Here is a 288358-nt window from a genome sequence, read left to right as displayed (position 1 = left end):
ACATTCCACTTTTCTGTAAATATGCATAAACTTAAAAAGAAAGCCTCACGGGGTCATCTTGCACACACTTTCATGCCGTGCTCTTCGTAGCTAACAGTGAAGATGTACCTCGTTCTGCACAGAGGCCTTGCTGTGGAGCTCCCCTGCCTTGTACCCAGCAGGGTTTGACATTTCATTAGCCATGCAACACGGATACGTACTGGGGGCACACTGTGTTTCGTGAACTGCAGTGATGTATGCATCTTATAGATGCAAAGTGTTTTGGGGTATATTATCCTAAGGGAAGGTAAAGATGATATTAAGAACCGCTGTTTCACGGGGCCCTTACCTGTGACCCTCTTCGCTGAAGAGGAAACCCCACACAGCACTTCAAAGAAGCTGTCTTGGAAGTCAGTCTAAAGGGCATCTTGTCTTCTTAATTCTCCAAGCGGATGCCCCATTTCAGTTGCTTTGTGACTTCTTCTTCTTTGTGTTTTTAAATATTGTGCTGCTTTAACAGTGGAGCTGAATTTTCTGGAAAATCCTTGTTGGCTGGGGCCACTACCTCCTTTCTTATCGTCACATCTATGTGTTTGTTGACTTTTTAAAATTTTGAGTGGTCCAGGGTATGACCTAGGGAATAAACTAGCTGTGAAATACTCAGGGTTGGGAATCCTAGCACTTGTCTCAGGACTCTGAAAAGGAACAGCTTCCTCATTCCTTGTCTTGATAAAGTGGAATTGGCAAACTAGAATTCAGTTTGTACTCAGTGGACAACGCTGTTGAAGAGTTTGGGGACCTTGTCATGTTAAAGAGCATTGGGTCACATGGAAAAAATGTACGTGTCTCCCAGGTGCATTTCTTGGTTGATGTCTTGTTCGTGAGATTTTGTATATTTAGGAGAACCTCAAGCAGTCATTAATATCTCCTGGAACACTGTAGAGAACCAAGTGACCAACTCATTTACAACTGAAGCCTTGGAAGCAACTCTGTTAAAACCTTGGAAGCCCTCTCCGTCCTAAGTGAAAACAGGAGAGTTCGTCGCCCTGCGGAAAACCCAGCTAGACTATTGGGTATGAGCTAAAGAGACTGCGCCATGGTGAGAATACATGTAAAATCCTACCGTGGAATGAGCAGCCCTTACAGTGTCATTACCGCCAAGGGCAGGTGGGTGTTGGTGCTTGAAAACGATGGTCTTTGGGTGAGGGCATAACTGCAGCAAGCCCCAGGGTGGAGCGACTCTGGGTGTCTTGGGTGCTCGCGCCTCTTGGCTTTGCGGATGCTCCACCAGGAAGGCCACTGTGTGTGTGCGTGTCAGTTACTTTTCTAGTAACAATTCAGACCGGTGTAAACTTCCTTTCATTGCTGCCCAGTCACATGCCCCCACTCCCCCACCGGTGAAAGTTTTTCTGAAAGCTCTCGGATTGGTTAAGGTCTTTGTTTGTATTGCATATCTCCCCAAGTCTTCCGTGGCCATCTGCATCTGTCTGAATGGTGCAAGAAGGCTGCCAGACCTTACGCACCGATTTGCATGTTATGTTTTACCTGCCCCGTTTTTGAGACAGATCCTCAATGTCGGTGGATCTCCTTGAGATCCTTATAGCCTATTACATTAATGAAGTAACGGTGAGTTTTTCTTGTATTGATTTTCACAGCTTTAAGGAACATGCCTGAGAAATGTAGCTGAAGTAGAGGGGATGTGAGAGAAGGGCCAGGCCAGCAGGCCAACCCTCCTCCCGTGGAAATTCCCATGTTGTTTCAAACTCTGAGATAGATGGGACTTAACAGGCAGTGGGGTCTGCGTCCCCCTCTTCAGCACCCCCTGTGCCCCACTTTCTGCTGAATGAACTGCTGGCAGGTGGGGCCTCAGAGACCCCCAGCTGAAAGCTTGAATTTCGCGTACTGGCTCTGTGTGTTGCTGAGGTCTGTAGGAAGCAATGCATCACAAACTAAGGTGGTCAATGCTATGCTGCCGTTGGTATACATTGTGAATTTTTATGTAAATTGCTCTGCAAAGCAAATTGATATGTTTGATAAATTTATGTTTTTAGATAAATAAAAACTTTTAAAAATTTGTTATGGAATGTGTGTGTGTTATTAAACACGCATCCTGATAGCTGTTAAAGCACTTTCTCCTGTGGTTACACTCCTTCGGAGAGGCAGCTGTATGTGTCCCTGAAATCAGACCTCCACGTGTTCACCTTGTAAAAGAGACAAACGCTGCCCCAGTGCCGGGCGGCTCCTCCCGCACAGAGCGTCTGTGAAGAGTAATTGTCCTGCTTTCCCGTTGGCCTCTGCCTCCTCTTCCTTTACCTGTACTTTAAAAGATTTAGGGCTTTCAAGGAAGTTGTTTTTAATGTTTTCTTTTGTTTATATTCGAAGCTCCTCTGATTTTGGTCATTGCTAAAAAGAAGGGATATAGGTTAACATTCGAAATGTGAAAAGCGAATGGAAAACTGTGGTAAAGAGAACAGGATTTAGATGGAACCCCTGGGTTTCTGTACGTCTGCTGTTGGCCTCAGCTCCAAACTCTTCTTCTCTCTGAGCAGCCAGGCAAGGGAGTCTCCTTTCTCAGCTTCATTGCTTCTACTGATTACATGGCTCAGCTCCTGTGCACCTGCTCTCTTCCAGTCCAGCAGATTACATGGCTCAGCTCCTGTGCACCTGCTCTCTTCCAGTCCAGCAGAAAAACCCAAAGAGCTGCTGGTGCTAAAATCCTTGCAGCTGAAGGTTACATGGAGCTGTCACAAAAGTTTGTAGTTTGGATCTAGAACCCCCCTAGAATAGGAGATTAGCATAATTTTGATTTTGCTAAATGGTAACTAAAGGAGAGGAAATATAATTTCTAAACCCTCGTACGTTCCGTTGAGACACCTTCCTGAAAACAGAAGTCAGATTAACAGAAAAATCAGCAGGTGGTGTATGCTGTCCTTATCATGTGGAAGAGATCGCAGTTCAAAAGTATCTCTCTCAAGGCAGCGGCGTAAGGGTCTTGCTTAAATGGTGTTTTAACAAAGATCAATAAGTCTTCGCATAGTGACAGCACAAGGGAGACAGCAGCACCAGAGTTTTAAAAGGGACAAAATGAGAGAAGGTAGAAAATCTGTTTCCAGATTCCACTGCTGCCTTCTCTGGCAAGTGCTGTTCCCAGGAAGGAAGGATTTACGTCCCGACCTCAGGAAAACAGGCTTCAGCAGAGCGCTTCCCTGCAAGTTCAGTGTTCCTAACTTAACAATTCTCTGTATTTTGGGGAGAAATATTTTGGTTTCCTTCAGTCCCCCCTTGAAACTTTACTTTCAGAAATTTCACGTGTTAAAAGCTAAGTTGGTAGTTTTGGAGAGACTTGGGTTAGAAGTTTTAAGATAAGAGATTTGGCAAAGCAGGAGAAGAACACAGTTTGGAACAAGTAGAAAGCAACGCGTTTGGGTGCATTGATCCATCTCTTATTGTATCAGTCTTTCAGTCCTGAAAATAGGTCAGTTCCGTTAAATCATTGCATCCCATTTCAGAGGTGGTGTAAGCGGGTTTCCATCAGAGTTAGGTCTCCATATGGTGTAGGCAAACAGGTACTTTATCGGAGACATTTCTTTGGAAACAAAAAGAAAACAAAGGTCTATGTTTCAAGCAGTCTATAAGCTAGTTTCTGGAGAGCAACCAGCTGAGATTTCTAGATTTGGGTTCAAACAATTTAAGTTGGAGTGGACAGGTGGTGGCAATCTGACAGATTGTTCTGGATTATAGTTTGCATCAGACGTTCCAGTGAAGTTTTTGTGCATAAATAAATTGTGATGATTTCTCCAAAGTTTATGTCAAGTTATCCAGCTTTAGTTTGCAGGGCTTCGGGAAAGGCACGGTTTTAATTTTTAGTAATTTTAAGTCAGAAAAGTGGGAGAAAGTTGGGAATGTTAGTCTGAAGAACCGTAGCAGGTATTAGAGGAAACTAAAAATTCGGGATTCAGTCCAGATAATTTTTAAAAACTCTGAAACAATGGACAGGGCTAGAATCTAATAACAGCTATAATATAGCTATTCTGAAACATAATTTTTCTCTTTACAATCACCTCCCTGTTTACCAAAGATAATCAAAGTAAGTCCAATTTACTTAAAAAATAAGTTTAGTGTCATTATATTTAACCTGATCATTTACCTAAGTACAGCAAGAACAGTGCTTTAACATATAAGCTCTTTTAAAGTTGGATTTGCTGGAACTTTTTGTAAAGAATTTTATTAGATTAGAACACTAAAACCCTCTCCAGGCCAGGAAACTGCCACAGACTTACCAACATATTTTATCTGAGATACCTGGCTAAAATCTTTTTCTTGAGGTCCCCAAAATGTTTTTGAGGTTCCTGGGCCTGTCAGAGAATGACATTATTTATTTACTGCAAGGCTGGAAATGCTGGAAGGGCACCACATAGTTCAAGAACAAAGTGCCAGGCCAGTTCTTTCAAGGTTTTTATTGGCTGCTTAAAGTTAATGCTCATTCCTTAAAGCAGTCTGGTCATATCTGAAAAACTGACATCCCAGTCCGAGCCTTGGTGATATAACCTGTGTTTCCAATCATTCCAATCCGAAGAGAGCAGATTCCTAGTGAACTTATGCAAATAACTATCTTGCCATAAAAATACAATTTCTCACATATAGTTTCTAAATCCTGGAGGGCTTGGGTAAAGAAAAAGATAAATGTTTCAATATTTGTGCACAAAGATATACTTTACAAAATTACTGTAAAGCCATAGACTAAGAGGGAAAAAAAACGTTTTCTCAACTATGGAAAGAAAACATAAAAAGAATCAGCAATGTTTTAAACAAAAAATGTCGCAAAACATCATGTTAGTCCTTCTTTGGTTTAGTTTCGTGTAATTCTTGTTTTGCTTGATTTGGGGTTAGTAATTTTATGAGTCCAGTTTTTTTTTTTCATTAGCATTCTGGGAATTTTTAGGGACTCCAGTAATATGGTGTCAAAGTTGTCAGGAACCTGTATTCAAGAGTACTTCTTGCAGTCCTTTCTATGAACCTTCTTGAAGACATAACACTTTAGGATCTGCAAACAGCTTTTAGAAAAAATTATCATAATAAAGCAATTAGTAGCAGATAACAAGACAAAATGGACATAGTTAAAGGCACAACTGACATGGAAATTTGGTTACTTTCTGTGGCCTACAACAATTTAACATAATACCCGTAATTATAACTGACAACATATACCAAAACAGATTTTTAGGAATCTCATACAATTTTGGCACACATATTAATAACATATCCATAGGGTATGGTCTGGATCTGAGTCCTCACCCAAATCTCATGTTGAAATGTAAACCCCAAGGCCAGAGGTGAGGCCTGGTAGGAGGTGACTGGCTCATGGGGTGGTCCCTCGTGAATGGTTTAGCACCATCCTCTCAGTACTGCTCTCATGTTGGTGAGTGAGTGTGCTCAAGATCTGGTTGTTTAAAAGTGTGAGGCACCTCCCCCACTTCCTCCTGCTCCTGCCCTATGAGATACGCCTGGTTCCCCTTCACCATCCACCATGAATGTGTTTACTGAGGCCTTCCCAGAAGCCAGGCAGATGCTGCTGTGCTTCCTGTACGGCTGGCAGAACTGTGAGCTAATTAAACCTCTTTTCTTTATAAATTACCCAGTCTCAACTATTTCTTTATGAAGTGCAAGAATGGAGTAACACAGAAAATTGGTACCAGTGGTGGGATATTGTGATAACAATAGCTGAACATGTGGAAGTGGCTTTGGAACTGGATAACAGATTGGAAGAGTGTGGAGGGCTCAGAAGAAGACAGGAAGATAAGGGAAAATTTGGAACTCCCGAAGGACTTGCTGAATGATTGTGACCAAAGTGCTGATAGCGATATAGACAATGAAGGCCAGGCTGAGGAGGTCTCAGACGGAAATGAGGAACTGGAGTAACGGTCACTTTTGTTACTCATGAGCAAAGAGCCTCTACTCTGAAGATCTGTGGAACTTTGAACTTGAGAGCAATGATTTAAGGTATTTGGCAGAAGAAATTTCTAAGCAGCAGTGTTTAAGAGGTGACCTGGCTGCTTCTAACAGCTTAGGCTTATATGTGTGAACAAAGAAATAACCTGAAACTGAAACTTATATTTAAAATGGAAGCAGAGCATAAAAGTTTGAAAAATTTGCAGCCCAGTCATGTGGTATCTTTAAGAAAGGAAAATTTTGTTAGCACCTCTATCTGGGGTCTCAGGTTCTCATCTGACAAAGTACGCAAAGGCCTTACAACCCCATGTGTCCATAGATAGACGAATAAAGAAGACAATCTGTAAGAGAGGAAATCAAAAGCTGTTCATGCTGGTAGAAAGGATTACCAATGGGTACCACAAAAAGTCAAGACTCATATAAATAATTAAAACAAGCCATTTAAACTAATATGTATAAATGTTTCTCTCCCAAGCTAAGGTATTCACTAAGGAAATCAATTTGGTAGTGGGTCTAAAGAACTTTAACTCTGTGTCAAATCCAATCTCTGCTCGAATGCTGCTTAATTAATTTCCTGAATAACATTTCAAAAACGTAGTAAGATTAACATCTTCCATGGGCTGAGAAAGGCTTAGAGAATCAAGCTGAAGAGTGTTTTGTCAATCTTGCAATGACTTACGGGCAATTGAAACATGAACTTCTCTAAAAGAAATTTATTTTAAATATAGTCAGTCTAATTTATTTCAAAGTGATTTAAAGTGAACTTCTCTAAAAGAAATTTATTTTAAATATAACCAGTCTAATTTATTTCAAAGTGATTTAAACCAATAAGCAAAAATAAAAACACCAGAGTCACTATATCTAAGAGCTAATTTATACAAATAATTTTCTCCTATTAATTTGAATTTGGAAATGAAGGAAAAAAGAAAAAAACTCTTACCCTCGCCTCTCAACTGAGCACTACAAATAGAGATGTGAAGAGCTGACATTGGTAAGAAACCTTACCCTTTCCTGCTGGTTTCTGTCAGATCTCTCAGATCTCCATCCACTGGCCCTAGTGCGAGCAAAGTGTCCCTTTGTGGTTGTCAAATTGAAGGAAAGAAAATATGATTTATTTTCTCAATGCTCATATTTTCTTACCTGAGACACTTTCCTGGAAAAAAAGTCATATTAACAAGAGAAAAGCCAGAAGAGGTTTATTGATGAATATTGTACCCATCACATAGGAGAAGGCCTCAGTTCAAATGTATTTCTCTCTCAGGGCAGAGTAGATGAGGAATCTTTCTTAAGTAGCATTTTAACAAAAAACAGTAAATCTTAGCACAGAGACAAAGCAAAGGAGGGAGCAGTTCCAGTCTTTTGAAGACTGAGAAAATGTGGAAAGATAGTAAAACTTGTTCCCAGATTCTTCTGGGGCTTGCTGATGCCTTCTCTGGGCCGATTTCTAGTAAGGAAGGATTTATGTCCTGACATCAGGCAAACAGAGGTAGAGGCAGAGTGTTTCCTTGCACTTTCAGTATGTTTAACTTAATAATCCTCAATATTTTTGGAAGAAGTATTTTGGTTTCCTTCATAATGAAATAGAAATAATGGACAAATAAACTTATCATTCTTCTCGGGGCTCCATTTGCTCAACAAATATAGGTGGACTCAAGTCAGTATACATACATAAGCAAGTTTTTCTTTAAATAATATACCAACTGGTATATCTAAAAGGGTATTCCAAAGGGTTTTGAGCCCTTGAGATTACTCTGAAGTAATTTTATGTATCTTTCAGGTACCAGTGTTTATTCTCATAGTTAAACTGTTCTGTAACTGCAGCACAAGTTTGACTGTATTAGATTTGATTTCCTAAAAACAATTATCACCTGACAATTAAACATGCTTGTTCCAGTGTGCCACCAGTGCTCTCCTAGGTGAGAAAGACATGTTGGGTCCTATCTCATCTCTCTGCAAAGGAGCTCTGGGCAGGCTATACCTAAATTAACCCAGGCAGACATATATTCTCTGTATTAGTGTAGCATTATGAATTATATGGTGTTTGAAGGCAACCCGGTCTTTTCAGTGACCTCTCCTCCTGCCAGGCTGGTAGCGTGTTGGCAAAACATCTGTCCTTAGGAGGTCTTCAAAGACTCCTTCCTTCTCTGCCCTCTGCCTCTGCCTCTGCCTCTGCTCCCCTGGCCAGTCTGCTCCCACAGGTCTTGGCTGTGGCACACTCCCCTTCTGCAGGCATTGCTTCACTTCTTCCACCCTCTGTTTGGGACTTCGAAGTGTGATACTTGTATTGAGAAACAATTTCCCCCACTATGTCATTCCCCTTTCCTTACTTTCCAAGCAGCTGGGCCACCGGCGCTCAGGACTCAAACTGACTGGGATGTGAGGAAGCTAAGCCCCTTTCCCCTCCTGGCCTGCTACTTGAGACTAAAGCAAAATGCTGAGGGTTGAGGAAGGGAGAGCGAGTGCTCGCTGAGGAAGGAAGAAATGCGTGTTTAGACTTCAGCCACTCCCTGATAAAGGGGGACGATCTTCTGCCTCCTGGGAAGAGCCTTGAGGAGACAGCAAACTTGAGAAAAGTTTGTGAGAAGGAGCAGTGAGAACCGCAGGTTACGTAGGGGCCAGGTGGGCAGGACTGAAGGATAACTCCATGGTAACCTGTGTGGATCGGTGATTATGGGCCCAGAGAGTGGGCGTGCCTGGGTGTGTCTGAGCAGAAACTGCATTGAGGACAAGACCCCTGCCCACCACCACTGGCTCTGGTTCTGTGGGAGCGATGCCAAACTGAGCCCCAGCTCAAGGGAAGGAGAGGGATCCAAAGTGAACTGAACTTGAATTTGCATTGCCCTAGTGGAATATGAGCTTAAAATGAACAATTATATTGTTAAAGAAAACATGAATTATATTTCTTAAAAACTTTGGCTATGGACTTAGATTTCTACCCACCACGTCCATAGCATAACACTGCCCATTCTTTATTGTAATTGTTTATTAATTTGTCTTCAGTACTATAAACCCCTTGAGGAAGGGAACTGTGCTTTCCAGTGAACACCCAGTACTGGTGCAGCGCCTGGCTCATAGTCAGCACCGTAGAATCCTCAGGAAATGGCACAGCTGGTGAACTTTGATGTCTACCATGTCCAGCGGTGTCCAATAGGATGCTGGCTAAGTGATGACCCTCCTGTGGCATGAAATGCTGTAGAACCACTTACAAATTGTGCAGTATACAAGTATTTCATGGCATGGGGAAATGGTTGTTACTCTGTAAAGTAAAAAGAAACAGGTTTCAAAACAATGTGATATCTTTTTTAAATTTTATGGAGCTCATACATAGAATTTTTTAAAAAAGAACATTCAGCAGTGTAAATTATACCCCTGAGATGTGGAGTTATGGAGATCTTTAATTTTCTTGGGTACATTTTTGTATTTTTCAAAATTTTTCCTGAGACCACATATGTTGTTACTAGAAAGGGAGAAAAGCACAAATGTAATCTTTCTAGTTGATATGTCCTTTACATTTTTTGGTGGGCTTCCAGTTTCTCAAGCTGCCTTGTGGGGTCCCCAGAGCTCTGGGGGTGGGGCAGGAGGTGCAGGGACCAGGGGCTCAGGGGCTCAGGGTCCGTCTCCCAGCACTGTCTCCATTAATTTCTCTTCCTGCCATTTCCCCTTGATACGCTTTCCCCCACCTCACCTTTCCCAAGAGGCTTCTTTGTCCTCTGAGCTATGACACTGTGGATGACTTTGTCCTCTGAACGCTCTCAGCTTTCGGGCTGCAGCTGCCTCCATGCAGGGACCCCCGGCCTGTGAACCTGCCTCTGCCACCCCCACCCTCCCATGCGGAAACTCCCTGGGCCACCCGTTCTCATCCCCAACCCATGGGGGACCTCTCGTCCCCACCCCCAGGTGGGACTTCCCTCCCCTATCAGCACCCCCATGTGGGATTTCCCTCCCACACCAACACCCCCATGCAAGACCTCCCTCCCCCACCAACATCCCCATGTGGGGACCCCCCTCCCGACCACAGTCCTCATGCGGGGCCTCCCTCCCCACCAGCACCCCCATGCGGGGCCTCCCTCCCCACCAGCACCCCCATGGGGGAGCTCCCTCCCCACCAGCACCCCCATGCGGGGCCTCCCTCCCCACCAGCACCCCCATGCGGGGCCTCCCTCCCCACCAGCACCCCCATGCGGGGCCTCCCTCCCCACCAGCACCCCCATGGGGGAGCTCCATCCCCCACTAGCACCCCAATACGGGATCTCCCTTCCCTCCCCAACTAGCATCCCCAACTCAGGACCTCCCTTCCCCACTCCCACCCCCATGTGGGGACCTCTCTCCATCACTGGCACCCCCATTGTGGGATCTCCTTCCCTCACCTCCAAGCCCTATGTGAGACCCTCCCTCTCGCTCTCACCCCCATTCTGGGACCCTCCTGAGTCCCTGCCCTTCCTCAGTCATCACGGTCTCTGTACAGGAAGGGCTGACTCTGCCTTTGGCCCTGCTGTTTCCCCTCACGCTAATGTCAGCATTTGGGGTTCCCTGGAGACAGGAAGGATAAGAACATTGACTCTTCTTTTTTATTTGTGGAAAATAAGCATAACATAAAATTTACCATCTTAAACATGTTTAGGTGTACATATTAAGTAATTCACATTGTTGTGCAGCCATATCCAGCTTCTATCCCCCGGACTTTTTCATCTTCCCAAGTTGATACCCTGTCTCCATCCCACACTATCTCCCCATTCCCTGGCCCCTTTACCCCCAGCCCCCACCATTCTACTTTCTAGCTCTATGAAACTGACTACTCTGGACACCTTGTATGAGTGGAATCCTACAGTATTTGTCCTTCTGTGTCTGGCTTATTTCACTTAGCATGATGTCCTCCAGGTTCATTCATGTTGCAGCATGTGTCAGAATTTCCTTTCTTTCTAAGGCTAAATAATTGCATGGGTGGACCATATTTTGTTCATCCATGTATCTGTCCTGAACACATGAGTTGCTTCTGTGTTTTAGCTATTGTGAATAACGCTGTTGCGGACATGGGTGGGCAAATGGGTCTTCAAGACCCTGCTTTCAGTTCTTTCATGTACATACCCAGAAGTGGAATTGCTGGATCAGATTAAAAGTCTGTAGTTAATATTTTAAAGGTACCACTATACTGTTTACCACAGCGTCTGCATTATTTTACATTCCCACCAGCAATGCACAAGGATTCCAGTTTCCCCACATCCTCAGCAACACTTGCTATTTTCTGAAGAACATTGATTTTTTAAAAACAATCCATTCAACAAACATCTTCTGAAGACTCCCCATGTTCCTGACCCTCCCCGTTTTCCAGGGATAGCCAGCTTGAATTGCACAGCTTCTGGGTGGGTGCAGGAGGACAGCAAACACTGAGACAGACGCTATGGGCAGGACATTTCCAAGAAGGAAATATTTTCATTCTCCATTTTTAAGGTGAGAAACTGAGGCCCAGGAGTGTAAAGCCATTACCCTAGTATACAACTACTAAAAGGGAAAGCCAGGATTCAAATCCAGGTCTTTCTGGTTTCATAGCCTTATCTCTTAATTCTGATGCCAGCCTGCCTTCCCTTCCAGCATTGACAGACAGAGTCAGACGGGTGACACGGTGTACCTGCATCCACACCACTGGTGAGCAGCCCTCCAGCATCACACCCAGACTTTCTAAGATGCTTGGCCTCTTTGAAAAGAGTCAAACAAAGAGCCATCCCACAGACGGGAGTCAATTTCTTTAGGTGGGGAAAGAGAATGGGAGCAGACAGAACAAGCCTGTTCCACAAAGAAAGGAGAAGAACCAAGGGTTTGGGATTAGGCATAAAGGTCTAATTAACATTTATGAGGTGCTAAGTGCACTGCCAGGTGTCAGCTCCTGTAATCCCGGAAGTAATCCCGGGAGACAGGCATTTCATTTCTCACCTTGCAGATGGGGCACAGACGACAGGGAGGTATCTCGTGAGGGTCCCATGGTGAGCGAGTGTTGGTGAAAGGATATAATCCTGGCAGGTCCTAGCCAGGTGCTTCATCTTCATCCTACAAAACTTTCTGTGCTTTAGTTTCTTCTATGAAACGGGACACCTATTTCACAGCGTAGTTGTCAGGATTGGTGATAAAGTACTAAGAGTTAACTGGGGCACAGTTAATCCTATGTAAATGTCGACGAATCGTCTTAGTCTGTTGCCTGTTGCTGTAATGGAATACCATAGACTGGGTCATTTATAAAGACAAGAATTTATTCTTATGATTCTGGAGGCTGGGAAGTCCAAGAGCATGGCACTGGTACCTGGTAAGGACCTCCTTGCTGTACCGTAACATCACATGGCTGAGGGTGTCGCATGGCCAGAGGGCATGAGCATGCCAGCTCAGGTTTCTCTTCCTCTCCTTATGAAGCCGGCAGTCCCATCACGGGAGCCCCGCCCTGATGACCTTATCTGATCCTCATTACCTCCCAAAGGCCCTACCTCCAAATATCATCAGCAAATCAATGTGGGGATTAAGTTTCCAACACATGAAATGTGGGGGACACAATTAAAGCACAGCAGCTATGACTACGACTAACGTGGTATTCATTAGAAGCTCCTCTGAGAGTAGGGCAGTATCTTCTTACCTCAGTGTTTCCTAAATTTTAGTCCTATTTACACTGCCTTCAAACTTTCATTGATTATTTATTTAAATATTGTTTAATTTAAAAACATGATGACTATTATGCATTTAGTATCTGTTATCTATTTAAAACACTACTTCTTAAAATACTTTAAACAGTATTGTTATTTTCTTAAGACTGTTGGTTTTAAATTTTTTTTCTTTAGACAAAATCTTACTCTGTCACCCAGGCTGGAGTGCCATGGCACCATCCTGGGTCACTGCAACCTCTGCCACCTGGGTTCAAGCAATTCTCCTGCCTCAACCTCCTGAGTAGCTGGGACTATAGGCATGTGCCACCACGCCTGGCTAATATTTGTATTTTTAGTAGAAATGGTGCTTCACTATGTTGGCCAGGCTGGTCTCGAACTCCTGACCTCAGGTGATCTGCCTGTCTCAGCCTCCCAAAGTGCTAGGATTACAGGCATGAGCCATTGTGCCTGGCCTAAAGTTAATTATCTACTTTAGTATCATGTTAAGCAATAAAATGTGTAAGAGCCACAAGTTTGATGGGCCAGTGATAAATCTGTTTTCCAATATCTTTTTAAAATAGTTAATACGAATTAAAATGCCTTTAGATGCATCTGAAGTCCTCTGGATTCTACCTGTGGCAGGTGTAGTACTCCTTAGAGAGACACCAAATTTCTGTCTCCCATGGTGCCTAGCATCTGCTTTTTGGGCCTCATGCTTATCAAATGAATAAAAAATTTAATCAATTAAGAAGAATTAATTACTTGATTGATTATTGACTTCAGGGGAGATCTTCTTCATTTTTACCCTGTAACTTTAATCAGTAGGTCAAGTCATAGACTAGAAGGAGGAGTTCCCTGTTTCTCTGGCCAACCATTTTCTGTGATCAGTCATAAATCCCCAGCAAGCAAATCTCTCCTTGAAGCCTGGTGACTGGATGCTTTCCCACCTCACAGCTTTGTGGGGAAATTCTGCCTTCCTTCTGGATAAGGAACATAAAGTCCCTGTCCATGGCCAGTCTCATAGATGGATTTACATTTTTTCCATGTTGCTGAAACACGACTCTTCTCTGTAAATGATTACATGTTGGAGTCTTTTCCTGGCAAAAAAAAAAAAAAAAAAAAGCCGAGAAATGCAAACAACCGGAGCTGAGACACTCACTTCAGCGGCGCCCGAACATTTCAGTCATCCCCGTGGCTGTGTTTGCTTGGGTGACCTTGCACCAGGCCTTACTCACCATCGTGTGATTTTGTGACCACATCACTTTTGCTCAGTGTTTTAAAGGTTCATGAAAGAACCAAGTGGCCTGCTTTCCCTCAGGTTCCCGAGCAATGGCAAAGCAGAATTCAGGGTTTTGGTTTTCGTTTTTGTTTTGTTTTGTTTTTTTACATTTAGGACCCAGGTCACGATACAAAACATTAAACTTTAAAAAATGTTTAGGCTGAAATTTTTAAAAATAGATTTTAACCGTCTAAAGGAGAGAATAAGCAGAATGAGTGACGGAGTGACGTCCCCTCTCAGCGTGAGCTGCCTGGCCACATGCAGCCACCCTGGGCCTGGCCGGCTGGTCACTTTGCTCTTAGTATCCTCTGTGCTGGGAGGCTGTCCCTCCCCTTCTACCCGGTTCCTTCCACCTGGAATCAGGCCCTAGTTCTGTCTCCCCTCACCGGTGACCACAGCCAGGAGAAGAGGGAGGAAGGTGAGCGGAGGGGCTGCGGACGGCTCCCACAGGCTTGTGGCCCGGCTGGACGGGGTCCCTGCTCTCCCACTGCTCTGCTCAGGATACTCTGGGTGAGGAGCAGGCAGCCCTTGGCAGCCCGTGTGCCTCTTACTCTTGATTCCAGACTTTCTTCGGCCTCCAAAGAGAGACCGTGTGTGGCACAAGATGCCACGTCCTCCGGCGATGAAGGACGGAGGCCTCAGAAAGTCGCTTTGCAGCGCAGAAGACAAAGTCAGCTGTGGAACAAGGTGGAGAATGGAAGCACCTTAGTCCCACCAGAGAGTCTGCCTGAGGCCTGGATAGGTCCCCAACATCCAGGACGGCTGCTTTTGTCCTGGAGGCTTCGAAGGAGGAACCCCAGAAAGATGGGGGTGGCCCGGGGAAAGAGGGGGGATGTGGGTGGAGGGGCCTCGGGGCAAGGCCTGGGGTGGGGCGGGGGCTGCAGAGGCTCCAGGGCTGTGCGATGCGCGGCCGCGGCCCGTGCTGGGAGGGACGAGCTCCAGGAGCCCGTGGGGGCCCGTGACGAGGGCAGGAGGTGCCCGGCCCTCCGTCCGGAGAGAGGGAGGAGAACCCTTCGCAACGGGAAGCCGACACCAGCAGCAGAAGCACAACTCTCTGTCGGGGGAAAAACTCACCTCCGCTCCTCTGGCGCTGGGCCTCGGGCTCTCCGGCGGGCAGGGTCCCTCCCAGGTGGCGGCGGGCGCTGCTGAGCCCTGGACCAGGAGTCCCGCCCTCCCCGCTGAGCCCCGGCCCGGGGTGTCCGCCCTCCCCGCTGACGGAGGTCCCCTGGGCCTTCCCTTCTGCGCCGCCCTCCCCACCCTCCCCGCGCTGGGCCTGGGCTGGGGGTCGGGGCCTCCTCCGGGGGCATCGGGGGCATCGCAGGAGCCGGTCTCCCTCTGCGCGCAGCGGCTCTGGGGCCTGCCCCGCGTTTCCAGCCAGCACCACGGGAACCCGGCGCCCAGAGCGGAGCCCGGCCGGGGAGTGGGATGCAGAGGCCGCCTCGGGGAGGGACTGGAGCGGGGATGGGGGGTCATGGGGGTCCGGCCCAGGATCACGGGCAGAGGGTCTGGGCAGAGCCCCACTGAGGCTGGTCTTGAAGCCAACGAGCGAAACTCTCAAAGCCAGAGAGCTCCCGGGTGTGCCTCTGCGGGTCAGCCCCGGGGCTCCCGGGGTCACACGCGCTCCCTGCGGGCAGGAGAAAAGGAGGCCGCACAGCGCGGCTTCCTGCCGGCAAAGACCGGGGAGCAGCCCTGGGCTCTGCACCGGTTTGCGGCTGCAAAGGCACAGGGGGAAGGATCTGGCCGAATGCAAGCGCCCTTCGCTGGTGTCTCTGCCGCGGCAGGCCGGGGGTGGGGGGCCAGGCCCCAGGGGCCAGAGCCAAGTGTCAGCTTCTCTGCTGTTTTCAACAGAGCCGCCATAAAAAATACATTGCATAAACTTCTAATGAATTATGTTAGAAACAAAGGTAATAAATACTCCAACTACTGATTACTTCGCAATTTCTCAACTGCATTTACTAGCGTCTCTGCTTCAGCGGTGGTTTGTGTGCCACCTGCCCTGGGGTGAAGGGTGGGCCGAAGTGCAGACTTTTCCAGTCCTGTATTCAGGGGCGTCAGGCTGGAAGCTTGAAGCTGGCGGGAGTATTTACACCACAGGGATGGGCAGACACCGCACATCAGGGCTTGCCCCACCCCCTCCTCATGCGGCTTGCAAGCCGTGCATCTGCACATTCTGAGTGGGTTTGGTTTGCTCTTCTGCTCCCCATTCCTTCCACGTCTGGTCTTAGCAGCTTGGGGCCATCAGGGTGAGAAGGAAGGACAGCAGAGATGGAGAGGGACTGGGCCTCTCCCTCTCTGGTAATATTATAATACAGCTTTTTCTTGTACAGCTCCGGCTGGCAGAGGTGTCCAAGGGCTGGCTCTCGTGAATGAGTCCTGGGTGAGGCAGAGGAAAAGTTCCCCAGGAGCCTGGTTCCTAGGGATGGAAGGAGAGCTCTTGGAGTCCCATCCCTGCAGGCCCTGCCCAGAGCACTTGTCCTGGGGCTGGGCCAACTCAGGCCCAGAGACTTCTGTTGGGTCCGCTCTTGCCTCCCCGCACCGCGGCTGCCCCACATCTGTCTGTGTCTCCCTTTCCCTCTCTCTCCAGGCATCTTTCCCCACTTCTCAGACACTGGGGCCAGGGAGATGAGTGTGCGTAACTCCTGCGTGCAGCTGTCTGCAGGCTTTCTGTGTGCATCTTGGAGAACCCCTCCTTTGGCTCTGGCAGGGAACGAGAAGCCAACCACACTGGCCTTGGGAAGCGGGAAAACCCACTGGGTTCTCTCCAGCCACCTACACTCCTTGCTATGGAGGTGTCCGAGCCTCCCTGCCTCCCCCTCCCCCAACCAGGCATCTGCCTGGCCAAACCAAGAGACGCAGTGCTGACCCTTGATCTGAGGAGTCTCACACCATCATCTTCAGATTTCTTTCAGATCAGGCTTCTCCTTGCCTCTTTGCCTTGGTCACACGTGGCAGGTGATTCCTGAGCATCAGCCAAGGCTCTGCCATCTCAGGGCATCACATTTGCAGAAAGAGCTGCTGAGGGTCTGAGTGCAGGCGTGTTTGCTTCCGTGAGGACCGCCTCTGCCTCCGGGACGGTGCGGTGGAGAGAGCTACATTTGTCCCGGGTGGAGAGGGCTGCATTTGTCCCGGGTGGAGAGAGCTGCGTTTGTCCCAGTTGGAGAGGGGCGGCAGGACAGGGCCTGGGCTAGTGTGTGCACGGTTTCCTCCGCAGAACCAGGATGCCCTGCTACAGGCTTAGCCAAGGAAAAAACAGGAAGCCCTTCCCACACTGCCCAGCACACAGAAGGTGCTCAATAAACGGCAGCCATATTCAGCGTGGGAGAAGGGGCACCGAGGCACAGGGACGTGGCCACACATGTGCAGCCGCTCTCAGTGGGGAAGACGCCCAGCGGGCTCATATGCGCGTCTCTGTACCCATCTTGGGGCAAGAGCTGTTTCTTAGGGACCTCTTTGCTGCGTAGCCAGGGTCAACGCCCACTGCCCTCATGCCCGTGACTCACGAGCCCCTGGAAGCTGTAGGAGGTGAGAGCACCTTTCTGCAGGCTCTGCAGCCCTGCCAGGAGAGGGCTCAAGGCTACCTCAGTTGTCCGGACACGCCACCTGTGGAACCTCTGATGGGTCCAAGCAGCAGCACAGTCCCAAGCCCTCTACCTGCCGAGACACCTGCTGCACCTGTTAGGAGGTGGCTCAAGGGGAGGCAGCAGTCTCACTCCTCTGCTCACGGCAGCCCTTCGAGCGTGCCTCCCTGCTCTCCTGCTCCTGCTGACCCTTCTCTTCTTGAAACCCAACATTTTCACCTCCTCAGGGGCAGGGAGACATGAATAAATAAAAATAAAATCCGAAAAAGTGAAAGGTAGCCCAAGTGGTAGGTTCCGTCCCCATCTCCCTTGGCCCGCTGCCAGTATCCCACAGTTCCACTGGACGGTCTCTACGAGGTCTGGGTGTCTCATCTCTTCAGTATCCCTCCCACGCATTTCGCCCGGGGTGGAGAAGGATTTCTTTAACACCAGAGATGTCATGTGGAAATGAGACACCAGTTGAGTGGTGTAACAGTTGAGTGGTGTAACCGTGGGAGTGATGACGGTCTCTGGCCCCGTCCTGCATCCCAAGATGAGCAGACTCCGTTGAGTGAGTCGTGCCACTGCAGGAGAGAAGCAAGCCCGGCCTTCACTCCACGTCCTGCTCCTAAAACGCTGAACATCAAACACAATTCTCCAGGTGTTAACTAAGCAGAGCACACAGGGGGGCTACCACCTTGCTCTTTTTAGATACTGGCTTCCACCAAGGCAGCTGAAATAATGTACAGAGTGCTGTATAAACAGAAGGCGCCTGCTCTGGAAGCTGTGTGGCTGGAACCCGAGCGGAAATGTTGCAATGGGTACAATTTGTTATCCGGCCTGTTTATGCCAATGATGTTATTCTCTTCGTTTAGTCATCTTACATTCAACTGTTAAGTCATTATTAGTAATTCTAATTTCTTGTTTAATTTCCATGCAAAGTAGGACTTCCCTGTAAAAGGCACAGATAGAGGCAGTGTTCTATATTTGGTGAGAGAGATATTATCTACAAATTACAGGGAAATGATTACATCAAGGTCCTCCATTGATGAAATAAACCACAAGAAAGAAATGAAGAGTAGGAGAGGAACGCTGTGCTAACAATGGCTAAGAACCAAAGCCAGTTGACTCTCCTACATCTGATGATTCCTTTACCTCCACAAGTCCCCCCAATGGATGAGAATCACGGCCTTTGTGCCCTTCAGGGTTAAGGGAACAGCATTAGCGTCGTGACAATTTCCTCTAGACCCGGAGAAAACCATTATCTTCTCTACTGGACAGTGATGTGTCTAAACCACAAACCACGAGGGTAATTGGCTGTGTTCTCAGGAGGGACAAGAAGCAGAGCATGATGTTTTTTTGGGTGCCTAAAACCAGACATCCAGAGAGAGCTTCCTGCCTCATACCCAGTCCAGCCTTTCACGTTCTTAAAGAAGGAAACTCAGGTAGCGTGCAGGAAAGGGACCGGCCCAGGGCTGGATGGCTGATGAAGCAGAGACTGCCCAGGTCCTCAGCGTCCCTGACGTGTTCTTCCCTTTCAGAAGGGGAAACTCTCTCTAAGTTTCTCCTAGCAGTTAGTGTCTCATAGAAACTTGTACAGCCTGCAGATGAGAACCCTTCTGTGAATTTCTTAGTAGCCACATTCAAAAAGAATACAGGCCAGGTGCGGTGGCTCAAGCCTGTAATCCCAGCACTTTGGGAGGCCGAGACGGGCAGATCACGAGGTCAGGAGATCGAGACCATCCTGGCTAACATGGTGAAACCCCGTCTCTACTAAAAAATACAAAAAAAAAAAAAAAAAAAAAAAAAAACTAGCCGGGCGAGGTGGCGGCGCCTGTAGTCCCAGCTACTCGGGAGGCTGAGGCAGGAGAATGGCCTAAACCCGGGAGGCGGAGCTTGCAGTGAGCTGAGATCCGGCCACTGCGCTCCAGCCTGGGCGACAGAGCGAGACTCCGTCTCAAAAAAAAAAAAAAAAATTAAATTTAAAAAAAATTTAAAAAATTCAAAAAGAGTACAAAGTAACAGGTGGAATCAATTTTAGTAATCTATTATATTATAGTAATCTAATATTATTGCTAATTTTAGTAATCTATTTATATAATCTAATATTATCCTTTCAACGTGTATGTACTCAATCAAAGCAATGATTAATGAGATAGTATTCTTTTTGGCACTAACCCCGGTGTGCATTTCATACTTCCTGTATGTCTCGGTGCAGGCCAGCCCCCCTCAAGTTCTCAGTAGTCACATGTGGCCAGTGGCTGTGGTGTTCAACTGTGAAGATGAGGGACATACCTCTGGTCAGGAGGCACAGCCTGGGCTCTGATGCTGGTTCCTCTGCTTCTTACGGATGTGACTTCAGACATCATCCTATCTTGCTGGAACCCAGGCTTCCTCAAGCCAAAAGTGAGGGTACAAATACCTATTCCACTAACCCGTGAGGCCTACATAATCCTGTAGAGTCCATGACCCCCAGGAGGCATCTTGCTTGGTGCCTGGCACACAGGGGTACGCTGAACCCATTGATTGGGTGACATTCTTTCTGGGGGTTCTAGGAAATACATCCTTTCTCAGATTTTTGTCGGGGTGATTCAGGACCACCTTCTGGTGGAGATCATCGGTTATGAGTAACTCAATTTGATGTGTTAAAAAACATGGATTGAAAACCTCCTGGGTAGCAGACATTGGGCCTGGATATAGGAGCTTGATGTTTAAAAGGACATGGTTCCTGGTGGTGAGAGAGGCAGCATTTGGGAACTCCCTGTACTTTCTCTATAATTTTTCTGTGCACCTAAAAGTACTCTGAAAAATAAAGCCTATATATATTCTGAAAAGACGTGGTCCGTCACTAGCCTGACTGGACCTTTGTACAAATTAGACAGAGGCACCTCTTTGTGAAACCAATTTTATTGCCGACAGTCAGAAAGTTGTGCTAATAAATGTATACATATCACATCTATGTGTATATTTATTAATACACATACAGAGACTGCAGTGTGAATGGTGTGTTGGAATTGTGCAGCGTAAAACCCGCATAACAGTGCATAGCAGCCCTCTTTACCATCAGTCCACTGGAGGAAGCAGACACACAAACTAACTGTAGACTAACAGGCAGGATGAAACAGGTCCCATAACAGTGGGAAAAATGAGGAGGCAGAGGATAAAGAAGGACATCAGCCGGGAAGAAAAGTATGTGGAAGAGGTGAGCACAGAAAGTGGGGACTGAGGCGAATGGGGTGAAAGGCAGTGGTGGGTGTCACACTCCCGCTCTGCCATGTTTTGTTATTACTGCCTCCTGTGCACTGAGCATCCGTCGATGTACTCCTGGGCGTGTCTCTAAGGGCTGGGGATGCCCCTGGAGCCACGTGGTCTTGTGAAAGTAAGACTTTGAGTTAAGGTTTCTAGTTCTTCTGGGGCAACATTAGACCAAGAAATGGGTGTCTGTTCCGGCAGAGGCATCACCACCATCTGAAACAGCTTTAAAACATTGTCTGCTCCCACAGAGAGAGAATGTCGTTGACCCGCCAGCACCGGGCCTCCAGCAGGTTTGTTTCCCAGGGGTGGCGGACCCTTAGTTCCTTCCTGCCACCTCTTTTCCTAGATACTCATGGAAACACGTGCTCTGAGGATGGCTGTTTCCCAGCGGTGGCGGACCCTTAGTTCCTTCCGGCCACCTCTTTTCCTAGATACTCATGGAAACACGTGCTCTGAGGATGGCTGTTTCCCAGCGGTGGCGGACCCTTAGTTCCTTCCGGCCACCTCTTTTCCTAGATACTCATGGAAACATGTGCTCTGAGGATGGCTGACACCTGCTTGGTAACCACTGGTTCCAATGCCGTGGCGTTGGTCTTCTTACCCCCTCACTAGACAAATAAGTGAAACTAGCCTCAGACCCATGCAGAGGTGCCACCTCTGTTCATTTCCCCGGGAGTCATCCTTAATAGTTACAAAAACACATGACCCGGGCAGTCAGGCAGAAGCCAACACGAGACAGGCATGTCCTTCCCGCAGGGTGGTGGGTGGGGGAAGGGAGAGTTCCAAATAAGCACCTGCCTTTAACTTCCTGAAGTCAGGGTCAAATCCAGCAGCCACCTCAAACCACACCTTCACGGGAACAGTCATAGCTTTGCAAAGAACTGAGAAGAGACAGTTGTGTGTGACCACATCCAACCAGAGGCTACACTCACATCCCAGCCAACCCTGTAGAGAGACCACAGGAGAAAAGTCAGGGTGTGGCCACACAGCAGAACCGATGCAGCCTTGGCCAGCTCATGGAGCATATCAGGAGATGTGGATTTGAAGAGCCTGGTCTTTTTTTAGTGTATATATAATTTCAGCTTTTTCTTTAGAGTCAGTTGGTGCATGTGCAGGTTTGTGATCTGGGTACATTGCCTGATGCTGAGGTTTGGGATACGTTGGATCCCATCACCCAGGTACTGAACATTGCACCCAACAAGTAGTTTTCAACCCTTACCCCACTCTCTCCCCCACCTGGCAGAGCCCAGTGGCTATTATTGCCAAAACAGTCAGATGTTGAAGGTGGGTAGCAATCTCCATTTCCATTGTGCTTTTCCGGAAATATTCTATTTTCATACTGCCTCGCAAGCCGTATTGTTTGTGGTGACTGACATAAGTAATAAATAAACAAAAGCATCCACGGGAATGCTGCACACCAACAGCCAAAGACTCAGTCCTCCGCGTCAGCGGTGAGTGGGCAGAGGAGAACCTGTTACATCTGCATGTTTGGATATTTCATGAGCAAATAAACCTCCACCCAGGAAGATATGTGGATGGCAGATGGGCGTATAGAAGTCTGTTAAATGCCATTCATCATTTCAGAAATTCAAGTTCGGTTACAATGGGCTCCATACTCCTATTAGAATGGCCGAAACGGGAATGAAAAAATCTGGCAATGCCCAGAGGACAGGGAACAACCAAAACTCTCATATGTGTTGCTGGTGAAAGTGAAAAATGGTAAACCAGTTTGGGAAACAGTTTGGTGGTTTCTTTTTTGTTGTTGTTGTTTTTTTTTCTTTGAGACGGAATCTCGCTCTGTCACCCAGTCTGGAGTGCAGTGGCCGGATCTCAGCTCACTGCAAGCTCCGCCTCCCGGGTTTAGGCCATTCTCCTGCCTCAGCCTCCCAAGCAGCTGGGACTACAGGCGCCGCCACCTCGCCCGGCTAGTTTTTTTGGTATTTTTTTAGTAGAGATGGGGTTTCACCGTGTTCGCCAAGATGGTCTCAATCTCCTGACCTCGTGATCCGCCCATCTCAGCCTCCCAAAGTGCTGGGATTACAGGCTTGGGCTACTGCGCCCGGCCTGGTGGTTTCTTATACAGTTAAACATATGCTGACCATCTGACCAAAAGATCCTGCTGCTAGTCAGTTAACCAAGAAAGATGAAAACTTACCTTCACATAAGCACGAATTAATTTTCAGTGCATTTAAGTGGAAGAAGCCAGACTCTAGAAACTTCCTACTGTAGGTTTCACTTACACGACCTTCTGGAAAAGGCAAAACATGGTAAGAACAGAGGAGAGAGATCAGGGAGCGCCAGGGGCTGCGGGTGGGAGAAGTCTGCCCCAGGCAGCAGAGGAGGGTCCTAACTGTTCAGCACCGCTCACGATAGTGGGTAGTGCTTACCCAATGTGATGCACGCACACCAGAAAGAGTGAATCTGGCCAGGTGCGGTGGCTCACACCTGTCATCCCAGCACTTTTGGAGGCCAAGGCAAGCAGATCACCTGAGGTCAGGAGTTTGAGACCAGCCTGGCCAATATGGTGAGACCCTGTTTCTACTATAAAAAAAAAAAAAAAAAAAAAAAAATGCAAAACTTAGCCAGGCATGGTGGTGCAAGCCTATAGTCCCAGTTACTCAGAAGGCTGAGGCATGAGAGTTGCTTGAACCCAGGAGGTGGAGGCTGCAGTGAGCTGAGCTCATGTCACTGCACTCCAGCCTGGGTAACAGAGCAAGAGCTTGTTTGAAAAAAAAAAAAAAAAGTAAATGTTACTGCACCTAACTTTCCTTTTTAAAACAGAAGAACAAAAACCCTACATCAAAAGTAGGCATTTTAGTAGCTTCGGATCTGAGAAAAAGTGTTTTGCCACTGAGGAATGCCATAGCATTTTGTTTTTCAAATATATAATGTTCCTAGAAGAGCCAAAATTAAACTTAAAAAAGAAAAACAAAAGAAAGAAAGAAGCTGACGTCACTGACAACTTTTATAGTCTCCTCATTTCATTCAGGTCAGGAAAGGATCAGCAAAGAGAAGTAAACATCCAGCAGGCCGCGGCCGGGACCCTGAGCACCGCAGGCCAGGCTGGAAGGTGCCTCCAGACCCCGCACGCCTTTGCTTACAGGTGCGGAGGCTGAGGGCGTGTGTGAGCAGCACAGAGTCGGGCCTGGACTTCAGCTGCTGCTGTGCTCTGCCGGGACAAAGGCAGGCACTGGTCCCCGGGGCCAGCCAGACCCTGGTGCACTTCTGACTTTGCCAGCATCTCCGCTACCTTCTCTTTCATTTTCCTGTAATCCTGTTTCCTTTCACAGCATGTTCCCTATGTGAAGGGCAGCAAGTACCTGCAGACCTAGAACGAGGGCCCAGGGCCACGGAGACCAGCCACGGGATGGGCCAGGAGGGAGGGAGGAGGAGACGGTCAGTGCGTCTCTGTATCTGTCACCAAACTCTTCATGGTTCTGTTTCTTCCCTTGGCGTTTCTGTCTTGCTGGGCAAGTTTCAAAATGCCAGGACTCAACCTATTTTCAGCTGTGGCCAGGCACCCCCAGCACAGGACACAGGAAAGGCAAAGTCCTGTAGTCAATTTCCCGGGGCCCTCCTGACCCCACAGTCTTCCTGAGAGGCTGTGGAACCACGGAGCCCATGGTGCGAGGACACACCGAGTCCCTGGAGGCCTCCTCCCTCCACCCCAGACCCAGAGCGGCATCTTACTCGTTCTGTATCCCCAGGCACCAACAAATAGCTCGGGATGTCATGGACGATTCAGCAAGATGTGCTTAAAAATTAAATGCACGGTAACGGGGCCAGGACGGCCACCCCTGGCTCCACTGCTCAGGAAGGGAGCCAGAATTCTGTCAGAGACACAAGATGGCATTTTGTGGGGAGGTTAACTCGTCTTAGATGGACTATTTTCATCGAGCTTTTGGATGACTTACACTTGGAATAAACATTTTACCATTCCAAGGAGAATAACCTTAACTGCAGAGCTGGAAAGTAGCACAGGGAAAGATCTCGGTCCCCTGCGGCCCAGCAGGAACATGCCAGGCGTGTGTGTCCATGCTCCATCCACTCTTTACAAAGTGGCCTCGCGGTGCCCGAGACCCCGTGGGCAAGCTGCGCAGTGGAGACAAACACAAGAAGAGGCAGCAGCCCACGAACGGCAGCAGGAGGCCACCGCGAGGGACGGAGCGCTGTGACTCATCTCGCCGCCGACGCCCGGTTTTCATCTCTGAAACTGGGCTTGATCGACTGTCGGCTTTCACGGGGAAAACGCCCAGGTCAAACGCGGTTCTTCAGTTATTAGAAACGCTGCGTGGTTTCCCCCAATTCCTTGGCCTCAGCCACTGGCATGAACTGAAACACGAGGCAATCTGCCCACAAGCTGGTCTCATTTGTTTTTGATTAGGACGCGTTGGAATGGGAAAGAAATGTTTTTATCAGTTGAGGTATTAATGGACCGATGGAGGCCTGCAAAGTTGCAGAGGCACGATTTCTGGTCCGGGGGCTCCTCTGGGGGGTTGGAGGGGCAGCCCATCAGCGGCCACCACGCCACCCTCGCCACATGGCATCCTCCTGAGTTCTGTCCTGTCCAGCGCGGTTCCCTCCCAGGACAGGCCAAGCCTCATCTCATTCTGAGCTGGGAAGCCTCCATAAAGAGTCCACATCCTTTGGCCTCCGTGCCCGGCTCCAGGCCCAGGAGATGCCTGCCGTACCAGCCGTGCTGCCCTCTGGGCACGCATTGTGTGGTGGTCACAGGTCTAAGCTTCTGTTTCTGGGATTCACAGGCAGTCGCATCCATTTGCCGCCACATACAAGTGCTGAACCACACACCACCTGCCGACTGGACCCTGAGTAATATCTGGCTATTTCCCTAAGTCAATTTCACTGGAAACAACTGTGAATGTTCAAAGAGAATGTGTTTCATTCCGCTCTGGAATGAGTCCTGGAGACAGCACCAGGGGTCTCAGCTGGGTGCAGGGAATAGAAAGATGAAGGACGTACAGACACCAGCTTTTTTATATACACAATAATATAAAAATGCACCATTTTAACCATTTTTATGTGCATAGCTCGGTGGCATCAAGCACGTTCCCAGGGTTGTGCAACCATCACCATCATCCTTCTCTAGGACGTTTTTATCTTCCCAAACTGAAACTCTGTCTCCATCAAACACCAGTTCCCCTCCCTCCTCCACCCGCCCCTGGCAGCCAGCACTCTGCTCTACGAATCCGACGGCTGTGGGAGCTTCACGGAAGAGGAACCACACAGTGTTTTTCCTTTTACGACCTGTTTATTCCATTCAGCAAATATCCTCCAGGTCCATGCGTGTTGTAGGATGTCTTAGAATCCCCTTTGTTTTGCCGTCTGAGTAACTTTCCGTCGTATCGTGTCATTCCACATTCTGCGGCTCCATTCTTCTGTTGAGGGACACTCGCTGCTTTCTTTTGACTCTTGTGAATAATGCTGCAATGAACATGGGTGTGCACATATCTCAAGGCCCTGCTTTCACTTCTGTTAGAATTCTACCCAGAAGTGGCGTTGATGGACCGGGTCGTGATTCTGTTTCACTTTTGAGGACTTACCATACTATTTTCCGCAGTAGCTGCCCCATTTTACATTCCCACCACTGATTTGACTGTGTTTAAATGGAGACAGGCGTGAAGACTTGATGTTAACTGAACAGATCCCATGCCCAGCAGAAGTGAGTGCAGCAGTAGCAGAGCCAGGACGGGAACCGGACTTCCGGCCTCACCGCGGCAGGCCTCCCCAGAGAGGCATCCTCAGCCGAATGCCGAAGGAGGCTGTGTCCACAGGGTGTGGTGGTGAAAAGAGGTGCTTGGCGGAAGCACCCAGCAGTGTGCACGGGGAGGGGCCCTGCACTTGTGTCCCAGGAGCCCCCAAATCCTTGATGGTAAAGGCAGAGAAAGCACCATTCTATGAAAGCTGCCACAATTTGAACCTGTTAAGAGTGGGAGAAGTCAGTCTTCTTTTAGGACAGAGTGGATTCTTCTTTCTTTTTGGCAAACAGGGTAGATCTAGGAAAACTGGCTGAAGGGACACTGAATTGTAGAAAAGCAAAACAAAGGAGCTCAGCCTCCATGACTTCTGGCCGCCACGAGGGCGGTAATCACTGGAACACATCCATAGTTGTCGTTTACTGGCTGGCATTGACTTACTGATTCATTAAAAGAGCTCTATGCGGGAAGTACTGCGGTCATCCCATTTTACAGATGTGGGACAGAGAGGTCAAGTAAGTTACCCAAGGTCACCCGGCTTATGAGGGGGATGAGTTCTGCCCCAGGTAGCCTGACTGTGCTTAATCTCATCTCTGCAGGCTGAAGAGTGGTGAAGAAGCAGACACCTGCCCTCGTCATGCTTGCTCTGTGGCTGGGGATACAAATAAGAATAAACAAATGAGCTTAAACATACAGCACGTAGCACGGGGGGTGGCAGACTTTTTCTGTGAAGGGGTCAGCATGCTCCAATGAGACTTTCTTTATAGACTCCGAGATTTCCCTGGCGAGACGGCTGTCGGATGGGGTCGCTGGGCTGGCTCTGGGCCTCACGCCGTCCCTTCTTGACTTCGTGCTCGTCTCTCTCTGACATCACTTCAGGAGTCTGCAGACGATGGACTGTGGGTCAAACCCAGCTCACTGCACAGAATTTTTTTTCAGCCGTGAACAACATGTGAAAATTATTCTTACCAGGTATTTGATCTCATCATACATTTTTCATTGTCAGCAGCAGACCAAGAATTGCTCTAATGCCTTATAGGAACTTGTCTGTTCCAAGTGTACATGAAATGACTTTTAAATCACGCACCGACAGAAAGAATAGCACAATGGCCACGTATACTCATCACCAGCCCCAGCCTTGTCTCATCCGTGACCTGCCCTTTGCCCCTCCCTAGAATTCTTTTGGAATAAATCCCAGACATTGTGCCAAGAAACAAATGAATCTTAAAAGACATATGTCTCAGAAAATTTTTATATGCCTCAGAATATTTAACATAAATATATCATACACATCAACTCAGGATTGTATTAAATAGCTATCATTTTGCTTTATTTAGATTCGTCTGAATTTACCAGAAAGAAATCTAAGTATTTCCTGATATAAATGTACCAAATATATTCTACTAGTCTACTTGCATTGAAACTCAGAATTTTCCGTGGATGTTCATTGTCCAAAAATATGGCCAAACAGAAGAGCATCACGCAATACTAGAAAACATCGGAAATTTAGATTTCCCAGGAGAGCCCTACTGATCTGCTGATAGGGGTGTAACAAAATCACTCTCTGCCAGTGTTGCTGTGAAAACTGGAGGAAGCCTAAGCAAAGGTTTTGCAGCAGCTCTTGTGGAAAGAGAGTTCCAATGGGATAGAGTCAGTGCAGCCACATGATCCAAGTCTTCCACAGTAATTAACACTCTAATCTACCACCTGTGGCTTGGACGGTAAGAGAAGTACCTGGCATTCATCCAGCACCTTCTCACAAGCCCTACGTTCGCTTGCGTCGTCTCGCTGTACACCTCTATTTCTATCACCCGTGGTTCACAGGACCAGTCTTGTACCAACATTGCGATGGTCCTGTCTGCAAAGGCACGTTTGGGATTGAACTTCCCTGCGAGCATCCTGTTCCCTTTGCTGAGGTCCTTTCATATCACACTTGCCTGCTGGACTACCTTTATTCAAACCTCTGGCCAGTCTGAAAGTGCTCTTTGTCTTCTCGGGTTGAGGCTGGGACTGGGCATGTCAGCAAGGTCTTGGAGGGTAACAGTCCAGCCCATGACGCCACTCCTAGGCTGGGAGTTAACAGGACTGGCCCTCGTTTGGGGAGCAGGCATCCCATCCCTTCCTCCCCACTCCCCTCCCCTGCCCTCCTCGCCCTTCCCCTTTCCTTCTGATCCTATCCTATCCCTTCCGTCCATCCCGTCCCTTTCATCACATCCCATCCCATCCCAGCTCATCCCACCCTTCCCTTCCCATTCCACCTGTCCCATCCCTTACCTTCCCATCCCTTCCATTCCCATCCTATCCCATGCCATCCCCTCCCCTCATGTCTCTTCCCACCATTTTCTTCCATCTTCTCCCGTTCAGTCTACCCCATCATTCCCATCCCATTCTACCCCATTCCATTTCATTCCTTACCATCCCTTCCACCTCATCCCATCCCATCCCATCCTTTCCATCTCTTCCATTTCCTTCCCTTCCATCCTCTCCCACCCATCCATCCCATCCAACCTATCCATCCCATCCCATCCCTTCTTACCCTGTCTCATCACTTCCCGTCCTATATCATCCCTTTCCATCCCATCCTATCTCTTCCCTTACTGTCTATTCTCTTCCCATCCCTTACCTTCCAATCCCATCTCATCCCATCTCTTCCCTTTCAATCCCACCCTACTCCATCCCATCCCATCTCATCTCTTCCCATCCATCCCACCTCCTCCCATCCCTTCCCATCCATCCCACCTCCTCCCATCCCTTCCCACCCCTCCCACCTCCTCCCATCCCTTCCCATCCCTCCCACCTCCACCCATCCCTTCCCATCTACCCCACCTCCTCCCATCCCTTCCCATCCACCCCACCTCCTCCCATCCCTTCCCATCCCTCCCACCTCCTCCCATCCCTTCCCATCCATCCCACCTCCTCCCATCCCTTCCCATCCATCCCACCTCCACCCATCCCTTCGCATCCATCCCACCTCCACCCATCCCTTCCCATCCATCGCACCTCCTCCCATCCCTTCCCATCCCTCATACCTCCACCCATCCCTTCCCATCCATCCCACCTCCTCCAATCCCTTCCCATCCCTTCCACCTCCTCCCATCTCTTCCCATCCCTCCCACCTCCTCCCATCCCTTCCCATCCCTTCCACCTCCTCCCATCCCTTCCCATCCATCCCACCTCCTCCCATCCCTTCCCATCCCTTCCACCTCCTCCCATCCCTTCCCATCCATCCCACCTCCACCCATCCCTTCCCATCCATCCGACCTCCTCCCATCCCTTCCCATCCCTCCCACTTCCTCCCATCCCTTCCCATCCATCCCACCTCCTCCCATCCCTTCCCACCATCCCACCTCCTCCCATCCCTTCCCATCCATCCCACCTCCTCCCATCCCTTCCCATCCATCCCACCTCCTCCCATCCCTTCCCATCCCTCCTACCTCCACCCATCCCTTCCCATCCATCCCACCTCCTCCCATCCCTTCCCATCCATCCCACCTCCTCCCATCCCTTCCCATCCATCCCACCTCCTCCCATCCCTTCCCATCCATCCCACCTCCTCCCATCCCTTCCCATCCATCCCACCTCCTCCCATCCCTTCCCATCCATCCCACCTCCTCCCATCCCTTCCCATCCCTCTTACCTCCACCCATCCCTTCCCATCCATCCTACCTCCTCCCATCCCTTCCCATCCCTTCCACCTCCTCCCATCCCTTACCATCCCTCCCACTTCCTCCCATCCCTTCCCATGCATCCCACCTCCTCCCAACCCTTCCCATCCATCCCACCTCCTCCCATCCCTTCCCATCCATCCCACCTACACCCATCCCTTCCCATCCACCCCACCTCCACCCATCCCTTCCCATCCCTCCCACCTCCACCCATCCCTTCCAATCCCTCCCACCTCCTCCCATCCCTTCCCATCCCTCCCACTTCCTCCCATCCCTTCCCATCCACCCCACCTCCTCCCATCCCTTCCCATCCGTCCCACCTCCACCCATCCCTTCCCATCCGTCCCACCTCCACCCATCCCTTCCCATCCGTCCCACCTCCTCCCATCCCTTCCCATCCGTCCCACCTCCTCCCATCCCTTCCCATCCATCCCACCTCCACCCATCCCTTCCCATCCACCCCACCTCCACCCTACCCTTCCCATCCCTCCCACCTCCACCCATCCCTTCCCATCCCTCCCACCTCCTCCCATCCCTTCCCATCCCTTCCACCTCCTCCCATCCCTTCCCATCCATCCCACCGCCTCCCATCCCTTCCCATCTACCCCACCTCCACCCATCCCTTCCCATCCCTCCTACCTCCAACCATCCCTTCCCATCCATCCCACCTCCACCCATCCCTTCCCATCCCTCCCACCTCCACCCATCCCTTCCCATCCCTTCCACCTCCTCCCATCCTTTCCCATCCATCCCACCTCCTCCCATCCCTTCCCATCCCTCCCACCTCCTCCCATCCCTTCCCATCCCTCCCACCTCCTCCCATCCCTTCCCATCCCTCCCACTTCCTCCCATCCCTTCCCATCCCTCCCACCTCCACCCATCCCTTCCACCTCCTCCCATCCCTTCCCATCCATCCCACCTCCTCCCATCCCTTCCCATCCATCCCACCTCCTCCCATCCCTGCCCATCCATCCCACCTCCACCTATCCCTTCCCATCCCTTCCACCTCCTCCCATCCCTTCCCATCCATCCCACCTCCTCCCATCCCTTCCCATCCATCCCACCTCCACCCATCCCTTCCCATCCATCCCGCCTCCTCCCATCCCTTCCCATCCATCCCACCTCTACCCATCCCTTCCCATCCCTCCCACCTCCTCCCATCACTTCCCATCCCTCCCACCTCCTCCCATCCCTTCCCATCCCTCCCACCTCCACCCATCCCTTCCCATCCATCCCACCTCCTCCCATCCCTTCCCATTCCTCCTACCTCCACCCATCCCTTCCCATCCATCCCACGTCCTCTCATCCCTTCCCATCCCTTCCACCTCCTCCCATCCATTCCCATCCCTCCCACTTCCTCCCATCCCTTCCCATCCATCCCACCTCCTCCCATCCCTTCCCATCCCTCCCACTTCCTCCCATCCCTTCCCATCCATCCCACCTCCTCCCATCCCTTCCCATCCCTCCTACCTCCACCCATCCCTTCCCATCCATCCCACCTCCTCCCATCCCTTCCCATCCCTCCCACCTCCTCCCATCCCTTCCCATCCCTCCCACCTCCACCCATCCCTTCCCATCCATCCCACCTCCTCCCATCCCTTCCCATCCATCCCACCTCCACCCATCCCTTCCCATCCCTCCCACCTCCTCCCATCCCTTCCCATCCCTCCCACCTCCTCCCATCCCTTCCCATTCCTCCCACCTCCACCCATCCCTTCCCATCCATCCCACCTCCTCCCATCCCTTCCCATCCCTTCCACCTCCTCCCATCCCTTCCCATCCACAGCTGCCTCGAGGAGTGAACTCGTTATTTACGGCACCGAGGCACTGTCTTTACTCTTCGGCACCCCCCTCCCATCACTGAAGACAAAATCGATTTCCCTTTGTAGAAAGCATGAGGTTTCACAAACTTTCTGGTGAGTTGTACTCCCCTGGCTTCTTTGAGGAAAGCTCAGCCACATTACGGACTTCAACAGCTGAAACGTGAGAGGAAGTGACCCCATCACCTCCAGGCAGACACTTACGAACTGGCACAGGGTACGCCGAGGGGTGATGGAGGCGCTGTCAGAGAAGCTCGAGGGCATTCCTGCTTCTCCCCTGCAGCCCACCCACTCCCCTGTCTTTGCCACACTCTACGGGACACTCGTGTGGAACCTGAGGGCAGCTCCGGCTGCCAACACACCTCCCGTCTGAACCCCACTCAGGGCCCACCCTCAGGTGGGTTTCAAAGGGGAGCAGGCGGAGTGGAAGTGGAAGGCGGCTGCGGCAGGCACCTCCCCTTGTGCTCTGGGAGTCGGGGCGGTCCACAGCCCTCCATTGCCACACAAGAGCCACAGGGGCCTTTCGCAGGTGAAGGTGAAGGGTGGCCCACCTTCCCGGCTCACCCGGGACCCACGAAGCGGTCTCGACACTTATTCCTTTTGTCCCCTCCCAAATCCCTCCTGCGCCTCCAGTCTCAAGGAGAGTGGCCTCTTCATTTCTCTCCACCGTGCTTCTGGTGGCAGACTGGCCTCTGGGAAAGGGCTGCCTCCTTTGTCACCTCCTGTTTGGGGTGCAGGTGGGATGCAGGTTCAGAATCCATGGAGAAGACATGGCCTGTGCACTCGGCAGCCCTCCCGGGAGGGGCCAGGCCCAGGGACGTGTGTTAGGCTCAGAAAAGCAGATATTTCTGGTACATCCCACCCTCTGCATTGTCAGTGTCCAAGCTCAGGGACCCACTCGTGTGTCCTGCCTGTGTTCCCCCAGCCCCAGGTTAACCTCCACATGGAGGAGGCCTGGAGGGAGCCCTGGCCACAGCCCTCAGGCTGGGGTGCATTCGAGTGGAGGACATAGGCCTGGCTTCCTGGTATTCCGTGGTGGGGACCTCTATGATGTTGATACACTTCAGTGTCCCAGCACCTCAGCAGCCCTGCCCCTCTGCAGGCCCCTCTGCCCTCCCCCACTGACTCCACCACCCAGACACTCACTCACGATGGGGACAGCCACAGAAGCTCCCCCAGCCAATGCACTAAAAAGTTTGGGAACCTGTTTGTATATTCATTTCTTAAAATTCTCGGGGCAAACATGGGTCACAAGTTAACTGCACATTTTGTGAAATGTCCCCCTCTTCTGTCCTTCGTCTCCTCCATGTCCACTTCCATGGCCTCCTAATCGCAAGGAGAGCCATTTGTCTTCACATTTCCTGGCCAGACTCTTCCTCTCCAGTTACGGTGGGGAAAATGCCGTGGCACCGTCCCTTCTCCACAGCGATGGCTGCCTAAGGACCGCGGGACTAACCCTCGGCTCCAGAGGGAGGGGCTGCTTCTCCTCGGAATGGCTGTTGAATGAAGGAAGGAGTGAAAATCTAGAAAATAATCTTTTATTGCACACTTACTAACACAACAGATACTTTTACTTTCCGCGATTCCTTTCCAATTGTGTTCATGTTTTTGACATGGCTACAGTCATCGTATAAATGCAGGTGTATTGTCTACTTACAGTGGAACAAACAGGGTATTCATAGCATGTTTCAGCAGGACTAAGAGCCACATTTGTTTGTTTGTTTTGAGACGGAGTCTTGCCCTGTCACCAGGCTGGAGTGCAGTGGCGCCCTCTCAGCTCACTGCAACCTCCACACCCCGGGTTCAAGGGATTCCCCTGTCTCAGCCTCCCAAGTAGCTGGGACTACAGGTGTGCGCCACCATGCCTGGCTAATTTTTTCGTATTTTGGTAGAGCGGAGGTTTCACGTTGTTGGTGAGGCTGGTCTTGAACTCCTGACCTCAGGTGATCCACCCTCCTCGGCCTCCCAAAGTTCTGGGATTACAGGTGTGAGCCACCATGCCTGGCCAAGAGCCACACTTTACAACTAGTTTCTGCACTGTTGAAATTTAGGTTGGCCCCCTTAGATGTGTGCATGCATATCAATAATTATTTCCAAGGAATACGTTTTCAATAAGTGGAGTGAGTGGGTCCAGGGTGACCCTTTGAATAATTTTGTCTACATACTGTGGGTTTGCCTCCTTGAGGGCAGAGCGACCCTCACTGCAACCAGCACCTTTTCAGATACAGGTGCCATCTCTGCAGGCCTCAGGTGTTCCCTTATAAACATTCTCCCTCCATCGAAATGGTGTTGAATGGCTCTCATTAGTGTCTTAATGTATTTTTATTTTTGGACTGGTTTTCACGTCTGCCCTCCCTGTTCTAAGAATGATAATAATGCAGTAATCACTACTACCATTGCTACCAGTTGAAGATGCCCTGGCTGATTTGGAACTATCTAAATATCTCCCTTGAGCCTCAAAACAACTGTGTGGGGGTCCATGGGGAAGATATTCATTGACTAACTACAGGTGGGCAGCTGTGGCCCAAACAGGAAACCAAGACACGCACCCAGCTCCTCTGGTGTGGTCCTGTGTCCACTGGTCTTGTAAAAAATTGTCGAGGTAATGACATCTGTGGCAAAATGTCAAAGAACACAGCGAGGCTTAGAATGGGAAGAAAAAGCCCCAGATACTCCTTCCCTGGAGCAGCACCCGGCTCCCTCCCCCGGTGCCTCTGCAGGTGCCTCCACCCAGGACCGTGGACCCAGGACCGTGGACCCAGGACTGCCTCCATCCGGATTCCACCCAAGACGGCGCGCCCTGTGCCCCGGGCTGCTGATTGTCTCCCTCCCACGCCCCGATGGTGACAGTGCTGTCCCCAGCTGTCCAGCTGGCTGTCCCTCCATGGCATCCCCCTTCCTTTCCCACAGGCCCCTCACCTTTCCGCTCAGCGCCAGGGTCACCTTCTGGGGTGAAACTCCAATACGCCTACGGGCGTCTGTGATCAAATTGCAGCTGATGATGTGGGCTTTGCTTGGCGACCATAACCGAGTCCTCTGCGCTTTGTCTGCTCTCTGAGCTGGGAGCCAACGGGGAGGCCACGTCCCTGAAGCACCAGGAAACTCTTCCCCGCAGGGCCAAGGGGCGCCGGGCGGCCTTCCCTTCCTTGTACAGCTTTTTGTTTTTCTTAGAGTTTCTAACCCACTAACTGGGGGCCCAAAGTAAGGCAGAGAAGTGGGGAAAAGGAACCAAGGGAAGGAATAAGAGCTGCAAAATGCTGTTCAAAAGCCAGCATGGTGAAACCCCGTCTCTACTAAAAATACAAAAATTAGCTGGACGTGGGGACGGCGCCTGCAGTCCCAGCAACTCAGGAGGCTGAGGCAGGAGAATGGCTCGAACCTGGGAGGCGGAGGTTGCAGTGAGCAGAGATCTGGCCACAGCACTCCAGCCTGGGCAACAGAGCGAGACTCCGTCTCAGAAAACAACAACAACAACAACAACAACAAGGAACATCTTCCCATTAGCACTGGAGCAGCTTCCTGGGAGCGTAGAACGGGTGGGGGCGGGACTGCGCGGTTCACCTTCTCCTGCACACCCTGTCTCCTGAGTGCCGTGGAGGGTCCTGCACACCCTGGTCTCCTGAGGGCCGTGGTGGGTCCTGCACACCCTGTCTCCTGAGGGCCGTGGTGGGTCCTGCACACCCTGTCTCCTGAGTGCCGTGGAGGGTCCTGCACACCCTGGTCTCCTGAGGGCCGTGGTGGGTCCTGCACACCCTGTCTCCTGAGGGCCGTGGTGGGTCCTGCACACCCTGTCTCCTGAGTGCCGTGCTGGGTCTTTGTGGCTTTGTCCCAGGTTGTGCCACTGATCGGCCGGGTGCCTGGGGCACCTCGGTTTTCATTGTCTATGAAGTGGGGGGCAGCAGCACACGGCTGGCAAAGCTGGGGTGGGCATCGCGTGAATGACACAGGTGGACGCAGACAGCGATGTGGGCCCTGGGTCCCAGCTTACTAAGGGGAGCCCCTCGCCGCAGCCCAGTCCTCAGGCCTTTCGTGCTTTTGTCCGCCGGACAAGCCATCCTCAGGGACCAAGGTGTGGACCCGGGAGCAAGCCTGGCTCCGGGGGGCCCTGTAGGGAGGGGCAGCAGGCGCAGGGCCTCGGGGAGCTCCAGAGAACGCGCGCGGCGGGCTTGAGGTAAATGCGTGGTGAATGAATTTGATGACATGAACTGAATGGATGTTGAGTGAGTTTGAAATCAAAGCCCAAACCACAACACTGGGGAGGAAGCGAGAGGATGCTGCTAGGGAGGGCAGGGCGTGGTGTGGAGGGAGAGCGGCTGGGCCAGGCGACGGGGACTCACAAACACGGGCTCTCAGAGCTGCTCTTGCTTTTCAGATGGCAACCGTGGTGGCATTTGCTTTTTTCTTCCTCCAGCCTTTAGGGGTTTGAAGCGATAGTTTAGGGGATTCATCAGGATGGCCGTAAACAGGCAGAGGGAGGGGGGCACACCTCCAATGACACGCTCTCTGCCACTTCTGGTTTCCCGGGTTTTTAGCGTTGCTTCATGCAGTGGAGTCTCTGGAACCAAGACAGGTAACAGGATCGAAGACTCTGTTTAGGGCCCTGGTTTGGGCCTTTCCAGAAACCATCATAGGAACTGTTCCAGAAACGGTTGTCAGAGAAATGCAGGCACAGTGGCACTCAGGCCCCTGGAAAAATGGTTTGATTGCAACAGAAATATCTTTCTCAAAATGAAGAGCAGCCCCGTTATAGTCAGAGGTTCGGGTAGGAAAGAGCAGGGGCGGTGGTCAGTCAGGGGCACAGAAGATGGACCCGCACCGGAGCAGCCAGGGGATCCGGGAGGTGGGCGGCGGGGCTGGGGGCGGTCACTCTGTCTCCGGCCAGTGACGGCTGTTTCCGTGGCGCGCTGCAGCCCATGACTCCAGGCCACCAGCGTCACAGGAAGTTGGGGTCAGAGTGGGTCTTTGAGAGTCAGCTGAAAGCTAGATGTGGTCTCATTATGTCCACTCCTCTAGGAGAGGACACCGGGATTTCCAAATGAAACAATGCTTGTCCTATGTGCTGGTGATGTGAACATACTGGGGTCACTGTGGGCTTTCAGGAAGGGCCTAGGAGGGGCCGGAGGCTGCGGTGGACAGCAGGGACGGGGTGGTCAGGCAGGAGGACTGAGGGACAAAGCTAGGAGAGGGAACTGGGCAGCCAGCCTGGTGGGGACCTCAGGGCTGCCACCCTGCCCAGCCCGGCACAGCCATCTCTGCTCTGGGCTCGGCTGCTTCTCCTGAGCCCAGCTGTGACCGAGCAGGAAGCCCCTGGGCTTGTCTGCCAGGGGTCCTGGCTCAGTGCGAGTCACGCTTCTCATGGAAATATCAGGTGCCTGTCCCTCACACTTCAGTCCCAGAGTCTAATTCTCGTTGCTTCCTCAGGCCCTGGGCCTAGCCTTCCAATTCCAGGACCTGCCCACCTACCTGCATGCCCACCTGGTGGGCCCGTCCCTCCCCCAGCCCAACCTGGCTCCCTGGAAGGATGAGAAGCGGTGGGGGAGACGAGGCACAAGCTGGGGCAGCCCCTGGAGGGGAAGTTGAGGCAGGGATCATCTATTCACACGCAAAAGGGAGGGCTCCACGGGGTGCTGGGGGCCGGCATGGAGAAGTTGTAGCTGCAGTGCTGGGCAGCCCAGGAGCAGCAGAACGCAGCAGTGCAAGGCGGCTGCTCAGAGCGGCCACAACCAGAAGGCACAGGTCTGCCCCTCCCCCGGCACCTGCGCCCCTGCCTCTGCCTCCCTGTCCAGCCCCTGCTCATGCTTCGCGGTCGCTGATGGGATCCAAACAGCCACACAGAGGATTCTCTCGCGTGGAGGGTGCTGGGGGGCGGCACTGGGAATGTGGACTGGAGGTGAGCGTACCCCACTCACCTCGTTTAACCTATTTAGTGTCTTATGCAATTTAAGAAAAACCAAAAACCAAACAACAACAGCAAAAAACCCCCACAGCAACCCACAGTCTTTGAAAGGGTTGGGCTCCACCAGGAGACTCGGGCGTCTTAGTGGAAAGAATGATCTGGGCCGTGGCTGGGATGGCACAGGCGGCTGGGGGGCGGCGCCCGGGCCGGGCCTGACTCAGTGGAAGGAAGTGGAAGGAAGTGGTGTGTTTCCATCGCAGAGCTCAAAAACAAGGTGGTTTGAGGAACGCTTGCGTGTCACCGGCATTTCCCTGTTGTGTTTATGAAGTGAGGTGGGAATCAAGCTCCGGGGTTCCTCTAACTGTGTCTTTTACAAGAAGCCCCCACGGAACACGGGCAGGGGCTGAGGAGGCCGGGAGGGGCTGGGGAAACCCAGGCGTCGGCGCGCTGGGCTGGGAGGACGCGCCTGGACACCTCGCCCGGCTCTCCAGCACCCCATCTTAAGGATGGAAGTCTGGGGCCACCCTCGGCCCGCCTGCCTCTTCCCAGGGCATGTCCTGAGCTTCCTGAGCTGCTTCCTTCCCTAGACGCTGGGTGGGTGCAAACAGCAGGCGCTCATGGGTGGCTCCCATGAGCGTGTCCAGGCCCGCGAGAGGCTGGGGGCTGGGAGACGGACAGGTGCGCCTCGGGCCCCCAGCCTGCTGACCCGCCGCGCGCAGCACTGCCCCTCCCCAGCCGAGGCCATGGGCACCGCAGGGGTGGGGCTCTTCCTGGGGTGGCAATTCTGTTTTCTGAGGTCACTCAGAGTTTCCAGGGCGAGGCGAGCACCGTGCTGGGGAGTGCTCCGCCCTGCAGTGCAGGAGAGCAGGGGTCTGCATGTGGATTCCACACAAGGAGAAAGCCGGGCAGCCTCCTGGAAGGAAGTGCCGCGAGGGATCCACATGCAAACAGCTCGGGCCACAGGGCTGGTCGCTCTCTTCTCCACAGGAGTCTCCCCGTGCAGGCCGCCCCACAGAGGAAGCATCCCTTGAAGTCATGTTTCTGAGGGAGGGAAGGAGAATGAGCCGGAGGAAGGGCTGCACGGAGCGCCGCAGTGGAGAGGAAGCGGTGAGACCAACGTTCCACTCACCTGTCTGGGCTGCCATCGGACAGCAAAACAATGGGAGAAAAAATCCCCACATTTTCACAGGGAGGTTTACTGGAAAATCTTCTAATAAACAGGCTCGTAAGCACAAGCACAGCAATCTCGAAACCACCTTCTCATCATTCAAATGTTGCTTTCAGAATTGCCTCCTTCCTCCAGGCCACTGCCATGGAGGCCTGGCACTAAGTCCCCCGGGAGGTCCTGTGGCTCCACTGGAGGCTGTGACGTTATAATCTGTTATGGGCTGCCTGTGTCCCCCTCCACATTCGTATGTTGAAGTCCTAACCCCCATGCTATGATTTGAAGATTCGTCCCCACAAAACTCATTTTGAAAAGTCGTCCTCAGTGTGGAAGTCTTGAGAGGCGGGGCCTTTAATAGATGGTTCGTGCATTAATGGGCTAATGGATTAATGGTTTATCATGCTATTGGGACCGGTGGCTTCACAGGAAGAGGAAGAGAGACGCGAGCCGGCACGCTCAGCATCGTCACCACGTGATGCCCTGCGCTGCCGGGACCCTGCAGAATCCCCGCCAGCAAGAAGGCCCTCAGCAGATGCAGCCCCGTGATCTTGGACTTCCCAGCCTCCATAACTTCAAGACACAAATTCCTTCTCTTTAGAGATTGCCCAGTTTCAGATATTCTGTTCTAAGTGACAGAGAGTGGATGAAGACGCCCCTTGTACCTCCATGAGGCTGCATTTAGAGACAGGGCCTTTAGAGAGAGAACTGGGTTAAAACGAGGACTTTAGGGTGAGCCCTGAATGAACATGAGTGGTGCTAAGAGGCGAGGACACAGACACACACAGAGGGAAGCCCCTGTGAGGCCACAGGGAGAGGACGCCATCTGCAAGCCAAGGAGAGGCCTCCAGAGAAGCCAGCCCTGCCACACGTGGCTTGAAGCCATCTGTCTGCCCTCCAGTGAAGGGTGGACTGTGAGAGAACAAATGCGTGTTGCTGAAGCCATGAGTCCATGCCCAGCGCCTGGTGCTTGTTAAGGCAGCCAGAGCAGACTGATCCTGCATCCTTCTAGAGTGGTTTCGTATCGAAGCTTGGAAGTCACTGAGCCCCCTGATTTTATAACTGAGGAGATGGAGGCGCCGCGTGTTGAGTCCCACAGCTCACCAGCTCAGCCAGTGTTCCCTGAGCCTGGCACAGGTGGGCGCTGGGCACCACGATGGGTGGGGGCCGGCCTGTCCTCTCGGGCTGTTTGGCTCAGGAGTCACACGGGCCCTAAGCATGGGGATGCGGTTCCAGGCGCCAGCAGGTGCCACAGAGGAAGCCAGTGGTGTGTGGGGGGTTCTCACCGAGCCCCAGAGGCAGGGAGGTGGCGGCCGGGACCCCAGGGAGGGAGGTGGGGCCGAGCGGAAGGGAGCACGAGGAATTTCCACGGAAAGGACCACTGGCTCACCTGGAGGAAAAGGCAGGACCTGGAGCCCCAGGAGGCCGCTGCTGGCTCAGATGAGAACGGAGGGTGGCGGCCAGAACATTCTGGATGGATTTTAAGGTACAGTTAATGAAGCTTGTCAGTAGACTCGGTGTGGGGGTGAGAGGGAAAGACAAGACCCCAAGAATCCAGGAAAGCTGAGGCTGGAGACGGGGAGCCTGGGCGTGGCCCTGGACGTGGCCAGTGCGGACACGGCCCCAACCCCCCGGCCTGCCTGAGACCCTGTAAGCAAGAACTGCTGTGATCCCAGGATGGGTCCTGGGACACCCAAGGGATGGGTTAGGAGGTGAAAGGAACCCAGTCCGGGAAACCAGGAGCGGCCGCGTTCTGAGGGGCGAGGGCTCAGCTGCTTACTTGCTGCTGAGGTCTGGAGTGACACGGGGACGGAGGAGAGGGCGCGGGACACGTTCTGAGTGCCGTTCCTGGGAAGACAGAGGAGGTGTGCACGGGGCTCTTCTACAGTGACGGGGCTGCTCTCTGAGCCAAGCCCCATTTCTTCACTGCTCAGCGGACCCAGCTTCTGTTTGCCGCCTCCGGACGGCCGCGCAGTTCCAGGGGCCGCAGGAAGCCAGCACTGCCAGGCCTAACCCGGTCAGGTCGAGCTCAGCCCTTTCGCCAGGACGCAGCTGTGGGCACAGGCAGTTGCCGCTGGGCTCCGGGAGGGACCCCTCACACGTATAAAGGGAGAAAAGAGAAGGAGCGTTCCCTTCTTCGTCCTGCCCCTGATTTCCCTCTGCTTGGGGTAGCCGTCTTGGGATTCTAGGGGATCATTTTAAGAAGAAAAGCCTACAAGCTGAGCACGGCAGTGTCCTGGGCCCCCGATGTCACTGGGTCACTTGTAATCAACCTCCAGCCGTCAGCCTGGGGCCGAAGTAATGAGAAACGCCACTGCTGTCCCGACACATCACGTCGGCGTTTTGATTTGCTCTTGGCACACGGGCATAGACGTTCTAAGTTCAGCCTAGAAAAGCCTCTGTGTGTTCCGGAGTCAGTTCCAGGTAGCAGCAGGGTAAGCAGGCGTGAGGGCGTGCGGATGAGGCCAGGAGCCACGATGCCACTCAGGGATGGCCAACTGCGGGCACACGGCAGCCCTGACTGGGACCGGAGGGTGTCCTTGGTGAGGAGGGGTGCTTGGCAGCTTGCAGGTCCTTTTGGGAGGACCTGGGGCAAAGTCCTTAGCTCCTCCGTGGCTGTCTCTGCAAATGTAAAATGGAGATAACCGCGCCCACCTCATAGATTAGATGAATTTCCACGTGTGAGGCAAGTACATGGCGCTGGGTGTCAGATGTGCTACATTATAACCGGTGTGTGGCCATTTTTTTTTTCTTGAAAGAAATTAAAGATAAAAATAGCTAAAATGTACTGAACACATATGAATGGTCGGACATTACACGATATGCTGGATAAATGTTGCTTAACTAATTCACCCAGCTTGGCCTTCACTTTCTGGGGCTCCCTACCAGTCTCGAACTATCCCAAACGCCTTTGTCCTGAGCCAGTTTCCGCAGAGACTCGAAGCATCTCTCAGACAGCAAAAGTCATCGTCACGTAGCTCAGCCTCAAGGAATGCCCAGATGTGCCAGCCCGCATCCCAGAAGATGGCTGCTGCAGCCAGGGCTAAACACCTAGTGGGCCTCCCACCCTGGCGTAGGAAGGGCAAGGGCAAAGGACTCTGAGAACACAGGGGCTACAGTGCTAGGAGGCACAACCTTTAGTGGGAGGGACGGCAATGCTATCAATGGCACCAACCAGGGAGCCTGCTGCAGCATGGCGGGCCCTCCTTCCTCGGGTGCACCCGTGTGTGTCCTCCTCGTCCGTCCGTGTGGTCGACCCGTGTGTGTCCCCCTCGTCCGTCCGTGTGGTCGACCCGTGTGTGTCCCCCTCGTCCGTCCGTGTGGTCGACCCGTGTGTGTCCCCCTCGTCCGTCCGTGTGGTCGACCCGTGTGTGTCCCCCTCGTCCGTCCGTGTGGTCGACCCGTGTGTGTCCCCCTCGTCCGTCCGTGTGGTCGACCCGTGTGTGTCCCCCTCGTCCGTCCGTGTGGTCGACCCGTGTGTGTCCCCCTCGTCTGTCCGTGTGGTCGACCCGTGTGTGTGTCCCCTCGTCTGTCCGTGTGGTCGACCCGTGTGTGTGTCCCCCTCGTCTGTCCGTGTGGTCGACCCGTGTGTGTCCCCCTCGTCTGTCCGTGTGGTCGACCCGTGTGTGTCCCCCTCGTCTGTCCGTGTGGTCGACCCGTGTGTGTCCCCCTCGTCTGTCCGTGTGGTCGACCCGTGTGTGTCCCCCTCGTCTGTCCGTGTGGTCGACCCGTGTGTGTCCCCCTCGTCTGTCCGTGTGGTCGACCCGTGTGTGTGTCCTCCTCGTCTGTCCGTGTGGTTGACCTGGGGAGAGAACCCTGAGCTGCTCTCCTCAGCACAACTCTGGCGGGGATCCCTGGCCCGGGAGAGACACACAAGCTCACTCAAGGAGACGGAGCAGGAAGCCATAGCCTGCTACGGTGAAAGGCCACGTAGGGTCCTGGCCAGGTCCCAGGGACCTGGGAATATTGGCAGAGCAAGGGTGCCTTTCCCTAAGCCGTGCTCCTGGAGAACTAGCGTCCTCGTCTCCCGGGTCCCTCGTCAGTTACAACTGACATGTGTACAATCTGGATTTCCAACAACAACTCCCAGCACTTCTGTGGTCGTCACTGCTCTGCTGAGAAACGCCGAGGGCTCCCTGGGGCTCTCGCTGAACTACATGCGGCCTTTGATGGGATTTTGAAACTGGCGACACGGCGGACTCTGGCAAGGATCAGACGCACAGCGAGCTGCCCTTTGCACACAGAGCCCTGAGCCACGGTCCCCGCGTGAGCCTGACTAGTTCCTGGCACAGACTCACCCTGTGACGCTCCAGGGGCCAGCGGGGCAGGCCGCTGACGAGTGCCCATTCCTGCCTCTCAAGCTCTTAAGGCCACAATCCCGTCACCGTCACTCGTTCTCGTTCCAACACGGGGAGGACGGAACGGCTCTGCCAGCCGTCAGGTGAGGGAGTCCGCCCAGGGCTGCCCGTCCTTTAGCAAAGGCCGCAGGTGGGTGGGTGAGCAGCGGCGATGGCTCGGGCGCGAGGCCGCGGCCCCACTTCGCCGTGCTTTTGTCCGTCGATCGAGAGGATCACACAGCTTTTCTTTTAAAAAAAACCTTTTCAGAAGATGGATTTTACATTCGTTAATTTTCAAACGTTGAACCAACCTTTCCCTTCTGGGGCAAACCACGCCTGGTCATGCCGTTTACCCTCTTTGCCTGTCGCCGGATTGTGCCGACATTGCATCAGGCCTTCACCGTCTGCATTCCTCAGTGTCACTGGTCAGGAGTTTGCTTTTCTCGTAATGTCTGTGTCTGGTTTTGGCATTAGGGTAACGCAGGAATTGGAAAAAGAATTGGGAAGTGTTTGCTCCCATATGCTAAAAAAGTCCTATATTGTAAAATAATTAATGGTTCTTTAAATATTTAGTAGAATTCACCAGTGAAGACATCTAGGCCTGGAGCTTTTGTTTTGAGAGGATTTTAAACTGTCAAGTCAGTTTCTTTAACAGAAAAATATTTGGGTTATCTGAATCTTCCTGAGTGAGCTTTGGTAGTTTGTATTTTCGAGTCTGTCCGTGTCATCCATGATATCAAATTTCCTGGCATGGTGTCGTTCATAACATGCTTTTACTGTCTGTAGGCTTTCAGCCCAGACACCAGCAACTTGCGTCTTTTTTTCTACGTCACTCTAAGGATTTATCAATTTTATTGATTTTTTTCAAAGAATTTGATTTTGGTTTTATAGTTTCTTTTCCTTTGGCTTTTCTCGTTTTCAATTTGATTCCTTTCTGCTCTCTGTTATTTCCTTCCTTGCACTTGCTCTGGATTTAATTTGTTCTCCTTGCCCTCTTTTCTTAAGGTGGAAGTTTCGTGCGTTCATTGGAGACCTTTCTTGTTTTCTAGTGAAAGCATTTAATGACGTTCATTTTCCTTTCAGCACTGCCTTAGATGGGCCCCATAATTTTTGATATATTGTATTATTTCATTCATTTCGAAATATTTTCCAAGTTACCTTGTGATTTCTTCTGTGACCCATGGGATATCTGGAAGTGTGTTGTTTAATTTCCAAATGCTTGGGAATTTTCCAGATATCTTTCTGTTTGTTATTTCTACTTTAATTCTGTTGTGGCCAGAGAGCATACTTTATGTGAGTTCAGTTCTTTTAAATTTGGTAAGGTTTGTTTAATAGACGAGCAAATGTTTTCTGATCTATCTTGGTGAATGTTCCATGTGCATTTGAAAATCATGTGGATTATGCCATGTGGCAGAGCATGTAAATGTCAATTAAGTGAAGTTGGTTGGTAGCATCACTCAGCTTTTCTATACAGTAAGTCCTCAATGTCCTTGACAGGTTCTCGGAAACTGACTGTAAATGAAACAACATATAATGAAACCAGTTGGATCACAGGCTAATTGATATAAACAAGGGTTGAGTTCCTATGGCATATTCCTGGTCACAAAAACACCACCAAATTTCTAAATAAAGACCCTGCACTCTTCTAATACTAAACGTTGAAGTAAATGGGAGCCACATATACATTAAGAAAGACTAGGCCGGGCGCAGTGGCTCACTCCTGTAATCCCAGCACTTTGGGAGGCCGAGGCAGGCAGATCACAAGGTCAGGAGATCGAGACCATCCTGGCCAACACGGTGAAACCCCATCTCTACCAAAAATACAAAAAACTAGCCGGGCGAGGTGGCGGGTGCCTGTAGTCCCAGCTACTCAGGAGGCTGAGGCAGGAGAATGGCTTGAACCCGGGAGGCAGAGCTTGCAGTGAGCCAAGATCGCGCCACTGCGCTCCAGCCTGGGCGACAGAGCGAGACTCAGTCTCAAAAAAGAAAGAAAGAAAGAAAGATTAACACAAACAAGTAAGATGACTATTAACCCGATTTCTGGTGAGTCAGTGAGCGACGGCAGCTGCGGTGGTGAGAGGTGCAGGGAGGAAGGCTTAGTCCTCGCGGCTGGTGACAGGCGAAGGTGAAGCGTCAGACAGCCACCCCTCACCTGCCCAGCCTCAAACCTCTTTATCACTTGTAGTTTTGTTTCAAATGTCACACTTTTTCTGCTTTTTAGTGGCCACAGACCTCAGGGGAGCACGGCGCACCCTTAGCACTCACTGCAACAGGGTACGTCAAGGAATACATGCCTGAAAGCAAGAAGTATGGGAAGCACCCCCATCGCCACGAGTTCAAAAACAAACAAGATCGAATATACGGTGGGCTTGCTGAGCGCTCCCTTCCCGCTTTTGTTGTCACGCATTTGTATGCTTGTCATACACTTTACAAATTTTTATTTTACAAGAATTTGCATTCATTCTTTTTTTTTGAGACGGAGTCTCACTCTGTCACCCAGCCTGGAGTGCAGTGGCATGATCTCCGCTCACTGCAACCTCCGCCTCCCTGGTTCAAGCGATTCTCCTGCCTCAGCCTCCCGAGTAGCTGGGACTACAGGCACGGGCTACCACGCCCAGCTAATTTTTTATATTTTTAGTAGAGACGGGGCTTCACTGTGTTAGCCAGGGTGGTCTCGATCTCCTGACCTCATGATCTACCCCCCTCAGCCTCCCAAAGTGCTGGGATTACAGGTGTGAGCCACCGCGCCCCTCCTCATTCGTTCTTTTCTAATGCATTCATTCCAGTTAAGGGTTGTGGGTGGCCCAGCAGCTCGGGGCACTAGGCAGGAGCCAACCCTGGTGAGGATGCCATCCCACCACAGGCACATTCACACTCACGCCCACACCCACAATCACCCAGACAGGGACCGTGGCATAGGGGATAGGCACAGACACGCCAGTTCACATAATGTGCACATCTTTGGGATGTGGGAGGAAACCAAAGCATCTGGAGAAAACCGATGCAGACATGAGGAGAACATGCAACCTCCACACAGTGACCGTGGACAGGAATTGCTTTTTTTTAATTGATGGATTTTTCTCAGGAACAGGGTGCAAGCTGTTGGTGGATCTACCATTCTGGGGTCTGAAGGACAGTGGCCCTCTTTTCAAAGCTCCACTAAGACTCCCCCATTGGGGACGCTGTATGGGGGCTCCAACCCCACATTTCCCTTCTGCACCGCCCTCGTAGAGGTTCTCTGTGAAGGCTTTGCCCCTGCAGCAGGCTTCTCTCTGGACATCCAGGCTTTTCCAAACATCGTCTGACATCTAGGTGGAGGCTCCTAAGCCTCAACTCTTGCACTCTGTGCACCTGCAGGCTTAATACCACGTGGAAGCCATCAAAGTTTACCGCTTTGATGTACCCTCTGAAGAAGTGGCCCAAGCTATACCAGGGCCCCTTTGAGCCATAGCTGGAACGGGAGTGGCAGGGATGCAGGGAGCAGGATCTGGAGGTTGCAGGGAAGTGAGGTCTTGAGCCTGGCCCATGAAACCTTTCAGTTCTCCTGGGCCTCAGGGCCTATGATGCTTGAAGGTCTCTGAAATGCCTTCCAGGACTTTTCCCCATTGTCTTAGCTATCAGCACTTGCCTTTCTTTTAATTATGCAAATTTCTCCAGCAGGTGGCTGCTCAGCACCCCACTGGAATTCCTCCCCTGAAAATTGGCATTTGCTTTTCTATCACACAGCCAGGCTGCAGATTTTCCAAACTTTTATGCTGTTTCCCGTTCAGATGTAAGTGCCAACTTATTTCTTTGCTTCTGCATCTGAGTGTAAGTTGTTAGAAGCACCCAGGTCACTTCTTGACACTTTGCTGCTTAGAAATTTCTTCTGCCAGGTACCCTAGCTCATCACTCTGAAGTGACTGGCTAATTTATGAAGACAAGAGATCTGATTGGCTCACGGTTCTGCAGGCTGACGGGAAGCATGATGCCGACATCTGCTCAGCGTCTGGGGATGCCTCGGGAAGGTTGCAATCATGCCAGAAGGTGAAGAGGGAGTGGCCGTGTCCCATGCCAAAAGCAGGAGCTGGAGAAAGAGTGAGAAGATGCCACACATTTTTAAACAACTACATGTCACAGAACTCACTCCCTGTCACAGATACAGCATCAAGTGGATGGTACTGCACCGTCATGAGAGATCTGCCCCCACGATCCAGTCATCTCCCACCAATACTGGGGATTTCAACTGCACCACCTGCAATACTGGGGATTTCAACTCAACATGAGATCTGGCAGGGAACACGTCCAGACTATAGCACTACGCCACTTCCACAGGGGTGAGAACACTCACATGGGGGATCTTTTCCATCCTTGGTGCCATTATTGTCATCACTTACTTCTACGTAAAAGTTATGTAGAGAACATTATTCCTATTTTTGCTTAGATAGTCTTTTTTTTTTTTTTTTAAGTTCTGGGATACATGTGCAGAATGTGCCGGCTTTTCCTTAGGTATACATGTGCCATGGTGGTTTGCTGCACCCGTCAACCCGTTATCTGGGTTTTAAGCCCCACATTCATTAGGTATCTGTCCTAACACTCTCCCTGCCCTCACCCCTCACCCCGCCCCCACCAACAGGCCCCAGTGTGCGATGTTCCCCTCCCTGTGTCCATGTGTTCTCATTGTTCGGCTCCCACTTATGAGTGAGAACATGCGGTGTTTGGTTTTCTGTTCCTGTGTTTGCTGAGAATGATGGCTTCCAGCTTCATCCACTTCCCTGCAAAGGAGGTGATCTCATTCTTTCTTATGGCTGCATATTCCATGGTGCATATGTGCCACATTTTCTTTATCGTGTCTATCTGATGGGTTTTTGGGTTGGTTCCAAGTCTTTGCTATTGTGAACAGTGCTGCAGTAAACACATGTGTGCATGTATCTTCATAGTAGAATGATGTACACTCCTTTGGTTATATAACCAGTAATGGGATTGCTGGGTCAAACGGTATTTCTGGTTCTAGATCCTTGAGGAATTACCACACTGTCTTCCACCATGGTTGAACTAATTTACACTCCCACCAATGGTGTAAAAGCATTTGTATTTCTCCACAGCCTCGCCATCATCTATTGTTTCCTGATTTTTTAATAATCACCATTCTGACTGGCATGAAATGGTATCTCATTGTGGTTTTGATTTGCATTTCTCTAATGATCTGTGATAATGAGCTTTTCTTCATATGTTTTTGGCTGCATAAATGTCATCTTTTGAGAAGTGTCTGTTCATGTCCTTTGCCCAATTTTGATGGTTTTTTTTTTTTCTTAAAAATTTAAGTTCCTTGTAGATTCTGGATATTAGACCTTTGACAGACGGGTAGATGGCAATAATTTTCTGCCATTCTGTAGGTTGCCTCTTCACTCCGATGATAGTTTATTCTGCTGTGGAGAAGCTCTTTAATTTAATTAGATCCCATTTGTCAGTTTTGGTATTTGTTGCAATTGCTTTTGGCGTTTTAGTCATGAAGTCTTTCCCATGCCTATGTCCTGAATGCAACTAAAAATAAGAAAAATTCCTTTGATTATATATTTTCATTTTTACAATTTACAGTGTTCTTTGGTGTGTGTGTAGATACTGTTAAAATAACTTCCATGTAGTATTACATTCTAATGTAGGTCTGCTGTAATTCTCTCGGCCTCTGTTTGCTGAAAATAAATGGTCACGGGTTGAATGTATCTAAAGAAATCTGTATTTTATCTCATCTTTGAAAGATACATTTATTTGGTGTAGAATTCTAGGTAAGCAGTTTTTCTCTCAGTATACTATTCCATTTTATCCACAGGAGATGCATTCTAAGACCCCGAGTAGATTCCTGCAAATGTGACTATAGCTGAATCCTATATAAACTAGTTTTGTATATACACGTGTGTGTGTGTGTGTGTATATGTATATATAAAGTGGGATTGTTGCTGGGTCAAATGGTGTGTGTGTGTATATATATCTCATATATACGTATCTACATATATATGTGTGTACACATATATACGTGTATACCCACACATATATACGTATATGTACATATATACATATGTATATATGTATATATACATATGTACATATACGTATATATGTAAACCAAAAAGTGAGCAAGGCAGATCTCAATCAGTTTAGTGGTTTATTTTGCAAAGGTTGAGGCTGCACCTAGTGGGGAAAATATAAGTTACAGTAGGGTCTGTGGCCTGTGCTTTCTCCAAAGAGAGTTTTGAGGACTTCAGTATTTAAGGGCAAAAAGCAAATAGAAGAAAGGGGAAAAAGGGCCATGAAGCAAGTGGTTCCATTCTTGTGAGGCTTTGTTTAGGACTGAGTGAGTCTACGTTTTACACATGAAAAGGAGGGGGTAGAGGAAATAATTAGGTACTTGCCTTGCACGCAGTAAATCTACATTTTTCATAAGACAAAGTAAGCATGTGAAATTACAGCAGTATTTCTGGGAACAAAAGGAAGGCAGTTTTTGCATGACTCAGTCCTCAAGCTTAGCTTTTCCCTTTGGTGTAGTGGCTGAGATTTTATTTTCCCTTCACACATGCACACCTATGATAAAGTTTAATTTTTAACCTTGGCAGAGTGAGAGAGTAACAGCAATACCTCATAATAAAATAGAACAATTACATGATTGAGGCCTTTCTCTTTTACCCTCTCTTCTCAAAATATCTTTTTGTACTATACTCACCCTTCTCGTGATGAACAAAGGCTGGAGTGGGACAGCAAGAGATTTCATCACACTAGTCAGAATGGCATGCAATTTAAATCTTATAGGTTGGTTCTGGAATATTCCATGTAATATTTTCAGACTCTGATTGACTGCCAGACAGGGAAACCCCTACTGAACAAGTTTCACTCTATTGTCTTTGGCATAATTTTAGATAAGAAATAATCTGCAACTCTGTATATAATGTTTCTTTTTCTACAGCTGCCTTTTAAGATTTTTTTGTATATTTTTGCAAAATACTAGTTGGACTGTGTGTCGTGTGTGTGTGTGTGTTTGTCGTGTGTGTGTATAAATGAATTTATATTGCCTATGGTTCTTAGAGTCTCTCAGATCTGTGGTTTGTTGTATTTCATTAATTTTGGAAAATTTTCAGCTACTATCTCTTCAAATACCTTCACTTCGTTTTGTCTCTCTTCTTTTGGAGGTCCAAATAAGGATATGTTCGACCGTTTGATATTGTTCCACATTTCTAGGATGCTGTGTTCATTTCCTGCCATCCCGCCAACCCCTGGTCTTCTCTTTGATTTCCTTTGGATAGTTTCTACTGGCTTCTTTACTACATTATATCCATTCTGCTAAAAGCTCATTGAAGGAATTCTTTGTATTTGCGACTGTTTTTATTTCTAACATTTCCTTTCAACTCTTTTTCATTGTCTCCAACTTTCTGCTAAAATTTTCTACCTGTCCATACATGTTGTTCACTTTTTCCACTAGATTCTTTCATAGATTAGCCATAGTTATTTCAAAGTCCTATCTGACACTTCTAACATTTGGTCATCTGTGTGTGTGGTCTGTTGATTGCTTGATTTCTTGAAAAAAAATTTTTTTTTCTTAAATCTTCATTGTGTCTCGATTTTTGATTGAATGGCACAGATATGATGTGTAGAAAAGAATTTACTGAGGTAAATAGCATACACATTTGGAAATATGCAGGCTCTTCATTAGGATGGAGGGTAGAGTCAACTGAGTCAGCAGTGGAGCTGGGTTTGTTTTTTGCTTTCGTTACCGTCAGTGGCCGTAAGACCCTCTAGAAGTGGGCTTCTGTCGATTTTGCTTGGTGGGAGCCCGGGTGGTGGAGAGTCCCACGCTCACCTTTCGGCAGTCTCTGGAGCCTCCCTCCCCCGCGCAGAGGGGCCTATATTTATGCTTGTTCCGCTCTCCCGAGTAGACTGATGTTGTTACTCAATGTTAGGCTCACATCAAGCCTCGTATTAGTGATGCTGGGGACTCTTCAGTTCTCCAGGTCCAGCCTCGTCTCAGGCGGGATCGACGCACCTGGGTCCTGAGAGTGGGGCCATTTCGTGTACTTTGCTCTCTCACTACTGCCTCTGCTGATGTTCCAGGACCCATCTGTATTAAGGATTTAGTTAGGCCTTAGGATCACAGACTCTCAGAGCTGTTTTTAATAGTAGTTTCAGCTTTATTGAGGTATAATTGACATTTAAAAATTGTATATATTCAATGTGTCCAATGTGATGTTTTGATATACGTATATTGTGAAATGATTTCCACAATCAAGTTGGTTAACACATCCATTAGCTCACATCGTTACTCTTGTGGTGAGAATACTTAAGATCTACTCTCATAAAGAACTTCGAGTGTACAATTCGCTATTGTTAACTACAGTCACCATGCTGTACATTGGGTTTCGAGTATACAATTCACTATTGTTAACTACGGTCACCATGCTGTACATTCTTAGGTCTCCAGAATTTCTCATAACTGCAATTTGTATCCTTTGACCAATATCTACCCCTTTCCTCCACCCAACCTCAACTCATGATAATCACCCTTCTCCTCTGTTTCTGAGTTTGACTTTAAGATTCCACATATCAGTGAACATGTGGAATTTATCTTTCTCTTCCTGAGCCTGGCTTGTTTCACTTGGCATGACATCCTCAAGGTTAATCCATGTTGTTGCAAATGGTAGAATTTCCTTCTTTCTATGGCTGAATAGTATTCCATTGTGTAGATATACCACAGTCTCGTTCCTCATTCACCCATTGATGCACATTTGTGCTGTTTCCACATCCTGGCTGTTGTGGATAGTGCTGTAGTCAATATGAGAGTGCAGGCACCACTTAGAGATAGTAATCTATCTCCTTGGATAGATACCCAGTAGTGGGATTGTCAGATCAGATGGTGGTTCTATTTTTAATTTTTTTAGGAACCTCTATACTGTTCTCCATAATGGCTAAAGCAAATTTCATTCCCACAAACAGCGTACAAAGGTTCCTGAAGAACAACTCCAAGGTCCAACCATTTACCCAAATTCTCTATTTGTCTGGCCTGTGTATTCATATCTCCCAGAGATAATGGGATTCTCCAACATTCAGGGCAGCCTATTTTATCTCTGGGCAGCTCTGATTGCCAGGAGATCTTTCTCATGTTAAGTTTCAATTGGTCCTTTCATAATTTTCACTCATTAAACCTATCTCTTTAGGCTAAATGTAAGCTTATAACATGTTCTAATGACAGCTCTTAGAATATTAGAAGACAAATATTACTCACCCATATATTAATTTAAAAAACTATTGAGTGTCAGTGTGCCAGATACTAGAATAGAAACCAGGGAATCAGAGATGGAAAAGGCATAGTCTTGCTTTCCTGGATCTCAAAGTCTAGTTGTAAAAGCCCATAACTGCAATGCAATGTGGTAAGAGTAATGGCATACATTTTCAAAGAGCATTTTGGGGACACAAAGAAAAGCATCTATTTGTGGAGACAAAAAAAAGTTAGCAATGGCTGTCTAAGAGAGCTGAAACTTACGGAGAGGTCAAATTAGTCACATATACGAGAGAGGAAGGACATTCCAGGCAATCAACATTATTAGCAAAGGGTTGGAGGTGTGCATCATGGAAATCACAAAAATCCAGGTGTGGGTTCTGGTACGTAAAGGAAGCAGTGGTGAAAACTAAAGCAGGCAAGGTAGCCGAGAAGCACATCCTGCAGGGCTCTGTCTGCTGTATCCTGGGTGCAGTCAGAGCATTGGAAAGTCTTGGTGAAGAGTAGCACAGGGTGTGGGACCCAGTATCCGGATGTAGAAATACAAATCGCACTGTGCCATGGAGGTTGCATCTGGGTCGGAAAAGGGTGGTGGGAAGCAGGGAGGCTGGTAGGTTTTTCTGGTGGGAGATGGCCAGGACTTGCATTAGCCAGGGCAGTGATGATGAAGTAGCCGCCCATTGGGCAGACTGCTCCAGGGTGAAGTTGGTGATGGGTGGTGGTTGGCCAGGTGGAAGGTGTGAGGGAGAAGAACGCAGGGGAACGGCCCGGTTTGTGGATTATGTGCTGGGTGGACAGCAGTGTACCCCCGACACAGACAATGCAGGGGACCCCTGACTGAGGGGCAGGTGGTGAAATCTGCTTTGAGCCCAACAACTTTGAGATCCAGAAATGACACCGGTGGTGCTTAGCAGGCAGCTGGGCAGCTGAATTTGAAGTCTGAGAGAAGAAGGGGTCAAGGCATCTTAGTGGCCGCTCCACCGTGCAGGCACAGCGAGTGGGGGGCGTAAGCAGACGAGTGATTTCTGGGGGAAAGCCTGGCGATTGTTGGAATTTATGGGCTGTGTGGAGGAAGAGAAGCCTAAGAAGGAGACGGAAAGAGGAGGAAGCGCTCAAAGGGAAACAGGAAGGTGTGGTTTCACTGAAGCCACGGGGCAAGAGGAATCTCAGGAAGCAGGAAAGCCATGGGCTTCACGCGGAAGATGTCAATAGCCTTGCTTGCCAGACCTCTTACTAAAATGCTGACCCAGAGATAAAGTCTCATCGCACCAGCAGCAAAGGCCTGCAGGGAACGTAATGCCCGAGGCAAGGAGAATGTGGTGATGGCCCGAGGCGGGAGGACGCGGTGATGGCCCAGAGGCGGGAGGACGCGGTGATGGCCCAGAGGTGGGAGGACGTGGGAGAGACGCCCACTCAGGCTTCCACTTTGCTTTCCAGGCAGAGAAGTGCTGCCACCGTCTCTGGCACACGTTTCCAGTCCTAGTGCCCAGGCAGGCAGACAGATTTCCCTCCTTCATGGGGGAGTCTGATGCCTGCAGCCGCATCTCAGCTCTTCCTCCTTCCTTTTCTGCATTTAGGAAAAGGGTCCACTCCTAGGAAACAGCCATGCAGAAAGGGGATGTGTGGGGGCTTTCACTTCTAGCAATTTTTTCCAAGAAAACAATGAGAGTGAATAGATATGAAGTACTAAGGAGTCCATTCATCACAAGGCCGTTCTCCAACAAGGAAAATGGGCAACAATCGACATTCCCAAAGGTAGGCAAAGGCCACGCCCTGCAACCCAGTGCAGCCATTGAACCAAAGGTAGGCAAAGGCCACGCCCTGCAACCCAGTGCAGCCACTACAATGAACGTCTTCATACTGTTAATAAGACAAGATGGTCATATTTTAAAGGTGGTTGCTACATGTTATGTATTATTAATTCCTCAACATAATCCATTTAATATACAAGCACAGAAGAGTCTGGAAGGCTATACAGTAAAATGTTAATAGTGGTTGTCTCTAGGTAGTAGGACTATAAGAATTTTTTCTTTTTTTTTGGCTTATCTTTATTTTAGCATTTTCTTCAACATTTACCAAAACTACTTGGGTTATGAAAAATGATTCAAAGGACCGATCAAAATGTCCAAAAGCCTCATTAGATAAGATCTGAAAAGGTGGGTATGATCCGGCAGCTGGAAGCCACTGGTCATCTTAGTGAGGAGACTCATTAGTGAGCAGGGGGTGGAATTCGGGGGATTTTGAAACCAGTGGTAGGTGGTGACTGCGTGTGGGAGGTGTCTAATCCTTTTTATTTTTATTTACTTTATGTTTTAGTTTATTATTATTTTTTGAGACAGAGTTTCTCTCTTGTTGCCCAGTCTAGAGTGCAGTGACACGACCTCGGCTCACTGCAACCTCCGCCTCCCGGGTTCAAGTGATCCTCCTGCCTCAGCCTCTGGAGTAGCTGGGACTACAGGCACCCACCACCTCGCCCAGCTAATTTTTGTATTTTTAGTAGAGACAGGATTTCATCATGTTGGCCAGGCTACTCATGAACGCCTGACCTCAGGAAATCCACCTGCCTCAGCCTCCCAAAGTGCTGGGATTACAGGCATGAGCCACCACACCCGGCCTCTAATCCTTTTAAAAACAAACTTAACTGAGGAGAGAATGGGCTAAACTCATCAGCGGCTGGGGTGGTCAAGCTGCCCCTAATGCTTGTGCACCCCTAAAGCTGGGTTCGGAGGTTGGGCAGTGTCTGAGAATAAAGAAGATGAAGATTGAGCCGTGGCCTGAAGACAGAGGTGACGGCTGCCGTGGACACAGTGGGGGCAGTGCAGGGACAGGGCTGGCCTGGACTTAAACACCCAGCTGAAAGCTGATGGGATCCGGGAATCCCAGGCAACATCCCAGCAGGAATCCATCCGATGGTACCTGCAAACTCGGAGAATTCAGCAGTGGTTTAAAAAGGTGGCTGTTCACAGAGGTGAGAGAAGGTCCTGTGGAAACACAAGACGCAGCACGGGGGGCTGCAGGCTGCAGAGCCCCTCCCACCTGAGGGCCTGGAGGAGGAAAACCAAGAGCAGACTCCCATCCAGTGCAGAGGTACTGAAAGGACAGGTGGCCTTCCAACCAGGGGCACGGCTGCTCCCGCCACCTGCCCCCTCCTCTTTCTCCTTTCTCCTGGCAGATTCCTGTCGTTCACAGGCATCCAGGAGCCAGAGTGCTGGGTGCTGGGTGCTGGTTCCTAGCACCCATTGTTGGCTGGTTTGCCAAGGCAGAGCTCCGAGCTCCCGGAGCCCGGTTTAGGATTGGGGACTGAAAACCGGGGTTGGTGATCTGGTATTGATGAGACCCAGGAATTTGGATCTTATATTGCTTGGTGGGACTTCAAAGGCATTCGAATGGCAAGGACTGGGGTAGAAAATGTGACGGTAACCTGTGGAAATCTAAGTCTCGTATCCTCTCAAGGAAGGAAGTGAGGCAAGCTTGGCGGTTTATGGAGAAGAGAGGAGGGCTTCTGTGTTATTACAAACTGCAGGAGTTGGCTGGGCTCACGTCTATCACGTGCGTGGTGGGCACATGGCCAGACTCCATGTGCCCTGGACTTCCGTGTGGTCTTCCGTGTGGGGGCATGGGGCTGAGCCCGGCTGAAGGAATGTGAGCGGGAAGACCATGTCCTGACCTGGCCCTCCCCAGGGAAGTCCTCCCGTGCAAGCCTCAGGTTTCCCATTTCCAGCTGAGGACTGGGTGGAGAGTGTGCCACAGGCCAGCCCGGGGTGGGGCCCTGGGAGGAAGGAGCTGCTACTGAAAGGAGAGCCTCCCAAGAGCGACTTGACCAGGAACACCACACCACGCTGGACTTCTGTGGGAGCAGGTTATAAGCTTGTATTGTGTCAAAGTCACCACAGTTTTCATGCTGATAGAACAGCTGGACTTTCCTTCAGAATGGCATTCTTCCTGGGTCAGGTGAAGGGGACAGTGAGGAAAGGGCCGGATCCGAGAAGCCCTGTTGGAAGGCATGGGCAGGATAGGAGGCTGGCCAGGGAGGAGGCGCGGGATGGAGGCAAAATAATCCAAGGTTTCAGGGTGAGTGGGGGATATTTGAAGGAGAATGGTATTCATGGCAACAGGAAAATGAGGAGTGAAATGAATCTGGGGCTGAAGAGCTTGACTTTGTCATTTGAGGCCACCGCGTTCTGGCTGGCCACGGAGGTAGCAGGCGGCATTTGCAGATGGGACCGGGGAGGTTAATTTGGTCTAACCTGTGTTCACTGCTTCCTGAGGACAACGAGTTCAGCGAGGCACAAACGGTTCTCTGAGCCACAGCGACATGCCTGTGGTCAGGAGATGGTGGGAAGGAATCAGAACGACACTCGGGCCTGCGCCAGCAGTCAGGGAGCCGCTGGACACGGTGTGGCCACATGCTGGCTGCGGACCGCCCTCCGTTTCTGACTACCAGGGCACTTCACATACGGGAGGCAGGCAGTACTAGTTGTTGGAAAAAATGGATGAAGAAGGGAATAGCAAAGAATCTGTTTCCTCAGAGGTTTTTTGAGGTATTCCCTCTGGTAAAATTCGGACTCAGGGCACGAGGGCCGTCTGTACGTGGGAAACACACATCACCTGTCCTCAAGCCCGGAGATCCTGGTCCCACTGGAGACTGTCACACCAGGGACAGCGAAGAAGGATGAGGGCTCTGCGTGGGTTTAGTCGCACAACTGACACTGGCGAATGGGAACGGGGCACGCTCTTTTTGGCGAGGTTCTTAGAGCTCACTGGAGACCGGACCAGCCAATGTGCAGCTCTGACGGCCGCTCCAACCACCTCCCTGCTCTCATGCCTGCTCCACACCTCTGTGGCAAGGGCAAGCGCTGTGTGGGTGTTATCGGAACTTCTGACGGGTCTAGAAAATGGCCCTCAGGTTCCTCCCCAACTATTTATTTTGAAATAATTTCAGATTTAGAGAAGAGTTGCAAAGTCAGTACAGAGAGAGTCCATATACCCCTTCACCTAGTTTCCCCAATGTTAACATTTTATAGAATGTTAACGATGACATCAACACTACTAAAATACAGACTCTTATCCAGATCCGAATGAAATTAAAATGGAAGCGATTCTTACGCTATTGGGAGGGAGCCAGGCATTATCACAGCGGCCGGCAAGTGTGTCAGGCACCGAGCCTTCCTTGGGAACCACGGCGGCTTTCAGCTCCTGAAACTCCAGCTGCAGCTAAGCAGGGCGGAGGGAGAAGCGGAGGGGCTTGGTCCACCGCACGCCATGGAGCCTGTAGCCATTCAGGAAGGATAGTGCAGGCACAGGGAGTGCCCAGCAGACACCTCTGTCCCCACCCCTCGCCCGGGTCCCCGCCCCGAGGGTGAAAGTGCCAGCACACAGTTCTATTGTGGCTTCTTGTGGGAAGAGACCAGCTGCCTGATACAGAGACAGATAATGGTTGTGGGACACTTTACAGTTTACAAACTTTTTCACAAAATGACTAATGGGTGTCCGAATCCGAGCCTGGTAACCGCAGGTTGGTGACAGAGCTGGGAGGAGCCTTGGGATGCCTGGGTTCTGCTCCAACCACAGAGGGGAGGACAGCAGCTTCTGTTTGTCCTACCCGGCCGGTGGATGTTCCAACTCCAATCTCCAAGGCACCCTGCTCGTTGGTAAAACTCACTTCTGAATAAACAGAAATGTGATGGTCTGCTCTTCACTGTGCCTTTCCATTAGAGTATTAGGTAGCTGTAGTCCCAGCAATTTGGGAGGCCGATGGGGGTGGATCACCTGAGGTCAGGAGTTCGAGACCAGCCTGGCCAACACGGTGAAACCCCGTCTATTAAAAATACAAAAATTAGGCAGGCATGGTAGCGCACGCCTGTAATCCCAGCTAATAGGGAGGCTGAGGCAGGAGAATCACTTGAACCCAGGAGGCAGAGTTTGCAGTGAGCGGAGATCGCACCACTGCATTCCAGCCTGGGTGACAGCGAGACTCCATCTCAAGAAAAAAAAAAAAAGAGTATCAGGTAGGAGGCAAGGAAATTGGAGGCTTTACATCCAGCTGAGCTGGAGCAGACCAGTCCAAAGAGAAGGAGAAATTCTGTTTTGAGCCAAGAAGGAGGGCTTAGGTCTGGTTTTAGAATGTGGAATTTTTAGTTTCTTACATTGACCTAAGGCCACGTGCTTGGAGACATTGACTTGGAGTGTTTCATAAATTCTGCAATGCTTAGGAAGTTCCGAATGCCTAATGACTTTTCAGTCACTTGTTTTTTGTGTGTTCTTTAAATGAGTATCTTCATGTTTTAAAACATCCAAAATTACTTGAGTTTCATTTGCAAGGTGAGTTATCAAAGATATTGTCTATTTTTATAAATAAACACATTTTTTTTTGGAATGAAAGCATTTATAGGATTTTCTTACAAATGAAAGGGTGTTGAGGGTTCCTGAAATGAAGTGTAACAGGGTCTCATTAGGGCCTGGCCTTGGTGAAGTCTGCAGGGAGTCTCTCTCTCTCTCTCTCTCTCCCCCCCCGCCTCCTCTCTCTTTCCCTCCTCTCTCTCTCTTTCCCTCTCTATCCCTCCTCCTCTCTCTGTCTCTCTCTCTCTCTGTCTCTCTCTCCCTGTCTCTGTCTCTGTCTCTCTCTCTGTCTCTCTCTCTCTCTGTGTCTCTTTGTCTCTGTCTCTCTGTCTCTCTCTGTCTCTGTCTCTCTCTGTCTCTGTCTCTGTCTCTTTGTCTCTGTCTCCCTCCTCTCTCCTCTCTGTCTCTCTCTCTCTGTCTCTCTCCCTGTCTCTCTCTCTCCCTGTCTCTGTCTCTTTGTCTCTGTCTCCCTCCTCTCTCTCTCTGCCTCCTCTCTCTGTCTCTCTCTCTGTCTCTCTCCCTGTCTCTGTCTCTCTCTCTCTCTCCCTGTCTCTGTCTCTCTCTGTCTCCCTCCTCTCTCTCTCTCCCTCCTCTCTCTGTCTCTCTCCTTCTTCTCTCTCCCTGTCTCTGTCTGTCTGTCTCTCTCTCTCCCTGTCTCTGTCTCTCTCTGTCTCCCTCCTCTCTCTCTCTCCCTCCTCTCTCTGTCTCTCTCCTTCTTCTCTCTCCCTCCTCTCTCTCTCTCTCTGTTGTGCGAAGGTCACAACATGGCCTCTGTAGAGGCTTCTCTCACAGGATCTGCCAGTGGGACATGGAAAATTTGGGGCCTGGGAGAGCAGTTTCATGGTGGCTCCCCTTATCAATAAGGGGATGTGCTTCCCAGGGGATGCCTGAAACCATGGAGAGTCCTAAATCCAGTCGCTGTCAATCAGGACACGTGTCTGTTCATGTTTCCACCCACACATGTAATGCCATCTCCTTCTTAACTGAGCACTTACCAGGCACTGTGGCCATAACTTTTGCAGTTTGAGATGAGATAGCAACACGAGCACAAATTTTCTTTTCCTTCATCACAGTTTCATGAATAGATTTGTTTTTACGGTAGATCTTAGCAACTTCAGCTTACACATTTTTTCATTTTTTTTCTTTTGAGACAGGCTCTGGCTCTGTCGTCCAGGCTGGAGTGCACTGGAGCAATAAGGCCCATTGCAGCCTTGACCTGTGGGCCTCAGTCATCCTCCAGCCTCAACCCCTGTACCTGGGACTACAGGCACACCGCCCTGCCTGGCTACTTTTTGTGTTTCTGGTAGACACAGGGTTTTGCTGCGTTGCCCAGACTGGTCTCAAACTCCTGGGCTCAAGTGATCTGCCCACCTCAGCCTCCCAAAGCGCTGGGATGACAGTCGTCAGCCACTGTGCCTGGCAGCTATTGATTATTTTCTTAGTCAAGAACGTTCACCTTTTCACGTGAAGGAAGCACTTGATGGCTTCTCTCTGGCAATTTGAATTGCCAGCATCACCACTCTTGCACCTGGCACCACTATTACGGAAAAGATGGGTTCCCTGAACACAAGCACGGCCACCTGGAGAATCGGCCTGATAAGGGACAGGGCTCCCCAGTGGCTGAGGGGCAGGGAGCGCCTCCCTCGTGGATCCCCTGGGCAAAGCGATGAATCACATCTCAGCACAAGATCTCATACTACTACTCAGAGCTGTACACCATTTAAAACCCAGGAATTACGTATTTCTAGAATTTTCCACTTAATAGATTTGGACCACGGTTGAGCGCGGGTCACTGAAACCGTGGAAAGCAGGGATAAGGGGGGCTGCTGCAGATGCATTTCCTCTGGGTGTCAAGCAGCACCCCTCTCCCCCTGCCCCGCCGGGTGCCAAGGCTGGGCGGTGGCCTCCACATCAATGGGGGAGGGAGCGGCCAAACCACCCCCTGTGCCTGTGGGGCGGCCAGCTCAAGGGCGGTGCACAGCCAGGGCGGCCTTCCACTGCTGGGGGTTTAACTGCACAGAGTCCTGACACAAAGACAGGGCAGGTGATGCTTACTGAACCGTGATTTTTAACAACCGCATTTTAGCCCTGGTGGGAGAGCCCTGGGGGGTGGGAGAGCCCTGGGGGGTGGGAGAGCGGGAGTGGGGAAGGGGGCTTGAGGCTGCAGGTGGGGCTTGCACACTCCCAGAGGCTGCCCCACCCCCAGCAATGGGGATGTCTGGGCTGCCAGTTCCGCAGTTGCTGCTTATAAAAAGGAAACTTTAGTGTATGGTATTTTCCTGAATAGTGAGAAAAAAACCCCTGATAGCTTACACTAGAAAAATCTCTTCCACACCTTAAAGAAATCCCTGAGGGTGGGGTGTGGGGGAGGGACACTCCCCTGCCTGATGCTTCCGTCCGCCTAGCCTGACAGATGCTTTGGTTATGTAGTTTCCAGTCACCGGCTTCGGCATTCTCTGCAACACCTCATTGTCCTGATTGTTCCCAGGCACACCTCTGAGCACCTCGCTCGCTGCCGTGTGCTCAACAAGCCAGGCTTCACCTCTGCCCACCTGCCTCCACGTCCTCCTCTTCAGTGAGCCGCGCTGTCCCTGTCCCGCCAGGGGCCATCTTTCCACCGTCGGGAGCCCGTCCTCGGTCCCATGCAGCAAGGCCCAGGCAGTGGGGTGGGTGGCAGAGAATCGCCCTGCTCTCTGTAGAATCTACACCTGAAGCCTGGTTGGAGACACTTGGTTGCAGCCTTGGTCCAAGACTTGACCATGGAACTTAATAAAACAATTGAAGATCCGTGCACAGGAAGAAATCAAACCGCCAGGTCCTAGTGTCAGGATTCGCTGGTCCTCCACACTCAAAGTCTCCTGCGTCCCAGCTCGAAGCGGGAGTGCTGGGAGGCGACAAGCATGGGCCATGGCGCAGCTTTTCGGGGCCGACGTCGGGCAGGTGCTCAGATCTTCAGGGGGGATTCTCTAAAGCAATGCAACTCCACTTCTCTGGGGTTCACACGCTGGTTCTGAGGGCATTGCTGAAAATTCAGTAAATAGGTAAACTCTGAGACGGAGTGTTCTGATGTCCAGGTGGCAGAGTTCTCATCTACTCTGAGGATGTGTAATTCAGCAGAACTCTCATCTACTGAGGATGTGTAATTCGCCGACATAAACGTAATGCTGCCATCCTGTTGCAGGAGTGCAGCCCAAATGCCACCTTATTTCGAGCCTGTACATCTCCAGGCAGCTTTAAAAACAAGGTCATTTTCTCTCACAGGCCCAATACCATCCCCACACCTACCAAAACTAACTTCTAAATCTCATCCAATACCTGGACCATATTTAGGAGACCTCTGAATATCTTCAAGGTGATGTCTGCACAGTTGGTTTACCAACTATTGCATATTGAAATAAATTACATCGAGGGTAGAATTCATTTGGATGTGTAAATTTTTTTTGTTTTTTTGTTTTTTTTAGATGGAGTCTCACTCTGTTGTCCAGGCTTGAGTGCAGGGCTCGATCTCAGCTCACTGCAACCTCTGCCTCCGAGGCTCAAGCGATTCTCCTGCCTCCTGAGTAGTTGGGATTACAGGTGTGTACCACCACAGCCAGCTAATTTTTGTATTTTTAGTAGAGACAGGTTTCACTATGTTGGTCAGGCTGGTCTCAAACTCCTGACCTCAGATGATCTGCCTGCCTCGGCCTCTCAAAGTGCTGGGATTACAGGCGTGAGCCACCGCGTCTGGCTGGATGTGTAAGTTTTGAAGTGAGTTTAAAACAAGGCTCTCCAGAAAAATCCACTCCCTTTCTTTAGGGCAAGGCCCTGGCGTTTCCCGCCCATGGGTGGGCATTTACTTAGCACTCGAGCAAGAAGCTGGTCCCAGGACCTTTCCTGAGAAAAGTGGCAGGAGCCGCGAGATTTCCTGAGGTCACACACTGTCTTCATCCCCATGAGCAGCAGCGTTGGCACTGGGACTCGGTGTGTCTTGGTTTCCTTGCCTTCCTGCCACGAGCTCGTTTGTGATGATAAGAAACGCACTAAATGTCTCCTAACCTCAGCTTTCTCCTTGGTAAAGTCCAGATGTAAAAATATTAATTCTTCTCACTTCACAGGCACTTAACAATCTTATACACGAAGGTTCTTGGAAAAGCACCGCATTCTACGCCTGTGAAAGGCGATGTCAGGGTGAGCAGGAACGGTTAAATATAGGCACACTTGTGCAGACATGCGGGGCAGGAGTTGAGGGCATCAGTGTGCATGATGATATCTGTTTTGTTACTGGCACAGCTGAATAATTAGCTTGTTACATAACAGCACATAGACATCACACCCCTGGTGTCTCCATGAATGCAGTATTTCTCTCATCAATACTAGGCGGCATATGAAGATACAGGGGCAGCGGGTAGAGAAACTGGTGTGTAGGATTTCCTTCTAAAACCTCTAGGACACGGGTTGGTTAAATGGCTAAGTTTGAAGACAGTTTCTAAATAGCAAACTGTGATGTGTCTCTTTCCTTTTGCTTTTGGCCAGAGCCTCTGTGCTCCCGCCTCCCTCCTGCAGCCCTGTCTTCTATGATCTGCCCTCAGCCCTGGTCCACCTCGTGGTTCTGTCCTAACCTCGTTTCATCCACCCTCTCCTGGCTTCAGTTAATGTCTACAGTCCCACTGTGGTTTCTTGCTGTCCTCACAGCCATGGGAGTCCCTGAGTAGCACACCCGGCACGTGCAATTTCTTCACACCCAAACAAGTCTCAGGGAGTGGGGAAAATAATCAAACTCATTCCATACTTGTCAGTCTAGCTTTCTTTGGTTAAATGCTTCCCACCTCTTTTGTGATAATAGATTTGCCCATGGCAAGCAAGCTGAGGGCCGACAACAGCCTTTTCACTGCTTGGTGCCTGCACTTCGGCTTGGCGTGGAGCGCGTGGGGCACCCCTTGTTCCGCCAGCGAGCCTGCACACCCCCGAGAGCAGAACTACATGCGCTTCAGCTCCCCAGCCTCCAGGCCTGGGACTCGCCCGCGCCCCGGGGCTGCTCTGTTCCCACTGTGGAGTGCCGTAGACCTGAGCATTGCTTCTGCTGTGAGGGCTGCTTTGACAGTGGGCTCCCACTCAGGAGTCTGCTGTGCAGAACAGTGCTACCTCCAGGCACGGTGTGAGGGGGACGGGTGCTGAGCACGACTCCGCGTTCCAATCTGAGCTCTGTCTCTACCTAGTTACGTGACCTTGGGCATTATTTGGCCTGTTTACTGCCGTTTCCACCTGTGTAAAATGGGGATGGTTATGCAGATCTGAAAAGCTGTGGTGAGAGTAGCTGCTAATCCATGTAAACGAGGGACAGTGTCTGACAGTGCGTGCTCAGTGTCCTCACATGCCCACGGGCACCGTGACCCAGCCTGGGAAGCGCAGATGCTGGAGCTGTTAACTGTGGCACGCAAGCCTCGGTGCACCTCGGACCACCCAGAGTCAGGGGTAAGTGCAGACTCCTGGGTCCCCACCCCAGGCTGGCTGTTACTTGACTGTGAGTCCAGCAGGTCACTCCAATGCACTGTAAGGCGGCAGAGCCACTCCTCAGACAAAATTAAGGATTATCCCCTCCACACACACACACACACAACTACAAAGCAAGGCAAAACGCAAGTCGCCAAGGCACTCTTCCGTCACCGTCTTCCTCGGCGAGCCTGTGGAGAAGCTGCGGGGAGGCTGGCTCTGCACAGGTGTGGGCAGGGCATGGGCGCTGGGCTCCCGCGCGGCGGGGACACCATCATTTGTGTGTCGGGGACCAGCAGCAGTTTTATTCTCCAACGGTGGCATTTTCCAAACGTCTGATTAGGAACCTATTTTCAAAACCTACTTGTCATTCAAAATGTCATCGTGGATAATATATAATCCATCAGCCTGTACACACAATGGGATTTCATATTGTGACTTGGTGTGTCAAACCTAGGATAATACATCTGAAAAAACTCTGTATCTTAGTGTGCCCACTCTCAAAATAATTTTGTTCTTTTCTGATGAGGATGTGTGTAAGCGTGTGTGAGTGACTGACAGGACTCAGGGCGCTGGGGGAGGGCTGGCTCCGTGCTGTTTCCTGTGTGGTCAGGATGGCAGTGAGTGAGAACCGGTGATGCCGCCAGAGGCTTTCTCTCTGGATGTTGCACGTCCTGCCCATCCTCCAGCTGAGGTCCCCGTCCCCAGGCTGCTGTGTTCAGGAACTGTTTTATTATAGAAATGCCTTAATTTTCAAAAGCGGGTATAGGCTTACTTCTTTCCCTCCGTCTTCCTAATGTTTCTTCTGTATCTCCTCTTTTTCTCCTTTGATAGGATGTGACTGGGAAAAAGAAACAGAACCACAGGAACATCGGTGATCCACGCTTTCTCTAAAGCGGGCATCAAGGCTTCAAGAGTTAGATGGAAACAATGGGCAGGAGAGGAAAGAGGAAAGAAAAAAAAGGGAGGATATGGTCACCTTCTTGCGAAGCTCTGATTAGGGCTCCATAAATCCATGTGCTGCCCGTGAAAAGAAGGGGGCAGAGGGACAGTCAGCGAGTGTGCTTTTGACATGAGACAGAGTGGAGGGGGCAGTCACGCACGCGTTTGTCTCAGGTGAGGGAGAAATGACGTCCAGTCCGCCTCTGTCCCGTCCCTGTGAAGGTAAGTGGTGAATTCACATTGTCAGGGTGAAATTCAACAGAACATTGTTTTGGGATAAAGACCTTGGGGCCCACAGGGAGGTACCTTGTGAGAAAATTGTGAGGGGGCCTCCTAGGGAGGTATGTGGCCTTCTATCTTTGTAGCTATCTACTTAGGGACAAAACAGGAGGCAGTTAACCCAAGGTTAACTTTTCCCAATGGCTTAATGAGTTTGGGGTCCCAAGATTTTGATTTTCTGTTTGCATGTTCTCAAAGAACCAGCTATTGGCCTTACTGATTTGACCATCTCCATTGCATCTTTGTGTTCTGTTTCATTGGTTTTTATTAGCTCTTTCCCTCTACCTTCTTTGAGCTCATTCTTTTTTTGAGTTTCATGCATAGCTCATGTTCAATCTCTTTTCCTCTTTAACACAGGCACTTAAACTCTACATTTACCTTGATGTGTTTCTTTAGCTGCATCCCACATTTTGATATAAAATTTTTCATTACTGTTCAGATATCAGTTTCTCTAGTGTTTGTAATAGTTTCTTTTTTGACCTGTGTGGTTTTCAGAAGTCTGGTTTAAAACGTCCAGATGTCAGCCAGGCATGGCTCGCACCTGTAATCCAGCCACTTTGGGAGGCTGAGGCAGGAGGATTGCTTGAAGCCAAGAGTTCAAGACCAGTCTGGGCAACATAGTGAGACTCCATTTCTACAACAAATAAAAAATAAAATAATTTCCAAACATATGCAGGGTTTTAAAAGTTATCTTCTTGTTACTAGTGTCTAATATAATTTCACTGTGGTCAGAGAATTCGATACTAATTTTTTATTTCTTGAGACTTGTTTGTGGCTAGAATGTGGTCAATCTTCCAACTAAAGTCAGAAGGTTCTACAAATTTCTGCCAGATTAATTAATCTTGCTAACTGTGCTTTTCAAATTTTCTATACATTTGATAATTATTTTGACTGCTTAACCCATCAATATTGAGAAAAGTGTGTTAAAAATCTAGTATGATTATGGATTGCAAATCCCAATAATTAAAAAATTACATTTATTGAAGTTATTAATATATTATTTACTTTTTTTTCTTTTGGAGATGGAGTTTTGCTCCTTTTGCCAAGCTGGAGTGCATGATCTCAGCTCACTGCAACCTCTGCCTGCTGGGTTCAAGTGATTCTCCTGCCTCAGCCTCCCAAGTAGCTGGGACTACAAGCTCCTGTCACCACACCTGGCTAATTCTTGGGTTTTTAATAGAGACAGGGTTTCAGCATGTTGGCCAGGTTGGTCTCGAACTCCTGATCTCAGGTGATCCTAATGCCTCAGCCTCCCAAAGTGCTGGGATTACAGGCTTGAGCCACCGTGCCCGACCTGAAGTTATTAATATATTATTAATGTACCTAAGTTTAGAATCATTTTATCTTCCTGGCAAATTATTACTTCCATCATTACACAATAGCCTTAATATATTCCTAAATAAAATGTTGCCATAAGTATATTTTGCGTGATATCAACTTAGCACCATTAACTTTCTTTTCATGAATATTTCTCTAGCAAACATTTTTCTTGGTGGTGGGAGTGGGGTAGGGCTGGCATTCTTTTGCTTTCAATTTTTGAGTCCTTTTATTTAGGATCCAGAAATAGCATGTATTTAGAAATACCATATAGATGAATTTTTTTGGGGGTGGGATCTAATCTGAGGATCTATTTTATCTGAAAAGATTAGTTCATTGCTGTTATTGTGCTAATCCATTAGAAAATATTTTTACCCTCTTAGTTTGAATTTTCTATTCACTGTCCTTTTTGTGTGCTTCACCAATCCCCCTTCCATGTTAGTTACTCCTACTGATTTATTTTTTATTTTAATTCCTCACCAATATACACTGCTTTGAAAGTTTTCTAGTCTACATCTATTCTTTTTTAAAAATTAAAACACAGTATTTCATTTTAAAATAATTTGACATAAAAATGTTTCAAAAATAGAATGAAGAATTCCCATATTCCTTCTCCTCTCCCAGCTTCTCCAAATATTAATATCTCAAATAGCCGCAACACAATGATCGAAAGCAGGAAATTAACTTTGATATAATATTATGAGCTGATTTACAGATCTTATCAAAATTTCACCAGTTGGCTCACTGATGTCCTTTTTCTGGTTCGAGATCCAATCCAGGACCACACGTTGCATTTAATTGTCATGTCTCCAATCTGGGGTATTTCCTCAAGTCTCTATCTTCTGTGACCTTGATAATTCTGAAGCATATTGGTCGGGTATTTTGTAGAATGTGCCTCAATCTGTGTAGTGTTTTTTGGGATTAAATTCAAGTTATGAGCATCACTTCTCTGGTATTTTTGCCAAAAAGGTAAGTTAACACTGCTTGTTCTAGAAGAGTGAAATATCAGCAAATTGGAGATGTCTCAGGTCCAATCTGCTTTTTCCTCCAGACACTAGGCTCACCACATCCTGTCCTCCTATTCAAACTTCCTAATTCATGGCAGGAGGAGACTTAGATCCAGGAGGCCTGACAGCTTCAAGAGGTAGTCCTAGACTGTGATGGCCACAGGTCAAGAGCAGACTGCGACAGCTGCCAGGTGCAGCAGAGTGTGCCGCCTCTGCAGACCTGGTCTGGCGAGCATCTCATTATGTCCAGCACTGCCCACAGGGAACAAGGGGCTTCTTTACTCCCTTTGAAGTGTAGGGTTTTAGTGTCGTGCTTCCTCCTGAACCTTAAAACCATTTTCTTAACTGTCACTTTAAGAATCCAAGTAACTTCAAGAAAGAAAGCTGATTTAAAGACAGCTAAGAGGTAAATCAAGGATGGGCCCTAATGGCAGTCTTACTAGAACTTATTTTCATCAGGAAACAATTTGGCTTTGCTGAGTGCCTGATTAAGTCTTAAAAATAATGCAGATGGCCAGGTGTGGTGGCTCATACCTGTAATCCCAGCACTTTGGGAGGCTGAGGTGGGTGGATCATGAGGTCAGGAGTTTGAGACCAGCCTGGATAACATGGTGAAACCCCATCTCTACTAAAAATACAAAAATTAGCTGGGCGTGGTGCCGCATGCCTGTAATCCCAGCTACTTGGGAGGCTGAGGCAGGAGAATTGCTTGAACTCAGGAAGCAAAGGTTGCAGTGAGCTGAGGTTGTGCCACCGCACTCCAGCCTGGGTGACAGAGCAAGACTTTGTCTCAAAAAAAAAAAAAAAAAAAAGACAACTCATGTGGGGAAACAGACCCACAGAACAAGGACAATGATTATCCAAAGGCCTCAGGAGACAGTAAAACAGATAACAAGCTTGGGACCTATAACTTCTGGTTTGCAGAGTCTGAAACTCTTGCTTGATGCAGAACAACCCTGTTTCTGTGAGTTGTATCTGTGCCCATGGGATCCATTCCTCAAGTGTTAAAACAGAATGCAAAGTAATCGATGTTACAGACTGTGAAAATAAGTAGTTGGAGAAGTGATCACAGCCTTTAAGGCTTCATGTACTCATATGCTCAGCATGTTTACTGAGCAATGGCCAGAACACGCTTATTTTTAAAAATTCCATGATTACTCCTCTTCTACTTCTACAAGTACCATTTTAGAGCACTTTGTGTATCATGTAAGTCCAACCACCCTTATTACACACAAGGAAACAGATGCAGCCAAAGGCCACATGACTTTGCCAGCACTGCACAGAGCTGATGACAACTGAAAGGAGAAACCAGCGCAGTGTCTTTTGATCTCATTTTCTCTATTGCTTATGCATTTTTCTATTTCCTTGACTTCTGCCCTTTCCTTTATGATTTCTTTCATTCTGCTAACTTGGGGTGGGGGTTGAATTTGTTCTTCTTTGTTAAGATCTTAAGATAGAACCTTAGATCACTGAATGTAGATCTGTTTTATTTTCTAACATAGCATAAAATATTACAAATCGTTTCCTCTAAGCACCCTATAGCTGCATCCCTCAGATTTTGATATGTTTTATTTAACTTCATTCATATCAAATATTTTCTAATTTCTCTCTTGTTTTCCTCTTTGATTCCTGGGGTATTTGGAAGTGCACTGTTTAACTTCCAAATATTTAGGGCTTTTCTTGATATTTTATTGTTATTGATTTTCAGCTTAATTCCACTGTGGTCAGAGAACTAACTGCATAATTTGAAAATTTTAATTTTCTTTGAGATTTGTTTCATGACACAGCATATCAATCATTATTCAGATCTTCTATGTCTTTGATGATTTTCTTCATCTAGTTCTATCAACTGCTAAGAGGAGCTCAAAACTTGCAATCTGAGAATGATGACACTGCCTAGTTTTCCTTTAATCCTGTCAATTTTGTCTTACGTATTTTAATGATCTGCATGGTTTGTTATTAGATACATACGTGATTGTTATATCTTTCTGAGTGACCATTTTATAGTTATGAAAAGTCCTTATCTGTTATGACATTTTATCTTTAAATCTCCATTACCTTATATTGATATAGAAACTCCAGCCTTCTTTATGCTATTTGCATAGTGTATTTTTTTTTCCATCCAGTTCCTTTCAACCTATCTGTGCCATTTTAAAATATAAAGTTCATCTCTTGTATACAGCATATAGTTGGGCCATGCTTCTTTATTCATCCTGACAACCTCTGCCTTTTAATTGAAATTCTTAATAATGTTTAATGAAATTATTGCTATGGTTGTGTTTGGACATACCATTCTGTTGTTTTCTATCTGTTCTCTGTTCTTCCTTTTATGTCTTTTTAAAATTACACGACTATTTTAAAAACAATTATAATTTTCGGATTGGCTTTTTAGCTCTATGCCTCCACATTATTGTTTCAGTGATTGTCCTGGGGACAACAACATAAATCCTTAACTTTTCAGTCCCTTTACATTTAATATATTACCACTGCATGTAAAATGTAGAAATCATGCAACAATATAGGTCCATTTCCCCCTTTCCCTTATTTTACATCTGTATAGGCTATGAACGCACAGGATGATGCTATACTACTTTAAACAGTCATATGTAAGTACCTCATGCCAACTGATTGAGCGGCTGGAGCTCGCAGTCATATATATTATCAAACCTTCGAGGAAAAAAAGCAAAAAGAAAGAATTCTGTATTTGCCCATCGGTTTACCATCTCTAATGCTCTTCATTGCTTTCTGAGGATCTGCACTTCCATCAGATACCATTTCCTTTTCGTTTGAAGAACTTCGTTTAGCATTTCTTATAGTGCAGGTCTGCTGACAACAAACTCTCTTAGTTTTCTTTTATCTAAAAATGTCTTTATTTACCTGAAAGTATATCTTCACTTAGAAGGGAAGAACTCTGGATTGACAGCTTTTTTCTTCCATCACTTTAAAGATGCCTATTTCACTGTCTCTGGCCTCCATAATTTCTGATTTCAAGCCAGAAGTTGAGTCCAGTGTTGTTCTCCTGTATGTAGTAGGTGGTCTCAACTGCTGCTAACTAGACCTGTTTTTTAGCTTTGGCTTTAACAGTTTGTGGCAGTGTGGCATTTTTTGTCTTTATCTTTTTTGCTGTTTGTTGAGCATCATGAATCTGTAAATTTGCATCTGCCATAAATTTGGGAAATCGCCAGCCATTATTTCTTCAAATATTTCTTCCTGCCTGATTCTCTCTTTGCTTGCCTTCTAGGACCACCATTATCCATGTGTTAAGACCATTTGATTATATCGAACAGGTCTCTGCAAAACTTGCCCAAACATTTCCCTTTCTATTCTTCATACTGAATAATATCCACTGATTTATCTTCAAGTTCCTCAGTTATCATCACTGTGCTATTTAAGCCCAGTCAGTAGTTTTCTTTTATTTCAGAAATTATGTTTTGGTTCTAAATTTTTCATTTAAAAATTGTTTCTATGTCTCTGCTTTCTCCTATTAAATTGTTGCTAACATATTTTATTTTACTTCATTGTGGATAATTAGTTATAAGTGCATTAAAACCTTTGATAATTCGAACGTTTAGATAATCTCAGGGTTGGACTCAGTTGATTTTCTATTCTTTTGAAAATGTGTTCCATCTTCCTTGTTCTTCATACCTCAGGTAATTTTGGATTTTATCCCTGACATTATGAAGAACAAATTGTGGATAAACTGGATCTTGTTTTCTTTTCTTTTTTATTTAGCAAGTAATTATCTGGCTTGGACTTGAACTGCAAACTCTGTTTTCTCCAGTGTTTCTTGAGTGGTAGCTTTAATCTCAGTTAAAATCTTTGTCTTCGGCCTAAGTTGGCTCATGCAAGTGTTCAGGGGCCAGCCAGTGATTTTTTTATTTTTATTTTTTAGTTTACTAAATGCCCTGTTTGTTCTGTGAACAAGGCTCAGAAATGTATAGACAGAATTTGTAGGTTGAGAAATCTGTGTAGTTATGACTTCACAACTATACTTCACAAAAGCAGTAATGACAGCAGCTTCTGAACACATTAACCTACCATTGTTTGGTTTAAAGCGAACACAGTGAGAATAGTTCCTAGCGGTATCTAAGTGATCATCACAGTTTGCTGCTCTAGTCTTTTTTTTTTGCTGCTCTAGTCTTTAAGAACGAGTGGAGTCTTCACTTGAGCCACCACCTCCTTGCTGCTCAGGGCTTCAACAATCACAAGTGCAAACGTGAAGCTGGTCCCAGGCCCCCGGCTCGTAAGAATCAGGTCATCCTTTTCTACATAATTCTCATAGCAGGTGTAATTACCTCCACTCATCATTTTTGTCTTCAGCAAGCAGTAACTTCGAAAGTAAAGTAACTTTATTTTCAAAAGCCTGTGTCATGAGCCTACAGAGCAGTGGGACCTGCACAGAAGGCGGCTATCAGGCCCTTCCGGTTTTCCTGCTCCTTCAGTATCTCCTTCATGGCAGCAGACTCAGATAAATTCTGTGAATCCAGATTACCTCCTGGTAGAACCATCGTGTCATATGGTCCCTCTTTTTTTGCATCTTCAAGACTGGCATCAGGAGAAACGACAACATCATGGCTACACTGTACTGGGTCTTTCCCAGCCAGACCTACAATGGTGACCTCAATCCCAGCTCACCTCATGACATCTACAGGGATGACTGTCTCCTCTGCTCCTTTAGCCAGGATGAGCAGAGCTCTTTTGGAAGCCATTTTTATGTTACATGTTTTAAAGGCCCACATCAGGCTGCGATTTTGGCAGAATTCAAGGATTTTTTTCTGTTTTTTTCTTTTCTAAAATCCTCCTTCTCTCTCCAGTAGCTGCAATTTCCTGGATACAATCTTTTGGTTTCTTGGAGCAGAGGAGCACAGAGGATTCAAAAAAATAATTCAAGAAAACTTCCCAGAATCGACAGATTTTAGACTCATCACCAGGAACAAAAGATCATCACACCCAGAACATTAAGAGCTTTCAGAAAAGTAAGAAAAGATAATTTATAGAGAGAAGCAGGTGAAGAGACACTGGAGGACAACAGCACAAAAGCCTCCGAATTCTGAGGAAAAATGATTTCCAACCTAGAATTCTATACTCAAGAAGCTATCAGTAAAGATTTTCTGCAGATAGTCAAAGTCTCAAAATATTTACCTCCAATATACTATTTTCTCAGGAAGCCACTACAGGGTGAGTTTTATCACGTGAGGGCCCAAACCAAAAAAGAAGACATGGGGTGTAGAAGCAGCTGATCCAATCCAGGCAAAGGGAACTTCCACGTTGGTGATTACAAAAGGAGATGCCAAGTATGATGTCGACCCAGCAGGCATCCAGCCTAGACTAGGACAGGCTAGAAATCTGTAGGGAAGTTGTTCAAGAAGACAAACTTGGTAAAATGTCTACGTTTGAATATATTGCAAGGACATTTGAACTTGGATGGAGGATATTTTGAGATGTGTGAAAATGATTACAATACATAAAAAGATACAAAAAATACAGTAAGAAAAGAATATAGGATATGGCTGGCTGAGAACTGCATGACGTCTACACAGGCCTCATAATGCGAGCACTGGATGCTGGTCTAATCAGAAAGAACACACTGAGAAGACGGGTTAAGGGAGTATGTGTGTGGTAGAGAGGATGAAAGAGAAGAGAGCTGAATTTTCATATTCTATTGTAGGAAGATGATAGAGCTCAAAACCACAGAATTAAGAAGTGGCAATACAAACCTGTAAAGGTGGGGACCACAAGGTAAATACCAAAAGACTCAGAGCGGCTAGGAGAATGGAAAGTGATGGCGGCTAGGAGAACGGAAGTGGATGGTGGCTAGGAGAACGGAAGTGGATGGCGGCTAGGAGAAGGGAAGTGGATGGCGGCTAGGAGAATGGAAAGTGATGGCAGCTAGGAAAACGGAAGTGGATGGCGGCTAGAACAGAAGCGGATGGCGGCTAGAACGGAAGTGGATGGCGGCTAGGAGAACGGAAGTGGATGGCAGCTAGGAGAACGGAAGTGGATGGGGCTAGGAGAATGGAAAGTGATGGCGGCTAGGAGAACGGAAGTGGATGGCAGCTAGGAGAACGGAAGTGGATGGGGCTAGGAGAATGGAAAGTGATGGCGGCTAGGAGAACGGAAGTGGATGGCGGCTAGAACGGAAGTGGATGGCGGCTAGAACGGAAGTGGATGGCGGCTAGGAGAACGGAAGTGGATGGCTTTAGGGAGCAAGCAAAGGAAGGAGACACAGGGGTTGATCATTTTCATAATCAGCTCTGCGGAGCCATTTGACTTTTTATGTATTTGATTAAAAAATAATCTGACACATTTGCTAACGTTATTTCATCAACAGCCCTCAATGGTATTTCCTAAGGGGCTATTTGGCACCAGCTCCTGGGCTAGCACTGCAGTCCCATCCCCAGGCTCCCTGATGGCTGAAGCTGCGGCTCACGGAAGGGCTTGGAGGTCAGTTGAGAGCAGGGCACAGGAAGAATGGCAGAGCAGAAAACAATTCCAAGGTCATCTGACATGTGCATCTACCCAGGCGAGGCCTGGTTTCAGGAGCCTGTATTGTCTAGGTAGAGAAACACAGTAAACAGGAGAAAAGAAAGGGCTGGGTATAAATATTTTATAAGACAGTCCAATAGGCAAAGAAGCAGGGGCAGCAAGAATTGATCAGGCACCCAGGGAAGATAATTTTTTTTTTTTTTTTTTTTTTTTTGAGATGGAGTCCCGCTCTGTAGCCCAGGCTGAAGTGCAGTGGCGTGATCTCGGCTCACTGCAAGCTCCGCCTCCCGGGTTTGCGCCATTCTCCTGCCTCAGCCTCCCGAGTAGCTGGGACCATAGGTGCCACCACCACGCCTGGCTAGTTTTTTGTATTTTTTAGTAGAGACGGGGTTTCACCGTGTTGGCCAGGATGATCTCCATCTCCTGACCTTGTGACCTCGGCCTCCCAAAGTGTTGCGATTACAGGCATGAGCCACCGTGCCCAGCCAGGAATAGAATTTAATAAGAAAGGTAGCAGAGAAGAGATCTTTAAAAAATAGTTTCACTTTTGTCCTTGAGGCCAGGATACTCTGTGATCTTCGAGGAGGAGGTTAGTTCTTGTCAGTTAAGAGAATGGGTTCACAGTATTATGTTTCTCTGATTCCTTCCTTATCATTCTCTACTTGGTCATTTCTGGTTTTCCAAATGCTAAGTTTAGCAACCATTTCTCAGTACTTACCCTTTTGACATCTGCACTATTTGACCTTGCTGAAAATCTCTTTATTCTTATTATAATACTTGCTGTTCCCTTGATTTCTGTGACTTCATGACCCCATTCTTTCCAGGTTTTCCTCTTACTCTGTGATGAGTTCTTCTGGGGCCTTCTTTGACGGTTAGAATTCAGGCAGTGGTCTTGGTTCTCAGGGATTTGTGTCTGGCTAGAGGGTTTGTGGGAAGGTGGTACAAGAATCTTTTTTTAAACATGTGAAGAGATAATAATGATAACAACCATGAAAATATCAACAATGACCACAAGAATAAAACCAATGGGTTCCAGTCATGGTAAAACACTGTTGAAGGCACAAGACAAGCTTAAGTGCCCAGTTTGTCTAGGATTTTATGTGCCTAGACAGGAGAAAGACACTCTGATATCCCATTGCCTTTCATTAGCCAAACTGCAAACAAGTTACCCAAAGACCCAGGTCTTGTCCATAAGATGTTTATTGTTATGTATTTCTAACCTGGGCAGGTACAAAAGGCTTTCCAGTCATAGATGGACTAAATCTCAATCCTCCTGTGGGGAAGCAGAAATGAGATGAGATCAGCACACAAAAAACACAATGGCCCTGTGTACAGTGACATCCGCCTGTGTTTACAGCGAAGCTAAAATAATTACAGCTGCTGCTCTAATTGAGGTGTGATACATTAAATATACCTTTCAGAGCAGTTCACAAATCTATACGAAAATCTTTACAACAGAACAGATACATGTTTAGTGACAAAAATGTATGCAAGTTCAGTGTATGCATAATTATTTTATGATTACATAAAATATATTTGACTTTATTTCAGAAACCTAATCTTGATGTAAAAACTAGTTAAAATTTGTAACTTTTCTGAAAACATATTACACAACACTCTTATGCAACTAATAGCAGAATATCCCATAGCACGTGATCAAAACAGAAAAACACACCACCACCTTGTACCAAATCCAGAATAAAAATATAATCTTTTCTATTTCTTCCCTTTAAAAAAATCTATATGCAAAGATGACAGAGACAGGAGAATGAGTCAGAGTGCTGGGCCTAAGGCAATGATGCTTGTTTTGCAATGCCCAAATCATTTCTAGAACATGCCACTTTCATGGTACATTGATATAGAAAGTCTTAGTAAAACCAATTATTTCTAATAGCTCTTTACCATTTCAAGTGAGGCCAACTTAGCTAACTCACATGAAGCCATGCCGGCCCACAACGAACACGGATGTGCTAAAAACGAAATGCCACCGGAGCATTAAAGTACACTGAACTCCCTCATTTGTTTTCTCAGCTGCCTCATTAACTTGCTCCAGGGCCTGGTTTATCTCTCAGCTTTCATCTAACTTATTTCATATTCATCCATCTCCTCTTACCCACTAAACCAGTGTTCTGTAACTCAAGTAGCTCTTGAAATCCCCCTTTCTTCCAAGAAGTCCCCCCTGACTTGTTGGAATAGTAGTCCTTGAACTCCCTCATTTGGGTATGGGTTTTTTATGCCTTTACCTTCCACTTGGAGCCATAAAAGCACTACCGGTTCCCTTGTTGCTAATGTTTATTAGCCTCTGGAATTGATGAACTTTCTCTGAGCTGTGACCCAGGGGGATGGATGTCAGAAAGCATGTCCCGCCGGAAGGAACTGCTGAGCAGCGGTGAAGTCAAGGACATATGGAGCCAGACAGTGAACATGAGTCCTGCCACTTATCCTCCTTGCAGTCTTAGAGAAGTCACCAACCTCTCTCTGAGCCCCGATTCCTTCCTCTGCTAAACGGACATGGCAGTAACCTAGCCCACGTGTCACAAGGCTGTTGTGAGGATTAAACAAGACACTTCATGGTGTGCCTCACACGTGGTAAGTCCCCACAAACAGAATTAGCAGGACCTGACAAACGGTTTCTGACAACGTGTCTGCCAATACAGGGTTAACCAGAACGTAAGTATTTCGAGTGTTACCAGTAGAAATATAAAAGGTTATACAGCAAATGAAAATGTTGAAGTAAAGACACTTGGAGAAAAACGTCAAGCAAATTACAACTTAGATTAAAGGCAGATTCTTTATTGGCTGAATGTGCTGCACTAGATATTTAAAACAACACAAACATTCATGGTCGCAGTTTTTAAATTTAGCTCATAGTTGAGTTATATACAACAGTTAACAGACTTAGGAAAGACAATATTCTGTGTGTTTCTTAACAGCTTTATCAAGCACATTTGTAAAAGATCGAACTTTTATTTCCAGTTACTATGATTTCCCCATACACCAAATGAACCAACACATTCATTTATTTTAAATAATGGAAACTGTACATGGCTACACTGTGCTCTAAAATTACTTGCATTAATGAGGACATTAATTTTAGCATTTAAAAAAGGAGACTTCAAAATAACCTTAGACAATTTTGAAAACCCAGACAAGCTGACTACAAGTAGCGAATTCCTCAGTTTTCAGATGCAATGGTGTGATGACGTTGGGCGGGCGGCTGACTGTGAGAGGAGTCACGGTGACCTGAACCTGTTCTAGTAAAACCAGTCAGCAGTGAACGTGGGGCAAGTGCACGTGGCTGGTCTACAGCTCCCACTGCCTGGTGACCAAGGAGCATCCTGAAGTTTCCGAGAAGAGACTGTGTGAGAGCAGCATTCTTCCAGCTACTGAGCAAGATCCTTTGCCGGGTAAAAGATGGCAGAGAGAAAGTCACCTGCTGAAGGAGGGGGCAACGGTGGGCAGGGAGTCGGCCGTCCACGGGGAGCCTGGCCTTTCCTTTAGGGGACCCTGAAGTCTGCGGCTGCCCCGCCAGCACCTGTGAGTGTAACCCAGTGACCGGCACTCACACCCCATCACAGACAATACACAGGGCCTCAGGGACTGCAACACGTGGACATGAAGTGACACACATCAAATTAAGAGTGAGTGAGAATGAAAAAAGCTAGTGCTTAGTCCTGTGAAAAATAAAAATCAGATAGCGAAATGCCAAGTTAAATCACAGACACCTGGACCACAAATAATCTACCCCAGTTGTAATATTTATTTTAATGGAGACCACAAATTTTTCCAAAAATCTGCTTGAATTAGAAAACTTAAGGCCATTTATATGAAATAAGGGTTTTAAGCACAGCTGCACAGGTTAGGACAGTAAGAGATCCAAAGATGTCTACATATAACTTTCCAAATCTCCTCTTATCAATCAGTCTCTCCATGTGTCGCGGGAGCTGCCTGCACTTTCGTGAATGGGACACTGAGAAATGCTTCAATATGTACCACGCCATTCCAGAACATTCCCTCCAGAAGCAGCTCTTCCTGCTGCACTCAACCTTCTGCTGAGATGCAAAGTATATTTTAAAACGTATTTTAAAGTCATACAGGATCTGATCTAGTAAGAATGGCAAAACAAATACTTCTTGGGCATTTCAAATGAGGTCATTTTAGTTGAAATGTATACCAACAATTTTCGAAATCAGAGGAAGGAAAAAAGAGAGAGATGGCAAACCCAATGTTTAATACAGCAAATACCTTTAGGGTACTTAGAAAGTGAACAGTCTTATTACTTGTTATTTTCCTGGACTTCCTTTATTTGGCAGGTATTTATGTTTTCATCATGGTTGAAGAAGCTGCTTGGAAACAGGTGAGCTGCAAGTGCATGCTACTCTTGAACTTGTTCAGGAGCTCTTCCAGTAACCTGGAGGAAGGAGACACTTGTTTTACAGCCTGACAGATGGGGTGGCCTAGCAACACAAGAAAACACCAGGGGAGCCAGCTGCCTGGCTCTGCCTATGCTTGCTGTGTTGAGAAGGCAGCTGGAAAGTTCTACCTGTGGATCCTTAACTCAGCAAAAGAAACACATCAATCAAAGAAGTTGGTCAAATAGGATATACTGATATATGTATTTATGTTTGTATAGAAACATCTCCTTCCTATCCCCTCCCAAGATTAATTAGATTCCTCCCTAAAACAGACTGATGCTTGGGCCTATTATTTTTAGAAATTCAACTCTAAAATAATTTACACACCTTCAAATTCACTTTTTGTTACATGGTTCTATGAACATTGGCAAACCCATACCGGAGTGTAGCAGGCCACAGCACGGGGCACCGCTGCACCCTCTCCCCTGCTGCCACTTCAGTCAGCCTCTTCCCTAACCCCATCCCCCAGCAGCCACTGGTGACTTTCCCTTCCTCTCATTTTGCATTTTGTCTTTAACAGCTAGTGGTGAGTGGGGAGCGAAAGCAGTGGGTTAATCACCAGGGCAAGCAGGGTTAGGGCTAATTCCACTAGGCAAATCGCTTTGCTACCTGATATCTCAATCTGTTTCCCCAACTGATCTGATATAGTCATCTAATTTCTTTTTCTTTTTCTTTTTTTTTTGAGATGGAGTTTTGCCCTTGTCACCTAGGCTGGAGTGCAGTGGCACGATCTCGGCTCACTGCAACCTCCACCTCCTGGGTTCAAGCTATTCTCCCACCCCAGTCTCCTGAGTAGCTGAAATTACAGGTGCACGCCACCACGCCTGGCTAATTTTCCTATTTTTAGTAGAGACGGGGTTTTACCATGTTGGCCAGAATGGTCTTGATTTCCTGAAGTTGTGATCCGCCCACCTTGGACTCCCAAAGTGCTGGGATTACAGGCATGAGCCACCAAGCCTGGCCCTAGTCATCTAATTTTAAAGCTAGAAAGGATCTTAGAGTTTTCCTGGTTTGGATGAAGCAACCAAGAAGTGGGTTTAACAGTACTGAGGTCAAGAGACTATTTCACGGTTTAACAATGCTCGGTATTAGAATACTATTCCCACAGCAAACCTAAAATACAGTCCTGACCTGGGGCTACTTCAGGGTGTGTATTGTTCTTGACTCTTGAACACACTACCTTTTGAGCCCTGTTCCACATATGAAACGTAACAGTGATTGTTTTAATCTTTTATCATATTTATTTTAAAGAAATGAACAGGGTTTGGAACCAATTCAAATAGAGGCTGGAAGTTAGTGAGAGAAAGCAGCAGCAGGAAAAAGGAAGAAAGGGCTGACTGTGCAGGCACTGTCCGCACGGCTGCCATGTGCCCACGTGGGACGCGCACAGCAGGGGCGATGCGGGGACTGCAGGGTGGAAGGGCTGGTCTGCTGTCCGCTGTGTGCGTCAGTGCCATGTGACAGCTTCCCCCCATCGCCCAGCCCATGTGCTGTCTCTGCCCTGCACTGAGTCTGCTCTGCGTTCACGGTGCCAGCATTTCACAGTCAGCGCACCACACACGCCTGTCCATGGACCCGGCAGCCACGTGCGGAGGGCGTGGTAAAGGTGTTACTGCAGAGTTTCTGCTGCCTCAGTGCGGGGGAGCCTCGATATTTGTGAAATTTACCTGGCCTAGATTTTTCTCTTAGGTCTGTTTCCTGTTCTATGAGTAGTAAAGTTTGAAGTCAGGTTGAGATCATCAGTGTGGTCTAACGAAATATATACATATATATAAAACTTTATTATGCCATATGTGCACATCTACTCTTTCATAACATTTTATATTTTATAGAACACAAAATGAACACTACTGAATTACTCAAAGATAAAAAAATCACTGACTCCTGCATTTTACTATGCGGTCTTCTTTCTTCCATTACTTCTTAAGGATGTATGCTACTAATACAATTTACTGAATAAGTCATAGTGAGCTTTCTTAAGATATTTTCTGTACCAGTCACTTGAAACGAGAGCCAACTTCCAAATTATCCTCAACCCAGAAGAAAGGTCTTACCTTATTCTGTCCCTCGGAAGACATGCAAGTTACAGTGACGAGATGTACCTACTAACGGCTCTTATTCGGATTCTTATTTGGATTCTGCTCTTCCTAGAATCCAAATCATTATTATTCCTTTTTAAAAGGTACTTTAGGTAACAAAACCTTGCTGAACACATGCAACTGGCTCCTGAGAACAGCACACAGGACTTACTTTTTATCTGCTCCACTGGAGAGCTGGGGCAGGGCTTCCAAGGCCTGCTTAAAACTTGACCTGGAACACAAACAGCCACACTGAAGTTGAAGCCTTGCATAGGAGAACTGCTGACAAATTCTTAAGCATCCCTTAATTATTGAGAAGCCAATAAAAGCCAGTGAAGCAAGGAAATACGAGAAAAAGTAAAAGTGAAAAACAATAGAAAAAGTAAAAGTAAAAGTGAAGGTGTAGCTACCAGGTGGAGGCTTTGTAGCAGCAGGGTCAGAAAAGCTCAAGTAGGAAATGAAACGCAACTTGAAAAGCTAAAGGAAAAACAGATCTTCTTTTAGAGGATGCTGCTGGTGACAGAGGAGAGCTTAATGTGAAAATGTTTAATTTAAAAGGAGTCTTTTCAAAACAAACAACTGCAGATGGAGTAACTGGTAAGAAAGGAAAGAAACTAAGAAATGAAAGATGACACACAGCAGGGTGTTTACAGTATTTGGCACGCACGGGGCCTCATCTACAGCCAATGTCTCGTAATACTTAAATACAGCCTACTTAAAACTTGTTGAAAAATGGAGAGTTATATAGATGCTTTAAAAATTCAACATGATTTCCTTACACGAAGAAGGTAAAAGGAAATAATTTTTAAAAAGACAACTTTGGGATGTTTAGCTTTTACAAGGAGAAAGTATTAGAAAAATTATCAAACCAAATGAAAAGCATCATAGGGGAGACTGTTTGGGAATAACTTGTACCATTCACAAAGGAACAGTTCTTAACTTTTACCTCTTCTTTTATGATTGGTTAAGGTGAAGAAATAAATGTAATTATTCTTGACTTTAGGGAGTCATTACTTCTATATCGTAAAAACAACCTCCTCAATCTACCAGGAAGTGCGTTTTTGAGCAGTATTCCTCAAATCAGGGGCAAGTGTCACAGCAACAGAGAGGAAGACTGAAAAGTTCCAACAGAGTCATAAAACCTGGTGCTGGGCATCTCCAGCTGCTCCCGGGAGGGCGCGGTGGGGGCTGGGACGGGCGGCTGGGTGCACTCAGGTCCCTCCCCACATTCAGCGGGCTCTTTCCTGGTGTGGAAACCACTGCCTCTACCTCCACCATCAGCTTGTTTCTTACGAACCTCTTTTTGATTAATTGAAAGAAAAGTGATGGAATTGTTTTGACAGTATGACAATAATGATAAACACTGTACCACCCGTTATTGGCAGGGTACTGAAAATTAAAAAGTGACTTGGCACATTTTCTCATTTAATCCCCTCAAAAGCTTGCCTAGAATATTTTAATCTTCCTCTACAGATGAGTACCTTATACTCTGTAAAACTAAGTCAGCAGGAAGAAAGAGTAGGCATTTACATGAAGTGCGCACACATCCAACACGGGCTGGGTGCTTTCCATCCTGTTAGCATGTTGTGCAGACAAACGATGGCTGGGAAAAGGTGTGGCTAAACAATGAACATGGAGGCCCGCTAAAAATGGCTTCTGGTGAGCTGTGACGACGGGAATGAAAGGCTAACTTCATGTGTTAGGAAAAAATGGAAAAAGTCTTTTCAGTCGCAAAGCTGACAGTAAGAATGACAGCAAGCCATGTTATCAGATGCTGGAAATGAGTGAGTAAGCATATTACAGTGTCCTCAAACATTCCATTTGCATACTACTTGGCCTCTCGGGGACATCAATGTATCACCCAGTATTTCCTAGGTAATGCTGCCCGTGTAGTAAACAACCTTGCACAGGTAAACAGTAGTTCTGTTTCACTTCACCTACTGAAATTTCAATGGTAGGAAATCCTGACTTTCATTCAAAACAGCTAAAAATTATCATCAAATTTCCACTACAAAATTTTGCAGAGAAACCACAAGGCTTCCTCATACTGATATTTACAGCACTCGAGCTGCCCTTCAGAGTCTGCTATGAATAGACTAAGACTCAGTTCTTATCCTCTTTTGCTTTAGGAAGTATGTCACACTCTGCTGTATTATTTTTAAGACTAAGATTTATTTGTCAGTAGTAAATGAAAAACAAAATATATTAAACCCCTTTCCTTTACACTGTGTTACAAAGAAGTGGCCTTGACATAAACTTGATCACATCACAAATTGATGAGCATGTGCTCTGATCAGTCATCTTTACAGAGAATAGAATTCACCAGTAAGACAATCTGTATTTTTAATAGAGCACTCAGAACTAAAGAACACTGCAACTTACTTGCTTTCGGGTGTCAGGTAAACAGCCACAGTGTCCCTCAAAGCACAGATTTCAAGTCTTGCCTGAAAATGAGAAAAAGACAAAGTGACAACAGGAAAATTTATGTTATCAAATATAAACAAGTACTGAGGTGAGGGGTCTCCGGCCTGCTCGTCGCAGGACAGGGTTTGGCGTAATACCACCGGGGTGACTGCCAGTCACAAGCAGAGTTTCTAAAACAGTCCGAGGAAATCTGCTACCACAAAATATTCGTTGACTGAAAATTAACTTGTAGTCAAGGATGACTGTATGAGGGCAGGGAACTAGATATCTCAGTATGAAAAGCACAAACTGTGTCGTGATTTTCCAGCCATCTGTATTTACCCTCTAACCACCAATTTTTCTTTTAGTCTTGCAAGAGGAACACTGCCCTGAAAGGGCCTGAGCCTCACAGAGGTAAGGATGTGGCTTGGCTTCCTGACACCTGTGCCCTTCCAGGCACACTGCCTTCATCTCAAAAACTAAACTATGCTCTACGGATTCAATGCAATCTCTATTAAAATGACAGCTGCTTTTATTTTTTTCCTTAATGGAAATTGGCAAGCGGATTCTAAAATTCATAAGGAAATGCAAGGCACTCAGAACAGCCAAAGCAATCTTAAAAAAGAGTAACACATTTAGAGGCCTCACACTTTCTGACTTCAAACATACTACAAAGCTAACATATATTTATATATTGTATACCCTTATATTCATGATCAACTGCTATTCAACAGGGGTGCCAAGCACTCAGTGGGGAAAGAACAGCCTCTTCAACAAATGGTGCTAGGGCAACTGGATATCCACATGCTTAGAAGAATGAAGCTGAATCCTTTCCTTAACACAAACATTAACTCAACATGGATCACAGATCTAAATGTAAGAGATAAAATTATGAAACTATCAGAAGAAACCCAGCGTAAATCTTTGTGACCTTAGGCTAGGAAACCCTTCTTAGAAATCATGCCAAAAGTATAAACAACAACAAAAAAACAGATAAAGTGGACTTCATCAAAATTAAAAATCCAGTGCTACAAAGACACCATCCAGAATGTGAAAAGACAACCCCACAAAATGAGGCATCACTTCACACCCACTAGGATGGCTATAATCAATGAGAGAGACAATAACAAATACTGGTGAGGATGTAGAGAAATTGGAACCCTCAAAAATTGCTGGTAGGAATGTGCTGCCACTTTGCAGAACAGTCTGGCAGCTCCTCAGAAGATTAATTATAGAGTAACCATATGACCTAGCAATTCCACTCCTTGGTATGCATCCACGAGACATGAAAACAGATGTCCACACGAGAACTTGTACAGGAGTGTTCACAGAAGCATTCTGCATATTAATCAAAAGTGGGAAAAAAACAAACGCCCATGAACTGATGAATGGATACATAAAATGTGGCATATTTAAAGTGGAATATTACTCATATGTAAAAAGGAGTGAAGCACTGGCACATGTTACAACATGGATGAACCTTGAAACATTATGCTACATGAAAGAAGCCAGTCACAAAGGGTCGTATTTGTATGCTTCCATTTAGATGAAATTTTCAGAGTAGACAAATCACAGAGATAGAAAGCCAACTGTCTGTAGGGACAAGGGGTGTGGGAGGCAAATGATTAGACTTTCTGTTAATGGGTCAGGGGTTTCTTTTGGGATGAAATATTCTGAAATTGATTATGGTGATGACTGGACAGCTCTTCGAATACACTAAAAATCACTGAATTGTATATTCTTTTTCTATTGCAGACAGATCGTATGCTCTATGAAATAGTTCATAAAAATTTCAAGAAAAAAGTTAACAAGATTTCACTTGTATGCGAGCATGAAGAAGTGTGATCTGACAGACAAGTCAGGTTTCCTGGGAGCTCCCGCAGACCCACTGATGATGATAAGTTGATTTTCTGAAGTAGGTGCCCACAGTGAGTGGGACACACAGGAGAACATTTAAAAGAAATATCCCTTATTCTCAAGGAGTGGACGAAACAGAAAACAATGACAAAAGACACAGCCAGCTCTTTACAGTTTATTAGAAATTCTGTAAGCCATCTAGATCAAAGCAGACATGTATGACACAGGATATTCAGTGACCTTTTTCTGTTTGGAAGGCAATTGTTTGGTTTCATTTTTTCAGTCCCTTAGGAGCCTGAAAAACAGTATATAACTAGAAAGTTACAAATGCTAGAAAGTATGAAAATTTCTGTCTCTATTTTGTTTATATTCTAGTATAGGTAAAAACAGACCTACCAGGAAAAAAGGTAGAACTTTCAGCTGACTATTTTAGGAGAAAGATTAAATTACTACAAAACCAATCTTCTGGTAGAAATTTTATTCAATCAAGGTCATAGAGTGTTTTAATTAACCTATAAGTTATGCCAATTATAAAAACTGTGGTTAGCTACATAATACCTACAAAATCGTAATTCAGAAAACATCATGCTAAAAGATCTGCCAAAATCACCAACCATCACTCCCCTCTTCACCGAGCTCTCAGGACAGTTCTGGAGTTTGGTGCTTTAGGTAATTGCCTATCCAAGGTTAACCTGCTATCCCTCTCAGAGTTATGGCCCCAAGGAAGGAAGCTCTCAAAGTCATTCGCAGTGGGAGAGTGAAGTGGGGAGTTTAGACTAACGGCCTTTTTCAAAATACACGTCTGTACAGGCCCAAGGAGGTCTCAAAAACTGGAGGCTGGAACAGTTTGGTGGCCAGCAGTTTCTGGACATGTGTATGTGAAAAAATTTTCCAGCTAATTGTGAGATCACTTCCCAACCTCTCCCTACTGGTTTTGAGAGTGGTTTAGCCATCAGATAAGCGGGTAACAGAGGTAATGTGTAGAGAGGGCAGATGCCTGTTAAAATTCCAAGACTGCAAGGCCCCCGGTAGCCACTGCAGCTGCCTGTTAATTCATTTGTAGTATTACACAATTTACACTACTGATCCCCTGTGGGAACTATTATAATAACCACGACCTTTCAACTTAACCTATAATATCAAAGATCTGATAAATCAATTTTCAGAGAAAACTGGCGGCAAATGGAAATACAGCAGAAGCTTTTGTAACAGATTTTTTCCCCTAACCAAATTAACAAGTGCTCTCTGCTCTTCTTTTTTCCCAAATATGTATTTTATTTTGAACAAATTTCAAATGTATAGAGACTTGGAAAGAACTTTACAGTGAACGCCTGTTTACTCACAGGCTCTCCCAATAACACAGCCTCACATGACCACACAGCCTCCATCCACCACTCAGTCCTACAGCTCTGATCCACCTCAGGGCGCATGCCACTAACTGCAGTGGACTCTTTGCACCAGGTTTTTTTTTTTTTTTTTAATAGTTAGAATGTACAAACTACATAATGGACAAATCTCAAAGTGTGGCATTTGATGAGTTTTGACTGATGTAGACACCTGTGTGATGGAAACCCAGATCACAATAACCAGCACCCTGTGACAATCCCTAAGGCCCCACCCTAGGAACCCCCACCACCCAGAGGAAGCCACTGTTCTGAGTTCTTCATCACAGTTAGTTTTATCTGTTCTAGAACTTCATGTAAATGAAAACTATACAGTATACGCACATGTGTGTGTAAGGATTCCTTCATTCGGTGTAATGCTTCTGGGATTCACTGCATTGTGTCAGTAATTTGTTCTCTTTAATGTAGAATAGTATTTATTGTATGAATATATTACAGTTTATTTACTGTACTGATGGACGTCTGGGTTGTTTTCAGTTTTTGATTATGATAAAATGACTATGAACATTCTTATTTTATTTTTTTGAGAAAGGGTGTCACTCTGTCGCCCAGTCTGGAGTGCAGTAGCACGATCACAGTTCACTACAGCCTCGACTTCCTAGGGTCAAGCAAGCCTCCCACCTTAGCCTCCCAAGCAACTGGGACCACAGGCACACAGCATCACACCTGGATAATTAAAACAATTTTTTTTTTTTTTTTGGAGAGACAAGGTCTTACTACGTTGCCCAGGCTCGTCTCAAATCCATGGTGAACATTCTTATAAACATGTTTTGTGTCTTGAACCCATGGTGAACATTCTTATAAATATGTTTTGTAACCTATTTATACAACACACACGAAACTGAAAATGTGTTTTCTGTTCTCTTGCTTAAATAGCTGGGATCGGAATAGCTGGGTCACAGGGTGTGTATGTGTACGCTTAGCTTGAAAAGAAAGTGCAAGAGCTTTCCCCAAAGTAGCTGCACTAGATCACATTCTCAACGATGTGAGAGCTCCAGAACACCACATTCTCGCCAACACTTGGTATAGTCAGTCTTTCATTTTTATCCTGACGGACGTATCATGGCATTGTATTGTGTTTTCATTTCCCTGCGAACTAACGATGTTGTTCATCCTTCCATGTGGCTGACTGGTCATTCTTATGCTTTTGAAAATCTAATTACATGCATGCTGGATATTTTGAATTGTCCCATGGATCCCTGGAGCTCTGCTTATTTTTTTCCCCAATTATCCTTATTTCTATTGTCCACACTGGATAATTTCTATTGGTTTACAAGTTAACTGACTTTTTAAAAATTCTATTATTCTACTATTATCATCTAGTAGATTTAAAAAAATTTATCTACTGTGTTTTTCCATTCCAGAAATTCCATTTATTTCCTGTTTTAGGGTTTTTCTCTGCCGAGATTTCCCACCTACTGATTCATGAGGCGCAGAGCTTCCTTTACATCATCTGATGCAGCTGTGTGAAAATCCTTGCCTGCTAATTCCAATACCTGGGTCAGCTTAAGGTTGGCTTCAGGTGATCATTTCTTGTATTAGGAATGAGTCATGTTTTCCTGCTTATTTGTGCATTTCAATTAAATTTTAACTCAATTAAATGTGGATCCCGGACACTCAATGTTACGCTGTGGAGACTCTGGATTCTGTAATATATCTCTAAGGACTGCTGATTTTTTATTTGTTTGTTTCAGCAAAAGCAATTAACTTATTTGGACTCCAACTAAGAACTCCTGGCTCTTGGGCAGCAGTCAATTCTTCCTTCAGTTCTTCCGGCCTCAGCTGGGCTGGCTGGAGTGCAGTCTGACCACGCACATGGCGAGACTCCTCTCTGGGACGCCCCTCACCTACCTGTAGTTGTGGCTGCTCCAAAGCCTGTTTTTCAAGCCAGAAAGCACGTTTTGTATTGGAGTTTTAGGCACTCCTGGACCTGCCTTTAGGTTAAAATCCATAAGAAATAAGAAATTCACCCAGGTGCCATTTCCTCTAGAATCTGCCCACCAATGGTCGTTCTTTGGTGTCTTCAGGGATGTTTTCAAAATTAAAAACATTTTTATTTTTTGATATTCAAGTTTACAGTTGTTATCTGTGGAGGGCTGGCTTGATAGGAGCTTCCTTAGCCATGACTGGAAGAAGAACGACACTGCTTTTTGAAACTCACTACCACGCGGCCAGAAGCGCATGCTTCCATCTGCACGCACGCCTCAGCAGCTACCAGCTGGTTACATGCATGCCAAAGTCAACTGGTGTTTATGGCAGTTATCATTATGTAATTTAAACACAAGAGACAGTTATTTGTTGTTTCTATGCAAACTGCACTGAATGCTTTCAAAAGACTTATTAAAAGCAAGTTGTTAAAAATTTCCTGCGGAACTGAATGTCATGAAGATAGTTGGAAAATAAAAATAAAAATCACAAAACTTTTGAAGGATTCTGCATTCAGATACTTTGGCAGAAGTCTTTAAGGTCTTGCTCTGCTGTAAAGAAACAAACTCTGAAACTTGCAGACAATGCTTCATGGATATGGCTTATGCAAGAAAGAATAAGAACTTCTTCAATCACAGATCCATTAGAAGCCTGTCTTATATCATAAGACTGATGACTAAAGACATTGTATATGGTATAAATAACAGCAGAAGTTCAATATGAAACTGAATGATTCTGTTACCTGTAAAGCTCCATTTCTGCTGAAGGAGGAAACACACTGCATCAGTCGGCTAAGCTCTTCAGAAACGGCTTCGACCACCTTGGAGAGCACCCGAGGGACCAGCTCTTTGGAAACAGTGAACACCTGGTTTGAAATAGGAAGACATGGTGCTTTGTGGGGATTTCTTACTTGAATTTGTTAAAAACAAAGTAACTTTCAAAACAAAAGAAAAGGAAGTCAATAGGACTTCTAAGTCATTTTTAAAAGACCAAAATTATAAATGAAAGGAAGATACAGACTTATATTTAAATTCTATTGACTGATTAACAACAAAAATTCTCTTAAAAATACAATATTGGCAAATATAAATTTGAAAGGCATTACTGATGTTGACAAAATAAAAACTGTTTTGAACATTTCTTTTTCCTCTTGCCCCTTTTACCAGAAAGAAATATCTCTAAAGAAGAAATTAGAGAAATAAAAACATACTGGGTCAATATTTTACCACAATTTAAACAAATACTGTGTCAGACTCTCCTTAAACTCTGACAAACACCGTTTCATATGGGGTACCCCGTTCTGTATTGGACAACAGGCACCCCCCAAAATTTTACACATACTGTGCTAAATATGTATTTCCTTTTATTTGACTTACACTATTTTCAAACCTTAAAGTTTGATATTTTCAAACTGAGAGTTATTGTCTTTGGAGATTTACTGAAATCTGACTCTCCTGATTTATAAATGAAAGTAAATCATATTTTCTTTTTAAGCTTTTCCTTTTTTCAGATTGAGCCACCAGCATTAAATACTTGGATTAACCCACACATAACTTGAGTGTCCAAGGAAATTTTTGGCAATTTAAGATTATGTAGCAAATAGTAAATATTATGAATGAAATTCCACTTTCAGTCATTATAATCCCATGGCAGTTGATAATGGACATTAATAAAAGCTGTCTCACTAGGAAATCAACACCATCACAGCAATCTCCACGGATTTCACAGTTCTGCCCACCCACCAGAGAAATGCTTGCAACTACTGCACCTACATTTGCACTTCGGGCTCAAATTTTATAGGATGCTAACATAACAAAAACAGAATTTTTACGTTTTTTATAAGATCACAATTAAAAATATTGCTCATTATAAAAAGATCTATGTGGTAAATTCCTGCCTGAGTTAAATCATATAAAAACTCTATGGTGAGAGATGAATTTGTATGTTTCCCTTTCACTAAGAACTGAAAACTGTAACATTCTACAATTTTCTTTCTGCTCTTGGTGCTTCGAACTTCTAGCCAAATTTAGGAACCAGGTAGTGTTATCTTTGTTTTCTCTGGTCATATTTGGGTTTCACTCTTAATTAACCACGTTTTTTCAGTTTACCTTGATGGCCTCACATACTTTTGGATGCAGCAGGCAGCATACACCTAAAAACACCCTTCTTGGATGCTTGTCACCTCAGAGGCACCCAGGCAACAGTGGAAACGATTGAATGGTAGCCTCTTTGATCTGCCCCACTTTATCTGGTCCCCCATTAGTCTGTGAGCCACAGCCTTTCTGAAAGTGTTGGCAAAGCAGTGAGTAACAAATCCTGAAATTACTGAATGAAAACAGGTAGTCATAGATCATGGTGGTAGCTCTGGTCTCTTCTTTCAATGTTCCTCAGAAGAGTCCTCCTAGCCAGGATGTTCATCGAGGATGCTAACACAAAGCTTAAGATGAAAGCGTGTTGGCCGGGCGCGGTGGCTCAAGCCTGTAATCCCAGCACTTTGGGAGGCCGAGACGGGCGGATCACGAGGTCAGAAGATCGAGACCATCCTGGCTAACACGGTGAAACCCCGTCTCTACTAAAAAATACAAAAAACTAGCCGGGCGAGGTGGCGGGCGCCTGTAGTCCCAGCTACTCGGGAGGCTGAGGCAGGAGAATGGCGTGAACCCGGGAGGCGGAGCTTGCAGTGAGCTGAGATCCGGCCACTGCACTCCAGCCTGGGCGACAGAGCAAGACTCCGTCTCAAAAAAAAAAAAAAAAAAAAAGAAAAAAAAAAAAAAAGAAAGCGTGTCAAGTGAGTGCAAGTTTTCACATGGCCCAGAAGCAGCAGTACTGTCTGCATGACCCTAAGTCAACCATGGACAGGAAACCACGCATCTGTTCCAGTGTCGGCCTGCCCCGAGCCTCTTTCTAAGCAGTGTCTGCCTTTCTGGACTCCCAGCCACTGCTACAGGAATCAGATACCAGTGCTTATTTGTACACTGGCTAAAAAGAAGTTAATGCATTTTCCAAGATAAGGGATTTACTATTCTTTGAAGGATAAACATTCTTGCAATCTATCTTCACCTTTCAAAAATTAATGAATTTAGCTGTAATTATTAAAGAAAACATACTTCAGAAAAAGACTCACAGGTAAACACACACACACACACACACACACACACACACACACACACAGAGACAGACAGAGAGAGAGAGAGAGAGAGAGAGGGAGAGACAGTGCGAGTAAGAGCTGAGCTGCACCTTATTTATACCCAAGATACATTCTGAGGGAAAAAAAAGACCACCATATATTTTATCAAATTTGCATCTTTTTTTAATTTTTGGTTATCCGTATCTCTTAGGAACATCTAATGATACCTTACCTCTGCATGCACGGCAATTATATTCACCAGTGCTTCTTTTAAATAGTTTCTGACACCTGAAATTGAAATAAAGGAGAGAAAGAGGCATTAATAATAACACAAGTTCCCTTCCCTTGCTGGCAGGCTGTACCCCATGCCTTAAGAGTTTTCTGAGGAGAAACAGAAAGTAATGCCACCACTATCTATTTCCTTTTGAGAATCAAATGGTGAAAGGAGTATTTCCATACAGGCCAAAAAAAAAAAAAAAAAAAAAAAAAAGAAAGGAGAAGTTTTCTTGCATTGTTTTTCATTTCTGTCACTGTTGATGCTCTCTATAACCGGCACTCAGTTGGCCTCAAAATGAAAACTTAAGAATGTTCTTCAATTTCTTCACATACAGAATATATATAGATATGTATCTATATATACTGTAAAACATATATATATACACACTGTAAAACATGTATGGTAAAACATATATATGTGTATGTATATACACACACACTATAAAACATACACACACACAGTATAAGCAGTAACAGACAAAATAAGAGGGTGTTTAACAATGCTTATAAAATGCACATTAAATATCAATGATAGCATCTTACTGCCAAAGGTAAAAGTCAAGTTATTGAGCAGAAGGACCATTTTCATCTTAAGGAATCACTTTTAGGAAAAACTTATAAAACCACACTGAATTTGATTCTGTAAAGCAAGTTAAAGGCTGGACAAAATAAAATATCAGATTTTAGGTGCAGGTTGAATGAGCCTCCGTTTGCTCAAAAGCAGGTACACACAAAATTTAAGAATGCGGGGTCTGAAGTCTGACTACTGGGGACCAAACCCCAGTTTCGACACCTGCTAGCTGTGACTTTCGGCAAGAAGGCTGTGAGCCTCGATTTTCTCATCTACCACATGAGAATAATAATCGTCCCACGCTTGGGGGGCTGCAGTGAGGATTAAAGGGGATGCAGACCCTGGGTCCTGGCATTCTCGGGGTTCACTAAGAGATTTCATTATCATCATTTTGCAGGCAAAAACCCCCATAAAAACAAAATACTGTTTTATTGTGTTTCCAAAACAATTTCTTTCCCTTGGAGTGAGAGATTCCAGAATGGCTTCTAGAGCTGCACACACTGAGAACATCTTCTCTGTAGGGCAGGGAACATGCTGCACTGGAAGAGCATGGATGTAACAACAGGAAGGAAAATATTCTCCCAGAAGCTCATCCACGCTACCGGTTAGTTGGGAAAGCTGAGATAGAGATCGAGAACTACAGCCAACCTTCTGAACAGGCATTTGCTTATTCTAAATATAGAATCAGGTTTTGATTCTGTCTCACAGACTATGGTATACAAATAAGCACACTGTTTTTCTTTTGTGAAGCCAATTTTGTGTATGTATATTTATATATATACACACACACACGTATATGAAGGTTCAGGTGTTATTAAGTCTATTTTGCTGAGACAGATGAGTGAAGAGTAATTCAATATAATCCAGAAATTAACGGATTCTTCCTGAGAAAAAGGATAATTGAAAGGTAAGAAGTCTTATCTGGGAGGCAGGAGAGAACAGAAGGAGCCTGATGTACGTGAAAGTGAAATAAATGAACTCGTGCTGGAGACCAGGAAGCTTTCTTCCCGCAGGAGGAGAGCCACACCCCCAGGTGTGCCCAGACTGCTCCCGCTGCTGTCCTGCTGTCGGGGCACCGGGGCCTGGCCTGTGCTGCTCAAACTCTCTGGGCAGCCCCACCCGGAGCTGAGACCAACGTGCTCAGGTCTAGGCTCTCTAAGCCACAGCCATGGAGGACCAGCTCATGTAGACACACAGGTAACATATGTACTTACTGAAAATCGAAGCACAATAGTAGGCTTCTATTTTCCATGCTCTGAGGAACAGAAAAAAACTCACAGCCTCTGCCCTCAGTGAGAACCGGGGTCCTGCCAACACTCCTGCAAGAACAAGCGTCGGGATCTGGGCTCTAAGGTGCTACAGTGCAAGGATGACTGGAAACGCGAGGGCAGTGTTTTAACTTCTGAAATTCCTCAATGTAAAAGAAAAGAGTGGGGCCAGAGTGCTGACTAAAAAGCAGAAAATTATACTTAGAGTGAAGCCAGGCAGTGTCACATGCTCAGTGACAGCCTGCTGTGAACTCAACTCCCACTCGGACCCGACAGCATCAACACTTCCTGGCAAGGACCCACCAGCCTCAGCACTGCTAATAACACACCCCATAAAAGAGGTAAGTGTAAATTACTCATTGCAATGCTGAAGACAAAGCTACGAATGGGAAGAATAAAGGCACAGGACACTTTGAACCAAAAGAACCATATTTTTGTGTACAGAAATTTTGAAAAAAAAAGAGAAAAAAGCAAGTTTCCTATCTTGGGTTGACCACAGGTTTCACATGGATAATATAAGGAGCTCAAAGACTTAACCTTGGACAAGAAAGAACTTTTGTATTTCTAGGAGATTTTATCTTTCTGAATGAAAAAAAAAAAAGGAAATAATTGCCTTCTTTCCCCTCGCACACAAAAACCCAAATGACTGCTTCATATAAATAACTGGTAATGTTGGAAAAAGAGAAGGGAAAAACGTGTGGTCCTGGGCTGGACAGGAAATGGTGCCGCTAGTCAAATCACACATCAGGCCAGTGAGGTTCAACGAGGCAGCGACTGGATGCGTCGGAAAGGGCGGGCGTGAGGCGGAGCTCCATGCGCTGCTATCAGAACCTCCCAAGGCAGTGCCTGTGCTGGTATTATAATTTTTGGTAACAAAAACTTTAATATAAAAATAAATCATTGATTGTCTCTCTCCAAAAAGCTAATCACTGAATTAAATACAGGAGCAAGTACTTTTTTTTATTACCGATTGGGCTAAAATTGTTAATTCTAAGGGAAAGGCTACAAGTTCTCATTCATTCAACTAACATAAATTTATTGAGACCCTACTACATGGAGGATGCCACCAGGCACATGGCAGAGGTGCTCCAAGTAGAACACGTATGTATCTCCAATATATGTAAGACCCCAAAGTGCTTAGTTATTACAAGTTTGACCTGCCAATACATGCAGGATGGTCATATGAAAGAATTTTAAGTTGTAAAAATCATCTTTGCACCATTTACCCTGATATGACTATTACACATTTGCAAGCCTGTATCAAAATCTCTCTTGTAACCCCTAAGTGTATACACCTACTATGAACCCACAAAAACCAAACATAAAAAAATTTATACTCCAATTTAAAATAATTTGTTAAATGTTTGGTTGCTATTTTTATTTTGTGAAGTCCTTAAATGGTTAGAGAATAGTACTGGATAGGAATGGAGAAAGGGCAAGGGGCCTAGAGACCAGACAGTGTCCGTGTCTGGGAAACCGGTGAGATCTCTGTGGTCTTCCTCGTTCAGAATTTCGCTTCCTTTCTCTCTTCACTCCGGCCACAGCTGGGTGTTGGCCTAGGGAGAGACCAGCCAAGCAGCAGGCCTGCACCCTCGCCTTCCTCCCCGGCCTGTCTCATGGGCTCTTGGGTCCAAGTAAGACTTTTACTCCCAGAAAGCACCACTTCCAATTGCTTGTTTTCCGTATGACTGTCGTTTAGCTGCTGCAGACCCTAACTGTACATTAATCTTTTCAGTGGTACAAGGAATGGCTAACAGTGGAGTTTGCATATAGGAACACAACAACAGCAAAAACAAAACAAAACAAAAAAAAATGGACACAACATGAAACATGACTGTGATGTGCTGGAACCAGAAACATCTGTCCTTGACGAGACTCCTCATTTTGCTGGTTTCACAGAGTCCTTGGAAGTTAGAATTTCAGTTCAACTCTTTTGTCACACTTGGCACTGGTGTTGAGGATGTGTCAGTGCCAGCGATGGCTGGGGAAGACTTTGCTTCTGTGGTGACATCTGAGCCATGGCTTGACTGAAGAGGACCAGGGGACACAGACAGAATTAGACTGGGCCTCAGACACTCATGTGACTTACTGAGGAGTCACCTGGGGGCAAGTTTCTGAACTGCTCTGACTTGTAGCTTTTTCCATTTATTAAGTGGAAGAATGTTTTTAAGAGGCTAGGGAGGCATCTCCCAGACAGCAGGTAGTCAACAAATGGGAGGTGTTAGGATGGCCCGGCCCCACCGCACTCTGCACCCCCAGGTGCTGCCCGGACCCACCGCTGTCCTCGCGGGCACTGTGTCCCCGGTCCCTCTGGGGCAGCTCTGCAGCCATCTGTGCGATCACTCAGTTAACATCTGTCTCCCCTATTGGATCGTGCACTCCGATCACTCAGTTAACAACTGTCTCCCCTATTGGACCGTGCACTCCGATCACTCAGTTAACAAGTGTCTCCCCTATTGGACCATGCACTCGATCACTCAGTTAACATCTGTCTCCCCTATTGGACCGTGCACTCGATCACTCAGTTAACATCTGTCTCCCCTATTGGACCGTGCACTCGATCACTCAGTTAACATCTGTCTCCCCTATTGGACCGTGCACTCGATCACTCAGTTAACAACTGTCTCCCCTATTGGACCGTGCACTCGATCACTCAGTTAACATCTGTCTCCCCTATTGGACCGTGCACTCCGATCACTCAGTTAACAAGTGTCTCCCCTATTGGACCGTGCACTCGATCACTCAGTTAACATCTGTCTCCCCTATTGGACCGTGCACTCCGATCACTCAGTTAACAAGTGTCTCCCCTATTGGACCGTGCACTCGATCATTCAGTTAACATCTGTCTCCCCTATTGGACCATGCACTGCACAGCGTGGGGACCATCTGCCATTCTCCTCATCGCAGCCTCAGCTCCCACCACAGAGGTTGGCACATAGATGGCACAAGGTGTTCAAAAGTATCCATGAGTGACAAACAAAGGGAGGCAAAGGCCATGTCTGTCTTGCTCACTACTAAGTTCTGCAGACTTATGCAGCTGATAAGTGAATGAATGAGGGAACAAATACATCAGAGAAAAACCTCAATATATGTAGAATTCTATAGTGCTCAAGTCAGAAGATATGTGAGTCATCTACTAAAAGCAAGTGCCTCAGCATACATGGAAAGAAGGTATTCCTTGGGAAAGCATACAATCTCTCGCTTCTCGTAGGACTTTAGAAAACAAAGACAGTCCTTTTGAGTATCAGGATCCATTTGAAAAATATAATTTGAATAAAGTACAGTAGTATAGAATATTGCTGAGGCTTAATCTCTCTGCTTTCCAAAATATGCTTTATTTTTCCAGCAATATACTGAAATAATGCATTAGGTATTTACTGAATGCTCCTCACGTGCTGGATATTAGGAAGATGCCCAGATATATTAGGACAGAGTGAACACATAAGCGTGCAAGGAAACCTGAGTTTTAGTTTGTGCTCCAACAACAGTGGGCCATAAAATGCCAAATTTATGGTGCACACAATATTACGGAAGGGATCATCAATGTGGACAGTGTGCCAAGAAAAATAAGGCAAACTGATTTGCTCCTTAGAAATAAAGGCTACATTATTATGGTGCAGTAATAAGTATTGTTTTTAAAAAGGTTCCCCTTCAATAAACCCCCACAACTTTCCATGTTATTTAAGTGAGGGAATGAGAAACAGCTTCTAAGCATTTACAACATGTATCTCCTCCACTGTCTGAATATGAAATTAGAATGTGTCATGATATTTGACAAAAAGTGTCCCCACCCACACAGTGTCAACCTAGACTACCACTTAGCAATTAATCTAGTAGCCCAGTGTGGAAATTCCCCATGGAGAAAACAAGGCTCATCTCCACTGAGCAAGAACTTGTAGGCTGTTTCCTGTAAGCCAGCCGGTATAACCCAGCATGTTCTCCAACAGTGAAGATCTTGTTTTCACGCATCAGAACAGTAGAGCAGCCTTCTTTCTTGGTATATTTGTCAGTTTCCTCTTTTAATCATATAGGAAGGTCACTCGATTTTGGAACAGGCAACCTGGCACACTATTAAAAATATTTATTGAGGGTCCATTATCATTACATGGAGGACACTATTCCAGAGGCTGGGGATACAGCAGTGACTACACACACACACACACACACACACACACACACACACACACACACACACAGAGTGCTCCTCCACTCACAGGGCTTGCACTCTAGTAGGGACACACCCAAGTTTAATAAGACAAATGACCATTTTGCACATGGGAGAGAAGAACTTTACACAGTCTTTAAACAGTGCAAGAAAGCAAATGCGTGAAATACAATTGTTCAGGCAAACAATAAGCTTACATGACAAACACAGGGCTTTTGCTTGATGAGAATCCTCAGTGTCGTTCATGAAAAAATGATCCCCTTTGCATGTGGATGCCAGCGTTCCTTTCGTGCTGATCTCCTGGGAATAACGCCCAGCAGTAACTGATGCTACATAATGTTCAGCTGTGTACTGGGATGACCTAGATTTAAATCTTAGCTGGAAACTCAGTTAATCTGAGCTTCTGATTTTCTTTATGGGAAAATGCTTTGCAAAATAAAAAGTGTTCTACAGGCAGACGGGATTCTTCTTCTTCTTAATAATGTGGAGAAACCTCAATCGAGAAGGTCCACATTAAAGAATAAAATACTGAACACCTTGGATTCACCAAGTCTTTACCCGTAATTTTTTATTTGGAAAATTAAGTAGTTAAATGCTCACTGTAAAGAACAGTTTATTATTATTACATAATAATAAAAGCCCAATAAACTCCTCTTTCATCCTTCTTAGGAATAACCACTATTGACAGGTTAGTGAATGTTCTTCCAGATCTTTTCCTATGAATATAATTTTTTTCCTAAAAAACGAGATGTTACACATTCTCTTCTTGAATCTTGCTAAATTTCATTCTGTAATCTGTAACAATTTTTTAACTGACTATACTTTTTAGAGCAGTTTTAGTTTCAGAGCAAAACTGAGCAGATGGAGCAGAGATTTCACATATGCCGCGCCGCCCGCGAGCACAGACACAAGGCCTCCACAACTGTTGACATCCCACCAGAGTGGGGCACTTGTTACAGGTGACAGACCCACACTGACACGTGTCATTATTACCCAAATTCCACAGTTTACATTAGAGTCACTCTTGGTGGTGTACATGCTATTGGTCTAGACAAATATACAATGACAGGTACCAACCATTACGGGAACACACGCAGAGTAGTTTCACTGCCCTAAAATTCCTCTGTGCTCCCTCCTTCCCCAATAACCCCTGACAACTACTGATCTTTTTACTCTCTCCGTAGTTTCTCCTCTTCCAGAATGTCAGATAGTTGGAATCACACAATATGCAGCCTTTTCAGTTTATCTGATTTCACTTAGTAATATGCATTTAAGGTTCCTTCCATGTCTTGCTCATTTCATCTTAGTGCTGAGTAATATTCATTTTCTGGAGGGACCATAACACATTTATTCACCTACTGAAGGATTACTTGGTTGCTTCCAAGTTCTGGCAATTATGAATAAGATTGCTACAAGCATTGGTGTGCAGGTTTTTGTGTGGACGTAACTTTTCCACTCTCTTGGCTAAATGCCAAATAGTGTCGTTCATGGATTATATGGTCAAGAGTATGTTTAGTTTCATAAGAGGCTGCCAAACTGTCTTCCAAAGTGGCTGGGTGATTCCGCAGTCCGACTAGCAGTGATGGTGGCAGTGCCAGTCCCATCTCCAAGTGTTGGAGAGGAAGGAGAGGTCCTGGTGCTCCCCATCCTCACCAGCATTTGGTGTTCTCAGTGGTCTGGATTTTGGCCATTCTAATAGGCGTGCAGTGGTATCTTCCTGTTGTTTTAATTTGCAATTCCCTAATGACACAGAATGTTGAACATCTTTTCATATGCTTATTTTCCATCTGCATGTTTACTTTGGTAAGTTGTCTGTTAAGGTCTTTGACTCAAACAGTATGCACTGAAGAGCAAACAGGTTGTTTGTATCTACCTTATAATTTTTGATGGCTGCTTAGTATTCCTGCATGGATGTATCATAACCTATTTGACCATTCGCCAACTATGGGGCACTTATGTTGCCTTTTAATTTACCACCATAAATGCTGCTGCAATGAACATAGATTCTTGGATTCTAATACAACAGTTTATATAAGATATCTTCCTAGAGGTGGAATTGCTGAGTGCAAAGGTATTCAAGCTATTCGATTTTCATGGATTCTGCCAACTTATCACACAAAAGGCCACACAAAATTATACTCCAATTTATTTCCTCAGGCCTTTTTATTCTCTTAACTTGGATTCTCTAATTACTATAATTAATAGTATTCCTAATATACGCTTCTCCTCAGCTATGACAGTCTATTTTAAAACATTCTTAAACAGCTATTTGACAAAACTTTTCATGAAAATAAAATTTTAATACAAAAATTGAAGGAAACTTACTAAAAGTTATACAAGATTTACTCTGACTGTATAGAGTGTCTGAAAAGTGTTGGAGAGGAAGAACGTGCTGTAATTACAGAAACAACGGCTATGCCATCTTAACCTATACCAAGAATGCAACCTTTTCCATGAAGCATTTCCTGTCATAACTGGAAAGACGGCTCCTTTAAACACAGGCGGATTTCAAGGTACTCAGCCTAACGTTGTTTTGATGCATAACACTCTTCAGACAACACTGTAAGAATCAGCCCTGGAAACTCTGGAGGCACTACCTACTGTATAGACCACATTTCCTGTTTTTAACCCCTATGCCCCAATTCAGTTATCACTCCCAGTCTACTGGTAAAAATAGATTAAAAAATACTATAAATATCCCACAATGTACTTTTTTTAATTGTCAAACTGAAACACTACATGAAAAAACTTTGGTGTATTTTTTTCAAGTAAATTATCTATTCAATTATACTCTGAACACACATTATTGAAATTACTGCCTAATTTAAAAAAAAAAAAAGATAACCAGAAACTGTATCACTATTAGTAGAACAGAGAGAAAGTCCTAATTATTCTGCAGCAAAATCAGCTCTTGGAATAAAGAAAGAGTTTTAAGTTCCAGGTCTTCTTCAGGTTTTCGTGCCCTCACTCCCAAACTGATGAATGTCTTTTGCCTCCAGTGGATTTTTTCAAGGACGATTTGAGGAAAGGACACCCCTCCTATGAAGCACATGGATGGGTACCTTCACCCCCTTCTGCTTTCTATTTTCTATCCCAGGATTTTTCATTGCTTTCATCAGTAGGATCTCCTACTGATCAATATGATCAATCTAAATAGGAAAACTCTTTCCTTGAGAAAAGAGAAAACGTTGCCAACAGTGAAAATAACAGTGAAATGGTTACATGGCTTATTTTTTTCCCATCTGTAAGAAAGACTTTATATTCATAAGACTTTAGATGCATAAACTTCATAGACAAACAGCTTTCAAGACTCAAATATAAGCAAGTGGAAAAAACTCTCCCCTCTCATTTCAAAATTTAAAGTCTGATGCGTAAAACAGACCATGAATTATCCTAATATAAGATATTACAGAACTCATTATACATTTAGCATAGAACACGTTTCACAAACTTGATATAATGAATTTTAGACACAAAGGTAGAAAGTTAATTAACTTAATATAAACTGACAAATTAAACCATTTGTTTCAATTTAGTTTTTTGTTAGAAATTTTTTTTTCATTACAAGGAAACTTCAGTTAGAAAAGTGAAAGTGACAAGAAAATGGGATTCATTCTACATATGCAGATGAATGTGCTTGTTTCATACTGTGAGGTGTTACTTTTGGACATCTACTTCATAAACTGGCTTGGGTTAACTGTTCGATTTTCACAATTTCAAGAAGGTGTTTTGTTCTTCGTTTTTAAAGATTTTAATGACCTGAGATCAAAACCAATGAATGCTGCGAGAGAGGCAGGTCTGAAGCAGGCTGGGCTCCTGGCCCCTTGTTTTGCAGCGTGGTCCCCGTGACCAAATGAGTGAACACTGGGAAGGGCTCCTGCCATGGCCTGACACGCAAGATGGTGCAAAATGCCAGGCAGCACCGTGACTGCTGCTGCGTGGCTACGGCATCCCTTTGACTGCAGTCGTTACCGTGGAGCACAGGAAAGAAGTAACAGGGTATAGTCCCTATTCTCAATGCAGGGTTCCATATGCAATTGAAGAAATAGCCATGAAACCTTCCAAAAAGAAAACACCTTGAAATTCAAAACAATTTAGAGTAACAATAAAATGGAAGGCAAAAAAATAAAAAAAACAAAACAAAACTATGAAAACCCAATTGCTAAAAAGCCAATTGCTAACTGGGATTTTAAAGTCCCATTTACAGAGTAAGAAATCTAGGTAGAAATGCATATCTTTTCGAAGACTAATTTTTGAACATGCCACAAATCTGTTTAGATGACTAAAACAACAAAGCACTGGCTTTGCACCCTGTTGGGACTGATGACATTGAAGTGTGAGGCCGAGAGAGGGCCGGATGGGGGCATCTGCACTGAACCCAGCCCAAGCTGGGCAAGCCGCCCACTTGCAGGGGTGCAGGGGCCTGCGTTTCTGAAGCTGCAGTGCCAGCTTAGAGTGCACTCCAAAGACGCCACCAACAAGGCACACAGGCTCAGGGCAGCAAGGGCAGGAACAGTGCCTCACTTCATAGATTTGTTTCTTTTTCTAAGAAAATCTCATTCAAATACTGAATTCCACGTTGCTTATTTCTCTTGAGATTTTATTAGCAATTACTCATCTGTTCTTCCATCTTCAGCATCAATGCTTACTTGCTTCACTCCACCAAATTGGCTGCTTAGTGCCTCGTACACTGCTGTGCAGATCCTTTATCCAAAAATAAGTGTGACCCCTTTACTCTTCTCTTCCTGGGATCTTTCTCGTTCATTATAGTTTTGCCATACTTGGAAACTCTCCCTCACGGGTCAGTGTTTGTCAGAAGGGCAAGGTGCACATACACACACGGTCTTCTTCCTCAGGGTGAAGCCACTGTCCTTTTGTTAGCAGGGGAGGGCCACCAGATCATAGTCCTTGAGCCCCTTCTCAGCTCTGTTCACAGCACCTGGGACCGAGGAAGGCCCACAGTACTTTGCAAACTCATTTCCAGTTGGTCCATGAACAATATGGGTTTGAACTGTGTGGGCCCACCCATATGTGGGTTTTCTCATGCCTCTGCTGCCCCTGACACAGCAAAACCAACCCCAATCCTCCTCTTCCTCCTCAGCCTACTCAAGGTGAAGGCAACGAGGATGAAAACCTTTATGATGATCCACTTCCACTTCATGAGTAGCAAATGTATTTTCCTTTCTTATGATTTTCTTAGTAGTATTTTCTTTTCTCTAGCTTACCTTAAGAATACAGAATACACTATATACATAAAATACGTAACAGACTGTTGATGCTATTAGTAAGTTGTCTGGGCAACAGAAGGCTACTCCTAGTTACATTATGGGGGTGTCAAAAGTTAATAAGATTTTAGACTGTATGGGAGGTTGGCACCCCAACCATCTGTTGTACAAGGGTCTATTGTATTTACAGATATTAAGATACACAAAACGACACCGTATTGTTAGCCCTATGCTCTGACCCATGCCCTGTACATATGTTTCTGGGTAAGAGTGATAAAGTTAGAATTGGAGATGAAAAGTTGGGCCTAGCTCTCTTACTTGAGCAAGTTACACAGCCTTTCCTGATTCTCCAAATTTTAAAAATTTGCCACATGGGGAAAACGGTATCGAACCCCAACACGGCTGGTGTGAAGATAAAATACAAGAATGTATGTGAAAACAGTAAGTAAACTGTAAAATATCTTCATTTGAAAATGGACCAAATGAAATACCTGAATCAATCCATCAGCTTTGCAATATGAACCAAAGCAAAATGTCATCTGGTATTTTATTTTCAACAATGGATGTTTAAACCCCACAAAATAGGCCAGCTCCACGACTCTGTGTGTCCAGCTCCCGTTTTCAGGTATTTCCAGCAGAGCTGTTGGGAATACAGCTGCTGCTGTCTTTTGGTGGGTATAGACACTCCCTCTCCTGGGTACAGGCTGGAATGGAGCTGGGTCACTGCATGTGTGTTATCTTCAGCGTGCTCCAGTCCCCGCGGGGAAGAGCCGGGCCACCCAGTGTCCACAAACATGCCGTACCAAGGGCACAGCGCGGTCACCCATGGTTTACGTGCCGTGCTGCTGCCCACGGCCCGGTGTCCACAAGCAGCACAGCTCCAGTGAAACAGAACGATCTGCCGAACCTGTTTTCCTTATAGCAGAATATGAAAAAGGAACCCACAGCACAAATCAAGGAGGAAAAGGAGAAGGGAAAAAAGTCCAAGCGCACACACCAATTTTTCTTTTCATTAATGCAACCCAACCGTGGAGGACAAGAATATTCGTTTCTTTCATATCCATCATATTTAAAGTCCATGAAGGCAGCTTTTGTGAATTCATAAAACCTCTTATTAAATTCCTTCAATACACAAACTAGATAAAAGTGATGTGCATTCTATGTAGAATTCTCCAAGTCCTTATTACTGTAATCATAGACTGTCATACCATTTGCAACCAGAAAGGACAGCAATTTCAAAAAAAGAAAAATGGGTTTTCAGATATATTATATTTATGAATTTACTCTGGTTGTCACTCAAACATTTTGATTATCACTATGTGATATTATGAGAAAATGGAAGTAAATTGATCCAAAAAGAATCTAAGTCCCCATTAAATATCCTCTGCAATAGAAAGATTTTAATAACATTGTCTTTAATTTGCTCCCAGAGGCATCAACTGCTTTGTTGATGTTTCTTGCTCCACACACTTAAAAATCTAGCCACAAACTGAGCTTTTTACGCTAACTGTACTATTTTTAGACTCTTTATACAATGTAGAGTTTAAGCACATTGATGAGCTTGCTGAAAAATGATGTATTTTTGAAAAGTGTTAGGAGGCAAAGGCAGAGGCAGAAGTCGCAGTTTTGTCAACCAAATGCTCTCTGACGGCTTAGATAATGTTTCACCTGGACCTCAGTTTCTGACTGTAAAAGAAAGGGGTGTGACAGGTCTTCTCAGCCTCTTTCAGGCTGATAAGACTGTGGTCTCTTAGGAAATGTTCAAGTCGATTTCAATAAACACTCAACATTTTTCCACCTTGAAGGTGTAGAATAACTAGTAACTATTTATTACTACTAAGCTGCCCTGTAAGTATTTTGGGGTTCGTTTTTGCTGCTTACTCAGAGAAGGTGGTTAAGAAAATTGGAGATGATTACCCAACATTTACCAAGTACCTTTTATCTTCAAGGTTCTATCCTGGTTTTGGGAGAAAGTCACAGACATGGCATTTCTGACCTCAGAGCAGAAAACAGGAAACAGAGAGAGTTGCTCTGTGGTTTAACTTTCTTAACACATTCTATCGGGTAAATCCATGTGCTGCTCCCACCTTCCCATGCCCTGAGCACGTGGTTTGGAGCCTCTGGTGTGCATGTGAGGCCTTCTTGGAGCTGCAGGGTGAGGGCTGTGAAGACACAGCTGCTCCGGGGCTCCAGGGAGGCCAAGGCGGTCGCACCTGGGGCAGACTCTATGAGAGAAGCCCAAGGGACGCAGAGGCCAGGGGAGGAGCACACACCACAGGCAGGTGTGTGGGGGAGAAGCCCAAAGGACAGAGAACCAGCAGGTGCCCTGGGTCAGGCCTGTGATGTCCCAGGAGGAGGGGAGGAGGGTGGACTCGGAGGGAGGAGGGAGCCAGGGAGGCAGGGCCCTCTGAGGGCAGAGGAGTTCTCAGCGAAGTTCCAGAAGCCAGGGACCAGATCAGTGCATGTAAACAGCTTAAAAGAAAACGTTAGGTACTGGAGGCTTCACTCTGAACGAACAGTTCTTAAAACTGCTTTTGGTTCTAGCCATAATAAAGGCATTCAAATTGTGTTGCTCTTGATGAAACTATAAAGATTTTGGCTTTTATAGAATATCATGCCAGAAACAAATTTATAACATTATTATGGTATAACAGCAGGAACACTTGGAAGGCACATTTTTCAGCTGAGCTCTAAGAATTACTTTTCCCTTGCCCCAGGTTGGCAATTAAGAACTATAACTCACTCACACCCCACTCCACCTCACCCTACCCCAGAAACAAAGAAAAAACAAAGAGGCAAACAAAACCAGGAAGGTAGGTTAGGAAACGTGGGCATTGAAGGTAAATGAAAATGTATGAAAAAAATTCAAGTCTTAACATCTTTCCATCCTGTCCACACAGTCTTCTGTCCTCCCTGTCTGTCCCCTGGTCTTCCTGTCATCGCTGTTGCTCTCTTTACAGGCCTTAGAATGTCGGCACCACAGCGGGAGGCAAGCTTACCCCGGGACTGATGCCCTGATGTCCTGAGCACAGGCAGCAGGTTCAGGGCTGAATGCAGCCCGTGTGGCTCCAGGGTGCCAGGGTGCCAGGGCACATCGTGGTCCTGGGAGGGAGCAAGGAGCCAGAATGACTGTAACTATACGATTTCCAACAACAAAGGAGAGATACACACAGCTGGTGGGTGTCTGCAGGGAGCACAGCGTGGCTCCCGGGGGTTTCCTTTAGGAAACTTGCCTGTCCTTAGGTTCACCACTGTGATTTAATCCCTCAGATTCTGTTAACTAGTTACTAAACCACCAAGGCATATGGTGACTTAGTTTGTTAGGAAGTCCAACTATAACATTTGGAAATCATCTGAGCCTCAGCTGTCTACTGTGATGCATGTTATAAATAACTGGGAAAGCACAACAATTTTCACAGTTTTCCAGTTCAAAGGAATAATTTGGAACCGTCTATAACCCTCCACTAGTCCAGCGCACTCCACCCATCCAAATACTGAGACAATCCTGAAAGTGTTTCATTAAATCTCACCTTACTGCAGCGTGCAAATATATTAAAGTTAATCAAGTGGTTTTGTTCCAGCAGGCCATCTTTGTTCCTAATGCAAGGAGAATACACATTTCTAACTGTGAACTAAGGCTCTGGTCCTGGGGCGGCACTGGAGTGGAGGGAAGACAGCTGCTAGGTTACGCGTATATGAAGACCATCCAGACGGCAGCGCTCACTGTCGGCTTTCAATGTTCCCACGCACAGAGCTAGCTTGTCTAGTTCCATCGCTGGACCCCTAGCCCCAGCCCAACAGAGCCGTGGGGCACAGCTGGCTGAGCTCTGTTATCATGTGTGCAGACACCAGAGGCTTCCCTGGCTCTGCAGGGCAGGCCTGAAGCCAAGGGATCAAAACAAAGGCAGGTTTTCCAACGCCCCAATTGTTTAAGAAAAGCAACAAATTCAGGGCTAACATTCACACCAAATGTAGCCAAGACCAGGAGGAAATAATAGCTGGGATGGGGGAAGAGGATGCCAAGACAGTAGCATCTATGCAAGTATCTGTCACTAGCTGTTTACCACAGGACGCACAGTTGTGAAGCGTGTAAATGAGTTTTGGAAAGAGTCCCTCTATAATGAGATAAACAAAACCAGGTCAAGTGAGAAAAAATCCCTAACGCTTTCCACAGCACCTTAGAAGAAGTCTAAATTCTCAGAGTTCCTAGTACAGATATAGAATATGACAGAAGAAACACGCACACCTTCCCCAATGCCTCACTGATGGAGAGACCACGGTTGGTTGAGGGTAGGGAGGCAGCTTTTCTCACCTGCCTGGCAGGAGCGGGTCCAGCTGGCAATGACTTCTGAATGGAGGTGATGGTGCTGCTGGAATATGAGAAGCACCAGGTACCATGACTGTTGCTGCTACAGCCCATCCAGCTGTAGAACTGACTTCGGGGTGAGACTGAACGAGATCTATGGGGTTAGAAAAAGCCAGGGGGTAGGAGTGGACAGAGACACAGTGTGGAAAGAAATAAAAGAGAGGAAGATGTTCATACTTCATATTCCGTCAATTCCTCCCAACGGCTGATTCTACTGAGGCAAGAAAACCACCATGAGTGTGGAACATGGCACCCCACGGCAAGGCTGTACTGTCAGGACCCAGGGCCCACTTGAAGAGACTCCCCCAAAGGGGGCACAACTAAATTAAAAAAAAAAAAAACCTACTACAATGAATTGAAGCTTATCAAATTTTGTTTACATCATGACTTCATAAAGGTAATCAAAAAATAAAAAATACCTTAGTAATGACCTTTGAGAAATACTAGGAAACCAACTCATTCTGAAAACTGCTAACTAATCAGGCATCTATCCTGCCCCTCCTGTGTACTTCAGAGCTTAATGAAAAAAATTTATTTAGTGTTCCAGCTAACAATTATTATTTTCAATTTCTAATAAGAAATAGATTATGAAAACAATTACCAGTGGTGCTATAACCATTAGATGAAAAGTTTATGGTGAGCTTTTAAAGGTATACCAAGCTGATAACACTTGAACTCAATTTTCAATCTTATCATCAAAAACAGAGACAACCAAACATAAGGCATCTCCTGATGGAAGTAAACAACACAAAATCAAACCTCAAACTGATAGCTTCCTTATTAACCACAAATTTATAGGAAACACAAGGGACAGAGGAACAGGTTAAATGACACCATGAGGAAGCTATCTGAAAAATCTAGAATGTGAGAAAATCTACAGAACAAAGAACCCAATTTATTCAGCTAAAGATGGGTGGGTAACAGGGAAACAACCACTTCGCTGAGCACCAACAGTGACTCGAGAGAGGTTTATTTTTCTTAATTAAGAGACATATCAACCAAAAGTAATGTGTAGACCTTGACTGAATCCTGATATGAACAAACTGTCTAAAACGCTTCTATGAGAATTTGAACATTGACTAAATATCTGATAAAATTAAGGAATTACTGTTAGCTTTTTCCAGATGTAATAATGGTATTATGATTATGTTTCTTTAAAAAAAAAATCAGTCCTTATCTTATGTGTGTATGGATGAAATGATCTAATATCTGGGATTTACTTCAAAATAACAGATCTCAGAGGTAGTGGGGAGCCCAGGGGCACAGCAAACAAGATCGGTCATGAGATGATTGCTGCTGAAGTTGGCCAACAGGTCAACTGGATTTGTCAGACTGTTCTGTTTGGATATATGTCTGAAAATTTCCATAACTGAAAGTTTTTAAATGACTTGGACTGTTTATTTGTACAATAGTATGTTAGTTCACCCTGATGCCAAACAGCATAGTTTATAGCTATCAATTTAACACATAATAAATACTTTAGCAGATAAGACATGCAATGAAGAAAATATGTAGGCCATGGGTCATCTTGAAGTTAATAAATTTCACATTTAAGACCATTTGAGCCAAAATCTAGCTTTATTGGAAAATGCTTGGCAGACCAAGAAACTATAACCAAATGTCTAAAGCATTGTACAAATGGTTTTATAGCACTGACTCTAATATATCAAACAGCTTATAAATGAGAAGAAAATGTCTGAAAACAAGGAAGTTTAATGAAACTGTGTTTTTTTTTTAAAAAAGATGACTGATGAAAATTATACTCCTTTAGAAAATGTAAAATCGCTTTTTGCTTTAAATAGATTAAATACAAGACTATTGACATCTACCTCTAAGCTTTTTAAATGTAATTAAGAGTAGTCCTAGGAACTGACAGTTTTCCATCAGAGTTCAGTAAAGAAAAAAAGATTATTGACTTAGGCTTCTTTCTTCAGAGATGAAGTCCTCTCAGTTGGTATCCATTTTGATCGAGGCAGAAGTCGGAAAGTGCCCAAGTACTCAATGACAAGGACACAGGAACGCCGTGAGGGATGGGTGGGTGACAGGGAAACCGCCACCCACTGGGCACCAACACCCACAGTCCACACTCGGAGATGAAAACAGATTCTAAAGTGTCCTAACGAACAGCACTAGGAATATGATGCTCATGACGGCACCCTTAAAATTCTGTGGGGGCTCAAAGAGTCTTTAGAATAAAGAAAAAAGGTAGAACTACATTTAGGAGATCTTTGGTGTTACAAGTATTTTATAATATTTGAACTCTTTTTTTTTTTTGAGACATGGTCTCAGTCTGTCACCCAGACTGGTGTGCAGTAATGGGATCTTGGCTCACCATGCCTTCATCTCCCAGGCTCACATGATCCTCCCACCTCAGCCTCCTGAGTAGCTGGGACCACAGGTATGTGCCACCATGCCCAGCTAATTTCTGTGGTTTTTTGTCGGTATGGGGTCTATGTTGCCCAGGCTGGTCTCTAACTCCTGGGGTGAAGTGATCCACCTACCTCAGCCTCCCAAAGTGCTGGGATTACAGATATGAGCCACCATGCCTGGCCTCGAATTCTCTGTAAATGGGCGGGAGGGGGTCCACGTTATTTGTGGTTATTTATCCTAATTAATAATTAATAAACCAAAGTTATCTTTTTGACGTTTATTGAATAAAAAATAGTTGACTCAATTTGACTTTCTGTTGAAAATAACTATTAATTTACCAAGGGTAAATTTGGTATTTTATTGATGTTATTTTTACCTATCATTATGGCTTGAGTAAGCCTTACCAAGGCATTAACCAATCAACTAATAACTGAATAAATCTATTACTGGATGCTTACTCCAAGCCAGGTGCCTTGCTAGTCACGGATACAGAGAGGAGACACCAGCAGGAGAGTTCACATCCAGACAGGTGGACCAGAGAACAGTGTGTGGGGAGTGCTGAGCTGGGCTGGGCTCAGGTGAAGTGATGGTGCAGCAAGTGTCTCCAGGCCTCAGGCAGGTCTGAGGGGATGAAAGGAAGGTCACGTGAAGGCAGCGGTGTGCTTGAGGGCATCTGGGAGAGGGAATGCTAGGTCTTTGAGGACTAGCAATGGCCCAGTGTGGACTGAGTGTAGACGACCAGGAACGGCTCGTATGAAGAGATGAGACTTCAGAGCTAAGCAGGTCAGCACATGACCAGTACTAAAACTGTTTTCCTCCAAAGGCTAGGGACCATTACATGACTGTGAGGAAAGAAGAAACCTGAACAAAAATGAATTTTGAAAGAATATTTCAGCAGGATTTGAGGGTGTGAGACTGGAGAGGAAGACATCAGATAGGGAAAAAAAAAATCTGTTCTGATAGGTAACATCTGAAAATCTACATCTGACAGGTAAGATAAAGAAACCTGACAGGTAAGAGATGGGATGGAGCTATCCAGAAAGTGATATTTAGAGCCTCTGCCGGCCAAAGGGGTGTGTCCAAGTGCTACCAGTTCGGTGTCTTTCAAATGGAGAACACTCAGGGCGCACTCCTGAGATGAGTACCCTGGCTCCACGGACGCTGAAGAACACGAGTGCTTACCAACTTGGTCAAGTGAGAACTCAGTGCTTCCCTCCTACACAGCACTGTCGGCTTCTCTGTTTATGCTTCAAACCTGGAAATCAGAAACTGCCATGTGAACAGCTTGGAAGACGTGGAGACTGCCTTGTATAGAACAGACGTGGTAATATTTGCTGACTTTATGAATGAAAAACAAATGTCCTTTCTATCTGTACATGAAGTATTTCATAGATACTGAGTATACATATTAGGAGATTAATTTCACTTTATTCTACTCTTGCTGTTCCAAACATGTATATTTTCGTATCTGTGAATTCAGGTTAGACTAAGTTTAAACAGGGCAATGAATGTATGGCTTATTTTGGCAGGTGACAAAGTATAATTAGGTCTTTAAAAAAAATTGTTTTCTGAGACAGGGCCTCTCCCTGTTGCCCAGGCTAGAGTGCGGTGGTGCAGTCATAGCTCGCTGTAACGCTGAAGCCCTGGCCTAAGATGACCTTATTGGTGATATCACCAACTCATATGACTAAAATGCACCTTTCTAAATTCCTTTTAAAAATGTTCAATGGGGAATGGAAAACTACCTCTATTTTGTGCTGAACTGATAATGCGAATACAATGTTATTATTTGAAGGTGATGTCTGCGGTAGTATGAAGGTGTGGGTGGGGTGCAGAGCTGAACTAAGACATTACAATTTAAGTTTATCTAAATGCTTCAACCAAAACTGAAAAAAGCAGCAAAGGGAGGAGAACTTGAAGTTTAATTATGTTAAACAGAGGGCGTAGCTCTGCTTATGGATTTATTTTTTTATTGATAGAAAAGCAAGAGCAATATATGTTTAGTGGAAAGAAAAATGTCTTAGAATCCTTGTTTGGTCATTCCTTAGGACATTCATTACGGGGAAGAACCACCAGACTCGGCAATGACTGTAATTACGCAGAGGTGTCATCTTGTGAAGAAGTCAGCGTGGCTCCTGCCTCTGGTCGTCCCATGACTACCAAATACCACGGCACACCTTCATCTACGGAACAAACCTGCACGCTCTGCACATGTGTCCCAGAACTTAAAGGAAAATGAAATAAAATAAAACAAACATTTCAAACATTAAAAAAAGAAATAAACCCTACTTGGTCATAATGAATTAGTGTTCCACTGTATGGACAATAGTGCTTTGATCTGCTAAAAATAATTGTTAGAATTTTTTGTTCCAATGTTCATGAGGAACACTAGTCTGTAATTTTCTTTCGTTGTAATGTTCTTGTCATATTTTCGATTTGGGGTTTTGTAGGTTTCATAAAATGAGATTGAATATGCTTCCTATTATATTTTCTGATAAAGTCTGTAGAAAATTGGTATTGTTTACTCCTTAAATGTTACATAGAACTTATCAGTAAAACCATTTGGACTTGGAATTTTCTACAAAGAAAGGTCTTTGATTGTGAATTCAACTTAATAAATATAGACATTTTTCTACATTCAATCATCTTTTAAAAAATGAAAAATCAAAACCCAAAAAGTTTGTCTTTTCTATTTTTCCCACATATCAACCATTTCTGATACTTTTTTCTCCTTCCTTTAGATTCAAGTTTCCATCTAGTGTGCTTCTTCGGCTGCATCCCTCTGTGCCTTCTGCAGAAGTGCTGGGCACCTGCCGCAGCAGTCGTGGACAGCCCTCAGATCTGGCTGGTGCAAGCTCCCCTCCTGTAGGGGTTCAAGCACCCCCTCCAGTCTGTCCGCTTTTGATGGCTCTCCAGTGCTTCTCACAGCTGGTTTCTATATTCTGTGTAGAGTTCAATTTTTAACTGTGGAAGGGTTAGTCTGATAAGTTCTTCCTCTATTACTGAAACCAAAATTCCTCTGAAGGTTGTACTTTTTATTCTGTGGCAGTTCTGATTAAGAAAACATGCTACATTTTGTCATTAATTTTAGGATAGTTCAATCGCGGGCTTACATAAAGGCATTGTAGAAACTTTTTAAGTGTAAGATAGTGCTACTACTAAGCTAACTTTATTAGGTTTCTCTTCATAAATTTAGCCAAAGTGGAATGTATTCCATTTTCAAATGTCTAACATAATGTTGAACATCGTTCAATGAGTGTTCTTGCAATGACTAAAGGCTTTCCTCTAGACTGACATGAAGACATGATGGTTGTAAGTCAGCAACTGGGATTCCTGAAAATATCAGGAAGAACTGTCAAATGACTTGCTGAAACCTAAATTCAGCACGTATGCCATTTTTCTGTCACATCAAGTGTGTGTCCAAGAAGAAAACGAGTGAGTATTGTATGTGCCTGTTCTCTGTGGCATGCTGTCTCCATGAAGTTTTTCATTTCTTTAAAATATAGAAATTTCTTTTTTAAAAATAAAAATACATCTATTCCTCCCCAATATTTTTAAAAACAAAATTTTAAAGTAGAAAATTAAAGTTTTCTAGCATGCTCCTTCCTACCCCCTTTCAAGATATGTTTATGCATGTCAAATTGTACATATGAAATTGACACACTGTCTTTTTCAATAAAAATGAGGAAAGAATGAATGCATGTTTCCTTAACCAACATTTTCTACCAATATATGGACAGTCCCCCCATTATCCGTCTCATCCATTATAAAGAAAGCATAGTATTTGTTTAGATATATAATACAGTATTTAGCCAATTCATTATTAATGGGCATTCAGGTAGTTTTTCAGATTCTGCATATATTAAAAAAATGCTTCAATAAATATCACTGCACATAATTCTTTACTTACTTCTGTAAAACTTTCCTTAAGATAAATTCTTAGAAACAAAACTTCTAAGTAAATTCTATACATATATATGTGTGCATACACACACACACACACACACATGTATGTGTACAGCTGGGCCAATTTACACTCCTAGAAAGATGATGGAATAGTTTGTTTCTTTGTACCTTTGCCAAAAAGCAGGTATTATCAAGCTTTACAATATTTGTCAATCCAGAGGGTTTTAACAAAATGATACCCTAACGGTATTTTAAATTACATTCTTTGAGAATTGATTAATTTTATCCTATTTTTATATTTTATTGGCTGTATTAGTTTTTTTGTGAATTTCATGAACTTGCGTCTATTCTACCAGCATATCTATCTTTTTCTTTGTGGATTTCTAATAGAGGCTGTTTGCTGTCTAGCAACACAGCACAATGCCTAAAATTAAGGGCTGCCTGGATTTGAACTTGGAACCCCTACCCCACCACTTCCAAGCTACATGACCTTGAGCAAGCCACTTAAGCTCTTTGTGCTCAATGACTTCATCTATAAAATGAGAAAAAAAATACGGCTTACTCCTTGAAGTGTTGTTATACAGATTAAATCAGGTGATTTACGCAAAGCCCTCTGCCACGTACATGGTATATGGGCGATAAATGCTGACTACGTCACTAAACATGTACATAGTAACGTGTGTGTATAAACACATGTGTAAGGCATATATGCATGTATAAATTCACATATACATGTAACATACAACTTATTTTATAGGGACCCCAAAACATTTTAATGATCCATTTTCTCAGAGAGCTACATTAAACTTTGAGGTCTGTCTGTAGTTTCCGCATTTTTTGAAAATCAAACAAAAATTACAATTTCTCCTTATCTCCATTCTTGTAGCATTTTTCTTATTCTCTAGAAATTCTACACTGGACCTGAGCTTTGAATGATTTAAGTTACAGGATGCAAGAGATAACCTGATTGCTCAATGTCTCTCGTAAAATTCAGTGAAAACATCTGCAAGACACATTCCAAAAGGCAGAGATCTTAAAATTCAACAAACATGGACTTGAGAAGAGCTGTGCTTCCGCCTCTGTCTCCATAATTAGATTTACATTTTCTTTCTCTTCAATTTGCTGGAATGTGCTGCTTGGCATACTGCTCGGACAACACACAAGCCTCGCTCGCTGACGGAACTAACTGTGCGCCCCAAGCCTGTGCTCTGGCGCATCTGAGGGGTGGGAGGTCACTCTACTCTAGGTTATATGCATCATACATGCAAGCAACCAACTCCGCTGTTAGTTTTAGAATGGTCCTAGACATACTCATGTCACAAATTATATAAAGTTTTCCCTTTCCCAATTTCAATTACTATAATTAATATAAGAGCACTTGAATTAAAAATCAGTTCACTATTTACCTATAGAAAATGATTAAGTTTAAATTCACTTAGTAAACACCTTTAAATAATATATATTAATTTAAATTTTTATGACCATTTGACAGAAAAAATAGTTAAAACCAGTATTTAAGAGAAACTTAAAGAAATACTTTTTTCTTATTTAATGTTTCAAAGACATGAACTTCAATGTGTATTTGTAAATAAAGACCAACAGTATTCTTAATTTATTTAACATTTATAAAATTCAAATACTAAGAACTCTTAATAATTGTGGATAACAGAACAATTAAAATCTTAACAGCAGTTCTGTGACTCAGAACTAACCAGAATAATCTTTACTGACATATACACAAATAAAGAGGTGACACCAATTTAAATATCAAACGGTAAGATTTTAAAAAACATAGCTATGGCTAACGGTATCTCTTCTTGAATAATGAAATTAATCAACTGGATTTTTTTTTTAATCACTACATACAGTATCGGAACTAAATTTATTGGTAACTACAGCAATAAGTAATCAGTTACCCATATGATTTGCAAAATTCAGTTTCTGAAGAAGAAAACTCTGAAGATAATACTAAAGTTGTTAATTGAAATTATTTTGGAAGATTAATAGTCAAACTATTTTGGTTGTTCACTTTACACCAGGTCTCAACTTAAGTCAGCTTTAAACAAACTAAAAATCACTATATGACTATGCAAGGCTGAGTTTCAGTTAGTAATCATGAAGTCAAAACTACACAAAGAACAGAACTAAATAGAGCTTATAAAAGTGAAACGAGCACCGACAACTTCTACGTGTTTTTGGCATCTGAGAAAGAGTCAATAAATTGCTGACAGTATGGTGTTATGTGTCATTTGCTTATGAAAGTTTATCTTAAGAAAAAAACAAAACCAAAAAACGAAGTTATGTTTAAAAAAAAAAAAGCCTCACCACTCAATGTCACACAGCCAGAAGAATCTTAATTTTGTATTGAAGATTATCTGAGGTTACAGACTCTTATTAAGATCAATCTCAGGATTACATTTAGGCTCTGATCCTAATTCACAACAGAGGCTTGCACTAGTTCAATGTTATGGCTGGAAAACATGAAGGTCATAGAGAAAGGACTCTGGGTACCTTAAATAAATCCAGTGAGGACTTGGAAATTCACTGGATGCAGCAGAAACCGAAGATCCCCGGGAGTCTGGCACTGCCTGCCGCTGACCGCCCCCCGCGCCCTGGTTACTGCTCGCTGAAGTGCCACAGGATCCACAGCCACGTGACGATGGCCAGCAGCCCCTGCACTGAAGTACTGTGACCTAACGCCGCCCTTCAGGGAACGGGCCTTCAGAGATGTCTATTTTCCCAAGACACCTTGGGGCGGGTGGATGGGAAAGGCCTGCCCTCCACCTGCAGACACTCTCGACGCCCCGGCCGGTGTTCGGCAGACGCTAAAAAGCAGCAGGTCTGAGACAGGGCTGGCAAAGAAAAGTCTTCCTCTGCATCGGGGCAAATGAATCCTCTTTCTCAGTAACATTCCAAGATTTCAGTGACGACAGAGGAGAACCACTTTGTTGAGACTGAAACTGGCGGCCTGTTCTCCATTTTTATAGTAATCACTGAAGCGCAGGAAACTCAGAGTGGCTGTGCCATCGTTTTTTCTCTATTCTCAGAGAAATACCACAAATGATTTAATATTCTCAAAGAAATACCACAAATGATTTAATATTCTCAAAGAAATACCACAAATGATTTAATATTCTCAAAGAAATACCACAAATGGGCCGGGCGCGGTGGCTCAAGCCTGTAATCCCAGCACTTTGGGAGGCCGAGGCGGGTGGATCACGAGGTCAGGAGATCCAGACCATCCTGGCTAACACGGTGAAACCCCGTCTCTACTAAAAATACAAAAAACTAGCCGGGCGTGGTGGCGGGCACCTGTAGTCCCAGCTACTCGGGAGGCTGAGGCAGGAGAATGGCGTGAACCCGGGAGGCGGAGCTTGCAGTGAGCTGAGATCCGGCCACTGCACTCCAGCCTGGGCGGCTGAGCGAGACTCCGTCTCAAAAAAAAAAAAAAAAAAAAAAAAAAAAAAAAGAAATACCACAAATGATTTAATAGCCTTGAACACAACCAAATAAGATAAGAATGATTTCAGAGTGAACAGTTAATGTCCTTACATGCGAATCACAGGAAAAGATATGAACTTTAACAAAATTCATTTAAACTATTACCCAACAATAGTTCGGTAATAGTTTAAATAATTAGACAGATAGAATTGCTGATGTGTTAGATGTGTAAACAGTTAATGTACTTACACGCTAATCATAGGGGAAGATATGAACTTTAACAAATTCATCTGAACTATTACCGAACAATGTATTACTTTTTGCACGGTGATGCACGTTGTTCAGTAAGAGTTTGAAGAGTTGAACAGATGGAACTGATGATGTGTTAGATGTGCCTGACAGTTGCATTTTAATTGAAACGCACTTGCTGAAATTTAGAAAGTGCACACAACTACCATATGAGAATTCACAAAGGACAAGAAAATGAGTACTCTAACTCATTTTAATTCGGCAAATATGAATGTCCACTGTGGACTGTTTATTAAAAAGTGAATCAGAAGAACAGTGGAAACTAGCACACCGTATGACGCACTTTCCTACCGAAAAAAATTTTGAGAAAAATTAGGCAAAAGCATACGGCAAACACTTGGAAGAGAAGGAGCAGCCAGCACATTTAGAAAGATGGTAGATTATTACAGAAAACTGCCAGTCTTCATTCACTCCACAAACACACACGCAGCATCAGCTGAGTGCCAGAAACTGCACTGTGCTAAAATCTCTGAGAGCAAGAGATCCAAACGATGGCCTGTGCTGAGGGCTGAGGCTGTCCAGCAAGGAGGGAGATAACGACAACACACGTCCTGTGGGCACAGGGAGTTGTAGGAACTGCTCTGGGAACGATGGCCCTGTGCTGAGGGCTGAGGCTGTCCGGCAAGGAGGGAGGTAACGACAACACGTGTCCTGTGGGCACAGAGAGTTGTAGGAACTGCTCTGGGAGCACCAGGGATAGAGGTAGGCCAACACGACCTGGAGACATGCAGCGGATGGGCTGGGGGAGCTTCCAGAGGACACAGGGCCTGGAAGGGCAGGAGAGGTTAGGAGAGGGGGCAGAGGTGAGAGGGACTAGGCACAGGGTTCACAGTGCACGAAGCACCCAGCCTGCCGGCTGCCTGGGGGAGCCCGTGGAGAGGGAGGTAACTCAGAGCAAGCACAGGGAGTACTGCTGGCCCTCTGGATCTGTGGCCTCTGCATCTGTGGCCTCTGCATCTGTGGCCTCTGCATTTGTGGCCTCCCCAATGGTGGCTTCTGCATCTGTGGAGCCAACCAACCATGAATAGAAAATATTCCGAGGGAAAAACCAGTGGTTGCATCTGTACTGAACATGTACGAACTTTTTTCCTTGTCATCATTCCCTAAACAATACAGTATAACAACGATTCACAACACACTGGCATTGCATTAGGTGTTAGAAGCAATCTAGAAATGATTTAAAGCATACAGGAAGATGCGCGTAGGTTACATGCAAATATGACACCATTTCACACCAGGAACTTGAGCTTCTGTGGAATCTGGTAGCTGTGGGGACGCCACCTTGTCGAGAAGTCTGGGGTTAGCTTCCGGGAGAATGAGCCTCCCTGAAGGATTTTCAGCAGGGGATGGAAAGGGTTCAATTTATATTTTAGAAGGATGAGCTTTTCAAAAAGGCAGAGGTTGAGTCCAGCTGGAGAGGGGCTGTGGGGCGGAGCACTGGGGCAGTGGGCAGGCTGCCAGGGCAGAGGTTGGCACAGCACAGCTTCCCAGGTTTTACTATTATGAGAAGATACTGTAAGCATTTTAAGTAAGATACTGATAGAATCTGCCTTAGACTTTAAAAGGATGTACTTTGAGGGTATGAACTGAATGTGGTTTGGGCACAGAAAAGTGTGTGTACGGAAAAGCACAGGAGGAATAAAGGCTTGCATGACTGCCATGACTGTGAGCTCAGCAAATTCAGTAACTGTGGTCACATTAAGTAACTGTGGCTAATTTAATGATCCCGGTTTTTAGACTTTTGGCATCACTATATGTGAACACTATACAATAAAAACCAAAGGTGTTTAAACAGTAAACAATTTTTCATCGTTTAGTGTAAGCACTATACAATACAAACAAAAGGAGGTTAAAGTGATGAGTTAAAACAATGAAGTTACCAAACCTGTTAGCAACTCACTGGTGCATCTGCATCTGTGCATCCACGAAGAACCCGTGTCCGATACCAGCATGACCCCTTCTACACAAACCACTCCTCTACAAAAGTGCCAACCCGTGTCCGATACCATGTGACCCCTTCTACATAAACCACTCATCTACAAAAGTGCCAACCCGTGTCTGATACCAGCACGATCCCTTCTACACAAACCACTCCTCTACAAAAGTGCCAACCCGTGTCCGACACCAGCACGACCCCTTCTACATAAACTACTTCTCTACAAAAGCGCCAACAGGCAGCTTGGTTTTAGGTTTTCCGCATTTTTTCATACAAAGAAACAACTACTTGATCGATCAAAAGTTTGATTCGGAAAGCAATAGTTATTTTAAAAATATATATTTTAAGTGATTCAAGTGACTTTCATTTGAGATACAAAGATGATACTTGAAAAGTGTCATTCATCCTTCTGGGCTCCGTTCCCTTTGACAAATTCCTATAATAATCTTACTCCTACACACTTTTCTCCTATCCTTCGCCTTTACAGCCTCACTAATCAAGTCTTACATAGAAGTGACCAGATTTCTTCAATACGTTTTTTTGATGAGGTACACAAGGTCATTGCATGAAACTGTCACTCACAACCACTCTATTGTATCTATGTGAAAGACCGTAGGAAGCAGGAATGCATGACTGAAACAATCAATTGTTATACAGTATAATTAATTATTCTCTAGAATTTCAGAACAGCTTTAAGCCACTGAGTAATAATACAAAGTGTCCTAATTTCCAAACTATCCAAGAAATGGGTTTAAGCGAACAAAAAGTTAAAATCAAATTAATCTCTCACTCTCAGTAGATATGAGAAAAATGAGAATAAAATGAAAAGAATTCAAGCAGGTATCAATTGATAAAAGCATATCCACATATTACGCAAGAAACTTTGTTTACTTACCTGTTGGAGGTAGGCAGTCTTTCCAATCAAAATATCCCGCATAAATTCCAGGTTCTAAGGAGCCAACGATGGGATCTGCTTTCAACTCGATGTAATTTTCAAAGAGTCTTTGATCTAGTTCTTTCAGTGAGGCCATGCTAACCTAGAAACACGTAATGACGAGTATGAGTTGCCTATTTGAGGGTGATGGAAAAAGTAAAATAATGTTAACAATAAATACTTCAGACTATAATAAAAGCACTTATCAATCTTCCTACAAAAAATCGTGAATTTATTTTACATATTTTCAGTAACAAAGATCTCTTTTAGCATAGCTATTTTGCAAAAGAAAAAATAATCTCCATAGATGGACTATAGGTCATTGTATTAGTCTTGTTTTCACACTGCTAGAAAGAACTGCCCGAGACGAGGTAATTTATAAAGGAAAGACGTTTAACTGACTCAATGATGTTATGCATGGCCGGGCCGGGGAGCCCTCAGGAAACTCACAGTCCTGGTGAAAGGCAAAGTGGAAGCAAGGCACCTTCATCCCAAGAGGAAGGAGAAGGCAGCCAGAAGGAGAAGGGCCCAGCGGAAGGGTAAGAGCCCCTTATAAAACCGTGAGATCCCGCTAGAACTTACTATCACGAGAACAGCACGCGGGAAACTGCCACTATGATTCAATTACCTCCAGCTGGTCTCTCCCTTGACACGTGGGGATTATGGAGATTACAGATCAAGATGAGATTTGGGTAGGACAGAAAGCCTAACCCTATCAGTCATTTTTGAAAATACTAACCTCTCATTTCTGTAAGCAGAGCAAGAGGCATTATAGATACTAAATTGTAATAGCCAGTAAACTACAATTAAAAAGGAACCATTTAAAATTATGCTACGTTTCTTCATATTAACTAATTTATTTGAAAAGCGTTACCAATAGAAAATAATCCTGCTCTGACACTCTAGCAACCCCAGTGCAGCTCCCCTGGCTTCTCCCTCCAGTTACAGCTCTGCCTGTGTGGCCTGCAGGTCAGGCCTTAGATTCTAAGGCAACTCCAGGCCAGATACAGGGCTCGCTGTCATGGGAAAAAAGAAACAGGAAGGACCCCATTAGAAAGTCCTGTCCTTGGCACGGTTCAGCTGCATGCGCTGTGGGCTCCTGATGGGAGTGGGAGCAGAAGAGGGTAAGGAGGCTGGCATCGGCCCTATATGAGTGTGCCTGGTCTCACCAGCAGCCAGGAGGCCAGGAGTGGAAGACACGGGAGGCAGAGACCCAAGCATGGAGGATTGGGAAGTCTGGGGTGTGGAGAATGTGTGGGCCCAGGTCACTCTGCAGGGGGCTGGTGGCTGTTCTGCTTCTGCAGCACTAGCCCAAGAGGGACAGGCTTCTCTCCAATGCCAGGCCTGAGCTGCAATAAACTGACAATGAAAAATAAACACACATCTAAGGGAGTCAGCTGCTATGCACAGGAACACCCATCGAGCAGTGAAATTCAGCGGCAGAAGAGACAAGCAACAACTTGAACAGGAAAAATAAAGAAAACCCTTATGGAGATTAAAGTATAATACAAAACAAGATTTCTAGAGGTGAAACATATGACTTCCAAAGGTAGCAAATGAGTAGATTAACAGAAGGAACTACTGGTCACTGTTGAGACTGATCTGAAGTACAAGAACTACTTCAAAGCATAGAATAAAAATGTAAAGAGATGAAAATTATGAAGACCAAGACTAGAAGATAAATTCAGGAGTTCTTTTTTTTTTTTTTTAAATTTATTTATTATTATTATACTTTAAGTTGTAGGGTACATGTGCATAACGTGCAGGTTTGTTACATATGTATACTTGTGCCATGTTGGTGTGCTGCACCCATCAACTCGTCATTTACATCAGGTAGAACTCCCAATGCAATCCCTCCCGCCTCCCCCCTCCTCATGATAGGCCCCGGTGTGTGATGTTCCCCTTCCTGAGTCCAAGTGATCTCATTGTTCAGTTCCCACCTATGAGTGAGAACATGCGGTGTTTGGTTTTCTGTTCTTGTGATAGTTTGCTAAGAATGATGGTTTCCAGCTGCATCCATGTCCCTACAAAGGACACAAACTCATCCTTTTTGATGGCTGCATAGTATTCCATGGTGTATATGTGCCACATTTTCTTAATCCAATCTGTCACTGATGGACATTTGGGTTGATTCCAAGTCTTTGCTATTGTGAATAGTGCCGCAATAAACATACGTGTGCATGTGTCTTTATAGCAGCATAATTTATAATCCTTTGGGTATATACCCAGTAATGGGATGGCTGGGTCGTATGGTACATCTAGTTCTAGATCCTTGAGGAATCGCCATACTGTTTTCCATAATGGTTGAACTAGTTTACAATCCCACCAACAGTGTAAAAGTGTTCCTATTTCTCCACATCCTCTCCAGCACCTGTTGTTTCCTGACTTTTTAATGATCGCCATTCTAACTGGTGTGAGATGGTATCTCATTGTGGTTTTGATTTGCATTTCTCTGATGGCCAGTGATGATGAGCATTTTTTCATGTGTCTGTTGGCTGTATGAATGTCTTCTTTTGAGAAATGTCTGTTCATATCCTTTGCCCACTTTTTGATGGGGTTGTTTGTTTTTTTCTTGTAAATTTGTTTGAGTTCTTTGTAGGTTCTGGATATTAGCCCTTTGTCAGATGAGTAGATTGCAAAAATTTTCTCCCATTCTGTAGGTTGCCTGTTCACTCTGATGGTAGTTTCTTTTGCTGTGCAGAAGCTCTTTAGTTTAATGAGATCCCATTTGTCAATTTTGGCTTTTGCTGCTGTTGCTTTTGGTGTTTTAGACATGAAGTCTTTGCCCATGCCTATGTCCTGAATGGTACTACCTAGGTTTTCCTCTAGGATTTTTATGGTATTAGGTCTAACATTTAAGTCTCTAATCCATCTTGAATTAATTTTCGTATAAGGAGTAAGGAAAGGATCCAGTTTCAGCTTTCTACTTATGGCTAGCCAATTTTCCCAGCACCATTTATTAAATAGGGAATCCTTTACCCCATTTCTTGTTTCTCTCAGGTTTGTCAAAGATCAGATGGCTGTAGATGTGTGGTATTATTTCTGAGGATTCTGTTCTGTTCCATTGGTCTATATCTCTGTTTTGGTAACAGTACCATGCTGTTTTAGTTACTGTAGCCTTGTAGTATAGTTTGAAGTCAGGTAGCGTGATGCCTCCAGCTTTGTTCTTTTGACTTAGGATTGTCTTGGAGATGCGGGCTCTTTTTTGGTTCCATATGAACTTTAAAGCAGTTTTTTCCAATTCTGTGAAGAAACTCATTGGTAGCTTGATGGGGATGGCATTCCTTAAGCTGATAAGCAACTTCAGCAAAGTCTCAGGATACAAAATTAATGTGCAAAAATCACAAGCATTCTTATACACCAGTAACAGACAAACAGAGAGCCAAATCAGGAATGAACTTCCATTCACAATTGCTTCAAAGAGAATAAAATACCTAGGAATCCAACTTACAAGGGATGTAAAGGACCTCTTCAAGGAGAACTACAAACCACTGCTCAGTGAAATAAAAGAGGACACAAACAAATGGAAGAACATACCATGCTCATGGATAGGAAGAATCAATATCGTGAAAATGGCCATACTGCCCAAGGTAATTTATAGATTCAAATTCAGGAGTTCTAACATGCAAAAAATAGAAATTTAAGTAAAGAAATATAAGCAGCTAGAGAAAAGGTATTAATTAAACAAGCAATAGGAGAAAATTTAACTGGATCTAAAGACAGACCCAAGTTTGCAACTTGAGTAGGCTTGCAGAGTGCCAGGCTAGACTGGTAAGACAGCCCACACATCTAGGCTGTTAAAGTTTCTAGTTTCTAATACATTTATTCTAAATAGAGAGAGAGAGAGAGTGCGAGAGACTGACTTTCAAACTTCTAGATCAAAAGAATAATTTACTTATAAAGAAGAAAGAACTGGTCTGACATAAGATTTCTCACATGCAATACTTAGAGCTGAAATCACTGGATTAAAATCTACAGGAACGAAAGAACAGAACCCAAGAATCCTGTTAGCCAGCATGTCATTCTCTTAACAGAGTCCAAGAAAGATATTTTTGGATATGCAAAGGTTCAAAGAGTATTTCACCCATGTAATGAGCAAGGGCTCCAACCTAAAATCAAATAAATCCGAACGCAGAAGACGCACTACTGAGGAAACAGTGACCGGCAGTAACTCTGCCCTTCTTCATCTCTCTCTCTCTCTAGCGTCTGTAAACACAAACAGAAATAGACAATTAGACGCTCCCCAGGCATGTGAAATACAAGTGCTAAGTAAGATTTCTTCAAAGGGAGGAGGCATCCAAAAGGGAAAGACTAGTAACACCCAGCGAAGGGACACCATATCGAAATCTGTGAGAGGGAACCCGTGGCTAGACATTTATAGCTGAAAACGTCTTCAAAGAAAGGTTTAAAAGGAGAAAAACTTAAACCACTGCTCTAATTTTCTGCCCCAAGTATCTAAAAAAAGAGAAAATTAAACCCAAAGAAAATAGAAGGAAAAGATAAAGAACAGAAATAAATTTTTTAAAAGGCAAATATTAAAGAAAACTACCAATGCTAAAAATAGGTTCTTTGAAGATAAAAATCAAAATGATTAGCCAGGCATGGTGGTGCACATCTGTGGCCCCAGCTACCTGGGGAGAGAATCACTCTAGCCCAGGGGATCGAGGCTGCAGTGTGTTATGATTGAACTACTGCACTCCAGTCTGGGTAACACAGAAAGACCCTGCCTCTTAAAAAATTTGAAAATTTTTAAAAATTAAAAAGGAATAATAACAAAAATGATAAGCTCCTGGGCAATACTGAAGAAGAAATAAAGACAAAAACTCATATGTCGCCAAGAACAGAAATGAAAAAAAAAAAATTCCTATAGATCCTGAAGATATTAAAAGGATAGTAAAAGGACATTATAGTTTTATACCATCAAGTCTTGACAACAGAAAGGAAACTGCTAATCTCCTGAAAAACACAACCTTCAAAAACTGGCACAACTAGTCCTATATTTATTAAACTAATTGAATCCATTATAGGCAAGGGCTTGACAGTGAAAACCTCCAGGTCCAGGTGGTTTCACTGGAGATGCTACCAAGGCTGTAAGGAAGAAGTTACAGCACACACAAACATTTTCATAGAATAGAGGCTGAAAGCATTTCCTATTTTGTTTAAAGAAGCCAGTATAACCCTAATATCCAAACTGAGCAAGATATTATGAGAAAAAAATCCACACCAATAGCCTTCATGAACAAAGACATAAAAATCCAAACAAACTATTTGCGAATAAAATAAATAAATTTTAAAAATATATCACGCAGAAGCCTTCTTTTTTCAACAGATGAAGAAAAAGCACTTGAGAAAACTTTCATAATAAAAATTCTCAGTAAACTAAGACCAGAAAGAAAATCCGCTGTGTAAACGGCATCTGCAAAACGGTACAAATAGAGAATGCCTTCTCCAGAAGATCAGGAATAATGCAAGGTTGTCCCCTTTCACCACTTATTTCAAGATTATACCCGAGGTCCTAGTCCATGAAATCCAGCAAGAAATAATACCAAAAAAAGAAGAAGCAAAACTGTCTTTATTAACAGAAGACATGATCATGTATTTAGAAATTATAAGCAGGTTGACAAACTAATGGAATAAGCAAATTTACTGAAGTAGCAGAGTCAATAACAAAAATCAATTATATTTCTATATAATAGACACACAAGAATTATAATACAATACCATAAAAAATAAAATACCTAGGAATAAACTTAACAAAAGACATGGAAAATCTCTACTGAAAACTATGAAACATTGCTGAAAGAAATTACAGATGGCCTAAACAAATAAATAGGATGATCAATATTGGTAATTTTCTCCAAATTCGATGAACTCCTAAAAGGCCTTTTCTTGGTAAAAATTCACAGGCTAAAATTTATATATAAATGGAAAGGACCCAAAATAGCCCAAACAATTTAAAAAGAACAAAGTTGGAAGACTCACACTACATGATATCAACACTGACTATAAACCTGTAATAAATAACACAATGCAATATTGGCATAAGGATGGACATTGTAGACCTAAACATAAAAGTTAACGTTACAAAACTTCTGGGAAAAAATATTCAGGACATTGAAGCAGGTAAAGATTCTGACATCATATGAAAGGCATTAAACATTTTAAAAGCTTGATACAGTGGATCTCATCAAAATTAAACAGTTCTGCTCAAAAGATATTATAAAAACAAAACAGCAAGCCATGAACTGAAAAAATATGTACGTGTGACAGAGGACTTATACAGAACCTTCTAAAAATCGTCAGTAGAAAGATGACTGATCCAATTTACAAAATGAGCTGGGGCTAAACAAGCACTTCAAGAAAGAAGCTGCCTGAATGTGAGTGTCTGAATATACCAGAGAAGGTGCTTGGCATCAGTATCAGGGAAAGCCAATTAAAACCACAATAAGACTGGCTAAAATAAACAAGACTGGTAGTATTAAGTGTTGGCTAGGATGCAGTTTACAACCGAGTTTATCACCGATGGAGTGTACACTCTGGAAAACGACTCAGAGTTCCTAACTGGCTTGTGCCACTACCAGCAATTGCACTTCAAGGTATGTATCCAAGATCAGTGAGCACAAACGCCCACAAAGAGACTGACAAGAATATTCGCCGTAACTTTATCCATAAAGGCCTAAAACTGGAGACAACCCAATGTCCATCACCATGAGAATGATTAAACAAAATCTGGTTATCCAAACTCAGCAATAAAAGAAAATGAATCACTGGTACACACAACTTGGATGAATCTCAGAAAATTAATTTGGTGCAAAAGAAGCCAGATACAAAAGACTACAGACTTCATGGAACTCCACATAAACTTCTGGGACAGGCAAAATGATTATCTGCCGGTGGCAGTTGGAACGCTGTTGAAAACGGAGCCTATTGAAACAGGGCACAAGGGAAGGCTTTGTATTTTCATCTGGTGGTGGATGCTGGAACGCGTGCATATGCTGGACCACGTGATGCTTAAGCATCAATCCGTAAGCTTAAGATTTGTACCTTTTACTGCAGGTAAATACCTCATTTTTTAAAAAGAGAAGGGAAAAGACAAGTTGAAAATAAATGGATGTGCAAATAGTTAATAGGCAGATGCTACAAAAAGAGAGTAGAATGGCAGTATTAATGTGTGATAAGGCAGGACCAATGTCAGGAGTACATAGCTCATAACTTTTGTTGTGAGGATTTAAACAGATATTCAGGAAACTTGCATAGCACACTGGAAGTGAATACACAATAAATGCTAGCAGCTATTTCTATGATCTCAACGGCTTCCTTTTCACTAACGCCCTGTTCACACTGGCTGCTGAGCATAGAGGTTGACTGGTCTGCTTGATTCCTGCTCAGAAAGCAAGGGTGAGCTCCATCTACCATTCATCACTACCTGAGAGTGGGGAAGAAAGATTAAATTTAAAAACATCCTGACACTAAGGAAATCAGTCTAATAGGAAAGGAAGAAAAGAAAGCATTTATAAACCAGTATGTTTAAGGAATGCAGTGGTTAAACAGAGAAGCTTACAGGTCACTGGCGGGTGAGAAAGGGCAGAGCGGAGGTGCGAGAGTACAGAGGCCTTTTAGGGCAGGTGTCTCTAACAAAAACAGGGTGCCTTCTTTAAAAATGGTAACAATTTAATTGTGTAGAGACAGTCCCAACTTATGATAGTTCAACTCATGATTGTCCCACCTTACCATGGTGTGAAAGCAATACGCATTCAGTATGCTCCCTGGCTCATGATGTGCTACATCAGGTTAAACCCCCTGTAAGTAGAAAATATCTGGTCAGGCACGGTGGCTCACGCCTGTAATCCTAGCACATTGGGAGGCCAAGGCGGGTGGATCACGAGGTCAGGAGTTCAAGACCAGCCTGGCCAAGATGGTGAAACCGTGTCTCTACTAAAAATACAAAAATCAGCCAGGTGTGGTGACGGGTGCCTGTAATCCCAGCTACTAAGGAGGTTGAGGCAGGGAACTGCTTGAACCCGGGAGGCGGAGGCTGCAGTGAGCCAAGATCTTACCACTGCACTCTAGCCTGGGTGACACAGCGAGACTCTGCCTCAAAAAAAAAAAAAAAAAAAAAAAGAAAGAAAGTATCATAAGTAGAAAATGCACTTACAATATTTTCAACTTTGGAAGGGTTTATCTGGAGGTAGCCTCATCATCGTAAGTTCAGGAATCTCTATATTTGGAAATAGACTGACTCGCTGAATTCGTACTTATGAGCACTGAGGAGGGTCTTTTGAAGCATTAAAAACTGTTGGGAATAACCTTCAGAGGTAAGGCACATGCTGGAGGCAGACTGTGGGTGTAGCAGTTGATACTCCCAGGTAAGCCACTGTCCTGCCTTTCTTAGCAGCAATGCTGGAGGCAGAATGTGGGTGTAGCAGTCGATACTCCCAGGTAAGCCACTGTCCTGCCTTTCTTAGCAGCAATCATGTACATTCAACAACATATTCCCCTCACCCACCAGGCGCTGACTCCGCCCAGGGCTCCCAATGGACAGTCCTGGAGAAGAGACGCCTGAGTCGATGTCATATTTCTCTAATTTCTTTACTGTTGTCTTCAACACAGGCAAAATGGTTTAAAAGGTAAAATCATTATTTTGATGTATTTTAATGTTTCCAATTTAAAATTTCCAATTTGTGACTTCAAAAATTTTTGGTAATAATGCTTTCTAAAAAGTGTGCTTCCCAGAAAGAAAATAAACAACAAACAATTATTTTCATTCCAAACATGACAGAAAGACTGCCTTTAACTTCGCCATCTGTATAGAAATAAGGTTGTCAAACTATCATCAGAACATCTATCCAAGTGAATCTGGATAACGAGGTTCAGACAAATTAATTTTTTTTAGCTCTTTTCAAACGGATGGCAGGACAGGTGGCAAACTGACATTCCTTTATATTACTGAACCACAATTTGTCAAATGTGGGCAAAATAAATGCCAAGTAAATAACTAATTAAAAAAAAAAAACCTCTTAACTCCTAGGAGAGGTATTAACACAAAAAAGAGAACTAGAGATGAAACAGGATATACTGTCACGTGAAACAGAAGGACAGCCAGGTCTCCAGGACTTGTCAGTGAGGGCTTCCAAGCCTCACTTCTTTCACCCTCCTGCTGTTGCTCTAACCCAGTGTCTTACTAATCTTCAGTGCATCCAAAATGTGAGTGGTGTCTTTTTCTGTGAAATTTTTTTTTTTGAGATGGAGTCTCACTCCGTCACCCAGCTGGAGTGCAATGGTGCGTTCTCAGCTCACTGCAACCTCTGCTTCCCAGGTTCAAGCGATTCTTTCTTCTGCCTCAGCCTCCCAAGTAGCTAGGATTACACATGTGCACACCATGCCCGGCTAATTTTTTTTATTTTTAGTAAAGATGGGGTTTCACCATGTTGGCCAGGCTCATCTCGAACTCCTGACCTTAGGTGATCCACTCACCTCAGCCTCCCAGAGTGCAGGAATTACAGGCAGGAGCCACCGCACCCAGCCATGAATTTTTAATAATCACGTTAGTCACCTCACATCCTGTATATTCAGCTTCACTTGTTTGCTCCACTATTCTCAGTAGGATAATCTTATACTTGACCATAGCTTGTATTTGATTTTCTATCTACATAGAATTATCAGAGAGACATTGGAAAGAACTTTACTGCTACTACTATCTCCTTCCCTGATTTTTGAAATTATACCATTCCACAGTAAGTTAATAATTTCCCCTTACTTAGTAACAAAAAACAAAGAGTTTCTGGAGAAGAAACACAACTGAAATAACATTTCGATACACAGTAAATTTCAGCCAGATTAGACACAGCTAAAGAAACAAGGAACAAAAAGAGACAGCTGAGGAAATTACCCCAATCAGTTCAGAGAATTAAAGATGAGGAGAAAAAAAAAAAAAAAGAAAAAAATTAAGAGATGTGAGGAACAGAGTGAGAAGGTCTAACATATGTCCAATAGGAGATCTTGAAGGACAGAAAAGTGTGAATAGAGAAGAAAAAATATTTGAAGAGATAATGGCTTAGAAATTTCCAGAATTGATTAAAGACATCAATTAGAGCCAAAGGAACAAAAAGGCCAAAAAACATAATAATACCAAGACACATAACAAAAATACAGAATAGAAGAGGCAAATAAAATATATAAAAAGGAGCCAAGGAAAGACTTTACTATGTTCTTCTCAGTAATCAAGAGATTAAAGTCCAAACCAACCAAACAAAAGGAATGGATATACAAGACTGAACAACACAACCCACTACAAGACTGAACATAACCCACTACAAGACTGAACAACACAACCCACTATAAGACTGAACAACATAATCCACAAACCTGATCTAACAGACATCTGTGGAATGTGGTATCCAAAACGGAAGGACACGATCTTTTCAACTGAGGCAGGGTTTCAGAAAACTGTCCACATATCAGCTTACAAAGTAAGTCTCAGCAAACCTAAAAACATGATATTCTCTGACCTCAGAACAATTATGTTAAAAATCTCTAACAAAGAGAAAACTAATTCTAACTGCTGCTCTGCTCCCTTAGCTTGGAAATTTAAAATAATACTTCTAGCCAAGATTAAAATAGAATTAAAATTCAAAAATAGAAAACTGAAGAATAACTAAAATACCATTTGTTAAAATATGGGCAACACAGCTAAAAAGACACTCAGAGGGAAATTCGCAGCCTTAAGTGTTCATATTAGAAGACAGAAAGGTTTAGAATCAATGAACTATGTAAATAAAACAAGTTTAGAGTCCAAATTACTGCAAGAGAAAGCAAGGATATAATGAGCACTACTAAAGTCAAAAGTTGATTCTCTGAAAAAGACTCTGGCAAGAAAAAAAGAATAAAAATACAAACAAGCAATAGTAAGTACAAAAAAGGGCCACATAGCAGCTGAGGTTGAAGTAATAAAATAAAACTATTATAAAAAAATTTTACGCCAACAGATTTGAAAATTTAAGCAAAATGGGCAAAGTCCTAGAAAAAGTTGTAGTCCTAGATGACTACAACTAACAGGAAGCAATAAAAAAGCTGAATGGTTATATAACCATTAAAGAAATTGGACCAGTCATTAACAGTCATCTCATAAAGAAAATGCTGGGCTTAAAGAGTACAACACAAGCTACAGATCAATGTTCCCACAATAGGGCTCCACAGTAAGCTGGCATTGAATGTTTATTCACTGAATGAGTGAATCAACAGACAAACTACATGAAATGTTCAAGGAAAGATGAGCAGGTGAGCAGGCTAAATGATGAGGTGTTGGAGTAGGGGACAAAAAGCCATGAGAGAAAGAGGCAAGGGAGCCAGATGAAAATCCTACACAAACGCCAGCCTACGGAGCTTAGCTCTTCAGGCATAAGGAGGCTGAAACACAAGAGGAGGAAGAACACCAAGAGCAGCTCTGGGTTTTTGAAAGCCCGTCCTGGACACTCTGGATGGTAAGTTGGAGAGGGGAAACATTTAGACATTAAGCAAAGCACCCGCGAGGAAGGTCCCTACCACATCACGGCTGTCAGATGATGCAGAAGGGCTGAGCCGGGACGGGAACAGCAAATTAGAGAGGTAGAGAGGGATTTGGAAGATGGTTCAGGGGTTGAGTTGAGAAGAAAGACTGGCAAAAACCATCATGAGGAATGACGTCAAGAATAATTCCCAGTAATGGATGAATTGATTTTAAAAATGTGGTACATATACACAAGAGAATACTAGACAGCCTTAAAGGAGGAAATTCTGCCACCTGCAACATGGATGGTGCTGGAGGACCTTATGCTAAGTGAAATAAACCAGGCATGGAAAGACAGATACTGTGATCTCACTTATATGTGGAATCTACAAAAGTCATTATCACAGAAACAGAGAGTAGAATGGTAGTTACCGGGGCTGAAGGGAGAGTGGGGCCAGGAAAGGGGAGGTGTTGATCAAAGGGCATGGCATGGTAACCACAGTTAATAATAATGCATATTTCGAAATTGCTAAAAGATTTTTAATGTCCTCTACAAAATGTAAGCTGGTGAGGTGATGACCAACTATTTCTACAACGCATACATAGATCAAACATCACATTGTGCACCACAAATACGCACAATTATTGTCAATTAAAATGAATAAACAAAACAGAAAAAAGGAGGCATTCCCAAGTTGTGGCTTAGTGGTTCACAGTGGCTGCTGACTGAGGCGCGTTAGTGCATTATAGATTATTTTATTTTATTTTATTTTTTAGACTTCCCAATACTTTTTCTTTTTAAAAATAACAGTTGGGTCTTACTTTTATAAGTTGAAAAAAAAAATGCATGACTGGAAAAAGACATCTCCAGGACTTGAGCAAAAGCTAAACGGTACGGGCAATACTAATGAAAATGCATGCACGTGGCAGGACGCTCCCTGTTGGCACGTGCCGTCTGGATTAAAACAGCACCGAGTCCACCAAAGGTTTATAATGGGGCTTATTTTTAAGGAGGAACCTTGTGGAACACGATGATTTGGATACCCTGATCTCAAGAATGACCATTCAATGTGGTTTCATAAAGGCGGAAACAATGCTCACTAACCAGCCAGCTTCATGTCCTGTTTTCATTTCTTTGGTGTGCAGTGGACCCTTGGCCAACACGGGTCTGAACCACATGGGTCCACTTGTACACCCATTTTCTTCCACCTCTGCCACCCTGACACAGCAAGACCGACCCTCCTCTTGCTCTTCCTCAGCCCATTCCACGTGAGGATGAGGAGGATGGAGACCTTCATAAGATGATTCACTCCACTTCATGAATAGTGTTACTACACTTTCTCTTCCTAATAACTGTCTTAACATTCTCTGTTCTCCAGCTTACGACATTACAAGAATACAGTATGTAACAGATACACAAAATGCATGTTGATGCGCTGTTTTATTCATAAGGCTTCCAGCCAACAGGAGGCTACTAGTAGCTAGGTTTTGGGGTAGTCAAGAAGTTATACTCAGATTTTCGACTGCACAGGGGGTTGGCACCCCAACCTCTGAGTTATTTAAGGGTTAACTGCATTCTCAAGAGACCAGTTTTGTTCTTGAAGATGCGTGGTGCTGGACCAGAAAGCATCCCGGATTGAGAACGAGGAAATGTAATTTCGAGTCCTGCCTTGCTGTGCTGCTGACAGGTCAAGTCCTTGGCCTCTCTGGGTATGTTTCCCTAGGAAGATTATGGAGCTGATGACACCATCCCCGATTTCGTCCCAGGACTATGTGCACCAAATAAAAGTGTACGTATAAAATCATTCTAGCCTCGAGCGTCACTGACCATTACATTTTAATAATCCCCTAAAAACATGCATTTGTCTCCTGTTCCTATATTAAGGCGAATTTATCTCCATGGTCCAAGGTGAGGAACAGGTGAAGGGAATGAAAAACTGGCCGTTTCGTGCTTCTCCTGGCATAAGTACCTTAAGAAAGCAGGAGGAAATATACCCAGAAGACACACTTGGCCAACCCTGGCTCACACCAGAGGAGTCTGAGAGAAGGTCCGACACCCAGTGACATGAGGATGCCAGTGACACGAGGTCCCCCTATGAGAGACCCTCATCTTCAAGTGCAGAAACAGAGAGAGAATGAACAAGCCATCCACTGTGACCTCTGCCCTCTGACTTTTCCGGGATCGATGCCTCTAGAATTATTTGTCATTTGGAGGGAAAACTATAAAAAACAGTGGCAGTCAGCAGACCTTTCCCTTTGATGCCAGAAATAGATTTTACTTGGTTGGAATCATGAAAGTAACAGATTCACAAATTAATAAAATCAGTGCATACGTTATCATCTAAATCGAGTTTACTATCTATTCATTTTAAACACAACTGAATTTCAAAATATTCAAGATGGTTGATTAAAAAAAAAATCCAAATTCTGAGTGGGAAAGAGCCTACCATTTATACTGCTACATCTCCAGACCATCTGTACTACCTTGGTCTCAAAATGATCTGGACAAAGACAAGGAAGGATATGAAAAAATATTTTAAAAAATTAATTTAATTATACTTCTTAATGATATAAAGTGAAGCAACAGTTCCTACTTAGTACTGCAAAAAACCTAGAGAAAACCAAACTTGTTGCTTCTTTTACATGCAATTCCTAATCATCTCACATATTTTAAAATAAATAAAATTCCTCCAATAAATACATTCATGTCATTACTGTTGTTACACAAAAACAAAGCAGCCACCTTCTACAAATAGCCACTTTTTTACTGCAAGATAGCACTTTGCAATTCTTAACACAAAAATTTCTGGAAATAAACTAGACATTTGACCCCAAAGGCTTAAGTCACAACATTTCTCATCAGGATGATTAATCTTTACGAAAAGGCAGGAAAACAAGACAGGGCCGCCCACTTTGACATTTTCATTCTTTGACAAAAAAATCCCAATGTAGTTCATGAACTGGAACCACCATTTATAAAAAGTAGGTAATCCTGAGTGCATGTCGATTGTAAGATTAACCAGATCATTATCGTTCTCATTCTTTGCATTGAGAAAACTGTACTGACATTAAAAAGTGGTACTAGCATAGTTTTACTGAGAAATCTGATAAACCTTTGCCCAGGAACCAATCAACCTTAATAACAAGGTTACTTCATTTTTTCCTTTTCTGCTTAGTTGAAAAATATATAAACAACAAAGTGTAACACTAAGAAAACTCACTCCATTAATTTCTACCAGTGTCCCTTTTGCCCAGCCTTTCTGTATGCCGTGACTGGAGAGTGGGGAGGCCACAGTTTTCAGGTAGGACGAGAGTCCCGCAGCTGTTCTGAGCCAGCGGGGGTGTGCGCACGCGCGCATGCGCAGAGCAGCAAAGCCAAAGCATCCCTGAGGCCACACAGAAAGGGAGAGAGGCGGGAGCGGTGTGAAGAAGCAGGAAGAGGATTTCCGCAGCCTCAGGGACTTTTTTGCTCTGGCTGTATCTAAAGCGTTCACCTAAAACGAGTCAAACGTGAGGTGATTCTGAAAGATCTGGGTTTGCTGCCTTTCCCTCCTCATTTTCTTCCCTCACTTTTCCACAGCTCAGGTGAGGAGTGAACCAGCTCTAACCTGGAGGGAGTTTTGCTCTAGAGAAAAGAAAAGGGTATCATATTAGCCATTCAAGGTGAACCACGGGAAGGAAGGGAACCGTCCAGAGGTGGAGCGGGGGAAGCGGGGAAGCAGTGTGGGCGTGGGCGGCACGCAGAGCGAATGGGCACTGACAGCAGAAGAACACAGGTGAGGAAACAACCTGAAAACTGAGCTGGTAAAACCACCGACGTGTGCATTGAACTCGCTTACCTGTGTTATTTTTTCTATTCCCTGGAAGTTGTGCTTTTCAAAGTGTTCTGCGATATTTAGGAAGGTGTGACGTTCTAGGAAGCAGCAATTACTTAGGACTATCAAAAGGCGCTGTTCCTAAAAGCAAAACACAGTTTTAGAAAATCACATTTATAGTGCTAGAGAGAAGAGCTGATTAACACTGGCCAAGTTTAATTATAATCTCTGCTCTTTAACGTCAATATTCAATGCTTTGCTTCTCTTGGCTGCTTCTTTCCCAATATCATAACATAAAGAGAAACACAATAAAATCCTGCAACTTCACTATTTGCTTAGAGTTACATGCAATATACTAAAGAATCAAGTATTTCCTTTAAAACTTAACAGCTCGTATGGAAAAACAGATTGATAAAATCCCATTAACTAGGATCAGTTGGGAACTGGGATCAGTGTTTCTTATGAAAAGTGTTCTACTATATTGTTTACTGAATACTTTGTATACAAGAAAAGGCTACGGGAATAAATATTTTAAATAATTAATTACATTTAAAATGTAGAAACTATTATAAAATAGTTCATAAATTTTTTATAACTTGGAAGAGAATTATACTGCCATACATCTGTATGATGGGCTCCTTCAAACACCTTAGGCCATTAAGAATTGTTTGTGTTAGCGGAAGAAAACAAGGAACAATCTCCCTCTAATGGGCAGTGAGGGTCACTGAGGGTGGAGGACTCCAGCTTAGGCTGTGGTCAGTGTAGCCAACAGGAAAGGGTACAAGCGAGTTACTTCTACATTCTCCAGGGTTCTGTCCACCTAAAGTAATTTCTTACAAAAATTACCAGACACAAATGCTAATAAACACAGTATCCTTTCACAGTTCAAAACCACTTGGTAAATAAAATTCCAGGAACTGCCCTGATGCTGCTGGTGCGGTTCACCAGGGCGCCTGACCCATGCTCCCGCAGGCGGTGGCCTTTTCTGGAACAACTTTGACTAATCTAGAGCCTTGACTTAGATCCTTTGACTAAACCTTTGGCAAAAAAAACCCTTTCCATCACATACTCTGCATGCTCTTTCTGTGCATAACCAGAACAACTTATAGTAAAATAATTCGATATAGTAAATGTGGATATGTGAAAAAAAGATAACATCCTTGAATTTAATTGCCAAGCATATTTTATATCTCCCAATACTTTCATTTAGCTCAACAGTTTCCAAAAACTTTCTAGATTCTTTTATTTCAAATGTTCCCATCTTTATTTCTGGCAGAGTGTACAGCCTATTCACTACCTGCTTTTGGTCAGCAAATGTAAATAAAAGGCCTAGGGATTATTAAAGGATTGTCAAACAAGTGAATGGCCTTGAATTATCCTATAGATAGGAAATGGGGTATAAGACAGGGTAAATAGGGTTGTATTATGTATAATACTCCTCCACATTTCGTGAATAAACGGCCAGAAGGAAAACAGTGAATAAGCACTGGAAACCCGTCCAGGTGAGGTAGGGACGAGAATGCAGCATCCCCTCCAGTCCCTGGGCCTGGAATTACCATGACACAGTCCCTGCAAGGACAAGGAATAACGAAACGTGACATTTCATCAGCTGCCCTCAACACGCTGTTTGCCTCAAAAACCTCAGCTGGTTGCTCAGTTTTGAAAATCAATCCTTAATTACTTTTTCCTTCCAGAGTCAAGCCTCCTTATCTTGCAGACCTGAGCCTGCCACATCTCCGCCCTGTTAATTCTCTTTGTTTTTCCCATTGTAATTTGCACGGCTCTTGAAACACAGAAAAGCTATTTGAGTGATTTAAAGTCTGACTCCTACAAGCACACTGTTGCTCAAATCTAATCATTCAGACGCAGTAAAAGTGGAAAGAAAAACTGAACAGCGTAGACTCTCAACCCTGGATGACTAATCAGAAGCTTATTAACAGCTACGATGGAGACATGTATTTGAAAACAGCAGCTCCACCTATCAAACGCAGCACGTGCAGGTGACGAATACGGTCTCATGTTACTTCAGTGATTCCCCACAGCATCTCTATGACGCAGGCGTCACCACCACAGTTTTGTTCAGGAGAACACGGGGCCTGTGCCCGCTCAGCGATGTGCCCGAGGTCACACAGGATGTGATCCAGTGTCTTCTGACTCTGAATCTAGATATCCTTCTTACCATAGCTGCTTCCCTTCTGGATAACAGAACAAGACCCTGAGAAGATCGCACCAAATCTAATGAGATAGCTTTCAATGGAGAATACAGAGGAATTGAATTTGGTCACAAAAAAACCCTGGAGAGTAAGGCGGGAGAGAGGAGGTCCTGCAACCTGCAGAGACACACATGAGGGGCCTGGGGGTCGTTAAGAATAGTCTCAGTGCGAGTCAGCAGAGAGCTGCAGCGTCACGGGTCACAGGGAGCCCAGGGCTGACTCCTGTGCTCCACCCACTGGAAGAGGCACAAGAGCAGGACCACCCCAAGTGCAGGGACGCAGCACACCAGGAGGGAGTGCCTGAGGATTCAGAGTGCCAGCAAGGGGAAGACTCCAGCAGTCTCTGTTCATTAGGGAGGCCCTCTCCTGCAGCCCTGTCTCCAAAGGACTCCCCTAGCCCGCTGCATTTCCGTCCTCCACAAGCCCCTCAGCCCTTGAGGCTGCCAAGCATTCCTTGGTTTAAATGTGATCCATCCCTCTCAGGAGTGCTGTGCTGCTCTATCCGGATTTCCTTCTATCTCTCTGATGAACCCTTTTCAGGGCAAACTGAGGCCCTCTGCTACTGGTGAGCCCATAAATACTGGCACCCTCAACATTATTTTTATATATTTGGCCCTTCTCTCCTCCAATGAGGGTGGGGTTCCCCAGCTTCCCTCACCTTCTCTCGGCGCCCTGTTGGAGGAGCACAGAGTGCCTTGGCGGCTCAGACTGGACCAGCTGGCTGCTTTCCCTACAGGCTTTCCCCCAAGTGGGGACCCCGACCTCCCAGGCACTGATGACGCTCTTTAGGTTACAGCTGGAAAACACTGAAGGATCAACCATGTCGCTCAACAGCATAAACCAGCCCCGCCCTGAGGCAATGTTTTAAACCCTCCTGTCAAGTCCATACCCAGGCCCCTCACTGCCAACACACCGGGGCAGGACATCTCTCCCTGCTCTTGCTTGTGAGGACTCAGGGCCGTCCCCTGCGTGTCGTCCCCTAATGCTCTGCACCAATCACCCTGCACTTCACACTTCTTTCTTTGGAACGCCAGCTGACCTCGCTTTGGGACGGCTCGGGATGGCTGCCACCACTCCTGGGGTGACTCCACCTGCAATTCTGGCTCAACAGAAGAACCGGCATTTTCTTTTTTGTTCAGCCAGAATTCTTAGTGTTCTTATCTACTCCCAGGCCTTACATATTACTTATGTACTGCTGATTCACAAATCTGTATCTATATTTTTTTCTCCTGGGATCTAAACAAGGACATTCAATCACCCACTGGATATCTCTACCTGTATGTCACCCATTCAACAACAAAAACAAAAAAGGGTTCTCTTGAACCTGTTTTTTCCCTGAATTCTCTATCTCAGTGAATGGTATCATTCTCTACCTAGTCATCCAAGGAATTGAATCTAGAATAATTTTTTAAATTACTTGGATCAAACCATATTTCTTCTAATATACCAAATTCCTTCTTTAGGTATTCATACTTCAATACATAGCAGAAAATTTGGGTCAAACCGTTTTCCCGTGAGACAGACACACACAACACACACACACACACACACACACACACACACACACACACCCTTCAAACTCATCACAAACCAGGGAGGGTTATTTATTATTATTTTTTTGAGATGGCGTCTCACTCTGTCACCCAGGCTGTAGTACCGTGGAGCCATCTTGGCTCAGTGCAAGCTCCTCCTCTTGGGCTGAAGCGATTCTCCTGCCTCGGCCTCCTGAGTAGCTGGGATTACAGGCGCCTGACACCACACCAAACTAATTTTTGTACTTTTAGTAGAGACGAGGTTTTGCCATGTTGGCCAGGCTGGTCTCGAATTCCTGCCCTTAAGTGATCCACCTGCCTCGGCCTCCTACAGTGCTGGGCTTATAGGCGTGACCACCATGCCTGGCCAGAAAGGGTTATTTTATTTATGACAGCTAGAGTTTGAGTTTCAACAGATGAATTTATACACATGATAATATATGTTTGTGAATCTTCTTGAATACATGTATACATTTTAAAAAGTATGTGTGTATATATACATATGTATATAAGCAGTGCATGCATATACCTGTTTGTGTGTAAGTGTGTGTGTGTGTGTAGAGTTGAGGCTGTGCTCAAATTAAAGGCTATGAGGGAACTTACAGAAATAAAACAGAGAAAAGCAGAACTTCTCTGGCTGAAGAGGCAAGAGCTGTGAGGGGGAGGCACCCATGTCCTCTGCCCCCTCCCCAATCCATCATGGCAACTCTCAAGCACCAGGAACTACAAGGCACCCATTTAACACCCGGAAACCACACAGACGCAGACAGTATGTGGAATGCCTGAAATGGCAACTTCAGCTGAAAATGTGAAGTGTGAAATTCACGTAAATTACCCTTTCCTGAACATTTCACATAACAGAGCTCCAAAGCACAGCACAATGTCCTGCACCGCATGCTACAGCATCGAGGCAGGAACAAAGTAATGAGATTTGTGAAACTGTTGTCACACAGTTTAAAACGGTTACTTTCTAGTTGTCGTCTGACTTACAGAGGTCAAGCTGAAGTCCTCATGGATACTTCCAAACAAATCGGGGGAAGAAACATCCACAGAGAGACTGAACATAGAAGCAAGTAGAAACAGTTACAAATAAACCACCCAAATTCAAAAACGCAATGAACTACACGCAAATTTAAAACTGCAGTGAACTATATGGAAAACATTTGGTGAAAGTCACATAACTTTTTTTTTTTTTTTTTTTTTTTTTGAGATGAAGTCTTGCTCTTGTCCTCCAGGCTGGAGTGCAATGGCGCGTTCTCAGCTCACTGCAACCTCCTCCTCCCAGGTTCAACCGATTCTTCTGCCTCAGCCTCCTGAGCAGCTGGGATTACAGGCATGCCTGGCTAATTTTTGTATTTCTAGTAGAGACAGGTTTTCACCATGTTGGCCAGGCTGGTCTCAAACTCCTGGCCTCGTGATCTGCCCGCCTTGGCCTCCCAAAGTGCTGGAATTACAGGCGTGAGCCACCGCGTCTGGCCAGAAACTTTTAATAAGTGTTTTAGACTTAACAGTTAACAGCTCAAAGAAGGTACTATGGATAATCTGTGAACACGGGCAACGTGAAATTTAATCCATAATATTAGGGATCTGACTGACAGCAAATTCCTGGTGAAATAATGAGCTAAAAATATGAAATCAAATAAAAGAAAACCTAGAAGAATTAAAAACTTATGGGGTCTCTAGGGAGGTGATAGTTTTATATACTGAGAAGCAAAAGCCAAAACCAGTAAACAGACAAACATGGATAAATTCCCAAATTGTCAACTGAAGATGTAAGAAGCATTTATTTCAGTATTATCTGTGTCAGAGCATAAAGTACACAGAAGTTACACATGCCAAGTATAATTCAGAAAGAACAGATTTCTTAAAAAAAAACACACACACACACAGCACTTTACAATGCTGTCCTATACAACAGCATCATGAAAGAATTACTACATGGATTTGTAAACATCAAGAGTTAACACGTGTCCACTGGAGCTCCAATAACTAAGCTTGACCCAGACATAATTCTACCAACATGCTTAGTCTCTAACAAGAGTAATGGTGCCTTCCCCTAACACCAGACTCGTAAAAATAATCAACTAGGAGTTATATATTTACATTTAATACTTTGTTTATAAAACCTGTTCATTGGATAATAAGCTAATCATGTCTTCAATTTGCTTGATACATCTCTAATAAGGCAAAGATGAGTTGAAAAGATAAACTACAGAAAGAATATAGGTCAAATATTTAAAAAAAAATTACTTTAATATGAATAATCTTTCTTTCTTACTAGAAGTCTTAGGATATAAGACCAAGTATAAAATTTGAGCCTGTATTTTTAATTCTCCTAAATGCACTAATGAGATTAGTTTAATTTTTACTTACTGTGTAGTATCTATATCTGCATCAGGCTTGGTGCTCAACTGTTCCAGACAGTATATAAAAACCTAAGTGAAAAAATAAGTTTCAGAACTCTCAGAGGAATGAACTCCTAGATATTAATCTATTTGGACATTAAAGACAACTTTACATGAAGTAGAATTATAGATCCCATTAGTGGTGTGGTGTTGTGTGCGTGCATATGTGTATATACTGTATATGCCCCATTAATGATGAAATATATATCCCATCCATATCTATCACGTAAGTAATGGAAGATTAGAAGTGCCTATGTTTTGATCAATTATTAAGCTTGTGAAGATATTTTCGGAAAAAGACTTTCCCTCATTCACTCACCCACATTCTCAACTTTCTGTGCCTGCAAAGCACTGGCTCCAAGAACAATACTTTACACCCCAGACAGGACATGAGCAACTAATTATCACTTAATTTACATTGTGCTCTAACAGAATATATGTGAGGTACCAAGAGAAGACAAAAAAAGGGGAGCATAACATAAATGAAACATTTGGGTATCGCTAAAACAAGTTGGAATTAATCTTACGTTAAACTTTGTTACCCACTTACCCTAAACTATTATGTCCACAGACAAGATGAAAAAAGAATACATATTTAGTGAACATCGTCTGCAGATTATGAATAGGAGAAGGGTTGACTGATACTTAGTATTATTTGAGGCTTTGGGCATTACTGCTTTCAATTATTACCTGCATTATATTAATGCTCAGTTGGCAAACCTCCTCCTGTGTTTTAGGTTGTTGGAAGACCTGCAAGGAAGAATTTTGATTAAACTTTCTGGACTTTGCTAAGAAAACAAGGCTTGTTGTGTATGAAGTTAGATATAAACAGTTAAAACGTGGAACACTGCTTCAGGAGTGGTGTCCTTCCTCTAAAAGAAGGACACGCGTGCAGAGTGGGCCTCCTGGGTGGGTTTCCTCACTGTAGTGACTCGGGCTGGAGACGACAATGCAGTCCTGGGCTGATGGTCAAGAGCCAGGCCCATCAATCGCTGTCCACAAAGTGCTGTCACTGTAACTGCTCTACCTACAATACCTGCACTCACACTTTAACCTGCATCAGCCTGTCTTGGAATCAGACATCAGCACACCTACGTAGTTAAACTAAATGGAACAAGCGAGCAAAGAGGGAGAAAAGATCTTGCAATACGATGAGTCAGAACTTTACAACTGTGATTCCCGAGGGCTCCTGGGAAACCGTGGAGTCCAAGCGGAGCTGGAATACTTACACTGGCCTCTCCCGGCTTACATTCCAGGACCCCCTTCAGCGACTGCAGAGAGCACACGATGCACTGTTCAAACTGACATGGCTGAAGGGAAAACAGCATATCATAAAATTCAAAAACAAGCACTGGCTATGAAAACATATTTAACACAAGTGAATATGGCCCCAAGGTCCACATTTTCCAGATTAATGGAATGGAACAGAAACACAATGTGAAAAGTAAACTCCTAGTCATTGAGTTTTAGGTATGGCATATGTTTTGTACTTCGTATTTTAGAATGAATCAATCTTGAGACTCCAAAGTATATCTCATTCAATTAAAATAAAACTCAGATTCGACTAAAAATTTTCTTCAAAATTCTACCCTTCTAAGAGGGCAGTACACGATGAGGAGCAGATACAGGGGTTTATATACTGAATGCGGATTCTGAGGTATGTTCTGGGACGAGCTCAGTCTCCCAGATCTTCCACATCTCTGGAACTGTTCAACAAAATTTAATGTTAATAATAATGACCTAGAGGATGTAGAGGATCTTTATATCAGATAGACTGTAAACAGTCATTTTCTAGCTACATTAAGTCAGAAAATGAAACTTGAAAATATGCCCAACCAATGGCATCTCAAGATAAGCTAGAATGAATCTTAGATCCTAAGGGTGTTTGTTTCCACTTTGTGCCAGGAACTACTCTAGGTAAGGAAGATACAGGAGTAAGAAAGACAGAATTCTCATTATGTGTACATTTCAGGCAGGAGACACGACTATGAAAGTCAAAGTTGACAAAATGGTTTAAAAAAGTATAGAAATAACATAATTTAAAATAATAAGTGTCATGAATAAAAGAAGTAGAACTTGGCCAGGCGTGGTGGCTCACGCCTGTAATCCCAGCATTTTGGGAGGCGAGGCAGGCGAATCACAAGGTCAAGAGATCAAGACCATCCTGGCCAACAGGTGAAACCCCCATCTCTACTAAAAATACAAACATTAGCTGGGTGTGGTGGCGGGCGCCTGTAGTCCCAGCTACTCAGGAGGCTGAGGCAGGAGAATCGCCTGAACCCAGGAGGCGGAGGCTGCAGTGAACTGAGATTGCGCCACTGCACTCCAGCTTGGGTGACAGAGTGAGACCATCTCAAAAAAAAAGAAAAGAAAAGAAGTAGAACTCAGAGACTCAGAGAACAATCATGATGGGGGATCTGCTTTAAATAGGATGGTCATAGAAGGCCCCCAAGACTGTGAAAACATTGACGCTGAGACGGGAAGAGCAAGGGGAACCAGCCCTTTGGGGGAACAGGGAAGGAGAGGAGCAAGTTCTCAGAGGAGGACAGTGTACACAGCCTGCAGAGTGGGCAAGAAACCACCGGCAAAGCAGGACCGCAGGAAGGTTGTGTGTCACAACCACCGAACCTGAGCACAGGTCTCGAGAGATGGGTGGGGCTGGGTTTCATCCGGAGCGAGACACGGAAGGCACAAGGCTCAACCAAGCAGCTGTGTGCAAAGCACTGGGAGTGAGAACCTCTCTTCAACACATGCATTAATTTTTAAAAGAGTTTGGGAAGAAAACTGAAGAGAAGAAAGGAAATGACATCTACATACATCTTTTAAAAGACAAGTTTATTTTCTTATGGAAAGGAATCCAGACTTCATGAAAGCTAAAACAATGTGCCTCAGCTTTAATGTCATGTTATGACTGCACTTGGAAACCACCAGAGGGCATTATAAAGAATACTTAAAAGTGAAAGTACAAAAACAGTAATAAAATAAGAAGTAGAGGATGAAATACCAACTGCACAGAAAGCATTTAAAGAGGTAAAATGTTTGTTAGGTTACTGACCTTACTCATCTAACCTGCCCACCTCAGAAGGTAACTTAAGATGTTATAATGATAAATATTGCTATAATATTGACAATCAAATCTGAGATTCAACCACAGGCCATTACATGTTGATGTTTGGCCAGGTGTGGTGGCTCACACCTGTAATCCCAGCACTTTGGGAGGCTGAGATGGGTGGATTGCTTGAGGTCAGAAGTTCAAGACCAGCCTGGCCAACATGATGAAGCCCCCTCTTACTAAAAATACAAAAAATTAGCTGGGTGTGGTGGTACGTGCCTGTGGTCCTAGGTACTCAGGAGGCTGAGGCAGGAGAATTGCTTGAACCAGGGAGGTGGATGTTGCAGTGAGCCGAGATCATGCCACTGCACTCCAGCCTGGGCAACAGAGCGAGACTCCGGCTCAAAAAAATTAAAAATTAAAAAAAAAGTATGTTGATGTTCATGTGTGGTTGTTTAGATATCTTCTATTATAATTTGGACTCAACTTTCTTATTAATTTTATTTTTATACCCATACTAATATAATAAGTAGAAACAGAATACTAGAAAGTTCAATGAGTGCTTTCGGTTGAACTGGGAGTAGGTGATATCACCTACACGTTCACTATTTCTGTTTTCTCAAAAGAAAGAGGTAGTCCTATCTCTGCGTATTGTCAGTGAGTCATCCAATTTAGACGACGGTCAAAAGTTATCACAAATCATTCCAGTTGTTCTGAAAGAAGAAAATTCTCAGAATCTCAGAATTATCCAAATTGAAAAAAGGCAGAAACCATTTTCAACATGAGAAGAAAACAGGATGCTTTCGAGTGAGCTGTTTCAGAGCTCTGAAGCTCTGTTCAGAGAGTGCCTCAGCCGAGGGACAGTCATAGTGAGGCAGTGCTTGACCCTGGTGTACTTAATGGGATAAGCAGCATTTTCCTATCCCAGGCACAAGGAAAGAAAAAAAGTTTTCCTGTCTCAAACAAATAGGACTGGCACTATGGAAATCTTAAGAAAATATACATTTTCTTAGATTGGTATGTGATAAGAGGTTAGGGTTATACAACTTAAGTCACTGTTCAAAGTCTAAGAATTTTATATACAAGCCGGGTTAAAATACTAATACTCCAAGCTGGAATCTAGACTTGTGCTCTAAGCATTGATTCACCTTTTCTCTTAAGAGGTCCATGCAGAATAGCTAAAACAGACTCAGTGTTATCAGGTCTGTCGTGGTAGGACACTTCTTCAAGGACCTCTGGCTAGACCATGTCTTGGCTGACTCTGGACGTGCTATTTCCTAGGGCTCACTCATTCGCAAGGTGCACTGGGGGTCAGTTCTTTCGTCCCTGCAGATAGTTATGTGGCTTGTGTGAGAGATCAAATGTGAAATTAGTTATTTTATGGTTGCAGTTGCACTAGGATAAAGTTTAAAAATCAACTACAAAGAAGCTTCTACAGTAACTATTTCAGAGCATCTTCACAGAAGCTGATGTACTACAACCAGGCAAACGAGGTCCCGAGGTCCAGGGAAGCACACACTAGCGGACCACATGCACTGCCCTGAAGAAGGACCTGAAGCCAATCTCTGTTTTATGGCTCAGAGTTACTGAATTTATGGCAGATTTTAAGAATGAGGCATAGGACCTTGACAGCAGACTCTGCTTTCTCAAACTGAACACACAATCTTTTTCCATTTGTGCATAACTGACTTGAGGCAGGTGTGTCTAACCTGCCTGCACCTGTTTCCTCTTGGGCAAGTGATTCAGTGGACAGTGGTCCAATGATCCCTTTTGGCCTGTTTTCAAGCTTGCTATGATAATTAGGATAGGTTTATATAAAAGAGCTCTGAAAATAGTAAACTGAATGTATTATTATCACAGTAGCCCCAGTGATCACAAGTATTAATTTAACAAATAAAAATCCTTTATGTTTGTCCAGAGCTTTGCAGTTTACCAGGTGCTTTGGTCCACAGGACATCACCGTATCCCAGCCCACAGCACTGTGAAGACGGGCTCTGCTCCTTGTTTACAAACTGAGACTCTAGGGTCAGACAGACCACATGGCTTCTTTAGGATTGAACTAGGTTCGATTCCAAATCAAGTGCAATAAATTTCCTCTTCATACCAGTGCTGCCCAATAGGTGTAGAATGTGAGCCACAAACATAAGCCATGTAAGAAATTTTAGATTTTCCAGTAATTACATTTTTAAAAGCTTTTAAAAAATAAACTCATAAAGTCAATTTTCATATAATCTATTTAATGTAACCTATCCAAATATTACTATTTCCCACGTAGTCAATATAAAAAGTGGAGATGGTTTACATTCTGTCTTTTTGTGCAGGTGGTGCAGGTCCATACCTTTCTCTAGAGATTTAGTGTGAGGGAGAATTAACTACAGACTAGTTGCTCTTTAAATACAAATAATTGTGACAAGTAGAAACCCAACCGATTAAAATTTTCTTTCTTTTATATTTTGAGATGGAAGTTTTGCTCTTGTCACCCAGGCTGGAGTACAAGGGTACAGTCTCGGCTCACTGCAACCTCCGCCTCCCGGGTTCAAGTGATTCTCCTGCCTTAGCCTCCCGAGTAGCTGGGACTACAGGCATGTACCACCATGCCTGGCTAATTTTTGTATTTTTAGTAGAGACAGGGTTTCACCATGTTGGTCAGGCTGGTCTCGAACTCCTGACCTCAGGTGATCCACCTGCCTGAGCTTCCCAAAGTGCTGGGATTAGGCATGAGCCACAGAGCCTGGCCTAATTAAAATATTTTTATAAAATATAAAGCATTTAAAATAGAATGATAATTGACTTATTAGAAATAATAAACTTCCCTAACTCATTTTAAGCATGATTTAATTTGCAAAAAATTGTTAGTAAGCATTGCTTTTCTAAATCACCTTGTCATATATAAAGTAAGGTACAATGATATGTTCATATTAACTTAAGATAGGACCTTGAACTTTGGAGGAATAGAATAAGTCAAAAATTCCCCAGCCCCCAGAAGACGGTTCATGAGAAGTACAGTCGGCCCTTCATGCCCCAGGTTCTGCATCTGTGAATTTCACCAGTGGTGGAACTGACTGGATAGGGAGTCCAAGGATATTGAAAGCCAACTTCTAGGGGCTTGAGAATCCTCAGATCTTGGTATCATGAAGGGGTCTGGAACCAGCCTGTGCTGAGGATACCAAGGGACGACTATACAGAAATTCAAGGGAATTTAAAAATACTATGCAGGATCATTGTTTCTTGACAACCTGACTCATCACTGGTTTGTAAATCTGGGCAAGAGTCAAGACCATTTCATTCTAGTTTCCTTATCTGAGGCAGAAACTGCTAGTTGCCTCCTAGAATTGCTATTTCTTCTTCTTCTTTTCTTCTTTTCTCCTTCTCGACACAGAGTCTCGCTCTGTCACCAGGCTGGAGTGCAGTGGCATGATCTCCGCTCACTGTAACCTCCACGTCCTGGGTTCAAGCGATTCTCCTGCCTCAGCCTCCCGAGTAGCTAAGACTGTGGGCGTGCGCCACCATGCCCAGCAAAATTTTCTATTTTTAGTAGAGACGGGGTTTCAGCATGTTGGCCAGGATGGTCTCGATCTCTTGACCTCATGATCTGCCTGCCTCGGCCTCCCAAAGTGCTGGAATTACAAGTGTGAGCCACCACACCTGACCTATCCTTTTTTCTTAATAAGGTAAGACAGAAAACAGGAGCAGCCACGTGCTCTCCCAGCCTCTGCTGCTGACAGGGACAGGCATGGAATGTGTTCCGACCAATTAAATGGAGAGGCGTTGCGAGCTACGGCTCCTGGGAGGGGACTGGACTTCCTTCCTGACAGCAGCCAGGCCATGAGTGGCCACGAGGCCAGCCTGAGCAGGAGGCAGTGTGAAGGGTCATGGGGAAGGACAGAGGCAGCCCCGGACACTGACTGCATGACCACGCTGCCAGGCTGCTGTGAAGGACAGAAGTCCCTCCCTGGTGAAAGCCACTGGGATGTTTCGGCCGCTGCCTGGCCATCGTCAAGGGCACAGGTACCCACAGGACCGCGAGGAGCACCCGTGAGACAAGTGTGAAAACCCGTGAAATCATGAAGATGACTTTCAAACCTAAAAGTCCCAGCTGAAAAGAAGAAGATTCTAGAAACAGGTGACAGTTGGCTGCCTGGCCTGAGAATGTATCTGCAGTGGTCTGTGGTGGTTGTTTTTGTTTGTTTGGTTTGTTTTGGCTTTGGAGCCAGCAGCATCATCTCTTCTATCCTGCTTTTCTGAAAAGCTCAAGTTGCTAAGTAATTCAGAATTAAGCATACTCTGTTTTTAAAAAAGTAATTCAAACAAAAATAGTAAGTTATACAGGATGAAAAAGGTCAACTTTAAAAGAAACCCCACTGTTTTCATTAACTTTTTAATATTTACGGTTAGTGTTAAGCAAAAATGTCTCTGAGAAGAAAAACTTTAAGAAGCTTATATTTATTTCTATTTAGAGCTGCAACATATGGAGCACATGCTCCCTGTTAATATGATAAACCATTTATTCTAAATACACACTAATGACTAATAACTGAAAAGAATTTAAACTTACTAGAGAAGTCAGTCCTTCATTATCAACAATCCAGTCTTCTTTTTCAGCTAATCTCTTTATTTCTATATGAAAAGAAGCACACAAATACGTTTTATTAGAATAATCTCAGTACATTTTATACAGATTAAAAATTTATACAGGTTATGGTTTTTAATTGTTTTATATAATAGGTTTGTAAAAACTTGATGAAAGTAGACAAAGAATATAATTTTGGTAGACTTGAGGATTTAAGTACTTATTGTTCACTGGATTATTCTAATAAGATATTAACGTAAATAAAAGTTTGTACTGCATAGCCCAATTTGGGGAATTCTAGGTTAGATTTAATGACAACTTGAGACAATGATTTACTACTTATTCAGGATTCTTCACAACACTAGACATGTACAAAATAAGTCATACAGTACTTTTTTTCCTAAACTTTCTGATGAATAATTTGGATGTTTTTTGAATCCTACACATTCTTGACAGGGGCAATATGATTCTCAGTTGGCTAAGGGAATGCCACCTGCTCAAACCTTCAGCGTTGGGCAGGCTCAGGTTCCTAGGTGAGGAGGAGGGAATAAACTAAGAGGGGAACATCCAGCTTCTCACCTGGGTTCCATTCCCTTCCCGTTTACACAGTATCACCCACCAATTTTGCAGGGGTGTAAGCTTCCTACCTAAAAAGCCTGGTAGTAGACAGTAATGGCCTGTGCCATTTTAGCAATATTCTTGACTATTTTTGAAAATATTTAATAACCAAAAGGTTGCTTTGTAAAGAAAACCTTTATGTTTTTTATGATTTTAAGGTAGAAAAGCCTGAAAAATTTAAAAAGTATAAAGAAAACAAGACTCATCTATAATTTCTAGAATCCAGAGAACCAATACTAACAGGGTTTCCTTTGACTGGACATTGATTTCTACAAATTAAAATATTAAAATATACATCCATATATTTTCAAAACTTATATCAGACTTTATGTACATTTTAGACCCTATGTTTTCTACTTAACATTTATCATCAGGATGCTGTTATATCTTTAAACGTTTTCAAGTGTATCCATCTTGGTTTCCGCACGCTCTTAATTCTCAACTAAACTGATTTGAAAACACATCACAAAAAGAAAAACACCCAATTCAGCAGCTAGAAATAAGATGAATTAATATATTCAAATTTCCAGGAGAGTAATTTTCCCTAGTTTTCAAGGATTTGGAAACCGAAAGGAGGTGGCACATGCAGGTAACTGTTGTACAGTAAACATCACCAATTTATCTAAACACACCTTCCGCCGTGTGCTGCAACGTGACCATGACACAACGTACTCGGAGATCCAAAATGAGATCCTGGATGGTTTGTAACAGGTCATTAGGAATTTCAAGGGCAGTCAACGATTCATGAGTAAGTCTGCGAACAAACACATCCAAACAAAAGTGAGCAGAGTGGGATTGCAAAGCAATTCCTAGCATCACGTTCACTGTATAATCATGCCTCATGGAGCTTACAAGCTACAGCATGAGGCTGAAAACAGAAACAGACCACAGCAGGGACTGCACTATAAGAATAATCCTGAGTTAAACAACAGAGAAGATGCATAAACAGAAGAACATTCTCGTCCAACATAAAAACCAGGAACAGTGAGGAACTTAGCTGTCAGATGACGAACAGGAAACAGTGGAGGCAAAAGGACACAGAGAAGGAAAAGAAGAATTTCTTCTTTACTGAACGTATTAAAAATATTCCATACTGAGTATTTGCTTTCCAAAAAGTTAAAAAAGAAAAAGTTCCCCTTTCTCTGAGAATGTGTCCGTATTCACCTTACGGTCTGGATGGCGTGAGCGAGCCACTGTCCGGAGAGCTCGCACTTCACCTCCCAGCCTCCGTACTGCTTGGCTTCCCCATCCCGGATGCTGAGGGGCAGCAGGGCTCCACGGGCCAGCTTCACCAGCGAGTGCATGACTTCCTGAATCATTTTCTAGAAAACCAGGAACAAGCATAACTGCATTCTAATGTAATTAATTGGGTTACATTAACTAAAAGATGCTTCCTGGGCAATAACGGATGTCTTGAATACAAAGTGAGAAAGGAAAAACCCTAACCTTTGAAGAAGCCGACACAGTTATTATCCCTTACTCACCTTAAAATCATTTTGTCTTTGCCTCACATTCTTTGATCTTTCAATCTGACCTGACTTCTCAGCAGTCTTAAAAATTAAAAAACAAAATAAAACGCATTAGAAATAATTTATAAGAATAAGAAAAGCTTTAGCACTTGTACATAAAAAGAACATTAAATATGGTTATAACTTGATTAAAAGAAATGCTTAAGACATAATCTATGTTTCTGATTAAAGAACGATTAATTAGAAAACCTTTCTTATCCCAATGAGAAGTTATTTATCTTTCTAAAACCTTTAAGTACAATTCCCATAAATTAATCTAAGAGTTAAGTTGAAACTACCAATTTTATAGGTGAATTTCATCTACCATTTTCATCAACAATGTCGTATGGTTAAACCATCAAGTATCATAGCCATGATAACACTGTCAACATCATTTCTCATTAGCTAGTAAAGAAACCAAAGGAAGCCTAAACTCTGAAATCTGTCATTTTATTTTTAAATACTATAAACTACGGCTCTTCCTTCAGAGATTTTCAGTGTAATTTAGGATAAAATACATTCTATCATTCTAGAATTAATTTTTGTTGGCTTACTGATATAACTCATGTTTTTTTCCAATGTCTCTTTCTCCTTAATCTATGGAAAACTACTTTATATGGACTAAAAGAGAAACCTGTTCAACTGGATTTCAGTGAACTTTTTATTCACAAATTTTCTAACTAAATATTATTATATAAAATACCCTAGAAGGATAAGCCTAGGAAGCTTTCTAAATAAAGAAGCATTAATACAATTACACAATGTAAAATAAAATTCTGACACTTCACTGACATAATGCAAAAGTTAATCTTTAAGGTTAAAACGCTCATCCATTATTGGTTAATGCACAACGAGTCAAGAGACCTTTGAAGTCAAGAACACTTGCTTTATAAATTATCATGATATTGACTTTAAGTTAATTTTAAAATGCAAGCAATGTTATGTGCATTGTATATATATTTATTTCTGTATAAGCTATAAAAACTGCATGTACGGTTAGTTTATATAATGAACATCTCGATGTAAGTAAAATATGGGTTAGGACTGTTGGGCGTTTTCAACAGAACTATCAGACACACCTGACAAAAAACTGGGCAGCACAGACACAGGCAAACATCCTTCAAACTCTAGTTTCCATTTTTAAATTTTATATTAAACTATGCAGCTTTTATCATTTTTTTCTTTGTAGAAATACATTTTTGTCTTGAAAGAATTAAAGGTATGTATAAAAACTAAACCTGCAATTCATCTCAATAATCATTCAGAAAGCTAACTCCTGAGTTCATTGGTCAATAACACAATTCTTTGTACCCCAGGGCTTAACTTATACATTGATTTTTCTTTATTTTTAAGACAAATCAGAAGGAGCTGAGGTGCTTTAAGCAGGGGAGTGCTGTGAGGCCCACATTAAGAAGAAGGAATGAAGGGCCAGTGTGGAGCATGACCAGCCAGCAGGAGGTTGCGGTGGCCCAGGTGAGCAGAGCCACGCTGAGAGCGCAGCAGGTGGGCCCTGGTGGCTGAGACAGGCTGCCTGAGGGAGAACCTCCTGCCCTGGGTGCTGCAGTGAGGAAGGAGGTGTGCCCAGAGGGACTCCCACCCAACGTGCACCTGCCGGGCTAACACCAGTGGCTCTGAACGTCTGTTCAGCTGGTTTCTGTATGCCCAGTGTGACGACCGGAGTCAGAACATGGCGGGTGGTACAGGGTGTGGACACAGAGCGAATGAACGCCCTGCTCGCTGAGGGGACACCTGGCTTCTCTTCTGCACGTTGCAGCTTCTTAGGTCTTAGGCGTGGGTGCTTTTTATCTTTTCTGTCTAGACTGTCTAGTTTGTTCCCATGGCTTCAAATATCATTTCTACCGAATGCCTTCCAAACGCCTGTCTCCAGCCCAAATATCTCCTGTGTGACCCAGATGTGAATACTGAGTAACTCCCAGGAATCTCAGTCGACCACATTACCAATGGAAATCTGAAGCTTCCTCCAAGCATGCTCTTCCTTAGGTCTTTCTGGCTTGGCAAACGGCACTCCTGCTCACTCAAGCCCACTGGGAGCAATGTCAGAATCTGTGCTCTCCTCTCCCTCATCTGACCACCACTTCCCAAAAGCAACCAAACCTACCAACTCCTCTCCACCTCCACTGACAAAACCTTCATCAAAACCACCACTGTTTCCTGCCCGGATGACCTCAGTGGTTTCCCCCACATTTGTCCCCACCAATTCACTGTGAACACACAACCAAAGTGGGTTTTTTAAAACTGGAAAGCTGGTCTGTTCTCCGCCCCATGGCCTGGGATGAAGCCGCCGCCAGCTAGGCCCGTCCCTGCCAGCCCTCCCGCTGCTCAGGATGCTTCTGTCCGTCGGGGCTTCCTTCCTTTTCTGATATGCTGAGCTGCCCTCCTGGTGCTGCAGGCATCCTTCTCGCTGCCTGGGACCTGCTGCCCTGCCGTCCTCTGTGTGGTTGTGTCCTTCTCTTGTGCCACATGTCAGTTTCAATATCACCTCCAGGGATATTGCCTTCCCTGACCTCCATTCCATTGCTGATATTCTGTCTTACAACCCTATTTGTTTCTTTTATAACTGTTACCAGAATTTTTAAAATAATAATTTAAAAAAATTATTTGGGTTCTGTCGCTAGAAGAGGAAAGGTCATGCTTATTTTGGTGACTGTTTTATTCATATTGTAGATACGTATGTGTGTAAATGTATGTGTATGTCTACATATTGAGTGTACATGCATGCATTTACACACGTGTTATATTACGTTTACATACGTGTTATATTACGTTTACATACATGTAAACATGTGTACATGACGCGTTGTCTGTTGTGTGTGTGCATGCATGTGTGTGCATGTGTATATAATGTGTGGATGCATGCATGCATGTATGTCTCAGTACCTGGTCCCTGGTGAATAAATGATTGCCTAGGGTTAAGGTTCTCCAAGACCTACTTGAATACACTTAAGAAAGTGTAAATGCCCCGAATACACTGGGTCTCCACATGAGAGTGGCCCTGGGAGGCAGATGTGCCAGGAGTGACCCTATGACACGCTCCTGAAAAACCTAACACGCCCAGTTCTTCTCCCGGAGGTGAAGATGTTGGGAAATTGGATGAGCAGAGACTGGAGAGCTTTGTGTGGAGGTCGGGGGTTAGGAGGACTGCTTTGCTTGTTGAATTCAGACACTGCTGTGGAGCCCAGCACCTGCTGGAATGTCAGGAGCTAAATCTTTGTCAAGGACCTTGTGAAGATTAATTTTGTGTCATCTTGGCTGGACCACAGGGTGCTAGACATTTGGTGACACATTACTCTGGGTGTGTCTGTGAGTTGTTTCTGGATAGATTAACACGCACATCAATGCACTGTGCACAGCAGAACCTCTCCTGGATGTGGGTGGGCCTCACTCAATCAGTTGAAGGCCTGAACAGCACAAAAGAGCTGATCCTCCCACGAGTCAGAGGCACTCCTCCTGTCTGACTGCCTTCAAGCTGAGACACTGGGCTTTACGTGCCTTCACAGCTGAACTGAAACATGCGCTCTCCTTAGGTCTTGAGCCAGCTGGCATTCAAACTGGAACTGACAGCATTGGCCATCCAGCTGGGCAGTGCATCCTGCAGACCCTTGGGGCTTGTCAGTCTTTGTAATGACATGTGCCAACCCCTTACAATAGACCTCTTCGCGTATGTGTGTGTGTGAGTGCAGGTACAGCATACGCACCCTATTGGTTCTGTGGCCCTGGGGCCCCTGACTCACGCGGACCGGCTCCACGGTGCTGCGGAGGGAGGCACAGGCCAGTATAAAACTGCGAGTGTCTGTCAAAGGGCATTTCCTCTGCTTGTATCCTCCACAGCACCTGATACCAAACTTTGTACATAGTAAGACTGTGCAATGGGAAGATTATTTCATAGTCATTTGTTCTATTACACACTTTTAAATCAAAGAAAAGAGTGAAAATCTGTTGTTAAAAAATATATAAAAATTAAGGCTAAATTTTGCCACAACAATTGTGCCCAACAAACAAGTGTTCATGATGAAATCTACTGGACAGTAATTCTGTAAAATTCAAGGACTTGTCTCCAAATATATGAAAAGTGGGGGGGGGGCTAGTTGTGTGGCAGACCCCTTTCAGTTGTTACTTACTGTTTTAATTTAATAAAGAGTTGAATATCTCCAACACAATGGATTATGTAAAGTTTGCCCTATTTTTAAAAGAAAATCTAATTTTGGAATATGTAGGCATTTTAATTTGCATATTATTGAGTTATGTAACTTTTTAAAATGTTGACTCTTAATATTTAACAATTATTTGGCTGTTTTTAAAGATTTTTATCTAAAAATACACTATATTTAAAATATATCTAAAGGTGAGATCTTAACCTACTATTAACCATTTCGTTAACTAGAAACCTTAACTCTTTCCTGCACACACAGACCAAAACTACTTTGTGGTGAGAGCAACGGATGGATTTCACTGTTTTGATTCACATTTGTTACTTCACATGGCCTTCACTGGCTTGAAGAACTGACTATTTTTTAAACTGTTGGAAACTTCATCTGAATTTTTAACGGATGGGCTCTTAATACAACACGATAATTTTATCACAAGAAAAATAAGAAAATTCAAGTAAATTGTGTTTAAAAACTATCATGCTTTCTTGTGTGAGATTAAATAGCTCTCAAAAGCCCCAGAACTCTTCCCAGAATTTAACCCAGCATCTGGGTTTCACTTGTAGACTGGCAAGGGGAGCAAGTGTCCCCAGCTCCTCTGCTCTTTCCTCCAGCTCTTCAGAAGAGAGCACACGGTTTCAGACATGCCCACATCTGCAGAGCACATTACGTGTAATTAATAATTACTGCTATACGCTTTACGTTTATAAACATAGGTAGAAATATTATAGGCATATCCAATTCAGCACAACCAACCAAGAGTCATTTTTTCATGTCAACATTAATGTTGTGCATGAGTCCTGAAGCAGATAATTTATTTTTCATCTACAACCAAATATTTCATTCATATGTTAGCTATATAATTAGGTATCATCTGTAAGAAAGCAAAACATACTCCCTTTTCACTAAAATATCCTAGATCAAAAATTCTTAGGAATCTTATGACTCAAAAAAACTGCAGGGAAGGCAACTACTGTCCATGTGTGGTGGGCCACCTGCAGGAACTGAAGCGAACGAGGGAAAAACACTGCTGGAAATAAACACTAGGGTTTAAAATCCATGTCCTAAAAGACTGATCCTTTTTTTTTGGTTTTTTTTTTTTTTTTGAGACGGAGTCTCGCTCTGTCGCCCAGGCTGGAGCGCAGTGGCGCGATCTCAGCTCACTGCAAGCTCCGCCTCCCGGGTTTAGGCCATTCTCCTGCCTCAGCCTCCCGAGTAGCTGGGACTACAGGCGCCCGCCACCTCGCCCGGCTAGTTTTTTGTATTTTTAGTAGAGACGGGGTTTCACCGTGTTAGCCAGGATGGTTTCAATCTCCTGATCTTGTGATCTGCCCACCTCGGCCTCCCAAAGTGTTGGGATTACAGGCGTGAGTCACAGCGCCCAGCCCTAAAAGACTAATTCTTTAGATGAGTTGATTCATCTTGACATTATTCAATTCTACTCCAGCAGTTCATCAGTCTACTATTTTCTAATGTTACAAAATTCTGTTCACTGAACACCTATTGTGTGCCAGGCCGATGAGATCTCAAATAGTGGAAATACTGGAAAAAATTTTATTCCAAATAATAAGAGCAAACTCTTACTTATCTGCCAGACATTATTATAAGCACTTCACTTATGCTAACTCACTGAATTCTCAAACCAGCCCTATGGAAGTAGGTGCAGAGAAGTAATTTGCCTAAGGTGATAGACATTGGATGCTTCCATTATGCTCCTAGTGTTCTATGCGAAAACCTATGAATGCCATCTGTCCAAAGGCATGACAGGGAAGCATCTAATCTTTCCTGCCCATATGAGCAATTTGGTTTAGGAACAGAGCAGACAAGGAGAGGAAGCCGGTGCCTGCGGTGCCACTACTGCCACTGTGCAGATGGCAAGGGACCCGATGCTCGACCTCGGCACGGTGAGCCCCACAGCTCACCCAGCGGACATTCACAGAGGCACAAACTGATGGTGGCACACACAAAAGCAGAGTACTGGAAAAACGTATCAGGACAAAACTGAAATTAAAGTATTATCTTCCTAAGCCAGCAATAAGCAACTCTCATGTATGTAGACCTGTGAAACCTGACATTTGTTTCATGGAAGAACTTCCTCTGCATAGTTAACTTTTCAATAGAGTTCATGCATAACTAACAAAAAAAAGAAAGTTGCGTAGTGCTTTAATATTTGAATGTTCACTTATAAAGTAACCGGTTACTGAAACTAAAGAAAAAAATGCATTGATAAGTTGTGCTTACCAGATTGGTTTTTCTGCACTAAGGAGTGTGTATTCACGCATTACACATTTCTCTTTTTACGCACATAGTAAATTTTATAGGTTGGCAAACCAACCACTCATATAAAGAAGGCGGCAGGAATACAGTGGGTTTACAACAGGGGTAGTAGGCACTTGGAGTTCAAATATACAAAGAAAAAAGTTCCAGAGCACATCTCTATTTTCTTAACAGCACGAATTTATGTTCATGGTCAAATGAGACTCCAGAGACACCTGAGGTGCTCCAACACTTAGCCACTTTCCGCCAAGGAGGAGAGGTCTTAAACCACAAAGCCTGCGCCTTTATGCAAAAAAACAAGAACAGTTTTAGCCTTTGTCCATGTCCACTTTGTGTGCTGCCAAGTCAAAAAGAAGCAGAAAGTAGCCGTTACCCTCAGAAGCCCCATCTCCCCCAGAGCTCCTGGCGTGCAGAGTTCTCCCACAGACACGAAACACCTGTCTTCTCAGTCCCCCAGGTGCGGTGCCCTTGGCAGCCTGGGGCAAAGGGCGCTAGAATCTACGTCCAGGAGCTGGAGGCCTTTCAGGGCGCACTTGAGGTGAGGTTAGAAAGTGACTGACTTGCACGTGCCACACATAACACTCAGAGACATTCCTTTATGTCCTTCTCTGCTACCAGTCATATGAAGATACTAAAGCATTAATAAATGTGTGACTGCAGAAGATGGACGGGCTTATAAAAACTTCTGTAAGCTGGTAACAGCGGGGCTAGATTGCAGAATCTTCACATTCTTTCCAAAGGAAATTACACATTCTATGGATTACTTTGTTCTGGGTGCAGGCTGCCAAGGTGTTATCCTCGTTTCATCATTTGTTCACAGTCTACCGCACATCACCCAGAATGGGGCCTGACTGGCATTATCTCAATTCAGAGTCCCTGAAGAGTTCAAGCTTTCTTTTTTCTGTAATTGCCTATCTCATTTAATCCCTACAACCACCTTTTGAGACAGATGCCCAGACTATTCTCTTTTTGCACATGAGGAAAAGTGACTTGTTCAAGGTCATATAGCTACTAAGTGACAGGGCTTTGTAACACTTTAATCTTAAACTATGACGATGGCTAGAGATGTTGGGCCTCTACATTTTAAAAAATCACTTAAATCTAACATTTTTAAGACCAGAAATGCACAGTGGCTCAGCTCCACCTCTGATCGGGTCCGTATACACACCTCACTGAAGAGGCTTCCGTTAACGTAGGAGATCCAGAGCTTCCAGAAGTTAGGCAACTGGCTCAAGACGAGTTTGGTCAATTTTTCAACAAAGGCCACCCTGTGGGGAGTTTTGTATCTCCACGCTAAGGAGGAAAAGAATAAAATACTATGATTATACTTTTGAATCAAGAAAACATCTTTGAGCATATTGGTGCACCCCCTCCACCCCCCGCCAAAACTCAAACATGCACTAGGAATAGCCTGAGTCTGCGTGGAAGCTCGCAGCCCACTTGGCTGACACTGGCAGCGATACGCTCGTCACCAGACACTCCCGCTTTCCTCCTTGCCCTCTGGCAAGGAAGAGCCCCTCCCCATCACGGCTGACCAGCAGGCCAGGGCAAGGGACCACGTGGCCATAGCCTCAGGACTGGGAGGGCTACCGAGAGGAGGTGGCTTTGACTTGTCAGCCTTGTCCTCTGGATAGTATATGTCTCTTCAAAAAGTCATGCCTTCCAACGGCAAAGGCAGGGGCTGCTCTGCAGTCAATTGTGAAATTCCAGCTAATATCAGCCTGTGAGAAATGCCATCATACACCCTAGAAGTGAGAATGCAGGGAGGCATCCAGTCGTCACAAAGAAACATTCAAGTGCAATCACACACTAAATAACCCCGCCTATAATCAAGAAATTTAAGAAAAACTAGAAACGTTGAAACCTCTTTGGCTACACATCATTTAACACAGCTATTGTTGTAACTGGGAAATGAGGGCTTAGACTTCTTGGGAAGAATAGGTTCATGGGAATAAAGCAAGTGTAGAAATTCAGGACCCACTACCCATCTCCTCTGTTTCCCCTCTTTCTTTTTACCCCCAGGGCCATGCCTTCGCCCTGCTCCCTCCCAGCTGCCTCCTGCCCCGCACTCCACTCGGTGGCCACGGCAGGGGCACTGCAGAGTCCACCCTGTCCAGTCCACTGCACAGCGATGCCGCGGATCTGGCTCTAACTCCTACTCAGCAGCTTCAGGGGCAGGTGGACTCCCACGAGAACTTTTATTCCCTTGGCCAGGCTAACTGCTAGCTTCCTTTCCAAATACCCTCAAGCAAAAGGATTTGCTGTTGTTAGTCCAGTGAAGGAGGGGCAAATTTTATAAACTATCTTAATAAAATTTATGTATATTTATTACTTTATATACTTATAAATTATTAATATATTTATTAATTTATGTAATTATTTTATTAATGATTTAATAATTTAAATAGTTATTTGATCAGGTAATAATGGTTAGAAAATAACACTTGAAAGGTACACAGTGAAAAGTCTACCTCCTGCCCCACCACTCCCACATGCCTAGTTCCCAGCCAGAAGAAACCACTGTCACTAGTTACTTATGACTCTTTCTGAAATGCTTTTTATCTACACAAGCAAGTATAATTGTGTTATTCCCCCTCCCAACTGTTCTTTACACGTTTTTGGTTTTTACACAAATGAAAGCATGCCAAACACACTCTTTTGAAGCTTGGCTTTTTCCATTTAGCGAGATGGATCCTGGAGTTCTTCTGTATTCAAACATAAGGCAAAGGCTTCCTCTTTTTCTCCCCACAGTTACACTGCCTTTCACATTTTGGAGGTATCATAATTTAACAAGTTCCCTTCCAATGGACAAGACTGTCTTTGGTCTTTTGCAATTAAAATTAATGTTTCAACCAATAACTGTATACCTACATCATTTAGCACATGCTCAAGTGTAAGCGTAGAAAACTTCCAGAACAAGAACTGCTGGGACGAAGAGCACCTGGAGTTGTAATTTTGATAGATATTACTGAACTGCCCCCTAAAGGGGTTAAGTATACTTCCACCAGTGTGACGTGTGCAAGTAGGGGCCTCATCAATGAACAAACAACATAGAAAACCCAAAACAAAATGATAAGCACTCAGAGTTTTTGCCAACCTCATATCTCATTGCAGTGTTACACTCCCTTTCTTCTTACTACTGTGAGGCGGAGTGTCTGCTCACACGTGTAAGGACCGATAACGCTTCCTCTGTGTAGGCTCTAGAGCCTCTTATTTATTTATTAGGCATATTAGCCCTTTGTCTATGCTAAGAGTTGCAGGAAAAAGTTTTAAATTCATTTTCACAGGTGTGAAAGTAATGGTTCTTTACTTAAGGGCACACTGTAAACTTTTATTTGTTTATTCAGACAATATTTACTGAGGATGAACCGTGTGCTTATCATGTGGCTCCACTCAAGATCAAAACTCACTCTGAACAAGGCAGGCTCCTGAATGCTGAACTAGGCAGGCTGTGCCTTCACAGCTCAGGATCCAACGGAACAGTCAATTAACCAATTGAATACAGCACGATGGTAATCTGAGGTGAACGAGTTTCATCTGGAGACAGCAGTTACGGTCTCTTCTTCCCAACAGTACTTGGTAACGCCTGTTTTCCAGATGGCAGGTGGCAAGACACAGGGCGAGGCCATGGCCGGCTGTGTCAAGGGTCCAATGACAAGGTGAAAAATAGGACAAGAAAATCTAAAAATGGAAGCACTGAAAGATTTGCCTTTGACTGATTTGGATGTTTGTCTCCACCAAATCTCATGTTGAAATGTGATCCCCAATGTTGGAGGAGGGTCATGGGGGCGGGTCCCTCATGAATAGCTTGCTATCCTCGCAATAATGAGTGAGTTCTCGCTCTGTTAGTTCACAGGAGATCTAGTTGTTTCACCCATTTCCCGTGTGCCCTGAGAACACTCTTGTCTCTAATCCTAATGGAATGCCATATAGATTTCTGTTACATCAGGATTAGAGACGCGTTCTGTTGAGAAATAATTCCAAGAACAGTTTTTATATTTTGTTTTCACATTGAAAATCAGCGAGATTTGCTTCAGCCTCACAGAGTGTGTTTATGTGAAATTAAGTGAGCATCAGCAGTGAGCTGCACCTTTTTCCCTAAATGGGAAACGGGTTAAAAGGGCCTGGTGTCTCCATCCTCTCCCTCGCTCCCTCTCCTGCCATGTGACAAGCTGGCTCCCCTTTTGCCTTCTGCCATGACTGGAAGCTTCCTGAGGCCTCCCATAGCAGATGCCAGTGCAATGCTTCTTATACAGCCTGCAGAACTGTGAGCCAATAACCCTCTTTTCTTTACAACTACCCAGCCTCAGTGTTCCTACCCAGCCTCAGTGTTCCTTTACAGCAACACAAACAGGCTAACACAACTTAATATTGCAGCAAATGGATTCTTATATGGTATCTTTCCCAAGAATAACGTTTCAAAAGATCTCAGCTCCTCTATGCAATTACATTGAACGTTATGTAATGTTAGCCGCTGTCCCACAGAATGTAGGAGCAAACAGTTCTGATCTAACATTGTTTATTCTAACGTTCGGTGAGCTGGGAGAGGAACGAGAATCAGACAAGAAGAAGGAATACCAACAGTTATGGAAGCCTTTCATTTAGTACAAATAAATCATCCAACTTTAAGGTGCTCTTATGATGAACATTCATTTATATTAATAAAACCTTAGAAAAATTCCCTACTGCAATGCTTGTAAGAATAAGACATTTTAAACAACTTTAGAGGTATCTGAATTTAATATAATGTAAGATATTTCTGTTAGTGTATTTAGGTTTCTCGTATCTGTTATTGAGATCACAACCGGCTCCTGACTAGTGGCTCTGATTGGGTGCATGAATGCCTGAAAGTCAATCATGTTGTATCTCAAATAGGGAAACGGTAAATATCCACTCCAGAAAGTTCAGAAATGAAACATACTTAAAATTCTAGATGCTTCATCTTAGGAAAAATTATTAACAATTATTTTATGGTTAATTAACAGCCAATCCCTCTTTCCAAACCAAAGTTTAAATTTCATCAAAAACGGTATGCTGATACTACTTTTGTTGCAAATTCCATCTTAATGCAGTTCTCACAGAATTTTTTTCTGTGGCATTTTAAAAAAATTCAACCACAGAAAGAGTAAAATTAGACTTGAACTAAATATGTTTAATAAACACTGACCTGCACCCAATGACTTAAAAATCAAGTAGCATTTCTTTAAATGCAGTATATACTTTAATTATTAAATTACTGGTAGTTACTATAACAAGCAAAAGAGATGATGGCTGATAATACTTAGCACTGGTAACAACACAAATTGGGGAATTCTCCAAGAGATGAATGTTTGAAATTACACGAGTACAAATTTAAAGGACCCAGTGGCAGTAGAGGGAGATACTTACTGTCGTCTCGACCAGACTGAAAGCTGCTGCCTCTCTTCAGGGACGCTGTCTGACTGAGATGGCCCAACATTGAGGGACGTGTGTCATTATCGAGATCCAGCATGGGGCTGTGCAGGCCTGGGTTAGCTGGGGAAGAAAGCAGAGATTTCTGTAGGCTCTATGTATTCTTGCTTAGTTGATTTAATGGACTGCTTCTCTGAGGCTATTTCTTGCTCAATTGCTCCACTCTTAAATAAAGCAGTTATTAAATAAAATTAAAAACTATTTTCTCTAAATAGATTTAAAAAATAATTCTCGGTTCGGCAAAACTGGGTGGTGGTGGGAGGATAAAGCTATAAACACAAAAAGTAGCAGGAAAAAATCATATTTTGCAAAACAACTTTTGGCACTAGGAAAGAAAGTAATGGAGTTCGGACTCTTCTGTTCCTTTAAATGTAGCTGACTTACACATTTTTGTAGCATAAATCTCCCCTGACTTCTCCCTTAATGCCACACTTTACATTTAAATCCCCAAATCCCACTATTTGTTTCTTGGACACATGTGATTTCACTCCCTATTGCTATTCTTGACGCCAGTCATCTAGTGTGGATCCTCTTCACCTCACACTTCGTATTCCAGAAGCCAGAACATTCTACTGCTATCAAGAAATTGTCTTTATTGTCTCACACTCAAATACTGCTTTTTTGATTCTCTTCTCAGAGGTCTTCCAGAAAACCGCAGGATAAAGTCTACCCCAATGTTTTCCAATCCAAATTAGGCTGAGAATTAGGAAACAATTTTTCTAAAATGGATCACAAAAGCCATTAGGAATAGAATTCCATGTTGCCAAACCAGTTAGTAAGGACATTGGCTTGAAGTGGTAAAATTTACCTTGTTAGTCTACAACACCACTCTAAGCTCTTTAGCTGAGTATTCAAAGAGCTTTAAAATAAACTGAATTCAATGTGCATTCACAGAGTATTTACAGTAGTGTGCACAGGACACTTAAATACTTAAATATTCTCCCTACAAAAATGCACCTTACATTTTCCTGCCTTATTTGCTATCCTCTCTATTGGAAGGGCCTCACTCATTTTTTTCCTCTTCATCCATTTAAACCCACATCCTGAAAGACACCACTTGAAATACAGCTATTACACAAGGTCAAGGTCACCTCTTACTCATCTACCTAAAGTGCTACCTATATTTTCTGCCCTGTGACAGCAGTGAGAATGTATATAATTTAATTGACTTCACATTCTACCGTCTGCAGTTCATTAACAGCTACGTATTGCCTGTCTCCACCAAAGACTGCTGTTTTCTCAGGGATGAGAAGTAAATGTATCTCCATGTTCCCCACAGTCACTGGACCTTCCACAAATAACTCCCGCCACATGTAGTAAGTGACTGACACTAAAAAATATATTTTTTATTTTATAACTGAATAGAATATTAAAAGCCTATGGATTTGTTTTCAGGGGCTAATATAAAACATATTTACAAATTAAAGTAGTATTTTTGTGCCTCTGATAATGCGAACTATTCAGTAACATTTAACAGGTATTTACTGAGCGCCCTCCCACATGCGAGGAACTGCAGGCCCGGGGATAAAGTGATGAATAATATCTAAGGCCCTGCTCTCAAGATGTTTACATTCTGGTGGTAGAGGCAGAAAATAACCAGCAGATAATAAACAACAAAACTATAGCAAAAAACCGCTGAGCAGTGGAGGTAAATAGTGACTGTGCGGTGAGAAGAGGCCTGATCTCGGTGAGGCCGCTGGACGCGGTGCTATCGCCTCTCTCCGGCTCCTCACAGAAAAGGCCCGATCCCGGTGAGGCCGCTGGACGTGAAACGCTATCGCCTCTCTCCGGCTCCTCACAGAAAAGGCCCGATCCCTGAGAGGCCGCTGGACGTGAAACGCTATCGCCTCTCCGGATCCTCACAGAAAAGGCCCGATCCCTGAGAGGCCGCTGGACGCGGCGCTATCGCCTCTCTCCGGATCCTCACAGAAAAGGCCCGATCCCTGAGAGGCCGCTGGACGCGGCGCTATCGCCTCTCCGGATCCTCACAGAAAAGGCCCGATCCCTGAGAGGCCGCTGGACGTGAAACGCTATCGCCTCTCTCCGGATCCTCACAGAAAAGGCCCGATCCCTGAGAGGCCGCTGGACGCGGCGCTATCGCCTCTCCGGATCCTCACAGAAAAGGCCCGATCCCGGTGAGGCCGCTGGACGCGGCGCTATCGCCTCTCCGGCTCCTCACAGAAAAGGCCCGATCCCGGTGAGGCCGCTGGACGCGGCGCTATCGCCTCTCTCCGGATCCTCACAGAAAAGGCCCGATCCCTGAGAGGCCGCTGGACGCGGCGCTATCGCCTCGTCCGGATCCTCACAGAAAAGGCCCGATCCCTGAGAGGCCACTGGACGCGGCGCTATCGCCTCTGTCTGGATCCTCACCGAGTCTCGCTGGTGGGTCTTCAAAAGAAATTGAATCATTTGAACAAATTTTTTTAGTGCAACAGAAATTTTTTTTGAAGACTTATTATGTTTTGGCCACTGTGCTAAATAAATGCTGTGCATACATTTGTATTTTGGAAAATATTACAGCCAAGATAAGAAGACTTATATAACCCATTATGTTACAAAAAAAAAAAATGTGATACAGAGTAAAAAAATACAGTGAAGAAAGTATTATTTTTCTAATTGACTTTTTTCATACAGAAATACATTTGTGTGTGGACGTTTTAGTGATTTATGACATTTTCCTTTGAAGTTTATACAGGTATCACTTCTATCAATTGTGGGATTCAGGAAATGAATATCAAAATATGAATTTTCTAACATACTTTAAAGAGAAAGATAAAGGGGCCCAAACTTAGCATCACATTAAAAATACATATAAAAACTTATAATTTATATTAAAATGTACATTTTTAAAGTATAAAAAACACTTTAAAATGTTACATTTCACTTATTCTTGAAGGTTTCAGGACTATGAATTTGTGATTAAGAAGGAAAACACTTCCTAGTTTCCTAAAAGTACACATATACCATTTCTGCAAAAATACAATTATTTCAGAAAAAGTTTTCTCCTCATAACTGGTATTTGTGTAACTTTAAATTGTTTAATATTAAACCATTTGTATAGTTTAAATACATCTTGAGTTTTGCAATGGTTAAAAGATTGATATATTTTTTCCTTTAATAACAGAAACTGTATTACTATGCTTTTGTTCTATTAGAAAGCACATCATCAGTTTTCTGTATCAGGAAAAGAAAGGTAACCAAGAAGGAATTTTCCAGTTGGTGCCCTGGCACTACCATAAGTACAACATAGCAGCAGGCAGCTGGAACAGCACATGCCCCTCAGGACTAACCAGCATCTGGAATACATTTGGAAGATGTATTTTTGCTGAGTGTCCAGAAGGTAGCGCTTCACAGCTGCACACAAATGCATAATATGCCCTGTCAACAGTGGGTACCAGCTTAGAAATGTATATCTCTCCCTAACACTGGCATTTTTCTTACTGTCAAAAAATGATCTCAGAAAGAGTTATTTTATAGAGAATTAAAAAGCTTATGTTTTGAAAAGTAATACAAACGTTTTAAATATCAGCTGTCACAAATTATTTATGACCAAGTGTCCAAAAAAAAAAGCTCGATAATTCTGACACTCGTCTTAAATTACATGACTTAATATTTCTAACTCACAAAATTATTACAAATATGAACTGGTTTCATGGTAAGCATTTCTATTAAAAACAGAAAAAAACATAGTTTCTATAAAATATAAAATCAGCAAAAGGCTTTAAATATTTCACGTATCAGTCTATTATGTCTTGTTTCACCTTACAATATGATAGCAATATCTCATTAATAAAAACTATACACACTACCTAAAGCATATGGTGGTCAGGTGCAGTTTTTTTTGGTTTTTTTTTTTGAGATGAAGTGTCACTCTGTTGCCCAAGCTGGAGTGTAGTGGCATGATCTTGGCTCACTGCAACCTCCAACTCCCAGGTACAAGTGATTCTCCTGCCTCAGCCTCCCAAGTAGCTGGGATTACAGGCATGCGCCACCACGCCCGGCTCATTTTTGTATTTTTAGTAGAGACAGGGTTTCACTATGTTGGCCAGGCTGGTCTTGAACTTCTGAGCTTGTGATCTGCCCACATCAGCCTCCCCAAGTGCTGGGATTACAGGTGTGAGCCACCGTGCCTGGCCCCGGGTGCAGTTTTTAACATCCCATAACAACATAAAATTGCGCTTGACTCTGCCCTTTTCAAACTAATGCTGCATTGATAGGAGTTTTGAGAGGTTACTTGTTTTCTTGGCAGTAAATTTTCTCTAGAAATTAACTGTTGCTAGAATTTTTTTTTCTGGATGAAAAATTTTAAAAAGCCTTTTTTCAAGTAGGAAATTATTACCTTTGGCCCTGCTGAAAAGGTGATAACTATGTTTTCATTTGGGCCAATACTACCAAATTGTTCCCCAAGTTTGAAATTGAGGCAGGGACTAATTGTATTGAGAATTTTCATGGTCATGCAGTTGGTATCAGGTTCTGTAGCAGCTCACGGAGCCGCTGACCTATCCTGTAAAATATACCTGTAAAGATTAGGGCTTCATACTATGCAATTTTAAAAGTCTTTTTAGCTATAAAATTCTGACTCTATGACTCATTTAAATCAGAAACCTTAAATCGCCACCGAAAACAACACAGACAAGACAATGATTCTGATCACTATTGGTACAATTTAGGACCCTGATCAGTGGTGGTGTCATTTTAAATGTATAAAAAGTTTGCCTCTACACATAGAGCAAGTGTGAAAATTATGTCTTAAAATGGAAATTACATCCCAAAAATACTAAAAGCAATAAAAAAGTAACAGTGTGGCCGGGCGCGGTGACTCATGCCTATAATCCCAGCACTTTGGGAGGCCAAGGCGGGCGGATCACTTGAGGTCAGGAGTTCGAGACCAGCCTGACCAACATGGTGAAACTCCATCTCTACTAAAAATACAAAAAGATTGGCCGGCGTGGTGGCACATGCCTGTAGTCCCAGCTACTCGGGAGGCTGAGGCAGGAGCATTGCTTGAACCTGGGAGACAGAGACTGCAGTGTGCCAAGATCACCTCACTGCACTCCAGCCTGTGAGACTCTGTCTCAAAAAAAAAAAAAAAAAAAAAGAACAGTGAAAACTGTAACAGAATTTTATAATATTTGTTACAGACTTCAGTCTGGCTATTTTAAAGATAGTGAGCACAGTAATAAACGCACTCAAATGAGTAAGTACTTGTAAGATCAAAAACATGTGGTTGTAATCTCTCAATGAGGAGTAACTACAGCTTACTCTGAATACAAAATTGCAAACAGGCACATCACCCTGTAGCATGGGAAACCATCACTGTAGTATTTCTAATTACAAAATTGTATGTGATGTTTGCAGGAAAAATTATACAAAACAAAATTCTGGAAATAAATATTCTTAGGATCTAGCTATATCTTTTAACTTCCCCACACTAGTATTTGAGTTATTATTTTGTCAATATATCAAAGAAAAGATACACACGTTATGACAAATGTCTGAAATTAGTATCTTGGAAGGAAAAAATAAAATCCTTTAACCACTTAACATTAAAAAAAGACACAACGAAGTTTTTAACTACTGGAAGTCAAAAGTTAGTATTTTATTTTTCCAGTTAAATAATGCTTCTATAACATATGCTTGTGACATCCTCAAAATTCTTTTTCTAATTTTAAGTATGCAGATACATTTAACAAATTATAAACTAACATAAAATTAGAAAAAAATACCTCTGGAAATTTTAACAAGAGAAAAATACTTGGAAAATTTGTTTTCAGAAGTTGCAGAAATAATTTTCTTCAGAACACTAATGAAACAATCCTAGTCACTTCACTAGAAGTGTAAAAATAATCAAAAATTTAAAATTTATTATTTTTCTAAAAGAAAGTAAACAATCTTTGACAATTTGCCGTGAACAAGTTGAAACATCTGCTATTTTTTCCAACAACTGTGAAATTTCTACCATAGTAAGACTTCAGTTTTATCTTAAACTATAGATCTGAAAAAATCTTCCAGAAAGCTCAGAAACTTAAAGGTTTATATTAAAACTCTAAAAATCCTACAACACTGCAAAAACCTGATAAGGACTTTAAGAAGACTCTATGGAAAATGCTTATTATACCTAGAATTCTGTAGGACTTCCAGGAAACCTTATCAGTCAAATCCTTTCCACTCAAAGCTGTGCAAGTCTTTCTGATTTTAAATAGTATTTTTTTAAAACACACTCTATACCACATAAAGGGCAGAAGAGACCCTTCTTAAGGGAAGCCTGCAGAGGCGGAGCCAGGTGAATAAGATTACTGTATTTTCTCATCCTTCATGCATACTACAGCAAGTTTTCTCACAGTCTACAACAGTGTGGGGACCACTGATTTGCAGCCTCAGACTCTCAGAAGGGTGGCTGACTTCCTCACGGCCCTTAAACACCTTTGAACACATTTTCCTGCGCACAGCGGGCCCTTGTCCTGCACAGCGGCCCGACCACCCACTGTTGCTTGTTGACCAAACACGGGCCGGGAGCCTCCACAGACACAGGCAGGATGGGATTCCTTTCAAGCACACCACACACAGGAATTTCAATGCCAAAGCTGGGGGTGGGGGTGGGGAGGGCGTATCAAGGCAGATTACAAATTCCTCACGAATTAGACCTGTGTCAACAGATAAAAATGCTTTTTGATCTTCCGATTATACATGTATACATATATATGTATATATATAACATTTTTAAAGTTATGACAGGGGCATTTCCTTAATTTAAAGAGTATCATTTAATCCAAATTAAACAAAGGGAGGCATAGTTACGAAGCCCCTGTTAACTCACTCACTCAGGACTGTCCTTCACAGGCTCCAGGGCAGCATTTCGGATGTGCATTTCCATATCATTCAAAGCAAGAGTTCAAAAAAGGAAATGTAAATTAAAAGCAAAACTACAGGTATAAACTTTGAAGAAGCATTTATTAGCTACCATTGGCTAGTTACGCAAGAATCATGTATTTGTAATAAGTAAGCTGGATAACTGAATAATCAAAACGAAATGTATGCTTTTGTTGAAGTCCTATGTCTTTTAGTAGTTTCATATAGATTTACATGCAGAAAAATGCTTAGAATATATAAATAAAGGAATTACAAAACTGACAGAATACAGAACAAAAATACTCATCATAATCAGTATTTTTAAATTACCAAGTAAAGTTAGTATTCAATGTGTGTTTGATATTCATCATCAAACATTTTTTTCTGTGAAGGACGGGGACAAGTTTAGACGTGAAATGACTTCCGGCTACCAGAAGTCTTCTTCCAGATGCACAGTAAGCCAGGGCAGTAGAAAAGAACCAGCTGCTACAATCACAAATTGAAAAGGGCCTTTTCACATGGCCTTTTTGGCCTGTCTGATCTAAAAAAGATAGATTATTCATTGTAAGGTGAATAGAATCTATTATAAAACAGGAGAAACAGAAAAAAGAGACCTTAATCCAACTTTTTCCTGTGATATTCAACAGCTGTTACTTTACTACACGGGGATCTACAAATGAGTGGTGTGCTATTCCAAAAGAAATCAAATTCTCAAATCCCAGGTTACTGACTTAAAAAAAAAACTGCTTAATTATTACAAGTATTAATTATTAGTCTTAATTTTAATTTGGAAGATAAATTGCTTTCAAATTAGAGTTTAAATCAAATCATTATGTAAAATGATTATGTAAACACTTGCTGATCTGCACTCTGGTCATTACAACTGTTTACACAAACTTATGCTATTCACAAATAACAATAACAGTGTCTAATGATATGCGTCTATTCACAAATAACAGTAACAGTTTCTAATGATATGCGTTTCAAGTCTAAGTTGTGGCATGTTAAACATTACCTGGGTTTTTTTCTTTCTCTGAAACAGTGACAAAAGGAAAAGGAAAATCAGAGCACTGGCTTGCTGGAGGGAAGATCATTTTGATTGCAATCATAAACCGGTACTCTTCTTCCACTTCCCTCTCCTGAATCTACTTTCTCAGTGTGTGCATATACACGGTAGACAGAGTATAGCTTACACATCTTAAAGCAGGTAAATAAAACCCCACTAAGCATTTCATCTTCTAAAGACAATTTTGAAAAACTCTGTCATCGCAGCATGCAGACGAACAAGTGCACAGCAGAAGTCTCCCCTGGAGGTCAGCCCATTGGCAGCTGCACACACACAGCTCACAAAGACACCACCCAAGCGCTGAGCTGCAGGGAGGGAAGATGGACATAAACCAGCATCTCGTATCTGTACTTGCTGCAGTTGTGCCTTTCCTGCTTTTAAACCAACCTCTCTCATCCTGGGTTCATGCTGTGATAAATATTCAGGAGAGAAACAATTTTTTAGATCTCTAGAAAACTGACTCCATAAAAAAAGAAGCTTCCTAACGTATAACTTCACTGTAACTTTAAAATTAAAATTATAATTTTGTTAGAAGATTTAGCATATATACAACAATACACTTATACTGACTTTTTAACTATGAACATAGTTGTATGGTTCCATAGAAAATTCAATGAATCTGCTAATGGTTTCCTAACGGAGGTTCTAATTTAATGTCACATACAGGAATATGCGAAAAGTTTAATTATACTATGTAAATTCAAAATCATAAATTGTAATAATATGATTTATGCACGTATGTTATGAGCTTGTGTTGAAAATACGGACTTTGTGTACCTTAAGGTTCTTGGAGTAACATAAATGTTTTTATTTCTTACAGCAAGTAATTAATACTCCAGTGAGTGTTAGAAGTTACTAAGAGGGTAGATACTTAGCACAGCCTGTTCTTCAGTTTTCTTTCTGTAGTGTCACAGCCCCACCACTGTGATAACTCAAACCGCTCAAGATGGGACATATCGTGTCTACATTTTCAGAGAGAACCTGAGCCAGGGACAAATGTCTTTTCCTCTGCTCTGTGGCTGTTCTGGAGAACTTACTGCTTACCTAACACTCTGGCTCATATTCTAAATGTTGCCTATTGAACCCTAATTCTAATTATGTCCTTTTGAGAAGTTCTAATTAAGTACCTCTCTGAAAGAAGGGAATGCTTACTCTGAGTTGCCTGATGCCTTTTCCCTTAAGTTATCAGACATAGCCAGCATATATTTTAACTCACATTCAGAACAAAGAAAAAAACACCTTTGAAGACCACCTTTAAAAATCCTGTTTGTGAATGTCAGTAGGGGGTTAACCAAAGGCTTTTCCTGGCAGGAAACCTCTGAAGACTCAGTCTAATTTTGGACCTATTTCACAGGAATTTTAAGAGACGGGTGACACTCTTATAAGGTAGTAAAAGTTTAACATGTACAACAATTCAGAACACAAGGCTGCTTTGAACACAGGGGAAGAGAAGCAACATGATTAACCTGTTCAGCCCGGAAAAACACAATAAACTCTTCCATCAGTATTTCAAAGGTTTCAAGATGAGTTTTTAACATATTAGCCTTAGTTTGCTCTTGTTTCTCCCATCTTTTTTCACCCTTAGAAAAACCTAAAAGATCATATTTGGGCTACAGAGTTGCCCAGATATGATGGGCAGAGGCATGTGGAGCGTCTGGAGGTCAAGGCCCAGGGGTGTGTAAGGTGCAAGGGTAAGCTCCCGTCCTGTCTTCGTGCTATGCTCCGAAGGGCACCGTCTGCTAGCACCAGTGTATATTATTACTACAAAAACGAGTCCAGAGAACGATCTAATGCAGGACTCATAGGAATATCAACCGTACGGCAAACTCTGCTGCCAAATGCTTCATCTACAAAAGGATCTTTCTTGGAAAAAGGTAGCTTTGTATGTAGGACTGCTGTCTCTGAAAATCTATCACCATCTTTGCTCATAAAATTTTCTCCGAATACCACAGGGCTACATACAATTAACTTTTTTTTTCCCCCAAACCACCAAAGTGAAAAGTAAAAGTCTTTGCTTTAAAAAAGCAGACTTAAAAAAATATTTATATGTTAGATTTCTTAGATTCATGCACAAAGACCACATTTACTTTAAAAAGACATCAAGAATTATTTTTCTGTTTAAAATATTTATAGTCTACCCATTTAAAATTGCATTTCATTTCACAAAGCTATTCTTGTTCTTATCCATTGTTCTGCTGGTGGATTTACTTAAACAAGTTTACAGTGTTAGTAGTCTAAGTACTGACATTATAATAAAGGAACTACTTAAAACTTGCTTTCTTTATATTGGAATGCAGTAAGCTTTCATTTTAAAAGCTGGCTCCTGAGAAAACCCGCATAAAAACAATGTAGTTTTACAACAAAGTACCAGATAAAATGTAGGCAGTCCTTTTATGGCAAATCATTTCTAAGCTATTTCTTACTTTAGTAATTGCCTTTTCAAATGCTCCAGCCTTCAGTGGACAGCTATAATCAATTCAAGGAAACAGCAGGTGCCACACAAACAAGTACTCTGTTACCAAGCACTGGGCATCAGAAAAGAACCAGACACACTCCAATCAAGAGAGAGGTGGCATCCGCTGCAGGCTGCTGGCTCTGCAACTTTACATCCAACTTACTTGCCATGAGTTCCTCTGGCTCTGATGGGGGCACGGTGGGCCTTCCCGGGACAGCCTTGCATTTCCCAGGATCCCTCCTGGGGTACTGGATGCTCTCTTACTCATCTCCATTTTCTTAACTTGCTCATTCTCAGAGCATTTATTTACACTGCATATATAATTTTAGGAGTGAGTGATGAGGTCTACGTAAAATTTCCTTAATAGAATTCACCTATGTATAGCAAAATAGCATAAAAGTAATAAAGACCAGAAGCACTTCATTTAGCTTGGCTAGTTTCAGGCGCAGCTCTTCACGAATCCCCAAGTACCAGCCAGCCTTCCCTTACCAGGGGAATGCTCATCGGCTTTGACTCCAGTGAGAAATCTTGCTCGAGGCAGTATTTGCTCCAACAACGAAACAGAGGGAGGTGTTCAGTCACCTATTTCCCTAAAACTCACCGGTCTGGAGGGAGTGTGATCAGGTGAGAGGGGGAGATCTGGACACTCACTAGTCCCATCCCTACTCAGGATACAGAGGACGAGGGTCTGTCCCCTGGCTTCTATGAGATACCTTTGTCACACGCGAAATAGATCTAAAGTCACCCACAAAACGACAGTTTCCCAGATTTCTTCCCCATCTAAAATGTCACAATTATGAGAGGATGCTCAAAAGAAATTCCAAATAATATTTAGTAGGCCTTCCCCCGTATTAACTTACATTTATGTTACATATAATTAAGACAATGATAAAATATCCACCAAGGGTCCCTCGTCAACAACAGTTGTAGATGACATAAAAGAAAATTTGTGTGTATTCCCAGCAAATGTATAATTCAGGCAAATATTTTATATAAACACATGCACACATATACATACATAGATACAATGACATTACCTGTAGATGTAAATGTAGATATGTGGGTTTTTTTTTTTTTTTTTTTTTTTTTTTTTGAGACGGAGTCTCGCTCTGTCGCCCAGGCTGGAGTGCAGTGGCACGATCTCGGCTCACTGCAAGCTCTGCCTCCCGGGTTCACGCCATTCTCCTGCCTCAGCCTCCTGAGTAGCTGGGACTACAGGCGCCGCCACCACGCCCGGCTAATTTTTTCTATTTTTAGTAGAGACGGGGTTTCACCGTGTTAGCCAGGATGGCCTCGATCTCCTGACCTTGTGATCCGCCTGCCTCAGCCTCCCCAAGTGCTGGGATTACAGGCGTGAGCCACCACGCCCGGCTGTAGATATGTGTATATTAAAGTTAACGTGTGCAATGACATACGCATATAAAAATGATAACAAACAGAAAAATACCGAAGTGCAAACTGGCCAAAGCACACTCTATTTCACTAATGGCGAATTCTCCTTCCATTCGAGGAAACGTTCTGTCTGCATCTATGCCACATCTCACTTACCATTTGCCTATGCACTGAGTATCAGCTCAAAGGCAATGGTATCGATGCACTCAGAAAGATACTGAAGAAATTAAACTTTCTGAATTTGAAATTGGAGTATTTCATATTTTAAAAGTATTCATATTTTAAGTAATGGTCATGGTATTTTGGCTACAGTTTTTCAAAAGAATCCTTATTTCTAAGAATTATATACTGAATTAATTATGGATAAAATGATGTGATCTGTTTTAGAATAATCCAGAGTGAGGAAGGGGAGAGAAGCAGGTAAGACTGGCTATGAGTTGATAAAATGAGACTGGCTATGAGTTGGTAACTGCTGAAGTCAGGGTGAGTATATGGGGTATTGTTACATTATCCTTTCTGCTTTTAAATATATGTGGGATTTTCCAAAATTTAATAGTGAAAATCACTTCTGACCTAAGTTCAAAAAACCACCCCAATTTTCCAGTTAAAAGGCTCTCATGTGCTAGAATTACCTACATTTAGATTAGCAGTGTTTACTGACAATGACAGAGGGAACAGTTAAGCATGGTCTGAATGTCAAAAGAAAAAATAAAATGTGAATTTAAGACATGTATATTGTACTGACATTAAAATTGTAAAGTTCAAAGAGTAGTAAGGAATTGTTTCTCCTTTTCTTTTTTTTTGAGATGGGAGTCTTGCTCTGTTGCCCAGGCTGGAGTGTAGTGGTATGATCTTGGCTCACCATAACCTCTGCCTCCTGGGTTCAAGTGATTCTCCTGCCTCAGCCTCCTGAGTAGCTGGGCCTATAGGCACGTGCCACCATGCCTGGCTAATTTTTGTATTTTCAGTAGAGATGGGGTTTCCCTCCGTTGGCCAGGCTGGTCTCAAACTCCTGACCTTATGATCCACCTGCCTCGGCCTACCAAAGTGTTGGGATTACAGGCGTGAGCCACCGCACCGGCCCTCCACTTTCTAATGAAAAGATGAAGTAAAGCAAGTAACCTGAGGCACTGCTCCCATTTCATGCACATTCTTTCGATTATTTCCCAAGTGATGAACAAGGTACACAACAAGCTTGCTCAGAGTAAGTGAGTTACACAAAAGCTTCTGCCACCTTTTCTTTCTCCAAAATGCTGACTTCAAGCAATTTAGAATGAATACATATAGCAGTACATTAAGATGTCAGGGAAGGGAAGATGAAGGCGTGTTTCCCTCTATCTCTGAGAAAGATTCAGACCTTTGGTGACGGATATTTAGGTAAAGAAATGACAAGATAGATGAAATTTTCTGGAATTTTTCCAATTATGTTGTCTTCATAAATTACACACATATTCCAGAAATTCAAATATTTTCATACCAAATTATGTATTCAGATTAAGTAGGAAAATCCTCGGTCAGACCACACATCCTACTTGTACCCAGTGAATATTGTGACTGCATTCATCACCGCCTTTGCTGGAGAGCAGTGACATTTGTTGGGCACCTGAAAGTGTCTGGAACGCTTCTCAGTGCCTATCTAGGAAAGTGACTGTCGTCGTTCAGGTTCAACTGAGATTTCACCTCCTCTAGGAGACGTCCCTGGACTCCCCTCAACCAGACTGCACCCTCCTGTCACACATTTTCATAAATTCTGTACTCCCCACTTCCTCACACGTTTCACTATCCCGACCGAATACATGCCTACGTGATTTTTTAGGTGATGTGTTTCTCACTAGATGACAAGCTCCAAGAGGCCAGCTCGCACTGCACTTCCTGCTCCAGGCACGGCACCCAGCGTCCTGGTGATCAGCCCTGGCTGCACCTGAACCACCCGGGAGCTTGAAAATGCCTACGCCTGGGTTCCAGACACAGGGACTAGAATGTGCTTGGCACGGAGGGAAGGGGTAAGGCCAAGAATTGAGAATTAGTTGTTAAAAAGCCCCAGTGGACTCTGACGGGTCCTTAAGGTTGAGAGCTCTGCCGAACAGAGTAGACTCAAAAATTATTAGTGGAATCAACAGAGAAATAAATATGTAAGCTTCTCTAAATATTCCCAAAGACTACAGACTATGTGTAACATTTGCTGTCATTTTCACTTGCTAAAAAATCTAAAATAATTAATAACATTAATGGGGATGTTGACATGGCTTCAGCAGAGATATCTGGGTTTTCTTAAATATCAAGCCTAGAAAAAATGGAATCAGAGCTGGAAAGTCCTCAAACCCAAGCCAACTAATTCATGACAAAACTATGCTAGAAATAAACAATGGTGACCTCTCCATTGTCCTTCCTTCTCTGCCAAGACTGCTCTCCTGTTACAGCTCCGAGTCCTCCCAGGGACCTGATGAGGACCACGACCCTTCTTACGTCATCCAGTCAGGGGCTCAGGCCACTGACCCTGCGTTTGCCAGAGTCACCACCAACAGCCTAAGAGCAATCACAAGGACGTTTCTCTTTCACCTTCTGCTTCGTCTCAGGGATTTTGCTGACCACTCCCTTCCGTGTTTCCCTCCTGCCATGACCACCCTCCTTCGTTCCCCTCACAGGCTTCTCTTCCTCCACCAGTCCCTTAAACGTTACTTGTCAGGACTCTTTCCTGGGTTTGCTTCTTTTTTCATCTTCCTGGGTAAATGCGTGAGTTCCAAGGGACCACCTGTACGCCCACCATGCTCAAATTTCTCAGGCTCTAAATCCAACTACTGTCATCTCTACTTCCATGTCAGATAACCCCGAGTCAAGCTGTCCAAACAAAGGGGCAGAATCGCTTTTCTCCCCCATGTTCCCTAACTCAACGGCACCACCACCCTAACTGGCTGCCAGTCAGCCATCTGGGTATCACTGCTCATCCCTCCTCCTCTTCACTCGTCCATCATCCAGCCCTATCAATTCTATTCCTGAACGGCCCTAGAGTCCGTGCTCTTCCTCACATGCCCACCACCTCCACACTAGGTGGGGTGCCTGTCTCCTCACCAGCTTCGCTGCTCTGGACTTGCTCCCTCTCATCCACCTACCACGGACGGCCAGAGTCGTCATCTTTTCAAAAGTAAGTCTGAGCTGGTCTTCCCCCAATCCACTGGCCGCCGCTTAAAATCCGTCACCGACTCCCCAACGCGCTCCGGGTGAAGTCTGAACTTGTCACGGAGCCAAGAAAGCTCGTCTCCTCACTCCACCTCCACGCTCTAAGCTCCAGGCACACAGGATTCAGAGGGCCTTTCGTGCTTGTAACCTGTGTACATTCTCCCTTCCTGGAACAGTCTTAAACACCTTCCTCCTCTATTTCAACTGGCCAATGCAGAGAGCCTTCCGATCTCAAAAGAGATGTCACTTCCTTCAGCTCTCAGAACGTCACTCCCCTGACCTCAAAACCCGGGATCAGAGGCTCCTCCTAAGCACTCCAATGTCACTGGGAACTTCCCCAGTCATAGGAAACAGCACATCATATTCTAACAGCTGGCTAGTTCCCTGTTTCCCCTACTACTTTGTGAGCTTGCATGAGCCAGGCCCTTGTCTGTTGTCCTGACTACTGTGACTTTAGCACCCAACAGTGTCTGCAGCATAGCAGGCGTTCAGTACACTCAATATTCTTCAAATGACAGCACACAAACAAAGCCAATAAACCTGCATGCAAACAGGCCTTTGACTTCTCTCCCCCAGCTTCCCTCAGGGCCGCCACACAGGTGGCCCCTTTCTCAGGCGGAGGTGGCTAGTAGGCACTTTTCATCCTTCCAGTTCTAATATGGAGGCTTTTCTGAGACAGTCCCACACCAGCCATCTAAAGCATTCTCCTCAGTCACTCCCTTTTGGAACATCCTGATTTTCTTTTTTCTTTTCCTCACCTGTCCCAGCATTTGTTCGGTTAGTTACATGCCTCGTGGCTTTCCCTTCCTCCAGCAGTAACTCCGGGAGGCAGTGGCTCCGTCTTGCTAGCACTGGGTGCAGTGCACGGCACACAGCAGGACTCAACATACACGTGACGAAACGATGTACAGACTGGCAGTTACCAAAGACCGATGTCACTTCCTCAGCATCACACTGCCTGCCCCGAAACGCCAACACTGCCCATCAACCACAAAACAGACACGATACAAGAGCTGTCCCTTTTCATCAGTACAATGCTAACCAGTGGCCAAAAAACCCACAAAAGAAACAAAAGATGATCGGTAGTCATTGCCTTCATCATTAAAACATTTCCAAAATGTATTTAAATGACATGAAGGAATCACATAATACACTGGAAGAGAAATCCTTGCCTTTCAGATCTTTCACGTAGCCCTCTTTGCAGCTGTGCATGAGCTGAAGGATCCACTTGTGCTGGGCGCCGATGCATTGCCATGCAGGGTCACCAGGGGTATGAAGGTCAGACAGGTACCTGAAAAAGCAAGTCCAAGGTTGAGGCCAAAGGGAAATGCTGGCATATTTTAAAATCATTACTTTTTAAAGGCTACAATTATATCAATTAGTCTTGTCCCCTGTCAAAGATTAGTCTTTAATATTTAGTTCTCAATGAAATATATTCAAATTTCTTAGCTAAGTGAGATGGCTCCTGCTTGTAATCCCAGCACTTTGGGAGGCTGAGGTGGGTGATCACCTGAGGTCAGGAGTTTGAGACCAGCCTGGCCAATGTGCTGAAATCCCGTCACTACTAAAAATACAAAAATTAGCAAAGGGTGTTGGTGTGCACCTGTAATCCCAGCTACTCGGGCGGCTGAGGCGGGAGAATCGCTTGAACCCAAGAGGCAGAGGTTGCAGTGAGCGGAGATCTCACCACTGCACCGCAGCCTGGGCGACAGAGCGAGACGCCATCTCAAAACAAACAAACAAACAAGCAAGCAAACAAACAAACAAAAAATAAATAAATAGCAGAGCTTAAATTTTTTTTTCATATCATAAATGAAAAAACTATTAAGAACAGCTCTCTGTAAAAAGACAAGGACGATTTGCAGTGATCCATCTACTCGATGAGCATTTCTCTTTATATTTACATTTAGCTCACAGAGTTTTTCTACTGAGTTCAGAGTCATTACATTGGACACAGGTGGGAGCCAGCAGACACTGGGCAAATAGTTTTTAAATCGTAGCTTTTTAATTCCTTTCTGATACGAAACACGGCCACGAGATGGCAGTATGGCACTGCTTCTAGCGACATGAGGGCCAACCCAACTGTGAGGAGATTTGGAGTCAACTCACCTCTAAAGTCCACACTCATGACTGAGAAAATATTTCCCTAGAAAATACAGTATAGTTTGATGCTTTTCTTAGTTCCTAAATATTCTTAAAATATTTCAAGTCTTTGTATATAAAACACCCAAACCCATAGAGACCATTTAAATATATTTCAACAGAAAAACTTCTGTCAAATATTATTTAAGATTTGGCCCTCAGCCCTCACAAAATATAAAATATAGCAAGCTAAATCCAATTAAATCAACTCCAAGAGCATGTCCAAATGAATTTATTGTCTTACAACTGTTGTTAAGCCATATGCTGTCCTTTGTCTCTGGTCTAGAGGTTTCTGTTCAGTGGCAAATGTCATCAATGGCTCCAGGCTGACCTGGGGCCAGACCTCAGTCCCTCAGGAGTGTGCCCATGCTTCCAGCCCATTCCTCCAGTGGTGAGCATGTGTTACTCAGGTATCTCAATCAGCAGCCAATCAGAGGAGAAACAAATCCACTTTGTAATATGTTAGCAACAAATAAAATGCTGAGAACACTGACATTCCCAGCTGACGGGGAGGGTCTGGGTGCTGTGGGGAGCTGGATATCCAGGCATCTGCAGAGGGGCCGCACTCAGGCTGCCCAGAGGTGGCCAAGAAGTGCCATCTCCTCCCTGTGACCACCGGCAGCTGCAAACAGGATGTGTTTCTGTGCGGAGAAAGTGGCAGCTCAATTAGAAGGAAGAGCTTTGCCCAGATTAAGAAGTCACCAGGGCTGCTCCTCATAAATAAGAAGAGCATTCTGAGGAAAAAACTACAATCTAACCAGCTACATTTAGCTTGGCACAGGCGATTCATTTCAGATTCCAAAATCCAATCTGATTCTTTCTTCTTTTATTACCTGAACGGTAAATACAACAAATAGTACATTGTGTCTCTTCTCCCCAAAGAAGTGATTCTATGCTTTCCTGCTGGGGATAATGCATTTCAGTTCTCCCTAAATAGGCTTGTTTCGCCTCCAAACACCTCTGCAATGCTTTCTCCCAACACTTTCACTCATGTAGCCCTCAGATTCGGTATTAGCAGTAAAATACAGAGATATTCTTTTAGGGACGGTGTTCCTTTTAATGTTAAATTACTGAACAGGAATGTAGACAGTTCAGTACAAGGGTTCCTTTTCCAGGAGTACAGCTAGAGGAACCAATAAGCTTTGCTTAGTAACTTTTTACATTAGACGTCTCTTTAAAATGTTGACTGTGTCCTTGCAAAACTTAGTAACAAAAGACTTTTTCTATCATCTTATTAACGGGCACTAAGGTAAAGGAGTTTATAAGAGTTTTACAAAGCAAGATAAAGTTGTTCTCTTAGAAATTCTAGACTCAGTTCAAAAGTATGACAACTTGTGCTGGGCTCTTCAAATAAGTTTCTTGTTTACTTTTAGGATGCAGCTAAAAATAAGTTCCATTTCAAAGCTCTTTGTTTAGAACGATACATGTTACTGCCATTTCTTTTAAAACTGCATATTAAGAACACTTTTTAAAAAGGCTTTTTAGATTAAAAAGCAATGTAAAGAATGTTAATTATGATGAACACATGCTCAGTATTTTAAAATTTAAGAATTAAGAAAGTTTTTAGTCATATTTGATGTGATCTTCTCACAGCTACACTGCTGTGGAAAGGGATATGCAGAGCTTTGCTTCCTGCCAGCATCAAGGCAGAAATAAGGAGAGGGAGAAGAACTGGGAAGGTTTAAATTAGATAAAATAGTGAACGATATTGGAAAAAATTGTGAACAATAGTAAGACAATATAGCGGTAATCTGATTTTCCCTTCTACTGTGCATAATTTGAACTATGTAAGAAAATGAATACATTGTTGTTCACGATAAAGCTATCTCTATTCCTACTTGATGTTCACAAATTTCAAAGTCCAACAGGTATTTGACCTGGTTCTGATCTTATTTTTCTATTTCTTAGTGACTAAACATTTAATTTAAAAAGGTAACGATTGCTCAATATATTCTCAAAGCATCATAAATAAAATAATCATTAAAAAATACATAAATTATTGTTGACTTGTTTATATTTTTGCTCTTTTGCCTTTAAGATGACAGGAAAAATGGTAGTTAAAAGGCTACTTAAAAGGATCTTTTTTGGCACCACCACCTTTTAAAGGATATCCAGTAAGTTACATAGTCATAAGAACTGCACGAGTTATCCATTCAGATGGTAACTCACAACATAAAGAATCTGTACACTCAGTAAGATTTAACACATTACTATAGGCAAGTTTAAAATAACAAGTGTAAACAGGCCAGAAATACACAAAGCACACACAGCGAAGGAGCAGAGCAGGAAGCAGCAGCCTCAGGGCGTCTGACGCTACCCAGCTGCGTGTCCTGGACGCGACGCTCAGCCTCCCTGGAACTCTGTAGCTTTCTAGGTAGAAAATAGAGCAGTGGGATAACTAACGTGTGGTTTATTTCCAGCTTTAAACTTCGAGGATTCCACAAACCAGGAAAAACCCCACATACATTCGTTCTTATGAAGGCAGCTTAGAGAGAAGCAAGGGTGGGCTCTGAAGCCAAACAGGCATCCCGTCCCCCTAGTCACTGTGTGCTGGGCAAGCTTCGGTGTTTTCACCTGTCCAGTGGGCACCACACAAGCGTCCTTTCGTGGTGGTGATCAGGATTAGAGAGGACACGTAGAACACATCCCACACGGTGCCTGAGCACGCCACACACGTGCAGGGGTGGCAGCCTGCAATCACAGTGCCCTCTCTTTATCCCACCGCCAGTGCCTCTGCTGGCTTCCTCCCGGGCAATACTAGTATGCTGCCAGGGACGACAGCTCATACACCCGCCATACGCCTCGTCACTAGGACACAGGTCCAGGTGCGGATCCTTTCCCAGTTCACAACTGCACACACAGCAGCTTTCAGGCCAGACCCTCTTTCCGAGACAGTCTTTTCTTTTCAGAGACAGGATCTTGCTGTCACCCAGGCTCGAGTGCAGTGGTACAATTACATCTCACTGCAGCGTCAAACTCCTGGGCTCCTCAAGAGATCCTACTGCCTCAGCCTCCTGAGTAGCTGGGACGACAGACGCGCATCCCCACATCTGGCTCACTGTTGATTTTTTGCAGAGACCAGGTGCTGCTATGTTGCCCAGGCTAGTCTTGAACTCTTAGACTCAAGCAATCCTTCTACTTTGGCCTCCCAAAGTGCTGGGATCACAGGTCTGGGCCACCGTGCCTATTCCTGAGACATTATTTTCAAAAATCACACGGGACCACAGCTAAATTCATAAATACAGAGTCTACTGTCATTTTACAGCCACTGGATACTCAGTCAATGTCACTAATTCAAGGGGAAAAACCATTAAGTTTGGAAAATAAGTTATTCTGAGAACAAAGGCCAAACTCAAAAACTCCTAGCAGAAAATGAGGTTAGTATTTTTAATCACAGATATAAAAACCTTAAAATTTATACGCTTTATCTCCAAATCCTGACATAAACTACATGCATATAAAATTTACGGACTACTTTGTATGTGCCGGGGGAGGTATTAAATCCTTAAATGTATTTCTGATTATCTCTGCAACTACCCTGAGATGCAGATTTGATTACCATGTCCATTTCACAGATGAAGAAACTGAAAAACAGAACTCAAGTCAGTTGCCCAAAGTTAACAGCTAGTTCCCATTATGTGATACTGTTTCGCTCTAAGGCCTTCTCTTCATATCCTGTGAAATTCACCTCTCTTAATATTACTGCAATTTTTTTTTTTTGAGACGGAGTCTCACTCTGTTGCCCAGGCTGGGAGTGCAGTGGCATGAGATCTCGGCTCACTGCAACCTCCGCCTCCCAGGTTCAAGGGATTCTCCTGCCTTAGCCCCCTGAGTAGCTGGGATTACAGGCACACAGCACTATGCCCAGCTGGTTTTTGTATTTTTAGTAGAGATGGGGTTTCACCACGTTGGTCAGGCTGGTCTCGAACTCCTGACCTAGTGATTCGCCCGCCTTGACCTCCCAAAGTGCTGTGCTGGGATTACAGGCATGAGCCACCGTGCCTGGCCCAATATTACTACAATTTTTTAAAAAGTATGCTCACTTGGTGACTTTATTTCTCTCTCACTGACCACTAAAGGCTTGGAAATCAGAAAGCTATTCCAGGCTAAAACCTTCCAGAACTTACTCTACTGTTAAGCAGCAGCACATCTTGTGGCGTAACGCACTTCCCACCCAGTGTGTGGCAGTGTTCTGCTTTCAGCCACGCAGGGAGCCCCTCTTCACAGCATACGGGCACCCACACCATCCCCCAGGCGAGGCACCCCTTGCTCAGCAGGAGGAAGAGGTTGAGACTACTTTTCCTTTCCCGAAAATGGCAGAGTTGTCTTAAAAAGTAACTCCATAACTACTCCCAAATCTGTTAGTATTCAAAAGAACTCTGATGTCCTACACCAGACACCTCTAAATTTCTGCTATTTGTCTTCCCCTTCACCGTTTCATAATCTCCTAAAGTCCCTCAAGTTAGCCTTAAGGTTACATGATACATCCAGTACCAAACAGATACACATGATTCAGCAAAATGTTTGCAGAAGATTTACCTTATGTAACGCTTCTGGTCATGTAAGGTTGATGGTGTCTCAAGCAATTTATCCAGAAGTAATTCTCTTAAAGCTTCAATCCTTGTTTCTACTTCAGCATAATCTATTTAAAAAGAAAAGAATACACAAGATTTACAGAATGAAAATTTAAAATCAAATTTCAGAAAGCAGAATAGTAGTTGCTTTAGTGGGGTGAGGGCTGACTAACAGAGAGGTACCAGGGCCCTGTCTACAGCCATCAGGACACTGCCTCAGGTGTAGGTTACAAGGGTGATTGTATTCGTCAAAACTCACTGACCTCTAACGTGTAAGGTCTGCACACTTCACTGCATGTATATTTTACCACAATAAAAAACGAAATTCAGTTTTCTGAGTCCCTACAGATTTCATTTTTAAATTTAATAAAGCCCTGTGATATTTCTCCTGGTGGATAAGGCTTTAACCAAAAAGCATTTTAAACTTTTATATTTTTCTGCAACTCTGGCATTGGAAATAATTTCAAAAGATGTTGAGTTTCCTTTAAATGAGTTAAGAATTCATAAGTCTATTGGTCTCTCTGAAGACGGGAAGATTAAAATGTAGGTTTCCATCTCTATAAAATACTTGTCATTGATTCTTTCCAGTAAACTAAGACTCCTTAATAGCATTGCGGTTAACAAATGGCAAAGAATGTCTCAGGCTAACAACCTAGTCACGGTTGCTCATTTTCACTATGTATCAAATAAGAAAAGTCATCCTGTTATTTTTGAAGTAATTGTTTTACATTTTAAAGAGAGCCTCATATAAACAAAAACTAAAACTCATATAACATTCTTTGCAGAACACATTCCACATTCTTCCTATAAAAGGAAAGTAGAAGATCTAAAAGTAATAAATGAATCTTACATTTCTTGAAAACTTGCACCTCCGTTTTCCCAAAAAGTGACTTGGCCTTTTCATAATCATTAATAACCACATCATAATCACCCTTTAAAATAAAGAAACATTTTGAAAACTGTCATTAAAGCAAAATAAAGACATTTTGTTAATATAAAAAACATCTTAAAAAATCTTAAAAATGTATGACATCTATAACCATATGTACATAAATAAATATGTACTCTACCTTTTGAATATTCCTTTCAATATTTAGAGGAAGGTTGAAAAGAAACTTAAATCGCTGAAGCACATTGAGTGCATTTCTAGTGGAATCTGCCTTGTCTTTCCGACCTAGTACTTCTTGAAACAATGTGTCCGCAGTATTACTTGCTCCTGTTTTAAAGGGAGGAAAGGAAACTGAGATGAAAGCTGATTTTCATCAGAAAATGTGTAACTGGGCACTAGAAACAAAATGTGAAGACTGCTATTGTAGTTTTACATGAAAACTCAACAGACTGTTTTAAGGTTAGGGTCTCTTTTATGGTTTGCTAAAATAAAATTTCCATTTTGCCTAAGTCTTTTCATATGTTAAGAATGGTATCCAATATAAAAACAACCATATTTACCATGCCCAAATAAATTCTCTACTGTGAACCTACATTTATTTTCGTTACTCTTCTAAATTTTGTAGCCATTATGGGCCCTGAGGTTATTTCAGAACTTCATACAATAGGGTAAAACACATACATATGCATGTGTGTGCGCACACATGTACGTTAGCTAAACTCTGTGGACTCAATATCTACACATGGGATAATAAACAAAACAAGGAAATCATTTTCAGAAAAGTTGCTCAAAAGAAATATTTAAAACGAATTCTATTTCTTGGCAGAATTATCTCTACGTACAGTCAAAGAAAATTACATAAGTAATTTACAAATGACAAACGTGAAGGCAGCACCATGAATATTTCTTAAATCAGTAATTCTTATAAAAGTATACATGAGCTGCACATTTCCTAGGTTTTTTTTTTCTTTTTACCTAAAAGACCTCAAACTATATGAATTGCTGTAATGAAAGAGTTGCTTTATCTAAAGCAAAATTTGCTGTGTACAAAAATAGTTTAAATTTTGCAACTTGTGAATTAGTTTTAATTAACCACAACGAAAGGAGAGAAAAAAGATAAACTGCTTTCGGTTGTTTGATCGCTGCTTGTAAAAAGTTTCTGCATTATCTGGTCTAGTGACTATACTTTAAGCAAAGATGAAAAACTTGCCTCAGTCTCACTGGGTGGCTCGCATGCAATATTCTCTAGTGCACACCGTGGGTGGCCTCATCCTGTTAAAAGTCATCTTTGTAACATGATTGTTTTATCTAAATAATGTTTAAATTCTGTTGAAATTTTAAAGGCCTGATATAAAAACTTTGTTTTGTCAGGATAACTGTTGTCACCACATGCTATTTAATGCAGAATACTACATTTCTATTATAAGATGAGAAAAAATATATTTCCTTCTTGCCAGCAAACCACATACTGGAGGCTGAATTAGGATTTCAAATCTGGTCGGGCTAAAACTTTCTGCGGTCAAAGAAAATTATTTTAAAGTATTTATCATTTAAAAAATACAAATTTCATGAATTGAGGCTCATAAATGAATAGGCATGTACAGGAGCCTGAATCTTTTTAAAAGGTTAATTACTTATATGTTAGATTTGGATGTTAAATCACCAAGCACTGTGTTTTTACATTTTTTATTAGTTTTTAGTATAATGAAATTTGAGGCTAAAAGTATGAGTTCAAAATTAGATTTTTCTCATCTTATTTTTAAAGTTGTAAAATATTATCAACTAATAATTTTAACTCCTCTAAAAAGTATGAAAACAGGTACAGAAAGAAAACCCACTTATAATTAAATAAAACAGACAGAGAGAAAAATTTATACATGAAAAATTATAAACTATAAAATTATAAGTTTATTTATGCCAAAATTTATGTGCTTATATGTTGAGAATTTTAATTTATACTGAGAAATAAGTTACTGAGAAATTATAAGTTATGAGATTATAATATTTAATTTAGAGATAACTTCTGTCTATAAATTATTGTTCTGTTGTAAATTTTATTGTATTCACAATAAAACTGAAGTTCCTAACTCTGATATTAGATAATATATTCAGTAATAAAATACATTTAGATAATATATTCAGTAATAAAATACATGAGGGCAGTGAAACCAAGATTTGTGCAAATAGAGAAAAATCACCAGTAGCTCACAAAATGCATTTTATGTCTTTCTTCTCTAGGGCTACTAATAAGACAACAAAATTATGAAAGAAAAGGGGTGCTCTTCACACGTGAGGCTGATGTCACAGATAATGCCACCAGGAAGGCATCAACAAAGGTCATCCCATAAAAACCCCCGTGTGCTAATCCACACACATTCTCACACCAAGAACACCCGATTTTAAGGCAGCTGGTAGGGGTTTGAACGTCAGTGTCCAGCCACAGAATAAGTCTAACTGGAGTGGATGGCCATGACTCTGGCCTCAGAGGCTGCAGAACAAACCCTGATCTACATTTGGCAGCCTTGGGCAAACTAAGGTCTGGAACTTGGTCCTTTCTCCTCACCCAAAGATGGTCTCCAACACCAGTGAATTTGGACAATGCCTCTCACTGTCTCAGTCACACAGGAACTGCAAGAACTAACAGCAATGCTGTTGTGAACGCAACGTGGCTGCCACCTGTGTAGTCAGGTCTGTGGAGCAGAAAAATTTTCCTGCGGTGTAAGATGGGAAGTCAAGTCCAGCCAGCATTACCCCCCAATCAGTGGAACTCATACCTGCCCAGTGATCTTACATCCTTAACAAGGGAACAAGCATTTTTACATGTGCCAGGAACTCCTGTCGTCTAGAAGACCTAGTCCTGTAATTCTAATGGTGTCTTACAATTTCAAGCATGTTTATTTAAAGTAAGTATTATGCTTTCTCTTATTTCAAAGTGACCATTTGGTCCTTTCCTTGGTACTGACACTGGAGACAGACCACGGAAGTGATTTCTAATCTGCTCTCTGCTTGATGGGAATGGAGAGGTCAGAGGCAGGATAGAAGGAACGCCCCTCACCTGCTGCCCCACCCACGACAGCACAACGTATCCCAGGAATAAGCAAGCTGAATGAGATTAGGAAGCGAAACATCAGGGCGCCTGGAAAATTAGGGTAACTCTAAAATGTACAAATTCACAAAGAGACTTAACCACCTCAATTTCAACAGACTAGAAAATGACTAGATAGGCTGTTGGCTCTACCATAATGATGCTACACAGACAAGATCATTAACAGCACTGAAAGCCTGTTCCCAGCACCACGCCCGACCGTCTATGTGGAGTATCCGGAACTGGAACCTGGGCGATGAGGAAGAGCTGACGTCAGCACGGGCCCTTCTCAAAAGCAGCTGCCAGCATCTCTTCATCTCCAAGTTGAGTTGGCAGCTTGAAACCAACTCCAATGGGAGTATTTACACCTTAGAAATTGGGAAATGCTAATATTAGGGTTAATTTTCTTCCTTTCTTTCCTTTCTTTCTTTCTCTGTCTCGCGCTCTCTGTCTCTCTCTATCTCTCTCTCTCTCTCCACTTCCGCCTCCTCTTCCTCCTCTTCTTTTTTTTTTTTGGAATGCCCGTTGTGAAATATTTGCCGGCCAGCCACTGAGTAAATGTCAGTTTCTTTTCCACATCCTGGCCCTTCTGGATATTCCCTAGTGTTCCAAATCCTTAGCTTTCTTCTTTCATTTTGCACGTAGTACTTGGGATAAATCATTCAATCCTGTTTGTTCAACGACCATCTTCATGCTGGTGACTCCCAAATCTGTGTTTCAAGATGTGTCTGCGAGCGTAAGAGCAATCCTTAAAAATATTTTCACTAGACGTACAATAATGACAGCCGATAAGGACATGAAGCGCTGATGCTATGCCAGGTGCGATTCTAAAGCCCTCCTGTGTATTAGTTGACCTGCACATGGCTATGTCGCTGTAAGACAGGCACTGTTTTTACCCCCGTTTTATGTTGGAGGCAACCGAGGCACAGGGGTTCTTCAACTTGCCCAGCGTGACGCAGCGGGACACAGGAAGAGCCAGCAAGAACGCATCGGCACGCCCCTCAGGAATCTCAAATTCAACATGCTGTAAGTTGAACTGAATGTTCTCATCTCCATGCCTCTCCTTATGCCCCAAACATGCTCCTTCATCCATCTGAGGCCGGACATCTGTAAGTCACCAACGACTACTTCCTTTTCCCTGTGTAACATATCAAACCTTCCCTGTCCCTTCCCCTTTCTCACCTGCCACTTGCTCTACCTTCATTAGCAGCCACGTCACCCTTACATTACTTTATTCCACTACTACACACATGACTGCCGACACGGCGTAACATGCCTACCGTCCACTTCTGGCTGCTCCCTTCGTGCCTCTGATGTACCTCCCTTCTCATCCATTCCCTGCACAGATGGCAGACGCTCTTTAAAAATCTCCTATCGCTCCGTTATTGAAACTCCTTCGATGGCTCACTATTTGTCTTGAGAATAAAGACAGATTCCACACTACTGCACAGCAAGCTGGTCAGGGGCAGACCCCGTCTACCCTGAGGCCACACCTCTCCTATCTCCACATAGCCACACTGGGCCCTGCTTCCTGGGCTACGGCCTATCTCCGCTCTGAACTCACGCGCTGGCCCTGCTGGGACATTCCTGCCCCCCTCCACTCAGCTGCCCACCGCCAGCCTCTGCTTATCCGGCTACTTCCTGCTCCTCTCTTAAGGTTCCTGTAACCTCCCCTGGTATTCTCTGCACTCAACTTTTTGGCTGGCTTCCCCTTTTGTGGGCTTTAGCCACAGCTGAGGACTCCCACCAGAGCAGTATTATCACACCATCATCTGATCACCTGAATATGTGTGTGTATCTTCCATTCAGCCATAATCTCCAGACATAAAGCACACGTTTTATTTTTATATCCCTAGGATAAAGCAAACGTGCTCGATAAATGCTTACAGAAGAAGGACTAAAAGTTGCTGCATGAATCGATGACCAGTGTCTGACTACTCAGAGAGGCGGGACAACACCCCACGGGCAGGCCTTGCGTTGCACAGCGTGCAGGACTGTGACAGCGGCTGTGCGAGCTAAAACACAGCAAGAGCATCTGATCATCAATGGGAAGATCGCACTTGTTCTGTGATATCCAGAAATTTTTGTTCAAACATTAAAAACTCACTATTGTTGCTTATGAACGAATAACAAAAATTTTTAAAGTACAAAGAATATTTAATATACAATTTAAAACATCAGAAACATTTAAAATTAAAATGCTATATTTCTTTGTAGAAAAACTGATCAAGAGTGTTTGCCTTCTTTTTTGTTGTAAAATTTACAATATGAATCAAGCCTCTTTTCTGTGCTCCGACAGATTATCCTGCTCCTTTCTAACTGTGAATCAACTTCTGATGTTTTTTCCTTTGCACCGTCCACATCATGAAACATCTCTGAGGTTCTCTGAGCATTACTTCTTTGAGACATCTCTTGCTTTTCTTCACACTTTCTCACCTATGTTGGTAAGCTCCCCTCCACCAAGTTACTCTTGAGTCTCAAACAGCAGCAGGGCCTACATCCCCACAGCCAGCTTCTGTCACTCTCCATTTGTTGGATTTGCATTTCACTTCCAGTGTTAGAGCTTTCTGGTTTTGGACACACTTTCATTTTTATCGACCAATCCCTTCCCGATCAACCATTTGTTGTAAAATGTCAGTAGGGTTTGTCACTGGGAGATAAGGAGGCAGCACAACTGCGCACTTTGCTGTCTGCTGAGAACTGGTAACAGACATACAGTGGCCATCTCCGGTGGCCTAGAAGGAGGCAGTGTGGCCGATCATCTACAGCACCTGTCATTACACAGCAACCTGTGAATTAAAGAGCTGGAGGGAACCGTACTTTATGCAGCTATGGGGACTGCCCTGTGGGAACTGCAGTTCTGCATGGTGTTGCTGGGGAATGGCTGTTATGAACTGAACCGCGATGACTGAAACCTGTGCCTATCAAAACCACACACGCAGCACGGCCTGCCTGCAGTTCAAAGCACGAGTCTGGAGCCAGAGTTCTGGCTATACATTGCAGCTCTGCTGCTTCCTATTTACATAACCTTACGTGGCTCAATTAATCTTCTGGGCTTTAGTTTTGTCATCAATAAGGTGAAGATAATAGCACAAACCTCAAAGGGTTGTTGTGAGGACTAAATATACGTAGATAGTTTCGAGCAACACCTGCCTTGCAGTAAGCCCTCCACAAGTGTGAGCCATGACTGCCACAGCTACTACTACAAAGACTTACACAGCATGTCTACACCTGCACTGTCTAACACAGGAACTACCAGCCACACGGGACTATTTCAATTTAAAGCTGAATTAATTAAAATTAAATAAGAATTTAAAATTCAGTTCCTCAGCTGTACCAGTCGCACTGGAAGCTCAGCAGCCACATGTTCATCACTGCAGAAATTCTACTGAACAATATGCTGTTCTATATACTCGAAACAGGTAAGAACACAGAGTTGAATATGTGAATGTGACGTAAATAAACTGATAGTCCTCACTGGCTTGAAATCAAGAAAAAGTTATTAAGTTCAAACACAAACATGAGAAACACACACCATGAAAACAAAAAACAATTTATGTTTTTTTAACAATTTCAAAAAAAGTGTCAAAACCGATAAACTCTGAATAAATGAACTAAGTTTCTTGCAACCAACAGTATCCTTTAGAAACTTATCTTAAAAGTCAGAAAGATTGCCCAATTTACAAAAAAAAAAAAAAAAACTTTTAAAAAAAGTAAAGTAGTATCCATATACATTAGTATATAATTATACGTAAGGTGAAAAGCATTAGTAATAATTTAAGCTGACTAAGTTACGCTCGTACTCATTTATTCTTTCCTTCCTTTCTAAAATAAAATAAATTCGGTTCAACAGAACTGACTGAATTTTTGTGACTTTAATTCTGTGTTTTCACCAGTTCTGCAGCACTGAAGTCCCGGATAACGACAGACCCGCCTGGGCAGGACTCTCTGGGGGCCAGAGCTGCGTCCCCTCCGGCTCTGCTCCCAGGCTGGCTTAGCACGGAACCTGACACAACCAGAGTTAAATAAACGTTTGTCAAGTTGGCCTCAATAGGAAAAACATATCCTAGGACAGCAAACATCAACATCATGTTGTTAAAAAATGTTTCTGGAAAAGGGGGAATTGTTATAAAGAAAGGTATTTTAGGGAAATTTTAATACCAAAAAGTCCTGACGAATGGTCTCATAAAGAAGTGACCATTTATATTAAGCTGAACTTTATCCAAAAAGAGCAAACTTCAATAGAAAGTTAACATGATGCTTTTCTGGAAAAAAAAATGCATGGCTATAAAGGAATATATGGAAAAAGGTAATTTTTAATACCCCAAGTCCCAAGGGACGATTTCTCAAACTACTCCTTTAAAGAAAAAAAAAATCGCATTACCACACTACGCTAAGCCTAACACATGAAACAGACCCTAGAATTTCCCAAACCTGACAAGGGTCTCCTCTGATACCATGATACACTTACTATGTCAACTGGCCCTATAAGCCACCTTTTAAAAATTACTGAAGTAAACGTGTTTTTTATACAGATATAGTAGTGTGATAACTTCTCCAGGGCAAACAACATCCTTGAGTAGAAAAGATCCTTTCAAGACCTTAAAATCTCTAACTATGCTAACACAGAAACAGCTTCAATGAGCTTTCAAGTTGAATTCAGAATATCTTCATTTTAACAAAATTGGTGACTTAGTTCTCAAAGATAAAAACAAGGGAAAATCTCAAGGCAATTAAGTAATAATAATCAGAGGAAAAAAAATTAAGTGCTGTTAAATTCCTAAATTTAGAATGATATCCAAGTACTCAAACGCTACTACCAAGAGAACACTTCTTTCTAGAAAATGCTTTCTCTTAGGGATCACTCAGGTTTGTGAAAAGATATTCACATAAAGGCTCACAACGTTTCACCCATGGGACTAACTTAAGCTGGAAGCGCAAAACTAGCTTCACATCACAGCCTTACATTCATAGAATCTTTAAAGATCTGGTGTGAGTCTTCTTCATTTTTCCAGTTAATCTTAACTCTACTTCATGATGAAATCATATGTTGTATTTAAAAATAAGGAGATTCCTATGGGCATTCCTATCAAATGTAAACTATAGGTGTGAAAAGATTTATTTTAAGTGATTTATTTTTAAGCCAGTAATGTCATAGTAAGGATTAATTCATCTGATCAGTTTCTTCTGGGCTGGGACCTAGGATGTCAGAAAACGGATAGACCAGGGAGGTGGACAGAACTCAAAACTTTGCACATAGCCATTTTCCCTGGGCCTATAATTTTTACAAAATATCTCAGATTTAGACACATTCTTAAATAGCCAGCGGCCTTAAATTCTTTTTCGGAAAAAGGCAAGGTATACACAAATAAATGGCCCCTAAGAATCTGTTACTCTCACGGCTGAGGTTATTTGCATTAACGCTGGGAGACACCTGATGGCGGCTCCTCCAGGTTGCTGGTCAGTGACAATCCTGGCTACTGCTTCAGTGCTTTCCTAGCTTTGAAGATGCTGTTTATATGCTGGTCGGTTTTATGGTAGGAAACTTTATTCCTCAAGAAGTGGATTGTTTTCAAATTATGATTTCTCATAAATAAAATGCAAGCAGAAACAGAACATTCATTTTCAATGTTTCTATTCCCCTTTGTGTTCATTAAATCATTACCATTTAGAAATAAATACTAAAATGCAACTTACTGCCTTATCCCGTGATATCAGGTCCAAGAACTAATTTTAAAGCATGTTGTAAAGTCCGTAAATAGTTATGGGTAGTAGTACAAAACTTACTGTTCAGAACATTCTCCAGTTTCTGCGTCATGGATCCTTCTACTTTTTCCGTTCCATCTGCTTCTAGCTTTTGATGGATGGCTAGGAAAAAAAAAAAATCTAGTTAAAATGTAGGCCATTTTAATGGGTGGAGATACATTAAATCAAAATGATATTTTTAAACAGCTTTTTAAAATGGTCACAGTATTTTCACTGCTGAAAAGGAGTAAAACCATGCTGCCCTGTACAAGGCACCCAGCAGACACCAGTCTACGTTATTCACAGTTTACCACCATTAAAATAGTACGTAACACAATCATCTGTCTTCGAGACCAAGCGGTAAAAACAGCTGAACTGAAAAAGAAAAGGGAGACTTGAGGCATCCTGGGTCTCACTACTACAGGCTGAATATCTCCAATCCGAAAATCCAAAATGCTCCAAAATCTGAAACTTGAAGCACTCACATGACAGTCAAAGGAAATGTTAATTGGAGCACTTCCCATTTCAGATGTTCAGATTTGGGATGTCCAACCAATAACTATGTCATGCGAATATTTAAAAATCTGAAACACTGCTGAGTCCCAGGCATTTCAGATAATTGGTCAGAAAACTCTGAGTACTCAAATGCACTACGAACACACACTCAATGTCTGCTAACATCTCTCTCTCTGCTCCTTTTAATTAGTTTTTAATTATGATCCTGTTATTTTTCATCTTTTTTTTCTTTCAGTAAGCCACCTCAAGTTTTCTTTGAAATTCTAAAATAAACAGACTGCTCCTCTATCAAAGAAACACATTCAGAGAAAAAAGGAATACATTTGGGGAAAACCCAGCTACTGTAGTTGAATTAGTTGGGCTGACTCAGAGGGAGGAGAAAGTAATTTCTGTCATGTTTCAGAATTTGAACTGTGTGGTAACAGTGACATAAAATGTTCCTACATACCAAAGCGGAAACTGGGGTTCAACTCACTAAGTGAAATGGAAAGGAACTTCCTTCCCGATCTGTAAGGAAAGGAGTCAGGCTATGCCTAAGTACTAGAAAGCGAAACCGGGAAGACTTCCCTCCTGTGTGTGTGCAGATCCGCTCTCCCTCCTGTGTGTGTGCAGATCCGCTCTCCCTCCTGTGTGTGTGCAGATCCGCTCTCCCTCCTGTGTGTGTGCAGATCCGCTCTCCCTCCTGTGTGTGTGCAGATCCGCTCTCCCTCCTGTGTGTGTGCGGATCCGCTCTCCCCCCTGTGTGTGTGCAGATCCGCTCTCCCTCCTGTGTGTGCGCAGATCCGCTCTCCTGTGTGTGTGCAGATCCGCTCTCCCTCCTGTGTGTGTGCAGATCCGCTCTCCCTCCTGTGTGTGCAGATCCGCTCTCCCTCCTGTGTGTGTGCAGATCCGCTCTCCCTCCTGTGTGTGTGCAGATCCGCTCTCCCTCCTGTGTGTGTGCAGATCCGCTCTCCTGTGTGTGTGCAGATCCGCTCTCCCTCCTGTGTGTGTGCGGATCCGCTCTCCCCCCTGTGTGTGTGCAGATCCGCTCTCCTGTGTGTGTGCAGATCCGCTCTCCCTCCTGTGTGTGTGCGGATCCGCTCTCCCTCCTGTGTGTGTGTGTGCGGATCCGCTCTCCCTCCTGTGTGTGTGCAGATCCGCTCTCCCTCCTGTGTGTGTGCAGATCCGCTCTCCCTCCTGTGTGTGTGCAGATCCGCTCTCCCTCCTGTGTGTGTGCAGATCCGCTCTCCCTCCTGTGTGTGTGCAGATCCGCTCTCCTGTGTGTGTGCAGATCCGCTCTCCCTCCTGTGTGTGTGCAGATCCGCTCTCCCTCCTGTGTGTGTGCAGATCCGCTCTCCTGTGTGTGTGCAGATCCGCTCTCCCTCCTGTGTGTGTGCGGATCCGCTCTCCCTCCTGTGTGTGCGCAGATCCGCTCTCCCTCCTGTGTGTGTGCAGATCCGCTCTCCCCCCTGTGTGTGTGCGGATCCGCTCTCCCCCCTGTGTGTGTGCGGATCCGCTCTCCCCCCTGTGTGTGTGCGGATCCGCTCTCCCTCCTGTGTGTGCAGATCCGCTCTCCCTCCTGTGTGTGTGCAGATCCGCTCTCCCCCCTGTGTGTGTGCGGATCCGCTCTCCCTCCTGTGTGTGTGCGGATCCGCTCTCCCTCCTGTGTGTGCAGATCCGCTCTCCCTCCTGTGTGTGCAGATCCGCTCTCCCCCCTGTGTGTGTGCAGATCCGCTCTCCCCCCTGTGTGTGTGCGGATCCGCTCTCCCTCCTGTGTGTGTGCGGATCCGCTCTCCCTCCTGTGTGTGTGCAGATCCGCTCTCCCTCCTGTGTGTGTGTGTGCGGATCCGCTCTCCCTCCTCTGTGTGTGTGTGCGGATCCGCTCTCCCTCCTATGTGTGCGGATCCGCTCTCCCTCCTGTGTGTGTGCAGATCTGCTCTCCTGTGCGTGTGCGGATCCGCTCTCCCTCCTGTGTGTGTGCGGATCCGCTCTCCCTCCTGTGTGTGCGCAGATCCGCTCTCCCTCCTGTGTGTGTGCAGATCCGCTCTCCCTCCTGTGTGTGTGCAGATCTGCTCTCCCTCCTGTGTGTGTGCAGATCCGCTCTCCCCCCTGTGTGTGTGTGTGCGGATCCGCTCTCCCTCCTCTGTGTGTGTGTGCGGATCCGCTCTCCCTCCTGTGTGTGTGTGTGCGGATCCGCTCTCCCTCCTGTGTGTGTGTGCGCAGATCCGCTCTCCCTCCTGTGTGTGTGCAGATCCACTCTCCCTCCTGTGTGTGTGCAGATCCGCTCTCCCTCCTCTGTGTGTGTGTGCGGATCCGCTCTCCCTCCTGTGTGTGTGTGTGCGGATCCGCTCTCCCTCCTGTGTGTGTGTGTGCGGATCTGCTCTCCCTCCTCTGTGTGTGTGTGCGGATCCGCTCTCCCTCTGTGTGTGTGCAGATCCGCTCTCCCTCCTGTGTGTGTGCAGATCTGCTCTCCCTCTGTGTGTGTGCAGATCCGCTCTCCCTCCTGTGTGTGTGCAGATCCGCTCTCCCTCCTGTGTGTGTGCGGATCCGCTCTCCCTCTGTGTGTGTGCAGATCCGCTCTCCCTCCTGTGTGTGTGCAGATCCGCTCTCCCTCTGTGTGTGTGCAGATCCGCTCTCCCTCTGTGTGTGTGCAGATCCGCTCTCCCTCCTGTGTGTGTGCAGATCCGCTCTCCCTCTTGGTTTAAAGGCTGCTGTGATGCTCTGCCAGTCCTGGCGAGAAGGACACCGGGACCCACTGAGCAGGCGCCGTGCTGAGATGTCACACCCCACAGCAGCTCCACGGGTTGCTGTCTGAGTCAAAATCAGCATTAAAGGGAATCATGTCGCCACATTTTCTGATGCTGACAAAACCCATCACTGATGAGCAGGTCAAGGTGAGGTGACCCCGGACCCCTGGCTCAGTTTACAGCCCTTTTTGCTGACAGGCTAACCTCCTCCACCCGTCTCCCCCACAGCAGAGTCACTGTCAAACTGTCAGCCAAGCATGAGGACTGAGAGACACTGGCATCTGATAAAGGCAATCCTATTTTCCAGAAAATTAAACCAAATAACCCAATGTCTGGTTCACTTGACCTTTTATTTTCTCTGAAAACAGTTTTAAGTAGAATAACTCAATAAGCAACTTGGTACATGATCATAGGTTTGTTATTGTTTCTAATCTATTAAAACTTAAATATGTGAAGCAGTTGAACATTATAAGTTTGTACTTGAGAAAACAAAAAAGTATGTATAACAGCACTTCTTAAAGAAAAATCAAGGTTATAGAAAGACTATTAGTTCACTACGATTATTTGATCATTTTAACGCTCAAATAAGATGTAGATGTCAAATTTGCAATTGAAATAAAAAATTCATAACACCCATCCATGCATTTCTGTAAATGCCGTTGTTAAACGAGGCACTAAGGAATAATGTCTGTGTAGGGTATATCTAAAGGATCCAGGGTTGGGCACAGAAGCATGTACATGCTCTAAGCATTCTACGTTAATGCTAGCCCGTGTGAGACAGGAATATTCAAGCCAGATCACAGATGAGCAAACTATTGCTATGAAGAACCAAACAGTAAACACTTCAGGCTTCGTGGGCCACATACGGCCTCTATCACATATTCTTCTTGTTTTGTTTTTAGCATGGGAAAACACAGCCATGCTTAGCTCCCGGCCTGTACAAAGGCTGCGGCCTAATTTGGCTCACATGCTGACCTCTGAGGAGGACTATACTTACTGAAGTAGGAGAAGAGGAAGGGTTAGTGTAAGATGCATTAATATTTTAAATTGACAAAGAGCCCTTCAAACATTTAGTTTCTATTTCTTATTTTACCAAACTTTTATCAGAGTAGACAAATCATATATAAATTATATTTAAACTGGTTAAGTATTCTCTGGTTCCTTCTCTTCCCAAATTATACTGAAGAAAATCAATAAATAATAAAATAATTGCAACTAGAAGACTAACAGGAATGATTCTCACTGAGATAACTGAGTCCTTGAAAATGATACTTACCTGAATTATCTTCATACATCAACAGACACTAACAACAGAACGTGTCAAAAAATCAATTATGTCTCAAGCCACCCAGAGTTAAGCAGCAGCAATAAAAGGAACAGGGGAAGGAAGACAAGTAAGACAAATAGTGCCGGGAGCAACATGTGTCATTTGCTCTGCTCAGGCTTTTCACACTAGTAACCGTAACCAAAATTCATTCATATAGTTTTGACCCGCAGGTGTTCTTGAAAGGAGCAAGTGATAATGGTGGATTTGTCACTAAAAACAAGAGATTATACAGGTCATTAAATGCACAAGCTCGGGGCATTCAGGGAAATCGCTACCAAAACAAAGGTGGTGCTCAGAGGCACCGAGGAGCTCGGGAAGGCCTTTCACCCTCTACCAACAGCTCCACCAACCTCGCCGCCACCCCGGAGGGCCAGTGTGAGCAGCATCTGCTAACGACCCACAGGTCACTCCCACTTCAAGGGAACACAAGGGAATGACAGAGGGAAGGCCATGGCAAAATGAAGTCTGGTGCTAGAAACATTTTTGCAGAATAAAGAAAAAACCAAACTAAAGATACAAAGGTTGCTACTGGCAGGTGTTATGCCAGACACATTTCTTCTCAAGTTCTAATTAAAATACCTGCGGGGACCCACAGGAAGAAACAAAACTGACAATGGCATAAAAACTTAAGGATGAGTAAAGGCTATTAACGGTATACCGGGTTGGGTGGACTGAAAAAAAGCAGACTTGGACTGGGTATGAAATAGTTCACTGGATGGAACTGAAGCATGCAGATGATGGGAAAAAAAAAAAAAAAAAAAAAGCAGAGAAAAGCTCTGATTCGTGCCTATCCCCCATGCCCAACTCTGGAACACAAGGATGCTACAGACCAGAAACATCTTCCAGTGTTCCGTACCTATCTTCAGGACTACAGTTCTGTTCCCCCATTTTTCTTAACCACACAGCTCCTTTCCTTTGATAACCATTTAGAGAACAACTTCCCCACATCCCAGAATAGCAGGAAAACAGGCGGAAATCGGGAGGCGGCATCCACTGCTGGGCAGCGCGCAGGGGCAGAAGCGAGAGAGCGACGTGTTAATCCAAGACATTCAGAGGAAAACCGTGAGTTCTATCTAACGTAAAAACAAGAAGAGCTCCGAGAATTGAAGATGGGAGTCTCTAGGTTCGGAAGGCTTATCAAGTGTTGGCTAAAATGAATGAAAACAGAACCTGTATTCCAGTATATCCTGCAAAGGTGTTTTTTCGTTTCTAAAAAAATCCAAGGCTAAACAAATACATCTTTTAAACATTTAGATAGGGAGAAAAACAAACAATTTACAAGTAATGAAGAATTATGTTGGCTCAGGATTTTGTCTCTGCAACACTAAAAGTCATTGGATCAATGTCTTCAGAAAATAATTCTCTTACAGTCAAGTGTGTTCATGCATACAGGCAAGAGGTACTTCCAGACACACCAGAATTCAAAAGGTATAGCATAAAAGATGTAACACATTGTTCAAGACAAAAAATTTCAAAGATAAGGATAGGAAAATGAAATATAAAACATAGGCAATAAACATCAAAGCCAATTAAGTTTACGTGTATATGTACTGTATATGTTTGTGTGTATATATACACACACACATATATTCACACAGACACACATAGATATGTACACACAATATATACATGTTTACTGTATAACTGTGGTAAATATAAAATTAAATGTAAGAGACAAAAAATAAATCTAAAACTGGAAAAGGTAAAATAAGCTGGGTCCATAATTTCAAATTAAATTGAGGCAAAAAAAAAAAAAAAAAGGGAAAGGTATGGGAAATAAAGACATGCTAAACTGTTGTCAATGTAACAGAAGTCGAGACAACCTATAATAAAATCTTAAAACATTTCTCTCAAATCTGCAAATAATATGGTCTACACTGCCAAGAAGAAAAAAGGAAGCACAAAAGGTAACAAGACAAAAGAAAAAGATATCAGGACAAACATTTCAATTATGATAAATGTAAATGGCTTCCATTCTTCTATTTAAAAGCAAAGGCTCTCAGAATAGTATTTAAAAAATCAAAATCCTGCCACATGTAGCAACACAAGACACATGTCAAAAGAAAAATCTCTAAAAGGTTACAAAGAATATTACAAATAATATACCAAGCAAACGCATACAAAAGGAAAGGTATAAAATGCTAACATTACGTTATTGTGCATCAAATAATCTAATCTTGCCCCCCAAAAGGTCTGGCCTTTGCCCTCAGGTCCTGGGAGGTAATCTCTAAACTCTTGAAATGTTCTGCCTGGTAAGAGTGTCTTTGTTTGCCTGTGGACCACCGGCCGCACTAGATAATCTAACAGTGGAACTGACGGTGAGGACTTAGGGTCACTCAATATCCGCCTGATCTGAGGGAGAAGACTGAAGTCAGCCTTGACCACGTCCGTGTGACGGGGCCCTACTAGAGACTCTGGATCTGGACAACAAGGTTCGGGTAGCTTCCTTGGATGGAAGTACTCCACGTGCGTTGTCCGCACTGTTACCAGGAAAGTCAGTGCTGCCTGGAGTTCCACTGGGAGACTACTGGAAGCTCCATGGATGAAAATCACCTAGATCTGCTCCATGAATCTCTCTCCCCGGCTGACTGTAAGCTGTAATTTCCCGGTAATGAACCGTAACTCAGTACAACGGCTTTCCCTGAGTTCTGTGAGTCCATCTAGCAAAACACCAAACCGAGGGAAATCTCGGGGACTACTTAAGAATACGTTCTCATCAAGAGAATCTAAGAACCAGAAGTTACGAAGCAAACACATGCGTTACACACAAAGAAAAGCTGACAGAATCAAAATTAAAGACGGAGATTTGTCTGTCATGTTTAATATAAAGAAGCTAGATTTAAATAATATAATTAATCAGGCATTGATATTATATCAGATAGTGGACCCTGAAGAAAACATGTCTGTCCATCCTTTTTAATTTTTGGCATACTTAAAAAAACTTAATATATATTAAGAAACATTTTCTCTGTTCACAGTACTGTAAGAACAGACTACGAAAAGAAAAATTTACTAAAAACTACTAAGTCAAGGAGGAAAATTAAAATTACACATTTTAAAAACACAAAAAAGATATCCCTAAAAAATCAATGTTAAAAAAAAATCACATAGAACATACAAATAAAACAGATAATGAAAGGGCCTATAACATGAATTTTAAATAATTTAAAAATTAGAATGCAATGCTAATAAAACATGAAAATCTTGATAAAATAGAGAATTTCAGGGAAAACAAAATCAAAATAAAGCAGAGATAGTAGAGGGTTGAAAAGCATACGTGTGTGTGCGTGTGCGTGTGTGTGTGTGTGTACACACACTTATCTGTCTCACCTGCTGGCTCCCAATCCCCCCTTGAAGCCACTGATTCAGTCCTCAGGAGGGGCCCCAGACGCCAACGCACTCCTGCCTGGTGCGATGAACCAGGAAGCACAGCACTATCCGTGCCTGAAAATGCTGAAAGTGAATCTATCTAACATCCAATTAGGTAAGTCCAAGCAATTTAATGGCAAGAAAAATAAGTTAAATGATACCATGAGGAAGTCATCGGTCAAATTCAGAGTGGGGGATACCTTCCAGGACAAATGACCTTGTTTCTTCAACAAATCAGTGGCATGAAAAACCAGAAACAGGCTGGGTGTGGAAATCAGCTGGGCGCGGTGGCGGCGCCTGTAATCCCAGCTACTCGAGAGGCTGAGGCAGGAGAATCGCTTGAACCCAGGAGGCAGAGGTTGCAGTGAGCCGAGATCGCGCCACTGCACTCCAGCCTGGGCAACAGAGTGAGACTCCATTTAAAAACAAACAAACAAACAAACAAACAAAAAAAAAAAACAAACAAATAAAACAACGAAAAACCAGAAACAGGGTAAGAAAGGTGAGGGGATGGTTTTAGTTCAAAAGAGGATTAAGAGATTTAAAAATTAAGTGAAATGCCTGAATTTTATTTGAATCTTGATCTGGACATATCAACTATAAAAAAACAAGTTTGGGGATAATTTGAGAAATCTGAACTGGGAATGAGATGATATTTAAAAATTACTGCTAATTTGGTTAACTATGATAATATCATTGTGATTATGCACATAAATGTCCTTACCCTTACTTGAGAGACTGACATTCAGGTATTTAGGAGGAAACCATGCTGCTTGAGGTTTGCTTTAAAATACATCAGCAAGATGCAAACAAACCAACCTCAAAAGTGAGTATAAAAAAAGAGCAATAATTGTTAAATCTAGGTGACAGGTACGCAGAAGTTAATTATACTTTCATCTCCGCTTTTCACATGTTCGAAAATATTCATAATAGAAAAGTAAAACCAAATTACCTGAGCAACTACATATCAGCTCTGTCAAATTTGAACCACGTAACTCCTAGTCTACATGGCCACTGACAGCACACAGAGCAACACATGGAGATCCCCACGTTACCACGTAACAGTAACACTCAAACCTGACCAAAAAAGCCTTTTACAAAACTACACATCAATTTCATTTAAGACTACAGTTAGAAAAAGTCATAAAAAGCTAATAGGCCGGGTGCAGTGGCTGTCGCCTATAATCCCAGCACTTTGGGAGGCCGAGGCGGGCAGATCACGAGGTCAGGAGATCAAAACCATCCTGTCCAATGTGGTGAAACTCTGTCTCTACTAAAATACAAAAAAACAGCCGGGTGTGGTGGTGTGCACCTGTAGTCCCAGCTACTCCAGAGGCTGAGGCAGGGGAATCGCTTGAAACTGGGAGGCAGAGGTTGCAGTGAGCCGAGGTCGCGCCACTGCACTCAAGCCTGGCGACAGAGCAAGACTCCTTCTCAAAAAAAAAAAAAAAAAGGTATGAATCCTATAGTAAATTAACATAATCACTTAGAGGTGTGCAACAGGTTTTACCTAAAGAATAAAAGGTTTCTAGCACACACAATTCTACAATATAAACCCAACTTTGTAATAGATACTCATATAAGCTAAGAAAAGAAGATAAAAGGAAATACATTAAAATGTTAATGTGATTATATCTACAATAGACACTCTTGCTAATTATCTATTTAGTATTTTCTATAATATGCATTTCCTTTATTTCAAAAAACATAAAAGCTAAATACATGTGTCTAAAGTACAAATTTACTATTATAATCACTTCCTATATGCTATAAGTTCATGTGTTCATTAGTAGCTGGTCAGCATTATCTTTATTAAACTTAAAGTTGCTAACATACGTCTAGGGTGAATGACTAATAAATGTGACTACATAAATCTGGTGTACCAAATAAAACTTCTTAAGATCTGCCAAGAGTGAAGTCATTTACAGAAGCAAAAAGCATAAATACAAATATATATGCAGATGTAAATACGTTTTTTAAAAAGGGTGGAAACGCCAAACTTGTCTTGTTGCTAAGATAAATCCTTTTAATTACAGTAATTTGTGGGAAACATTTGTGCAGCTACTGGGCATATGAATAACCACTTTATCTGATTAATACCAAACTCTGTTCATACATGCTCAGGTTTTCTTCCTGACATGCTAAGATTCACTATTGGTGACTTAGAGAGAACAGCAATAAGCACAAATTAAGAATGGCACACCATCGAGAAACATAAGGCACATGTATTTATCAAGGAAGAGCACCGACCTTCTCTGTTCCCCCCTAGACATTCACATTTTACCCCTTCCTGCAAGGAAGAAGCTGCATCACATACACATTTAAGTGTCGGAGATCAATTAAGCACATATGGCACAGGAAGAGGGGGACTTATTTATTTATTTATTTAGAGACGGAGTCTCGCTCTGTCACCCAGGCTGGAGTGCAGTGGCGCGATCTCAGCTCACTGCAACCTCCGCCTCCCACGTTCAAGCAATTCTCCGGCTTCAACCTCCCGAGGAGTTAGGACTACAGGCGCCCACTATGCCTGGCTAATTTTTTGTATTTTTTGTAGAGATGGGGGAGGGGGACTTTTAAAACAATAAAAGAATGTCTATGGTTTAGGAACACAAAATAATTTTTTAAAATTTACCTTTCCGAATTGAAGAAGATGTGGCCTCAATGTACGGTTAGAGTGATGGATGCTTAAGCTATACAGGTACTTAGGTTTAAGTATCTTAGCTATTAAAAAGAATTGAGTTAACTTTTATTAATAAAGATCGCTTTTTACTAAATAGCAATAATTAAACTTTTATTAATTAAAGGCAATTTTATTTAAAAAAAAAAAAACCCTACCAATATCTTGCATTAACATGTCTAAAGCTATGACATCTGTACTCCACACAACGTCCCTCCCACACACAGATGACGGCACAGTGACAGCTACCTGCGTGCACGTGTGGGGGCCTGGGCGGGAAGGGCTGGAGAGACTGGTATCCTGTCATCCGCCCTGCGTGCACATGTGGGGGCCTGGGCGAGAAGGGCTGAAGAGACTGGTATCCTGTCATCCGCCCTGCGTGCACATGTGGGGGCTTGGGCGAGAGACTGGTATCCTGTCATCCGCCCTGCGTGCACGTGTGGGGGCCTGGGCGGGAAGGGGCCTGGGTGGGAAGGGCTGGAGACTGGTATCCTGTCATCCGCCTTTCCAAAGTGAACACACAGTGGGTGGCATTGACAGAATTAGTCACATCTGTAAGATACTGATGGTTGTGAGAGGATTTTTTTAAATCCTCAAATTTTACGCATTGGGATTTAATTTCTTATCAGCCCTGGAGAGTGGGCATCACAGAGAGTTAAAGTAGTCTCCCATTTCACACATGTAAGATGGGTTAACAAAAGCCTCAGAGATAAATTTTTAAAGTACCAAGTCTTCAAAGAGATGCCAGCCTACTCTGCAACAAGTATTTATAGCACATTTTAGATCTCTACTTTGATAAAAACAGACCGAATGTCACACCCTGTAAACACTCTGCAGGCAGTGTCAGGTTTCCACGGCGGAAGCCGCCGGCAGATGGCTCTGAGGATCGCCTTACCTGAGAGGGCATCCTGTGCCTCAAAGAAGGTACTGAGACCGCCTTTCACGTAGGCCAGGCTGCCCTCGCTCTTCTTGTTCGCCTGTCTCTTGAGGTTGGCGACTGCCATTTTGAGCTGCTCAAAACTGAAAGGAAATAAAGAAATCAAACGTTTGACACTCCAAACACGCAAAAAAGAAAACAGAATTCCTTCGGTGGAAAACACTTCACATGCTAAAACCGATGCTAAGCAGCATACAGATTAAAATCACATGAAGCCAGACGAAAACTAAACGCTTTCAAATTGTTACGTAGACCTAAACCTTTTATTACGAATGCCTAAATTACAACAGCTATACGAGTGTTGGGGCCCTCAATGGTAATTCCAAATACATTAGACCCCTAAGAAGTAAATGTGTAATGTTTTTATAACCTATATATAATATATACAACTTACCAGATAAAGAGTTTTGAACATCCTGTACCAGATAAGAAGACACAGATCATCCAGTGATAGACAATATTTCCAAAGTGTAACTGCTTTGTACATTCACTGAAGCATTGTGGAACACTGAGCATAATGTTCTACTCATCAATACTCAGTCCTCTGTCCTTAATAATAAAATTATGTAAATCCTGTGGGTCAATTCACAACTTAAATAACTAGGAAGACCACAGTATCTTATCTCAATATCTAAAGCAGAGAAAAGTGAAGGCAGGCCTCTGTATTTCTGAAGTTGTATGTCCATTTGAGCTAAGAAAATCTGGCTATAAAACTTTAAACGTATTCTTGATAGACCTACACAAGAAACGGAGCTCAATTTTGACTTATAACAATAGAAATTTTACATCTGTAATATAAAATTAGAATCATCTTCTGCAATGAAAAAATTCACCTTGGACATTTGCTTTAAAAAGCAATCAGGTTAAATTTACCCTACGTATTAAAATGCCAACTTTTCTTCATGTTTTCTAGTAATGCTTTTCATCCTAATAAGTGAATGAAACATTTATATTAAGGTATATTTTAGCACACTGATTTATCAATAATTTAAGTTTTAAGCAATAAACCATTGATTTATCCAAACGTTTTTGTGGAACATAATTATTTTAAATCAATCTTGCAAATAAGCTACAAACCTGCTCTTGCAGAGAGTAAAATGTAATTAGAAGACAAAAGGGAACCTTGAAATTTGATATATGACTTTGTCTACTTTTTTGCTAATTTTAAGGCAGGTCCTTACATGATGATAAACCAACTCATCTTCCTTTGCCCTATGGTCAGAGAAGGCAGCGTGTTCCACGTTCTACACCAGAACTTAAAATCTGTATGTTGTTGAGTAGGGAGACATCACACTCACACGTGTGGTCAGAGAGGGCAGCGCGTTCCACGTTCCACACCAGAACTTAAAATCTACATGTTATTGAGTAGGGAGACATCACACTCACACGTGTCAGTTTAAGTCCCCAGCTAAGGCTCCATAAATTTTTAATAACCTGCGCCAATAATGAAATATATTGAACATAAAATGACAGTGGGAAATGAAAGACCTCTAAAGAATCATCTCATTGTACAAATAAGGAAACAGACACCCTGAGATGTTCACGGGCAAACCCAAAGTCAAAGAGCTCGTAGACCTAAAACTATGCAACTGTAGGCAGAGCCAGACCTAAAACTCAAGTTACCGAGTAATTCCAGTTTTAGCACCTGAGTGAAACCCTTTACAGCTGACAGTCCCATATCCACTAACCTGGTGTTTGAGTGATTCTCTATAAGATACCAGGCAGCTGAAAAATTCTCACTTGTGAAATCGGCACTCATCCCATGGAACAGCATTTCTAAGTCCTTCTGGGAAAATTTACTTCTGAGGGGAAAAAAGGTTTCAAATAGATTTCAGTGGTTATTATGTATCCAGTGTAACACATACGAATACAAACCATTACAACAATACATATTAATCATACATTACCCAGAATATGTTTGTATATATGTACAAAATACATTTCCCCCATCATGGCTGATTCTTCTAACATGTAAACTTTGATTATATATAGAAAAGATAGGAAACTAGTTGAAATACAGAAATTACATCAATAAAAGAATATCAGGTTTAAAGAGGATTAAGACATCAGGCTGAGTTGTCGGTTTTATTAAACCTATCGAAATATGACATCAATCCCCACTCAATGTATAAAAATCAAAATTTGAATACAGTAATTTTAAAATATTAAATCACTTTGTTAAAATGATTTTTGTTAAAACCTATACGAAAGTTGTTTTAAAACGTACTGCCTAAGAAATCATCAAAGTACTAATAAAACCACATCTAATCACAAAGCAGCCACATTTGCATCCATGTCTAGCATGACTTGAAGAAAAGCTTGTGGTAACAACAGGGTATCCACATCATCTGCTGCTCCCTCATCTTGCCGACATGCTTAAGACTGACTTCTGGATCAATTCATTTACATATTCATTCGAACACTCATCAAGTATCTGCTATAGGTCACGTTCCATGCTGGGATGCCAGATGTGCCCACCAAGGCCCACAAGCTGGCGGCCTTTGCTGCCCCCGCCGCCCGTTTGCAGGATGAAATCCAAGCACGTCCAGGAACCGAACCCGCTTGTCTCTCAGGGCTCATCTCTGCCGCTCGAGGCCTGAAACCTGACGCTTCAGCAGCCTCAAAGGGACTACACGGTCCGCATGCTGGTTTCCACCACGTGGGTATGTACTTTGCTCGTCTGACTTGCTGTCCCCCACCCCGAAACACTGGACAAGCCCAACTCATAAGGTATAAACCAGACACAAATTATTTGATAGGGCAGCATCTCTTTAACACTTACGCAGCAGGGAAATGACTCTGGCCCCAAAAGAATTTTTAATGTGGGTAGGTCCGGTGCTGTGGTACTTACTCTTCTCTGGGAGAGTCCTGCTGTCTCATCACAAACACAGCCTCAATTCAGAAATTAGTCTGGTGACTGTGGTACTTACTCTTCTCTGGGAGAGTCCTGCTGTCTCATCATTACAAACACAGCCTCAATTCAGAAATGAGGCAGCTTAGCCCGTGGTCAACACTCCAACTTCACCCAAAGGTAACACGTTTTTCTTCCCTCTTCCCGGCCAAAGTCAATAGTTAACAGGCTGCTTGCTCGTTTGGGGGAAACATGGCAGCTCTGTCGGACAGGTTAAGGGTGGGATGGATAAAGAAGTAAGAATGGAATGTCCTTTGGGGCCTGTGCTCTCTGCCTGCCAGGTATTCAAACCCACTTGAGTCTTGTGGCATTTTCACAGGTTCCCTAAAGGGCTCTGGACCCCTCCAGCCATGACTCACGGATGCATCTGCTTCCTCCTGCCACCCCGCAGCCTCCAGGGGTCTCTCAGTCTTACCGCAGACACTCCCTGCTGGAGTCCCTCCACGTTCAGGTGACCAGTGCCCACAGGCACAACTTCCAACAGCCTGGAGCCCACTCTCTCTAGCACGCTGCTTGCTCACCTGGGCATGGAGAACACCCCTAAAATGCAGCCACCTCTACTCTCTACTGTCCATGCAGGCTCCGTGTCTCACAGCTGCAGGGAACACTGGCACCTGGAGGTCCCACTCACCAGGCCTAAGTGAAGACGGTCACACGCTCTGCATCCTCCCACTTCACGGCCTAGCCCGGCGCTCCCCATAGGTACCTCTGCACAAATCCTCCTCGCCTGTCTACACATCCTCTCCCTCTGTGGTCCCTAGAAGAACAGGGGATGTGAGCTGCAAAACCAGATCTCAAGGAGTTCCTCTATCAACCCTACACCGCGAGACGCCCCTCACTCTAAAGTCAAATGCCTACTGCACGAGCATCTCAGCCAGGACAGGACAAACCGTTCACATTCTGTAACATTGCCCTGCTTCACTATGTTCCTTTTTTGATTGGGTGGGGGATGCCTTGCTTAGAATTACGATAACAGAAGAGAAGACAGATGAGATTTTAGGAGGTGGCACCACTTCCACTTAGACTGAGTGGACCTTGCATCTTTCCTCACCAGCTTCACAAGTTAAAAGATTTACAGCCTGAATCCTCCTGATACATGCGTGTGGCATTCATTAGCTTGCTGGTCGTTTTCACCAGTCAGCAGTCTCTGGGAGGGAGGTGGAGAACTTTGAGTTTTTAGAAGTTTATTTTGGTTTGGATTCTTCATGCTGGTTCTCATACTTTACTTAGTAAGAAAATCCTTTCACCTTTGGAAGTTTTTCTCACTTTATTTATTTGTACCCCATGCCTCCAGGTTAGAGCTTTGGGGGAATGTAGCGACTGAGTGGAGGCTTAGGCTAAGCTGTGACATGCGGAACCCCGGCTCGGTGACCCAAAAGTGCCTCCTTCTGCAGTCCTGCTCTAACTGGCAGCAGCATCTGCCTGGAAGACGGCGTGCGGGATCACGGCTTCGTCTCCACTCGGCTACAAAGAACGACATGACCAATCCGTAGGGCGTGTCATCGTGGGCAGGAGAAGTCACGGTGGCTGCAGACCATGTTTCTGTCAACCTTCCTTCTAGACACGGCCATTCAACGTGGTGTCTCATGCTTCACTTGGTCAGAGAGTTAAATGGTCTGAACAGAATCAAAATGCACTACTGATATCAACTAAATTCCTACTAACAACAGTCTTCACACATAATTTAAGTACAAGAAAGCCTCATCTAGCAGGAATGAATTCCAAGTAACATAAGGACACAGCTGAGAAAAAAGAAACGAAAGAAGGCTGAGAAGTCAGACAGCTTCTGTGCCCCTTCCCCACACCTGTGGAACTTCCCCGTGCCTTGGTGTTTCTCTGCCCAAAAGCAAACAGGGAATGAACGGAGGTTGCTAGTGTTAAGAGCTGACAATGTGAAGAAAGGATCTGTGATAGATACAATGGTAGCAAGTAGGCCAAGAAAGTATAAAATGCAGACACAAAACTCAAAAATACAGCAGCTGCACACCCTGGAGAAACAGTTAAGAACACAGAGTCCCCTTGGGTCTGGCAGCTAAATCATACTCCACGTGTATAGCCAAAATAAATTTTTTTTAAAAAGTAGAATGCACACAGCACACATAGAAAAGGGCTCTGTCCTAAACAGTTACAACGCTCACACTGGTGGTACTGACGGTGCTGCACAACCTGAACCAGCAGCTCACACCGGTGGTACTGATGGTGCTGCACAACATGAACCAACAGCTCACACCGGTGGTACTGACGGTGCTGCACAACGTGAACCAACAGCTCACACCGGTGGTACTGACGGTGCTGCACAACGTGAACCAGCAGCTCACACCGGTGGTACTGACGGTGCTGTACAACGGGAACCAGCAGCTTACACTGGTGGTACTGACGGTGCTGCACAATGGGAACCAGCAGCTTACACTGGTGGTACTGATGGTGCTGCACAATGGGAACCAGCAGCTTACACCGGTGGTACTGACGGTGCTGCACAACGTGAACCAACAGCTCACACCGGTGGTACTGACGGTGCTGTACAACGGGAACCAGCAGCTTACACTGGTGGTACTGACGGTGCTGCACAATGGGAACCAGCAGCTTACACTGGTGGTACTGACGGTGCTGCACAACGTGAACCAGCAGCTCAGAGCTTTCCATTCAGTACTCCGTTTTTAAAATTCCCCTGACACTTAAACTCTGGTAACACCTCACTTACAATGCATTACTCAATTGTTATTTTTACAAATCTAAACTGCTCTCAGCTATATCATAATATAAAGGCCTGACGTCTAGCGGAGGGCTCCAGGAGAGGGATTAAGATTTTAAGAAACTCTCCCGCCCCCAGGAGTCCCCATCTCCCTCATCCTCAGAAGGAGCAGGGATGGGTCTAGTCAGTTCCTAGCAGTGGGGCCCCTGGCGAGAAAGCAGTGGGTCTGGCGAGGTCCCCCCTAAGACGGAGCTGATGATTCTGAGAGTTCTTACTGAAGACACTAAAACTCTTTCGCTGATCTTAATTGGAAGACATGTATTGAGACTTACAGCAGAAATCAGACTTACAAGAACAAGACAGACATTATTTTCAAGATGGTGAAATTCTAACACAGAGATGTCAAATAATCTTCCCCGAATCACACAATTAAGGCCAGGACGAACCTTGCCCGGACACCCAGAGCCCGTGTATAGTGGACACCGTTGGCTGTGACCCACCAGTCACCCTGGACCCTCTCTGCTGGAACACAGCCCCCACCTGCCCCTTAACTGTGGGAGATGGACCACCATCAGCCACACTTGTCGTATTTCCCCGCTCCTGACTGGGCGACCTTGTTCCTGGACAGTGATGCCTGAGGAACAGTCTGCTGGAGCACGTCTGGGAAAGGTCTCCGTACTTTCAAGAAGGGAAACCAAGAAGAGAGAGCATCTTTCTGCCTGAGAACATCATTATGTCCAGCTTCAACCACAGGAATTGCTAAGGAAACGTGTTTTATGCTAAAGGCAACAGAACAGCCAGCAAACTCAGGCTCCTCACATCTCGGTGACATGACTGAGTTACTGACTCAACCAACCTTTGGAGTCTACCATCAGTGAATATTGTGTATTATGAAAAAGTAGATTGCATTTTTGTTTAAATCAAATGTCTTCATTTTCTCTTACTTGCAGGTGAAGGCATTCTGATTCAATGTTCTATTGCAAAATACAAGCCTAAATATACTGATCTTTTATACAAACACCTCAAAAATGTGAAATAGATGACTTGGAAAAAACAAAAAATGAATACCAATGCCAGAGTCCATGAAGCTCCACGGGTAACACAGCTGCAAAAGTGCAGGCAGCTCATCTCAGTACTCCCAACGGGAGGCAGCAGTCGTAAGCAGCGGCTGAGGGCACAGGCTCTGGGTTCCGTCTCAGTGTTTGCTCGATCCGCCTGAATAATCTCCAGAAGTTATTCCATTACTAACGGATCACAATACATTCCTCTGAGGAATGTTTTGAAGATCAGAGTAGATAATGCTTGTGGAAGCCGTAGCAGTTTCTGACACATGATAAATGCTCAACAATGTTATTTGCTATTATTTTTATTATTTATACTTATTTATATCTTACAGACTAATTTCCTAAGTATTATTTGATTCTCATGACAATAACTGAGTTAAATATTTCCATATTCCGGATGAGGAAATGGCCTCTGAGAGGTTACATGTACACAGTCGAGATTTGAACCTAGTACTTCTATTGTCAAACAGAGAACCAGAGGGTTTTAGACAGGAAATACAATCCTAACTACAAATCCGTAAAGACGACAATGCAGGAGAGAGTGAAAGGGGAGCTGCTTTCAAATGGAGAGAAGTGCTAATGTCCTTAATAACAGCAATAGGAAAGGGAGAAGTAGCATGTCAACACAGCTCATGAAGCACGGTAAAAACTCGTATGTTTGTTCAGAATAACTGGATTTTGGACTCTCAATTTCCAAGTGAAGTGCTGCCTCAAACACATCAGGAAAAGCAAAATATGCTCTGAGTAATTCAAACCAAGCCTGCATTTTAAATCCACTAGCACAGAGTTAGAGACTGAAAGTGACATAGACCCCACGTGTAAACTCACAAAATGTTTTCATCGAGGAATCAAAACACACAGCTTCAGTCACTGACAATTCCCGCCACCCTGAACAGATATATTTTCCATTAGATGGCAGTGTAAGGTCAGATTTAAACCTTCTAAAAAACAGCTAGCCCCAAGTCAGGGGAAGACCCAGGCCTGTGCACTGAGCGAAGAGACACAAACCGGCACGTTCTTCACACCTCAGCACTCGCTTTCCAGTATGAGGACTGTCTGCAGCAATGACCATGCAGCATGCAGATCAACGGGGCTCCTTCTGACCGCCCTCGCCGCCCCCACAGTCAGGCTCTGAGACTGCCCTCGCCGCCCCCACAATGAGGCCTGGCTGCAGTGGTCTTATTCTGCGTGTGCATCGAAGAGAACACGCTTTCTTGATTTGGTGGATGGAAGATGGGGGGGGAGGCAACAATGAAAGTGGGCATTGCTAGTTCTTTGTGTGCATGCTACACATATTTTTTGTAGCTTTAACTTTTTAGCAATATAGTTTACACTCTGTTGTATTAAGTAACATAAGTTTGTTTCCATTCTTTTTTTTTTTTTGTCTGACCCAGTTTCTGGACTTGCAGGCACTCTCACTGCCCATCTGTTTTTACATAAGTTCCAAAGGTAAAGTCACCTAAGGCTCTTTTCTTCTGCACTCGTATTAAGAATTAATTTGCTGTCAGTTTTCCCGTTTTAAAATGTAGTCTTCTAAATTTGGTGGGAAAATTGAAATTGGTCTTTTCTGTCTGAAAGCTAAGCCGATTAGAAGAAAATCAGGTTTGCATTGCCCATGAAACCCATGTAGAAATAAAACAGATACTAGTGGTGCAACAACTGACTATTCTAGACAGCCATTCCCAGGTAATAATTCACAAAAACAGTTGGAGATCATATAAAAACAGCACAAAGCTCCTGTTTTCTGTCCCCACTCCCATATACAGACTGTCTCCTACACATTACCCATAAATATCCTCGTCAGGCAATTGAGTATTGATTTCAAGAAACAAAGCCTAGCAAAGGTTTTTACTTAACATGAACCTGTTTTTACCTTCCTTTTTGGTTTAAATAGTTTGTCATCATTACAACTGAAGTCATGCAAAGACCACATATATTTGTGACAATTGCCATTGTAAATCAGAAATATAGACCTTTTACAAGCAAATCCTAGTCTCAATTCAAAATGGTTATTTTTTCTGAGCAATTAGTAACATTTTTATAAGTATCATGACACCCTGTGTGCAAAAACATCAATTACAAATTTAGGAATATGAAGGGTCTTAACAGCCAAAGACAGCCAATAAATGCCAAGTTATTAAACTTGTAGGCTGAAAGAAAAAAGTATGCACGCTGGGTCCACCGGTAAAATATTTATTAAACTCTGACTCACCCCAAAGAGCCACAAGGCAACTGTACTGTTACTCTCACTGGCTTTGCCGGTTCAGCTGAGCCGGCCACCACCCTGCACGGCCCCTCAGGTTCCCAGTCTGCACACTAGACCGTCAGCTGTCGAGACTTTATCACCACAAACGGACTTATCTCCTGAAGGCCGCCCCCCCACCGCAATCTGATAACTCACTGGAACCACAGGGGAGCATTTAATGGCCAGCACTCACAATTCTTCAAACCCTTTTTTTTTTTTTTTTTTTTTTTTTGAGACAGACGCTGTTGCCCGGGCTGGAGTGCAGTGGCGCGATCTCGGCTCACTGCAACTTCCACCTCCTGAGTTCAAGCGATTCTCGTGCCTCAGCTTCCCAAGTAGCTGAGATTACAGGCGCCTGCCACCACGCCCAGCTGATTTTGTAGTTTTAGTAGAGATGGGGTTTCACCACGTTGGCCGGGCTGGTCTTGAACTCCTGACCTCAAGTGATCCACCCGCCTTGGCCTCCCAAAGCGCTGGGATTACAGGCGTGAGCCGCCGCGCCCACGCCCAGCCTCAAACCTTTTTAAATATGTTTCCACAAACAAATAATACCAAAACCCTATTATTCCTTCAATACTGACATTTTCAAAAAGTAGGTGCTCTCTAGGTTTTTAATTATTTTTTTAAAAACTGCAAATGACATTAATAAACAGAACTAAAAGACAGTATGGATCCTGACCTGAGTACAACACCATCCTCTACAAAGACCAAAGCCTTCATCTGAAAAATAGTAAGGAAATCAGCAAAATAAAACCCACATTAATATTTTACAATCTGCCTTTCCTTCCTTTTATCTTTCTCTAAAATAAGATTTCTCTAACGGAAGTCAAAGAATTCAATAAGACAAACACAACTTTCTTGACAGTATCTAAAAAGAAAAAAAGGAACCTGGAAAAGCATTTTTCTGGTCAAAAGCATTTTCTTCTCTTTGTTTCTACACCTATTCTTACTTTCATCTTTCATTTTCTTGCCTCCTGGAATCTCTATATCTAGCCTCTCTTTCTTTTGAAAGTCTTTTGCCAAACACTTTCAGATGGACAGAAGGATGACTGGGTGTCTGTTCACGGCCTACAGGTCCCTCCCCGTGTTCCCTGATGCTACAGGATCTGCGCCTTCCTGTTCATTGGCTATTCTGAGTCTCTGTTAGAAAGACAGAGCTGGCTTGTGGAGGGCTAATGGCGATGCCAGGGACTCCTGCCCACAGAAATGCACGTCAGGTGAGGATACCACTGGCCCGTCCGAGACGGAGTGATGGTCGTTGCATCTTTAGGCATTTCTTGTTGCGTTATGACTCACCTCTGGACTTTCCTTTGGGCTGGATTTAACATTAAATCTCACTGGTTCTTTCCTTAATTATGAGTTAAATAAAAGCTCTGACACCTATTCATTTTATATTTGTGTAAGAATCATGATTTTCCCTTTTTCAAAACTTATCCTTTAATATTTTACTTTATCCCATGGCTGAGCAAATATTTCTGAAACTTAAGTAACCATCTGTACAGTAACAGATGAAATCTGTTAATTTTATTCCCACTGAAGTACTTATTGAATAAACGTACATAACGTTATTTTAAAATTTTAAAACACTTTAGTACCCTGGAATCCTAAGTCATTAAAAAAACTTTTCCCGTGTGGCAGAACAATGAATAGTATATATCCAAGAAGAGCAAAGAATCCTGTAAGGATGGAACTTCTCAGGCACTTGCTATGCTCTTCGGAAGTTGTTTACCTCCTCACTCCCTGATTCCTCACATCGACCCTAAGGAACAGGTACTGCATTGTACACCTGAGGAAACTGAGGCAAAAGGAAGCTAAGTAACCTACTCAATGTCATATTGCTAGTAAGTGGCAGAGCCCAAGTTCAAATTGAGAGAGTTTTGCCCCACACAAAACCCAATGACCTCTCAGAGAAGAAAATTTTAAGAAAGCTAAGTACTTTCAGTGCCATTATTCTTCACTGCCATTACCAATGTTATCAAATAATTAACCTGAAACTTATTAAGAACACTGCTGTTAGAGGCAGTTCAGGCCAAACCACTTTGTGGGTAGCTGAGAAGGTGTGAGGAGGCAGAGAGAACAGGGGTGAGGGGCATACACCAAAACGAAAGTGGAAGAAATCATGTTTATGATAGTAAACATCTGAATGAATCCTAACTTTGATAACTTTGTCCAAGTCTCATACAAAATGTATTCTGTATATCTGCATATTCCTTTTGCCCATGTATAAAACTGGCGCTTGGTTATGACGAACAGCTCAGAGGGCCTCCGGCTCCACACTTCTGCGGCAGGTTGGAAAGAGACTGGCTTTCCAGAGCCTTGAAGCAGCCCATAAAGGGGCTTACTATCAACTGCAAGTCTATTCATGCTTAAAACTACGCTCAAATAAACACCCAACTGTTACCATTCTTTTCTAAGCCTTCCCAATCTTTAAACTCTTAATTTTGGAGGCATGGAATCCTTAACCAGCTCTAGAATGGCCCCTACTGCCAAAATGTTTCAAAGACGTTACCTAGAACAGTCCAAGTCCACCCGAAACTGCTAAGCCCCAGACTTTCTCAACTCTTTCAACTTTCCCAAAACAAGCACGCTGCCTCCCCTCGGCCAGGGGCAAACCCCACCCGGTGGAAATGAAGCGTGCTGTCTGAATTACTAACAATCTTCAACCATAGAGAGAGACGACTGGAGAACAGCCGGTGGAAATGAAGTGTGCTGTCTGAATTACTAACAATCTTCAACCATAGAGACAGAGACAATTGGAGAATTTTCCCTATTCCTAGAAAACCCTAAACTAAAACCATGGTTAAAGTATTAACAGTGCTAATCTGTCACTTTTGGTGAGCGTTTACAGAGCAATACTCAGTACACAATTCCATAAGCAGAATCACTAAGGCCAGAAGATAAATCAGCCGCGATTAATATGTCAGGTGAATTGTTTAAGTAGAAAGGCACTACTACTTAGAAAAGTTACTAAAACACTGTACTAGGAATTTGGAAAAAAAACTCTAGATTCAGTTATAAGGAATCTTGAAAGATATAATTTACCTGGCAGAATTCTGATGATTAAAGTTAAATAAGTCTGGATTAAGCAAGAATGAGAGGTAGACATTATAGACAAAATTAAAGACCAGATTAGACCTGACTATTCTAAAATACTTCTAGAAAAATCAAGAAAACAGTAGACTACGAATTCTATTTTGACTTCAGGTGCCATCTACCTATTTAAACTTAACCATCTCTAGATAACATACTAAAGACTTTTCTTTTTCACAAAATGCAAAATCAAAACACTAAAGACGTAAAAGTAGTTTTAGCCAGAAGTTTTAACTAATTGCAAAGTTTACTTGCAGCAAAGCTAAACAGACCTCATAAATAACACCCGTCTCCAAACAACTGAGATGTCTTCAATTGTGCTTCCTGGGATGCTTCTGGAGTTTGAGTCCCTTTCCTGTAAGTATATAAAACTTTTCAGGAACTGAAAAATAAAGAAGACTGAAAGCAAGATGGTACTCACTTTTCAATCTCAATGCCAAGCGGGTTAGCAGGACGTAAGGACAAGGGTGGGATTCCTTTGTTCCTGTCAGTACGCATATCGTAGTAATTCATTTCATCAACCCACACAGCAGACTGATCCAAAATGCCTACAGAAATGAGGAGTATGTGCTTAATAAAGTGAAGGCTGCCCCAGGCACCTTCTAAGTCTGGCCTATTGCCTTGCTTCTTAAAGACCTAATACAAAATGCCAGTTGGATAATTTTTAAGAGATTTGAGGACATAACAGCTAAATTTTTAAAAAATGACTACTAGTTTAATTATAAGCACTAAAAAAATCTATAAAAAGGCAAAAATAACACCTCTTGGCTTATGGCTTCATTGTATATTACTCAACAGAGAAGACAAATTAAGCTGCTTAGAAAAAGTTTTGCAATAACAAACGTATTTTACAAATAATAAACTCTACAATTCAACATTGTTAAATGTAGCTGATTAAATCTGTTCAAAAATTCAGAAAGTTAGTAAGATGAAATATGACCTATAATATCTGTTTATTCAAGAGAATATTCTGAAATCATGTAAACTCTTGGAAAACGTCTGGGAGACACCCAAGCACAAAACATTTGAGTTCAATGTTAGCTCAGTGGAAAGCTTCTGGTTTACGACAAATGCCAAAAAACCATTATGCACATATGATTTTATATTTAATACTGTGAGTTTCTGCCTCTGGGTTCCATAAGCTACCTAAGGACATTTCACTACAAATGAAAACCAAATGTTTTTGAAATGGTTCTTGAAAGCTCTCAAGAAACATCTTTTATTTTCTTTTCCTCTACAAACACTGGCATGTTTTCAAGAATAGTTATGCAAAAATACTACGCTGCTTACACTGCTTGCTATTTCTCATTCTTTCTACTGTTGTCAGTGCTGGAAACGTCCTAGATGGCAGAAGCAGCAGGTCTTCTTTTCCATTTAGGCTGAAATCAATTTGGCGAATTCAATAAAATATCAAACACCTTTCAAGGAAGGCAGGGCTTGTATAACGGAAATGACCAGGCTACTCAGGGAAAACTGACTGGGTGTGGACCCAGTGAACAAGACAACATAAGCTCTAAAAACAGCATCTTCCTTTACAGGACCGAACTCCTTATCATTCAACCTCGCACAGGTCTTACCAGCTAGGCCTCCAGGGCCCTGGGGGGCAACAGAAAAAGAGCCGAGTGCCAGGGAGCACAGACAAAGCGTGCCCGCCTCCCCAGGCGAGGGTCAGAAAGCTTCATGGGGGAAGGCTGTCTGAATACCAGGCAACCTGTAGCGGCAAGGCTATGAACCCACCACTCATTCTCTCAGCACTCGTGGTTCTGCCAGCATGCAACAGGGGCTTTGTCAGAGGTTCTGCTCGAGTCCAGGCACTCTTGAGCTCAGTTCAAGAAAGCTTTACTGGCCCGGCGCAGTGGCTCACACCTGTAATCCCAGCACTTTGGCAGGCCGAGGTGGGCAAATCACAAGGTCATGAATTCAAGACCAGCCTGACCAACACGGTGAAACCCTGTCTCTACTAAAAATACAAAAATTAGCTGGGCGTGGTGGCGGGCACCTGTTCCCAGCTACTACAGAGGCTGAGGCAGGAGAATCACTTGAACCTGGGAGGCGGAAGTTGCAGTGAGCCGAGAACAAGATCCTGCCAATGCACTCCAGCCTGGGCAACAGAGCAAGACTCTGTCACAAAACAAAAAGAAAAACAAAAAAAGAAACCTTTACTAAGCCTACTATGTGCCAGGTCCTGAGCTGAGTGTTCTAGAATAACAAAATTACCACTTTTACCTAAGTTTTCTTTATCTGCTATGTAGATTATAAGATACTAGATTTTTATCAAAATGTTTAAGTTCCTCTAGAAAACTGTGTAACAAGTTCCTGCTTTAGTTTCACAGGTTTTGGAAGACACTAAAGAAAGTAAACAAAATGGAAATGTTATATATGTATATATGTACACATGCACATACATGTACATACATAAAGTCCACTCTGAATTTTCCCTGAAATTCCTTGAATTTTTATTTATAAAAATAATCTAGGAATTTGTGGAGAACAATGCTGCAGAAAGCCTCTATGCTCTAAGAATTAAAAAAAAAAAATTTGCAAAATTATTTATTTTCTTCATAAAGAGAAGTACTGGCTGGGTTTAATTATGCCTCAGATATTCCTACATTATACAAATATTTATCAAATGCTGACCATGTGCAAGACATTACAGGACCACAAAGATGAATCTGATATTACTCTTATTCTAAAAAGGGAAAGAGACATGCACAGAAATAGCTACAAGAAAGATTAGAAATTATTAATTTGTTGGGTAAGGGACTAGGCTAAGCACTTGACATTTGTGTTCTAACTCACCTAATCCTATGAGGTAGCCAGTATTATTCCACTTTCGCTCATGGAGAAACAAGGCATTAAAGTTACATACTTAGTCATGGTAAGACAGCCCAGGTTAGAATTCGAAGAGCATAACTTCTCAGACCAAGTTCCTAACACTGCTAACAGAAGGCAGCAAGTGGTCAGTGCATAAAGAAGGAAAACATCAAGTGCCATGTGGTTCAAAGAAGAGTGAGTATCACTCACGTGGGGTTAGAAGCAGCCAAGCCAGGAAATGTATCATCTGGGCCTTGAAGGATGGATAAAATAAAGGAAAAGGGAATGTTGTTTAGATATATTATTACTAATTTGGCCAAATCAGGATTTTCCACCTCAAACCTTGTTTAAGAGTTTCAAAGCAATGTCATTATATTCAAGATCAAGGAACCAAAACCGGTATATCGAATGAACGAACAGATTTTGAGAACTTAGAAAAGTAGTTCTCATATGATCGTCATCCTTAGGCTTCACTGACTGTTATTTCAGTACACTGCCTTCCCGAAAGTAATACAAATATTAACCAACATTCCACTCCTGTCAAAATAAACATAAACTAAATCTAAGTTGAGATATGCAAGTAGGTAAGTTTTACATTAATCCACCAGTTTTACATCTTAAAAGACAAACTCAGGTTTACTTTCTTCTTTAGAATAAACCCATGAGAGACTTTACCTATTTTCTCAGGTTTCAGAAGCTTGAAAGAGACTGTTGAGGTTCCTCTGCCACCTGACTTAGTGGTGACAATAATGTCTCCTTTGTCATTTTTGGCTTGTCCCACTCGACATACTATTTTACTTGCAGACATCCATTCTGCCGTCAGGAGGCAATTATGTCCACAAATTGTCAAGCCTGAAAAAAGCACATGTGCATTAAAAAATCCAAAGACAAGAACAATAAGACCTTAATCATGTAGATTACATTTTTAAAATCTAGCAATAATTTTCTTGTTCAATAATTACATTTATTATTGAATATACCCAATATTATTTGCAGAGATACTGTTATCTCTATTGACTTTTCCTCTTATCTGTTTTTTTCTCTAATATTTAAGACTTATTTTAGGCTACATTTAAGTTTCTTCAAACATCAGTAGAATTAGAAAATGAACAATCACAGTAACTATGTTCTAGGCATTCCAGATTACTTAGATTACGAGAATCTTAAAATGCTTTCAGAAGTAATAAAAGGGAAACTATTGCTATTATTTGAAGTCTCAGTTATTAACGTAGAATTTTAAAGTATATGAATAAATTTATGTATCATTTTCTAAAAACATTCTATATTCACCCATCTTCCTGAAAAAACTTCACGTACTTTTTCTAGTGTTCACTTACACACAGTATTACAGAATGAACTCAAGTAGGTTTTTTATTTAAGCATAACCAAGAGTATGGTAATCTAGTGAAGTGTGCTCAGGCACTACTGGATTACTATCTCACTTTTACGTCGGTGTATAGCTGCTAGCAAGCTAGTTCCTCCTGCCCTAGTGTTTTTCTAATGAAACTGTCGCTACACTACATTCTGCTCTTACGGAGCCTCCACTCCCAAAACGTCAACTCATGATGTCACCTCCCTCATACCACGTGAAACAAAATTTAGGTAATAACCGAACCGAGAGGCACCGAAAGACGGAGTGAATAAGGCACACACCCCGGGGGGTACCAGCACGGCACCACAGGGCCAGCCGGCCTTCCAACTCACACCCCGGAACAGGTACCAGCATGGCACCACAGGGCCAGCCGGCCTTCCAACTTATACCCCGGGACAGGTACCAGCACGGCACCACAGGGCCAGTCGGCCTTCCAACTCACACCCCGGGACAGGTACCACAGGGCCAGCCAGCCTTCCAACTCACACCCCGGGACAGGTACCAGCACGGCACCACAGGGCCAGCCGGCCTTCCAACTTACTTCCTTTAAATTCTCTGTTTCCACAAAGCAGAGACCAGTGGAATGAATATTTATGGAGGGAAGAAACCAGAATGTATGTGGCACAGACACAGACACAGACACAGACACTTGACGTTTTCTTTTTTTTTTTTGAGACGGGGTCTTGCTCAGTTGCCCAGGCTGGAATGCAGTGGCGTGATCTTGGCTCATTGCAACCTCCACCTCCCACGCTCAAGCCATTGTCCAGCCTCAGCCTCCCAAGGAGCTGGGACTACAGGTAAGCGTCACCACCACAACTGGCTAGTTTTTTGTTTTGTTGTGTTTTTGTTTTTATATTTTTTTTTGAGACACGGTTTCGTCATGTTGGTCAGGCTGGTCTCGAACTCCTGCCCTCAAGTGATCCACCTGCCTTGGCCTCCCAAAGTGCCGGGATTACAGGCGTGAGCCACCGTGCCCCGCAGACACTTCACACTTTCTTTTCTCATTATCTAATTTTCAATAATGCTCAGCAGTAAGGTTTAGCAATTGCAACGTTTTCTTTTGGCTATTTTTCAGATACCAGAAATACCTCGAGTAATGCCAAATCTGACTTTTAAAACGGAGGGACAAAGTCAAACCATCTTTCGTTCTGACGTAAAGAACTATTTAGTAAAGGCTGTTAAACCACAAAGGGATAAAAGCAGCTATGCTTTAAAGATACATTGCTTGAAATAATGAATTTTAGGGGTTTCTCTAAAATACCTGTAATTCACTAATGTCTGCAACTTTGTTTTTCCAATAATGGCATTTAATGGTTTCTTTGGGACTATGGTTTCTATTGGTATTTATTAATTATAATAACACATTTTTAAATGTATTCATTATTCAAAATTATTGTTTTCAAAATAATTGGATGGCATGTCTTTGATATTTTTTCTAATAATTTTTGTTATGAAAAACTTAAATAACTTAAGAGACTAAAAGCCTCTCCAAACTCCACCTCGCAAGAGAAATATACTGCTAACATGTCAACGTTCACTTGCTCAAGTGATTTTGTGCATATAAAAACCAGTCTGTATGTTTTTGAAACAAATGTTTAATTTGTAACCTGCTTAATTCTCGACAGTAGATATTTTGGTATCATTCCAGGTCAACAGAAAACTTAATATTTTTAAGTATTTTAATATCAGATTTTTGTGATTTTTAAACATTAACTCACTTCAGAATGAAGAATAACCCAACAATTAATGTCAGGGAGCAATGTAAAAATACAAATAGTATCTTCATTAAAAGAAAAAAGTCATCCCTAATGAAATTTCCTTGCTAGAGAAATACCTTATGATTAAAACTGAGGAATAAGAGCAAACTTCAGATATAAAGTATTAAAAAACGTTCACATTAGCAAACCTGAATGATATGCATGAAGGTACACGTGGGCACAGAAGTGCCCCTAGAACAATAGTTTATTCTTTGGGTCTCAGCTGCTTTCACGACTCCTCTGATTTAATATCTGTTATGCATTTTTACTCCAAAAAAAATGAATAATCAGTAAATAATTTAAACATAGATCCAAGTAGATCATTTTAAATGTTATGAAAAAAGATCACAAGACCTATTTCTTGATTTATTAAGCATATTTTTCCTACGTTATGCAAGAAATCTGCTTCATGAAATATAATAGCACCTTTTAGGAAAAAAAAAGTAACTCATAGAATCCCAAGTAAAGTACTTTTTATAGTGCTTTGCCTGGCTAGTATAGATATCATCTGAGCTAAAAACGCTTAAATTATTTAGCAGGTTAAGTTTGCTTTTTTAAAAAATGGTTTCTTGGCAATATATAAGGCCGGTTGAAAGCTGAACTAGCATGGTTTAGAAAAGTAATACATGGGTCAGGCAAGGTGAGGCATGCCTGTAATCCCAGCATTTTGGGAGGCCAAGGCAGGCAGATCACTAGGTCAAGAGACGGCGACCATCCTGGTCAACATGGTAAAACCCCAACTCTACTAAAAATACAAAAATTAGCTGGGTGTGGTGGCAGGCGCCTGTAGTCCCAGCTACTCGGGAGGCTGAGGCAGGAGAATCGCTTGAACCCAGGAGGTGGAGGTTGCAGTCAGCCAAGATCACACCACTGCACTCTAGCCTGGTGACAGAGCGAGACTCCATCTCAAAACGAAAAACAACAAAAAGAAAAGTAATACACGCCTAGTCAAATAAGAACAGCATTGCCTGAAGCTAAAACAAGATTAAAATTTACCTAGACCATTGTCATGTTTGGAGCTCACAATGACTGCCAGCAAAAATCCTGGACAGAACCCCCACCCGCATGAGTAGATTTCCATACATTTTGGGGATTTTTCCACTTAGGTAAAGAAACACCTGGAATGAGCTTTATCAAAAACCAAGGCATAGGATTAGATAAGACTACTTTTGCAGGAATAAATTGAAGTGATGTTTACTAAACAATCAAAAACTACCCAGGTTTTCTCCCCTGATTGTGACCTTTGTCCATGGTATCCCTTCATTTGGAGAGATGTTGGTCACAGTTAAGAGAAAACAATATCAGGCCGGGCGCGGTGGCTCAAGCCTGTAATCCCAGCACTTTGGGAGGCCGAGGCGGGCAGATCACGAGGTCAGGAGATCGAGACCATCCTGGCTAACATGGTGAAACCCCGTCTCTACTAAAAAAAATACAAAAAACTAGCCGGGCGAGGTGGCGGCGCCTGTAGTCCCAGCTACTCGGGAGGCTGAGGCAGGAGAATGGCGTGAACCCGGGAGGCGGAGCTTGCAGTGAGCTGAGATCCGGCCACTGCACTCCAGCCTGGGCGGCAGAGCGAGACTCCGTCTCAAAAAAAAAAAAAAAAAAAAAAAAAGAGAAAACAATATCAAATGAGACATAACATCAGCAAAAAGAATTGGCTAGGCAGTGCAAAACTCAGTCACTACACACAGTGCTGACCTCTCGTTCACTTTTTCTTTTTAAAGAGCTTTCTGGATGGCCAAAAACCAATCTATCAACCAGCAGTCATAACGCAGGAAAAGCAAGTTCCAACTCATGATTTCAGGATCTTACCAACAAGTCCGTCATCAGTGCAGAAAAGATTAGAGAGAATGTCTGAGTCTAGAAGAAATTTATATGGGAAGCCAGAAGATACATTCCGTAGCACGTAGACAGGTCTTGGCCTTCCTCGTTCGGAATGCATCTGTATACCCACCTGAGCAGTTCACAGGCCGGTAACCATAACTGGCCGTAAAATTGTATTTAAAACTCTCTACCCTGGCTGTCCCTAATACCCACGTATATTTTAAAAAATAATGTTTAGGCTCCATCTTTAGAGACTGAAACTTAATAGGCCAAATAATTTACTTTTAAAGTTCTAGGGAGATTCAGAAAAGCCAGGGCTGAGAAGCACTGACAGACCTGAGTGCTTCAAGAACAGGCCATCAGTAAAGGCCTCCACATCATGGAAAGGGGAAGGGTGCCACGCACGCCAACATCCAAAAATATTCACACCACACCAACCGGATGTGTGGTGTTCTAACCATGCATGACCTTGAGCTTAAACTCCGCTAGAAAAGATAGAAAACATAAACTGACCCTAAAAACTAAACGTTGGCTTGCTGCAGACAGGATCCACAGACCACAGCGAGGACTGCAGACAGGATCCACAGACCACAGTGAGGACACACGCCCGCAGGTGGAGTGAAGAGAGCCAACTGCTGCCTGTGCCACCAGGAGATGGGGCTGAGACTTGCTCTGAAGAGCAATAAGGAACAGAAAAGGTGTAACTCACAGAGCCCCTGAGAAGCAACAGACAAGGCAGACAAGGGAAGGAAAACTAATGAGAGCAAAATATAAAAGCAGCTCTTTCGGCAATCAAGGCATCAAAGCTGCAGAAAATTCGGAGGCAAATCTCAGCCCTGGGAAACCTTCTGAAGGATGTGAAAGACAATATAAGGCAAGATTTGACAAAATAATGATTTTCACACAAAAATCAGAAAGCCAGATACTTCTTTCATCTTTTTGGAGCGTTCTGTGGAGACCACAAAGATGTTTGTCCTATCACCTTCACTATTTGAAAATTACATCCCTCGTCTCCGTCGTCCACACAAGAATCCGAGTAGCACAGTGCGTCGCAGGGCCGCTGCCCTTACCTATGAGGTCAGTGGGGCCCGTCCCCAGGTTTTCTCCCCTGATTGTGACCTTTGTCCATGGGATCCCTTCATTTGGAGAGATGCCGGTCACAAGCGGGGGTTGTCGTGATCGAGACATCGTGCCTTGCGGAGCAAACTGGTGATCCTGTTACAGAAGTAATCTGTTAAAAGAGAAAGAAAAAGGGATTAGAGCCAACTGAGATAAGCACTGACTAAAAATATAAGAATGCTAGACAGTCAGTACCAAAATATAAAAAATATTCTTAAACACAGAGTTTTGAAGTGTTTAGGGGTCATTTAGCCAATCAGCCAACATCTACTGAACATTAAGTTACTAAGGACACTCTGGTTAGTATTGCAAGAAAGACGTAAGAATAACAGAAAGCTAAGCCCTGGGTTCTAAAACCTTCCAGCACAGGGGCAGAGAGAAACTAATGTCACTGTGTAGCTCCATGACTACCTCTGCTGAATCCTAAATTGATACTAGGAACCGTTCTACTCTTCTATCCCCAGGGCTGTTTAAAGGAGAACTATACTCATAAAAATAAAAACACATTTACATTCCCACCACGCCCGGTTAATTTTTTTATTTTTAGTAAAGACAGGGTTTCACCGCATTGGTCAGGCTGGTCTTGAACTCCTGACCTCGTGATCTGCCTTCCTTGGCCTCCCAAAGTGCTGGGATTACAGGCGTGAGCCACCGCGCTGGTCTCGAACTCCTGACCTAGTAAAGTGTATTGGATTTCACTTTACTTTTGTATTTATATGGTGTGCAACTCTTTTTTAATATGCTCAAATCAATGCAATATACTGACATTTCTACAAAACCTAGAATGTAGATACAGGCAGAAGCATTAATTTGCTAATTGTTGTGAGTATAACAGAGGAGGGAAAAGTGTAGTTTCTGAGACCAGGTAGACTTGTGTTCAAGTACTGTTGCTCCCATTTACTAAATCTGTTCTAAATCTCCCTCTTCTTGTATGCAAAATGGAGCTAGTAACAGAAAGCATTTCATAAGGTTATTGTAAAGAATATAGGATAATCCTTGGAAAGCACAGTACCTGGCATACAGGAGGCAAGCAATAAATAATGAAATTTTGCCGGGCGCGGTGGCTCACGCCTGTAATCCCAGCACTTTGGGAGGCCAAGGAGGGATCACGAGGTCGGGAGTTCGAGACTAGCCTGACCAATGCGGTGAAACCCCGTCTTTACTAAAAATACAAAAATTAACCGGGCGTGGTGGTGCATGGCTGTAATCCCAGCTACTCAGGAGGCTGAGGCAGGAGAACTGCTTGAACCTGGGAGGCGGAAGTTGCAGTGAGCCGAGATTACGCCACTGCACTCTAGCCTGGGTGACAGAGTGAGACTCCGTCTCAAATAATAATAATAATAATAATATTTTACTAATAAACCCCTGAGAACTCAAGTGCTCAGGGTTTCAGATGCCCCAGAAGGTGGGGTGAGACTCAGAGCAGAACAGTGAGACTTGCTGGTGACCTGTATCTTTATGGACTAAACAGTGAGACTCCCGGGCCCCCGCCTCCCTCCTTCACAGTCAGGAGAACAGAAGTTTAGTCTTTTAAGAAACCAAGCAAGAGCACCAGGACTTAGAGACCCCCAGCACAGCAGAGGTGTGGGAAACTGGGGGCAGGCTGACCAGGGATTTGGGGTGAACCTGTGCAGCAAGCCGTGGCACTCCTCGGGCTGCCTCCCTTCTCCTGCCCTCGCCACTGTGAGGTGTGTAAGCCTCTCCTGCCAATCCCACCCTGTCCACACAACTGAAACATTATTCTCTGCAGAAACTGAAGAGTCCTAGGAAAGTAAGACCCAAAGATCCTGACACCTGAGTGTCCTCCCTGCAAAAAGGGAAGGGCCGCTTGTCCTCCTACCACCTGACGGAAAAGCCACTCGCTGTAAACTGCCCACACACAAACTCAATCAAATCGGCTGTTAACAGCCTCACTCTAAAACACGGGAGCTACAGAGGCCGTGAGCAAAAGCCTCCCCTCTGCCCTCTCAAGGGCTGCTGGAGATGAACGAGGCTGGTAACAGGAGCACAGGGCAGACACGTTTCTTTAATGTGCATCAGCACAGGGCACTCGCAGGAGCATGGTCACCTCTCAAACCGGTGGGGCCCAGATGCTTACAGACCCTTCTTCAAAGGGAAAGGGAGGAGGGGCGAAATGTGGCCATTTGGAGGGGCAGTAAATAATTTTTAGGGGGAATAAATGGGTTCAATGCTCAGATGGTAGTTAATAAATAATTCTGAGAACTAAATAGGACCTGAGAACTGACAAAGTCCATCTGGGCTCCAGGTGCAGTGTTTGATTTTCAGTCTCTTTTTCTATGATGTGAGTTTTAATCTTCTCTGATTAATGAAATTTCAGGGATGTGCTCTTCTTCGGTCAGTCCAGTTTCTCTGCAGGTAAGGGAACTTCAGACGCACAGCCTCACGCTCTGCTTTGGGAGAGACAGGAGGGCTGCGGGGAAGGCTTGAGGCTGCTTCCTTCGTGCAGAATGTCAAAGCAACGTATTTTAGGGTATCGTTTTCTGACCCCCAACACTGGGCAGCCAAAGGCAATGAAGAAAGATATGTAAGACAAAGATGGAAGAAAGACAAACAAGAAAAAAACACAGAACAAACATATTGCAGGTGTTGTATGGCCTGAATTATGCCCACCCACCTCACTCCGCCACAGCCAAATTTCATATTTTAAGCCTAGCCCCAGTACCCCAGAATGTGGCTGTATTTAAAAAGGGGGTCTTTAAAGAGGCAATCAAGGTGAAATGAGGTCCCATGGGTGGGTCCGAATCCAGTGTGACTGGTGTCCTTATTAGAAGTGTTCTCATGAGAAGAATTTGGACAGACACACACACAGAGGAAGGACACATGAAGGCTCGGGAGAAGACGCTATCTACAAGCCAAGGAGAGAGGCCTAACACAGATCACTCCCTCACGGCCCTCAAAGGAAAACAACCCCATTGACTCCCTCATCTCAGACTTCTAGCTTCCAAAAGGGTGAGAAAATAAATGTACGTTGTTTAAGCCACTTGGTCTAGCTTACTTTGTTATAACAGCCCTAGCAAACTAAGACAGCAGACACAGAAAAAAAAAAAAAAACATGTCAAAATCATTCTAAAGTTTGATCTTAAATTAATATCTAGAATTTTTTTTACCCCTAAAAGAACTAGATGCCATGAAAATAAATCAATCCAAGAATAAAAGCTCTTCAAATTTTCAAAAAGGTCCAAAGAAACATGACTTATATAGTAATGTAGTAACTGACTATCAGTTTAAACAAAATTGAAATAAGGCACAAAAGATGGGTGTGTGTTCGGGGGCAGGAAAGACAGGTAAACCAGGGAGTGACCATCTTTTATCTCACGTAATGGGAGGCTGACAGCTAATGTCTAAAACCGACCAGCAAGAAATGGCAGATTAGAAGAATCTGGAAATGTTGCCGTGGATGGCAGGAGACAGCGGAATGAGTCTGGGGTGTGTTATATAATACAGTATTTGACCTCTTGTCCCTGGTTTCTGGGAGCGAGAGTCTTAAATCCTTGGTGTTTTCCCGGCAATAGGAGTGTCTTTGTTATTCATGATCCTCTCAAACCACGCCATAGTACAGGCCAACAAGATGAATCAACAGCAGGACTGGCCATTCCAGAAAGACCATGGGATTAGAGGGTTAGGGTTTTGAGCAAAGCACCAGCAAACCAACCTCCTGTGGAGAGGCAGGGCTGGAGATTAAGTTCAATCCAACAAGATTTAATCAGTCATGCCTACGTAACTTATTTAATACAAATAAAATGGTGAAACAACAAAAAAGGAAGTCCAGAAAAACATTATCATTCATCCAATAAACCCAATGAGACAACTCAAAGTTACCTTGAGTTCCTCTCCTGGCCTCTGGCACCACCTGAATCACATACTCAGAATCTTTTGTCTGAATCAAAAATCAACTATTCCTCTCAATCCTACTGTTCCCTCCTATTGCCCTCCCACTTAAGACCTTCGTCTTCTCCCCTCAATGCTGCAACAGACGTATAGCTGGTAACTCTGCCCCATTATCTCTCCACTGCATTCCACCCTCAGCAAATGCCAGAGCTAGTTCTCTAAAATGTGGAGCTAATCAATATCCTCCCTACCTTTAAAATAATCCTCTATGAAATCCACTGCTCTGTGGTCTGCACAGCCCACAACCTCCTCCACATCCTGTTCAAAGCCTGTCACAGCTAGACTCGTCAACATTGCCTACTTCATCTCCACCATTCCTCTCCTCTGACATTCCCCACATGAGCCCATTCACCTCTTATGAACCTGCCATGTGCCTGTATTCATGTCATTCACCCTCTTTCCACTAAAGAGAAATCTCCAAGTTTATTAAATCTGTACCAATATTTCAAGTCATGCTCAAACGTTAGTTTAGTCTCCCTGATCCCTCCTTCTATTAAACTTCTACTACATAATTTTAACGTCCACTGTGTTAAATTTTAGATATTTTGTTTGTTTCTTCTTTGAAAACACATGTTTGATCAATTTTATATCCCCGCTCCTCAAGCTGAGGGATCTGACATGATGATGTCAGGACTGAACTGAGTCAGAGGATACCTAGCTGGTGTCTGCTGGAGAGCTGCTTGCTTGGTGTGTGGGGAAACTTCACACACACCTGGTATCAGGACTGTGTACTGAGTCAGTGGCTGTGTGAAAGCAGCAAGTAGGAAAAACACTGGGATTTTTTCCTATCTCTTTATAAGCAAATAAGCAGATAACCGAAACGGACTCCAAGGTGAACCAGACAGAAGAATTAGTAGATAAGAACTTAAAAGAGTCTATAACAAATGTTATTAAAATATATGTAATCATAATGAATAAACAGATGGCTATTCTAAACAGAAGAATTAAAATTATAAAATTATTTTTTAAAAAGAAATGCAATGCAAATTCTAGAACTGAAAGGTGTACTATCCGAAATGAAAACTACACTGATTAGGCTGCACAGTAGGTAGAAGACATTTGAAGAAACAGTCAGTGAACATGATTATATATCAATATAGTTATAGAAATCAATTTATCTAAAGATATACAGTTCTTTAAAGTACTGAAAGAAAAAAAGTACAAAATTAAAGTTGTAAAAGGTATTTTCAAGTTAAAAAAAAAAAGTTCATTGCAAACAAATCTGTACGACAAGAAATGCTGAAAGAAGTTCTTCAGTCTGAAGGGGAAGTGATACCACAAAGCAATTTGGTAGGAGAGTTTATAATTATGAATGGACAAATTCATCAGAAAGACATAACAATCAAAACTGTATGCATCTAATACAAGAGCTTCAAAACACATTAAACAAAAACTGATTGATAGGGAGAGATAAATATACAATCATAGGTTGAGGTTTTAATATTCCCTTTCAATATGAATAACAACTAGATTAAAAAAACAAACAAAAAACATAGAAGATATGAACAGCACCGCTGGTCATCATGACCTGACATTTATAAAACTCCTTTTCAGGTGTCCCTGGAATGTTCACCAAGGTAGACCAGATGCTGGACCATAAAATAAGTCACAGGCAATTCCAAAGATCGAAATTCCAAAGACTACAAAGGAATTAAGTTAGCAATAGCAATACAATATCCAGAAAAGTATCCAAGTATTTGGAAATTAATATACTTCTAAATAACCCAACATTCAAAGTAGAAATTAAGAGGGAAACAGAATATTTTGAAATGAATAAGAAACATACATCAAAATTTGTGGAATGCCACCAAAGCAGTAACTTAAAATCTTACATTAGAGAAAAAATATTTAAAATTAAGAATATATGTTTCCACATTTTAAAAAAAACTAGAAAAATAAGGGCTAAATAAACTCATAGTAAAGGGGAGGGAGAGCAGGAAAAGGAAGCAGAAAGACAAATAGGAAAAAAATAAACAATGGAAAGCAATAACATAAGTAAAAAGAATTTGAAAAAAATTAAAGCCGAAAGTTCTTCACCAATAATTAATGAATTGATATCTCAAAAAAACTCTCTAGAAATGAAACAAAAATTATCAATTTCAGTAATGAAAGAAGGGATAACCACAGATACTAAAGACATTTAAATAGTAATAAAGAAAGATAATGAACAGCTTTATGCCGATACATTTTACAACTTAGATGAACTAAATTCCTTGAAAGACAAGTTACCAAAACTAAACAAGATGAAATAGAAAATCTCAATATCTTCAGAAAGATTAAATTAATTATCAAAACTTTCCTACAAAGAAAACTCAAACCTAGATGGCTTCACAGATGGATTCCATAAAACATTTAAGGAAGCAGAAATATCAAGCCTATATGAATTATTTCAAAAAGCAAAAGAGGAATACATCATGATCAAGCAGGTTTATTCCAACCAAGCAAGGCCAGTTTTTCAAACATCAATCACTGTGAATTACCATATTAAAAGTAAAAGAAAAACCGTATATTACCCTAAATAGATGTCAAAGAAGCCTTTGACAAAGTTCATGATTAAAAACTATTCATGATTGCAAATTCTCAACAAACTAGGAGTAGAGAGCATCTCCTCAATCTAATAAAGAACTATTTGAGTGGGGAGGATCACCTAACATCCCACTTAATGGTGAAATACAGAATGCCTTCCCCCTTTTGAACAGTAATATAGAAAAGATATCCCTCTTTTCTTGCCTATTCAACACTGTTCTAGAAGTTCTAGTGGTGCAATAGGGCGAATTAAAGAAATCAAAAGCAGAACGATGGCAAATGATGAAGGAGATATCTATTTGCAGATAACATGATTGCTTATATAGAAAATCCTAAGAAATGTACTAAGCAACTAATAGCACTAATAGCTGAATTTAGCAAAGTCTTAGTATTCATGGTCAATATATAAAAATCAGTTTTTATATATTTTAGTAGGACATGATTAGAAAGTAAAATTTTTAAAATTCATTTTGAAAATATCACTATAAAACCAAATACCTAAAAATACACTTAACAAATGAAATGTACAAGACTTCTACATTAAAAACTACATATACTACAGAAATAAAATAAAGACCTAAATAAGTGAAGATCTATATCATGACCATGGATCAGAAGCCTCAATGTTGTTAAAGTATCAATTAGCCCCAAACTGATTTGTAAACTCACGCAAGCTTATATAGAGATACTGTCAAGGTTGTTCTAAAATTCCAGTAGATATTCAAAGGATCTAGAAGAGCCAAACCAGTTTTAGGAGGAGGAAAAAAGTTTTAACACAGTACATGACTTCGAGACTTATAACAAATCTACAGTAATCAAGGCAGTGTTGTTGCCATTAGGATAAACTAATGGATGAATGAAATAGACTAGAATCCAGAAACAAACACATATGACTATATGAGTTTTGACAAGGCACCAAAGTAATTCAATGGGAAAGAAAAATATTTTAAATGGTGTTGGAAAAACTGGATAGCTACATAGAAAAAAAAAAAAGGAATGTTAACTGCAACCTCACATCACTTACACAAAATTATTTCAAAATGGCTCATACACATAAAAACTAAAATTATAAACTATAAAGAAGGTAACATAGGAGAGTATCTCCATTACCGGGGTGTAAAGACTTGTGTCCGGCCGGGCGCGGTGGCTCAAGCCTGTAATCCCAGCACTTTGGGAGGCCGAGATGGGCGGATCACGAGGTCAGGAGATCGAGACCATCCTGGCTAACACGGTGAAACCCCGTCTCTACTAAAAATACAAAAAACTAGCCGGGCGAGGTGGCGGCGCCTGTAGTCCCAGCTACTCGGGAGGCTGAGGCAGGAGAATGGCGTAAACCCGGGAGGCGGAGCTTGCAGTGAGCTGAGATCCGGCCACCGCACTCCAGCCTGGGCGGCAGAGCGAGACTCCGTCTCAAAAAAAAAAAAAAAAAAAAAAAAAAGACTTGTGTTCAATATGACAAACACAAGTACAATGAAAAATACTAAATTTTCTCACTTCATCCAAATTAAAATCTTCTGCTTATCAAGATAAAATAAATAGGCAACTACTGCCTGGAAGGAAATATTCACAATAGATAGAAATGACAAAGGACTTTGTACAAACAATACATAAAGAACTTTTGAAATTTGGTAACGAAGGAAGCAACCCATTTTTGTTTGTTTTTTGAGCAAAAGATCTGAGGAGACTTAACAAAGGCAGATATATGAACTCAGTTTTTAACACGGTATGTGACAAAGAGGTGTACTGGTAGATTTCTGTGTGTGTGCAAGTGTGTATTTTCTAGCTTTGTACACTGAGAGAAGCTAGAAGCAACACTACAACAGTAGCAATTAGCATATCTAACTCCCAAATACCATTTTTCAATAAAAGGAACCAGTGACCTCGGAGAAATGGCTGACTGCAAGGCAAGGACAAGACAAGCCTGAAAGATTCTGCTGGGCCAGTAAGGAAATCCGTGTCAAAAGGCCACAGAGCCGACTGAAGCGGCGCCCACTGTCCAAACCACACAATCTGAGCACTACAAATTAGTCTTTTCTTGACCTTGACATTTTCAAAGAGTGCAGGTGATTTTACGGAGCGCCTGTCAATCAATCCGGCTTTGTCTGCCGGTCCCTGCCGATGTGATCTGGGGTCTGTATTTTTCGCGGGGACCTCACAGATCCTGCTCGGTGATTCGTATCAAGAAACGCTCCTCATGTCTGTCTGTTTCAACTTTGGATTAGACAGTACGGTACCAGTATTTTATTTCCTGATTTTGGTAACTGTACTGTAATGTAAGAGAATGTCTTTATTCTTCTTCCTTTTTTTTTTTTTTTTTTTTTTGAGACGGAGTCTCGCTCTGTCGCCCAGGCTGGAGTGCGGTGGCCGGATCTCAGCTCACTGCAAGCTCCGCCTCCCGGGTTCCCGCCATTCTCCTGCCTCAGCCTCCCGAGTAGCTGGGACTACAGGCGCCGCCACCTCGCCCGGCTAGTTTTTTGTATTTTTAGTAGAGACGGGGTTTCGCCGTGTTAGCCAGGATGGTCTCGATCTCCTGACCTCGTGATCCGCCCACCTCGGCCTCCCAAAGTGCTGGGGTTACAGGCGTGAGCCACCGAGCCCGGCCGAGAATGTCTTTATTCTTAATAACTACATACTAAAGTATTTAGGAGTCAAGAATGATGCCACATCCCACTTTCAAGTGGTTCACAAAAACATATGCAGACGGAGGGACAGAATGATACAGACATTGGGGAAAAGGAAACAACTGGTGGGTGTGGTTAAAGGGCTTACTGGAGCTGCTGTTCACCAGAAGGAAGGAAGGAAGGGGTTTATAGGAGGTACTTTTGCTATTCTGGAAAGTTTTCTGTAAGTTTGAAGTTACAGTAAAATAAAAAGTTATCAAATATAATGCTTTGGTAATATTTTGAAATTAAACACAAACACATCCCATTAACATTATCCTGCTAAACAACCTGTTAGGCTCATTGTTCCTGAAAGTTGAAAGATAAATATTTATTTTCACATTTGACAACAGCAAAATGCACTAATAAGCAATAAACAAACTGATATTACATAAACATACTAGGTAATTTAATAGTTAAGTTTATATAAAATTATATGTTTTGGAAGTATTATTTTACTGGAATACACTATTGCTACCTCTTTAAACTTGCTTCTAAACACAGACAAAAGTATGGAAAGCTTGTTTTGCCAATGTGCTAGAAAACTATTATAAATTGATAAACATGAGATTTAGTATGGTAACATATTAATAAAAAATTATACGAGAGCAAAGGCATATTTCAACACAAAGTTCTTTAACAACAGCTTCAATAAACAGATATCATGTTGCCCCAAGATACCAAAACACTGCAGGGAAAGCAAGTATTAAGCAAAACGTGGGTAATCAACCCACCTCATTAATTAATGCTTACAAACCAATTTGTGAGAGGAAAATAACTTTCCTCAATTGGCATGGAACATGAAGCTGCCACTGGGTGGTGATTTAATTATCTTCTTGACACGATTAAGCTATGTCGTAAGTATTACAACACAAATTAAATAAGCATGTGGTTACAAGAGAGTACTTTCAGATTCTGGTCTAGATCACATAAAGAACCAAATTTTTCAGTAGAAATACACTGCTCTCCTTGTTTCCAGAAAAACAGTAGTATGAAAACCTAATAAAAATAATTACCACTGACATTAATATTACTGAAAAGATGATAAGTAGAAATATCAGACTGTCAGAGATCCTTGGTGGTTTTGATTATCAGTAGGGCTGGTATTTCACAGAATCAGAGCTAAAGGAGACCTGACCCAGCTGGCATCTAGTCTCTTCACCTGAAGACACTGTAACCTAGAGATGTTGAGTGTCTTTTTCAAGAGCACACAACTGACGAGCTGTCAAACAGACCAGATCCTTGGTGTCCTGATTCGTAAGAGTCTAGTATCCTCTTCCTTCTATAACCACCATGTGTCCTATGAGGTCATTTGTGAATGTGACCACTCACATTCTAAGAACCTTCATTGTTTCCCCAGTGACTGGGGCTCTGGCTCACTCTGGTGTGAAACATAACTGCAATTAGAATACCTCTGGTCTCACAGAAAGCAAAACTAAAAAACTAGGGCAGGGCAATTCCAGTTTACTCCCACTATTTCAAATCCAATTTGAGGTCATTTACACAGGGCTCTTAATCTTAACTATGTTACCCTCAAAATCTGTCCAACTAAAAGTAATGTCTGGTAATAAAAGGTAAGGTCTGGGCCACCATGGATAGTCATGAATCAAAAAGTCTGATCTATTTTCTTACTTACGACTCAAGAGTACATGTAGGTGTCTTCCAGACACACAAAGCAGAGACAACTGAAAAGCCAGCATGCATTACACTGGTTCATTTGCAACAATCCTATTTCCTTACCATGAAGAATTACCTACACATACCCAAACCAGAACAGACCATTATGCCAGGAAGACCTGTCATTTAATTTACGAATATAAGAACATCCCTGCCTTTCACACTGCAGTATGCACAGCACATACAACAGTTCTTGCGACATAATATACACTCAGTAATTTGTGAACGAACTATAGGAAGAGATGTCTCCTCTCAACCTGCCTTCAGTTAAAGACATACTACGTGATAGTATGCTATGTTTATTGATATGTTCTTATCAATAGGTAATGCTCTTATGTTTAAAATCACAAATGAATGAAACAATTTATTATCACTTTCAGGAAAGAGTCTAAGGCTTTAAGGAAACAGAATTCAGTTTCTGAATATTTTCAGTCTGACAACCCATGCCAGACTCCTTTGAGTTTAAAGGAACGCTCTAGTCTACAGCTGTCATTGTCTACAAATTTTCCTCACAAATATTCCAATTATCATAAAACAATGACATGAAACATTTGTCATAAGGTCTTTCTTATATAAATACGCTAAACAGAGGTCAACAAAAGTCTGACTTTGCCTGTCATAAACCTCATTTGTTTAACTAAAGCAATATACAGTCTTTTAACTTCATAGCCATTTAAGACAATTAAGAAAGCACTAAGGAATAAAGTGAATAAGCTTATTCCAAAAGCACCTACCACAAACTTTTGAAAAATCTTCTTTTCTGTTTTTTTGAGACAAGGTATGGCTCTGTCAACCGGGTTGGAGTGCAGTGGCGTGACCACGGCTCACTGCAGCCTCAAACTCCTGGGCTCAAGCAAGCCTTCCACCTCAGACTTACAAGTAGCTGGGACCACAGGCATGCACCACCATGCCTGCCTAATTTTTATATTTTCTGTTACAGAGATAGGGTCTTGCTCTGTTGCCCAGGCTGGTCTTGAACTCCTAGGCTCAAGCAATCTGCCCGCTTCAGCCTCCCAACGTGTTGGGATTACAGGCATGAGCCACTGCACCAGGCCCTAACTCTTTTCTTTTTAAGAGATGGAGCCTCATTGTGTTTCCCATGCTGGAGTGCCGTGGAAATTCACAGGTGCGATAGGGGTGCATTACTACCTCCAACTTCTGGCTTCCAGTGATCATCCTTCCTCAGCCTCCAGAGTAGCTGGAACTACAGGCCCGCACCACTGTGCCTGGCCACAAACTAATTTTATCTTTGGAAAGCAGAGGGATAAAGAGGTAAAACAGCTATTATTACTCATGTAAGGAAAGTTAATGCAGATAAGAATCAGGAACTTTTATTAGGTCAGACTCTGGCACAAGAAAACTAACAATATACAAAATACTAAATAATGCAAATGGGAAAATAATAAAGGTTGGGAGAATGGGAGTACTTACTGGGAATTTCACATATATACACAGGTATATAAGATGGGGTACAAATTATTACATACTGACTCCTAGCCTAAGAACCACAATACACACTTATGTACTATCCACTACCAAAGAGAGTTACGGGTTTGCTTAAAAACAAAAAATCATAATGCTGATGTGTTTCCAGACTCATGTTAATTCACCAAGTATTTCTCAAATGCCTGGACCCAAATGGGGATAACCGGAACCAGGAGGGTCCTTATAGAAATTAACCAGGGTAAGAGACACTTGTCTGATTTATTTTGATAATGGCAATATATTCACTGAATAAATATACACTCAAGAGTAATTTGTTTTCAGCAGCAAAATTTTTAAAAAGTACAAGTCTGTCATATGAATAAGTCAGTTTAGCTTTCAGCAAATGGTATCTAGTGGGACAATAAATTCTGGGTGTAAGAAAGCACTTTAATACATTTTCCAATCACTTATTTTCTACAGATACAGTGAAACATAAAAGGCATAGTGTTTTCTTGCTTCTCAGTAGTCTCCCTATGAGAAACAATGGAAGATGCTTAAATAATTTGTAAACTTGAGGCTTTGACTTTTGTTAATGTAAGACTTTATTTTCACTGAATATCATTTTGTGCAGCAAATAAATTCCTGCCTGCCTGCAAGAGCAAAGGACATCTTCAAACAAGGACAAAATGACAACGCCCTTCCAAAACGTTCGAGTTTTTTAAATTTAAATTTTATCTTTATAAATTAAGTAAAACATTCATATGGTACTCTAGATTTATTGTAATGAACAAAAGTATATCCAAGCTGTAAGTCTCTTGAAACATTTATGAAGAGTCTGGAGACTGGGTTCTAAACTGAGTTCTGGCATTAGGAAATAAAAACGCTTGTTGACTTTTACGCACTGCAAAACTTTTCTCATCTACCAACAAGATGATTGGATGAGATCAGCTCTAAGGCATTTCTGAGCTCTTGTTCCTATGAGAGTCCTTTACAAAGCTTTTAAATTCAGCAACTAATGCATGACTATAGAAACAGGCACTCTCTAGTTTTTCATAATTAAACTAAAAATGATAATAATAGCATGCTATTCATTTTTAAATTTCTGTATTGTAAAATGTTTTTATTGTATAATTATACAATATTAGTTAAAACATTATATTTAGATGTTCTATTGATTTTTAATATTATAGGCAACATATCTCTGCAGATTAGGAAATAACCTAAGTAGAATAATAAATTATCTTTTCCATTTTCAAAAGCTACATTACAAAACTAGGCTATAAAACTTTTGATAGATACTCCTTGTTAATGAATTACTAAAAGTAAACCATAATAATCCATCAAAGATTAAACTGTAAAATTATTTATGTTCTAAAACCATGAGATTTTTCATTTCTCTTGGTTTTATTAAGTATATAAAGACAAAGCAACAGAACTAGAGACAGACAACTGGAGGAAAAAAGAAGAGAGAGTATGAAACCAGTAAAAAATATTTTTTATTAGAGCTTGAAAATTTTCATTTAATTGCTCTGAAAAGGCAAAAAATTTGGAAGTGATGCCTGAAACAAACACGATAAGGAATTTCCGTTACATCAATCAATACCTGCAGATCTTGTACCTTCCTCACTGCAGTAAGGCATGTGTGCTGCATTCTTCTCTTGCATTTAAAGTCTACAAAAGGCCAGGCGCAGTGGCTCGCGCCTGTAATCCCAACACTTTTGAGAGGCTGAGTTGGGCACATAACTTGAGGTCAGGAGTTTGAGACCAGCCTGGCCGACATGGTGAAACCCCATCTCTAATAAAAACACAAAAATTATCCAGGCGTGATGGCGGGCACCTGTAATCCCAGCTACTCGGGAAGCTGAAGCATGAGAATCACTTGAACCCAGGAGACTGAGGTTAGGGTCAGCTGAGATTGTGCCACTGCACTCCAGCCTGCGCAACAGAGCAAGACTCTGTCTCAAAAAAATAAATAAATAAATAAAAATAAAATAAAGTCTACAGAAGTGCTCATGAGGGCAGAACATTTTTTAAATGAACCAAAAAATGGCTTGATTAAAAATCTTCGGCCGGACGCGGTGGCTCAAGCCTGTAATCCCAGCACTTTGGGAGGCCGAGACGGGCGGATCACGAGGTCAGGAGATCGAGACCATCCTGGCTAACACGGTGAAACCCCGTCTCTACTAAAAAATACAAAAAACTAGCCGGGCGCGGTGGCGGCGCCTGTAGTCCCAGCTACTCAGGAGGCTGAGGCAGGAGAATGGCGTGAACCCGGGAGGCGGAGCTTGCAGTGAGCTGAGATCCGGCCACTGCACTCCAGCCTGGGCGGCAGAGCGAGACTCCGTCTCAAAAAAAAAAAAAAAAAAAAAATCTTCATGGCCGGGCGCGGTGGCTCACGCCTGTAATCCCAGCACTTTGGGAGGCTGAGGCGGGCGGATCACAAGGTCAGGAGCTTGAGACCATCCTGATGAACATGGGGAAACCCCGTCTCTACCAAAAATACAAAAATTAGCTGGGTGTGGTGGTGCGCACCTGAATCCCAGCTACTCAGGAGGCTGAGGAAGGAGAATTGCTTGAACCCGGGAGGCGGAGGTTGCAGTGAGCCAAGATCATGCCACTGTACTCGGTCCTGGATGACAGAGTGAGACTCCATCTCAGGAAAAAAAAAAAAAAAAACTTCGCAAACAGCTCTGAAAATGCTCACCAAATAAAATATTCACACATTTTTATATGTAACTCAGAAGGTATAGTTTCAAAGAGCATATGCTATACCTCCAAAGTGGTTATTAATAATTTTTAAAGACTACTTCAGAAATACTTTTGAAAACAACTGTTTAAACTTCCCATGTTATAACTTTAATAGCATTAAATCAGAATCTAGTCCAAAGGAAACAGATCTTAATAAGCCAGAGGGTTCAAGTGACTTGCCTGGGTCTAACGTTTGTGTGTTCTTTCCACACCACCACAGGTGGAATTTAGAAATCATCAAAACAAAATAAATTAACACGTTTAAGTGTTTTATCACCAAATCTAGTAGTAGGAAACTTTTCATTACTGATAAAATGTAGTCATGGGAATTTACTAACTATGCATATATAAAGGTTGCCAAGTTAACGGCTTATCTTACTGCATAAGCCACCAAAAAAACTAAACTAAAATTTAGTATAAAAGAATATGAGCTACTCCTCTCCCTGAGACTGTTCATCACTATACCATCCTTTTATAACCCCTCTCTTCCTTTTTCTCAAAACAATGAAACAGTAAGAATTATTTTATAAGTAAAATACAGGAATACTGGTGGGGCTGGGGATGGGGAAGGGAAGAGGATGAATGGAAACCTGATTTATCCAAAAATTACCCTTAAAGCAACATTTTAGTTAACATGAACTTGACTACAGTTTACCTCCTTTTATTGTGCTTCACTTTACTGTACTACTCAGATACTGCACTTTTTATAAATTGAAGGTTTGTGGCAACCCTGCATCAAGCAAGCCTATCAGTGCCATTTTTCTAAAAGCATGTGCCACTCCATGTCTCTGTGTCACATTTGGTAACTCCTGCATTATCTCACACGTATTCATTATCATTCTGTCTGTCATGGTGATCTGTGATCAGTGTTCTCTGATGTTACTACTGTAACTGTTTTGGGGCACCACAAACCAGGCTCATATGACAGAGGGAACTTAATTGATAAATGTGTGTGTGACTGCTCCACCAACCAGCATTCTCTCTCCCTATTCCCTGAGATATAACAATATTGAAAGTAGGCCAATTCATAACCCTACAATGGCCTCTAAGTGCTCAAGTGAAAGCAAGAGTTTCAAGTCTCTCACTTCAAATCAAAAGCTAGAAATAAGCTTAGTAAGGAAGCCATGTCTAACGACCTGACAGCCTAAAGTCAGGCCTTCTTGTGGCAAACTATTAGCCCAGTTATGAATGCAAAGGAAAAATTCTTGATGGAAATCAAGTTACTCCAGTGAACACATGAATAATAACAAACTGAAACAGCCTTATTGCTGATACGGAGAAAGTATGAGTGATCTAAACTGAAGACAAACCAGCCACAACATTCCCTTAAGCCAAAACCTAACCCAGTGTAAAGCCCTAACTCTCTTCAATGCTATGAAGGCTTAGAGAAGCGAGGAAGCTGCAGAAGAAAAGGCTGTAGTTAGAGGATGGTTCATAAGGTTTACAAAAGAAGCTATTTCCAGAACATAAAAATGCAAGGTGAAGCAAGTACTTATGCAGAAGCTGCCGCAAATTATCCAGAAGATCTAGCTATTATAAGATCACTGATGAAAGTGGCTACACTCAATGACACATTTTCAATGAAGACAAACAGCTGGGAAGAAGATGCCATCTAGGACTTTCATAGCTAGAGAGGAGAAGTCAATACCTGGCTTCAAAGCTTCAAGGCCAGGCTGACTCTGTTGTTAGGAGCTAATGTAGCTGGTGATTTTCAGTGGAAGCCAATGCTCACTTACCATTCTGAAAATCCTAGGGCCCTTAAGAATTACGATAAATCTATTCTGCCTGTGTTCTATCAATAGAACAACAGAGCCTAGATGACAGCACATCTGTTTACAGCACATGGTTTAGTGAATAATTTAAGACCACTGTTGAAACCCGATCCTCAGAAAAAAAGATTTCTTTCAGAATATTACTGCTCATGGACAATGCACCTGCTCACTCAAGAGTTCTGGTGGAGACACAAAAGGAGATGAATGTTTTCATGACTGCTAACACAATATCCATTCCGCAGTCCATGGATCAAGGAGTAATTTCATCTTGCAAGTCTTATTATTTCAGAAATAAATTTTGTACATTTATAGCTGCCATGGATACTGATTCTCTAATGGATCTTGGCAAAGTAAATGGAAAACCTTCTGGAAAGGATTCATCATTCTAGATGGCATTAAGAACACTGATGATTCATGGGAGGAGGTCAAAATATCAACATTAACAGGAATCTAAAAGAAGATGATTCCAACCAGCACGAATGACTTCAAGGAGTTCAAGACTTTGGTGGAGGATGTCATTGCAAGTGTGGTGGAAGTAGCGGGAGAACTAGAATTAGAAGTGGAGGTTGGGCATGGTGGCTCATGCCTATAATCCCAGCACTATGGAAGGCCAAGGTGGGAGGATCTCTTGAGGACAGAAGTTCAAAACCAGCCTGGTCAACATAGTGAGACTCCCTCTCTACAAAATACAATTAAAAAGTTAGCTGGGCATGGTGGCATGCACCTATAGTCCCAGCTATGGGGGAGACTGTGGAAGGAGGATTGTTTGAGCTCAGAAGTTTGAAGCTGTAGTGAGCCATGATTGTGCCACTGCATTCCAGCCTGGGTGACAGAGTAAGACCCTGATTAAAAAAAAAAAAAAAAGTAGAGCCTTAAGGAATTGCTACACTCTTAAGATAAAACAAACAGATGAAGAGTTGCTTCTTATAGATAAGCAAAGAAAGTGATTTTTTTGAGATGGAATCTACTCCTGGTGAAGATGCTGTGAATACTGTTGAAATAACAACTAAAGATTTAGTACAGTGTATAAACTTGGTTGATAAACCAGTAGCAGGGTTTGAGAGGACTGTTTTGAGAGAAGTTCTACTGTGGACAAAATACCCAAAGCATCCCATGATAAAGAGAAATCTTTCACAAAAGTCAATCGATCCAGCAAGTTCACTACCTTATTTTAAGAAACTGCCACAGCTACCTGAGCCTTCCAACAACCACCACTAGAATCGGTCAGCAGCTATCAAGAGGGAGATAAAGACCTCCCACCAGCAAAAAGATTATGACTTGCTGAGGGCTCAGATGATGAGTAGCATTTTTTTACCAATGAAGTATTTTAAAATTAAGATGTGTACTTTTTTAGACATAGTACTATTGTACTCTCAACAGACTACAGTGTAATGCAAACATAAGGTTTATATGTACTGAAAATCCAAAAACTCATCTGTCTTTATTGCAATATTTGCTTTTTGCAGTGGTGTGGAACCAAACTTGGAATATCTCTGAGATATGCCTATATTTCCTTGATTCCTAATGTGAGTATGATACATGTGAAAAATTGTGAAAAATGAATCTAATAAATAAGCAATTCAAACTATGTAGATAATAAATCTCAAAACCATGTATACTGATACATTCTTTGATATATCCTATGACAAAACACAGCTTAACAAAGAATATGTAATGCGCACACACGCTAAATACCTTTCATCTTGCAGATATATTCAGCTCTCTACATAAGAAATACCCTCGGAAAACATTTATGCATATTTTAAAATGAGAACTTTCCTGCTTTACACAGCAGCATTTTATAATAAAATACTGATGCAATTGTTTCAGGATTCAAAAATATTTATTTCATTACAACCCTGTTTTTCCCCCCGAAAAAAAGAGTTGAAGAATAATTTTCTTGTTAGAATCTTAAGCAGGAAAAAAAACCTGACAAACCCAACAAACAAAAACATAAACTACCCAACTGTTTTATCAATGCTTTAATACAAATTTTGCAAAGGAGGAAGGGCTCCACAAAATATACGCCCTGTATAAGTCAGAGAAGGTGCAAACTTTCAACCCAATTAACTCAGGGTCTGTTTCAGTTTTGAAAAGATCATAAGCTTAAAAACAAGAAATCTACGCTGGCTGAATTTTTACAAAGCAGGAATGAAATACTGGAGAGAGACATCTTCTTGAACCAAAACAAGCTGAAGAAGACTATTGTCCCAAATATTGCATAAGGCCATCGTGGGATTTATTTGCTGTCCCTCCAAAAACTGCAGGAGCTTCCGATTATCTACCCGCACTTGCACCATGCTCTCCAGGTCTCTGTGTGGAGGCACACCAGCCGACTCCGGAGGGTTTCCAAGATTTTTAAAGTGACTTTTAATGGACACCACCTCCGTCTCCATACTCAGGGTCATCCTGCCCCTGAGGTTTGCTTCCACCAGCACGTGATCGCCCACGTTCGCCATCCTCTCCACGATGCTCCTCAGCGTCCTCCAGCGCGGCAGGTGGATGCTCGCGTCGGCGGCGCGCAGGCTGGGCGGCGGGCAGTCTCGCCACGCTCTCCGGGGAAGCACCTGCACGGGCAGATCGTGCACCACGCTGCGAGCGCGGCCCAGGGGCGAGGCCAGCGCCACCGCCACCGTGAGGCAGGGGTGGCGCCTGTGGGTCAGCTGCAGCTTCAGGGAGGACGCGCCCGCCGCGCTTCTCGCCGCCCTGGACAGGTGCTCCGCCGTCAGCTCCAGGTGGATCTCATCGAGCTCTTCCGAGACACCTTCCATGTGAAACTGCTGGAAGGCTCCCCGCCGCACCTCGCACCACAGCCCGGCCTCGCACCACAGCCCGGCCTCGCACCACAGCCCGGCCTCACGGAGGCCGCGGAAGCCCGCGGGGCCGAAGCACAGGCTGTCAGGGCGCACGCGGAGCACGCAGACCTTCGCCAGCCTGGCGACGGTGCCGCTGACGTGGATGAACAGCTCTAGACGGCCCTTGCCGGTGATCTTGGCGCGAAACTTCATGACGCCACAGCGAAGGCAACTCGGGGCCTCTGAGGGGAATACCGCGTGCCACAAGTCCTTCCGGTCCGCTGGGGTCCCCGGCGCTGCCCTCCCCGCCCTCCCTCCGGGCCCCAGCAGGGCAGGCACTCGGGTTCCGGGCTCTGTTCTGGCTTCCGCAGCCCCAGGCCTGGAGCCGACGCCTGGCGGGCGCGCCAACGCCGTTCTCACCTGCCCGCCAGCCCTCTCACAAAACGCTTCCGTTTCCGCTCCGGTTATGAGAAGAGCAGGCATTCCACTGCTGACACTCCTCAGTATTCTCGCCACTATGAAGACAAAGTCATCACTCAGATAAATTAACCACTTTTAATCTCTATGGCATACACACTGATACCATCTTCATCAATCGTACATGAAGATATAGTTCCACGGGTCGTACGAAATTATAGCATACTAGGCACACATTTTACAACCTCATCTTCACACATTAAATATGTAACAGGCATCTCTCCATGTTGGTGAAACAAATCTACATCATTTTCATGGCTGCTCAGTTTTCCAATGTATAGAGTTAGAATACAAGTGGCATTGAGATGATTTCCAATTTTTTGCTATTATGAACACAATGAATATTTTTGTACAAAATAGTTTTGCCCATTTACTCAAGTATTTCCTTGCGTTAAATTCCGAAGTGAAGTGCTGGTCAATGAATGCACTTTTAAAATCCTAATAAATATTTTCAAACTGGTCTGCAGAAAGCTGCGTGAACACTCTAGCCCACCAGCAACACTGGGTATTAGCAATCTGTTTCATCTGTGGCACTCTGGCAGGCAAAAAAAAAAAAAAAATTCAACTTGCACTGTGTGTGAATTCCATTTTATGGCCTTCGCATCTTTTTATTGAGTTTATTTTTCTTGATTTCAAGATATCTAGCAAGAACATTAACCCTCTGTCCATTACATGTACTGTAAATATCTTCCCCAGTTTATCATGTGACTTTTCACACTGTTTTTGGTACTCTTTGCTCTTGGGAAATATTGAATCTTTTTTTATGTCAAACCTATTGACCTTTTCTCTACTACTTCTAGGGTCATGCTTTCAAAGTCCTGTTTCTGGTACTTTAATGTTATCTGTTTTTATGACTTAGTTGTTTGACTCAGTTGAAATCTTGCAGTACCGAATACCTAGCTGATACACACAATTCACTAAACAATCCACTTCTCCACTAATCTGAAATGTCAATTTTATTTTAGACAAAAAATTCTCATTTTTGTCTCAATGTTTCCTGGCCCTCTCTATATTTTCTCCCACTGCCCTATCTTGCACCTGTACCAGTGATTTAATTTCCATATTATATTTCAATATCGAATAGGACAATCTTTCAGAACTTCTCTCATTCTCTCACAGATATTGCTCCAGAGGAACTCTAAAATATTTTGTCAGAGTCTAAAAATAATCTTCCTGGAATTTTGCTGGGAATTATCACCACCCTGACATAGTACATACTTACACTTCTTTGTTTGCTGTCTAGCTCTAACCACAATAATGTAACTTAGAGGAGTTATTTGTTCCGTATACCACTGGACAGCCAGCATTTAGAACAGTATCTGCCATGCAACTGGTATTCAACACAAATTTTTACATGAATGTATGAAATGTATAAATTGCAAGGTAATTTCAGGATATTTTGTATATATAAAAAAAATATATATATATATATATATATTTTTTTTTGAGACAAAGTCTGACTCTCATCACCCAGGCTAGAGTGCAATGACGCGATCTCAGCTCACTGCAACCTCTGCCTCCCGCCTCGGCCTCCTGAGTAGCTGGGATTACAGGTGCCTGCCACCATGCCCAGCTAATTTTTGTATTTTTAGTAAAGATGAGGTTTTACCATGCTGGCCAGGCTGGTCTCCAACTCCTGATCTCAAGTGATCTGCCCGCCTTGGCCTCTCAAAGTGCTGGGATTACAGATGTGAGCCACCGCGCCTAGCCAGGATATTTAAAATATTTACATTAAATCCTCCCACTTATTCAAACCATTTTTTTGACTGTCAATGAATTATTCAGTTCTGTTCTTGGAGAGTTCACATAATATATAGTATCTTGAAGTCAGTCAAGTCACTGAGCTCTCCTGAAATAATTTTTCAACTGATCTTTTATGTTTCTTATGTAGAAAATCTTACTGTCTTCATGTACTATAATTATGGTTTTTACTCTTCAAGGTTTATGTCATTTATTTAACTGACATTGTGTTTGATGTAGTTTTCAAAACACTGGTGAATAACAGTGGTACTAGCATCTCTGTCTTATTTGTAACTAATGAGGAATCCTCTAGAGCAGTGTTTCCCAAATTGTCATTAGTGCCCCCAAGAGTCTTTTTAGGTTTTTTCCCTAATTGCCCTTCATGAAATTTTATTAATAATACCATTAATATAATATATATCTGTATTATATACTATATGTATATCTTTACTTTATGTCAAGATTTATTTTGTCCCCTCAAGAATTATTCCTCCTGTTGATAATCCATGCTTTAACATTTCACCATTAACATGATGTTTGCTATTAATACTTTATTATGCAAACAAAATATTTAGTCTTAATTTCTTGGGGTTCTACTTTTAAAATTAGGAATGGATATTAAATTTTATCAAATAGTTTTTCATCATCCTTCAAGATAATTTTTCACCTAATATAGCAAATTAAAGTAATAGATTTCCAATTACTGAATTACTGTATAATCTAGGAATAAACAGTACTTGGTTCCATGTTCCAGTCCTTTAAACACTCCTGGATTTGATTTACTAACATTTTACTTAGGAGTTCTACATCTTTAATTGTACTTGTAATTGGTCTAGAATTATCTTCTCTTGTACTATTAATTTGCTTTTGGTATCCAGACATATTCAACATTTCAATATTATTGGCCTGTTCTATATCCACAGCAGCTATGTTTCACTTACAGAAAGAATGTGAAGTTTCCCATACTTGTCACCTTATAGTAGCTTAAATAGTATAGGAATAATCTGTTCCTTGTAGGTTTCCTATAAGTAGCTTCTAAAACCATCTATTTCTAGTGCCTTGCTGGGTATGAGTATTTGGGAATTTCTTTCATGCTTCTATGTCCGTATGTCTTAAGACAATTTTACTGTATTTTGAGAAAGTCAGAAATGTCATTTTGATTTTCAAATTTAATATGCTTTTATATGTAAAAATCTATTTTCTCAGAGTTAGATGTGCCAATCAATGACTGTTTTACTAATTTTTATAGTCTTTGATGTAAGTTGTCAATTCTATTTTCTTTTTTCAGAAGAACCATGATCAAATTCATCACTTTCCACTTCAGTATTAACTCCTTTTTGCATTTTGCTATTTCCTTCCTACCTTTCTGGACTGAACACTTAGTCCATTTGTTTTCATTCTCTTTGCTTAATAACATTTAGAGCCACTATTTTTCCTACCTGTAGCTTTGATCATATAGCATTATTAAATAAAATTATGAAAAGCCACTGATTTGAACTGAGTTGCTGCATTACACCCAACAGAGCAACTCAAAATGGAGTCACTCATGCTAGGTTTCCAAATCACAAACCAAAATCTAAACTGTTTACCTGTAATATCTGACCTTGCAGGAAATCTTGAGGAATGCACTCAAGTTTCTTTTGTCGAATCTCTTTATTTACTTATTTAGTGAGCTTCCCTGATGCACATTTTAGATCAAGAGTCAGGAAACGGATTTAGGGGGACAGATCATTGTGTCAACAGGAGGCAGGACTAGATCGCAGGCCCAGACAGAGCAGCATGGGAAGGCTTGCATTGTGAATTTTAGCCCCAGATTCACTGCAAGAACAATACCAGTAATCTCAGACCCTCTGAAGGAAGTAAACTGCTCTTGCAGGACCCAGAAGACAATCCAAATACTGTGACTGCCCCAGCTGTGGAAGTGGGAAAGGGGGAACTTCCTCTCCCAAACACACACTCCCACTGAAGACGCTGAAGGTCTGTTTGCAGGAGAAGTTTCCGACTTTACCTGGAGCTGAGTCAATGTGGAGAGGCGAGTGAAATACAGTGGTAGAGGAAGCAGCAGAAAGGCCCTGGGAGCTCACTGTGTCCCCTTGCAGGTCATTCCTGCCTGGCACCACAGGGATTCATCTGGAAGGTGGCCTGAGGAGCAGGGGGTGCAACTCCACAGGGAGAAGGAAATCTCTAACTGAACTTTGTAACAATTTGAACGGAGTGAGAAGCCTCCTGGCCAGAACTTGGGAGAGGACGCAAATCCGGTGTGCAGACTCCACAGGCAGGGAGAGAACTCAGCCTTTTTAGTTCACAGCTGGGAGGCAGGTAGCCTGGGGCAGATTTTTAAGCCTATCTTGCCACTCAGGGCTGTTGTGGGGGGCACGGTGGTTGTGAGACCAGCCCTTCAGTTATGCGTGGGAGCTGGGTGAGGTCTGTGACTGCAGGCTTTCCCCCACTTCACTGACAAACTGCATGACTCAGCAGAGACAGCCATAATGCCAGGTACACAACTCCACCCCCATCCCCCAAGACTCACCCATCCCCATTCCCCAATCCTCCACCCCTCCCACCTCCCACCCCCCCACCCCCACCCCCCACCACCCCCCGCCGCCACCTGATTGTCCTTCCCTACCCAACCTGGTAGCCGAAGACAAAGGACACACAACACACAATCTTGGGAGTTCTAGGGCCCCACCCACCGCCTGTCCCTCTCCACACTACTACAGCTGATGCTTTCTGGAAAGCACCACCTGGCAGAAGGCCAACCAGCACAAAAATAGAGCATTAAACCACCAAAGCTAAGGACCCTCCTGCACCTTCTGCCACCTCCACTGGAACAGGCGCTGATATTCACGGCTGAGAGACCATAGATGGTTCACATCACAGGACTCTGTGCAGGCAACCCCCAGTACCAGTGCAGAGCCGGGTAGACTCGCTAGGTGGCTAGACCTGGAAGAGAGACAACAATCATGCAGTTCGGCTCACATGAAGCCACATCCACAGGAAAAGGGGGAGAGAACTACATCAAGGGAACACTTTGTGGGACAAAAGAATCAGAACAACAGCCTTCAACCCTAGACCTTCCCTCTGACAGAGCCTACCAAATGAGAAGGAACCAGAAAACCAACTCTAGTAATACGACAAAACAAGTCTCTTCAGCATCCCCCCAGAATCGCACTAGTTCACCAGCAATGGATCCAAACCATGAAGAAATCCCTGATTTACCTGAAAAAAAATTCAGGAGGTTAGTTATTAAGCTAATCAAGGAGGGATCAGGGAAAGGCGGAGCCAACGCAAGGAAATCAAATAAATACAAAAAGTGAAGGGAGAAATATTCAAGGAAATAGCTTAAAGAAAAAACAATCAAAAATTCAGGAAACTTTGGACACATTTTTAGAAATGTAAAATGCTCTGGAAAGTCTCAGCAACAGAATCGAACAAGTAGAAGGAAGAAATGCAGAGCTCGAAGGTCTACAAATTAACCAATCGAACAATGACAAAGAAAAAAGAAGAAAATATGAATAAAGTCTCCAAGGAGTCTGGGGTGATGTTAAATGACCAAACCTAATAATCAGTATTCCTGAAGAAGACGACAATTCTAAAAGCATGGAAAATGTATTTTGGGGGAACAATCATGGAAAACTTCCTCAGTCCTGCTAGAGACGCAGACATCCAAATACAAGAAGCACAAAGAACACCCAGGAAATTCACTGCAAAAAGATCATCACCTAGGCACACTGTCATCGGGTTATACCCAGTTCTGACTAAGGAAAGAGCTAAGACTAAGAGCTGTGAGACAGAAGCACCAGGTAATCTACAAAGGAAAACCTATCAGAGTAACAGCAGATTTCTCAGCAGAAAGCCTACAAGCTAGAAGGGTTTGAGGCCCTATCTTCAGCCCCCTCAAACAGAACAATTATCAACCAAGAATTCTGTATCCACTGAAACTATGCATCATATATGAGGGAAAGATACAGTCTTTCAGACAAACAAATGCTGAGAGAATTTGCCATTACCAAGCTAGTACTACAAGAACTGCTAAAAGGAGCTCTAACTCTTGAAACAAATTCTGGAAACACAACAAAACAGAACCTCTTTAAAGCATAAATCACACAGGACCTATAACAAAAATGCACGTTACAAAGCAAAAACAAACAAAAAAAAACCAACAAAAAAACAAAGTACACAGGCAACAGCATGATGAATGCAACAGTACCTCACATTTCAATACTAACATTGAGTGTAAATGGCCTAAATGCTCCACTTAAAAGATACAGAACCACAGAATGGATAAGAACTCACCAACCAATGATCTGCTGCCTTCAGGAGACTCAGCTAACACATAAGGACTCACATAAAGTAAAGGGGTGGAAAAAGGCATTTCATGCAAATGGACACCAAAAGCCAGCAGGGGTAGCTATTCTTATATCAGACAAAACAAACTTTAAAGCAACAGCAGTTAAAAGAAAGGGGAAATTACGTAATGGTAAAAGGCCTTATTCAACAGGAAAATATCACAATCCTAAACATATATGCACCTAAAACTGGAGTTCCCAAATTTATAAAACAATTACTAATAGACCTAAGCAATGAGACAGACAGAAACACAATTAATAGTAGGGACTTCAATACTCCACTGACAGCACTAGACTGGTCATCAAGACAGAAAGTCAACAGAAACAATGGATTTAAATGATACCTTGGAACAAATGGACTTAACAGATATATACAAAACACTTCATCCAACAACTGCAAAATATGTATTCTATTCAGCAGCACACGGAACCTTCTCCATGACAGACTATATGATAGGCCATAAAATGAGCCTCAATAAATTTAAGAAAATTGAAATTATATCAAGCACTCTCTCAGACCACAGTGGAATAAAACTGGAAATCAACTCCAAATGGAATCTTCAAAACCATGCAAATACATGGAAATTAAATAACCTGCTCCTGAATGAGCATTGGGTCAAAAACGAAATCAAGATGGGAATTAAAAAATTCTTCGAACTTAATGACAATAATGAAACAACCTATCAAAACCTCTGGGATACAGCAAAGGTGGCGCTATGAGGAAAATTCATAGTTCCAACCACCTGTATCAAAAGTCGGAAAAAGCACAAACAGACGTTCTAAGGCCACACCTCGAGGAACTAGAGAAACAAGAACAATCCAAACCCAAACCCAGCGGAAGAAAGGAAATAACCATGATCAGAGCAGACTTAAATGAAACTGAAAAAACAACAACAAAATACAAAAGATAAATGGAACAAAAAGCCAGTTCTAGGACGCTGAGGCAGGAGAACCGCTTGAAGCCGGGAGGTGGAGGCTGCAGTGAGCCGAGATCATGCCACTGCACTCCAACCTGGGCACCAGAGCAACACTTTGTTTCAAAAAAAACAAAAGCTGGTTCTTTGAAAAGATAAATAAAATTGACAGACCATTAGCATGATTAACCAACAAAAGAAGGCAGAAAATCCAAATGATCTCACTAAGAAATGCAACAGGAGATGTTACAACTGACACCACTGAAATATGAAAGATCCCTCAAAGCTACTATGAACACCTTTACACACATAAACTAGAAACCTAGAAGAGACGGATAAATTCCTGGGAAAATACAACCCTCCTAGCTTAAATCAGGAAGAAATAGATACCCTGAACAGACAAATAACAAGCAGCAAGATTGAAATGGTAATTTAAAAATTACCACCAAATAAAAGTCCAGGACCAGAGGGATTCACAGCAGAATTCTACCAAACATTCAAAGAATTGGTACCCATCCTTTTGACACCATTCCACAAGACAGAGAAGGAACCCTCCCTAATTCATTCTATGAAACCAGCATCACCCTAATATCAAAACCAGGAAAGGACATAACCAAAAAAGAAAACTACAGACCGATATCCCTGATGAACATAGATGCTAAAATCCTTAACAAAATACAAGCTAACTGAATCCAACGACATATCAAAAAGATAATCCACCATGATCAAGGGGGTTTCATACCAGGGATGCAGGGGTAGTTTAACATACACAAGTCAATAAATATGACGCACCACATAAAGAGAATTAAAAACAAAAATCACATGATCATCTCAATAGAGACAGAAAAAGCGTCAAAATTCAACATCCCTTTATAATTAAAACTCTCAGCAAAATTGGCATACAAACGACATATTTAATGTAATAAAAGACATGTATGACAAACCCACAGCCAACATAATACTGAATGGGGAAAAGTTGAAAGCATTCCCTCTGAGAATGGGAACAAGACAGGGATGCCCACTCTTACCACTCCTCTACAACATAGTACCGGAAGTCCTAGCCAGAGCAATCAGACAAGAGAAAGAAATAAAGGCATCCAAATCAGTGAAGAGGAAGTCTATCTGTCACTGTTTGCTGAAGATATTATCATTTACCTTGAAAACTCTAAGGACTCCACCAGAAAGCTCCTAAAACTGATAAAAGAATTCAGCAAAGTTTCCAGATACAAAATTAATGTACACAAATCAGTAGCTCTTCTATTCACCAACAGCAACCAAGTGGAGAATCAAATCAAGAACTCAACCCCTTTTACAATAGCTGCAAAAATAAAAAAAAAAAACTTAGGAATATGCCAAACCAAAAAGGTAGGTCTTTCAGAAGACCTCTACAGAGAAAACTACAAAACCCTGCTGAAAGAAATTGCAGATGACACAAAAAAAATGAAAACACAACCCATGCTCATGGATGAGTAGAATCAATATTGTGAAAATGGCCATACTGTCGAAAGCAATCTACAAATTCCATGTGCTCTCCATCAAAATACCACCATCATTCTTTTTTTTTCTTTCTTTTTCTTTTTTTTTGAGACGGAGTCTTGCTCTGTCGCCCAGGCTGGAGTGCAGTGGCCGGATCTCAGCTCACTGCAAGCTCTGCCTCCCGGGTTTACGCCATTCTCCTGCCTCAGCCTCCCGAGTAGCTGGGACTACAGGTGCCCACCACCGCGCCCGCCTAATTTTTTGTATTTTTTAGTAGAGACGGGGTTTCACCGTGTTAGCCAGGATGGTCTTGATCTCCTGACCTCATGATCCGCCCATCTCGGCCTCCCAAAGTGCTGGGATTACAGGCTTGAGCCACTGCGCCCGGCCTAATACCACCATCATTCTATACAGAATTAGAAAAAACAATTCTAAAATTCATATGGAACCAAAAAAGAGCCCACATAGCCAAAGCAAGACTAAGCAAAAACAACAAATCTGGAGGTACCACACTACCTGATTTCAAACTATCCTATAAGGCCATAGTCACCAAAACAGCGTGGTACTGACACACAGACCAGTGGAACAGAATAGAGAACCCAGAAGTAAAGTCAAATACTTACAGCCAACTGATCCTCGACAAAGCAAACAAAACCATAAAATGGGGAAAGGACACCCATTTCAACAAATGGTGCTAGGATAACTGGCTAGCCACATGTAGGAGAATGAAACTGGATCCTCATCTCTCACCTTATAAAAAAGTCAACTCAAGGTGGGTTAAGGACTTACACCTAAGACCTGAAACCATAAAAATTCTAGAAGATAATGTTGGAAAACCCCTTCTAGACATTGGCTTAGACAAGGATTTCATGACCAAAAATCCAAAAGCAAAGACAGTAGAAACAAAGGTAAATAGCTGGGACCTAATTAAACTAAAGAGCTTTTGCGTGGCAAAAGAAACAGCAGAGTAAAAAGACAACCCACAGAGTGGGAGAACATCTTCACAATCTATACATCTGACAAAGGACTAATATCCAGAATCTACAGTGAACTCAAACAAATCAGTAAGAAAAAAAAAACATTCCCATCAAAAAGTGGGCTAAGGACATGAATAAACAACTCTCAAAAGAAGATATACAAATGGCCAACACACATATGAAAAAATGCTCAACATCACTAATGATCAGGGAAATGCAAATCAAAACCACAATGCGATACCATCTTACTCCTACAAGAATGGCCATAATCAAAAAATCAAAGAATCAAAACACAGTAGATGTTGGTCCGGATGCGGTGAACAGGGAACACTTCTACACTACCGGTGGGAATGCAAACTAGTACAGCTGCTCTGGAAAACAGTGTGGAGATTCCTTAAAGAACTAAAAGTAGAACTACCATTTGATTGAGCAATCCCACTACTGGGGATCCACCCAGAGCAAAATAACTCAATACTCAAAAAAGATACCTGCACACACGTTTATAGCAGCACAATTCACAATTGCAAAATCGTGGAAAACCCAAATGCCCATCAATCAATGAGTTGATAAAGAAACTGTGGTATGTATATACGATGGAATACTATGAAGCCATAAAAAGGAATGAATTAACAGCATTTGCAGTGATGTGGATGAGATTGGAGACTATTATTCTAAGAGAAGTAGATCAGGGATGGAAAACCAAACATTGTATGTTCTCACTGATATGTGGGATCTAAGCTATGAGGATGCAAAGGCATAAGAATGATACAATGGACTTTGGGTACTTGGGGGGAAGAAGGGGAGGGAGGTGAGGGATAAAAGACTACAGGATATGGTGCAGTGTATACTGCTTGGGTGACGGGTGCACTAAAATCTCACAAATCACCACTAGAGAACTTACTCATGTAACCAAATACTACCTATATCCCAATAACTTACAGAAAATACAAATAAAAATAAGAGTCAAGAAATTATAGTCAAGAGAAATCTAGTCTGCTACCTATTCTTGTGAATAAAGTTTTATCAGAACACAGCCACATTCATTTGATTCCAAGTCATTAAGGCTGCTTTCTCACTAAAAGAGTACACCTGAGCAATAGCAACTGAGACCTCATGGCCAAAAACTACTACATTGCCCTTCACAAAAAGAGTGTGCCAATTCGTTAGGTGATGGTAAGTCAGCATCCTTTCTCCCAATAACATTCTCACATGAAACATTTTCAGCTGTAACTCCTTAATTTTCAGATGTAGAAGACACTTCTCTTGTTTCCAGCACTGGTATTTTCCTCATATTGACTGGAATATATCAGAAACTAGGAGGAAAAGTCAAAGCCACTGGAAAATACGTAAAGCCATCTTCACCATGGGAGTCATACTGATGCAAAACTGAGCAAATGATTCAAATGTTACTTATGTTTACAACAGGAACTTCAAAAACTGTTCAGCATCACTTCCAGAAAATTTAGGTCTATTAAATTATTATTTAGAATTGGGAAACTTGGTGCTTTGCTGTTTTGTTTTGGCACTTTACAACTTTTTTTTCTGAGCAGTTTTATTAAGTTTACAGAAAAATTAAATTGAAATTAGAGTTTCCATCTACCCCTTCGCTACCAGTCCCTCCTGTTTCCTCTGTTATTAACATCTTGCATTAGTGTGGCCGCTGTTATATAACTGATGAGCCAATACTGATGCACCATTAACTAAGTTCCACAGTTCACACTGGGGCTCTTTGTGTTGTACATTTTATGAGTTTTGACAAATGTATAACTTATAATTGCATGTATCCAATATTACAGTATCATACCGAATACTTTCACTGCCTTAAAAGTCCCATTTTCCCTCTTCTCTTAGCATAGCAATTATGTTAAAAAAAAAAAAAAAAAAAAAAAAAACATTTTTTCAGTGGCTATCTTAGAGTTTGCAATATGCATTTATAACTACACCAAATTCACTCTCAAATAACACTTTCCCCATTCATGGATAGTGGAAGTACCTTGTAACAGTATTCCCACTTTCTTCTTCTCATCCCTTACAACACTGGTGTCATTCATTTTAATTATCTATAAGCTATAATCACCATACGTTTTGTTGCTGTTATTCTTCAGAACTGTTGTCTGTCAGATCAATTAAGAAAAACTATTTTACCTTCATTCATCTACAATGCTCCTCCTTTCTTCGTGTAGATCTGAGTTTCTAATCTACATCATTATCGTTTTGTTGTTTTTTGATGAATATCTTTTAGTGTTTCTTACAAGGACGGTTCACTGGTAACAAAGTTCCTCAACTTTTGTTTATCGGAGAAAGTATTTCTCATTTGCTTCTGAAGGATAATTTCATTTGTATACAGAATTTGATGGTGATAAGTGTGACGACTGGAAGAAGACGTACCCAGACAGCTGAGCTGGTAAAGCATTATTTCTCAGTGTGTCTGTGAGGGTGTCTGGGGAAGTAACTGGCATTTGAATCAGTGGACTGAGTAAGAAAGCTCTGTTCTCACCCATTGTGAGCAGGCACCCCAAAGCCGGTTGAGGGTCTTGATCGAAAAGGCAGAGAAAAGGCAAATTCTCTCTTTTCTGGAACTGGGACACCCACCTTTTCCTGCTCTTGAATCACCAGAATGCCACGGTCTTCTGAGCTTTGCATTCCCAGGCTTATACCAGTGACCCCCCACCCCTCAGGTTCTGAGGCCTTTGACCTCACACTGACAGACACACTGTAGGCTCCCCTGGTTCTGAGGCCTTCAAACTTAGGCTTGCCAACACCTGTCATGGGACTTCTCAGCCTCCACAGTCATGTAAGACAGTTCCCCTAATAAATTCCCATCCATCCATCCATCCATCCATCCATCCATCCATCCATCCATGCATCCATCCATCCATCCATCCATCCATCCATCCGTGCATCCATCCATCCATCCATCCGTATCCTGTTGATTCTGTTTCTCTGGAAAGCCCTAATACACTGGGTTTTTTTCTTTCAGCACTTTATTTCACTTCACTCTATTCTTCCTTGCATGGTTTCTGAAGGGACATCTCATATGACTCTTATCTGTGCTCCCCTATAGTAAGTTGCTTCTTTCAAGAGTTTCTATTGGTTTTTAATTTTCTGCAATTGGAACAGGATATGCTTGAGTGTAGATTTTTGGTATTTGTCTTGCTCCATGTTCTCTGACCTCCCAGGATCTATGGATAGCTGTCTATTATAATTTTGGAAAATTTTCAGGCATTAATGCTTTAAATCATTTCCAGGAAGAGACTCAGCCATGCTGTGCTTCCATCATGTCTCCCCTACAGTCCCCTCATTGTTTCCCACGCTCTCTTCTGGGTGACGCATGATTTCTCCCTCTGTTGGCCTCCAGCATTCCAGAACTTAATTCCTCTGCCCTACCTTTTCAGGTGAAAGAAGTGCTCTTCTCATTGCCTGCAGAGCCCTGTGCTCACTGCTGAAATCTGCATTCTGCTGTCATCCTCAGCATCAGGTCTCTCAACACCTATCCCATCTGCTCCTTAGCCAACTAACTTTCACCATCCACTCATTCAGTCATCACTTTCTGTAGGAAGCTACACCTTCCCTCACCTCACTCCCCACCAACCTAACCTCCCTCAGCCCCAGGCTGGATTAATCGCACCCCCTCTATACTAATCTCTACCATTCAACCAGTAAAAGTAGAGAAACAGTGGTCTCTTGGGATCTACGAGTAATCGGTCCTGGGACATTCTGTGGTTACCAAAATCTGGGGATTCTCAGGTTCCCTACATAAAATTGCATAGTATTTGCATATAACCCATGCGCATCCACCAGCATACTCTAGATTACTAATCATCTCTAGATTACTTATAATACATAATACAATGTAAACTGGTATCAAACTGTACTGTTTTTGTTATTTTTTATTGCTGCATTGTTTTTCCTGAATATTTTCCATCTGTGGTTGGTTGAATCTGTCCATGCAGAACCCATGGATATGGAGAGCTGACTGTATTTCTTTATTACCTACGTGGTGCGAGGCACATGAAGGGGCTGAATAAATGCTTAGGAATGAACCTCTAACTGGTATGTCTGCTCCTCAAGGACAAGTGTTACCACCTGCAACTGTCTGCATCCCGCACCTGGCTGATCTCCCACACCTGGCTGATCTCCCACAACTGTCTGCATCCCGCACCTGGCTGATCTCCCGCATCTGTCTGATCTCCCGCACCTGGCTGATCTCCCGCACCTGTCTGCATCCCGCACCTGGTTGATCTCCCGCACCTGTCTGCATCCCGCACCTGGCTGATCTCCCGCACCAGGCTGATCTCCTGCACCATGTCCTTGAACTCCATGGAGCTCAGATTCTTCCTGCTCCATGTGAAATGCAGCAAGCACAGCTTGAACTCCCCACATTCCAGCTACATGCCAGATCTTTCCAGCCAACCTGAAACACAGGTGTCTGTGGAGGAAGATAAGGAACCTCCTGTGGTCCCCTGCCAGCCCTGAACGTTGCTAGAGGCAATGGCTGAGGTTATACATTCTGGCAAATTCTGCTGGTCCTAACCAAAGCTGCCCAGTATGAAGGGAGTCTCCTTTGGAGGACACACCCTAGGAACAGCTGATTCTGTCTGGGGTTCCACCACTGCTGCTAGTGCTGTGGGTGGAGGGGGAGGCCACAAGGCCATGCTGGAGGCTGTGCTGGGCCAGTCTTCATCTCAAGGGGAGGCAGAGGACTGGCAGGCACTTTGACTGTTCTGCTGGTCTTTCAACCTGACTCCTGATCCTCCTCAAGCCACTGACTTTCTGTTACAGGAAAAAGAAAATGTGGGAAGAGCAGGCTCGCTGCTTTGGGCCGGAGAGACCCTAGGCTCTACCCGGAAGGATGGAGAAGGACTGCAACAGCTGGTGGGATCAGCTAAGGAAAGGACTTCACAGTGATGGTGTGGCCCTCCAGCTGACGTGTCCGGTAGCCCATTAATGAGTCCAGAATTTCCCTGACATGTAGCCCAAGGACAGCATTAACTCAGTGTGCCAGGGGTCCTTGGAGTCAGGGAGTGGCTGGACGTAGTTTCAGTTCCTCTTCATAGCCCACATTTATCTGTGGGTCCCTCATGATTTCCTCTGAAGTGCCTCTCTTACTGGGGTTTGGGAGCAGGAATTTCTTTAGGTGTTCATATTCCACAGACATGTAAAGGGAATGTGGTATATACCTGCTTTGGAAGCTCTGCAATAGTTCTGTCCATTGTAAGACAGAAACCTGATGACCACCGACCACTGCATAGAGAGTGACTCCCAGGCCACCCACATCCACCGCAGAGCCATCGTACTTCTGCGTATGTTGCCTACAAGAGTTTCAGGACAGTGTAAGAAGCACTGACACAGAAGTTATCTACCCTGTTGCCAAAGGTGAGCTCGTTGCTAAAGCCAAAGTCTGTAAACGTGAAGTTCGGTTCAGCGTCCACACAAGCAGGTTCTTTGGCTGTATGTCCCTGTGCAGGATCCCCGTCTGGGGGCAGTACTATCTGTTGGATTCTGCCTTGGGCCAAAAACTTAGGCAGAGCCAGGGACTAAAACAGGTGCTTGGCATTTTACAATAATGACTCCTACTGAGGTCATAGCAAGAAATGGACCAATCACAGCTGAGGATAATCCACTGTGGTTTTCTCATTTTTGGTCTGAAGAACTTTTTTTTTAATTTAAAAAAAAAAAAAAAAGGCAGGGAGGAGGACTTCAAAGGGCTTTCTGTTCACACAGGTGACAGTGATCAATACTTTTCAATGTGGCAAATTAAATCCATAGAATGCTTCCCTCCAGTCTGAAAATCTGTAATTTTGACTTTTAAAAACTCATAGTGTCCACACTGAAAATATTCCTTTATCTTTAATCTCTGAATGATTGGTCTCAAAATGATGCCACAACTTGCATCACATAAGAAAATGTTCTGTTGCATAAGACACAATAAGGTAACTATTAACATCTATAGAGCTGAGGGTAAGACACATTTTCATTTCTTATTTAGAGTTTTGCCAAGTCTCTGGAATAAATTCCTCTTTTCCATGAGCCAGGGAACTTGCTATGTCCATTGGGGTATCTTTAAATGTAGAAGTTGCAACTGTAGGTCAAGAAAGTAAGTCTTTTTCAGCCAGGCACAGTGGTGCACACCTGTAGTCCCAGCTACTTAGGAGGCTGAGGCAGAAGGACCACCTGAGCCCAGGAGTTCAAGACCAGCCTAGGTAACATCATGAGACTCCATCTCAAAAAAAAAAAAAAAAAAAATTAAGCCTGGGCACGGTGGCTCATGCCTGTAATCCCAACACGTTGTGAGGCCAAGACAGGCAGATCACTTGAGGTCAAGAGTTAAGAGACCAGTCTGGCCAACATGGCGAAATCCCGTCTCTACTAAAAGTGCAAAAACTAGCCAGGCATGGTGATGCACTCCTGTAGTCCCAGCTACTCGGGAGGCTGAGGCAGGAGGATCACTTGAACCTGGGAGGTGGAGGTTGCAGTGAGCCGAGTCTGGGTGACAGAGTGAGACTGTCTCAAAACAACAACAACAACAACAACAAACTGTATTTGTTTTTTAAGCCACCAAGTCATTACGTTCCACATCCATATCATTCAGCATCAATGGGGGGTGTAGGTGCTAGGCACGGTGCCAGGTGCCAGGACCTGAGGGGAAGGAACCAGAAGCCACTTCATTTATTCCTTCTCTAAAACTCATCCTTGAATTTTTCAGATTCAAGTATTTGACCTATATCATTTGCTTCTCTCTAAAGAACAACTTTTAACATTTTAACTTCTTTTAATAGTTAAGGCAAATCTAATGGCAATAAATCCTCTCAATTTTGTCTGGAAAAATGTTTATTTCCCCTTCATGTTTGAAGGATAATTTCACTGGATGAGGAATACTATGTAGGTGGGTCTCTTTTCCTTACTTGCTTGCATGGTTGCTGAAAAAAAGTCTGATGTAATTTCCATTCTTGTCTCTCTTCATGTAAGGTGTCCATTTCATCCCTAACCCCAGCTTCCCACAGTATCCTTCAGTATTTTGTTTTTTATTTTTCTACAGTTTGAATACAATATGCTAAGTGTAGATTTTTTCTTTTCTTTTCTTTTTTTTTTTTTTTGGTACTTTCCTGCCTACTGTTCTCTGAATTTTCCAGATCTGGGAATATCATTAATTACGAAAAACTCTCAGCCATTATTATGGCAAATATTTCTTCTGTTCTTTTCTTCCTTCCCCTTCTTGGTTCCCACTACACATATGTTATACTTTGTGTAACTGTACCACAATTCTTGGATGTTCCATTCCATTTTCTTCAACCTTTTTTCTCTATTATAGTTTCTGAAGACTCTACTGACATTTCTTCCAGTTCACTGATTCTTTCCTCAGCCATGTCCGGTCTACTGATGTGCCCATCAAAGGCACCTTCTCTTCTGTGAGTTATTTCTACCATTTCTTTTCTATTCCTTCTTCAAGTCTCCATCTCTCTATTCACATTACTGATCTGTTGCATGTTATCCACTTTTCCCATCAGGGCCCTCCGCACGTAATCACAGCTGTTTTAAATTACCGGTTCGATCATCCTAACGTCCTCACCACACCTCAATCTGGTTCTAATGCTCGCTCTGTTTCTTCCAAATGGGGTTGTTGTCTTTAGTTTTTGCCTTGTCATTTTTTGTTCAAAGCTGGATATGCTGTATTGGTTAAAGCAACTCAATACTGGTCTCCCACAGAAATTTTCATCCCAACTAAGAAGTTGGGATGCTCTGTATCTGCCTGTTGTCTCTCTTATTTGGGGGACAGTAGTTTACCCTGTGACCTCAATTTTCTGATAGATACAAGAAAAGTGGCTGATTTTCAGTTTGTTTAGCTTTTTCCTTATTGTGAGGATTAGAGTGGGGACCTCCAAGCTCCTTACGTCTCAGACCAGAAACTGCAAGAGTTTTGTTTTCGGTATCTATATAAGTAAGTTGCATTCTTATAAAATTAAAGTACATTTTACAATTCACTAAGAGCTTTAGTGTATGTGATTTAAATGATAAGGTAAATTTCATTAAGTTTGTAGACTCTGTTTTAAAATTCACGACCGGGCGCAGTGGCTCACCCCTGTAATCCCAGCACTTTGGGAGGCCAAGGCGGGCAGATCACTTGAGGTCAGTAGTTTAAGACCAGCCTGGCCAACATGGTGAAAACCATCTGTACTAAAAATACAAAAAAAATTAGCCGGGCATGGTGGCGGGCGCCTGTGATACCAGCTACTCAGGAGGCTGAGGTAGGAGAATCACTTGAATCTGGGAGGCAGAGTGCATGCAGTGAGGCAAGATTGCATCACTGCACTCCAGCCTGGGTGACAAAAGTGAGACTCCATCTCAAAAAAAATTCACATTTATCAAAGAAAAAAGATAACAATACAATTGTCTTTTATTTGCACTGGTTAGTGTTCCATTAAATTAGTGCCACTGAAGCCTCAACAGTATTTGGCTCAAAAGTTAAGCTGTGAAACTGCAGCAGTCATATTTTATTTATTCAGAAATATAAAGTGCACTTTTTAAACTATCTGGAAATAGAAAAGATCTCTATTTCTTGGAATAACAGATTCCTTAGGGTGAGGAGGAGCAAAACCTTTTCTAATAGTACAGATATTTTGAGATCTATGTTTTCAAAAGTACAGCATAATGCACCAAGGCCTCATTTACTAGACGCCATCAGTAACGAGGGGTTCTGCCTCGAGGAAATCTCCAAACAAATCAGACTTACACTTCAAAACTCAAAAAACATATATAAATTTTTACTATGTTGGCAGGGATCATTCTCATCTGTATTTGCTTTCCCAATATGAAGCACAACTGAACTTGAAAATATGATAATTAAAAAGTATGAAATATTGCAAGAAATACCAAAATGTGACACAGAGACATGAAGTGGGCACATGCTGTTGGAAAAATGATGCTGAGACACTTGCTTAAATACCGGGTTACAACAAACTTCATTTTGTTTTTTTTAAAACAAGCATTATCTGTGAAATGCAGTATCCACAAGGCACAATAAAGCAAACTGCAATCAAGCGAGGTGTGACTGCAAACTCTCTAAACTCCTCAAAATCCAAAAATGAGAAACTGAGAACTACCAACACATTTAATCAAATTTTATATTACTATGCTTGGTTCAAAGAACAACAGCACAAACTCTGAGCTAGAAATTAAGCAAAAATACCAAATTGATCATAATTCACATGCAATTAGCCAAATTTGAATCATTATACCAAAATAGATAAGGCCAAAATGAGTTTTTTATTGCCATGATAATTACAGAACAAGTGGTTCCAAATGAATGATAAAGACTGCTGACATGATTACTTCCTTTCCCTCAATAATTCTATAAAAAAATAATAAAGACAGAATTTGCTGAGCCTTGAAAATGACTTATTTATTCTTTTAGCTAGCTAGCCTTTGGGTCATGTTTCCTCAAAAAAGTTCATGTACTCGGTTAAAAAAAAATTACCTTGTACTAAATATGAACTGTGAACACTTATCAAAGCCTTGCAGTAATAATGAGGGTAAGCTATAGTGGAAAAAAAGAAAATGTGCAAAACACAATAATTTCAAAAACTGCTGGGAGAAATGAGTAAGCTACTGTAAAGGCTTTTCTCTCATACTCTTTTCCAGATCAAATTCATGCCTCTTCTCCTTGGCAATGAGAAACTACCGTACTGATCTCTTCTCTTCTCTGCTACTAAATCCTGAAGCTGTGGTACAAAAAGGCCTGGCCCTTGTATTAACCACGTTTGTTTGTTTGTTTTCAGTGCATTATGATGCTTTGACATTTTGGAGCCTGTGGACCAGGGAAGGGACTGCCCCTCTGAGAACTGACTAATTCACTGAGGTCACAAACTACTTGCCTTGACTGAGTACCCACCTTCAATTAGGCTCCTCCAGTCAGGGACACTGCCCCCAGCCCTACATACCCCCGGGTGCCAGCCAACTAGGGACCATTCCTACAGCCCAGAGCCCTCCAAAACATTATTCAAATGATCCAATCCTAAACTCGCTCAGCTTGCCTACCCTGCCTAGCCATTCCTTCCTGTGAAAACCACAACAAAGCCTTCGGCCCACGCTTTCCCCTCGCTCCCTCTGCCTCCTGGCCTACCCCCAGTGCTTCCTGTGGGACACAGCTTGCCCATCCTCCTGGAACTGTGAGTAACACAGTTTTCCACAACAATCTTATCCTACTCTGTTGGCCTCACCCTACCCAGATGATAATAAAACCTACATTTTAAAAGTCTTCCCTTTTCAACCTTTCTGAGCCACCGTGACTCAATACTAATTCTCCCTCTTCACCAAAAAACGAGACTCTCAGGCTGGGGGTGGAGGAAACAAAGCAAAAAACATTTCGAAATTCTCAACTCCTTTAAGTACTTTAGGGGGAACTGGTCATGGTAATAGCATTGTTCTTTGCTTTTCTTTTTGTTCCTTTATTCAAATCATCACGGAAGGTCAGTGAAGGTGCGCAGACATTCAGGAGTGCTTGAACAGACGTGTTCTCCATTCTAAAAGAAATGGGTGCCACGTCAACCCACTGCCTTAAACCTCTTCAACATCATGGAGAGGACAGGTTCCTCTGGTGACTCTGTGGTTTCCCATATTATACTTTATGGGGATTCTGACCCCTTCATTAGTGGGTTAAAGTTTTTGTGTTTAGTGCACAGTTAGCATTTGAGGTGGTGTATGTAGGAATACACATGGCTCTTGCCTTTATTTAAAATATTTTTCAATATAAAATCAGAAACAATACAAATTACATGAGGACACAACCAGCCATCCATCAACAGATAATATAACTTAGATATTAAGCAAACATTGATGACTTATCCAGGTCTTTTTTTTTTTTTTTTTTTTGAGACGGAGTCTGCCTTCCACGTTCAAGCAGTTCTCCTGCCTCAGCCTCCTGAGTAGCTGGAATAACAGGCATGTGCCACCATGCCCAACTATTCTCCTGCCTCAGCCTCCTGAGTAGCTGGAATAACAGGCGTGCACCACCACACCCGACTAATTTTTGTATTTTTAGTAGAGACAGGGTTTCACCATGTTGGTCGGGCTGGTCTCAAATTCCTGACCTCGTGATCTGCCTGCCTTGGCCTCCCACAGTGCTGGAATTACAGGCGTGAGCCACTGTGCCTGGCCTTATCCAGGTACTTTTCTATGTTCTTGCCATGCAATAATTTTTAATCCTCAAAACTCCCCTATGAGGATGGCTCATTAAATACTTTGTCCAATACTCCACAACCAATAACTATCACAGCAGGAATCACACCCAGGCAGTTTGCCTTAGGAGCTGTGCTTATAATCTCTCTCTCTCTCTCTCTCTCTCACCCACACACGCACACACACACTCTTCACGTTGTCCTTCACATATGAAAAGGGCCCCCCAAAAGAACTGTTTTCCCTGAAGTGCCTGCCTCCCTGACCAGTTCTTCAGTGTGACCATGAGCATGTAATGAGAGATGCTACCTGGCACGAAAGACGTGACCAACAGTGTTTAATCAGTGCCCAGTGGCCTGACCAATATGGGGTAAAGAACGCCGGTGTCATTAACACCACACTTTTGCCAGACAAATCAAATTGTTCAGCTATGGAGAGGTAGAAAAGACATTTAACCAAGAGTCAGACGGCAGAAATTCAAATCCTAACTATATGATTTATTCAGGTCCCTTTAATTTCTATCAGTTTTCTCATCTTAAAATAGGAATAATAACTAAATTCACAGGAATCCTGTAAGGATTAAATGGAATCATGTGTACCAAAGATCTCTGCAAACTTTAAAGCCCAAAATAAAAGTAACATAGTGTTGCTACCATTCCCGCTTCAAAAACTAACTTTAGGTGAATTCGTGGGCCGGGGGGTCATCAGCTGTGCTGCCATGCCAGAGACTGGGGGAGCAAGGAGGAGAACGGCCTTCAATTGTTTGAAGATAGAAAGTATTTTAGTCAGAGAAAATAGAAAAACTGTTTAAGATCTGTGCTGCATAACTTAAGAAAGATGAAAGCAGCAGGCAGAGAGGCCTGACACAAAATAGGAACAGTACACAACCGTGATGATCTCCCAGAAGCAGGGCACAGGGCTCCAGGGCAAGTGGGGAAAGCGCTTCTTTAAAGCCACAGCACTGCAGTACGTAACACGGTGGGAAAATTCCAAACACTGAAGATGGGCCGTAGTCAGGACAGCCAAAGATTAAGCTGAATTTTATTCTAAACAAACAACTTCTTTATTTTCTTGCCTCTTAATTTTTAGCATATTAACTCCAATCCCAGAAATGTTTCAGTCACAGTCCAAAAGCATAATGTTCTTGCTTACATAACTTCAAACATCTATATAGTTAAAGAATTCCTGGTGATTTAAAAAGCCAAATATACATATAATTTTAATTATATGTATATTAAAAAAAACTACAAGAACATAAAGTAAGTGTATATTACAGCTTTAGTATGGAAGGACAACATTTGGACTTGACAGAAAAATCACAACGGTGAACACACTAAGTTCTTGGCCATAAAGAAACATACGTCTTCTATAAGTTACTAAATAAAAGACAACAACTCTAAAAGCCAAACAGGAAGTCTGCAAAAATATTCAAAATGTCAAAATACAAATAACTTTATTATATAAACAGCTCACAAAAATCAATCCAGAAAACACCAAGAGCTTCAAAAAAAAAAAAAAAAATAGAGAAGGTATAAGCTTACAGTTCACAACAGAGGAGATGCAACCAACCAACAAAACCCAACCTCAGAGAAACGCCAACTGAAACGGAGGTTCCACTGCCGGCCTATTAACACCACAAGCTATTTAAGATGATCTGAAAGGATCCTCGTTCTCAGCTGAATCTGCACACAGCTCGCACGCGTCGCCGGCAGCAGCACAAATGGTTCCAATACTCCGAAAAATAATTTGACCACGTGCGTCAAAGCCTTCGATGTGCTTCCACACTTTGACTCAAAACGTATTCTTGAAAAGTGGACGACGACTAAAATAATTCATACTGTGGGGATTGTTATTAGGCACGAAGATTCCCATAACTGCAAAAATGTATTACAGCAAGAGGGGGAAAAAATGGAAACATCCACCAAAACATCCAGTAAAATGTGAAGGTTCAGTCAAGGAAATATTACGCAGCCAGCGAAACATTACGAAAAACATGCAAGACCAAGAGAATGCTTACAACAAATTAGTAAAACAGACATAGGTCTAAATAAACAGGCAGATAGGTATGAACAGACAGATGTACAGAAAAAGTTCCTAGAAGGAAGTATTCTAAAAGGCCAAACGGTTTTATTAACAAGGGTAGGATTATTAGAGATTAAACAGCTTGTCAAAAATCACAGCAATTAAGTGAAAGAGGTGGCATTCAAAACCAGGCCCTTGCTCTGTGCTATTCTCCGGACGACTGTTTTTTTTTTGTTTTTTGTTTTTTTTTTAGTATTTATTATGGAAATCTTAAACATACATAAAAGAAGAGAGACTAGCATAAGGAACCTCCAAGTTCCCATCACCCAGCTTCAACATTCTATCTCTTGTTTTAGCTGCCTCTCCTCCTCAACATACTTTTATGTTGTTTGTTGAGGGAGCTCTTTCAAGCATTGTATCATTTCACCCATAAATGATTTAGTTCGTATCTCTACAAATGACATCGCGCCCAGTCCCAGCTCAACTTTTCCATATGGTCTAAAAGTTATTTTGGAGTTGATGTGTTAGAATCAGGACCCAATCAATGTTTCTATTTTAAAAAAGAAGAAAAGCTACCTTTATACAAACAAGGGCCTATGCTTACAGGAATACAGAGAAAGGGCTAGAAGGATGCACACCAGGGGTTAACTATCCTGAGAATGAGACTGGAGAAGGGTGAAGGGGCCGGGGAAACTGTTTTAAATATTTTTATATTGCCTGCCCTGTGGCAATGAGCGCGGATATCCATGTTTGAGAAATGTAGGTAGGCCTAAGCACGGATATCCATGTTTGAGAAATGTAGGCAGGCCTCAGACCACACAGAGAAGCCCGTTTCCAGAGCACGGCAGGGCAGCTGCTGGCCGGAGACCCCGGCAGCCGAGGGCCTCCTTAAGAACGCTGACCACATGAGGCTTCCTCTGGCAGCTCTGAGTTATATGCATTTTTCTGGGCTGGAGGGTTGCCCATTTCTCCTGTAAATTAACTATCTTAAGAAAGTGATTATAACAAATAACAGTATCCTTTACATTAAAGAAAAAGGGAAGAAAAAAAAACTACTGTGCCAAGCTCTCTGACACTAATCTCCCGTGGGCTTGCCTCGGCTTGTCGTCATATTCTTTCTTCACTCCTTGTGTCTAGTCCAGTGCCAGACACTCAGTGAAATGGTGGCTGGGCTGCCCAGACCTGGGGATGCATGGGCTCTCTGGAAGGGCTTTTCTTTCTTCTCCTCAACAACGGCAGCAGAGCCCTCAAGGGCTGTGTGAAATTCCTGCCATAAGAAGCTATAAGATGTGGCTTCTGAGAGGGGTGTCAGTTAGATTTGTTTCACAGGCAGATGCCATTCCTTGAGTCTGTACTGTGTGCCATGCACTGTCTTTTAAACCAATAAATCTGGTCACAAGAGCAACTGCCAAAACCACTGTAAAAACTGAGCACCCTAACTACATCCTAAAAGGTTACAATCAACCCGTGACAGTTCCTCTTGATCTTCAGTACAACTCACGCCAAGGAAAACAATGAGATAAATCCAAATTAACTAAACATCTGAGCAGAACAACTCCTTTCCTATGGGCCACGTTTGGGTGACAAGAGGCCCAGTTCAAATCCAACCTTTAACTGAAAGGCCCAAGAGGTGAAAAGTGTGATATTCTATTACTGCTTCCACACAGAACTACACGAAATCCAGAGATTCTAATTTGTAGGTGCAGACCTTTGATGCTGTGTCTCCTTTCCGCCCTCACCAAAAAAGTATTTTAAATGTTTAAACCAAAATGAATTTTGCCCCTAATAAATTTTAAAATATTACTAACATATTCATAACAAAAGTTACCAGAAAAACTTGTTTTTCAACTATCCTTTAGTCCTACAAAAACTAGGCCAAAACTCATTTAAGCTTGACTTTTCCATTTAAAAAATCCAGCCATAAAAGAGAATGGGATAGTACTGACAACAAATAAAACAATTCTGACTTTTCAGTTCTAAAGAAAAGCCCAAATAAAGGTAGCAATCTTTTTCTTAAAGATAAACCTGTTTTCAACAGAAACGCATTCAGAAATACGATTTTTAAAGTGCTGTCCAGGCACCGGGGTTCTCCAGACGCTCTGCTTCTCGGCGTTGGCAAGAGAATCAACTGCTCTTGAGGCCAGCTCCCACTTCAGTTACCAGAGAGCAAAACCCTGGTCCTTTTCCCGCTCACTGTTAACTCCTGGAGGATTCTGCCCGTAAAAGCTAAGGTAGAAACGGAGGGAATCTGTTCCATCAGGATTTATTCATTGAGAGTTCCACATCGAATTTTAAACAACCAATTGGCACTGGCACTGGTGAAGCTTCAGAAGGGGTGGGAACAGGAACCTACACGACAGAGCACTGCGGAAAGTGCCGATGACCAACAGCCAGTCACACACAGGGCACTTCTCTCCAACACAAGCCTTGAGCGTTCCACAGTTCCAAGTAAATATTTCCGAGTTTCTTTTTTTTTTTTTTTCTGAGATGGAGTCTCAGAAAAAACTTATATGAAAGTTCGGAATAGGTAAATCCATGGAGGCAGAAAGTGGGAAAGGATTGATAATGGATTCAGGGTTTTCTTTTCCTTAGGTGTGATGGAGTCTCGCTCTGTCGCCTGGGCTGGAGTGCGGTGGCGCGATCTCAGCTCACTGCAAGCTCTGCCTTCCGGGTTCACGCCATTCTCCTGCCTCAGCCTCCTGAATAGCTGGAACTACAGGTGCCCGCTACCATGCCCAGCTAATTTTTTTGTATTTTTAGTAGAGACAGGGTTTCTCCATGTTAGCCAGCATGGTCTAGATCCCCTGACCTCGTGATCCCCCCGCCTCGGCCTCCCAAAGTGCTGGGATTACAGGTGTGAGCCACCACACCCGGCCCCAAGTTTCTAAATTACAAGTTCATTTCCACACATGATTACTTGACTATAACCATCATTTATCAGTATTTTTTCCTCTCTCTCTCTCCAAAGAATTTTCACTTCCTAGGTAAAAGTCATAGGGTAATGACTAATAATACTATGCATGTATTTTGCCATAATTGACATAAAAAGCCACATATATGATTCCACTTATATGAAAGTTCGGAATAGGTAAATCCATGGAGGCAGAAAGTGGGAAAGGATTGATAACGGATTCAGGGTTTTCTTTTCCTTGGGTGTGATGAAACTGTTCTGGACTTAGATAATGGTGATGGTTGTTCAACTTTGTGAATAACTGTGCTTCAGAACTCCTCTGAACATTAGTTTAACATCATCAGCACCATAAACACAGAACCCAAAAAATGTAACACAAAAGGAAATACAAGATGATATCATTTTTAAAAAAGTACCCAACATGACTCCATTCCTGAAGTCTGATTCCAGATCAGTTGAGGCTAAAGTAAACCAGGGCCAGGAGTGAAAAGGTACAAGGGGGGTAGGAGAAAGCTTTACCCTCATAGTGATGAAAACAGAGCTCAGGTATTGAAACCCAGGGTGAAGAGTAGCAAAAAAAAAGCAGCAGAACAACTCCAAGCTAAATAGGTTGACCTTGTGGGAAGATGTGAGTGGCCTAGACTTTCTAATCCTTGACAAACATCAACACCACCAACTCCATTCCAACAAGACTGCCAGGAAGACATGAAAATAAAGAAGCTAAACAATGCAAAATCCCAAGTGATATCAAGAGTCTACATATGTTTACTCAAATAACAAAATACTTGACCATCTCAACAAGAATGTTCAGGAATGAGAGAGGAACAAAATCAAGAAAATATTACTAAGCTATTCATAATGAAAGGACTGGATAAAAAGATATTCTCCTAAATTTATACTATTACATAAAAACAAAGTTTCATTTGTCTCAACTTGTCAAATCTCTAGGATGAAATAAACCAATATCACTGCTGACAAATATAATAACGATGGTAAACAGGCATGCCAAAATCAATGCAGAGTTCCAGAAAAGGTCAAGAAACCAACCGTCAGCTTAAATTGGCTAATTTCATTAAAATTGTTAAACATGACAGGATGTCACTAACTCCCAGGTTCTTTCACATGAGCAAAGTTGGATTAATTTGACCCAAATTTTGTATAATAGCTTTTCCAATTTCCAAAAATACATCAACTTTGTCACTGATCTTACAAATTCTGCTTTACTTCTCCAGCTCTATCTCAAAAGAAACTTCTCGAAGGCCATAAATCTTGACATAGTGAAAGCAAAATAATCACAGCACTCAACAGTGCCGTTAACATTTCTGAGCCGCGAGGGATTAAGCAGGCAGATGCTATGGAAAGTGCCTGTCAGGAAAGGACAGCCCAGAGTTCAGAACGCACCACAGCTGCGAGGGATTGAAGCTGCTCGCTACGGAATCAAGCTTAGGAGAAACTCTGGGCACAATTCCGGCATCCGAAATAAATTAAAGTAAACAGTATTGCTCTCGCTCTCATCCACCCTGTTAGCAGCCTCTCGGCTGAGCGGGAGACCACACACTCAGACCACACAGCGCCAGCTGAACTCACTCGCACGCAACGTCTACGAGCTGTCACTCTGCAGCAGCCCAGGGAGGGAGAAGGATGAGGCTGGGGGGGGACAGCACCGCAGGAAGGGGGGAGGGAGACGGGAGAGTCTTCCCTGTGTGCGGCTGGAGAGAGTGATGTGGGGTTTGGAGAAGGGGGCGGGTGGAATCCATAAACCTCCCTGAGAAAACAAGCTGGTCATGGCCTTGGGTAGTCTTGACCCGTACTCCCCCATACCAATTTAGTAGCTGATGAAGGATTAACAAAGCATCCATTTAACATCAATTAACCTCCTATCCATCACAGGGCAAAAGAGAAAATCACTATTACAAAAGCATTTCACTAAAATCACGACAAGAGGCCACATTTTCTTATAATTTATACCGTACACTTAAGTGAATACATTCTCCTTATAGATGTACTGTGTTAATTTTAAACCATCTGCCTCTTTCCTTTAATGAAGCACACAGGGACGGGTTTGAAGTGTTTTTTGCAGTAGAAGTCAGAAAATGTTAATTCTGTAACGTTCCCATATTTAATATCTCAAATTAAAACTGTGGCACAATTTTAATTTTCCAGAATATTTACTACTAGAACAAAAGACAGCAAGTTGTTATTTTTCACAGAACTTCAGACTAAAAATACATAGAAAAAAAGCAGTAATAATATAAAGAAAAAAAATCAGAAAATGAAACCACAACTGAAAGTAGTTTTAGAATCATAAAAGCAGTACTTTTTACTATTTTAGTAAAGAACAGTTTCGCTAATTTCAATAGCAGACAAGAAATCTGAACAAAATGAGTGATCACGGTTTCACCTTGTCATGCTCCCAGATGCTCTTCTCAGCTAGAGAAGGCCAGGAACCGGAAAAATACAGAAGTTCTGACTCACTGAAGACCAGGATAACCTCTACTTAACAGGCCACGGAAGGCCTCATGATGTTAAAACACTATTTCCCTAACAGAGCAGACTATAGAAAGGTGATTTTCCCCACAATCATTAAAAAAAAAAAAAAAAAAACCCTCCCAAACGTCCACCCTTCCCCACAGATGACTCCACCTGGCAGCACTGGCATCACCAGGGAACAAACCGAGCAGAATCTCAGTAGCTTTACTGTCCGGAACCATCTTGGGCCCAGAGGACCCCAGAAGAATCCTGTTGCAGAGTTGCCTAGTGAGTTTCAACAGTAAAATTAGACTCAGCCAGACTCTCAGGGCACCCTAAAATATAATCAAAGTAGAGAACTCACCAAATCGTTCTAGAATCAGGCTCAACCTACCCCTAAGACAGACTCGTCCCCGCTGGGCTGGACTGGGCTGGACCCAAAGGGATGGCCCAGAGATACTGAGAAAAGGGTTTGGGAAAATGGTGATTTTCTTCCCCAGTTCTCTATAAACACAGACTCCACTCTTCCTGAGTGAGATCAAGAGCAAGTTACATCAGCACTGCCACAAATTCTACCATATAACAGCACACCCTGGGACAAGTCTCAGAGACAGGGTCATGAACTCTGCAATCCAGTTTTCCAAATTAATCATCTTGTTCCTCCTGCTCTATCCCCAAATCATGGTTAACAAAAATACAACCGTGCACAGATCTGAAAGAACCCACGGGGTCCACACTGTACAGAGTTAGGGCCTGAGAAGAGGCAGAAGACTCGCTGGGCCTCAGAAGGGCCATCTGCAGAAGAGAAGGACTAAGCAGGTAAGAGGTCATGTGTCCTGCTTTCCTGGACCTCTTTTTCTGAGGTGGAGTCTTGCTCTGTCGCCAGGCTGAAGTGCAGAGGGGCTCACTGCAACCTCTGACTCCTTGGTTCAAGCGATTCTCCTGCCTCAGCCTCCCACGTAGCTGGGATTACAGGCATGCGCCACCATGCCCAGCTGATTTTTTTGTACTTTTAGTAGAGACGGGGTTTCATCATGTTGGCCAGGATGGTCTCAAACTCCCGACCTCGAGATCCACCCTCCTCGGCCTCCCAAAGAGCTGGGATTACAGGTGTGGGCCACCGCGCCCAGCCTCCTGGACCTCTTTTTATACTTTTTTTCCCTTCTCTACCTCTGCAAACAAAAATAAATGAACTACTATCTACAGTTTCAAATGAAAGCATATTTGATTTTATTTTAATTCTTTTGGGAAAATAATCCAACAATTTAAACCATATAACTGATAAATGACACTTGCTTTGTATTTATTTATTTTGGGAATGGGAATCAAGACCTTCCCTCCCACTACAATGTTTGGAGATAACGGATTAAGGGGACGAGAATGTGCTTGAGATGACCAGGAAGCAATAGTGGAAGCCAGACAAGCACACAGCGACCGCCTGACCACTGCGCTCTCAGAGCCCCCGTATAAAAGACACGCTACATAAATACTGGATTACTCGGCTATTCTCATAAAACAAGCACTGGATTCTGTCTTAATTGGAAGAGTTACTCAGAGGTCTCCTTTATTCCCCAGGAACCACAAAGCCCTCTGCCTTCGCATGCCAAGTCTCCTCCTAGAGGACAAGGGCTGTCACCATGTTGCACAGGGAAAGGCTGCAGGTCTAAAGGTGGCTGGACTTCCAACCGATGCCACCGGACACTGATGGCATGTCAGAACTGGACCAGGTCAGTGCAAATTCATCCCTCTCCCCCCGCCCCCAACAAATACATGAAGACAGAAACTTCAAAGAAGATACACTGCTTAACAGGAAAACAAAAGAGTTTCACACGAGAGCATAGCATTATTTATTCACAAATCTATTGCCAGTAGTACCCAATGTCCTACTAGTCTATTAGATCTACATGGATAGATAAAAACATTAATTCTTAGCATTTTAGGAAGTATAGTTTTTCAGAAAAAATCATGTCAGGGTTTTGTTTTCCCAGAAAGACAGACTGCCTGAACAAGATTGAAGAAATCATTATCAAATAATATTCTGTTTTGTTGTCGTTGAGACAGGGTCTCACTCAGTCACCCAGGCTGCTGGAGTGCAGTGGTGCAATCATGGCTCACTGCAGCCTCAGGTGATCCAGGCTCAAGTGACCCTTCCACCTCAGCCTCCTGAGTAACTGGGACCACAGACGTGTGCCACCACACTCGGCTAAATTTTTTGTAATTTTTGTAGAAAACGGGTCTCACTATGTTGCCCAGGCTGGTCTCAAACTCCTGGGCTCAAGCTATCCTTCCACCTCGGCCTCTCAAAGTGCTGGGATTACAGGCATTGAGCTACTGAACTTACCCTCAAATAACATTTATTTCTATCTTTACCTAGTCCATCAAGAAGATTTGTGATGCAATGACTAGTCACCCAGATCCTCAAAAGATGACAGTGTTGGACTCCTATACCCCAGAAAAACAGATCCACTAGGGCTGTGAAGAGGAAACATCCTTGGATTTATTCAGTCAAATAAATGTCTACTATACACTTGCTATGTCCCAGGCACTACCCTGAGGAAATGACAGGAACAAGATTTTGTGACCAGGAGCTCAAGAATGACTTTGGCCTTCAGTAGAGTGATCGTAGCTGAAACCAGACAGCACTGGGATGGGTGAGAACTTGGCTACAAACAACTAGTTTAAGAAATGTGGCCGGAAAGGGAAAAACAGAGGAATTTTAAAAGGGCAATGTGAAATCAAGGGAGGATTCTACTTTTTCTGTTTTGCTTTATTGTTGTCTGTCTCTAAGCATGTTTAAAGGCCAACAGAAGGAAGCCTTCAGTAAGACATGCACACCTGAGTGAAGTCCTCACAAAGGCAGGGGTAGATGGGATCCACAGTCCGGGTGGAGGATTGGTCTTAGCATAAATACAGCCTCTTCCACTGTGACTAGGGGAAGAAGAACAGTTTTTGGCAGAAGCCCCTGGGATTCTCCATTTACGTCTCTTTTATTTATGATGTAGGTGGCAAGACCACTTGCTAAGAGTGTGTGTAAATGATGTGAAAGGATGAAAGGTTTGAAAAGCGTGAAAATGCTGGAAGTACATTCTGCAGAGGTCAGAAGCAGGTGCTGACGAGGAAAACTCTGGAAGATTCCGTGATGGCCCCGCTGAGCTGGTGACCATGGATTTACAGGGGCACAGATCTGGACACTGATTTCCCCAGCTGGCCCCCGCAACTCGGGTCAAGCATTACAGGAGGCAGAGAGTTGAGACGGCCCAAGGCTGAGAACCCACCGGGCGGATGCTACAGAAGAACGACGACACAACCGAGCGCACTGGCATGACAGTGACTGAAGACCACAGAAGCTCCTGATAGGTGTAGTGGGGGTGAGTGAGACTGAGAAAGCGGAGAGACCAGAAGCAAACGGTGGGAGGCCTGCACTTTGGATTTCAGAAATGGACCAGCTCCAACTTTGAGACATTTTGGTGTTACCCTCCCAGCCCCCAGCACTACTTCTCTGGCAATAGTCGGACCCTCCTCCAGACAGCTCTACTTTCTCCTTCTGTCCTTTCCAGCTCCTGTTAGCCTCCTGTTGTTCCTCAACACTCCTTGTATAGTCCCTAATCCCCTCTGCGCCTTTCTTCATTTGACCTATCTGGCATGACTTCTGATTCCTGCTGAGACATACATCACATCACTCACATAGGGTTTTCATTAAAATTAAACCAAAGCCAAACATGGCCTTTTGTCTCATTTTGTCTTTTGCTAAAATTATAATACAATGAAAGTTAAATCATATACCCTCCAAAATCACAAATCTTTAAAACAAAAAAAGGCCTTTAAAAATTCATCCATGCTTACAAATGAAACTAAGGGGCAGCCTTGTGGAAAGAGGCACTGTCAGCAAGCAGCAAAGGGAAAAACGGCCTTTGACACTGCACTTGTCTCTGAGCGCTTAAGATGTGCCGGGCACTAGTCTCAAAGCTCTCTGGATCCAGCCTGAGCAGCTCACCTTCTCCTAAACTGAAATCCAGTCTTCCCCAGTCGTGTGTCCAGTGCTCCTTCCATTATTGGCACCAAGATTTACTGTGGAAAATGTCACATAGAAAAACTGATAAACCCAAAAACAAAAATAAAGCAAACTGGATGCTGTATTTTTAATCTGAAATGCTACCAAGGGAATTAAGGTAATGGATGTTCAGGAAGCTTTTGAGCTGGCCTAATATAATTTTCCAGGAAAAAAAAAAAAAAACAGAAACACTGTCTAACAAATCAGTTCCAAACTCTTCTGCCTGTCAGTCAAGGCATAATAGGCACCCATAATCCAAAATGCACTCACTTACCAGCCTCTGGGCCTTTGCTCCTGGCGTGCAGCCTAGGTGGTCACACACCTTCCTTCATCAGGCCCTTATCATCAAAGCTTCCCAATTACTCTAGCCCCAAAGGATCCTTCCCACCTCTCAGCTTCTGCTGGACTTACACTCAATATTAAAGAGTTTAGTTCTTAGCCATTCTTTAATTGAGAGGGCAAAAATATCCCTTATGAATCCAGGCTAATATTATTTGATTTTTAATATATGTGTCAGGCATACAGTAAGAGTGGAAGATACAAAAATAATTAAAACAAATCCCGATCCAGAATGAGCTTAGTCTTTTACTAAGGCAGGAGTAAAAGACTAAGGCTGAGGCAGGAGAATGGTGTGAACCCAGGAGGTGGAGCTTGCAGTGAGTGGAGATCACACCACTGCACTTCAGCCTGGGCAACAGAGTGAGACTCCGTCTCAAAAAAAAAAAAAAAAAAAAAAATTCATAATAATTTCCCTACAATTACTTTTAAGTTTGTGTATTCATATCAATAATAATTTTAAACTAATATAAACATACTCTAAAGCACATGATTAGAAGTCAACACTACCACCATGTGATTTCAGCAGGCAGTCCAGAGTGTTCAAGAACATATTCCCCAGGATCTGAGAACAATTAACATCCTAGTACACTGCTTAGCAGGGTGGTCAATGAATGTTATTTCCCAGTTTCAAAATCCTCTCAACAGTGACCTAAATTTCATCCATTCGATAAACACTTAAACACTTAAGGCAGACGCTGGACTAGGAACCCCGGCTAGATTCAGATGGGTAAACTGGAGAATGAGTGGAAAAGTAACTGAGAGAGCACCTCTGTAACTAGCATTTCCTGTACAGCCTAATCTAGCTGCTGCTTGACACTAGAAATTATTAAAAGTTCTTTGCTAGAAGACTATCCATGCAAAATTGTTTCATTACCAACTTCATTTCCCATGATTCTTACATAATGGCCTCCCAAGAACTTAGCAAGTTAGTAATAATCTTTTAGAAAAGTAATACAGTTGACCCTTAAGCAACATAGGTTTGAATGAGGCAGGTCCACTTATACACGGATTTTTTCAACAAAAGTTGCACTGAGTGTGCCTGCATCTCCCACTTCCCCTTCACTTCCTCCATCTCTTCCATCTCTGCCACTCCTGAGACAATCCCTCCTCTTCTTCCTCCTCCACAATCTATTCATGAAGACTATGGGGATAATAACCTTCGTGATGCTCCACTTCCATTTCTCTTCCTTGTGATTTTCTTAACATTGTCCTCTCTCTAGTTTACTTTATTATAAGAATATAGTATATAATACATATGCAAAATACATCTAAGTCAACTGTTTATGTATCAGTAAGGCTTCTGGTCAACAGTAGGCTATTAGTAGTTCAGTCCTGGGAAAGTCAAAAGTTACATGGAAATTTTTGACAGCGTGGGCACCCCAACCCCAGGGTTGTTCATGGGTCAACTGTAGTTCAAAATGCCATTCAATACAGGAAATTAAATATTTGACAAGAAAAAAAAGATCACTTTCTAAAACTTCCAAGAGCTGTTCCAAGTCACACTGGGGGAACTCTGCTTCTCTGCTTAACTTCATTAAGTTTCTACTTAGGCAAACAAGTGAGCATGAAAGTACTAAGCACACATCACCCTCTTTCTATTACTACTCTGAGCATCACCAACTTTTAGCACAAAAAAAATCATCTATGGGAAGATTCTGGCTTTCAGTTGATTTGTCATTAAAGGAGTCAGTTACACAAAGCATGGGCCAGTACATACTAACATTCATAAAACATTATTATGCATTAGAAGACAGATCCACATAAGCTCAGAACTAACCTTTCAATATCGCATAGTGCACACAAATGATTTAATTAAAGTGTGGCTAACTTAGAAAAAAATATTTTTAAGTGTTCCTTGTAAGTTTACTTGCTGATTCATACAGGCATCAAACTTAAAATTTCCCAGACTTACTAGTATGTTGACCTTTGGCAGATTAAAAATGACTTACTCCCATTCAATGGCGAGTTCTTTCAAGAACTATTTCTTGGAATTACTAAAATGTTTGTTTAACAATCTTGGGATACAGGGTTAGGCATCACCAGGCTTCCAGGCTGCCGGTGTGCGGACCCGGGGCCGTCGCGCGAGGCCTCAGTGGCGGCCACCACCGGACCGAGGCCCTTCGCCCAAGCACTCGCAGCCGCCGCTCCCCATCTGTAAAATGGGCTCACACGGCAGCGTCCGCCCGCGCGGGGACCCAGTCCGTGCACGCAACGCCGGCAACAGCGGCGGGCCCCTCTCCCGAGCCCAGGACGGCCGGAGCGGGACGCTCTCCCAGGCAGACACAGGCCAAACCCGCCCCGCCTTCACTTGCCGGAGACATTCTCCAATCTCACCCGGCGGCGACTGCGCACGGGCGAGGGGCGGGGCCCGGAGTCCGGAGTCAGCGCTCGGCGCCCACGCCCCGCACCGGCGCAGGTGGGGACCGCGGGGGTGGGGACCGCGGGGGTGGGGACCGCGGGGGTGGGGACCAAGGGGGTGGGCACTGCGGGGGTGGGCACTGCGGGGGTGGGCACTGCCGGGTGTGAGCACTGCCGGGTGTGGGCACCGCGGGGGTGGGCACTGCGGGGCTGGGCACTGCGGGGGTGGGGACTGCGGGGCTGGGAAATGCGGGGCTGGGCACTGCGGGGGTGGGAAATGCGGGGATGGGCACTGCGGGGTGGACGCGGAGCCCAGCAGGCGGCTGGCGGCGGGGATGGCGGCGGCGGGCTGGGAACCGCGGGAGGTCGCGGGACCCGCAGGTGACCGATGGCGCGGGTGGGCGCGGCTGTCCCTTCACAATTGAGGCCTGGACGGACGCCGCCGGCGGCCACCTTCGCGCAGCTGACGTCCGTGTCCCGCTGGCCTTCGGCCAGGCCCTCCACCTCCCACACGTACCTCCAGCCGCCTGCCGCCGCCCACGGCCGGCCCGGACCCGGCCCGATAGGTCTCGCCGAAGACGCCGCGGCCGCCCGCTGCCGGCTCCTCACTTCCGCCCGCCGCGAGCGCCGAGCGCGTCGATCCGCCGGGCAGTCGAGCGCCGAGTCTTCGATGGGCGGCGCCCGCAGGGGAGGCTGGGAGGAGGGGAGCCGGCCGGCGCGGGAGCTGGAGGTCACAGGGGCCGTGGGCCGTGGACGCCGGCGTGTCTTGGGTTCCGAGGGACCCAGCTGTCGGAATGGACACGCGTAGGAGGTTTTGCTGGCGTCTTTGCGGCGGCGGGAAGTGGGGAGCGGTGAGGGAGGAGAAGGGTACAAGCTCAGGGGGCGGGCCGGTGCGCCATCCGTCCGCGTGCCCTCGGGTCATCTCAGAGACTGAGGGATGATAGTGCGTTTGTGGGACCACAGTTCACCACGATGGGCCTGCACCGGGTCGGAGAACCGCTCCGGGACAGGGGGATGCACCAGGTCCAGAGAACGCATGGGATCACAGGGCTGCACCGGGTCAGGGGGCTGCACCGAGACCGGAGGAAGCATCAGGTCAGGAGGAGGCCCTGGAGTGTGCATCCCCGGGGGGCCACACTGGGGAAGGATGCACCAGGTCAGGAGGCAGCACTGAGTCAGAAGGATGCACTGGAGTCAAGGGACTGTACCAGGTCAAGGGGCTGCAACAGGTCAGGACGAGGCACTGGGGTCAGGGGGCAACACTGAGTCGGGGCAGCCCTGGGTCAGGAGGATGCATGGGGTCAGGGGGCTGCAGGGGTTTAAGGGCTGCACTAGGTCAGGGCGCCGCACCAGGTCAGGGGATGCGCAGGATCGGGGTGATGCTCGGGGTCGGGGGATGCTCTGGGTCGGGGGGAAGGTCGGGGTCGGGGGGATGCTCGGGGTCGAGGGGTTCTCAGGGTCGGGGGGCTCTCGATGTCAGGGGGATGCTCGGGGTCGGGGGGAAGGTCGGGGTCGGGGGGATGCTCGGGGTCGGGGGGAAGGTCGGGGTCGGGGGGATGCTCGGGGTCGGGGGGAAGGTCGGGGTCGAGAGGTTCTCGGGGTCGGGGGCTCTCGATGTCGGGGGGATGCTCGGGGTCAGGGGGATGCTCGGGGTCGGGGGGATGCTTGGGGTCGGGGGGATGCTCGGGGTCGAGGGGTTCTCGGGGTCGGGGGGTTCTCGAGGTTGCGGGGATGCTCAGGGTCGGGGGGGTGCTCAGGGTCAGGGGACTGTGGTCAGGGAGGAAGGACAACCAGGAAAGTGGGGGTAGTGGATTCTAGAAGCTAAATAGTTTCAGGAAGGAGAAATTGTTAGACAATGTTCAGAAGCACTGTGAGGCCAAGACTCCAGAGAAAGCTGAGTTTGGCATATGCCAGTCATTGACATCCTTGACAAAACCAGTTTCAAAGGAGTGTGGGGAACCTACATCTCTTCAGAGTGGACTGTGAAAAGAATATTAAGTGAAGTGGAAAAAAGTAAGTTTCGACAACCTAGGTTGGCAGATTTAGCAATAAAAATACAAATACCCAGTAGAGTTGAATTTCAGATAAACAACAAGTAATTTTTAGTATAGATATATCACTAAAGTAATGTTGCATGGGATATACTTCTACTAAAACATTGTTTTAGTATTTGTTAGTGTAAGTACGGCCCAAATATTGCACGTGACATAGGTATACTACTTATTCATTATTTATCTGAAATTCACATTTAACTGGATGTTCTGTATTTCCATCTGGCTACTTTGACAACCACTCTGAGGAGTTTTGTGATAAAGGAAACAGAGATACCGGGTGGTTGCTAGAGGGGCATGGCGTCGAGGAAAAGGTCTGTTTTAAGATGGGAGCTGTTAACGAAACGGGTAAAGAGGGAGCAACTGCAGAGCAAAGTCTTTGAGAAAGGTAAGAGAGGGTACGGCCTATTGCACGAGGATCAGACGTTTTTCTTAGAAAGGAGCCAACAGAGTTGAGCTGTGTAGTAGGAGAGTGAGCAGAATGTGAAGCTACAGTTGTGGTGGGTTGGTAGACATGGTGAGGAGAAAGTGAGAAAATACTCTTCTTGTTGCTTCTGTTTTATTAGCAAAGGAACCAACAAGATCATCTGTGAGGAGGGAATGGCGGCAAGGGAGAACTGAGAAGGGGTGAGACTGTTGTCTTAGACATTGTAAGGCAAATTACTGAACATATGTAGTCAGATTGCCAGGGAGGGCAGAATGCCCACTTGGGATGTGTGGTCTTAAGTCTCAAATGGAACCAGTCAGCCTGCTTGTGTGTGTGTTGGCTGCTCTAGTGCAGGCAGGGAGTTAGTAGAAAATTAATTGTAGCTGAGATTAGAGTTTGACACAGAAGAAGGAGCCGGGAGCAGAGGAGTTTGGGGTCTATGCAGAGAAATGACATTAGACAGGATCATGGGGTTTGAGCTGGTATGACAGAGTATTTAGATGGATTTTTCTGGTTATCCTGGAATTGGCCACTTGCACTGGGAAAGAAGGCAGATAACTAAGGTGACCACATGTTCCACTTTGCCTGGGATGACTCTGATTTGTGTCTGTTATGATGGCTTAATTATTGAGTGCCCTTTTTACTGTCAAAAGCGTTCCTTTTAGACACTATGTGGTCACCCTAAAGTCTCCCCGCACTATAAAGAAAGCCCCCAGGCCGGGCACGGTGGCTCACGCCTGTAATCCCAGCACTCTGGGAGGCTAAGGTAGGTGGACCACGAGGTCTGGAGGTTGAGACCATCCTGGCTAACATGGTGAAACCCTGTCTCTACTAAAAATACAAAAAATTAGCCAGGTGTGGTGGCGCTTGCCTGTAGTCCCAGCTACTTGGGAGGCTGAGGCAGGAGAATTGCTTGAACCCTGGAGGCGGAGGTTGAAGTGAGCCAAGATCACGCCACTGTGCTCCAGCCTAGGCTACAGAGCGAGATGCTGTCTCAAAAAAAAAAAAAAAAAAAAACCAGAAAGAAAGACAGGGAAAGGGAGGGGAGGGGAAGGAAGGAGAAGGCAGGAAGGGAGGAAAGAAAGAACAGAAAGACAGTCCCCACGCAATTGGGTAAGACACCTCTTGGAGCTTATGAGGAATTCACTCGGCTGTTCTAATGTGGGTTAGTACTTGCTGGCCCTAGGCACCCATGAGCCTGTGCTTGCTGCTGTCAGAGTGGAGCTGAGCATCAGTGTGGAGTTCTTGGCAGAGTTGGGTTGCCCTCAGGACTGTATGTGACCAAGAGTATGTGCCTGCTTTTGGTGCAGAAATTCCCTAAGGTAGGAGACTTGCTGGAGAAACATAACAGCTGGATGGAGAGGAGGGTGGCCGGGAAGCAGCTGCGCAACCATGCTGTGGATACTGCAGCCTCTCAGCTCAAGAACTCACACGTGCTCCTCACACAGACTTAGTCTTTGGCCCATCCATGTGTCTTACACGAATGCCCGCCCGGCAGAGAGCATCCACAGCAAGGCATGGAGCAAATGGGATGATTCAGCTAGGGCGGGCCAGGCAGTCTCTGCACAGCGGGCCTGTGAAAATGGAATGGCCATTCACAGGGTCGGAGGCTACAGGGACCCACTGAACAAGGCAAATCTAGACAGTGCCTCTGCCCTCTCCCGCCGTGAGGCCAATGGGCAGCCCATGATGTGGTGGCTGCTGTCCCTCAAGAAGACCGAGCAGCCAGTTGGTGGCAAGTTGATTTCTAGATGCATATTTTGGGTTTGGGTTTGTCTTCCTTGCTGGTAGAGCCTTGGCAGGCATGACTACCCAGTTTCTTACAGAATGTCTTGCCTTATCATCACAGGATTTCCCATAAGACCACCTTGGACCAAGCACCCTGTAAGAGCGAAAGAGGCAGACAAAGGGGATGTGACCACAAGTTCCACTGGTTCCACCATAGATCGCACACCCCGAACTGCCACCCTGATAGGACATCAGCATGGCCCCACAAAGGCACAGCGAACGCTGCAGTGGGTTTGGAAGCTGTGCTGTGGGATACCGTTTATATTCAGAACCTGATATCCGTGTATGGTGCTGCATCCCCAGTAGCTGGAGTCCTGGCCCCTGGGATGTGCAGAAGATGCTCTCCTGGGTGACACAAGGTTCACTAAATCTAAAAGCCTCTCCTTATTTGGGATCCTCATGGATCCCAGGCAACAAAATTTGGTCCTGATTATGAGTAGGACACGGGAGGGAGGATTATTTCTGGAATGCAGGGGACTCACTGGACATCTTTTCCTTGCCTGGTGATGCCAGTAGACGGGCAATGCAGCCACCCTGGCCTGATGAGGAATGATAACCAAAGTCCAGACCTCACGGGGAAGAAGGTCTGGGTCACTTCGTCGAGGAAGCAGCCTGGGCCACAGAAGTGCTGGCTGCAGGTGAAGAGAACCGAGCCGGGTGATTAAGGAAGATGATGACAATCACTATAGCCTGAGAACTAACTGCAGCAGTGGGCAGTATAGCCCGACCTGCTGACCCTCCTGAGGTGGGTTTTCTCCCCCAGTAAAGTATGACTGGACACCATGATGAGGAATCAGGGCCAGGACACAGATCTGTAGCAGTGGATCTGCCTTGCAAGGCAGGACAACAGAGGCCATCAGTGCCCATCCAGATTCCCCCAACTGAAGGCCTGCTTTCTGGGAACACCTGCATCTCTGTTTGTGCTTGAGGGATTTCTTTCTGGAGCACGGCAAGCCGGAAGCCCTGGAGAGTTAATTCAGAGGAAGGCCTCGGCCAATGGCAGGCAAACAGTTGGTGGGCAAATGCCCTGTTGTGGCTGCCCCTGGAGGGGGTAGCTTGACTGGTTGCACATGCTCCATTGCATGACAGAGTCCCAGGGAGGCTGCCTCAGTCTCCCTAGGGGAAGTGCCCCGCAGCACACCTTTATTGGCCTCCCCACTCCCCTCCTGCTCTTTCCTGCTGTCACCTCCCAAGTGAAATGCTAGCCCTGGGTCAGCTTCTGGGGGAATCCAGTCAAGGCTGTTATTATCACAGTCTAAAAACAACCTATACGTATTACAATTCAAATATATATATATTTGTTATTAGAGACAGGGTCTCACTCTGTCACCCAGGCTAGGTTGCAATTGTGAGATCCTAGCTCACTGTAGCCTGGAACTCCTGGGCTTAAGAGATCCTCTTCCTCAGCCTCCAGGGTAACTAGGACTACAGATGTGTGCCACCATGCCTGGTTATTTTTGCTGCTGTCTTTGTAGAAACGGGATCTCGCTGTGCTGCCCAGGCTAGTCCCTAACTCCTGTGCTCAAGCAGTCCTCCCATGGCATGAGCCACCACACCCAGCCTCAAATATCTATGTGCTGAATTGCACGCTTTTTAGGGAAATGCATCCTGGAACACAAAAGTGATGTGGAATCTAGCATGACTCCATTGTTCTCTCCTTTGTATCAGAGGATGTGTTGAAGTGCGGCCCCCGTACACAATCACTTGACTGTCCCCAGCATCATCAATTATAAAGAGCGAGGGGGAAACTAGGAAATGTGAATCCGAGGCTTGGCAGCAGCATTTGAAAACAAATAAAGTGAGAAATCCCTGGCAGCGGCGCACCCGCTTCGCAGTGAAACCAAACCCTGTCGGTCGCAGTGACGCCGTTTCCCAGGTCAGGTGATCCTGCCGTTAAGCCAGGATGTATGGGCCTTGAGAACACACAGATTTTTCCTGGTTTAGAAAAATAGCAAATAACACTGTATTCCAGAAACAAAAGCACTCAGAAGAGGAAAGAGACTCTTGTTAATGTAAAGGGTACTGGTGTTGTTTTCTTTCTTTTTTCTTACATTTCTGGTCCTAATTCCAAAACCAGCTAGCAAACATTAGTGCAGTATATGCAGAAGTTGGCAGCAAATAAAA

The 288358-nt window shown here is 43.5% G+C and overlaps 3 protein-coding genes, 1 long non-coding RNA gene and 1 pseudogene across 14 annotated transcripts in view; 2 read left to right on the top strand and 3 right to left on the bottom strand.

The window, feature by feature from the left end:
* The window catches only part of LOC105464796 (interferon regulatory factor 4), a 19243-nt gene extending 17176 nt beyond the window's left edge, over positions 1 to 2067 (top strand). For 2 of the 3 annotated variants that reach the window (XM_011712858.2, XM_011712860.2), the window contains one exon: positions 1 to 2067. This exon is cut by the window's left edge and continues 2255 nt beyond it. The gene's annotated coding sequence lies outside the window, so the exon portion shown is untranslated. The other variant, XM_011712857.2, reaches the window with a different exon arrangement.
* Positions 2068 to 64183: 62116 nt separating this feature from the next.
* On the top strand, positions 64184 to 89049 carry LOC105464803 (uncharacterized). Its single transcript, XR_011624141.1, has 3 exons — positions 64184 to 64270; positions 65123 to 65452; positions 87865 to 89049. It is a non-coding gene; the product is annotated as an uncharacterized lncRNA (long non-coding RNA).
* LOC105464802 (Parkinson disease protein 7 homolog) lies at positions 67522 to 77908 on the bottom strand (annotated as a pseudogene).
* LOC105464801 (exocyst complex component 2) lies at positions 78057 to 282623 on the bottom strand. Of its 9 annotated transcripts, none has more exons than XM_071097736.1 (28): positions 282486 to 282623; positions 227153 to 227313; positions 221805 to 221981; positions 218737 to 218863; positions 208002 to 208115; positions 206272 to 206396; positions 194804 to 194884; positions 186113 to 186258; positions 185893 to 185974; positions 185008 to 185110; positions 179499 to 179617; positions 163325 to 163450; positions 159105 to 159229; positions 151470 to 151535; positions 151150 to 151307; positions 150618 to 150739; positions 149353 to 149414; positions 142975 to 143055; positions 142436 to 142495; positions 141714 to 141775; positions 140331 to 140397; positions 135620 to 135736; positions 120257 to 120398; positions 91761 to 91816; positions 89144 to 89266; positions 83195 to 83256; positions 80985 to 81044; positions 78057 to 78730 (listed from the first exon to the last, which is right to left on the bottom strand). In XM_071097736.1, the coding sequence occupies exons 2-28, from the start codon at positions 227268 to 227270 to the stop codon at positions 78637 to 78639; spliced, it is 2775 nt and encodes a 924-aa protein (XP_070953837.1). In that variant the 5' UTR covers positions 227271 to 227313; positions 282486 to 282623; the 3' UTR covers positions 78057 to 78636. The 9 variants fall into 9 exon arrangements, with proteins under 9 accessions (XP_070953837.1, XP_070953839.1, XP_070953838.1 ...); XM_071097738.1 differs by lacking the exon at positions 282486 to 282623 and adding an exon at positions 281560 to 281851; XM_071097737.1 differs by lacking the exon at positions 282486 to 282623 and adding an exon at positions 279215 to 279288.
* LOC105464799 (HUS1 checkpoint clamp component B) lies at positions 242064 to 248586 on the bottom strand. Its single transcript, XM_011712864.3, has one exon. The coding sequence runs from the start codon at positions 247194 to 247196 to the stop codon at positions 246057 to 246059; it is 1140 nt and encodes a 379-aa protein (XP_011711166.2). The 5' UTR covers positions 247197 to 248586; the 3' UTR covers positions 242064 to 246056.
* Positions 282624 to 288358: the final 5735 nt, after the last annotated feature.

This window comes from Macaca nemestrina, chromosome 5 (assembly GCF_043159975.1).
Source record: "Macaca nemestrina isolate mMacNem1 chromosome 5, mMacNem.hap1, whole genome shotgun sequence".
NCBI lineage: Eukaryota > Metazoa > Chordata > Mammalia > Primates > Cercopithecidae > Macaca > Macaca nemestrina.
The sequence above is the reverse complement of the archived record's forward strand: the minus strand, read 5'-3'. Positions and strand labels throughout refer to the sequence as shown.

Bases quoted from the DNA above. Each gene is read 5' to 3' on its own strand.
- LOC105464801 (XM_071097736.1), bottom strand. From the start codon at position 227,270: ATGTCTCGATCACGACAACCCCCGCTTGTGACCGGCATCTCTCCAAAT. The intron at 140,398-141,713 runs GTAAGTAAAAAT...TTCTATGTTCAG, and splicing joins GCAGATATAGATACTACACA to TCTCTCTGTGGATGTTTCTT. The intron at 78,731-80,984 runs GTAAGTCCTGTG...TCCTTCCTCCAG, and splicing joins TCCAGTGGAGCAGATAAAAA to GTTACTGGAAGAGCTCCTGA.
- LOC105464799 (XM_011712864.3), bottom strand. From the start codon at position 247,196: ATGCCTGCTCTTCTCATAACCGGAGCGGAAACGGAAGCGTTTTGTGAG.